The sequence below is a fragment of the Phascolarctos cinereus genome, unplaced genomic scaffold (genome assembly GCF_003287225.1).
Source record: "Phascolarctos cinereus isolate Bilbo 61053 unplaced genomic scaffold, phaCin_HiC Scaffold_726;HRSCAF=1367, whole genome shotgun sequence".
Lineage (NCBI taxonomy): Eukaryota > Metazoa > Chordata > Mammalia > Diprotodontia > Phascolarctidae > Phascolarctos > Phascolarctos cinereus.
Window position 1 is genome coordinate 422,730,093 of NW_027556098.1, and position 288,358 is coordinate 423,018,450.

Genomic DNA, 288,358 nt, shown 5'->3' on the forward strand with positions numbered 1-288,358 from the left:
GAGGTCAAAATGGATACATGATCTAGTTATAAAGGGAGACATCATAAGAAATTAAAAGAATATGGAACATTAACTATCAGATTTATGGAGAGAAGAACAATTTATGAATAACAAGAGATGGAGAGCATGGTGAGTTTCAAGATGAATAATTTTTTATTAGTTTAAATTAAAAAGGTTTTGCACAAATAAAACCAATGTAGCCAAAATCAGAAAGAAAGCAGAAAATTGGGGGGGGGGGGATTTTATAGACAATTTCTCAGATAAAGGTCTCATATTTCAAATACATAAAGATCTTTGTCAAATGTCATTCCCTAATTGATAAATGGTCAAAGGATAGGAGCAGTTTCTGATGACACAATAAAAACTATTTATACTCATGAAAATGTACTCTAAATCATTACTGAGTAGAGAAATGCAAATTAAAATAATCTTGACATCATCTTATAGCTATCAGATAGCCTAAGATGATGGAAGGATAGAAGAAGAAAGTGACAAATATGGAAAGGGAAGTAGAAAATTTGGGATACTAATTCACTGTTGGTGGAATTGTGAACTGATCCAACCATTTTGGAGAGCAATCTGGAATTATACTCAGAGTTATTAAACTGTGACCCTTTGACACAGCAATGCCACTATTGGGTCTGTTTCTCAAGATGATTAAGCAAAAAGGAAAAGAACCTCTGTTTTAAAATATTTATAGCAGCCCTCTTTTACATAGTAAAAAGCTGAACATTGCTAGGATGCCCATCAATTGGCGAATGGCTAGAGAGGAACTGAGTACAACCTGAGGTAAATGGTCAGTGGCTTCAGCTGTGCTGAAGGATGGTCTGTTAAGAATGCTATCAGCATAAAATTGATTTTCATCTGCCTTCTTACTAGGCCAAGAATCCCGCATCTCTCTGAGCTTTGCTTGCATTTTACTTTTGGTGGAGTTACACACTGCCTTCTCAGAAATGAAGTAAGCTGGGCAACTAGGTGGCACAGTGGCTAAAGCACTGGCCATGGATTCAGGAGGATCTGAGTTCAAATGCGGCTTCAGACACGTAACACTTACTAGCTTTGTGACCCTGGGCAAGGCACTTAACCCTATTGCCTAGCCAAAAAACAAAAAACAAAAACAAAGAAATGAAGTAACCTACTGGTAGGCCCTATAGAGTTCTCTGTTTTGTTTTTTTTTAAATTTACTACTTTCTGAATTTCCCCATCATTTTCATCAAACCAGTTTGTATGTTTACACATATTCTGGCCCAGATAAGTAAGTGTGGTGCTGCACAACAAATCTCGGAAAGCTGCCCACTTCTTTTCTGCTTGCCTGTTGCAAACAGTATTGGCTCAGCTTTTCCCCCCTGTTAGCCACAAACTATTCCCTCCAGGAGAATCATTAATCTGTTGACTTTAAGTCTTCTAGTACTCCCTTTGCCTTGGAGCTGCTGCTTTAGGTGAGTGTGAATGTTTAGTCTGGGATGGCTCCAGCAGCTGAGCTGCACTTCTCCTTTGTCACTTTCCCATCCTGTCCGTCTCTTCTTACACTGCCATCTAATTTCATGCCAATGTTTGCTCCAAGAGTATATCTACAAATTTTCATTGCATTTAGGTTGGTGATGAGAAGGTTGTGGGGTTCATAAGTCTTCAGTAACCATTGGTATTCCAAAGTGATCCTGAGCTGTTACACCTGGGAAAAAGCTGAGAGGATGACCTTGACCTACCCTAAAGTAAGATCCTTCTGGTTCAGTTTCCCCATTGTGGTTTTTTTTTAACTGGAATGTTTCCCACCTGTCTATTTCTGAGTCTGACTGTGAGGTGGAATTGTTACTTTGTGATTGGTTGTCAAACTGTGATTCTTCCCTGAAACCAAACAGAGCTAAGGATACTTTATCCTGCCACATACATGGCATTAGCCTGAAGCCTCAAGGACCAGTGTGATACTGTTATAATCAACTTCCTGCCTTTTCCTTTTCTAGAAATTTTCTATAATCTCAGCAAGTGGTCAATAGAAGAAATAGGCACAATGCAAGTGTGTGAGATCTTGCTGGTTTCAATCTGAATGTGAATATGGGAATTCCATATCCCAAACAACTGGTAAATTAGTACTCTAGCTTGTCATCAGACTGCTAATGTTTACATAGTCATGCCTAAGATTAAATCCCTGAAATAGCTCGTCCTTTCTAAATAATGGGGGGATAATTAGGCAAAGATTAAAAAAAAGGTTTGTGAAACAAAGATGGAAACACAGTATTCTATCATTGTCCTGTGGATTAAGATTGGGACACATCTGAGCACTACAGCTGCGTAAGAGCTAAGCTATTCAGCCTAGAATTATGGTCCTTTCTATATCCTGTATAACTTAGTAAATGAGCATTTGGCCTGGTCGTCTTCCTGTTACTAGATATATATGTTGGTATAAAATAAGGTCCTTAGATGTTCCAAAATGATGGAAGAATAATTGGGTGTTGCTAGAACTGTTTGAAGGACTTAGCTGATATTTGATTACTTATTGAAATGAAATCAGAACCATCAATTGGGTTTTGAGAAGAGGATTGTAGTTGTATCAGAGGGATATAACTTATGGAATATTTTGTGTCACATCAATGGAAAAGTCAATTCTATTCAAGTTTATTATTAATGTGGAAATAAGATGTTTATACTGCATGTGCTGTCCTATAAACATGTTTTCTCATAAATAACTTATTTGACATGCACTGTTTTGAGCTTGATTACTTAAGTACCCTCCCAAGCCTTTTTTTATAATTGGAGTCCAGTCAGCCTCTTATAAGTAAATTAATTTGTATAACCACTGAACCTAGGGGTGGAAAGCTTCTATCTGCAAGAGTGTTGTTACTTCTGCTGTTATGTACAGGACTAAATCCTCAATAGCACCTGATTCTCCAAAAGGAATTGGAATCAGGGTGGAAAAGTTTGAGAAAGCAACACGATCAGACAGTCTTATATGTCAAATGGAAATGATTCTAATGGGACATGTAAAGACTTAAATCCTCTGAAGTTTCAAGTGAACTGTGGGTTCCTAGTTGGACGGTCCCCTTACAACTCTATTGTTAAGATCAGAACTCTAAGGTCTGAGCTGGTTTTCCCAATCTGAACTACTTATAAAAAAAAGAAAAAAAGAAAAAAAATTTTAAAAAAAAGGGGCAGCTAGGTGGCACAGTGGATAGAGCACCGGCCCTGAAGTCAGTAGGACCTGAGTTCAAATCCAGCCTCAGACCAAACACTTGACACTTACTAGCTGTGTGACCCTGGGCAAGTCACTTAACCCCAATTGCCTAATAAAAGCAAAAAAAAACCAAACCTGAACTACTTATTGGAGAAGGAGAATTTGAGAGGCTGTGCTAATTTGTACTGAGATCAGTTTTGCTAGAGATTTTCAGGAGGAACATCTGAGGAGTTTCCACAGATAACTTGGAACCAGGAAAACAATGCTACTGAAAGAGGTTCCAGAGACCAGACAACTAAAAGGAATGTCTGAATTCCAAGACCAATTTTGCTGATTACATGCACATTGGGAGTGGGTTGATGGTCATTTTTTTTGTTCCACTCTATGTGAATACTGAGTTCACTCAGTTATCTTGATGTCATGCAAACTTCCACTCTCAAATTAGTCCACGACTTTAAATATTCTTACTATGGCTTGTGCTGTGATTGGTCAAGCTTGTTGTCCTTGCATTAACTTGTCAGGAAAAATATGACAATTCTCCCATTGACAAAAAGGGGGAAATTGAGAAAATCAAATGATTCTAATCTCATTTTGTAAGTGATTCTATTCTCTATCACCCCCAATATGTTGTAAAATTGTCCAAGCCATGTTTCTTTGTCTCTGACCCTAGTTCAGAAACCCAGTTGGCCTGCACTGAATTAAGTTCAGGAATTCAGCTCTCCCACTAATCTCCAAATGCCATGAATTCTGCTTTCACCTCCCTATGGGTGGGATGGAATAAAAGTGTAAGAAGTGTGGCAATTTTCTTACTGGTCATGTTGTTTTCCTAGCTGTGTTTGTATTGCTTTTGTGGTCTATGCTTACAAATGGGACCATCCCTTCTGGCTATCCCAAAAAAGGCACTAAAAACCCCAGTATAGCTCTGCTCCAAGGACCTTGCAGAAGATCTCCTGGAAAGAATGTATGGGTGGCTTTCAGGGGGGGAATGTGGGGTCCCAATTAGTGAAAGCCATGGGAAAAGACTCAGTGACAAGTACATAACTTTGCATAGACTCCCCAGCACTAGCGCAAAGCTCAGGTTCTGGGAATTGGGCCCAATCCTAATACAAACTAAAATATTAGCCAAAAATATTAGAGTCAACAAGCTAGGTGATAAGTAAATTCATATTGTTTATTCCCTGAAGTCAGCGACATGTACATGGAGCCTGAGCTTTAACTCTGACTGAATCAAGCAGTCTGAGGAGGGCACTTAAACCCCTCACTCGGGATATCTGTGTTACTAAAAATATATGTATATATATATATATATATATATATATATATATATATATATATATATATATATATATATATATATATATATATATATATATATATATATATATATGTATGTATATATGTATGTATATATATGTGTGTGTATAGCCTCCATATGTTTTTAACATGTAGCATGAGTTAGAAAGTTTCTTAGTTGAATAGATTGTACATACAATAAGACAAGAGAAGTAACAAAGTGTCATTTGAAATTATAGTCCCAGGATTTCTGTGTTTCCCCTACATAGCTTAACTTGGAGTATAAATGTGAATGATTAATATTCATTATTATTTGGTAGGGAAGAACTGGGCCTGGTAAGTAGGGAGGGCAGGAGGCTAAAGGTCTTTGCCTCCTCCCTCAGGAATAGAAGAATAACAGATCTCTGGGAAGTCATAAATCCAATTGGGGGGGGAGGGGAGGCTGAACTGAAGTCAGATTCCCCAGCTCAAAGGAGGGAAATGTGTTTGCTTGGAGACATCTCTGTATTATTTGGGCAGGGCAGCACTGACCCCAGGCCACCCAACTAACCCAGGCTGGGTAAAGTGACCCTGGGACATTAGACCCTCCCCCTACCTCCTCCTCACACACCTGGGCTGGGAGGAGGTGAGTCAGGGAGGAGCCAAGGTTAACCTAGCCTGGCTAGGAAGGCTAGGGGATGGGGGGAGAAGAGATATAAATAGTGGGAGTTATGGAAGGCTGTAGGACAGATCTCAGGGAGCACTTACTTTCTGTCTTCAATCAAGTCTCTCTGCACAGAGTGAGAAGACATTGAAGAACCCAAAATCTTTGACCAGAGAAAGTAAGTCTTGGTCTCAGGAGCCCTACCCCCTCTCCCAAAGCCTGGTCTCAGCAACCTGGTAGTTATATGCCCTCCCCCCACCTCCTTTGGTAGATAAACCACCTCTGGAGGAGGAAAGGGACCATTTTTCAGAATACTTTTTGTCTTGTCCCCTCCCCAAGAATCCTCCCTAATTCCCAAGAGAGAACTCTCCAGTGGCCTGTGCCCTCCTCTCGTACTGGGATGCTGCCTGGTAGAGGAGGGAAGAAGGATGCATTTGGAACCAAAATCTGGGTTCAAATCCAGTTCCCCCAGGTCCCATGGTCATTCTGTAGTATTTATTTGGTGCTTTATATGTGTGATCTCCTGGGGTCCTCACAACCCTGCCTGGTAGGGGCTGTTATCCCCATTTCACAGATGAAGAGAATGAGTCTGAGAGGTGCAGTGACTTTCCCAGAGTCTTAGCTAGGTCAGGTCAGAAGGAGGATTCTTAACTGGGGTCTAACTGACTCCAGGCCCAAGGTTCTACTCACTTAGCCTTGGTGGCTAAGTCAGTGAACCTCAGTGTTCTCATTTGTAAAATGAGGAGGCTGGATTTGGTGACCTGGAACTAAGTCTCTTTCAGGTGTCAAACATACCTGCATTCCTGTGATCTGGAGATCAGCTCAGAAAAAAGCCTCAGGAACGTTTAGAGTTGGAAGGATGTCAGGAAATTATCTTGGAATTCCCTACTGGTATAAATCTATGCCCCAGGCTGGAATCCTGGCTGTTCCTTAGTGCCCCTGTCACCCTGGGCCAGTCACTGGCCTCTCTGAGCCTTGTTCCTCCAGGCAAAAGGAGGGATTGGAGCTCTGAGGCCCCTCCTGGCTCTAGCCCATGGTCCTCTGAGAGCTGGCCCCTTGAAAAGTGGACTCCAGCCTGTGAAACCATCTCTGTGTCCACTCAGTTTCCTGGTTCCCTGCTATTCTCCTACCTTGGACAGCACCCCAGCCCATGCTGGGGCCTAGGCTCAATTGGGAGAAGCCTTCAAACACATTATGGGGACCTGAAGGAATTCTAATCCAACCACCAACTTTCTCCCTTGCTCCAATTTTCCCAGGCTGATTAGATACCTGTGGTGCTGTTGAGGTTTAGAGTTGGGAGAGCTGCTTCAGGTGTGAAAGATTTCACTTAGACCTTCTCTGTAGCCATTGGGAGCTTTACTTCTTCAAAGCTTCAGGGGCCTGAGGTTAGCAAGGAACTGAACAAAGGAGCCCATATAGGAAAAGACCCAGGCTGACATAGATAGAAAGCTACACAGCCTGTAGGGTGATGATGGATTTTTAGGGTTTCTTCTGGGGGCTGGAGATTAGGGACAGGATAAGAACAAATGAGGTGAGGAAGATGATTGCTTACAAAATGAGGAAAAATGGTTGTGACAGAGGATGAGGAAGATGAATGACAGGATAGGGAACACAGGGTAAGAGAGACAAAGGCAATTCTTTTGGTACAAGTTCTATGGCATTTCAAGATAAGGGGAAAAGACCTTGAGAAGTTCTCCTGTTCCAGGCTCTCCAGGTACAGGATAGGCTACAGAAAGAGCCTCAAACCCCCTCAAACCCCTTTTCTCTGGGAAAGGAACCCTTAATAGGATTTGTAATTATAGGTCACCCTTTGTACCCACATCGGTGTGTGTGGGATGCCGCTCAAATTAAAAATAAAACAAAACACAGAGGTGGCCAAGGAGAAACAGAAAGTTAATTTCTTACAGTTATAATAATTATTAGTATTTCAAATCTCGAGATTTGGGTGTCCCTCCACCCGTAAGCTCTGATGAGGGAAGACAAGGACACCGAAGCAGAAGTCAGTTTAAAAAGCCCTGACAGTTGAATTCCCCCTCCCTCCCCCAGCTGTCAGGCAATGCAGCTCACAACCTCACACTCGGGACTCTAACACAGGACAAAGGACATAGAATACACCTCCATATTTCTTAGTTTGCTGAGATAATGTCAAAGAAGCAATAAAAAGACGCGCAGTCAGGCTAGACTTTGTACTGGGGAGCTAGTCTACCATAAAGAGAATTTACAATTGTTCTGGAAGGTCTTAGGGATTGACCAGACAGTGCTGGGAACTGGAAGACATCTGAGTAAGATCCTGTCAAAGGGACATAAGGGGAGTAGATAAGGATTTTAAGGGTTTTCTGGAGCAAGATTCTTTTTAGGTGCAAAGACGCATCTGAATAAGATTAAAAAGTAGGTTAAGGCTTAAACACTGGAGAAATTTTAACTACTGATACATGGCACTAAAAAAAATAACTTACAGAAATCTATTCTTAACCCTATACTACCTTCTGAACTCATTACCTTAATTACACTGAGAAGTCTTCACTGGGACATCCCATTCAGATGTCTGAGGTTGGATTTGAACTTAGGTCTTCCTGACTCCAGACCAGGCACTCTGTCCGGCACACCACCCATAGGTGCTTAATTAATGTTTATTGAGTGATTGGCCTGTCCAGCTTTATTGGCTGAGGGGCCATGGAAGTGGATGATCCCTGAGATTCCCTCTTAACCTAAGAAAGTAGGAGCCTTGTTGCTGTGACCCCTTTCTACCCATGCTTAGCTTTACTTCTTTGTGCCCAAAGGGCAGGGTCTGGGGTCCCCCAGAGCCAGGGAATTTGTGGCTACCTCTTAAATGACTGGGGAACTGGAACTTGCTTCTCAATTCCCCTTACCTCTTCTGATGAAGGAATGAATGGTTATTTATTCAGCTCTTAATTAATCCATGCCAGGATTTGCAATAAGTGCTATAGACTCTAGGACCATAGAGCAGATTTGCCCTCCATTAGCCCACCAATCAGGGGTGCAGGCCTTTGGAAACCCTTTCCTGAAATCCAAGTCTTTTTGATGGCTAAACCCCAGACTGCAGATGGAATGGGAGTGTGGGGACTGGGTTGTAGCCCTTATCAGGCCTCTGACCCTTCCTCCATTCACTTGGATTAACATTTGTTTTTGCTTCACCCATCCCCCCCACCCCCACTTCTGGATTCTGGAATTCCAGTTTCCTCTCCCTCCCCTTCTCTTAATCATGGATGGACCCTGAGGAGATGGGGCTATTCCCACCCATTGTGACTCCCCCCAGGAACTTGGATTTCCCCCAGCATTCACCCAACTACACCCCAGTCCAGAAAGTCTAAGATCCTCTCCGGTCCTTTTGTTTTCTTTGGTAAGAAACAAAGGAGCCCCTTCCTTCTGCCTTCTAGCCTTTGTTGGGGGATTTGTTGGGATAACGGCTTTCAAAAAACTTTAGAAATGCTAATGGTTCTCTTGGGAATTTATCCTATAGTCCCACCACCTCCCCACCTTCCACTGCAAGCTCTGAGTTTTCCTTTGGTTTGGGTTTAATGGCCTGATTGATCTGTTTTGTAATGGATAGTCCAGTCTCTGCCTATTTTTGAACAAGAAAAGCATAAACACTCCTTGCCCTCAGGGAGTTTACTCTCCATTGGATTGACTTGCAGGGTGCCACTTCTTTTACTAAGGCTGCAGAGATCTGTGGGGGTGGAGTACCCAGTCTCCTGGGAGATGATACCAGGGCCTTGAATGTTAGAGCTAGCCTGGATTTTGGAAACATTCCAGGTCATTGATCCCTTCTCCACGATTTACAGGAGGTCTCTGCCAGCTTGAGTCTGAGGTTAGGCTTGGACCCCAGTCTTCTCGATTATGAGTCTGGTTCTTTATTCATGCCCTCTAAATGATTCCTTAGAGAGAGGAGACAGAGGGATGGTAATCTGTGAGAGGAAGGCACTAGCAGTTGGGGATGGAGGAAGAAAACCAGGGCAGGCCTGCACAAGGAAGGTTGTGAGCGCCATTTTGAAGGAAGTTAAGGCCTAGGGGAGGAGGGGAGAGCCTTCGAGGCTGGAGGGAGCAGAGCTGGGGGATTCTTTTCTGAATGGAGGAGGGTAGGGAAGGGGCAGAAAGGCCAGCAAGTGGAGCCTGTGCCTAGAAGGAGGCATAATCTAAGAAGAATAGAGAGGTCTGCAGAACACGTGTATTTAACTTCTTGGGCCTCATTTTCCAATTTGTGGAATGAAGGGGTTGGATTAGATGATGTAATATCCCATTTATACTGGGCTTAGGGTTTTTAAAAGCCTTGTTTTCTGTGAAAAAGGCCATATTATTATAGAAGAGTGTCAAGTAGCTTGTCCAGAAGGAATGTAATAGTGTCTGGGTAGAATTTGAACTCAGGTCTTCTATTCAGGAGGGCAGTTAGGAGGTGTAAAAATAATTATTTATAAGCCATATCTTGGAGTTCAGAGTTCCCTTTCCCCACCTCACCCCCCCCCCTAGTTCAAAAATCCTGACTGGAAGCTTAGTTTTTCTTCTGAATATGTCACTGATAAGGAGATTCCCTGGACTCTGCTTCTCCTGGTCAGTCCCCACCCAAGCAAGCCCTTAGTGTTCCGATCCAGTTTGGGTGGAGAAGGATTCTTTTGTCTGGACAGAGAAGCTGGGAGTGGCCTGGTGTTAGACTTTACCTTTCTGTCCAGGGGTGAAAAGATGCAGTGCCCTCCGACCCTGTTAAAAGGGTATGAAAACTGTGCACCCTGGGCCCACAGGGAGCTCATTTCCAAACTTGCTCCCCTGCTTGGACATGTGCACACCACCTGCTTTCAAAGAAATAAACACAGACACACCCAAACTGTGAAGGCCTTTTTGTCCTTCCTAGACTCAACTGTGAAGGTTGCCAGCTGCAGGGTGGTTAGAGCACCAGGTCTAGAGACTGGAAGACTCCTTTCCCTGAGTTCAAATCTGGCCTCTGACACTAGCTCTGTGAGTCACTTAACCCTGTTTGCCTAAGTTTCCTCATCTGTCAAACAAACTGGAGGCAAACCACTGCAGCACCTTTGCCAAGAAAACCCCCGATGGAGTCAGGAAGAATGCAACCTGACTGCATATAACTGAACTAGAACTTCTTTCAGCCCTCAGTGCACTGAGCTGCTAAGTGAATACAGCAAATGCCCAGCTCCCCCCCGACCTTTAAAAGACCTTCACTTACCCTTCTCCTTCAGGGATCCTCTTTCCTCTTTTTCACAGGTAATTTCCTAGGAAAAGCTCCCTTTTCCCACCCCCTTTCCCACCCCTTGCTCCCTTCTCCACCTCCTGGGACTCATTCAGGCAACTAAAAGCAATGGTCTCCCCATTTCCAAAGACCCTAGGCTGGGGCCTTGCCCAGTGGTAGGGAACCTGTGGCTTCTAGGCCTCATGCTCCCCAGCCCCTCTGTCTCCCCTTCATTGGCTTTTTCCTGAATTCCCTGTAGCAATGGGGATGGTCAGGCATGGCTACCTGTTGGATAAACAGGCCTGGTGTTTGTGCTTGGAAATTCTCTCCTGTCCTGGTTCTCCTTCTGCCTGTTGGGCTGATTATGGAGGGACCCATGTCCTTAGTAAGTCCTTCCTCTGATGTGACCTGGTCTCTTTTTCTCCCTGCCCACCTCCTTCCCCAAGGGGCTAACTCTCTCTCAGTTCTGAACTTGTTATTTTTTTTTTAAATTATTTTTATTATTTTGAGGTAATTGGGGTTAAGTGACTTGCCCAGGGTCACATAGCTACTAAGTGTCAAGTGTTTGGTCTGAGGCCAGATTTGAACTCTTGTCTTCCTGACTTCAAGGCTGGTGCTCTATCCACTGCATTACCTAACTGCCCCTTGGGCCTGATTTTTTGTAGCTAACTTTCAGTCGTCTCTGTCCAGGGAACTACCTGGGGAGTAGCATAGGTAGTGTGGGACCTCACTCAGCTAGACCTGAGTTCAAATCCTGCCTAAGATACCTGTCATCTGTGTGAGGTCACTTGATCTCAGCCTCAGTTTCCTCATCTGTGTGTTCCTAACACTGCACTGGGATGCAAGGGAGAAACAGGGTCTAGTGTTGGGGAATTCCCCAGCCCAGAGGCCCTGAGAACCTCCTGGAGAGAAATAAAAATAATAATAGCCACCATTTATGCTTGGCTTTAATTTTCATCCCCAAACTTGCCCCTCACTCTCCAGTTGAGGAAATGAGAACCAAGGTGACATCCCTTGCTGCTCCAGATTAAGTGTCAGTCTATGCCCTAAGGCCCCACTCCCCAGCCCAGTAATGTTTTCATCCTTAGAGCACCTACCTGCTCACCACTGCCCATGGCCAGATAAGGCCGAGGGGGTGGGGACTGTCTTTACATTTGTAAAAACAAAGCAAAACCAAAAAAATACCTGGAGGATCCAGAAGGATTCTGTGCTGGGGTGTTGTACTCCCCCCATCCCCAACAGCAGTCCCAACTCAGTCCTTCTCTGGCCTCTTTCCTCATTTCCTGCCATCCTCCTGCCCCAGGACCAACATGTCCTGATTTCTGCACCTCTCCCCTTCCCATTAGAACCCGGGTTTGGACGGGTGAAGAGGGAAATAGTCAGGCCTCTCAGTGGGTGGATTTCACTTGCTTAATCTGCTAACAGCCAAACCCCTAGACTTGCAGGCAGATGGGAAGGTTTATATAAGTGGAGAAAGTTTGTAACGTGAGCTGTAACATATGCCTGGCACCAGGTGTCCTGATGTCCTGGCCTCAGCTCCTCATTAGGATCCAGCTGTCTGCCAGACATGGAACATCTCTTAGGAAACAGAAACATGACAGAACAGAAGGCACCTGGGTGTTAGGATTGGGGCAATGGAAGGTCAAGGAGGGAGATGGACCAAGGCGGTAAATGTTTCCAGGTTGAAGGAGGAGAATTGAAGGAGGAGAATTAAGTAAGGGTGGGCAAGTCTGGCCTCAGGCTGCAGAGAAGAAAGGGGAGCTTGTGGGGGGGGGCGGGAATCAGGGGAGGAGAATGGCTGGGAGAACCAGGAGGGATGTAGACCGGGCATGTCCTTTTGAGGAAGAAGATGAATGTTGCAGGGGGAGACCAGGAGGTTCTGCTGAGAAGAGTTGGAGTCTCAGAACAGGGTAAGGGTGGGAGGGAGAGAGGTGGAATGTGTGTGCATGCAGAGGGAAAGCACAAACCACTCTGTGAAAGAGAAATGAAGGTTCTGCCCTCCAGGTGGAAATATTTTCAGGTGGGATTAGCGGCCTATGGGGAGTGTGGTCCTAGCAGAAGATGGGGGTGTTAGCAGGATTTTACTGAGCCAATCTCTGACTTTAGAGTGCCTGATGCAGCAGGCCAGAGACCAAGTGCCCAGTAATTAATTCATTTCCTTAGGAGGCACAGATTTGCAAATCATAATTCCCTTCTCAAAGGGCAGGGCAGAGGAGGGCAGGGCTCTTGGCATTAGCAAGACCCACCCAGAGTGGGTGGGGCAGAAACCCTTAGAGCAGAAATCTGTCTGTATTCCCCTGTAACTGAAATCTCTTTGCCTCTTTCTTTGGAACCAAGATGTCTCTGCCTTCTACCCTGGGAGCTCAGATCTCTCTACCTTCTGGGAGCACTTCTGCACATGCAGGTGCCAGGTAGGTCTGAAGAAGGAGCACTCCCCACTTCTGCAGACTGCCCTTCCATTGGACTTCATCTTCCCCTCTGACCTGTTGGTGAGTGTCCTCCAAGCTTGCCAAGACCAGGCCTCCCTCCAAGGCTTCCACTTTCTTAGAGAATGGAGGAAAGAAAGCACTGTAAGATCCCAGGAAGAGGTTCTGAGAAGGAGAGAATGCAGGCACTTATTCACTCTACACTTATTAAGTGCCTCCTGTATGCCAGGTACTGTGCTTGGTACGGGTCATACAAAAAGAGGCCAACAGCAGTGTCTGCCCTCAGGGAGCTCACAGTCTAATGGGGAGATAGCAAGCACACGGTTATGGACAATGGACAACGGGATATAGTTAATAGAAGGAAGGCTCTAGAATAAAGGGGAGCTGGGAAAGGCTACCTATAGCAGGTGGGATTTCTATTCAGATTTGAAGGACCCTAGGAGGCCTCAGTGAGGAGGCAGAGAATTCCAGCCATTCTGGAGAGCCAGAGAAAATGCCCAGAGCCTAGGGGTGGAGTGTCTTCTTCCTGGCATAATACAGAGGCCAGTGCCATTGGGTCACAGAGAAGGTGGAGGAAGTAAGGTGTAAGAAGATTGGAAAAGTAGGTGATTTGTAAATCACAGTGGGCTTTCAAAGCAGGATTCTCAGATGAGACTGTTGGGGCAGTCACTAGTCAATAAGCATGTATTAAGCACCTTCTGTGTAAGTTTGAAAGTAGTGGAGCCAGGTGCAAATGTGGAGATGTGTGAGCTGAGCCTCTCCTTCTGTGGAGGTTTGGAGCACATGAGCTCACCCCATGGTGAGGAAGAGAGACTGCTGGAGGATGGGGAAGGAAAGAGGCATGCAAGAGCTTCTGATAAGCTCAAGTTAGGGATGCAATAGATGAATTAACAGTGAAGAAAAGCATGTCCTTCTCTCCTGATGGTTCCCATTATGAATGAATACAATGCAAAGAAGAGTCATGACTCAGAACAAGAAGTGAAAAGGAAAATTCTGTAAATTCTTTTGAATCTAAAAAATCAGAAAAAGAGTAATATACTCCTGAATTGCTTAGAAGTTCCATAAGAGAAATAAAGGAAGGTAAAAGTAAAATATACTTTTCAAATAGAAGATAAATCAGACTTTTAAATAAAATCAAAAGGAAAAAAAATGAAGAGATTTTTCTCCACAAGAAAGGCAATTGATTCAAAATAATACAGCTTTTTTTTTGGGGGGGGTTGATGAGGCAGTAGGGGTTAAGTGACTTGCCCAGAGTCACACAGGTAGTAAGTGTCAAGTGTTTGAGCCCTGATTTGAACTGAGGTACTCTTGACTGCAAGGCTCTATCCACTGTGCCACCTAGCTGCCCGTATAACACAACATCTTCAAAAGGGAATCATACTATTCTGCTTGAAATGAAAGAGCATCAGAAGCCAAGTGCATTGGCCAAACATATTTTGTGTGAAACCGATTGGAAAAATGGATGAGCCCTCCCAGGTACCGAAGGATTGGAAGTGACCACTTTCTTGTGTGCTATCCATCAGTCTGCCTCTTGACTCCTGATCTCCAACATTCTAGAGTTCTAACAAGAGGTTTTAATAATTTATTTTTCATAAACTGTCAATGTCTTTCTTATTCATTATCTCAATCTCTAACCCTACTGCATAAAATATTACATTTTAATGAAGGAAGGAACCCTCCTGTCTCCACATAGTGACTCTTATTTCTCTATAATTAAATATTAAAATGAATGACTGTATTCCATGAACAACTGAAAGCAATCATAAAGGAAAGACAGAAGATTTTTTGACTATGCCACGTCATACACAGTGTCTTCTCCACTCCTCAGTATAAGAATAGAGAACTCTTCTTCACTTGGCACCAGATAGTCTCATACCACTCAGTTGAGGCCATATTGTGAGTAATCTCTTTAGAATTCTTTTCATAGTTTTCTTTACTTAAGACTTCATTACAGACTTTTAGGAAATTTACTTGATAATTTCTTTGTTCTATCCTCAGGGATCACTGTTAAGTTGTATTTTCCCTCCCAGAATACACAGTACTTACCAACTTCTCACAAACCCTTCATAGACTAGTCTTAAAATGTCACTTAGGACACAGGAGGAATTACACAGACCTCACTTTCTCCTCTATAGATTCTTATGTGTCACTTATAGAGCACATATCTTCTCCCTAATTCCATGGGGAGGAGCCTTGTATAGTAAGACATTTTTTGAGCTTTCATTTTTCCATCATGATTCTCACTTCAAATGTAAAGTGCTTTTCTCCATAATCCGTTGGGTTCTTAATGACTGCTTTCAAGTGTTGGCTGTGACAGTCATAAAGGTTATGAGTTTTAGGCAAATCCCTTCTCTTTGCTTCAATTTTCTCCTCTGAGTTGAAGAGGGTTGGACTAGATGAATCCTGGAGTCCCTCTCTCTCAGCTATCAGTGATGTGACTTTTGATGGTTTAGGAGCTGGTGACATTCAAGCGTGTGGTTGTGGACTTCACTGAGGAGGAGTGGGGCCTCTTGGACCATTCTCAGAAAGAGCTGTACAAAGAGGTCCTGTAAGAAAATGTCTAGAACTTGCTGTTCCTGGGTAAGAACCATTTCCTCTCTTTTCTTGGTGTTAATTGTCAGGCCACAAGTAGCACAGGCGGCAGAGAGTACATCCGTAGTCTAGTGCATCTGAACCTTAGAAGCTGCATTGAAAGCACAATCAACTGCGTGCACCAACTCGCCATGCACTTTGGCCTTGGCTTGTAGCATTTTCAAGTTAAAAAAATTTTACACCAATTGTAAACTGATCCAATAATTTTTGGAGAGCAATCTGGAATGATGCCCACATCCTAGGTTTATTTCCCAAGATGACAAGAACAAAGGAAATAACTTACATGTTTTAAAATATTTCTAGCCTCTCTCTTTTTGGTGACAAAGAACTGGAAGTTGCAGGGATGCTCACCAATTGGGGGATGGCCATAGAGGGGTTAAATACAACCCAAAGGAAATGGTCAGTAACTTCAACAGTGGTAGAGGATGTTCAGGTGTGAATGCAATGGAAGTGTTCAGCCCATCTCTCCAGGATCATGTAATTTTCACTAATCAGTGTGGCTCCATCAGCACTGAGTAGTTGAGGGGCACCATGGGTCTTTGGCCCATAAATAGCCTTCTGGGCCTCATAGGAGTTCTTTGCATTGTTACTATCAGCATAAAACTGAATGTCACCTGCCTTCTTACTGAGCCAAGAATCCTGCATCTCTCTAAGCTTTGCTGGTACTTCACTTCTGGTGGAGTTAAAGTTAAAATATCTTCCTAGATATGGGTGAACTAACCTACTGGTAGGCCCTGTAGACTTTTCATTATTTATTAGGTTTTGAATTTCCTCATCATTTTCATGAAACTAGTTTGGATGCTTCCAAATGCTTTTTCCCACATGAGTAGATGTGGTCCTGCACAACAAATCTCTGAAAGCTCCTCCCCTTCTCTGCTGGAATGCTGCCAACCCTGTGTTGGCTCAGCTTTCTCTCCAAGTTATACACAAACTGCTGTCCCCGGGGGAATCACTCTAGGCTGGTGACATGAAGTCTGGCTGCCATCTTGCCTTGTGGCTGCTTCTTTTGTTGAATGTGAATGTTGAGCTTGGAGTGAATAAATCTCTGATGGGTCCAGCACTCTGTGGTGTGCACCCACTTTGTCACTCACGGCCTATCTGTCTCCTCTCCTTACAGTGACACAATGTATTTAATGCCAACATTTTCTCTCAGAGTACAGAAAGTTTTGTTGCAAGTAGGTTGGTAATAAGAAAGTTATGAGCCAGCTAAGTCTCAAGTAACTTGCTATTGAGGACACTTTTGTGTCTATATCTTTTGGTGTATGTATGTTTGATTGTTTTCCTCACATGTAGAGATCAGGTTCAAAGTAAAGGAGGTGCCTAGAAATCTTGGAATTTTTGTGGAAGAACGTGACCTGCACAGATGCACAGGTTCATGAGTGATGCTCCCTGGGACTCCAAGTTGAGACAAATCCATGATTCTACCACTAAGGTAGATAAAAATCCGAAAAGTGACTGTGAATTTGATGAAATTGGAAAGAGATTCAGACAGTCATCCTAAATCACTGTAAGAAAATGACCTCAGGCAATGACTGTGTTCAGGATAGAGAAAATACCAAGTGCTTTACTCAAGGGCTAGAGCTTTTTCATTCCCAAGAGAAGGCTCCTGAAATGCCAATGTATCCAGGTAACCAATGTGAAATGGCCTTGAGCTGGACTTCAGAACTCCTCAGCCATGAGAAAAGTGATACTGGAGGAATGTTTTCTCTAAGTAATGCTGGTGAGAAGACCTTGAGTCAGAACTCTAAGCTCACTACTCATCAGCAAATTCCCATCAGAAAGGAGCCTGATGAATACAATGAATGGGAAGCAACCTCATCCCATCACTCATCTCTTCCATGCCAGCCTAGATTTCACTCAGGAATGAAAAGACATACATGTCCTCAGTGTGGGAAGGCATTTAGTTGGAGCTCAGATCTTCATAGACCTCAGACTACCGATACAGGAGAAATGTTTTATAAATGTAATGAATGTAGGAAGGCTTTCTGCTACAAATCATTTCTTATTGGCCTTCAGAGAATCCACACTGGAGAGGAACCTTTCAGATGTAATCGGATGTGGAAAGACTTTCAGATGGAGGTACACTCTTGCTTTACATCAGAGAATTCACACTGGGGAGGGAAACCCTAGGAATTAATGTGGAAAGCCTTTCAGACAGGCCTCCAGCGTTGTTAAACATCAGAAAGTTGATACTGTAGAATGATTTCACACTGATCTCACATTTTGCTAAACATCATAGAGTTCATTCACACTGCAGACAAACCTCATGAGTGTTACAGAGCTTTTAGTTACCACTCTTTATATATTAACAGAAGACTTTCCACACTTGGGAGAAGCCTTATGCATATAACCAAAGTGGTGATATATTCAGGTAACAATAATCCATTGCCCATTGTGGAAGTCATGTTAGATAGAAATGTCATGAATGAGGAAAGGCATTCAAATGGGGTTCAGAGTTTCTGCAGTTGTAAAGAAACCACTCTGAGGAGCAGATCCCTGTGCACTCAGTGTGGGAAGGCTTTCAGCTAGAGATCATCTCTTACTTTCTATCAGAGGTTTCATTGTGGAGATAAGCCTTACAGATGTGTTCAGGGGTGCCTTGCTGTTCTCTGGAGGAGGGTGATCAGTAGACACCCTTATTCCTACTGGAATGAAGGTGGATAAAGGCAATGGATGTGGGAAGGGCTTTCACTACAGCTTCTACTTGACTGTACTTTGGAGAAATCCTCCTGGAGATAAAGCTTTGGAATCAAATTACCAAGGGAAGGCCTACTGCTGCAGCACAGACTTCATCAGATCTCCTAACAGAGAACTCATTAAATATCCCCAGATTTCATCCTGTGTCTAAAGCAATATACATGTAAGGATATTCTCTGAAATTCCAATGTTTGTCATCCCTCCTCTGTATTTCATGGTGTTCATGGACTATCATTTCTTCTAACACATTTTGTGGACTTGAATGAATCCTCATCCAAAGACCAATTTTCCCCCTAGCTCTGATTTTCCCAGGTAATTAGATGCCAATGAGGGAGGCTTAGCAGTACCAGATCTTATGCTCAATTGTAAGGCAGTAAGTATCAAAACTCTCTGGTGCTGGGTAAGAAATAGAAAGACAGATCAATGCAGTAGCGTATACCTACAGCAGTAAATAAACATAATAACCTTGTATTTGACAAGTGTAGCAACTTAATATTTTGGGATAAGGATTCAATATTTAGTAAAAATTGTTGGGAAAACTAGAAAGCAGTGTGATTGAAATTTCACATGCACACACACACACACACACACACACACACACACACACTCACACACCCCTAATTGTGTGCTGGTAGCCAACTCTGGATGAAGGGAGAAACAAAAGGAAATTTACATGATAATTTTGTTGTGAATTTTAAAGGAATAGGAAGTTGACCATAGCAGATTTGCAGTTTCGTGTTCAATCATCGATTTTCAATTAATTAAATTATATTTGATCTTCAACATTCACTTTTATAAGCTTTTCAGTTTTAAATTTTATCCCCCTCCATCCATCGCCTTCCCATTCCCCAGGATCTGTGCAATGTGTACAATCATCTTTTTATTGTACTGTTTGTTTCGTTCAACAAATTCAAAAAGAATTTTTAATGTAATTTGTCAAAGAGGTAGAAATAATTTTTTTCAGTGCCTGTGGATTCACATGAACTAGACATCGTTGAAAACGTATGATGGTTTATAAGCAAGGCCAGTATGAGCCAAATGGACAGTTTGTCTAAGGCATGCTTAATATCCAACATGATAAAAGTATGGTTTCATAACACTTTAAGGAATATGTTCAAAATATCTGAACTAAATGCCCAAATATGTTAACAAATGATAAAAAGAAAGAAAACTCTGGAGTTACCACAAAAGGGAGATATATCGCATATTAAAAGGTGTTTTAAGAGGTTAAAAAAATAAAATTGAGAAGGAGACGAAAAATTAGCAATTACGTAGAAATGAATAGTCTAGGAATTAGGGAGGAGTGGAGGGCAGGTGGTGCTGGAATCTTATTCTCATGGAATTAACACAAGAGGAAACAATATCTAAGCAGACCTGTTTTGGAAAAAGAAATTGACCAGGCCATACATGACCTTCCGAGACAAAAGTATCAGGAGCAGATGGATCTGAAAGGGAATTTTACCAGCTGGGGAATGGCTGAGCAAGCTGTGGTCTATGAATGTATGGAATACCGATGTGCTATAAGAAATGATGAGCAGGTGGACTCCAGAATAACCTGGAAAGACCAAGGTCAAGGCCTAGAAGAGATTACTTGGCCCTTTTTCTTTATTTCCCACTGAACGTCTGATCAAAGTGTCAATGGAAGAAAGTCCCTGTATTTTGGGAAGGAGAGCTTAGCATCAGAACTGCATGCAGTGTGTCACAGAGAGCTATTCCAAGGAGAAACTTTGGTTAATTAACTTAAACTCATGCAAGACTTTAATTTAAATGTTACCACCTGCTATGATGCAAGCAACTTAGAGGAGGCTAGTATCGAATGATTGGAATCATATGCTGTGCTTTGGTCCTCTTAGACTCTTCATGACCCCATTTGGGGTTTTCTTGGCAGAGATCCTGGAGTGGGATGCGATTTCCTTTTCCAGTCCATTTACAGAGAAGGAAACTGGGGCCAACAGAGTTAAGTGACTCGTCCAGGGTCACACAGCTAGTAAGTGTCTGAGGACCGATTTGAACTCAGGAAGATGAGTCTTCCTGACTCCAGGCCTGGGCTCTATCCACCATGCCACCCAGCTGCCCCAAGATAGTTTTCTAAACCTGCTCCAATTTATGATTCCCCCAGCTTTCCTTGAGAAGAGCTAGGGACTGGATTGTGCTGGGAACTGGGGCTGGGGATTGTGGGGTCCCTGCTGCGAAATGTCTACTTCTGATAACGCAGAAATTAAAAAGGTAAAAACCTCGGTTTTATGAATATGCTCCAGCACCTTCCAGAAGACTCTGACAAGGCCTTTTAGAGGCAACAGTGCAGCAGAGGGACAGAGGAATCCTCCATTTCAAGGTTGCCATCTTGTGCATTCCCCTTAGGCCAGAACATTTCAAGAGAAGACAGATCCATAATCCCATACTTCCTTCAAGGTGGTCAAGGTGGCTGTGTTTGTCCTTTGTTCTGGAAGAAGTCTGGGAGGTGAGGATGTGACTTGTAACTGCCTTTGTCTCCAGGGAGGGAGGGCCGTGCCAACTCCAAGGTTGAACACCATTTCAAAGAGTCATATTCTCATACGTTGCCTCAGGAAACCGACTGTATAGGTAAACTAAGGCAGGTTACCGATTACAGGAGAGGCAGTGGGCTCCCACACGAGCTGAATGAGGATGAGGTTTACATGGTAGCCAAGGACTCAGGGTCAGCTGAGATTCTTACTGTGCTTTCTTACCTAAGGAACGTTGAAGACTCTTAGTAAATGTTCACTCTCCACGGCACAGGTTTTGGTCAGCTGAGGTAAGTGTTAACCACAAGTTTGCAGAGCAATAAAAGCTATGACCATAATAACTAACATTTAAACACCACCTACTATGTGCCCTGCACAGTGTGAAGAGCTTTACAATTATCGCCTTTGAAACTGACAAGCCTGGGAGGTGGGGGCTGCCATCTGCATTTTACAAATGAGGAAACTGAGGCAAACCTTGGCTCCCCTTGCCAGAATTGAGGGGATCCTTGCTTGGGAAGGCCAGAGTAAAGGGGCACAAGATGCAGCTGGACAGGTGTGTGGCAGGGTTTTTATCCACCCCGGGTGGGACCCACGTCCTCAGCGGGTGATGGGTCCTTCAGTTTTAGAGGCGACGTGTATATGCATTCAGGTGTGTGTGTGTGTCTGTCCTTTCCTCCCGGGCTCTGTCCAGAGAGGACAGGACTTTCAGGTATCTTCAGGTAGGACCCTTGGGCAAGAAGAAGGATGGATAGGTGACCATTCTTTGGAAGCTTTGAGGATGCAACGGCCCTTGGCAGGGAGGTGGGGCACTGACCCTTCCTGACTCTGTTTCACGTTTTCTAGGCAAAAAGATACTGGAGAGCTTGGCCACTTCCTTCTTCAGCTTGTTTGACAGTAGAGGAAACTGAGGCAAGCAGCTTCTGTGTCTTCAACCACTCAGCTGTTAGCCTCTGCCTCAGTTTCCTGTTTTGTAAGAATGGGATAACAGCCCCACTTCTCTGGGTCCTTTGGGGCTCACCAGTGTTAGAAGCATACATTAGGGGCCTACTGTGTGTAGAAGTACGTGCCCTGCCCTCTAAAGGGAGACTGCCCAGAAGAGGAAGCAGAAAAGCGGGTGGGGAAAGAAGTCAGGGGACCCAGGGCAGTGTGGTGAATAACTTCAGAAACCCACAGCCAATTATCTGATCCTGGAAGGAGAGGAAAGGAGGATGGGTTCCCAGAATGCCTGCCCGGTGACGTCACGCCCTCTTTAGGACCCCGCCTTCTGCGGATAAGACGGCGCCTCACGCCATGCTGGGAATCTTGTGCTGCATAGGGGCTGGTTCCCTAAGGGACCAGGAGTTGGGAAGGGCAGGAGGGAGTCAGTGCGCATGCGCAGCCCCGCCCCCTAGCTCCAGGTCGGTCCTCTCCTCCCCCTCTGCCTCCTCCCCAACCCAGAAGGACCCAGTTCTGGTGCCTGTGACGGCTTCCTGGGAAACCTGTGTGCGCGCGTGAGCAAGAGAGGGAGGGGATGGTGAGTGTGTGTGCTTCTGACGGGTAAGGGCTGGTGAGTGTGTGGTTGTGAGTGCAAGGGCCGTTAGGGGGAGGGGCTGGTGAGTGTGTAATTGTGACTGCAAGGGCCGTTAGGGGGAGGGGCTGGTGAGTGTGTCCCTATAACTTTGTGTCTGAATTGTGTGCGGTTGTGACTGTGTGGTGTATGTCCCCCGATGTGGGAGGTGGTCTCGGGTGCGAGGGGTCAGCAGGGAAGCCGGGGCTCACTCGCCCCATTCCGCAGGGGGCTGCTCACTGTCCTACCCGGCCCGGGCAGTACTGTCCTGCCTTGACGGTCCAGCCTCCTCCTGTCCCTGGGTCAGGAGCAGAGGAAATCATCGCAGCTGGCGCGGCTGTGGCCCTTTGGGGCCCCCACGTACTGTCCAAATCTCCCGTGCTTGATTCCTCACAGCAGCCTTGGGAGGGAGGTCCCCATTGTATAGATCGGGAAACTGAGTTAGTCAGCGGTGAAATGACTTATCCAGGGTCACCCAGCCCACAACTGAGGCCCCATTGGATGCGGGTCTTCCTCCTTCCATCCCTGTTCCCATTCCAGGGATTCAGATGAAAGCCCTGTGATCTTGAACCCAGGCTTGCTGGTGGCCCAGGGGCTGGCCCACAGTGAATGGGAATGAAACCTTGGTGAAGGAGTGTTAAATGAGCACAGCTTGTCACATGCTTGGGGTCCTAGAAGGGCCTTCCTGCACACTTCAGCTGAGGCCCAGGCAGGGAGACTGACGTGCTTCCAGGCACAGTGGTAATAAGTGGCAGGGACAGGATCTGAACTCAGGTCTCTGTGGTCTAAGGCCAGTGGGCAGTGGGTTTCCTTCCCCTTGCTGCATGCTGGCTCCCACACATATAACGTGTGTGTGCCAGCAGGCAGGCATGTGCACGCTAAGGAAAGCACAAGCCACTGTGTGAAGGGACAGGACAGTTTTAGAGCCCTTTTCATTCAGGAAATTCTTCAGGCCCAAAGCCACCTTTGTCTCAGGGACACCCTTGGGGAGAGGTGCCCAGCTGGTCTGGGCCAGCTGGGGGAGACCTTGGGCCATGGGACTCAGGCTTGTCTAGTGTGGCCCGTAATGAGAAAGAGATCAGGTGGGGAGAAATTCCCCAGAACCCCTGCTGCAGGGTGGGAGTAGGAGGGAAGGTGGTAGAGTCTTTCCCCTGAGGGCAGGGCCTTTGTGACTCCTCTGAGAGCTGACCCTCTATCATTTCTGGCAGCTCAGTATCCAGCCTAGGAAGAGAAGACAAAGCCAATGTCTCCCCAACTCTGAGATCTTTGTCTCTCCCCAGGTCAGCTTGCAGAAGGCCAAAGCCTATGCCTAGGAGAGAGCCTGGAACCAGAGAGCATGGCCCCTGGGACCCAGAGCCCCTCATTCCAGGTGAGTGCAGTCCATCCACAGACCTGACCAGCCTCAGCAAACCTGGAAGCCAAGAGAGCTAAGGAGGCTTTATCCTCTTTGACGAAGGTTGGTGTTTGCGGTGCTGTGAGCAGAGCAGAAATTGTCCCCCTGCTTCTGCTCATGTCCTCCTGCTTCTGGTCACCCAAGTCTTCTCTTCTCTCTGAATCGCTCTCATTTCCCCTTTCTTAAGTCATATCAGTGAGCATTTAGAAAGTGATTCCTCTGTTCCATGCGCTGTGCTAGCCTACTGGGGATGAACAGAACAAGAGTCTGGCCTCAAGGAGCTCACAGTCTAATTGGGAGAAAACATCTCTTCAGTATGCACGGGAGGCGCCCTGAGAGGGAAGGCTCTGGCAGTTTTGGGCACTAGGAAAAGGAGCCTAGCCTGGCAAGTTTTTTGGGGACTCAGCAGGCAGGGACCTTGGGGCTTTCTTTTGGACAAGGTCATCAAATCTTATCAGCCATGGAAGACATTGCCTAAAGAAAGTAACAGAGTTCTTTAGGAAAATTAGAAATTTCCACCTGGAATATCATCTATGGCAGCTACACATTTGAGCCAAGTCATTCTGAAGAGCTCCCAGCCTTGATTCAGAATGGGACCTGTCCTTGAATAACCCTGATACTGCCAGATCTCGGAATGCAGAAAATAAGAGACTGGCTCCAATCCTCATGGTCTGGGTGCTCCCTCCTGGTAATTCCACAAACATTGATGATATGCCAGGCACCAGGCTCAGTCCTGGGGGTACAAAGCAAGGTGAGCAGACCCTCCCTTCCAGGAGCTCACTTTCCACTGGCTTAGTCAAATCAACAAGTCAGTGAGGTTTTTTTAAGCATCTGCTCTGGTCTAAGCAACTCGGGCTCTTAGGATTCCAAGAATGGGAAAAGAAAACAGACACTTTTAAATAACTACAAACTTGCATGCATACATACATACATACATACATATGTACATACATACCTACTTCCATAATCTGAAGCTAGGTGGTATACTGGATGGAGTTCTGGGCCTGGATTCAGGAAAACCTGAGTTCAAATGTGGCCTTAGATGCTTCCTAGAGAGTCGGTCTCAGTTTTCTTTCCTGTGAAATGGTGGCAGTAGGACCTGCATAACAGAGTGAGTGTGAGGATCAGGAGAGGTAATGTTTGTCAAGTACTTGTGCCTGGCACATAGTAAGCACATTGTGTAAGGTAAATTTCAGGAAATCAAAGAGGGAAAATGGACCGAGAAAGGCTCCTTGTGGAAGATGGGTGGTCAAGACTGTTGAATGAAGCAGAGAGGTGAGTTAGGATGAGTACTGAGAAAAGATCATCAGATCTGGGGATTAAAGCATCAGTGCTAAGTTTGGTGAGAGCACTTTCAGGAAAGAAAGGCTGAAAGCCAGGTAGTAAAGGGTTAAAGAGTGAGGGCAGGAGGGCACCAAGGTGGCCTATGGTAGAGCACAAGGCTTGGAATCAGGAAAACTCTGTGAGTCCAAATCTGGCCTCAGACACTTACTAGCTGTGTGATCCTGAGTCATGTAAGTCACGTAAGTCATGTAACTCTGCTTGCCTCAGTTCCTCATCTCTAAAATAAGTGGGAGCAGGCAGTGGTAAACCACTCCTGTATCTTTGCCTAGAAAACCTCAAGTGGGATCTTGAAGAGTCAGGTACATCTGAAGTAACGGAATACCATCTAAGGAGTCAGTGAGAGAGGAGAGTAGAGAAGTTCAGGCAGGTATTTCAAGGAGTTTAGCTGAGAAAAGGTGAGATAGAATGATTGCTCAAGGGTGGTGAGGGTTTAGGGAAGCATTCCTAAAGGATGGGGAAGATGGGTATGTTTGAAGTCAGAAGGAAAGAGAGTGGCTGAGAGAGAAAGGTTACAAATGTGAGGGATGTGCCTGTGGGCAATGACTGAGTGTGCTGACTGTTGGGGAAGACAGGATGGGGTGGGATTAAATGGCCAGGTACCTGGTCAGCCTTGTCAGAGACAAGGCTCCTACTTTCTTGGAGAATGGAGAAAAGAAGGCAGTGTAAGATCCCGTGAAGAGGTTCTGAGAAGGAGAAAATGCAGGCAGTTATTCACTCTACACTTGGTAATTGCCTCCTCTGTGCCAGGCGCTGTGCTTAGTAGGGCTCATGCAGAAAGAGGCCAACAGCAGTGTCTGCCCTCAGGGAGTTCACAGTGTAATGGGGGAGGCAGCAAGCACACACATAGGTACACAAAAGGTATAGACTTGTCAGTTGGCTATAGTTAATGCAATGAAGGCACTAGATTGCAAGGGAGGCGGCAAAAACAGAAGGTAGGATTTTGGTTGAGACGTGAAGGACCCAGAAGGCCTATGAGGAGGCAGAGAATTCCATCCATTCTGGAGAGCCAGAGACGATACCCAGAGCCTAGAGATGGAGTGTCTTCTTCCTGGCATAAGAAGGAGGGCAGTGCCATTGGATCAGAGAAGGTGGCAGGAAATCAAGTATAAGGAGACTGCAAAAGTAAGGGATGTCTGGGTCTTGATGAACTTTTAAAGGAAGATAAAAAGCAAGATGGACACATGAAAGTGTCTGGATAGTCAGTAGTCAGCATTTATGAAGCACCTTCTGTGTGCCATGCACTGTGTTAAGGCCTGGGGATTCAAACAGAAAAGAAGAAAGACTGTCCTGTCCCAGGGAGTTTACACCTTTAAGGTAAAGACACAGCAGAGAAAGAGATTTGGGGAAAAGGCACTGGGACATGATGGCAAAGGCAGTGAGAAGTTCCAAAGTAGTTCAGCCAGGGGCAAATGTGGACAGGTGTGAGCTGACCCTCTCCTTCTGTGGAGGTTTAGAGTACATGAGCTCACCCCATGGTGGGAAAGAGAGACTGTGGGAGGATGGAAAGAAAGAGGCATGCAAGAGCTTCTCATAAGAGCAGGTTAGGGATGCAATAGATAAATTATCAGTGAAGAAAAGCATGAATTTCCTGTAACGATTGTTCACACTGTGAATAAATTACAATACAGTGAAGGGTCATGACTCAGAACACCAAGTGAAAAGGGAAATGTTGGAAATTTGGGGGGATCTAAAAACTCAGGAGCAGTCTAAAAACTTCTTTAATTGCTCAGAAGTTCAGTAATAGAAACAAAGTAAGCTAAAAGTGAAGTATAGATTATAAATAGAAGATAAATAAGACACTTTAAATGGAATCAAAATGACAGAAAAGTGAAAGGGGATTTTTATTTACATCAAAGAAAATCCCTCTAAAATGATACAGCTTCAGAAAAAGTGAATCACAGCATTCTGCTAGAAATGGGAGAAAATGGAATGGAAGAGCTTCAGATGCCACCTGCATTGGCTAAACAGATGTTCTGCATGTATCAGGTTGAATAAATAGATGCGCCCTCCCAAGTATCAAAGGATTTGCAGATGTGGCCGCTCCCTTGAATGATAGAAATCCCTCTGCCTCTTGACTCATTCTCTTGGTTCGGATCCCTGATGTTGTAGCAGAATGTTGACATAATTTATTTTTCACAAATAAAGTGTGAGTGTCTTTCTTATGCCTGAGCTCAATCTCCAACCCCAGCCCATAATGTATTACCTTTTTAATGGAGGCAGGAACCCTCCTTTCCCCACATCGTTATGCTTATTTCTCTATAATTTAACCCTAAAATGAAAGTATTCCATGACCAATTGCAAGCCATAAGAAAGCAATGGCAGCAGATGGTTTTGACCCTGACACAACATGCCCGAGATCTCCACATCTCAGGGTAAAACTAGAGAACACTTCTTCACTTGGCTGGAAACAGGCTCATTCCATTCAGTTGAAGCCAGCTTGTAATATCTCTTTAGAATTCTTTTATTATTTTCATCTAGTTAAGAATTTGTTTCTTACTCTGAAGGAATTTACCAGATCATTCGTTTTTTTTCTTCTTTCCTCAGTATCACTGTTCAGTTTCCTCCGCAGAATACACAGTACTTACCAGTTCTTCCCGCACTCTTCATGGAATTTTCTTAATATGTCACTGATGACACTTCTGATGGGAGGAATTTCTCATGACCTCTCTTTCTCTTCCACAGATTCCTATACCTCACTGACAGTTCACATATCTTGTCCCCAATTCCATCGGGAGAAGCCTTGCATAGTAAAACATTTTTCTAGCTTTTATTATTCCATCATGATTCTTGCTTCAAATGTAAAATGCTTTTCTTCATATTCCATCGGGTTCTTAATGACTGGTTTCAAGTGTTGGCTGTGACACTCACAAAGGGTATATGAGTTTTAGGCAAATCTCTTTGTTTCAGTTTCCACCTCAAAATTGAAGAGGATTGGACTAGATGAGTACTGGAGTCTCTCAGCTCTAACTGATGTGACTTTTGATGCTTTAGGAGTTGGTGACATTCAAGGATGTGGTTGTGGACTTCACGGAGGAGGAATGGGGCCTCCTGGACCATTCTCAGAAAGAGCTATACAAAGAGGTCATGCAGGAGAACGTCCAGAACCTGCTGTCCCTGGGTAAGGACCATTTCCTCTTTTCTTGATGTTAATTGTCAGGCCACAGTTAGCACAAGCAGCAGAGGGATGGATCCATAGTCTGGTGCATCTCACCCTCAGAGGCTGCATTGAATGCAGTCATCTGCGTGCACCAGCTCGCCATGCGCTTTGGTCTTGGCTTGAAGCATTTTCAAGTTAAATAATTTTCCATCAGTCAGGTAGCTGGAGATAGAGAAGATTTGGGTTTATTCTCAGAGAAAGAAAGAGAAGTTAACAAAGCACTCTTACTTGAAAGGGAAATGTCAGTCTGTCAGAAGCCCAAAAAATATTCTTGGAAGAACTTAAAAAGTGCTTCAAAAATCAAATGAGAGACTGAGGAGAAATTAGGGGGGAAATAATAAGAGTAATCCGAGGAAATCAAAAAAATTATGAAAAGAAACTCAACCTAATATTAGAAAGGAGATCTAAAAACATTATAAAGAAAATAGCTTCTTAAAAAGTGGATTTGGGCAGGAAGAAGGCAATGAGAGAAGACACCAAGAAATACCTGAAACCAAAAGAATGAAAAAGTAGAAGAGAGTGTGAAACATGTCATTAGAAAAACAAATGATATGGAGAAGAGATCAAGGAGATACAGCATAAGAATTGTTACACAAGTATTATCTAAAAAAAAGAGTCTAGATACAATATTTGAAGATGTTTTAAGGAAAATTGCCCTGAAGTTCTAGAAGAGGAGGTAAAGTAGAAATAGAAAAAATTCACCATTCACCCTCTGAAAGAGATCCCAAGGTGAAAACTTACAGGAATATTACAGCAAAGTTTCAAAGGTCCCACATTAGGGAGCAAATACTGCAAGCAACAGGAAAAACACAATGTAAATATTCGAGGAGCTACAATCACCATAATACAAGACCTAGCAGGCTCTACGTTAAAAGACCATAGGGCTTGGGACATTATATTTCATAGAGCAAGGGAGCTGGGGTTGTGACCAAGAATACCTACTTGGCAAAGCTGATTATAATCCTGAATGAAAAAAACAGTGGACAGTTAATGATGTGTGAAAATGTTATTAGTACTCTTAAGAATGTTGTCATTACTTGGGTAGTTTGAAAGAAAAGCTTAAGCTGAGTTGAATATGATCTGTTGAATTGAAAAATTAAATTAGGTATGGAGAGGTAAAATGAAACAATTATCATATACAAATGAATCCTCTTGGAATTAGAGTGGAAGGCTGATATTGCTGGCACCTTATTCTCATTAGATTAACAGAAGAGGAAATAGAATATCTAACTAACCCTGTTGTAGAAAAGAAAATTGAACAGGCCCTAAATGAGCTTCCTAAGAATAAAGCATCTGGACCAGATGTATTTGCAAGGTAATTCTTACAAATGTTTTAAGGTCAACTAATTTCAATGTTAAATAAATTATTTGGAAAAAAATAGGCAAAGAAAGGATACTACCAAACTCCTTTTATGAAACCGATGTGATATTGATATTGAAATCAGGAAGAATACGAAAGAGAAACAAAATTATAGACCAACTTCATTAATGTATATGGATGCAAAAATCCTAAATAAAATACTAGCTAGGGGATTGTAATGATAAGTTACAAGAATTCTATGTTGTGACCAATTGGAACTTATGCTAGGAATGTAGGGATGCTTTAACCTAAGGAAAATTATTCACATAATTGAACATATCAATAATAAAAATCATATGAATGTGTTAATAGCTGAAGAAGCTTTTGATAAAATACAACATTCATTTGTATTATAAACCCTTGAAAACTTAGGAATAAATGAATTTTTCCTTAAATTAATAGAAAGCAGTTACCTAAAACCATCAGCAAGCACTATTTCTAATGGAAATAAGCTAGAAGCATTTCCAGTACGGTCAAGTGTGAAAGAAAAATGCCCATTGTCACCAATATTATTCAATATTATTTTGGAAATCCTAACAATACTAATAAGAAGAATATGAAATAGAAGGAATCAGAATAGGGAATGAGGTAATAAAAATACCTTTTTTTGAAGATTATATATATATATATATGTACATATATATATATACATATATATATATATACATATATATATTGAAAATCCCAAAGACATAACTAAAATGTTAGTTGGAACAATGCGTAATTTTAGCAAAGTAGCAGGATACAAAGTAAGTAAACAGAAATCATCAGCATTCTGATATATCACCAATCAAAACCCTACAAGGAGGGTTGGTAAGAGATACCTCATTCAAAATAACTCTAGACAGTATAAAATTCCTTTGAGTACACCTGTCGCAACAAACCGAGGAACTATGTGAACATAAATATAAAACCCCGAACATTTTATTTAAGTAAAATCAGATTTAAATAATTAGATTAATCGTTATTTCATAGGCAGGGCCACCATAATAAGAATGATCATTTTATCTACACGAATTTATATCTTCTATGCCATCCCAATTAAATTACCAAAAAATTCTTCCTGATTTAGAAAAAAAATAAAAACAATTCATTTAGAAGGACAAAAGTTCAATAACATGAAAGGATCTAAGGAAAAATAATGGTAAAAGAAAGAGATTGAGCAGAACCAGATCTTAAACCATATTATAAGGCAATAATTATCAAACCTGTCTGGTACTGGTCAAGAAATAGGCAGATCAGTGGAACAGTGTTAACATTCAATTTATAGCAGCAAATAAATAGAGTAACCTTGTATTTGTCAAGTATAAAGACTTAAGATTTTGGGATAAGAATTAATTATTTGGTAAAAAGAAAAATTGTAGGAAAAACTGGAAAGAAGTATGGACATAGACTAATATTTTACATTATTTGTCAAAGTAAAGTAAAAATGGGTACATGACCTAGATGTAAAGAGAGATAATACAAGAAAATTTGAAGGACATAGAATGTATTATTTATCAGAATTATGGATAAATGAAAAATTTATGAATAAAAGATAGAGAACAGAGTGAGGTGTGAAATGGACAATTCTGATTGCATTAAATTAAAAAGGTTTCGTACAAGTAAAAGCGATGTAACCAAGATCAGAAGGAAAACAGAAAATTGATGCAAAAAAATTTCATTTACACTTCTTCAGATATAGTTCTCATATCTCAGATATATGAAGATCTTTGCAAAATCTATAAGAATACAAATTATTTCCAAATTGATAAATGGTCAAAGGATATGGACATTTCTTCCAATGAAGAAATCCAAACAGTTTATAGTGATATGAAGAAACACTCTAAATCATTATTAATCAGAGAAATGCAAATTAAAACAATCTTGAGATACCATTTTACATCTATGAGATTGGGTAAAATGGTTGCAGGGAAAAGTGACAAATATTGGAAGGGATGTGGAAAAATTAAGACCCTGATTGTTGGTGTAATTGTGAACTGATCCATCCATTTTGGAAAGCAATCTGGAATGATGCCCAAAACAATATCTACCCTTTGATCCAGCAGTACCACTATTAAGTCTCTTTCCCAGGACAATTAAGGAGAATTTTAAAAAAAAACTTATTTTTAAAAAAATAGTTATGTCAGTTCTCTTTTTTGGTGGGGAGAACTGTAAATTTTGGGTTTGCCAATTAATTGGGGAATACCTTGAGAGAGATTGAGTACAACCTGAGGTAAATGGTTAGTAGATTTAAGAATTCTATGGAAGTGTTCGGCCCTTCTCTCCAGGATCATGTCCTTATCACTCCTCAGTGTGCCTCCATCAGCACTGAGTAGTTGAGGGGCACCATGGGTCTTTGGCCCATAAATAGCGTTCAGGGCCTCATAGGAGTTCTTTACATTGTTACTATCAGCATAAAACTGAATTTCATCTGCCTTTTTACTAAGGCATGAATCCTGCATCTCTCTAAGCTTTGCTGGTACTTCACTTCTGGTGGAGTTAAAGTTAAAACATCTTCCTAGATATGGGTGAACTAACCTACTGGTAGGCCCTGTAGACTTTTCATTATTTATTAGGTTTTGAATTTCCCCATCATTTTCATGAAACTAAGTTTGGATGCTTCCAAATGTTTTTTCCCACATGAGTAGATGTGGTCCTGCACAACAAATCTCTGAAAGCTCCTCCCTTCTCTGCTGGAATGCTGCCAACCCTGTGTTGGCTCAGCTTTTTCTCCAAGTTATCCACTATCTGCTGTCCCAGGGGGAATCACTCTAGGCTGGTGACATGAAGCCTGGCCGCCATCTTGCCTTGTGGCTGCTGCTCTTGTTGAATGTGTATGTTGAGCTTGGAGTGAATAAGTGTGTGGTGGGTCCAGCACTCTAGTGTGCACCCCCTTTCTCACTCACGGCCTGTCTGTCTCCTCTGCTTACAATGGCACAGTCTGTTGAATGTCAGTGTTTGCTCCAAGAGTATATTTGTTGCATTTAGGTTGGTGATAAGAACGTCTTGAGCTGCGTAAGTCTCAAGTAACTGCTGCTGTTACATAAGCTTTTGTGTGTATATCTTTTGGTGTATATGTGTTTGATTATTTCTTTTCTTCAGGTGTAGAGACCAAATTTGAAGTAAATGAGGTGCCTAGAAATCTTGGAATTTTTGTGGAAGAACGTGACCTGCACAGATTCATGAGTGATGGTCCCTGTGGCTTCAATTGGAGAGAAATCCATGACTCTAATATGAAGTTAGACCAAAATCCAAAGAGTGACTGTGAATTTGATGAAATTGGACAGAGATTCAGACAGTCTTCAATCCCAAATCAGTGTAAGAAAATGACCTCAGGCAATGACTGTGTTCAGGATAGTGAATATAGCAAGTGCTTTACTGAAGGGCTAGACCTTTTTCCATCCCATGGGAAGCCTCCTGAAATGCCAGTGTATCCAGGTAACCAATGGGAAATGGCCTTCAGCTGGAATTCAGATCTCCTTAGACATGAGAAGAGTGATACTGGAGAAATGCTTTCTGCAAGTAATAAAGGTGGGAAGCCCTTGAGTCAGAATTGTAGGCTCACTACTCACCAGCACATTCCCATCAGAAAGCAGCCTGATGAATATAGTGAGGGGGAAACAACCTTATCCTATCATTCATCTTTTCCTTGCCAGTCTGAATTTCACCCTGGGATGAAAAGATATGCATGTCCTCAGTGTGGGAAGTCCTTTGGTTGGAAATCAGATCTTTATAGATCTGAGAAGATTCATACTGGGGAGAAGTTTTGTAAATGTGAGATAGCTTTCTGCTTCAAATCACTCCTTCTTGGCCTTCAGAGAATTCACACTGGAGAGAAAAGTTATGAATATAATCAGTGTGGGAAGACTTTCTCACTTAGGAAAAGTCCCGTTGCCCATGAGAGAATCCACAGTGGAGAGAAGCCTTATGAATGTAATCACTGTCCAAAGGCTTTCGCACGGAGGGCTAATCTTGCTGCCCATCTGAAAACCCACAGTGGAGAGAAACCTTTTGAATGTAATCACTGTGGAAAGGCTTTCACACAGAGGAGCAGTCTTAGTACACATCAGAAAATCCACACAGGAGAGAAACCTTATGAATGTAATCACTGTGGAATGGCTTTCAGACAGAGCTCCAGTCTCACTGCACATCAGAGAATCCACACTGGAGAGAAACCTTATGAATGTAATCACTGTGGAAAGGCTTTCAGACAGAGCTCCAGTCTTACTACACATCAGAGAATCCACACTGGAGAGAAACCTTATGAATGTAATCGCTGTCAAAAGACTTTCACACAGAGAGCTCATCTTGCTGCCCATCTGAAAACCCACAGTGGACAGAAACCTTTTGAATGTAATCAACGTGGAAAGGCTTTTTCAATGAGGTACAATCTTGCTGAACATCAGAAAATCCACACTGGAGAGAAACCTTATGAATGTAATCACTGTCAAAAGACTTTCACACAGAGAGCTCATCTTGCTGCCCATCTGAAAACCCACAGTGGAGAGAAACCTTTTGAATGTAATCAACGTGGAAAGGCTTTTTCAATGAGGTACAATCTTGCTAAACATCAAAGAATCCACACTGGAGAGATACCTTATGAATGTAATCAATGTGGAAAGGCTTTTTCAAGGAGGCCCAATCTTGCTGAACATCAGAGAATCCACAGTGAAGAGAAACCTTTTGAAAGTATTCAGTGTGGAAAGGCTTTCACCCAGAGATCCACCCTTGGTGTGCCTCAGAGAATCCACTCTGGAGAGAAACCTTATGAATGTAATCACTGTGGAAAGGCTTTCACACAGAGGAGCAGTCTTAATACACATCAGAAAATCCACACAGGAGAGAAACCTTATGACTGTAGTCACTGTGGAATGGCTTTCAGACAGAGCTCCAGTCTTACTTCACATCAGAGAATCCACACTGGAGAGAAACCTTATGAATGTAATCACTGTGGAAAGGCTTTCAGACAGAGCTCCAGTCTTACTTCACATCAGAGAATCCACACTGGAGAGAAACCTTATGAATGTAATCACTGTCGAAAGACTTTCACACAGAGAGCTCATCTTGCTGCCCATCTGAAAACCCACAGTGGAGAGAAACCTTTTGAATGTAAGCAACGTGGAAAGGCTTTTTCAATGAGGCACAATCTTGCTGAACATCAAAAAATCCACACTGGAGAGAAACCTTTTGAATGTATTCAGTGTGGAAAGGCTTTTACCCAGAGATCCATCCTTGGTGCACATGAGACAGTCCACTCTGGAGAGAAGCCTTATGAATGTAATCAATGTGGAAAAACTTTCAAAATGAGGCAGAATCTTGCTACCCATCTGAAAATCCACAGTGGAGAGAAACCTTTTGAATATAATCACTGTGGAAAGACTTTCACACAGAGGAGCAGTCCTAGTACACATCAGAAAATCCACACAGGAGAGAAACCTTATGAATGCAATCACTGGAAAGGCTTTCATATCTAGTAATATCTTGCTGAACATCGGGGAATCCACACTGGAGAGAAGCCTTACCAATGTAATCAGTTTGGAAAAGCTTTCACAATGAGGCAGAATCTTGCTACCTATCTGAAAATCCACACAGGAGAGAAACCTTATGAATGTAATTACTGTGGAAAGGCTTTTGCACGCAGGTACCATTTTGCTGTAACATCAGAATATCCACAATGGAGAGAAGCCTTATGATTGTAATCAGTGTGGGAAATCTTTCACACAGAACTCACATCTTGCTTTACATCAGAAAATTCACAGTGGAGAGAAACCCTAGGAATGTAACTAATGTGGAAAGGCTTTCAGACAGGGATCCAGAATTGTTAACATCAAGAAGTTGATACTGAGGAGAAATCTTATTAATGTAATCAATGGAGAATGATTTCACACCTCAGATTTTGTTAAACATCAGAGAGTCCACATTGCAGAGAAACCTCATGAGTGTTGCAAAGCTTTTAGTTACCACTCTTAACATATATAACAGAAGAGATTCCACACTTGGGAAAAGCCTTATGAATATAACCAAAGTGGTGATGCATTCAGGTAACAATCATCTATTGCCTATCTCAGAAATCATATTAGATAGAAAAGTCATGAGTAAAGAAAAGCATTCAAATGGAGTTCAGAGTTTCTGGACTTTTAGAGAAACCATTCTGAGGAACAGATCCCTGTGCACTCAGTGTGGGAAGGCTTTCAACTAGAGATCAGCTGTTTCTTTCTATCAGAGGTTCCATTGTGGAGAGGCGGAGCCAAGATGGCAGAGTGAAAGCAGTGACTTGCTTGAGCTCTCCTCCAAACCCACCCAAATACTCATAAAAAATGGCTCTAAACAAATTCTGAAGCAGCAGAACCCACAAAAAGACAGAGTGAAACAAATTTCCAGCCCAAGAAAGCCTGGATGATTGATCAGAAAGTTGTATCGTGCCGGGCTGGGAGCACAGCGTGGGCGCACAGGCAGCCGCAAACCTGCAGCAGGCCTCAGAGGACTGAATCGCGGGCAGCTGTGGAAATTTCCAGACTCCTTAATCCACCAATGCCAAAGACAACTTAGAAGGTCAGTGGGAAAAGTCTGTTTCTGTAGGTGCTGAGAAAGGAAGGCAGGGTTTCAGCTCCATTCCCCAAGAATGTGGTGCTGGGGGGGTAGCTGCTTCCCGAGCTTCCGGCCCACAGACTGAGGGGGAATCCAGTGGCTGATCAGAGAGGGACTGCAGGGATCTCTTTGCCAGTGCTGAGACAGGAATCTCTTGCTTTGCCCAGGTTTGGATCTGGGTCAGAGTTCTGGGTAGTGGTGCTAGGGTGAGGAGGAGTGCTGTCTTGGTGGAGCTTGTAGTGATTGTGGAGAGGAGCTCCTCCTCACAGTTACAGTACAGAAAGGAGTACTTGTGGTCACAGGCCAGGAAAGGAGTAAACACTTCACCCCTTATCATACCACCTTGGAAGAACTGAAAATTTACAGATCCCTACAAGTATCTCTGAAAACAGCTGTACAAGCCTCCCGAAGCTTGGGACACTACATTCTCCACATTGGAAGCAGAGTCTTACCTTAACAAAGAGTTTAAAACTCAAGTAATTGGCCAGGATCATGAGCAAGCAGCGCAAAAAGAGTCAGACTATATTATCTTACTTTGGTGAAAAAGAAGATGAAAATATACAACCACAAGCAGACAACAAAGTCAAAGCTCCTACATCCAGTGCGTTCAAGAAAAATATGAATCAGTCCCAGGGCTTAGAAGAGCTCAAAAGGGAAGCAAGTAAGGGAAGTAGAGGAAAAACTGGGAAGAGAAATGAGAATGATGCAAGAAAATCATGAAAAAAAAGTCAACAGCTTGCTAAAGGAGACCCAAAAAAATACTGAAGAAAATAACACCTTAAAAAATAGCCTAACCCAAATGGCAAAAGAGGTCCAAAAAGCCAATGAGGAGAAAAATGCCCTAAAAAGAAAAATTGGCCAAATGGAAAAGGAAGTCCAAAAGATTACTGAAGAAAATACTTCCTTAAAAATTAGAATAGAGCAATTGGAAGATAGTGACTTTATGAGAAATCAAGAACACTGTAAAACAAATCCAAAAGAATGAAAAATTAGAAAGCAATGTGAAATATCTCATTGGAAAAACAACTGACCTGGAAAATAGATCCAGGAGAGAGAATTTAAAAATTATTGGACTATCTGAAAGCCATGATCAAAACAAGAGCCTAGACATCATCTTTCAAGAAATTATCAAGGAAAACTGCCCTGATATATTAGAACCAGAGGGCAAAATAGAAATTGAAAGAATCCACAGATCTCCTCCTGAAAGAGATCCCCAAAGGAAAACTCCTAGGAATATTATAGCCAAATTCCAGAGTTCCCAGGTCAAGGAGAAAATATAACAAGCTGCCATTAGGAAACTTCAAGTACTGTGGAAACACAATCAGGATAACACAAGATTTAGCAGCTTCTACATTAAAGGACAGGGCATGGAATATAATATTCGGAGGGCAAAGGAGATAGGATTACAACCAAGAATCACCTACCCAGCAAAACTGAGTATAATCCTTCAGGGGAAAAATGGTCATTCAGTGAAATAGAGGACTTTCAAGCATTCTTGATGAAAAGACCAGAGCTGAATAGAAAATTTGACTTTCAAATACAGGACTCCAGTGGAACATGAAGAGGTAAACAGGAAAGAGAAATCATAAGAGACTTATTAAGATTGAACTGTTTACATTCCTGCATGGAAAGATGATATTTATAATTCATGAGACTTTTGTCAGTATCAGGGTAGTTGGAGGAAAAAAATTATATGTATCTATATGTAGTTAGATAGGTAGAGGTCACAGGGTGAGCTGAAGATTAAGGGGTCATGTCTGGAGAATAAAATTAAGGTATGAGAGAAGATGATACTCAGAGAAGAAGAAAGGGAGAGGTAGAATGGGGTAAATTATCTCACAAAAAAAAACAGAAAAGAAAAGTCTCTTACAGTGGAAGGGGAAACAGGGGAAGGTGAGAGGGAATGAGTGAATCTTATTCTCATAGGATTTTGCTTAAGGAGGGAATAACAGACACATTCAATTGAGTATGGAACTCTGTCTTACCCTACAGGAAAATAGGGGGAGAAGGGGACAAGAGAACAGGGGCATGATAGAGAGGAAGGCAGATTGGGAAAGAGGGTAATCAGAAATAAATACTTCTGAGGAGGGACAGGGTCAAAAGAAAGAATAGAATAAGTGAGAGGGCAGAATAGAATTAAGGGAAATAGAGTTAGTTTTTTACGACATGTCTACTGTGGATGTGTTTTGCATAACTGCACATGTACAACCTATATTGAGTTGCTTGCCTTTTCAATGAGGGTGGGTCGGGAGGGAGGAAGATAGAAAATTTGAAACCTAAAGTTTTAAAAACATATGTTTTTAAAAAAATGTTTTCACATGCTACTGGGAAATAAGAAATATAAGAAATGGGGTACAGAAGTCTGTCCTGCCCTACAGGAAAACACAAGGGGAAGGGCATAAGGAAGGGGAGAGAGATAGAAGAGAGGACAGACTAGGGGAAGGGGTATTCAGAATGCATGACATCTTGGGGTGGGGGGAGGGGGAGATGGGGTGAAAATTTGGAACTCAAAAACTTGTGGAAGTGAATTTTGAAAACTAAAAATAAACAAATTTATATTAAAAAAAACAGGTTGCATTATGGAGAGAAACCTTATAACTATGCTCACAGGCACCATGCTTTTCTCTGGAGGAGGGTGATCAGTAGACACCCTTATTCCTACTGGAATGAAGGTGGATAAAGGCAATGGATGTGGGAAGGGCTTTCACTAGAGCTCCTACTTTAATTTGGAGAAATCATACTGGAGATAAAACTTTGGAATCTAGTTACCAAGGGAAGGCCTACTGCTGCAGCACAGACTTCATTCGATCTGCAAACAAGAGACCTCATTAAAGATCCCCACATTCCATCCTGTATCTAAAACAGTATTCATGTAAGGATTATTCCCTGAAATTCCGATCTTTGTCATCCCATCTCAGTATTTCATGGTGTTCATAGATTCTTATTTCTTCTAAGACATTTTGTAGACCTGAATGAATCCTCATCCAACCACCAACTTTCCCTCTTCCTCCAGTTTTCCAAGACTAAGTACATGCCTCTGGTGTTTTCAGTCTCCACTACTCTGTGCTCTACCCTCCTCTGAGGGACTCTGTGTGGCCTCCTAGGCATTCTCTTTTCCCTTATTTTAGAAAACAAAAATTAAATACCCTTTTCCCCTTCCCCCACCACTTTTGTATTTTCAAAAATTTTTCCAAAAACCCCTCTATTTCTCTCTAGCTGGCTTGACATGCATTGCATGGTAGTTTAGCCCAAAACCTGCTCTCTTAAGTGGATGATTTAGAACTGGGTCAATTTGGGATTTGGGGGTATAAGGTTACATGCCCTTAGAAGAGCAGGTCTTCCCAAGGGGTACCAATCACTTCTGATTGGTCAACACAGTGGGAGGTATGGTATATTAAAATGAACTCTTGAGTTAGTGACTTATGTTTCTTAATCCTGACCTTTTCTATCAGACCACCCCCAGTGTTGGGCTATGTAGGCAGAAGAAAATGTCTCTACACAAACTGGAGCAGATTAAATCAGTTCTGGCCTGGGATGGAGTGTAACAAGGTTAAGATTATCAGTAATGTCCTTGTGAAAAGTGAAGGGGGTTGAGAGCCCTGAATCACAGCCATTAAGGGTTAAAGTCAGAGGTGGAGTAGGAGGGTTAGAGTTAGAGGCACTAGTCCCTAAGTGGCTCCAACCCTAAATACTTCTCACTCTAATGTTAAATATACAGCACTACAGAAATAAGGATTGCACTAATTGAAATGGTGCCCAACAAGGATAGCAGGGCCTCTGAGTGGCCTCTAAAGGGCTGAGTGAAGCAGGAATCATGGCATGAAAGGGGGAACAAAGACCACTTCATCTTTGAAGGCTAGTCAAAGTATAGGTAAGCCATTTGACCTCTGTCACCTCCTGGCTCAGACCTACCTGGGAATTGCAAGCCCAGCACTGAATTGTCAGGAGACATAATTATCTGAAGGAAAAGGGCTACTTCTTCCATCTAGGGAGTCTGCCAGGAGGAGGAGTCCAAGGCAGAATCTGCCTAGAAATGTAGGCCATATGGAAAGGAGAAGGCCCTAGGGGCCTCTATGAACCAAGGCCATTATGAGGGGTCCTGGTGGCTTTTTCTGCCTCAGTCCTGAGGCCCCAGGATCATCCTCTTCCTCAATTCACACTCATGGCTAGAAACTCAGGCCCCTGCATTTTCTCTCCTACTATTCCTGGTCTCCATCAGCTGCAATGCCATGGCCATGGGAATGATCCCTCTTCTGCCTTGACCTTGTCCTAGTCCACCAGCATCCACTCCAAGGTTCACATTCTACCTGAGGCAAAATGCAAAAGGCCTCTTCCCCCTGAGAGCTCTTCCTCCTTCATCTGTCCATCCTTTCCCACACTCTCCTTGATCCTACTGTGGGATCCAGACCCTTCTTCTGAGCAGAAAGACTGCCACAATCAAACTTTGGCTATAGACTAAGCCAAAGGAGTGGGCCTATATTTTGAGGTGCTGGCAACAAATGGAAATGAGTTTGTCCTAAATTAAATGAACGTGGTCTGCTTTAAAGTGCCATGTGTTCTCCTTTCAAGGTACCTGTGATGTTTTGCCCTGTATTGGTGGGTCATACCTTCCTGAAAAGTAACTCTTACAATTTGGCATTAAAACAATATGCTCCAAAATGATAAAGATGAGAATGAAGAACATCATGGGATCAAAATGACTCTATCCTGATAAGTGAATGCAATCAATCTAGAGCAGAGGTGGGGTACCTACAGCCTTTAGACCAGATGGGCGTTCTAGATCCTGAAGTCAGGAAGACTCTGGAATCAGGAAGAGTCATCTGCATGAGTTCAAATATGGCCTTACTAGCTCTGCGATCCTGAGTCATCTAAATTAACTGCCTCAGTTCATCATGTCTAAAATGAATATGAGCAGGAAATCGCAAACCACTCCTATATCTTTACTCAGAAATTCTCAAATGGGGTCTAGAAGAGTCAGACACAACTGGAACAATTCAATAACAACTAAGGAGTGAGTGAGAGAGGAAATTAGAAAGTTCAGATGGATGTTTCAAGGAGTTTGGCTGAGAAAAGGAGGGGAGATAGAATGATTGCTCAAGGGTGCTAAGGGTTTAGGGAAGGCTTCGGTAAAGGTGGGAGAGATGGGTATGTTTGAAGTCACTAGGAAAGGGACCAGCTGATAGAGAAAGATTGAAAATGTGAGGGATCTACCTGTCGGGAATGACTAAATATGCTAAGTATTGGGGAGGATAGGATAGGATGGGATCAAATGGCCATGTACCTGGTTGGCCTTTACAAAGACAAGGCTCCCACTTTCTTAGAGAATGGAGGAAAGAAGGCACTGTAAGATCCCATGAAGAAGTTTTGAGATGGAGAGAATGTAAGCAATTATTCACTCTACACTTATTAAGTGCCTCCCATGTGCCAGGCACTGTGCTTGTAGGGGCCATGCAAAAAGAGGCAAACAATAGTGTCTGCCCTCTGGGAGCTCACAGTCTAAGGAGAGAGACAATGAGCACACAATTATGTACAACCGACAATGGGATATAATTAATAGAATGCTCTAGAATAAAGGGGAGCTGAGAAAGGCTACGTATAGCAGGTGGGATTTTCCTTGAGATTTCAAGGACCTCAGGAGGCCTCCATGAGGAGGGGGAGAATTCCAGCCATTCTGGAGAGCCAGAAAAAATGTCCAGAGCCTAGAGATGGAGTGTCTTCTTCCTGGAATAATAAAGAGGCCAATATCATTGAGTCACAGACAAGGTGGCAGGACTTAAGGCATAATAACATTGGAAAACTGGGTGATTTCAAAATCATGGTGGGCAAAATAAAATTCAGGATCCTCAGATGAGAGTGTTTATGTAGTCACATGTCAGTAAGCATTTATTAAGCACCATGTGTGTACCATGCACTGTGTTAACATCTGAGGATTCAAACAGAAAAGAAGATTGCTCCTGATAGAGTTTTCACTTTCGAGGGTAAGACAACAAGAGATTTGGGGCAAAAGGCACTGGGACATGGTGACAAAGTCAGTGAGAAGTTCCAAAGTAGTGCAACTAGGGGCAAATGTTGAGATGTGTGTGCTGACCTCCTTCTGTGGAGTTTTGGAGCACATGAGCTCACCCCATGGTGAGGAAGAGAGTCTGTGGGAAGAAAGGGAAGGAAGGAGAAGTACAAGACCTTCTGATGAGAAGTTAGGGATTCCAGAGGTCAACTATCAATCAGTAAGACCATGGCCTTCCTACAGTGATTGTTCACATTATGAATGAATACAATGCAAAGAAGAGTCATGACTCAGAATACCTAGTGAAAAGAAAGTATCTGTTTATTCTTGGGAACCTAAAAAGATCAGGAAATAGTAATAAATTCCTTAATTGCATAGAAGTTCAATAGAGAAATAAAGGAAGCTAAAAGTGAAATTATACATTACAGATACAAGACAAATGAGATGTTTTAAATAAAATCTAAGGGACAACAAGAAAATATTTTTGTGTATGAGAAAGAGAATTGCTCCAAAATAATCCAATTTCTTTAAAAGCATATCATACCATTCTGCTTGAAATGGAAGGGCATCAAAAGCTAAGTGCCTTGGCTAAACACACATTTTGCATGCAGCAGATTGGTAAATGAGCTGAGCTCTCCCAAGCATCAAAGGATTGGAAGAAGTGTTCAGTCTCTTGTGCGATATCCATCTGTCTGCCTCTTGACTCCTGATCCCCAGGGTTCTAGAGTTCTAGCAGCATGTTGAAACCATGTATTTTTCATAAATTGTCAATATCTTTCTTATTCTTTAGCTCAACCTGTAACCCTAGTTGATAAAATAATTACATTTTCAAGGAAGCAAGGAACCCTCCTTTCCCCACATACTGACTCTTATTCCTCTATAATTAAGTACTGAAATGAATGAATGTATTCCATCACAATTTAAAGTACTCGTAAAAGACAAAAGATGTTTTGACTGTGACACATTATACCCAGTGTCATCTCAACCCCTCAGTATAAGAATAGAGAACTCTTCTTTGCTTGGCTTCAAGTAGTCTCATACCACTCAGTTGAGGTCATATTGTAAGTAATCTCTCTTTAGAATTGTTTTCATACTTTTCCCTGCTTAAAACTTTATTATAGACTTCTAGGGAATTTGCTTAATAATTTCTTCATTGTGTCTTCAGGAATCACTGTTAAGTTGTGTTACCCCACCCCTCCCCAGAATACATAGTACTTGCCACCACTTAAAGTGTGACTTATGATGCAGAAGGAATTACACAGGACCTCACTTTCTCCTCACAGATTCTTAGGCATCACTGAAAGAGCACATATCTTCTACCTAATTCCATCGGGAGATGCATTGTATACCAAGATTTTTTTTTAGCATTTATTATTCCATCATGATTCTCACTTCAGATGTAAAATGCTTTTCTCAATATTGCATTGGGTTTTTAATGACTGATTTCAAGTTTTATAAATTTTCTGAAATAAAATTCTCATATATCAAATATTCAAAGATCTTTGCAAAATCTATAAGAATATGAGTCATTTCCTAGTTGATAACTAGTTTTACAGTCCAGAAATCCAAACAGAAAAAGCCAATAGAGAAATTCAAATTCAAGCAAACTTAGGACATTATTTTATACCCATCAGATTGGCTAAAGTGATTGTAAAGGGAAATGAGAAATGTTGGAGGGGATGTGGAAAAATGGACACACTAATTCATTGTTGGTTGAATTGTGAACTGACCTAACCATTTTGGAGAGCAACCTGGAATAATGACCAAGCAATACCACTACTAGGTCTGTTTCCCAAGATGACTAGGAGAAAAGGAAATGAACTTAATATTTTAAAATATTCCTAGGCTCTCTCTTTGTGGTGACAAAGAACTGGAAATTGCAGGGATGCCCACCCGTTGGGGTATGGACGTGGAGGGACTGGGTAGAACCCAATGGAAACGGTAAGTGGCTTCAACAGGGGTTGAGGATGGTCTGTTATGAATGCTATGGAATTGTTCAGCCCATCTCTCCACCATCATGTAATTTTCACTCATCAGTGTGGCTCTATTAGCACTGAGTAGTTGAGGTGCACCATGAGTCTTTGGCCCATAAATAGCCTTAGGGTCTCATACAAGTTCTTTGCATTGTTACTATCAGCATAAAACTGAATGTCATCTGTCTGCTTACTGAGCCAAGAATCCTGCATCTCTCTAAGCTTTGCTGGTACTTCACTTCTGGTGGAGTTAAAGGCTGTCTTCCTAGATATGGGTGTACTAACCTACCAGTAGACTCTGTAGAGTTTTCATTATCTATTTATTAGATTTCTAATTTCCCCATCATTTTCATCAAACTAGTTTGGATGTTTACAAGTGTTCTCTCCAAGATGAGTAAACATGGTCCTGCACAACAAATCTCTGAAAGCTCCTCACTTCTTTCCTGCTGGAATGCTCAAACCCTGTGTTGGCTCAGCTTTCTCTCCAAGTTATCCACAAAGTTGTCCCAGGGGGAATCACTCTAGGCTGGTGACATTAAGTCTGGCAGCTATCTTGCCTTGTGGCTGCTTCACCTGTTGAGTGTGAATGTTTAGCTTGCAGTGAATAAGTCTCTGATGAGTCCAGCACTCTGTGCTGTGCACCTCCTTTGTCACTCACAGCCTGTCTCTTCTCCTTACAATGATACAGTCTATTTAATGCCCACGAGTACATTTGTTGCATTTAGGCTGTTGATGAGAAGGTTATAGGGTTCATAAATCTTCAGTAACCATTGCTGTTGCATGTATTTATGTGTATATATCTTTTGGTGTATATATCTTTGATTGTTTTCTTCAGCTTTAGCAACCAGGTTCAAACTTACTGAGATGACTAGAAAACTCAGACTTTTTGTTGAAAAATGGACCTACCCAGATTCATGAGTGATGGTCCCTGAGGCTTCAAGTTGAAAGAAATCCATGACTCTAATATCAAGTTAGATAAAAATCCAAAGGGTGTGATGAAGTTGGAAAGAGATTCAGACACTCTTCTATCCTAAATTAGTATAAGAAAATGACCTCAGGCAATATCTTTAGGATAGGGGTATAACAAATGCTTTACTGGACAGATAGGGCTTTTGCAGTCCCTTGAGAAGCCTCTTGAAATGTAAATGTATCCAGGTAATCAATGAGAAATGGCCTTGAGCTGGAGTTCAGACCTCAGACATTAGAAAAGTGATATTGGAGAAATGCTATCTGTAAGTAATAAAGGTGGGAAGGCTTTGAGTCAGAACTCTAAGCTCATTACTCATCAGCAAATTCCCATTAGAAAAGAGCCTGATGAATATAGTGAAAATGAAGCAACATCATCCCATCACTCATCTCTTCCTTGCCAGCATACATTTCACCCTGGAAGGAAAAGATATGCATGTCCTCAGTGTGGGAAGGCTTTTTGTTGGAACTCAGATCTTTATACATCTCAAATGCTCCATATTGGAGAAAAGTTTTTATAAATATAGTGAATGTGAGAAGGCTCAGATACAGATCACTCCTTATTGGCATTCACAGCATCCACACCGGAAAGAAATGTTATGAATATAATCCGTGTGGAAAGGCTTTCTCACTCAAGTGCAGTCCTGCTGCCCATCAGAGAATCCACAGTGGAGAGCAGCCTTATAGAGGTAATCAATGTGGAAAGGCACATAAGAAAATCCACATTGAAGAGAAGCCTTATGAATGTAAGCAACGAGGAATGATTTCACACTGAGCTCCCAATTCTGCTTAACATCAGGAATCCACACTGGAGAAAAAACTCATGACTGTCCTGAACATGGCAGAGATTTTAGTTACCAATCTTAGCATATTTAACAAAAGAGATACCACACTTGGGAGAAACCTTAGGAATATAATCAAGGTGGTAATGCCTTCAGGCAACAATCATGTCTTCTTTCTCTGATCATTGTCATAAATCAGGAAAGTATTCAAATGGAGTTCAGAGCTTCTTTTCAAATTTCTTTTTACTTTTAGTTTTTAACATTTGTTTCCATAAGATTTTGGGTTTAAAATTTTCTCCCTGATTCTCCCCTCCCCATCCCCAGGAGAGCATGCAATCTGATATAGGCTGTACATATACATTCATATTAAACATATTTTCACATTAGTCATGTTGTAAAGAAGAATTAGAACCAATGGAGGAATGAAAAGAATAAAGAAAGAAAAGAAAAGGAAAAACTAGCAAATGGTATGCTTTGATCTGTATTCAGACTCCATAATTCTTTCTCTGCATGTGGATAGCATTTTCTACCATGAGTCTTTTGGAGTTTTCTTACATCCTTGCATTGCTAAGAAGATCTAAGTCTATTCAAGTCAGTCATGGCACAGTGTGGCTGTTACCGTGTACAGTGTTCTCTGGGTTCTGCTCACTTCACTTGTCATCAATTCATATAAGTCTTTGCAGGTTTTTCTGAGTTCAGAGCTTCTTTAGTATTAGAGAAACCATTCTAAGGAGATGTTCTCTATGGACTCACTCAGTGTGGGAGGGTTTTCAATAGAGATCATCTCTTACTTTCTGTCAGAGGCTTCATTGTGGTGAGAAGCCATACAAATGTGCTCAGCCAAGACATTCTTTTCTCTGGAGGAGAGTGATCAGTACACAAATGTATTCCTACTGTAAAGAAGGTGGATAAAAGCAATGGATGTGGGAATGGCTCCCCAAAGCTCATACTTGACTGTACTTTGGAGAAATCATGTTGGAGACCACACTTTGGGATCTAATGACCAAGAGAAGGCCTCGAGCTGCAGCACAGACTTCATCAGACAGTTTGATGCCTGCTTAATATCCTATATGATCAAAGTGTGGTTTCATGACAATTTAGAGTATATGTGTCACAGTATTTGAAATGATTGCCAAAATGTAGAAAGAGAGAGAGAGAGAGAGAAAGAAAGAAAACCCAGGAGTTACCACAAAAGGAAGATATGTTGCATATTAAAAGATATTTTAACAGGCAAAAAAATAAAATAAGGTAGCAAGAGGTAAAATAGAGAAGTTCTCATGTACAAGTGAATCTTCTTGGAATAAGGTGGGAGTAGAGAGCTAGTCAGTCATGCTGGAACCTTCTCATGGGATTAACAGAAGAAGAAGTAGAATAAGTAAATATATTTTAGAAAAAGAAATTGAACGGGCCATAATAAGCTCCCTGAGACAAAAAGCACCAGAAGCAGATAGATTTGAAAAGAAATTTTACCAAACATTAAAGATCAACTAATTCCAATATTAAATCAATGATTTGGAAAAATCAGCAAAGAGGGGGTACAGAAACTCCTGTTGTGAAACAAATATGATATTGATACTCACACCAGGAAGAATAAGAAAGAGAAAGAAAGTCGACCAATTGCATTACTGAATATGGATGCACAAATCCTAAGTCAAATACTAGCTAGGGAATTACCGACAATATATTAGAAAGATTGTGCACTGAGTCCAATTTGGATTTATACAAGGAATAAAGGGATGTGTTAACTTAGTGTAAATTATTCAATAGCTGAAGAAAGAGCTATTGATCAAATACAACACTCATTTCTATTAAAAACCCTTGAAAGTATATAAGTATTAATGGATTGTTCCTTAAACTGATTAAAAAAAACAAACTTTGACCTAAACACATCAGGAAGCATTATTTGTAATGGGGATAAGCTAGAAACCTTCCTACTAAGATCAGGTGTGAAACAAGGATACTCACTGTCACTTATATTATTCAGTATTGTATTGGAAATACTAACAATATCACTAACAAAAAGCAACAGAAGTAATCAGAATAGGGAATAAAGTAATAAAACTAACTTTTTTTTGTAGATGATAGGATGATATACTTGGAATATCCCAAAGACACAATCAAAAAGTTTGTTAAAGCAGTAAATAATTTTAGCAAAGTAGCAAGGTATGATTTAAACCCATATAAATCATCAACATTCCTAAATATCACCAACAAAACCATGCAGGAAGAGATAGTAAGAGATACCCCATTTTAAATAACACTAGACAGTATTAAATTCCTGGAGTACATCTGGGAAAAGAAACCCAGAGAACAGATGAAAATAAATATAAATAACATTTTTTACAAATGAAATCAGATTTAAACAATTGCAGAGATAGTCACTGTTCATGCATAGGTGGGGCCCATATAAGACAATCTCACATAAAGTAATTAATATTATAAAGACCAACCCAATTAAATGACCAAAAACTTATTTTACTGAGTTAGTAAAAATTAGTAACATTCATCTGAAAAAACAAAAGGTCAAGAATATGAAAGGAACTAATAAAGAAGCAATAAAATGGAAAGGGGTTGAGCAGAGGCAGATCTTAAACTCTTTTATAAGCCCCTAATGTTCAAAACTGTGTGTTACTGGCTAAGAAATAACAAGATAGATCAATGGAACAATGAGACATGCAGTTTACAGGAGCAAATAAATATAGAAGCTTTGTATTTAACAGTTGGAAAGACTTAAGATGCAAGGGTAAATATTCATTAGTTGATTAAAAAAAATTGTTGGGAAAACTTAAAAGAAGTATCACAAGAATTGGGCATAGACCAGTATGTTAGATCATTTATGAAGATCAGGTCAAAATGGATACATGACCTAGACCTAAAGAGAGATACTACAAGAGAATGGAACAACAGGAAACAATCATTTTTGTACTTATTCATAGCAGAATAAGTTCTGAATACAAGAGAGAGCAGAGTGAGGTGCGAACCGAGCAATTTTGATTACATTAAAGTAAGAAGGTTTTGTACAGATAAAACCAACATAGCCACTATAAGACGACAGAAAACTGGGGGAAATTTTATAGATGTTCTCAGCTAAAGGTCTCATATATAGGCTCTCACAGCCCATCTGTCTTTTCTCCTTACAAAGATACAGCTTATTTAATGTCAACATTTGCTCTAAGAGTTCACAAAGTTTTGTTGGTTTGTAGACTGGTGATGAGAAAGTCATGAGCCACATAAATCTTAAGTAACTGCTGCTATTGCATACACTTTTGTGTGTATGACTTTTGGTGTATGTGTGTTTGTTTTCTTCAAGTGTAGAGACCAGATTCGAAGTACGTGAGGTGCCTAGAAATCTGGGAATTTTGTGGAAGAACATGACCTGCACAGATTCATGAATAATGGTCCCTGTGGCTTCAATTTGAGAGAAATCCATGACTCTAATATCAAGTTAGATACAAATCCAAAGAGCAACTGGGAATTTGATGAAATTGGAAAGAGATTCAGACAGTCTTCAATCCCAAAATCACTGTAAGAAAATGACCTCAGGCAATGACTGTGTTCAGGATAGTGAATATAGCAAGTGCTTTACTGAAGGGCTAGACCTTTTTCCATCCCATGGGAAGCCTCCTGAAATGCCAGTGTATCCAGGTAACCAATGGGAAATGGCCTTCAGCTGGAATTCAGATCTCCTTAGACATGAGAAATGTGACACTGGAGAAATGCTTTCTGTAAGTAATAAAGGTAGGAATTCCTTGAGTCAGAATTGTAAGCTCATGACTCATCAGCAAATTCCCATCAGAAAGGAGCCTAATGAATATAATGAATGGGAAGCAACCTCATCCCATCCTCATGTCTTCCTTGCCAACCTAGATTTCACCCTGTGATAAAAAGATATGCATGTCCTCAGTGTGGGAAGGCCTTTGGTTGGATCTCAGATCTTGACAGGCCTCAGAAGATGTGTACTGGGGAGAAGTTTTATGAATGTCACAAATGTGGGAAGGCTATCTGCTACAGATTACTCCTTATTGGCAATCAGAAAATCCACACTGGAGAGAAACTTTATGAATGCAATCAATGTGGAAAGGCTTTCACACCAAGGCCAAATCTTGCAGCACATCAGAGAATCCACAGTGGAGAGAAGCCTTTTGAATGTAATCACTGTGGAAAGGCTTTTACAGACAGGTGCAATCTTGCTGCACATCAGAGAAACCACTCTGGAGAGAAGCTTTATGAATGTAATCAATGTGGAAAGAATTTCAAAATGAGGCAGAATCTTGCCACCTACCTGAAAATCCACAGTGGAGAGAAACATTTTGATTTTTGTTTTTTGTTTTTTAGGCAGTTGGGGTTGAGTCACTTTCCCAGGGTCACACAGCTAGTAAGTGTTAAGTGTTTGGTCGGATTTGAACTCAGGTACTCCTGACTTCAGGGCCAGTGCTCTATCCACTGCGCCACCTATCTGCCCCAAGAGAAGCCTTTTGAATGTAATTGCTGTGGAAAGACTTTCACAGATAGGCACAGTCTTGCTGCACATCAGAGAATCCACACTGGAGAGAAGCCTTTTGAATGTAATTACTTTGGCAATGCTTTCCCCCAGCTTTCCACTCTTGCTTCACAACAGAGAAGCCACTCTAGAGAGAAGGCTTATGAATGTAATCAGTGTGGAAAGGCCTTCATGTTTAGGGGGTATCTTGCTGAACATCAGAGAATCCACACTGGAGAGAAGCCTTATGGACGTAAGAAGTGTGGGAAATCTTTCACATGGAGCTCACATCTTGATTTACATCAGAGAATTCACACTGGCAAGAAGCCCTAAGAATTAATGTTGAAATGCTTTCAGACAGGCCTCCAGCATTGTTAAACATCAAAAAGTTGATACTGAGGAGAAATCTTATTAATGTAATCAATGTAGAATGATTTCACACCTCAGATTTTGTTAAACATCAGAGAGTCCACACGGCAGACAAACCTCATGAATGTGGCAGAGCTTTTAGTTACCACTCTTAACATATGAAACAGTAGAGGTTCCACACTTGGGAGAATCCTCATAAATATAATCAAAGTGGTAGTGCATTCAGGTAACAATCCTCCTGTTGCCCATCTCAGAAGCCATATTAGATGGAAATGTCATGAATGAGGAAAGGCATTCAAATGGGGTTCAGAGTTTCTGGACTTTTAGAGAAACCATTCTGAGGAGCAGACCCCTGTGTACTCAGTGTGGGAAGGCTTTCAGCTAGAGATCATCTCTTACTTTCTATCAGAGGCTTCATTGTGGAGAGAAGTCTTACAAATATGCTCAGGGGGCCATGCTTTTCTCTAGAGGAGGGTGATCAGTAGACATCCTTATTCCTATCGGAATGAAGGTGGATAAAGGCAGTGGATGTGGGAAAGGCTTCCCCTTGAGCTCCTATTTTACTCTACTTTGGAGAAATCATGTTGGAGACAAAGCCTTAGGATCAAATTTCCAAAGGAAGGCCTCCTGCTGTAGCACAGACTTCATTAGGCCTCCCAAGGAAAGAAACCTCATTGAACATTTCCAAATTCCATCCTCTGCATGCAACCCTATAAATGTAATGATTTTTCTCGGAAATACTGTTTGGTAGCATTTCTTCAGCCGTTCCCAAAATAATTGATCCTCACTTTGTTTCCTAGTGTTTGCTGGCAGAAAAAGTCCTTCTTTCAGTGTTTTGGAACTGTTAGACATTAATTTCTGTAATGCTTTCTTTAAGGCACTAGGTGACATGGTGAATGAAGTGCTGGCCTTGGAACCACAAGGCCTGAATTCCAAATCAGTCTCTGGCACTTCCTAGTTGTAGGTCCCTGGGCAAGTCATGTGACCTAATCCTGCCTGAGTTTCCTCATCTGTACAATGGCGGTAATAAGGGCATCTACCCCCCATGGTTGACTCGAAGATTAAATTGGACATTATTTGTAAAATGCTTTGCAAACATTAAGTCACTATGGAAATATTGACTATTTTTGTGATTATCATTCCTTGGATAATTAGTCTCATAACAGAGTCAGTTGGCTAAAATGTATGGATAGCTCCACTGAGAAAGAGAGAGGGAGACAGAGAAACAGACACAGTCAGAGACAGAGTCCCAGAGTTTACCCAAGGGAAATTTGCTTACGTTTCTTAATACTATAGAGGAAGCCCATTTTCTTTAAAAAAATTGCTTTGTATGTTGTAAAACATCCTGTTTTATTTGAGATGTATTGGTATTTTTTAAAACTAAGGGTTTTTTTTAATGGAACTGGGGAAATGATCAAAGGCTAATGATTATCATGTGTGTATTATATGTACCTGGTTACTGAACCCCCAGTCAGTGGAAGGAATGGCCCTAGTTAATCTGATGTTTCCATATCCCAGGAGACATCAGCAAGGTCATCCAGCAGATGCCATATGAAGCCTCTGGCAAACGTTCCTTGGAAGTGTCACAGGAGTCAACAAATGAGCAACTACCATCTGCCAGGCACTGTGCTAAGCACTGCAGATACAAAGAGTGCAAACAGCAGTCCCTGCCCTCAGGGAGCTTACAATGTAGGGGGGGAACTGCAGATATGTACAAAGGAAACTAGATACAGGATAAGTGGGACAAATTTGCAGTGAAGACACTAGGATAGAAGGTTTCCTGCTGAAGGGTGGAGTTTAGCTGGGACTTAAAGGAAGCCAGGAAGGTCAGTGGTCAGATCAGAGGGTGGAGAGTATCCCAGGCATGGGGAATGGCCAGAGACAATGCTGGAAGATGGGGCAGCTAGATGGTGCAGTGGATAGAGCATTGGTCCTGGATTCAGGAAGACCTGAGTTCAAATCTGGCCTCAGACACTTGACTCGTACTAGCTGTGTGACCCTGGGCAAATCACTGAACCCCATTGCCTAGCAAAAAGGGGGAAAAAAATGCTGAGAGCTGGAGGGTCTGGTGAGTGAAATCTCCAGGAGCCCAGTGTCACTGGATGGAAGAGGACATGTGGAGCAGAAAGGGTGCGACAAGGCTGGAAAGGTGGGGAGAGGGCTGAGTCATGCAGGGCTTTGAGTGCCACAGGGAGGCTTTTGTATTTACTCCAGAAACAGTAGGGAGCCAGTGGTATTTATTGAGTGGAGTCAGAGCTCACAACCCAGCTTGAACAGATTAATCAAAACCTTGGCAACACTCACAGTCACTGGAGGGTATATGAGTGGAATCAAAGATTGAAGAACCTGCTCCTGGGAGAGCACTCTGGTTCTGTGCTCTAGGGGAAGTGGTCACAACTCCCAAAGAGGACTCCAGCATGGTTGTATGGTGGAACTTACGGGTTTCTGATGGGAAACCATGAAATAATTGTTCGTAATCCACCTTGTCTGCCCCTTCCTCTGTTGTGATTTAGGTGTATAACCTGTGTTTTTACTTCAGCTAGGAGAACAGTCCTCACTCTGAAACTGATTAATTAAACTACTTGATTCCTGGCACTCCCATCTCTAGGCCTGCTTTATTTGTCTCGGAGCATTGTCAGGTCAGAGACCGCAGCAGTAAATATCCTGCTAACATGCATTAGCGTCAGAAGTTTTTAAGGGGGGTGTGGGGTGAAGCCTTGAGCTTCAGTATGGGGAGAAGGGACAGGTGCTGCTCGATTCTTCTTTTGCAGAAGTCTCAGCTCACTTGACGAGTTCAATGCTCCCGCCTCTGGCTCCATGAAGGGCCACTGCCTGTGGTCAAGCCCAGCTTTTCATTGTGAGGAATGCTCCCGGGCCCCCTTTCTTGATGTGGATCAGTTGGTAAGGCCTGTGTGTTTAGTTTTTCATTCCTTTTTGGCTTGTTTTGTGGGCACATGGACTTGGCTTTGCATGATTCTTTTCTCTTTTGATGCAGGGCCAGCTATGGCCTGCAGCTTGTCTCTTCTCTCTTTTATAAATGCAGTCTGAGCAGGGTTTTATTTCTGTACGCAGTAAAGAATTGGGGGGGGGAGATGCTTGCACAGTTTGTTTTGTGTTTGGTTAACTTTTTGGTTTTGTGCTCGGATAGAAATGTTGACTTCTATAATTCAAGTGAATTGCTAGCACAGTGTGGAATACTTGTAACTGTGTACTTGTGTTTTGTGTATTTGTATTGCTACATTCCCTTACAGTGTGTTTGTGTATTGTGTGGGTTGTTTGGTTGATCCGTGTCCTTCGTTTTCAAAGAGGACCAAATGACATCATGATGCTAGAGTCAAGTTTCAGTGCATCTAGCTGTGGCTGATCAGACCAATGTGCACTCCAGACGCTCTGCCACAAGGCAGGCTCAAACCATCTGTGTGAACCTTTGGGGTGTATCTTGTGTTTCTCGAGCCATCTCAATTCTCCTTTGCTCATAGAGCGCAGCAACTTTTCTGATGTGGGTACTCCGTGCTGCGCGGTCCCGTGCCACTGTCTCCCATGTCACACAATCAATTCCAAAGTTCTCAAGAGACACCTTGAGAGTGTCCTTGCATCGCTTCTTCTGACCACCATGTGATGGGCACTTGCCCTGTGTGAATTCTCCCTAACATAGTCTTTTAGGCAAGCACACATTTTGCATTCAAACAGTGTGGCCAGCCCATCAGAGTTGCAGTCTCTGAAGCAGAGTTTGAATGCTTGGCACTTTAGTTGGAGAAGGGACCTCAGGGTCTGGTATCTTGTCCTGCCAGGTGATCTTCAGAATCTTCCTAGGACATTTCAAATGGAAGCGATTCAGTTTCCTGGCCTGGCACTCTGGGATACTGTCCAGGTTTCACAGACATACACCAATGAGGTCAGCACAAGGGCTCTGTAGACCCTCAGTTGGTAGTCAGTCTAATCCCTCTTCTCTCCCACACTTTCCTTCAGAGCCTCCCAAACACTGAGCTAGCTCTGGTAATGTGCGTGTCAACCTCATCATCCTTGTGTACATCCCTGGAGAGCACACCACCAAGGTAAATGAACTTATCCGCAGCATTCAAAATGTCTCCATTTGCTGTAACTGATGGTTCCACTTATGGATGGTTTGGTGGTGTCTGATGGAGCACCTGTGTTTTTGATCCACACTTTGTTGTGTCTCAGCTTCAGTGTCTGCATTGAGTGCACAATGTGCAAACAGAAAATCATGCAGCAACACTCCCTCCACTTTGGTCTTGGCTTGCAGCCTTTTCAGGTTGAAGAATTTACCATCAGTGCAGTAGCTGACCTTGATGCCATGCTCATCCTCATCGAAAGCATTTGACAACATGGCTGAAAACATCATGCTTAAAAGCATGGGCACAAGCGCACAGCCTTGTTTCACTCCCCTGGTAAGTGGGAAAGCATGAGAGCATTGTCCATTATCCAGAATCTGGGCAAGCATGCCATCATGAAATTGATGTACAATGCTGATGACCCGTTCTGGGAAACCAAGTTTTGACATAAATTTTCCATAAGCCTTCACAACTGACAATATCAAAGGCCTTGGTCAGGTCCACAATGTTGTGTACAGACCTATGTTTGGTCTGGCATTTCTCCTGGAGTTGTTGAGCAGAAAATACCACATCAACCATTCCTTTGCCCTTTCTGAAGCCACACTGACTCTCAGGTAGATGACCATCTTCTAGGTAAAGGATCAGCCCATGAAGGAGGATGCTGGCAAGAATCTTGCCAGTAGTGACAGAGAGAGACCCCCCCTTGTGATCATCACACGACAATCCATTTCCTTCACCTTTATAGAGATGGACAATGGTGGCATCCTTGATCTCCTGGGGGATAATCTCCTCTTGCTATATAACCTGGAAGATTTCCGTCAGCTTTTGTATGAGCAGTGGATCCCCTACCTTGTAAATCTGAGCTGGAATAGAATCAGCACCAGGTGCTTTGCCACATGAAAAGAGCCTCTGAATTCAAATGCATTTAATGGCATTCAAAACCTCTTCTTCAGTTGGCACTTTTGTCTCTGCCTCGCTGGGTCCTGTTCAAGGGGTCAGCATTCAGGTCCAGTGGGCTAGAGACCTTGGACTCAGTCAGAGGTTGGTATAGAGCCTAAGCAGTCACCTGGAAGTTGATGGCTAGGACCCTTAGAGTCTTGGCTGGAGAAAAATTTGAGATTAGGGAGTTTTTCACAGTCAGGGAACCATATGTTGAGGTTTAAAGGTTTAGGGGTGTTGGGACCCTAAAATCACAACATGTGGGTTCTGCCTGAATGAATTTGACCCAAATCTTCTTTCAGCCAAAGACAAGGTTTATTAAGACCCACCACATTGGCCAGGCTCTTAAGGAATCTAAACGTTTGTGATGCTAGTGAAGACAAGTGGGCTTGAGCAAGTCTCAGCCATTGGCTAGATTTTAAGCATCTCACTAAGTAGATGATTTTTAGGGCACCGTTTCTAGCCCCTTCCTGACACAAGGAGGTGAGCGTTACAATCCAGAAAAGGCTGTTCAGAGACCCAGGGGCGTGCCGAATCCCACTGCTGCTTCCAGTGAGAAAACGACCCTATGGCCTGGGCCACCTGTGTGCAGGGTTGTGACTCCAGCTCCCAGTGTATCCTCACCTGCTGCTTCATCACTTGCTTGTCACCAGAGGACTTTGAGAAAGGTAAAAATGGTGAAGTGGTGTGGGTGATGTCTTTTGACTGGCGTGTAAAATTGGATTTCAGTGAGGCAGAGTTGCACTAACTCATCAGCCGCACTCTCTTCCAGAAACATCACAGTCCAGTGGCAGGACGGAATCAAGATGCAGTGTGTGACCTTGGCTTCTTCGATGTCTAGCCAAGCTCTAAGTGCTCCACAGCACCTGCTTCAGCTGCCTTCAGGGCCATTGGAACAGATTGTTCTCATCCACCCATTCCACCAGTGGAAGTCTTCACATGCTTGGGGCAGATGCATCCCTAACTCACCAATGGGTTTGAGACCCCTCAGTTACCCTCTACCTGCACATACTGCAGCTTCTTGGAACCACAGATGAGGGTTAGGTGGAACAGGTGGACACCGAGGATGGAAAGCAGCCTTGAAGAGGGCTTGGCAGCCTTCACACCAGAGGTACTAGTCTTCCCTGAACACCCCCTACACCAATATACAGAATTAATAGCTTTTTTTAGGGGGAAAAAACAATAAAATAGATAAACCTTTGGTTAATTTGATTGCAAAAAACAAAGAAAACCAAATCACCAGTATCGAAAATGAAAAGGGTGAATACACCACCAATGAAGAGGAAATTAAAGCAATAATTAGTAGCTATTTTACCCAACTCTACTGAAATATATCTGACAATCCAAGTGAAATGGATGAATATTTACGAAAATATAAATTGCCCAGATTAACAAAAGAAATAAAGTAATTAAATAACCCCATTTTAGAAAAAGAAATCGAACAAGCCATCAATGAACTCCCTAAGAAAAAAATCTCCAAGCCTGATGGATTTACAAGTTAATGTTTCCAAATATTTAAAGAACATTTAATTTCTTTTAAATTGTATTAGTTTATGGATTTACAAGTTAATGTTTCCAAATATTTAAAGAACATTTAATTTCTTTTAAATTGTATTAGTTTATTTTGATTTATCAACAATCACTTCCATATGCATTTGAGTTTAAAATATTTCTCCCCCTTCCTCCCCACCACCCTGCTCAAGATGGTGCACAATCTGATATAGGCTATACATTTACATTCCTATTAAACATATTTTCACATTAGTGAAGTTGTAAGTAAAAATTAAAACCAATAAGAGGAACCATCAGAAAGAGGAAATAAAACTCAACAGAAGAGGAAAAAAATGATAGCGATTCAACTGCCATAGTTCTTTCTTTGGATGTGAATAGCATTTTCCATCACGAGGCCTCTGGAGATGTCTTAGATCCTTGTAATACTGAGAAAGGTTAAGTTTATCAATATTAGTCATCGCACAACGTGGCTGTTATTGTGTACAAAGTTCTCTTGGTTCTGCTCACTTTGCTCAGCATCAGACCATACAGGTCTTTCAGGTTTTTCTGAAGTCAAGCTATTCATCATTTCTTACAGCACAATAGTATTCCATTACATTCGTATACTACAACTTGCTCAGCCAGTCCCTAGTTGATGGGCATCCTCTCAATTTCCAATTCTTTGCCACCACAAAAAGAGCTGCTATGAATATTTTTGTACATGTGGGTCCTTTTCCCATTTGTATGATCTCTTTGGGATATAGCCCTAGAAGTGCTATTGCTGGGTCAAAGGGTGTGCACACTTTTATAGCCCTTGGGCATAGAAGAACAATTAATTTCAATACTATGCAAACAGTTTGGGAAAACAGACATAGAAGGAGTCCTACCAAGTTCCTTTTATGATGCAAATATGGTGCTGATATCTAAACCAGGAAGAGCCAAAATGGGGAAAGAAAATTATACAACAAATCCCCTAATGAATATTGATGCATGCCCAATTGATAAATGGTGGAAGGATATGAGTAGGTAGTTCTGAGAGGAAGAAATTAAAGCCATCTCTAGTCATATGAAAAAATGCTCTGAATCATTATTGATCAGAGAAATGCAAATCCACAACACTGAGGTACAACATCACACCTATCAGATTGGCCAACATGACAAAACAGGACAATGATCAATGTTGGAGAAGATGTGGGAAAACTGGAATATTAATGCATTGTTGGTGGAGTTTTAAAATGATCCAACCATTTTGGAGAGCAATTTGGAACTATGCCCAAAGGGCTATAAAAATGTGCATACCCTTTTCCTCAGTTATTAGCTTTCCTTCCAAATGATCTAGGTTATGCATCTCTTCTTCGAGGTCAGAAATGTTTTCACAGCCACAGTTGTGAAAGTTACCCCATCCTGTCCTTTTCAACATTTCCTATTGGATTCTCTAACATTCAGATGATCCATCTTATTTTTTCTCTCCTGTGCCCATTTTGTCCTCATCCTCGGATGTGGTATTGGTCTGAACCTTATTTCTGTTAAGCCTCTTTCCAGGTTTTGCAGCAATTGTTATCAAATAAAAAGTTGTTACTGAAGCAACTGATGGCTCTTGGATTTATAGGACACTGTGTTAAGTTCAGCTCTTTCTCATTTGTCCTCTTGTCTGTCACATTTTTTCATCTTTCATTTCATTTTTCCTCGGTGTCAAGTAGTTTGATGGGGGAGAATTTTTTTTTTTTGGCTAGGCAATGGGGTTAAATGACTTGCCCAGGGTCACACAGCTAGTAAGTGTTATGTGTGTGAGGCCAGATTTGAACTCAGGTCCTCCGGAATCCAGGGCCAGTGCTCTATCCACTGCACCACCTAGCTGCCCCTAATGGGGGAGAAATTTTAACAAATTGTGGAATAGGGGGAATCCTAGAAGGTAAAAAAACAGTTTGGATCATCAACCATTAAAAAGCTTTTGCAGAAGCAAATTTATTTGAATCAACCGGACTCCTCTCTAGCCTATCCTGTAGGAAGGTAATTGATTGATTTCAGATCTGGGAAGAGGCACTGACCCCTGATCTTAAAAATTTTATAACTTTTTGACACCTAGCACTTGTTTAATTCTCAATTTCATATTTCTCTGACCATATCAGTTGCCCTCTTTTCTTCTTGGCGTCCCTCTCCTCAGAGTTCTTACCTCCAAATGACCTCTATTTCCTTCTCATTCTGATTAAGTCATTCTCTCCTCCTCCTCCTCCTCCCCCCACAATGGTCTCTGACAGAAGTCACTGTCTGCAAATATGGAACATGGACTACTCCAAACTAGAAATAGTTTGTGAAGCTCTCCCTATGCAGCCAACAAAGTGCATGGGTCTTTCTTGGACTGGAGAGTCATGCTCCCTGGGAGAGCAAGTCTGTGTCTGATGTTTCAGTATCCATTGACATTCCTGGATGGGAACTTTGGACTTTACATTGGAGAATGGAGACACCTGAACCCTGCTCAAAAGGACCTATATAGAGATGTGATGTTGGAGAGTTAGGACAATGCTATCTCTGTGGGTAAGGATAGTTTTCCCTTGTGTTAATTTATTGCCTGAAACAGAAAAGTCTGAGGCACAAAGCTTCCAAGTATAATGATTTATTTGCGATGCTAGTAACTGCAACCTAATCAGATCTGCTGAGTCCTCTTTAGTCTGAGACAAATGGGTGATGTACAGAGCTTGTGTTTATCATAACAACAAAAACAAAAAACAAAAAAAAGGAATATACAGTCATGGAAAGTGAAAAAAAATCTTAAGAAAGTAACTTTGAACATAATTTAATTCTAAAAGACAGGTCACTTGAGTTGTGCTTAGGCTAGGTACTTCTGAAGCAAGTTGAGTGCACCTTGGGATCGTTGCCAATATTCGGAGTGTAGATGTGTTGGGAGCACATGGGATATTTCTGGGGTATAACAACTATTAAAACTAGGATTCTATTGGATCAGGACCCAAGTCCATCATCCTGCCTGCCACAGTGAGATCGCCTTAGAAATCTTGTTCTGCAGCAAGACTTCTGTGTTTAGGAATGCTGCTTTTTTGATACATGTGAATTTCTGCAGTTGCTGGAAAGAGGAAATTCCTTCAGGGGCTTTAAAGAAAAGAGGAACTTACCCACTTATACTTAAAAGAAAGGAACTTAGCTTTTAGAAAAAGTATTGTCATATTTAGCTTAATGCAGTGACTATTCCTAGAAACATATATGAAGAGTTGAAATTATCCACCAAGAAGTAATAATTACTAATAAAATCTTACTAATCTATTAATTTCTTCACTTGTGATTCACAATCTATGAGTTAGAGGCTGATTGAATTGAGATGAATTTCTTTCCCAGTGGTTTCCCATTTCTCTTCCCATGAGCAGGCCTTCAGCTGTCATCACCCACTTGGTGAAACCAGAAGCCAGAATTCCAAGTTGCCCTTGTCCAGGTGAGTGACTCAGGAGGAGGCTGATGGGATTCCCTGTTCACTTTCCTCATCTAAGTGGCAGGACCCTTGGAATCTTGGACATAACCTTTGACCACTTTATCCACTGGGGAATGGATTGTTGGTATTAAATCTTTCTGGTAGTTCTCTAGATATTGTTGGAGAGCAGAGCCTTGTTAGAAATATTTGATGCAAAGGCTTGTGTTCTTTTGGTTGTTTGTTCTGGCCCATTTGACTGTTTAACTCCTCATCGTCTTCCATTGCTTTTTATCAGTGTAAAATCATTTTGGTTTGGTGCCTTTGAAACGGTCTATTGTTTGTATCTTTGCTTTGAAGGCTGAAAATGCTTTTCTTGGTCAAAGTAGAGAAAGTGACTTTATCTGGCCCCTTTCAATATTCCATACTATATTCTTTAATATTCAGATCATCTCTTTTTTTTTCCTCTCTCATGTTCTCATTTTCACTTCGTTGTCCTGTAATATGAAATGTTGGTAGGAACCTATTTTCTCCTAAGCCTCCTTCTTGATTGACCAGCAGTTGTTATTGGATAAAAAGTTGTTTTTCAAGGACGCTGCTCTCAGATTTATGAAATACTATATTTCTTTAGTTCAGCTGTTATCATCCATCCTGATCTTACCTGTCCCTCTAATCTACTTTTCTATTTTTTTCATTTCCAAGTAGCTTTGAGGGGAAAATTCTTAAATAATAAAGGAATAGGGAAGATCGGGGAAGCTAAGAGATAGTTTTAATTATATAAAATATTTTGAAGTTTTACAGAAACAAAATGAATTCAATTGCTTTTTTTTGTTTTTGGCGAGGTGATTGGGGTTAAGTGACTTGCTCAAGGTCACACGGCTAGTTAAGCATTAAGTGTCTGAGGCTGGATTTCAATTGCTTTTTTAAAAAAAAGCCATACTGCTAATTGAGAAAAAAAATATTTGTTATACAATGCTGTGACAAGAGCTTGATATTACATATATATTGGGAATTGACTCAAATATTTATGCCCTAAAGCCACTTCCAAATGGTGGTCAAGTGAACTGAACAGTTTAAAGAACAGATGGGCATGATCTTGACCTTGCCAAAAGTGCTCGTTCACTAATAAGAGAAATCTAAGCATGTTTAAGAAATTCACCTCCATCTCATACCCAACAGCTTGTCAAAGATGCTAACAAAAATAGTGGAAACTGATCATGTCAAAGGTACTATGGCCAGACTGGAATACCAATTTATAGATGATTGGTAAAGCTTTATATTTATCCAGACTTTCTGGACAATAATACTTTGGAATTATGTGAGAAAATTCACAAATGTTTTACTACCCTTTGACCTAGACTGATGAAAAAAAAAAAGGTCTTCTATGTAAAAAATAGTCCCAGCATACTATCTGGCAACAAAATACTGGAAAGAAATGAGTGCCTATTGAGGAAGAAATGCCTGAATCAACTGTCCTAATGTGAATGCCCTTGAATATCATTTTGTTATGAAAAGAGGATGATATGAAATTTTCAGAGAAGCAGGAAAAGACTGGCATGAAGTGAAGGTGAACAAAGGAAGCCCATTTTCTAGGACTGTATTCACAGTGACTGCGTTATTTTAAACATTCCTTCAGTAAACATTTGTGAAGGGCCTACTGTGTGCGAGGCACTGTGTTAAATACTGGGGATATAAAAAGAGGCAAAAGATAGTCCCTGGCCTAAAGGAGTTTATAATGTAATGGGGGAGACAATATGCAAACAAATATATACAAATCAAGCTATAGACAGGATAAATAGGAAATAATTAACGGAGGCAAGGCACTAGGATTTAATAGGGAGTGAGGAAGGCTTCCTGTAGGAGGAGGGATTTTTAGGTGTGACTTAAAGGAAACCAGGGAGGTCAGTAGTCAGCAGAGGAGGGAAGAGCATTCCCAGCATGAGGAACAGCCAGAGAAAATGCTCGGAGTATCTTGTTAATGGAACAGTCAGCAAGCCAGTGTCCCTAGATTGAAGAGCACATGTTGAAGAGTGAGTTATAAGAAGACTGAAAAGGGGGAAGGGGACTAGATGAGGAAGGGCTTTGAATTCCAAAGCATGTTGAATTTTATCCTAGAGACACTGGGAAGCCACTGGAATTTACCTGGGCAAATGGTGGCAGTGGTGGTGGTGGTGGTGGTAACATGAGCAAGGAGACTTGGGTTTTTTTAAACTGTCCATAGTGACTGAATGGAGATTGGATTGGAGTGGGGAGGAACTTAAGGCAGGCAGGTCCACCAGCATCCACTGCAAGTAATCAAAGCATGAGGTGATGAGAGCCTATGTTAGAGGGGTGGGCGGGTAAGAGATGTCAATAATGAGAATACTTCATGCCCTTCTAATTTTGATGAATTGTAGTGAATGATATTAGTTAATTCCTGATAATTGATGATGGAACCTGCCATCTCCTCCACAGAGAGGTGAGGAACTCACATGGTGAACTGTGGTGTGCGCTATCTGCTACAGTCATTGCTGGTTTGTCATGCTTAACCTGGTTTTCATTCCCACCGGGCAGGATTAGCTTGAACAGGTTGGGGTGAGTCCTAAGTGGCTGGTGTAAAAACTACAGCAAAGAGCAAGACTCCTGTCTAGAGAGCTGGCCTTAGAGTCAGTTACCAACCTTTGTGGGTCTTCAGAGTTTACACTCCTTGACTGACCTCCAGGGGGCCCTTCTGTGCTCTATATCTGTAATCTGTAATCCTATGAATTTAAATTTTACTTTCATATCCAATTTTGACAAACCCAGGCCTTTAAATATATACAAAAGAATAAGGAAAAGCAAATTAAAAAATAAGTATTTAACATGGAAGAACAAACCACCAAAAGTTTTTAAATGATTGTACACTTGTCCTTACATTTACATTCTTTGGCAACTCTTAGCCCCACCCTCAATCAGGTAATATCCACATCATTGTTCTTGTTTTCATTGAATGCATTATTTTCATGTTTTCTGTGATACTGTGATTTTTACCTGTTGACGTTGGCTTTAACTCTGTGGCTGCAGCCAAACTACGTGGTTCCTTGAGACCTGCTTGCTTCACTCTCCATCATTGCACTGATGTCCTCCATCTTTCTCTGGAGAAATCTTTCTAATTTTCCTGGCACTAGATTGTTCTTCCAATTTGTGTACTACATTTTATTCTTATTCTCCAACCAACTGACAGTAGGTTTTTAGTTTGGGTATTTAACAAATAATTCTGCTGGGAATGTTTGTGGAGAGACAGACACAGAGTCCCAATTGCTTCCCACTTTCTGAATTTTTTCAGCTCATCATTTTACTTCTGCAATGATACTCAACTGAAAATGAAGCTCTTTTTCTCTGAGTCCACTGTTTTTGGTGCCAGCTATACATGAAGTCATCAAGTGTTTGTTTATTAAGTGTATTAGTATATGATATCTATGTGGCAGGTACTCTGAGGAGTCCCAAAAGTACAAATATGAGCAGAAAGAAGTGATTTCAGTGTTCTGGTGTGTAATTTATTTTATATTGGTCAGCTAGGTGTCCTGTTCCTTTCTTCTCACCAACCTTTCACTTCGTTCCCCTCTCCACCTCAAAGAAATATTCATTCTTCCCACTTTACATTTTAGTATCTTTTTCTTTGATAGAAAAGGCAGAACCAGGAACTGAAAATTAGACTTCGAGTTCCCTGAGGGCAAGGATTGTCTTTGGCCCTTCTTTGTATCCTCTTTGCTTAGCAGAGTGCCTGTCACATAGTAGGCCCTTCATAAGAATTTATTGATGGAGTGGTTAAGAAGAATAGCTGCTCATCTCTTATTTCTCTAAGATTCACTTAAGAGCCCAGCTGCAAAATATAAGGATTCAACTCTGACAGAGGGCACTTGTCTAGAAACATCTTAAAAGGAAAGAGAACCACAAGATTGTCCATGGTATCCCAACGTGGGATAGTCTGGGAAATGGGAAATCAGGTTAGAGAGAGAAGGGAGGGGTGGAGCCAAGATGGTAGCATGAAAGCAGTGACTTGCTTGAGATCTCCCCCAAACCCCTCCAAAGACCCATAAAAAATGTCTCTAAACAAATTCTGAAGCAGCAAAACCCACAAAAAGACAGAGTAAAACAAATTTCCAGCCCAAGACAGCCTGGATGGTTGATGAGAAAGGCATATCGCACCGTGTATGGAGAAGAGTTTGGCATGGGCGCCAAGGCCACAACGAACCTGGAGCAGGCCTCAGAGGAATGAATCACAGGCAGCTGTGGAGGTTTCCAGACTTCTCAATCCAGGAACGCCAAAGACAACTTAGAAGGTCAGTGGGAAAAGTCTGTTTTTATGTTAAGACAGGAGCTAGATCAGAGCCAGTTCCAGAGCCCAGAGCGCGGGCGCCAGGGTGGTGGCCCCTTCCTAGCCCAGATCAGGGAGAGCTAAGTGGTGAAATGAAGGGCTGAACACCAAAACACAGCCTGGGTTGGTCAGGTGGCCTATGTTCAGTGTTGTGGCCACCTTTGCCTCAATGATACAGAGATGTCTACAAACAGATACTCTTTCCTTTGAGTTTGGGTTTCTGATCTCAGATCTACCCCCACCCCAGACCGAATGAAATTCAGGACTCCCCAGGGAGATCTCAGTTATTCTCCTATGCCTGGGGGGAGGAAATAAAGTCCTTTAGGCACCTACTCTCCCAACCTAGAAATATAGCCATTCACATTTATACTCCTTGTTACTGTTTCTTAATCAGCTTCCAACAAAACACCATCACCTCACAACTGGACTATTACAATAGCTGCTGGGGGAGGGGGTCTGCCAGCCTCCGGACTCTGCCCCTTCTGGTCTGGCCCCGAAGTCATTTTCCCAAAAGTGCTGGTCTGACCACGTCCCATCCCTCCACCACTCAATAAACACCACTAGCTCCCTACTGCTTCCTGGAGCAAATACAAAAGCCTCCCTTTGGCACTCAAAGCCCTGCATGACTCAGCCCTCTCCCAGCTTTCCAGTCTTGTCACACCCTTTTGTCACATCCTTTCTGCCCCACATGTTCTCTTCCATTCAGTGACAGTAGCCTCCTAGAGGTTTCACTCACAAGTCCCTCCATCTCTCAGCATTTTCCCTGGTTGTCCCCCATTCCTAGAACATTCTCCCACCTCTGCTCTGACCACTGACCTTCCTGGCTTCATTTAAGTCCCAGTAAACTCCCCTCTCCTCCAGAAAGCCTTCTCCAAGTCCTCAATGGCTCAGTGTCTTAATTGTACTAATTTATGTCTTATGTGTCCTATATCTCGCTTACTTTGTACACATTTCTAGGTTGTCTCCCCTTACACTGGAAGCTCCCTGAGGGCAGGGACTGCTGTTTGCCACTCTTTGTATCTCCAGTGCTTAGCACAGTGCCTGGCACATTGTGGTTGTTTGTCCATTCCTGTGACTTCCAAGGAACATTTGCAAGAGGCTTCATATGGCATCTGCTGGATGACCTTGCTAATGTCTCCTGGAATATGAAAACATCAGATTGACGAGGGCCATTCCCTCCAATGACTGGGGGGTTCAGTAATTACATTGAATGCCAAAGACAGTTTGGAAGGTCAGTAGGAGGGGTCTGTGACTGTGGTGGGAGAGAGGCTCATTTCCAGGCCCAGTCCTGATGGGGCACCCCAGGGTGGCAGCTGCTTCCAGAGCTTCCAACCCACAGACTGAGGGGTAATTAAGTGGCTGATCAGAGGGAGACTGCAGGGATCTCTTTGGTGGTGTGGAGTTGTCTTGCTTTACCCTTGCTTGGATCTGGGTCACAGTTCTGAGTGGTGGTCCTGGGGTAAGGAGGAGTGCTGGCATGATGGAGCTTGGGGTGGTGGTAGAAAGAAAATCCTCATCACAGTTCTGAGGCAGGAAAGAGTGCTTGTGGTCACTCGTAGACCAGAGCACAGGAAAGGAGTAAACACCTCACCCTTGAGCATACCATCCAGGAAGAACTGGAAACTTACAGGTGCCTAGAAGTATCTCTGAAAACATCTGCACAAAACCCCTGAAGCTTGGGAGAGTACATTCTCCACACTGGAAGCAGGCCCTACCTTAACAAACAGTTCATAACTGAAGTAATTGGCTGGGATCATGAGCAAACTTCGCAAAAAAGTCAGACTGTGGAATCTTCCTTTGGTGACAAAGAAGATCGAAACACACAACCAGAAGAAGACAACAAAGTCAAAGCTCCTACATCCAAAGCCTCCAAGAAAAATATGAATTGGTCCCAGGCCTTGGAAGACCTCAGAAAGGATTTTGAGAAGCAAGTAAGAGCAGTAGAGGAAAAACTGAGAAGGGAAATGAGAGTGATGCAAGAAAATTATGAAAAACAAGTCAACAGCTTGCTAAAGGAGACCCAGAAAAATACTGAATTCCTTAAAAATACTGCTTCCTTAAAAAACAGCCTAACCCAAATAGCAAAAGAGGTCCAAAAAGCCAAGGAGAAGAATGCCCTAAAAATCAAAATTGGGCAAATGGAAAAGGAAGTCCAAAAGCTTACTTAAGAAAATACTTCCTTAAAAATTAGAATAGAGCAATTGGAAGCCAGTGACTACATGAGAAATCAACACTGTAAAACAAAATAAAAGAATAAAAAAATATAACCAAGGCTTAAGGAAGGAATAACATATACACTCAATTGGGTATGGAAATTTATCTTACCCTACAGGAAAATGGGGGGAAGGGGACAAGAGAGGAGGGGGATGATAGAGGGCAGGGCAGATTGGGGGAGGGGGTAATCAGAAGCAAACACTTCTAAGGAGGGACAGGGTCAAAAAGAGAGAGTAGAATAAATGGGGGAAGGATGGGATTAAGGGAAATATACTTAGTTTTTCACAACATGATAACTATAGAAGTGTTTTGCATGACTACACATATATAACCTCTATTGAGTTGCTTGTCTTCTCCATGATGGTGGGTGGGGAGAAAGGTAGAAAATTTGGAACTCAAAGCTGTGAAAAGAAATATTAAAAAAAGTTTTCACATGCAACTGGGAAACAGGATATATGGAAAATGGGGTATAGAAATCTATCCTATCCTACAGGAAAATTGAAGGGGAAGGGGAAAAGAGAAGGAGGGAGAGACAGAAGGGAGGGCAGATTGGGGAAAGGAGTACTAAGAATGCATGCCATCTTGGGGTAGGGGGAAGGACAAGATGGGGAGAAAATTTGGCACTTAATCTTGTGGAGGTGAATGTTGAAAACTAAAAATAAATTAAAAATAAAGAATATTCTATGAAGAGGTGGTAAATACTGTATATTCTTGGAAGAAAAATAACTTAACAGTGATCCCTGAAGAGAAAATAAAGAAATTAACAAGTAAACTTCCTAAAACTCTGTAATAAAGTCTGTTTTGGCTAGGCAATGGGGTTAAGTGCCCATGGTCACACAGCTAGTAATTGTCCTGTGTCTGAGGCTGGATTTGAACTCAGGTCCTCCTGACTCCAGGGCCAGTGCTCTATCCACTGCACCACCTGGCAGCCCCTTGTAATAAAGTCTTCATTAGAGAAAAGTATGAAAAAAATTGTAAAGAGAGATTACTCACAATATGGCCTCAACTGGGGGTATGAGACTATTTCAAACCACATGAGTTCTCTATTTTTATAATGAGGGTTTAAGAAGACACTGGCTATGATGTATCAGTCAAAATGTCTTCTTTGTGATTGCTTTCAATTTTTGATGGAATATATTCTTTCATTTTAATATTTAATTACATATATATATTTTTTCCTTACACAATTTGGTTTAAGTGACTAGCCCAGGATCACACAGCTAGGGTCACGTATTTGATCCCAGATTTGAACTCAGGTCCGCCTCACTCCAAGGCTGGAACTCTAACCACTGCGCCACTTAGCTGCCCCTTAATAATTATAGAGAAATAAGAGTAACTATGTGGGGAAAGGAGGGTTCCTTGCTTCCTTAAAAATGTAATATTTTATCAACTGGGGCTAGAGGTTGATATTGACAGTTTATAAAATTACATTATTTCAACATGCTACTAGAACTCTAGAGCACTGGGGATCAGGAGTCAAAAGGCAGACAGATGGATATCGCACAAGAGACTGAACACTTCTTCCAATCCTTTGATGCTTGGGAGAGCTCAGCTCATTTACCAATCTGCTACATGCAAAATGTATGTTTAGCAGAATGGTATAGTATGATTTGCAAGAAGTTGTATTATTTTGGAGCAATTCTTTCTCACACATAAAAATCTCTTCACATTTTAGTCCCTTAGATTTTATTTAAAACATCTGATTTGTCTTGTATCTGTAATGAATAATTTCACTTTTGGCTTCCTTTATTTCTCTATTGAACTTCTGTGCAATTAAGGAATTTATTACTATTTCCTGATTTTTTTTAGATTCCCAAGAATAAAGATATTTTCTTTTCACTTGGTGTTCTGAGTCATGACTCTTCTTTGCATTGTATTCATTCATAATGTGAACAACCATGATAGGAATGTCATGCTTTTCTTTGTTAATAATTCATCTGTTGCATCCCTCACTCGCTCTTAAGAGAAGCTCTTGCACTTCCCCTTCCCCCCACAGTCTCTCTTTCCCACTATGGGGTGAACTCATGTACTCCAAACCTCCACAGAAGGAGGTCAGCTCACACATGTCCACATTTGCCCCTGGCTGCACTACTTTGGAACTTCTCACTGACTCTGCCACCATGTCCCAGTGCCTTTTGCCCCAAATCTCTTCCTTTGCTGTGTTGTCTTGCCCTTGAAAATGAAAACTCCATCAGGAGAAATCTTTTCTGTTTGAATCCCCAGATGTTAACACAGTGCATGGTACATAGATGGTGCTTAATAAATGCTTACTGACTTGTGACCACCCAGACACTCTCATCTGAGGATCCTGCTTTTTGTTTTCTCCACCATGATTTCCAAATCACATACTTTTCAAATCTTTTTATTCCACAGCCTTCATTCTACTAATTATATCCAGTTGTCAGTTGTATGCAATTGTGTGCTTGTTGTCTCTCCCATTAGACTGTGAGCTCCCTGAGGGCAGACACTGCTGTTTCCCTTCTTTGCATGACCCCTACCCAGTACAGGGCCTGGAACATAGGAGGCATTTAATAAGTCCTGTCCTTTTTAGAACAGTGCCTTCTTTCCTCCATTCTCTAAGAAAGTGGGAGCCTTGTCTTTGCAAAGGCCAATGGAGACCACATTCTAATTTAGTTTAGGACAAACTCATTTCCATTTGCTGCCAGCACCTCAAAATAAAGGCCAACTCCTTTGGCTTAATCTACAACCAAAGTTTGATTGCTGGGCTTGCAGTTCCCAGGTAGGTCTGAGCCAGGAGGTGAGAGAGGTCAGATGGCCTACCTGTACTCTAACTGCAAAGAAGTGGTCCTTGTTCCCACCTTCATGACATGATTCCTGCTTCACTCAGCCCTTTAGAGGCCACCCAGAGGCCCTGCTCTCCTTACTGGGAACACATTTCAATTGGCACAATCCTTATTTCCCTAGTGCTGCATATTTAACATTAGATTAAAAAGTATTTAGGGTTAGAGTCACTTAGGGATGAATGCCTCTGACTCTAACCCTCCTACTCCACCTCTGACTTTAACCCTAATTGGCTGTGATTTAGGGCTCTCAGCCCCCTTCACTTTTCACAAGGACATTATGGATAATCTTATTCTGGGCAAACTCCAGCCCAGGCCTGAATGGATTTAAGCTGCTCGGGTTTGGGTAGAGACATTTTCTTCTGCCTAGATAGCCCAAGACTAGGGGTGGTCTAATTGAACAGCTCAGGATTAAGACACAATAAGTCACTAACTCAAGACCTCATTTTAACATACCCCACCTCCCACTGTGTTGACCAATCAGAGTTGATTGGCACCCTTTGGGAAGTTCTACTTTTACAAGGGCATAACCCTGTACCCCCAAATCCCAAATGGAGCCAGTTCTAAACTGTCCCCTTAGGGAGGCGAGTTTTGGACTAAACTCCCATGTAATTCATGTCAAGTCAGCTTGAGATAAATTAAAATATTGACACACGCACCCTAATTTCATTTTTGTTTCTTTCTTAGAGCAGACACTATTTCAAAATTGGGGTTCTGCAGGCTGAACAGGCCAAACAATGAAAGCACCTTACTAGGTGGGTTACTGGACAGAGTGCCTGGTCTGGAGTGAGGAAGACCTAAATTCAAATCCAACCTCAGACCCTACCTGGGTGACCCTGGGTAAGTCACTTAACCATATTTGCCTCACTTTCCTCATTTGTAAAATGAACCGGAGGAAAAGGCAAATCACTCTAGTACTTTTTTCCAAGAAAACCCCAAAATAGTTCCAAAGTGTCAGATTCAATTGAAAACCCCTAAAATGACCAAAAAAGAAAAAAAAGCCAAATACACAAACAAACAAACAAAAATCCCAGCATCTTCAATGTGCCAGGCACCATACTAAGGCCAACAAGGCTTTTTGGAACAATTTTTGAAAATGGGACAATGCTGGGGGAGGGGAACAGGGTATTTTACAGTTGTTCCTTTAGATATGGGGAAAGAGAATGACTAGGAGGCCAGAGAGGGTCCTAAGGGGAGGGCAGAGCACAGAGTAGTGGAGATTAAAAAGACACCAGAGGCATCTAATTAGCAAGGGAAAACCAGAGCAGGGGGGAAAGTTTGTGCTGCAGCAGTAGGCCTTCCCTTGGTAATTAGATTCCAAAGTTTTATCTCCAGTATGATTTTTTTTTGGATAATCCAGGAGTTTTAGAGTCTTCTGCATATTTATTGTTTTACAGCAGAATGCCCAATAGTCAGCTGTGCAAAACAGTATATATAGTGCTTAAGTACAAATGGGAGACATGATTTTTTAAAATAAATACTTAAACACAAATTTATGGTCCTACAAGAGAGCATTTAAACTAGATGGTCTAAGTTGATCTGCCTCCTTGGACCCACAGTAACTGTTATATCCCAAAAAACCAGTGGAATCAATATACTGAATCAACATCAGTTCCACTGTGTGAATAATGGATCACAATAAATGAGCCCCTTTTTCTAGGAGCATTTCCTGGCTCCCATCACATGATCTGGCCTGGATAAAAAGACAACAGGAATTTCTTGAAGGTCAATAGTCCAAAATGCCAAGTATGGCTAAGTATTCTACAAGATCTATATTCACTGGTTCCTTTAGTTAGGGTGTACTTAGATTACTTTCTTGAATTCATCACACAGGACAAGCCAGAAAGCTCCACCCATGCCTCTAAGAACATTGGGCCATGCACCCTTGAAGAAAGCTTTGCCACCCTCAGCTTTAGCAATCTTTCTCCAGCAGTCAACTGTTCCAGTGTACATGATATCAGCTCCTTTGCATCCAGACGGCATCATCATTCGCAGCCTTACTGTATCAAAGGGATAGGAGACCACATCTGCTACAGCAGTCACTGTTTGAGCAATCATCCAACTTATCACAATGTGAGTATTCTTGGGATCTGGGAGCATACCTTTTGCTGGGTCATAGATTCCGAAGTAAGCTGCTCTATAGATAATGATACCCTGCACTGAGACATTGAAACCTTGATACAAGCCACGAATTCCATCAGACTTGGTGTCACAAGACAGTCTCCCAGACCTTTGAATTCTCTCTCAGTGCCAGATTTCCCAACATCAGCTGCCAAGCCGGTTCTAGCAAAATCCAAGGGGTAGACAAAGCAGAGGGAAGTGGCTCCAGCTGCACCACCAGAGGCAAGATTGCCAGCAAAATGCCTCCAAAACTGTGTGTGCTTGTCCACTCCTCCCCAAAACACCTGCTTATACTTATCCTTAAAGGCAAAGTTAAGGGCCTGGGTGGGGAAATATCTGATGACCTTTACTAAGTTACCCCACCAGAAGGAAAGGACCCCTTGTTCCTTTGGAATTCGGACTCTACAATCCACTATGCCTTTGTACTGCTTATCTACAGCAATTTGTTTACTTGCATGTTGCACCTGCAATAGTAGCTTCACTCTACTAAGATTGTTAAACTGAACGCTTCTCAGCATTAGGAGGATGTAAGACATCTCCAGAGGCCTTGGGATGGAAAATGCTGTCCACATCCAAAGAAAGAACTATGGAAGTCAAATCGCTATCACTTACTTTTACCTTCTGTTGAGCTTTGTTTCATCTTTCTGATGGTTCCTCCTATTGGTTTTAATTTTTACTTGCAACTTCACTAATGTGAACATATGTTTAATGGGCATGTAAATGTAAAGCCTATATCACATTGTGTGCCATCTTGGAGGGGGTGGGGAGAAAGGGGGAGAAAAATTTTCAACTCAAAAGCATATGGAAGTGATTGTTGATAAATCAAAATAAGTTAAAAAAAATAGTAGCTTCACTCTCTCGATGGGGGCCACTGCAGTCTTGGAGATGGCAGTGGTGATGCCACCGGCCAGGAAGTCCTTGGAGAAGGAGGTCATGTTTACGGGAGGGAGAAGGTGTTAGAGTTGGAGAAGGAAAGCCGGAGAGAGAGGGCCGAAAGCTGGGGAACTTGCTGCTGCCTGCCGAGCCACTTGCTACAGCTCTGACCGAAAGGCCAGTATGATTTTTCCAAAGCAGTCAAGTAGGACTCTCTGATGTTTAGCAAAATCTGAGGTCACTGTGAAATTATTCTACGTTTATAACATTACTAAGATTTCTCCTCAGTATCAACTTTTTGATGTTTAACAATGCTGGAGCCCTGTCTGAAAGCCTTTCTGCATTAATTACATTCCTAGGGTTTCTTCCCAATGTGAATTCTCTCATGTGCAACAAGATGTGAGCTCTGTGTGAAAGCCTTTCCACACTGATTACATTCAAAAAGTTTCTCTCCAGTGTGGATTCTCTGATGTGCAGCAAGATTGTACTTCATTGTGAAAGCCTTTCCACACTGATTACATTCATAAGGCTTCTCTCCAGAGTGGCTTCTCTGATGTGCAGCAAGACTGGAGCTCTGTGTGAAAGCCTTTCCACTGTGATTACATTCATAAGGTTTTTTTCCAGTGTGGATTCTCTGATGTATATCAAGACTCCATCTCCATTTGAAAGTCTTTCCACAATAATTACATGGAAAAGGTTTCTCTGCACTGTGGATTTTCAGATGGGTAGCAAGACTCTGCCTCATTCTGAAAACCTTTCCACATTGACCACATTCAAAAGGCTTCTCTCCAGTGTGGATTCTCTGATGTTCAGCAATATACCTCTTAACTGTGAAAGACTTTCCACACTGATTACATTCATAAGGTTTCTCTCCAGTGTGGATTCTCTGATGTACAGTAAGATTACCCCTCTGTGCAAAAGCCTTTCCACAATGATTACATTCAAAAGGCTTCTCTCCAGTGTGGATTCTCTGATGTGCAGCAAGATGGGACCTCTGTCTGAAAGTTTTTCCACATTCATTACATTCAAAAGGCCTCTTTCCAGAGTGGCTTCTCTGATGGGCAGCACAACTTTGCTTGCCTGTGAAAGCCTTTCCACACTGATTACATTCATAACGTTTCTCTCCAGTGTGGATTCTCTCAAGGCCAAGAAGGAGTGATTTGAAGTAGACAGGTATCCCACATTTAGTACATTTATAAAACCTCTCCCCAGTATGAATCTTCTCAGATGTATCAAGATCTGAATTCCAACCAAAGGCCTTCCCACACTGAGGACATGCATATCTTTTTTTCATCCCAGGGTGAAATCTAGGCTGGCAAAGGAGAGATGAGTGTTCAGATGAGGTTGCTTCCCATTCATTGTATTCATCAGGCTCCTTTCTGATGGGAATTTGCTGATGAGTAGTGAGCTTAGAGTTCTGATTCAAGGACTTTCTACCTTTGTTACTTGCAGAAAGCATTTCTCCAGTATCACTTTTCTCATGGCTGAGGAGGTCTGAAGTCCAGCTCAAGGCCATTTCCCATTGGTTACCTGGATACCCTGGCATTTCAGGAGCCTTCTCTTGGGAATGAAAAAGCTCTAGCCCTTCAGTAAAGCACTTGGTATATTCACCATCCTGAACACAGTCATTGCCTGAGCTCATTTTCTTACAATGATTTGGGATCGAAGACTGTCTGAATTTCTTTCCAATTTCATCAAATTCCCAGTCACTCTTTGGACTTTTATCTAACTTGATATTGGAGTCATGAATTTCTCTCCAACTGAAGCCACAGGGACCATCACTCATGAATCTGTGCAGGTCACGTTCTTCCACAAAAATTCCAAGATTTCTAGGCACCTGATTTACTTCGAATCTGGTCTCTACAGCTGAAGAAAACAAATAATCAAACACATATACACCAAAAGATATACACACAAAAGCTTATGCAACAGCACCAGTTACTTGAGAGTTATGTGGCTCATGACCTTCTTATCACCTAAATGCAACAAATGTACTCTTGGAGCAAACACTGGCATTCAACAGACTGTGCCATTGTAAGGAGAGGAGACAGACAGGCCGTGCGTGAGAAAGGGGGTACACACCACAGAGTGCTGGACCCATCACAGACTTATTCACTCCAAGCTCAACATTCACATTCAACAAGAACAGCAGCCATAAGGCAAGATGGTGGCCAGACTTTATGTCACCAGCCTAGAGTGATTCCCCCGGGGACAGCAGATAGTGGATAACTTGGAGAGAAAGCTGAGCCAACACAGGGGTTGCAGCATTCCAGCAGAGAAGGGAGGAGCTTTCAGGGATTTGTTGTGCAGGACCACATCTACTCATCTGGAATAGAACACTTGTAAACATCCAAACTGGTTTGAGGAAAACGATGGGGAAATTCACAACCTCATAAATAGATAATCAAAACTCTACAGATCATACCAGTAGGGAGTTCACCCATACCTAGGAAGATATTTTAACTTTAACTCCATGAGAAGTGAAGTACCAGCAAAGCTTAGAGAGATGCAGGATTGTTGGCTCAGTAAGAAGGCAGGTGACATTCAGTTTTACGCTGATAGTAACAATGCAAAGAACTTGTATGTGGCCCTGAAGGCTATTTATGGGCCAAAGACCCATGGTGCCCATCAACTACTCAGTGCTGATGGAGCCACAACAATTATTGAAAATTATATGATGGAGAGATGGGCTGAACACTTTCATAGTATTCACCACTGAACATCCTCTAGCACTGCGGAAGCCACTGACCATTTACCTCAGGTTGTACTCAGTCTCTCTCTGTCCATCCCCCAATTGAGGGGCATCCCTGAAATTTCAAGCCACCAAAAAGAGAGCACCTAGGAATATTTAAAAACATTAAGTTCATTTCCTTTTCCCCTAGTCATCTTGGAAAATAGACTGAGTAGTCTTATTGGTGGGTCATAATTTGGGCATCATTCAGATTGCTCTCTAAAATGGCTGGCTTAGTTCACAATTCAACCAACAATGAATTAGTGTCTGAATATTTCCACATCCCCTCCAACATTTGTCATTTCCCCTTTCAATCACTTTAGACATTCTGTTGAGTATAAAATAATATTCCAAGGTGACTTGAATTTGAAGTTCTCTATTTGGATTTCATGACTGGAAAACTAGGTGACTAATCATGAAAACCTTCTTAATGTAATCAAAATTATTTGACACCTCACTCTGCTCTCTCTCTCTTGCATTCATAAATTGATTTCCCATCAGTAAGTATAAAAATTATGTTCTGTGTTGTTCTGTTCTCTTGTAGTATCTCTCTTTAGGTCTAGGTCATATATCCATTTCGACCTGACCTTGATAAAAGGTCTAAGGTATTGGGCTATCTCCAATTCCTGCCATACTTCTTTCTAGTTTTCCCATCAATTTTTTTTTACCAAATAATGAATTCATACCCCAAAATCTTAAGAACTTCCATTTCTCAAAAACAAAGTTTCTATCTATATTTGCTACTGTAAATTGCATGTCTTGTTTGTTCCATTGTTCTATCTTTTTATTTCTTAGCCAGTACAGCATAGTTTTGAAAGTTAGAGCCTTAAAATCTGCTTCTGCTCAACCTCTTTCCCTTTCATTGTTTCTTATTAGTTCCTTTCATATTCTTGACCTTTTGTTCTTTCAGATGAATGATATTAATTTTTACTAATTCTGCAAAATAAGTTTTTAGTCATTTAACTGGGTTGGCCTTTATAATATTAATTTGTTTGGGTGAGATTGTCTTTCTTATTCTGTTGGCCCCACCTATGCAAGATCTGTGATATCACTCCAATTGTTTAAATCTGATTTCATTTCTATAAAATATTTTTTGTATTTATGTTCATGTAGTCCCTGGGTTTGTTTTCCCAAGTGGATTCCCAGGAATTTCATACTGTCTAGAGTTATTTTAAATGGGGTGTCTCTTACTATCTTTTCCTGCTTGGTTTTGTTGGTGATATATAGCAATGCTGATGATTTATGTGGGTTTAAATTATACCCTGCTACTTTGCTAAAATTATTAACTGCTTTCACAAACTACCTGATTAAGTCTTTGGGATTTTCTAAGTATATAATCCTATCATCTACAAAAAAAAGTTAGTTTTATTACCTCATTCCCTATTCTGATTACTTCTATTTCTTTTCTTATTGTTATTGTTAGTATTCCAATACAATACTGACTAATCTAGGTGACAATGGGCATCCTTGTTTTACACCTGATCTTCTGGGAAGGCTTCCAGCTTACTGCATTACAAATAATGCTTGCTGACCTGTTCAGGTCAATCCTTTCTTTTTTTGTCAACTTAAGGAAAAATCTATAACTACTTATACTTTCAAGGGTTTTTAATCGAAATGAGTGTTGTTTGGTAAAATTCCCTTTCAAATCCAGCTGCTCCACATGCTTTTTGTCTCAGGAAGATTATTTATGGCCTGTTCAATTTCTTTTTCTAAAATATATTTACTTCGATATTCCACTTCTTCTTCTGTTAATCCTATAAGACTGTTCCAACATGACTAGCCCTCCACTCCCACCTTATTCCAAGAGGATTCACTTATATGTGAGAACTGCACTATTTTACCTCTTGCTACTTAATTTGTTTTACCTGTTAAAAAAACCTTTTAACATGCAGCATAACCTTCTTTTATGTTAACTCCTGGGTTTTCTTTCTTTTTTTAAATATTTTGGCAATCATTTCAGATACTTTGATAGATTCTGTAAACTGTCATGAAACCACAGATTGATCATATTGGATATTAAGCACACAGACAAACTGTGTATTTGGCCCATACGAGCCTTGCTTATAAACCATCACAGGTTTTCAGCGGTGCTTAGATCATGGAAATTCACAGGCCACTGAAATAAACTATTTCCACCTCTTCAACAAATTACTTTTAAAATTTTCTAAAAATGTATGTAATGACACAAACATTAACATAACTTAGTGCAATTAAAAAGATGATGCACAGAAAACTGCAAATACACTATGGATAACTTCCTATTCCTTTCAAATTTACAACAAAATTATATAAATTTCTCTTTTTTTCTTCCTCCCCCCACAGTTGGCAACCATTACAAATAGGTGTGTGTGTGTATGTATAGTTTCAGACACACTGCTTTCCAGTTTTCTCACCAATTTTTACCAAATAATGAATTCTTATCCCAAAATATTAAGTCTTTACACTTCTCAAATACAAGGTTATTGTGTTTACTTGTGGCTACATGAATACAGGATTTGATCTGTTTTTCTATTTCTTACCCAGTACCAGAGTTTTGATACTTACGCCTTATACTACAGCATAACATTCAGAACTGCTAAACGTCCTTCCTTGACTTTTTTTTTTCATTAATTCCTTTGATATTCTTAACCTTTTCTTTTCCCAAATGAGTATTCTCATTACTTTTTCTAATTCATTAAAAATAATTTTGGTACTTTACCGGGAATGGTATTCAACATTTAAATTAGTTTGGAAAAAATTTCCATTTTATTATATTATATTGGCCCTGCCTACCCATGAACAATCCATATTTCTCCAATTATTTAAATTTGAATTTATTTGTATATAAAGGTTTTTATAATTTACTTTGTATTGTTTCTTTTTGTTCTGACAGTTGGACTCCAAGGTATTTTATACTGTCTAGAGTTATTTTAAATGGGGTAGTTTTTGCTATCTCTTCTTGTACTTTTTTGTTCCTGTTACTATGATAAATTATTGTTTCAACTAACTTTTTATTTTATTTTTTAGAATCAACTCATCTTCTGGAATTAGCTCAAGCTTTTCTTTCAAACCACTGAAGTCATGATGACATTTTAAGAGGACTGATCTTTTCATAATTTCTTGATTTCCTTGGATTGCTCTTATTTTTTTTCCTCCTAATTTTTCCTCAATTTCTCTAGTTTGATTTTCAAAGTCCTTTTTATTTTTTTCCAAAAATTGTTTTTGGGCTGGTAAACATTTTACATTTCTCTTTTAAGTAGGAGTGCCTTTTTAGACTACATTTTCTTCCTCGGAGAATGGATGCAGATCTTCTCTATCTCCATAGGAGCTATCTATGCTTAGGTTCTTTCTCTAAGTGTGATTTTTATTTTTATTTTAAGACACTAATTATTACTGTCAGGTTCTAGGCCTGAGATGTGGAGGGAAATACCCCAGGGGTCAGGACCTTCTTACCGTTGTCTTTAGAGCTCTGTCAGGGGGCCCAACCTTGGGTTGGAGTCTCCCTTCCCCTCAGTCATGGCCAGGGCCACCAGCCACACTGTCACAGCAAAGGCTCCCACTCCCTGCAGTCTGCTGCGGTAAACCTCACCTCACTTCTATGCCCAGGAACCAGAACGAAAACCAGGGACTCTGCTCTCCTGCAAGTGTTCATAGTCAGCAGGGTCTCTGCCCCTCTCCTACATTACCCATCGGGGTGGGTTCAATCCTTCATGGCCACAGCCACAGCCTGACACAATGTCTGGGTCAGCACAACTGCCTGGTGTGCAGCCAGAGCAAAGGGTGCTTCAGTCTTCCCCCTCAGCTATCTGCCACAAGCCCTCCACACTGTCCCTGAGGCAAAAGCTCAAAAGCAGAGCCATAGGCCAGCTAGATACCCCCAAAGTTCTCTGGTTTTAATTCAGCAGGGTCTGCTGGACATGTCTGCAGTTCAGTTGGGCCAAACCTCCACCTAGGGAGGGGAGATCCTTCCCAAGGAAATGTCAAGTGGTCAGGAGGACAACTTCTACTTGTCAATGTGCACTTTGAAGCAATTTATTTTCTTCCTTTCAGAGATTCTTGGAAAGCCAAGTATTTTTTGTCCTATTCTGATGCCTTGCCAGAATCCCTTCCTATTCTTTTAAGCATGACATTTTCAGTGAAGGTGTCAGGAACTTTCAAGGAGGAGGAATATGGAATCAGGGCAAGACACCTGATTGGTGGAAAATTATTTAACTTGAAAATGCTACAAGTGAACACCAAAGTGCATGGTGAGTTGGTGCACAAAGATGGCTGTGCATTCAATGCAGCTTCTGAGGCTAAGATGCACCAGACTACGGATCCATTCTCTGCTACCTGTGCTAATTGTGGCCTGACAATTAACACCAAGAAAAGAGAGGAAATGGTTCTTACCCAGGGACAGCAGGTTCTGGACATTCTTCAGCATGACCTGCTTGTACAGTTCTTTCTGAGAATGATCCAAGGGGCCCCACTCCTCCTTAGTGAAGTCCACAGCCACATCCTTCAATGTCACCAATTCCTAAACCATCAAAAGTCACATCATTGAGAGCTGAGAGAGCGACTCCAGGATTCATCTAGTCCAATTCTTATCCACTCAGAAGAGGAAGAAAAGGGATTTGCCTAAAACTCGTATAACCTTTATGAGTATCACAGGCAACACTTGAAATCAGTCATTAAGAATCCAATGGATTATGGAGAAAAGCATTTTACATTTGAAGTGAGAATCAAGATGGAATAATAAAAGATAGAAAAATGTCTTACTATACAAGGCTTCCCCCCATGGAATTAGGGAGAAGATATGTGCTCTATAAGTGACACATAAGAATCTATAGAGGAGAAAGTGAGGTCTGTGTAATTCCTCCTGTGTCCTAAGTGACATTTTAAGACTAGTCTATGAAGGGTTTATGAGAAGTTGGTAAGTACTGTGTATTCTTGGAGGGAAAAAACAACTTAACAGTCATCCCTGAGGAGAGAACAAAGAAATTATCAAGTAAATTTCCTAAAAGTCTGTAATGATGTGTCAGTCAAAATATCCTCTGTCTTTCCTTTATGATTGCTTTCAGTTGTAAATGGAATACAGTCATTCATTTTCATATTTAATTATAGAGAAATAAGAGTCACTATGTGGAGACAGGAGGGTTCCTTCCTTCATTAAAATGTAATATTTTATGCAGTGGGGTTAGTGATTGAGATAATGAATAAGAAACACATTGACAGCTTATGAAAAATAAATTATTTAAGCCTCCTGTTAGAACTCTAGAACATTGGAAATCAGGAGTCAAGAGCCAGACTGATGGATAGCATACAAGAAAGCAGACACTTCTTCCAATCCTTTGGTACCTGGGAGGGCTCATCCATTTTTCCAATCGGTTTCACACAAAACATGTTTGGCCAACACACTTGGGCTTCTGATGCTCTTTCATTTCAAGCAGAATAGTATGATTCCCTTTGAAGAAGTTGTATTATAGGGGCAGCTACGTGGCACAGTGGATAGAGCCCTGGCCTTGGAGTCAGGAGGACCTCAGTTCAAATCAGGCCTCAGACACTTGACACTTACTACCTGTGTGACCCTGGGCAAGTCACCTAATCCCTACTGCCTCACCAAAAAAAAAAAGCTGTATTATCTTGATACAATTCTCTTTCTTGTGGAGAAAAATCTCACTTTTTTGTCCTTCTGATTTTATTTAAAAGTCTGATTTATTTTCTATTTTGAAAGTACATTTCACCTTTACCTTCCTTTATTTCTCTTATTGAACTTCTGAGCAATTAAAGAATTCCTTAGTTTTTTCCTGATTTTTTTTAGATTCATAACTATCTATAAAATTTTTTCTTTCCACTTAGTGTTCTGAATCAAGGCTCTTCTTTGCATTGTATTCATTCATAATGGGAACCATGAGGAGACAAGGACATGCTTTTCTTCACTGGTAATTCATCTATTGCATCCCTAACTTGAGCTTATCAGAAGCTCTTGCACACCTCTTTCCTTCCCCATCCTCCACCAGTCTCTCTTCCTCACCATGGGGTGAGCTCATGTGCTCCAAACCTCCACAGAAGGAGGCTCAGCTCATACATCTCCAAATTTGCACCTGGCTGCACTACTTTCAAACTTAAGTAGATGGCGCTTAATAAATGCTTACTGACTAGTGACTACCCCAACAGTCTCATCTGAGAATCTTGCTTTGAAAGCCCACCATGATTTAGAAGTCACCTACTTTTCCAATCTTCTTATACCTTACTTCCTCCACCTTCTCTGTGACCCAATGGCACTGGCCTCTGTATTATGCCAGGAAGCAGGCACTCCACCCCTAGGCTCTGGGCATTTTCTCTGGCTCTCCAGAATGGCTGGAATTCTCTGCCTCCTCACTGAGGCCTCCTGGGGTCCTTCAAATCTCAAGGGAAATCCCACCTGCTATAGGTAGCCTTTCCCAGCTCCCCTTTATTCTAGAGCCTTCATTCTATTAACTATATCCCATTGTCCATTGTCCATAACTGTGTGCTTGCTATCTCCCCATTAGACTGTGAGCTCCCTGAGGGCAGACACTGCTGTTGGCCTCTTTTTGTATGACCCATACCAAGCACAGTGCCTGGTATACAGGAGGCACTTAATAAGTGTAGAGTGAATAAGTGCCTACATTCTCTCCTTCTCAAACCTCTTGCTGGGACCTTACAGTGCCTTCTTTCCTCCATTTTCCAGGAAAGTGGGAGCCTTGTCTTTGCAAAGGCCAACCAGATTCACGGCCATTTGATCCCATCCTATCCTGCCCTTCCCAGCAGTTAGCATACTCAGTCATTCTCCACATCTAATCCCCTCAGATTTGTAACCTTTCTGTATCAGCCGGTACATTTGTTACTGACTTCAAACATACCCATCTCCCCCATCTTTACAGAAGCCTTTACTAAACCCTTACCACCCCTGAGCCATCATTCTATGTCACCTCCTTTTCTCAGCCAAACTCCTTGAAACATCTGGCTGAACGTTCTACTTTCCTCTCTCACTCACTCTTTAGTTGCTGTTCACCTGTTCCAGATGTGTTTGACTCTTGTAGGTCCCATTTGAGATTTTCTAGGCAGAGATACAAGAGTAGTTGACCATTTCCTGCTCACGCTCATTTTAGAGAGGAGGAACTGAGGCAGAGTTAACTGACTTACTTGGCTCAGGATCACACAGCTAGTAAGCGTCTCAGGCCCAATTTGGCCTCCTGGAGATGAGTCTTTGGGATTCCAAGCCTAGTGCTCTACCATGGGCTGCCTGGCTGCCCCCACTTAAGGCAGGGGCCTTAACCCCTTTACACAACTTGGCTGTCATCCTTCCTTGATGAAAAGTACTCTCTCCAAACATAGCATTGGTGCTTTAATTGCTAAATCTGACAAACTTGTCCTATCAAATTTGGATTTAGTCAAAAGGCCACACTTAAGGATCCAGAAGGCCCATGTGGCCTGAAGCCTGCAGGTTCCCCAACTCTGCTTTAGATTGACTGCATGAAGATACCAGGATAGAGTCACTTTAATCTAAGGAGGTTCTTCATTCCTATCTTTATACTTTCTGAACATACTGCCTTAATGCCAAAGTATTTTCTAAGAAGGTATGACCCACTGACAGGGATCCATGGGACTTTAAGAGACCACATAATAATTTAGTTTAGGACAAACTCAGTTCCATCTGCTGCCAGCACCGCAAAATACAGGGCCCACTCCTTTGGCTTAGTCTACTGTCAAAGTAGACTTTCTACTCAGAAAGAGAAGGGTCTGAAGCCCAAAATAGGATGAAGTAGGGGGAATGGGAGTTGATGGGCAGATGAGGAAAGAGGAGCTCTCAGGGGGAACCAGTCTGTTGCATTTTGGCCCAGGTAGAATCAGAGCCTTGGGGTAGAAATTGGTGGACTAGAACAAGGTCAAGGCAGAAGAGGGGTCATTCCCATGGCCATGATGTTGCAGCTGATGGAGACCAGGAATAGGAGCAGAGAAGACAACAGCAGGCTGAGTTTCTAGCAATGAGTATGAATGGTGGAAGAAGATCCTGGGGCCTCAGGACTGATGTAAGAAGAGACTCATGGACCCTCTCATAAAGGCTTTGATTCACAGAGGCCCCTACGTCCTTCTCCTTTCTGTATGGCCCACATTTCTAGGCAAATTCTGCCTTGGACTCCTCGTCCTGGCAGACTCCCTGGATGGAAGAAGTAGCGCTTTTCCTTGAGATAATTACGTCTCCTGACAATCCAGTGCTGGGCTTGCAGTTCCCAGGCAGGTGTGAGCCAGGAGGTGAGAGAGGTCAGATGGCCTACCTGTACTCTAACTGAGTAGCCTTTCAAGACCAAGAAGTGGTCTTTGTTCCCACCTTCATGCCATGATTCCTGCTTTACTCAGCCCTCTAGAGCAAGCCCAGCGGCCCTGCTCTCATTGGAAAGACCTCTCAATTGGCCCAATCCTTCTGTCCCAGTGCTGCTCTCTGGACATCTTTATCCCACCCCCTCCCAATCTCTTTTCTCCTTTAACTCTAGAAAACAATCACATCTTTTGCACTGATATCCCCCAACTCACCACAGAAGCTTTCATATGGCAAGTGGGTTTGTAAAAGTGAGTTTTTGAGATGATGACTAAATCCATTCAAAGCTATACTGGCTATTCCTTACATCAATGTACTCAGTGTCCCCTTCAGTATTTCCCTTCCCCATTTTCTTTGAGAAAACTCACAGGACTCACTTCTTGTCCTGTTATTCTGTCTAACAATGCAGAAGGGCTTAGCAAATGGGGTTTTCTTTGGACTGGTGCAAGTAGCTCTGCTAAAGAGCTTTGTTAGAGACCTTTCTAACCGTACATTCACATTTTGCTTCTTTTCTTAAAAGTCTTCCTTTTCCTCTCTCTGTGCCCTAACCTGATCTTACCCACAAGTTCGTTGTAAGCCTCCCTACAAGACCTCTGGGAGCCCACCCAAAGGATGGGTCATGGAGTTCAGGAGGAGAGACTATCTGTAAGTCTTCTGTGGAAATGGGAGACACCCATGTCCATCAGCCACTCAAGGAATGCGTCAACAAACAAACAACAGGTTGCTGTCTGTCTGTAACCCATGCTCTTCTATTCTGGTTGTCCCTAGCAAGGACCCTAACAATTCTCACAGCAGGATCAAAGGAATGAATATTTATATGGCTCCTGGCACACAGCAGACCCTATATGACCAGCCCCAACCTCTTTCCAGTCTTCTTACACCTTCCTCCCCTCCACCCCATCTCTGATTCAGGGACACTGGCCTACTGGCTGATCCTTGACAAAGGAACTCTATCCCCTGACCCTGTGCCTTCCCAATGACTGTCTCTCATTTGTGGAATGCCCTCCCTCCTCACTTGGGCCTCCTGGCTTCCTTCAGGTCTCAGTTAAATCTCACCTGAAAACAAGCTTTTCCTGGACCCTGACAATGCCAGAGCCATCCCTCTCAAGGTGCCTCCCATCCACGCTGTAAACAGCTTGTTTGGAAAGAGATGCTGGCATGTCTCTTGCAGTAGGACGGAGCTCATGGAAAGCAGGGACTGTTATTTTTTTAAACGTTCTTTGCACAACCAATATGTGAGCAGAGGGCTTGGAATAAAGGAGCCATTTTCTAAATGCTCATTGACTTGACCTAAGAAGGTGCGATGAGGGGGATTCAGAGAGACCTGGTAAAGCTTGTGCGGCCTGAGGCAGGAGGACATGAGCAGAACCAGAACAAGGTCTGCTCAGCCACAGCACGGCAAAGGACAACCCAAGTCTAACAGGATAAAGCTTCCTTGGCTCTCTTGGATTCCAGGTTTGCTGACAGTGATGCAGTCTGTGGCTCCAAAGGAGGAGGCAAAGAGATTGCAGCTCCAAGGGTTTCTGCCCCACCCACTCTGGGTGGGTCTTGCTAATGCCAAGAGCCCTGCCCTTTCAGAAGGGAATTATGATTTGCAAATCTGTGCCTCCTAAGGAAATGAACTAATTACTGGGCACTTGGTCTCTGGCCTGCTGCATCAGGCACTCTCAGGTCAGAGATTGGCTCGTAAAATCCTGCTAACACCCCCATCTTCTGCTACGACCCCTCTCCCCATAGGCCCCTGACCCCACCTGAAAATGTTTGCTCCTGGAGGGCAGAGCCTTCGTTTCTCTTTCACAGAGTGGTCTGTGCTTTCCCTCCACATGCACACACATGTCCGCAGACACACACATATGTGTGGGAGCCAGCATGGTGTAATGGGAAGCAAACTCCCTGCCCACTGACCTTAGATTCCTGAGTCCTGGGTTCAAATCCCATCCCTGACACTTATTAACACTGACACCCATAACAAGTCAGTCTCCCTGCCTGGGCCTCAGCTGGGGTGGGCAGGAAGGTCCTCCTAGGACCCCAAGCATGTGACAGGCTTTGCTCATTTATTACTGCTTCAGTAAGGTTTCATTCCCATTCACTGTGGGCCAGCCCCTGGGGCGCCAGCAAGCCTGGGTTCAAGATCACAGGGCCTTCATCTGAATCCTGGGAATGGGAACAGGGATGGAAGCAGGAAGACCCCTGTCCAATGGAGCATCAGACAGTTTGGGGCTGGGTAACCCTGGGCAAGTCACTTCACAGTTTCCCCTTTGATCAAACAGCACAAAGCTTCCTTGGCTCTCTTGGATTCCACCTTTGCTGATGCTGGCGAGGTCTGTGGAGGAATGCACTCACCTGGGGATGGGACGAGGCTGTCTGGGTCCCAGGGGCCATTCTCCTGGATTCCAGGGGCTCTCCTAGGAATAGGAGTGGGTCCTCAGCCAGCTGACCTGGTGAGAGAGAAGAATGATTCAAATGAAGGGTGGATGCTGGAATGACAATAAAGGCCCTGGACTTGCCCCAGGGAAGAGACTCCGCCCCAGGAGGAGGGCAGCAGGGAGGGTCAGGCTGGGAAGTGAACTTCTTTTGAGCAGGGAGAGGACTTGCCTCCCACTTTAACTCCTGCTCTTTGGCTTCATGTCCCTCCCCCATCCTCCTACAGAGACCAGGAGGCAGAAGGGGCTTGGGATCCCAGCTGGGATGAGACCAGGTAGAGCCTCAATGGCCAAGAAGGCTACTTGGAATAACTTTTGAAAATGGGCCAGTGCTGGGGGGAGGAGGGGAGATGGGTATTTGATGTTTGTTTCATTAAATATGAAAAGAGAGAATGACTAGGAGGCCAGAGACAGTTCCTGGGAGAAGGGCAGAGCATAGAAGAGGGAAGGTTAAAAAGATACAGGGGGCAGCTAGGTGGTGCAGTAGACAGAGCAGAAGCCCTGAAGTCAGGAGGACCACAGTTCAAATCCAGCCTCAGACACTTAATACTTACTGGCTGTGCTACCCTGGGCAAGTCACTTAACCCCAATTGCCTAAGCAAAAAAAAAGACAACAGGAACCTAATTGGTCTGGGAAAAGAGCAAGGGAGAGAGTTGGTGGTTGGATGAGGATTTCTTCAGGTCCCCAAAGTGTGTTTGAAGTCTTCTCCCAATTGAGCCTGGGCCCCAGCCTGGGCTGGGATGCCGTCCAAGGTAGGAGAGTAGCAGGGAACCAGGAAGCTGAGTGGGGACAGAGATGGTTTCACAGGCTGGAGTCTATTTTTCAAGGGGCCAGCTCTCAGAGGACCAGGGGCTAGAGCCAGGAGGGGCCTCAGAGCTCCAAGCCCTCCTTTTGCCTGGAGGAACAAGGCTCAGAGAGGTCAGTAACTGGCCCAGGGTCACAGGGGCATTAAGGAACAGCCAGGATTCCAGCCTGGGGCATAATTTATACCAGTAGGGAATTCCAAGATCCTGTTCTGACATCCTTCCAACTCTAAACCTTCCTGAGGCTTTTTTCTGAGCTGATCTCCACTGAGGTTCATTGACTTAGCAGCGAAAGCTAAGTGGGTAGAACCTTGGGCCTAGAGTCAGTTAGCCCCAAGTTAAGAATCCTCCTGACTTGTCCTAGCTAAGAAAGTCACTGCACCTCTCAAACTCATTTTCTTTATCTCTGAAATGGGGATAACAGCCCCTACCTGGCAGGGTTGTGAGGACCCCAGGAGATCACACATATAAAGCACCAAATAAATATTAGAGAATGATAGTGGGACCTGGGGGAGCTGGATTCGAACCCAGATCTTGATTTTAAATGCACCCTTCTTCCCTCCTCTACCAGGCAGCCTCCCACTATGGGAGGACGGCACAGGCCACTGGAGAGTTCTCTCTTAGGAATTAGGGAGGATTCTTGGGGAGGGGGACACAAGACAAAAAGGATTCTGAAAAACAGTTCCTTTCTGCTTCCCAAGGTGGTTTATCTGGTTTATCTACCAAAGGAGGTGGGAGCAGGGCAGAGAGCTGCAGGGCTGCTGAGACCAGGGTTTGGGAGAGGGGGTAGGGCACCTGAGACCCAGACTTACTTTCTCTGGCCAAAGGCTTTGGGTTCTTTGATGTCTTCTCAGTCTGTCTAGAAAGAGTTGAGTGAAGACAGAGACTGACTGCTCCCTGAGATCTGTCCTTCAGCCTTCCATAACTCCCACTATTTATATCTTTTCTCCCCCTACCCCCTAGTCTTCCTAGCCAAGCTTGATTAACCTTGGCTCCTCTCTGCCCCTCCTCCTCCCAGCCCAGGCATGTAGGGATGAGATGGGGGAAGGGGAGGGCCTAACGTCCCAGGGTCACTTTACTCAGCCTGGGTTAGTTGGGTGGCCTGGGGTCAGTGGTGTCCTGCCCCAATAATACAGAGATGCTTCCAAGCAAAGACACCTCCTTCCTCTGAGCTGGGGAATCTGACCTCAGTTCAGGCCCCCTTCTCTCCCCCACCAACTGAATTGGATTTAGGTCTTCCCCTAGATCTGTTATTCTTCTATGCCTGGGGGCAGGCAGCAAAGACCTTTAGCTTGCTGCCCTCCCCACTTACCAGGCCCCCTTCTTCCCTACCAAGTAATAATGAATTTTAATCATTCACATTTATACTGCATATTAGGCTTTCTCAGTCACCTTTCAACAAAAAACACCATCACCTCACAGCTGGAGAATTACAACAGCTGCTGGGGGAGGGGTCTGCCTGCCTCAAGGCTCTCCCCATTCTTGTTCATCCCCAAAGTCATTTCCCCAAAGTTCAGGTCTGACCACATTAGCCCCCTCTCCCACTGAAACTCCAGTGGCTCCCTACTGCTTCCAGGAGCAAATACAAAGCCCTCTCTTTGGCACTCAAAGCCCTGCACAGCTCAGCCCTCTCCCACCTTTCCAGTCTTCTTACACCTTTCTCCCCTACATGTCCTCTTCCATCCAGTGACCTTGCCCTCCTGGAGGTTTCACTCACCAGATCCTCCAGCTCTCAGCTCCCAGTCATGGGGTTGGGATCTGAGCCCTAGAAAGGAAAAACCTTGGACTTTCCTACTTGGCCAAATTTCTGGCATTCCCCTAAGGCTATAATCCCACCAAATGGCCTTTCATTATGGCTACACCCAATCTCCCCTCCCACACTTAATCCTAGCTAGGCTCCATTGTCCATGTCCAGGTCCCAGGAGTTCTGTTCACCCCAGTTTACTGGCCACTCCCATCCGGATGACCTTAGGCCCCTCCTCCCATCACCCCAAAACTACTTGGCCACTCCTAGATCCCTCTCACAGGCCTTCTGTGTATAAGGTCCATCTTGTCTCCATTAAAATGCTCAGATTCTTATAATATAGCCAGTGCTTAGATTCTTAAAATCTAGCCACTGGTCAGATTCTTAAAATCTAGCCAATAGTTTACTAATGTTCAGACTCCTTAAGAGTCTGCTCAATATGATGGATGTTCTAATAAACCTTGTCTTTAGCTGAAAGAAGACTTGGGTCGAATTCTTTTAGGCAGGACCTGTGTGTTGTGATTTTGGGGTCCCAGGACCCGTGAATCCCTAAACCACATCATGAGCATTGTCTCTGGCCATTCCCCATGCCTGGGATACTCTCCACCCTCTGCTCTAACCACTGATCTTTCTGGCTTCCTTTAAGTCCCAGCTAAAATGCCCCCTTCTACACTAAGCCTTTCCCAATTCCCCTATATCCCTGTTAGTTATTTCTTATTTATCCCCTATATAGCTCTCTTTGTAAACATTTGCATGTGGTGTCCCCCATGTGACTGGGAGCTCCCTGAGGGCAGGAACTGTGTTTTGCCTCTTTTTGTATCCTTTGTGCTTAGCACTGTGCCTGATATGTTGTTCTTGGTCAGTCTGGTTTGACTCTCCCTAACCTTGTGGACCACAGTGATGAGGCCCATATTCTCGGGGTTCTGGGACCCCAAAATGATACAGCGGGCCCTGCCTGAAAATCAACCCAAATCTTCTTTCATCCAGAGATAATTATTAGAGATAAACCATACAAGCCAGACTCTTAAGGAATCTGAACATTAGTGACCTGTAAGGATGAGTGGGCATGAGAAAGTCTCAGTGTTTAAATGGGGGCCAGGTAATTTTGGGTGACCAGAGGAGGGGCTGGGAAGAGGATCTGGGTGACTGGGGGAGGAGTTTAGGAAGAACAGGAGTGTCTGGATAGGGTCACTTGGGAATAGACAAAAAAGGGCTAGGCTTTTATTAAAGTAACAAAAACCTGGGAGGAAGAGGTTGATAAGATCAAAATTGGGGACCTAAAACCGGGCTTCTTAGAGAGGTGGGGGAGAACAGAATAAGAATAAAAGATTAGGGAAGGCTAGCTGAGTGAAGTATAGCCTCAGGCCACCTTTTGAGACAAGAGTGAGGTCAAAGAAAGTTTAAGGGTTTTCTGGGGTCCATAGACAAATAGGACCCAAATTCTTTTTGGGGGAAAGGGAAAGGTCTCCGCTTGGGCCCATACCACATCAACAGCACACCAATATTATCCATAGGTTTTTCTGGGGCACTATTCTGGAGTGGTTTGCCATTTCTTTCTCTAATGGATTAAGACCAACAGGGTTAGGTAACTTGCCCAGGGTCACACAGCTAGTAAGTGTCTGAGGTCAGATTTGAACTCAGGAAGATGAGTCTTCCTTACTCCAGCCCCCCAGTAGATCCACTGCAACCACCTCGTGGCCGCTAATAATTACAGAAATCCAAATTGAAGCAACTGAGTTTTCCACCTCAGAGGCAGCAATTGGATCAAAGATGATGGGAAAAGTCAAAGGTGGAAGGTTTGTGGAAATGCAGGCTCACTAATACACTGTTGGTGGGGATGTGAATTGTTCCAAGCACTCTGGGAAAAAATGGAAATATATGAAGAGACTAGCTAAACATCTCTACCTTGGGAGTCAGAGATTCTGCTGGAGGGCACATATCACAGGAAGGTCAATGACAAAAGGAAGGAAAAATAAAAAAGAAGTAATAGTGAGCGAAATATAATGGAAAGATCAGGAATTAATCTTTACACTATCTTCCAAATGTATTGATGTTTTTCGTGGAACTAAATTACAGAACTTGAGGAGGCACTGAAAAATATAGAAAGAAATAAAGAAACTCATAGAGAGGGATATGAGATGCATCTTAATCAAGTCAAAGGCTAACAAAGGAAATTTAATCTGGTATTCCCCTAGGAAAAGGAGAACTTCAGGAAGAATAGGTTAAGAAAAAAAGGGAAGGATAAAAAATGGGAGAAAGAAAAGAGGGAAATCTTGTTTCATTGTTTAAAAGAAGTGCCACTGATTAATGGACCTCTGGAATAAGGGATATCTTATTTTTCTTTAAAATAGTTTTATATTTTTTCCAATTACATGTAAAGACAATTTTTAACATTCATTTTTACAAGTTTTTGAGCTCGAAATTTTCTCCCTCCCCTCTCCCTAAGACAGTAAGCAATTTGATACAGGTTAGATATGTGTGCAATCATGTAACATTTCCATATTAGTCATGCTGTGAAAGAAAAAACAGGAGAAAAGGGAGAAAAATGACCAAAATAAAGAGAAAATGGTATGTCTGCTGTGCATTCAGACTCCATGAGTTCTTTCTCTGGATGTGGAAAGCATTTTCCATCACGAGTCTTTTGGACTTCTCTTGGTTCATTGTATTTATTGCTGAGAACAGTTACATCACTCAGAGCTGATCATCACACAATGATGCTGTTACTTTGTACCATATTCTCCTAGTTCTCCTCACTTCACTTTGCATCAACTTATGTAAACACTTTAGAAGAGGGAAGACACAACAGATGCCTGAAAAGTATTAATGCCAAAAGGCATACAGAGAATAAAGATTAAATCAGTGTAAGTGTCCTGAATCCAAAAAGGAAATGGTTGAATAGTCAGAAACAAAAAAATAAAGAGAAATAGGGAAAAATCCTTTTTCTCTCTATATTTCAAGTACTGGCCACAGTAGAGGTGGAGAGATGGAAAGACAGACAAAAAGAAAAAAATGAGAGATTGAATTGGTTAATTCTTTACTGGAAATTTCTAAATTATGATTCAAAAGTTTTGTGCATATTTTGATGAGCTTTTGAGGTACAAACACAAATGTATAAAAATTTACTAAAACAAAATGGAAAGATCCTTACTTCATAAAAGGGTCTTTAAAAGGAATAGAAGTTGTACATAATAGATTTGCAGTTTTATGTTAAATCTGTTTTTATTTTACTATGTTATGGAAATGCTTATTTCATTCCATAAATTTAAAAAACTTTTTTATCAATCATGGAATCTGTTCAGGAAAGATTCAATGAAATAGAGATTCAGTAAAATTAAGAGAAGAAAAACTTAGGAAAGCAGTATAGGAAATACTAGAATAAAATTCCTGCCATTTTAAATAATTCCACAACTCAGAAATTAAAAAAAAAATAGGGAGACACACATTTATTTGCTAAGCCCAAAGCAGTTTTAGTCAGTCAGTCTCTGAGTCTGAAGTTTTTTTGGTGGTGTCACTCTGGGGAATAGATTTTACAGGGGATCTTTAGTCCCCAAAGAAATACAAGTCAGAACAGTTCCAATTTAATTACTGCTTTTAAACATCAACCAGCCCAGAGAGAGAAAAGGTTGCTGTAAGACCATGAAGCAACTAAAAGTAAAATTTAATGTGTTTTGTATATGGGGTGTGTGTGTGTGTGTGTGTGTGTGTGTGTGTGTGTGTGTTTAAAGGTTATGCTAAATTAGGGTGAGAGTTACCAAGGATAGAATTAAACAAGAACATAGCATAGGAAGATAAAGGAAGGAATGACATGCATGTATATGTAATAGAGGGTGCTCAGACTACAAAAGATCAAATGAAAAGGTATGCCTTGTAAATGAGTATAAAAATCTTGAATTCTGAGAGAAGAAAACAGAATCTGCAAATTATTTCAGGATGTTTCCTGCCTCATTGTCAAGCATAAATTAATGCATAAACACATTGATTGTACTGGACCCTAAAAGTTGAAACATTAGCAGCTAATGACCTTTGCGCAAGTTGAGATTCCCAAATCGCTACCATTAGTAATTATACATCTACATTTCATTTAGATAAATTCAGAGCTCAATTAGTGTGATGAAGAATTCTTGATCCCACTTAAAAAAAAAAGATCTGGAGAATTTTTGAGACACGCCTGAAGGTAAAGTTATGGGGTTGAGACACTGGGGTAAGGTTAAGTCTGAAAAATAAAAAGATTTCATTTGACTCTTTGGGTGACTCCAAGAAATAAAGACACAGTTATGGGTGCTGGGAACATCACCATGAATTTTTTTGAAAATGAGCCAACTTAAAACGTGGAGTGTTTATAAGTCATCATGGCTTATTTCACTCCTAGGTTTTTTTTTTTTATATATATAAATTTATTTATTTTTAGTTTTCAACATTCACTTCCACAAGTTTTTGAGTTTCAAATTTTCACCCCATCTCAAGCCTCCCCCCACCCCAAGATGGCATGCATTCTGAATATTCCCCTAGTCTGTCCTCTCTTCTATCTCTTCCCCCCCTTCTCTTATCCCATTCCCCTTCTATTTTCATATAGGGCAGGATAGACTTCTGTACCCCATTTCCTGTATTTCTTATTTCCCAGTAGCATGTGAAAACCTTTTTTTAAACAAGTTTTTAAAACTTTAGGTTTCAGATTTTCTCTCTTCCTCCCTCCCCACCCACCCTCATTGAAAAAGCAAGCAACTCCATATAGGTTGTACATGTGCCGTTACGCAAAACGCTTCCATAGTAGACATATTGTGAAAAACTAACTCTATTTCCCTTAATCCTATCCTGCCTCCCATTTATTCTATTCTTTCTTTTGACCCTGTCCCTCCTCAGATTTATTTCTGATTACCCCCTTTCCCAATCTGCCCTCCTCTCTATCATCCCCCTGCTCTATTGTCCCCTTCTCCCCCTATTTTCCTGCAGGGTAAGACAGATTTCCATACCCAATTGAATGTGTATGTTATTCCCTCCTTAAGCCAAATCCTATGAGAATAAGATTCACTCATTCCCTCTTACCTTCCCCATTTCCCCTCCACTTTAAGAGCCTTTTCTTTTCTGTTTTTTTTTGTGAGATAATTTACCCCAATCTACCTCTCCCTTTCTTCTTCTCTGAATATAATCCTCCCTCATCCCTTAATTTTATTCTCCAGATAAGACACCTTAATCTTCAACTCACCCTGTTTCATCTATCTATCTATCTATCTATCTATCTATCTATCTATCTATCTATCTATCTGTCTATCTATCTACATACATATAATTTTTTTCTTCCAACTACCCTAATGATGACAAAGGTCTCATGAGTTATAAATATTATCTTTCCATGCAGGAATGTAAACAGTTCAATCTTAATAAGTCTTCCATGATTTCTCTTTCCTGTTTACCTCTTCATGTTCTACTTGAGTCCTGTATTTGAAAGTCAAATTTTCTATTCAGCTCTGGTCTTTTCATCAGGAATGCTTGAAAGTCCTCTATTTCACTGAATGACCATTTTTCCCCCTGAAGGATTAATCTCAGTTTTGCTGGGTAGGTGATTCTTGGTTGTAATCCTATCTCCTTTGCCCTCCAGAATATTATATTCCATGCCCTGTGGTCCTTTAATCTAAATGCTGCTAAATCTTGTGTTATCCTGATTGTGTTTCCACAGTACTTGAACTGTTTCCTTCTGGCAGCTTGTAATATTTTCTCCTTGACCTGGGAACTCTGGAATTTGGCTAAAATATTCCTAGGAGTTTTCCTTTGAGGATCTCTTTCAGGAGGAGATCTGTGGATTCTTTCAATTTCTATTTTGCCCTCTGGTTCTAATATATCAGGGCAGTTTTCCTTGATAATTTCTTGAAAGATGATGTCTAGGCTCTTGGTTTTTGATCATGGCTTTCAGATAGTCCAATAATTTTTAAACTCTCTCCTGGATCTATTTTCCAGGTCAGTTGTTTTTCCAATGAGATATTTCACATTGTTTTCTAATTTTTCATGCTTTTGGATTTGTTTTACAGTATCTTGATTTCTCATAAAGTCACTAGCTTCCAATTGCTCTATTCTAATTTTTAAGGAAGTATTTTCTTCAGTAATCTTTTGGACTTCCTTTCACATTTGGCCAATTTTTCTTTTTAGGGCATTTTTCTCCTCATTGGCTTTTTGGACCTCTTTTGCCAATTGGTTTAGGCTATTTTTTAAGGTGTTATTTTCTTTCTTTTTTTGTTTTTCTTTTTTCTTTTTAGGCAATCGGGATTAAGTGACTTGCCCAGGGTCACACAGCTAGTAAGTGTCAAGTGTTTGGTCTGAGGCCGGATTTGAACTCAGGTCCTCCTGACTTCAGGTCCAGTGCTCTATCCACTGCACTACCTAGCTGCCCCCTAAGGTGTTATTTTCTTCAGTATTTTTTTGGGTCTCCTTTAGCAAGCTGTTGACTTGTTTTTCATGATTCTCTTGCATCACTCTCATTTCTCTTCCCAGTTTTTCCTCTACTTCCCTTACTTGCTTCTCAAAATCCCTTTTGAGCTCTTCCAAGGTCTGGGACTGATTCATATTTTTCTTGGAGGCTATGGATGTAGGAGCTTTGACTTTGTTGTCTTCTTCTGGTTGTATATTTTGATCTTCTTTTTCACCAAAGTACGATAATATAGTCTGACTCTTTTTGCACGGCTTGCTCATGATCCTGACCAATTACTTGAGTTTTAAACTCTTTGTTAAAGTAAGAGTCTGCTTCCCATGTGGAGAATGTACTGTCCCAAGCTTCGGGGGTTTGTACAGCTGTTTCCAGAGATACTTGTAGGGACCTGTAAATTTTCAGTTCTTCCAAGATGGTATGATAAGGGGTGAGGTGTTTACTCCTTTCTGTCCTGTAACTGTGAGGAAGGGCTCCTTTCCACAGCCACTATAAGCTCCACCACATCAGCATTCCTCCTCACCCCAGCACCGCTGCCCAGAACTGTGACCCAGATCCAAACATGGGTAAAGCAAGAGATTCCTGCCTCAGCACTGGCAAAGAGATCCCTGCAAGCCCTCTCTGATCAGCCACTGGATTCCCCCTCAGTCTATGGGCCGGAAGCTCGGGAAGCAGCTGCCCCCCAGGACCGTGCTCTTGGGGAATGGAGCTGAGACCCCGCCTTCCTCTCTCAGCACGACAGAAACAGACTTTTCCCACTGACCTTCTAAGCGGCCTTTGGCATTGGCGGATTGAGGAGTCTGGACACCTCCACAGCTGCCCGCGATGCAGTCCTCTGAGGCCTGCTCCAGGTTTGCTGCGGCCTGCGCGCCGCAATACACCTTTCTGATCAATCATCCAGGTTGTCTTGGGCTGGAAAGTTGTTTCACTCTGCCTTTTTATGGGCTCTACTGCTTCAGAATTTGTTCAGAGCCATTTTTTATGAGTATTTGGAGGGGTTTGGGGGAGAGCTCAAGCAAGTCACTGCTTTCACTCTGCCATCTTGGCTCCGCCCCCCACTCCAAGTTGTGCTTTAAAATATTTTGCGGTTCCTCCGTACACTGTTCTCTTGCTTCTGCTCCTTTCCCTCTGCATTATTTCGTGCAAGTCTATCCATGTTTTTCTAAGATCATCTAGCTTATCATTTGTCATAGGACAGCCATGCTTCATCACAATCTTCTACCACAACTGGTTCAGTCATTCCCCAGTTGAAGGAAATCCAGTTGTTTGCCACCACAAAAAGAACTGCTATAAATATTGTAGACTGTATAGGTTCTTTTACTTTTTCCCTAATCATCTTTGGAAACACACCTAGTAGTGGTGTTGCTGGGTCAAAGGGTATAAGCAGTTACTAACTCTTTGGGCATAATTCCAGATTGCTGTCCAAAATGGTTGGATCAGTTCATGATTCTGCCAATAATGAATTAGTATCCCACATTTTACACATCCCCTCCAACATTTCTTAGTTTCCCTTTCAATCATTTTGCCCATTCTGATTGGTGTAAAATGATATCTCAAGATTGTTTTAATTTGCATTTTTCTACTCAATAATGGTTTAGAGCACTTTTTTATATGACTAAAAAGCCTGTCCATATTCTTTCACCATTTCTCAATTGGGGAATGACTCATATTCGTATAGATTTTCTAAAGATAGTTGTCTATTTTCTATCTTTCAGATATGAGAGCTTTATTTGAGAAATTTTATACAAAATTCTTATTATATTAGTCTTGTGTACCCATGAACAATTAATATCTCTCCAATTATTTAAGACTGATTTTATTTGTGTAAAAGGTTCTTTTTTCTATTTGTTTTCATGTAGTTCCTGGGTTTGTTATGGCAGGTGTACCCGTAGGAATTTTATACTGTCTAGAGTTATTTTAAATGGAATATTTCTTACTATCTCTTCTTGCAGAGTTTTCTTGGTGATACAGGAATGCTGAACATTTATGTGAGTTTACATTATATCCTGCTACTTGGCTAAAATTATTGTTACAACTAACTTTTCAGTTGAGTCTTTTGGATTTACCATGGATATCATCATATCATCTGCAAAAGAGATATTTTTACTACCTCGTTCCCTAGTCTGATTCTATTTCTTTTTTTTTTCTCTCATGGCTATTCTAAGATTTCCAATAAAATATTGAATAATATTGGTGACAGTGGCCATCCTTGAAGGCTGGATCTCACTGGGAAGGTTTCTAGCTACCCAAGCAAAAACATTTTTAAGGGGACTGCTAGCATTTTCACCCATAAAAACTAAATAGTTTGACCTTACTGAGTCCTTTATAAGGCCTTGAATGTTTACCTTATGTTTCTCATGGATCTTCTATGTCCAATTTTTCATTAAGTTCAGCTCTTTTTCTCACAAATACTTGAAAGTCTTTCAGTTAATTCAACGTACATTTTTTTTAATTCAGGATTATACTCAGCTTTCCTCAGTGAGTTATTTTTGGTCACAAACCCACCTCCCTTGTTCTAAGAAATATAATGTCCTAAGCCTTATTGCCTTTTAATGTAGAAGCTGCTAGATCAGTAATTACACTGTTTTTTTTTCTTGTTGCTTATTGTATTTTCTTCTTAATTTGGAAGCTTTGAAACTTTGCTATAACATTTCTGTAAGTTTTCATCTTGGGATCTCTTTCAGGGGGTGAACAGTGAATTTTCTATTTCTACTTTACTTCTTGTTCTGGAATTTCAGGGAAATTTTCTTTAATAATGTCTTCAAATATTGTATCTAGACTCTTTTTCAGAACCATAACATTCAGGTAGTCCAACAATTCTTATACTGTGTCTCCTTAATCCATTATCCATATCATTTGTTTTTCTAATGAGATATTTCATTCTCTTCTACTTTTTCATTCTTTTGGCTTTTAAAGTATTTCTTGATGTCTTATGTCATTAGCTTCCTCTTGCCCAAATCCAGTTTTTAAGAAGTTATTTTCTTTCTAAAGTTTTTGGATTGTTTTTTCTAATTGATTGATTTTCTTTTCATAATTTTCTTGATTCACTGGACTGTTCTTATTTTTTTCCCTAATTTTTCCTCAGTCCCTCATTTGATTTTTTAAGTCCTTTTAAAGTTCTTCCAAGAACTCTTTTTGGGTTTCTGACCATTTGAAATTTCTCTTTGAAGAAGGAGTTTTTTTTTTAACTTCACTTTCATCCTCTGAGAACGAATTCAGATCTTCATCCGCTACCTGACTGATCTTAAATTACCTAACTTGGAAAAGCTGAAAGCCAAGAACAAAGTGGATGGAGAACTGCTGTACACAGATAACTGTGCACTGAATGAAGCTTCTGAGGCTGAGATGCACCAGTGTATGGATCCATTCTCTGCTGCTTGTGCTAATTTTGGCCTGAGAATTAACAGCAAGAAAAGAGAGGAAATGGTCCTTAGCCAGGGACAGCAGGTTCTGGACATCCTCCAGCATGACCTCCTCGTACAGCTCTTTCTGAGAATGGTCTAGGATTCACCACTCCTCCTCAGTGAATTCCAAAACTACATCTTTGAATGTCACCAACTCTTAAATTATCAAAAGTCACATCACTGAGAGCTGAGAGACTCCAGACTTCATCTAGTCCAACTCTTATCCACTTAGAAGAAACCGAAGCACAGAGAAGGGATTTTCCTAAAATTCATATAATCTTTACAAGTGTCAGAGCCAACACTTAAAATCAGTCATCAAGAACCCAGTGGAATATTGACAAAAAGCATTTTACGTTTGATGACATAATTATCTCATCTAACAGGGCTGCCAGTTAGGAGGTCTGCCGAGAATAATTAATAATTGGTTGATTATTTAATAATTAATATTTAAAATTATTTATTATTATTAATAAATTATTTCAGCATGCAGCTAGAACTTGAGAACACTGGTGATCAGAAGTCAAGAGACAGGCTGATGGATATCACACAAGAGATGGCAACATCTGTAAATCCTTTGATACTTGGGAGGGCTCATCTATTTATCCAACATAGAACACATAGAACACATATTTAACCGATGCATGAGGCATTTCAAGCTCTTCCATTCCATTTTCTTCCATTTCTAGCAGAATGGTGTGATTTACTTTTTCAGAAGTTGTATCATTTTAGAGCAATTCTTTCACATAAATAAAAATCTCTTTTCACTTTTTTATCATTTAGATTTTATTGAAAACATCCTATTTATCTTCTATTTATAATCTATACTTTACTTTTAGCTTCCTTTATTTCTATTTTTGAACTTTTGAGCAATTAAAGAATTTATTAGACTTTTCTTGTTTTAGATTCCCAAGAATTCACAAAATTTCCCTTTTCACTTGGTGTTCTGAGTCGTGACTCTTCTTTGCATTGTATTCATTCATAATGTGAAAAATCACTAGAGGAAGGCCATGCTTTTATTCTTTGATAATTCATATATTGCATCCCTAACTTGCTCTTAACAGAAGCTCTTGCACACCTCTTTCCTTCCCCATCCTCCCACAGTCTCTCTTCCCCACCATGGGGTGAGCTCATGTACTCCAAACCTCCACAGGAGAGGGTGAGCTCACACATCTCCACATTTGCATCTGGCTGCACTACTTTGGGACTTCTCACTGACTTTGCCACCAAGTCCCAGTATTTGAGGTCTTTAGTGCCAAATCTCTTTCTTTTATGGTTGTCTTTCCCTGAAAGTGTAAACTCCCTGGGGACAGGACAGTCTTTTCTATTTTAATTGCCAGGCCTTAACATGGTTCATGGCATATAGAGGGTCTTTAACAAATGCTTATTGACTACTGGTCCTTTGAGTCAGAGGATCAGCATGGCTTCAGAAAGGGCCGAGGAATGGTTGATATGCTGTTTGCTGCCTGACAACTCCAGGAGAAAAGTAAGGAGCAGAACAGAGGTCTGTATACATGTTTGTAGATCTGACCAAGGCCTTTGATGCTGTCAGTTGTGAGGGCTTAAGGAAAATTAGGTCAAAATTTGGTTCCCTGAAGAAGTTCATCAGCATTGCACATCAATTTCACCATGGCATGCTTGCCCAGGTTCTGGATAATGGACAATCCTCTTCTGCTTTCCCAGTCACCAATGGAATGAAACAAGGCTGTGTACTTGCTCCCACGCTTTTTTGTTCTTTTTTGCTTTTTGGTGAGGCAATTGGGGTTAAGTGACTGGCACAGGATCACACAGCTAAAATGCCAAGTGTCTGAGTCTGCATGTGAATTCAAGTCTTCCTGACTCTAAGGCCAGAGCTCTATCTACTGTGCCACCTAGCTGCCCCTGCTCCCATTCTTTTTAGCATGATATTTTCAACCATGTTGTCAAATGCTTTCAATGAGGATGAACATGACATCAAAGTCAGCTACCTCACTGATGGTAAATCAACTTGAAAAAACTACAAGCCAAGACCAAAGTAGAGGGAGTGTTGGGGCATGATTTTCTGTTTGCAGATGATTGTGCACTCCATGCAGCCTCTGAAGCTGAGACGTAACAATGTATGGATGGATTCTCTGCTGCTTGTGCTAATTTTGGCCTAATAACTAACAAGAAAACACAGGTTCTCCACCAGGCAGCACCATCCATATGTGGAACCATCAGTTACAACAGATGGAGAAGTTTTGAGTGCTTGTGGATAAGTTCACTTTTCTTGGTGGTGTACTTTCCAGAGATGTACACATTGATAATGAGGTTGTTGCACACACTGCCAGAACTAGCTTTGTGTTTGGGAAGCTCTGAAGAAAAGCATGGGAGAGAAGACGTATTAGACTGACTACCAAAATGAAGGTCTACAGAGCCATTGTGCTGACTTCCTTATTTGTATGCCTGTGAAACCTAGACAGTATACAAAGCTCCATGCCAGGAAACTGAATCACTTCCATTTGAATTGTCCTAGGAAGATTCTGAAGATCACCTGGCAAGATAAGGTACCAGACACTGAGGTCCTTTCTCCAACTAAACTGCCAAGCATTCAATCTCTGCTTTAGAGACTGCAACTCTGATGGGCTGGCCACATTGTTTGAATGCAAAATGTATGCTTGCCTAAAAGACTATGTTAGGGAGAATTAGGGATTCAGGAAAAGCTGAATTCACATCTGCCCTCCTTCTTATGCCAGGAAGAAGACACTCCATCTCTAGGCTCTGGACATTTTTTCTGGCTCTCCAGAATGGCTGGAATTCTCTGCCTCCTCATGTAGGCCTTCTGGGTCCTTCAAGTCTTAAGCAAAATCCTACCTTCTGTTTTTGCACTCTCCCTCGCAATCTAGTGCCTTCATTGCATTAACTATAGCCAACTGACTAGTCTATACCTTTTGTGTACCTATGTGTGTGCTTGCTGTCTCCCCCATTAGTCTGTGAGCTCCCTGAGGGCAGACACTGCTGTTGGCCTCTTTTTGCGTGAGCCCTACTAAGCATGGTGCCTGGCACATAGGAGGCAATTAACAAGTGTAGAGTGAATAACTGCCTGCATTCTCTCCTTCTCAGAATCTCTTCATGGGATCTTACAGTGCCTTCCTTCCTCCACTGTCCAAGAAAGTAGGAGCCTTGTCTCTGCAAAGGCCGACCAGGTACCTGACCATTTGATCCTACCCCATGCTGTCCTCCCCAACAGTCAGCACACTCAGTCATTGCCCACAGGCAGATCCCTCACATGTGTAACCTTTCTCTCTCAGCCAGTCTCTTTCCTACTGACTTCAAACATACCAATCTCCCCCATCTTTAAGCAAAGCTTCCCTAAACCCTCACCACCCTTGAGCAATCATTCTATGTCACCTCCTTTTCCCAGTCAAACTCCTTGAAACATCTGGCTGAACTTTCTACTTTCCTTTCTCACACACTTTTTGGTTGCTATTCACCTGTTTCAGATATGTCTGACTCTTCTACATCTCATTTGAGATTTTCTAGGCAAAGATACAAGAGTAGTTGGCCATTTCCTGCTCACACTCATTTTAGAGAGGATAACTGAGGCAAGCAGAGTTATATGACTTACATGACTCAGGATCACACAGCTAGTCAGTGTCTGAGGCCAGCTTTGGCCTCATGGAGATAAGTCTTCCTCATTCCAAGCCTACCTTGGGCCACCTTGGTGACCACCTCCCCCTCACTCCTTAACCCTTTACAAACTGGCTTTCATCTTGCCTTTCCTGAAAGTGTATTCTACAAAGTTAGCATTAATGCTTTAATCACCAAATCTAATAATCTGTTTTCAGTCCTCATCCTAACTGACCTCTCTGATTCCTTCAACAGTCTTGATCACCCATCTTCTACAAGAAGCCCTTCTTGGTCCACTTTCTCTTTGATTTCCTGAAATTTACCTTTCACAATGTGCCTCCTATGTGCCAAGCACAAGCACTTTACAAACATTATCTCATTTGATCCTCACACTACCTCTGTTATGTAGGTCCTACTGCCACCATTTTATGCTAAAGAAAACTGAGACCAACTCTCTGGGAAGTGTCAAAGGTGAGATGGGAACTTAGCTTTCCCTGAATCCAGGCCCAGAACTCTATCCACTGTACCTCCTAGCTTCTGATCATTGAAGTATATATGTATGTATGTATGACCCCTGGCCACTTCCCACCATTCATCCTACCTAAACCTCATTCTCCCTTGGCCACATGGTTCAGGTCCCTGGTGTTCTAGGTTACCTCCCAGTCACCCCAGCCTACTGGCCACTCCTAAATCCTTCTCACAGCCTTTTTGTTTATATCTTGACCCTCCCTCATTAAATTAGATTCCTTAAGATTCTGGCCAATATGTTGGATTTTCAGAATCATGCCCACCCTCTATTGGTATTTTTATTAAATGTTTGTCTTTGGCTGAAAGAAGGCTTGGGTTAAATTCATTTGGGCAGGACCCTGTATCTCTATTTTGGTGTCCCAGCACCCCCAAACCTCAACTATGGGTAATTTTCTTTACTTGGCTCCATAAAAGAAAATTCTTTCTGCAGCCAAAATTCCAATGTGGCTCAGGAAAAGAGTGGAGGGGAGGAATACATGATACTTACAGAGAACAATATAGCACTTTCAGACTTAGACAAATTAAAAGGATAAACAAGAAATAAGTTTAAGGACATACAAATAATTTGAGAAACATCAGCACTAAGAGAGCTGTTAATTACTGAACTGGAATGGAAAGGAGTATCCCAATCAGCTTATTTCCTGTTTGTTGCATCCTTTCACTTGAATCTGACTTTCCATGACCTAATTTGGGATTTTCCTGGCAAAGACAATAGAGTGGTTTGCCGCAGTGATCATGTCAATTACTTTTATGAAATGACGGTGTTCTGATTTCCAAACTTTTGGCTTTTTTTCTTTCCAAGCTCAAAGGAATGTGTAGAGAGGTACACCAGGCAGTTAGTTCTCAAAGGCAGGTAGGGCTTCAAAACTTTACCCATGGCATCATGGGAGGCAAAGCCTTGACACTATGCTTGAATGTACTTAGAAACACTCAGGTACAGTTCTAACAACCTGCACTTCAGTCAAATTGAGTTTCTAATTGGTTTGCACTGTCACAAATCTCTCCTCCCTTCTCTATTGGTTTTGTGAAAATTGATTTTTCTTAGTAATCATTATCTTGAAGACCAGAGCTCTCCCCCACCTGAACCCCCTTCTTTCAAAGTCTTGACTTTAAGGTCAGTTTCTTCTTCAGAAGGATATTACTGACTTCTGCTTCAGGGAACCAAGATGGCAGAGTAAAAAGGCAGTCGCTCTCACCCTCCCCTATCAACCTATGAAAACCCAGAAAATATCACCCCAGAAAAAAAAAAACCCTGGAACAGCTGAACTAGAAGAAAGATGGGGAACAGCAGTGCAGCACCCCAGCAAACGTGTCTCCTAGCACCTCAGCAAAAAATAAGAGAAGCAACACTACAAAGGGCCCCAGGTAGATATGCACCCCTCAGCATTCATCTGAAAGGAGCTTCCTAAAGTGCCAGCCTTGCTGATTCCAACCCAACACCAGGTAAGCTGTCAGACCCCTGCAGCCTCCAACTATCAACCAGGAAGAGATCCTGAAGCCCAGGTGGTAGAGCAGACAAACACGAACACCTGGACCTCCGAGTGCCTCAATGAGGGTGGGGGAACTTGTGGAAACCAGCTCAGAAAGCCTTGGCATGCCACCACAAAGGAATCTCCTAGTGCATTAGCAGAAAGAGGGAGGCAGCATTACAAGGCGACCCAGGCAAATAAACACCCAGCAGCACCCATCTAAAAGGAGCTGAAGAAAGCGAAAGGAAAGGAAAAGCAGGCAACCTAGAATTGCCTGGAAGTTCCAGCCTTGCTGATTCCAGCTTAACACAAGGTAAGCTGCCAAAACCCTACAGCCCCCAACTGCCAACATAAGAGGCCCCAGCACACAAAGCCAGTGACCAAGACCTAGGCTCCCAACACAAGAAGCTTGGGTCAGTGCCCTCTGTTCCCCAGCAGGAGAGCTCAATCTCTTCAAAGGCCAGGGAATAAAGAAACCATGAGTAAAAAGAAACATACCGTAGATTCACATTATGAGAAGAGTGAAGATCAAGACAGAAATTCTGAAGAGGACAACATAGTCAACAAACCCACATCTGCAACATCAAAAGGGAATATGAACTGGTCTGAAGCCCAAAAAGCCTTCTTAGAAGAGCTCAAGAAGGATTTTAAAAGTCTAATGAGAGAGGCAGCTAGGTGACCCAGTGCAGAGAGCACCAGCCCTGGATTCAGGAGGACCTGAGTTCAAATCCCGTCTCAGACATATAACACTTAATGGCTGTGTGACCCTGGGCAAGTCACTTAACCCCATTACCTAATAAAAAAAATGTTTAATGAGAGAGACAGAAGAGTCCTTCAAAAATACAATTGGCCAATTGGAAAAAAAAGTACACTGAAGTAAACAAGTCCCTAAAAAACAAAATTGGCAAAGTGGAAAAAAAGTACACTGAAGAAAACAAATCCCTTAAAAATACAATTGGCCAACTGAAGAAGGAAGTACAAAAACTAACAGAAGAAAACAATCTGTTAAAAACTAGAATTGGACAAATGGAAACTAATGACTCTATGAGAGAGCAAGAATCAGTCAAACAGAAACAAAAAAATGAAAAAATAGATTAAAACATAAAATACCTCGTCGGTAAAACAACCAACCTGGAAAATCAATCCAGTAGAGACAATTTAAAAATCACTGGACTACCTGAAAATCATGATGAAAAAAAGAGCCTGGACAGTATCTTTCAGGAAATCATAAAGGAAAACTGCCCGGAAGTCCTAGAACCAGAAGGTAAAATAACCATAGAAAGAATAAACCGTTCACCACCTGAAAGAGATCCCAAATTGACAACCAAGGAATATAATAGCAAAATTCCAAAATTACCAGATGAAAGAGAAGGTGCTGCAAGCAGCCAGAAAGAAACAATTTAAATATCATGGAACCACAGTCAGGATTACACAGGACCTTGCAGCTTCTACATTAAAAGACCGCAGGGCATGGAACATGATATTCCATAAGGCAAAGGAGCTTGGATTGCAGCCAAGGATCAACTACCCTGCAAAAATGAGCATGATTTTTCAAGGGAGGAGATGGATATTCAACAAAATAGGGGACTTCCAAACCTTCCTCATAAAAAGACCAGAGCTCAAAAAAAATTTGATCTTCAAGTACAAGATTCAAGAAAGACATAAAAAGGTAAATGGGACAGAAAGATAAAAATGTTGTTAATAAGGGTGGACTGTTTACATCCCTACAAGGGAAGATGACACTTGCAACTCTTGAGAACTGTATTGTTATTACACCATGTTAAAGGAGTATACATCAAAGGGGTGGATATTAGGTGACTTTGATGTAATGATAAAAAAAAATCTAATCAAGTGGGTTAAATGGATCCAAGTAAGTGGATTAGTCTGATCTTAGAAAATGTACTGAGAAAGGAGGAGGCAGACAAGGGTAAATTATATTACAGGAAAAGACAGAAAATCCTATTACAGCAGAGGGAAAGAAGAGGGGGTGAGCATTGTTTGAACCTTACTCTCATCAGATTTGGCTCAAGAAGGGAATAACATAATCAGTTAGGTAAGAAATCTAACTTGCCCTATAGGCAGTAGAGGGAAAAGGGGAAAGAAAAGGGAGGGGAAGAAGGGAGGGAAGAAGCAGTAAGGGCAAAGGGAAGAAAAGGGAAAGGGATAATAGAAGGGAGGAGAGACTGAAAGAGGCAGTGGTCAAAAGCAAAACACTAGTGAGGGGGGAAAGAAGAAAGGAGAAAGAAAAGCATAAACGGGGGGAAAGGATGGAGAAAAAGATACAGATAGTAATCATAACTGTGAAAACTGAATAGCTTTTTTTTCCCTCTTCTGTTGAGTTTTGTTTCCTCTTTCTGATGGTTCCTCCTATTGAATTTTTACTTACAACTTCACTAATGTGAAAATATGTTTAATAGGAATGAGATGTATAGCCTATATCAGATTGTGAGCCGTCTTGGGGAGGGGTGGGGAGTGGGGAGAAAATTTTAACTCAAAAGCATATGGAAGTGATTGTTGATAAATCAAAATAAATTAGTAAAATTAAAAAAACAAAACAAAACAAAAAAACCAGAAGGACATTACTGATGAGATTGCATGGAGTCTCCTTATCTTGGTTAAACTCCAAACCAAGCCTGAATTGATTTAATCAAAGATATGGAAGCTCCATTGTTTTCTGCTCCAGCTGGTGGGGAGACAGTCTTCTAGGTAGATAGCCCAAGGCTAGGTCTGGTATGGTAAGGGAGCTGATAGAAGAGGTATTTCTTCTGACTGGAGGTAAAATGAAGATGGCATGATATCAGCCCCTGTTGAAAAGTTGTATAAATTAGGTTCTCCCAGCCCCCAAATGGAGCCCAGTTCTAGACTGGCTCCCTCAGAGGGGCTCGGTCTTTGACTGTAGCTTCTCATGCATGCCATCAGCTTCAGAAATGAAAACATAGACTTGGACAACATAATTTCTTTTGTCTTTCTTAGATTAAACTCTGCTAGGTTGACAATTGGTGCCCTGACTTGGATATGAGACTGGGTCTTGGAGACGGGACTCTTCTGGACAGCACTACGACTGGGCCCCACAGGACTCTCAGCCCTGAAAGATGGGTGAGTTTTATCCCCAAAATCGCTGCTTCTGTCTCTTGGACTCCCTGTATTCCCAGTTGCAGTCTGCTTCTCTCTCCAAGTAGCTCTGGGGGCAGAGACCTCTAGAAGGTCTCCTCTGAAAGGATGTCCTATATAATTTGGCTATGGTTAAGCCAGAGTAAATTGGCATATGATAAATTGTATTGTAATCTGAATTGACTGCTTTTAGAGGGATGTAGGGAAAAATAAGAGTAACTAGAAGATAACTATGAATTTTGACCAGTCTAATTCTAATTCTTAAAAAAAATAAATAGCTATGCAATGGTAAATCCTAAGGAAGCAAGAAAAAAGGGAGGCAGGGGGCCAATATTGCAAAAAAAGTGGTTTTGTGTAATAAAACCTGGTGCTGAAGTGTAAAGTGAAATTCAGTGGAGTAAAGATTAAGTCTGGATAATTGAGAAGACAAGAGGTTTTAAACAAGTAGGACAAAGTAAGAGAAGTACTGGAGAAGGAAATAAGAAAAGTCCAATTTGGGAGGCCCTTAATCAAGGTCCACTGGAGCAATATTTAAAAAAAGGAATGAAGAGAGTGTAAGAATGTAGAGATGAGAGAAGAATGGTGAGAGTATTTATGGAAAGCCAGAATCTCCACTGACACTGTGAATGCAGAGTTTTAAAGACAAGGGTTTTAATTTGGAAAAGGAATTTTAAAGATCAATTTTGATCCTGCTGAAAAAAAAAGAGAGAGAGAGATTTGGAGAATTTTTTGAGAAATGCCTGAAGGTAAATTGGTAAAGTTAAGTCTGAAAAATAAAAGGATCTGATTGTGCTGTTTGGGAGATTAAAAGAAATAAAGACATAATTATGGGTGCTAGGTGCATCCCCAAGGTTTTTTTTTTAATTAGCCATCTAAAAACAATGGACGCTTGTGAAAAATGAAGTTTAGTTACTGACACTTGTAATTGTAAAGCTAACATTGATTCTGGGGAAATTTTTGTTTAGAAGCTGCATTGTAATTATAAAATATTAGGTAATTTGAGCAATCTTCGAATGTACAAGAGGGATAATAATAATAACAATAAGAATAGTACCTACATCCCAGGATTGTTGAAGGAATTACATAATTCTAAAGCACTTAAAACAGTGAGCACAATACACATACTGACTACTGTTATTGGATTTTGGAATAAATAACATCTGAGATAATAATGTAAATGATTTTCTAAGGATAAGATTTTATCTAATTCTATAGATGAAATCTGACTTGAAAACTTGGTAAATCTGGCATTATAGTTAAAAACAAACAAAAATGATATTCTTTAAACTGATCATTTTCTTGTGAAATTTGGAAATATTAGACATGAGCCTAGAAGTGTAAAGTCTTTTCATTGGAAGAAGATGCTTTTAAAAACATACTGTTATGTGAAATTTTTGTAAAATATTGCAAAGCGTTGTTAGAAAATCCAATTCCCTATTGAGTTATTTAAATGAATGTGATAAGTCTTTAAAAATAGTAATAATAAAGTGCCTTTTGCCTTGAATTGTTATGATTTAATAAAAGATTTAAGGACCACTCCAATCACAGTTGAGATCTAAATTTTGTAACTGTACTTGGGTAAAGTTACTTTGAAATGGACTAAATTGTTGTCATTCGGCAAAAGTAAGTTTAATATCTTATGAAATGGACTGCTAAAGATAGCAAGATTGTTTTAAAAATGTTATTAAATACCCAATTAAATACCCAACTGTCTCTAAACGATCCTCTTAAAGGAAAGGACTTCTGACATCCTATTTATGACTACCTAAACATTCTAAAGTACGATACAGAAAGCAGGTCTGTGAAATTCTTTTTCTTTAAGTTTCTTTAATGTGCCCCCCCTCTATTGGACCTGGTCTTAAATTAGCAAAGAGGTCAATCTGCTACACCCCATGTACTGTCACCAATCTCATAACATTCTTGGGGAGGCTGTTACATTTTCCTTTACAACTTGGATGGGGGCAGGGAGAGAATTCAGGGGACCATTCATTTAGGCTCAGACGATTAAAAAATAAAGAAAGAACAAATACAAAGACAGAAGATACACAGCTTTTTTTTCAAGGGTTACATGTAAAGCAACACTAGCTCCTACCATTACCCATACTCCTCTCCCTTGTCTGGATTTATCTTAAATAGCTTTTTGTAGAGCAGGACAGCCTTCCTAGACGCAAGTGAGAGAGAGAGAGAGGGAGAGTGTAACAATGCATTATACAATATTTGGAATGATCATTTTAAAAATGTACACAGTCCTTAAGACCCACTGCAGAACTTTGAGGATGTTTATCTCCAGTATACTTAAGATTACTCATCACCTTCACCTTTCCAGTTGTTTTAAATCTTGAGTCAAGTAGCCAAAAAAAAAAAAAGCATAGCAATCTCATTTTTTATTGGGGGCCCATTTATCACGTCACAGTCTCTGACCAAAAAATAAAACCCAAACAACAGCCACAAAAAAACCACAAACAGTCCATTCAGAAGCATTTGTGGTGGACAATGGAAGGCCCAGATTGATCATACCTCTGCTTGCTGCTCCGCATCTGCTGGAAGATATGAGAGACCGGCATGGAGCCTCCAAAGCAGACTCGGTGTTGGTGCTCAGGTGGGGCAATGGTCTTGATCTTCACTCTGCTGGGGCTAGGCCTATGACCCCTTTCGGCATCCTGTCAGCAATGCCCAGGTCTATGGCGGTACCACCAGACAATACGGTATTGCCATACAAATCCTTACAGATGTCAGCATCACACTTCATGACTGAGTTGAAGGTAGCTTTGTGGATTCCACAGGATTCCAAACCTAAGGATGCTGGAAGAGAGCTTCTGGGCAAGAGAAATTTCATTGCCAATGGTGATGACCTGACCATCAGGGAGCTCAAAACTCTTTTCTAGAGAAAAGCAAGATGCAGCAGTGGCCATCTCCTGCTCAAAGTCTAGCGCTATGTAACACAGCTTCTTGATGTCACCCAGGATTTCTTTCTCAGCTCTGATAGCGAATCTGTACACTCTCTGTCAGGATCTTTATGAGGCAGTCTGTCAGGTCACAGCCAACCAGATCTAGGCACAAAGTATGGCATGTGGAAGGGCACGACCTTCTGTGAGCAGCACAGCGTGAACTTCAAGGGCCTCAAGGAGGTCACTGTATAAAGTATGACACCAGATCTGCTCCATGTCACCCCAGCTGGTGACAATTCCATGTTCTATGGGGTACTTCAGGTCAGAGTACCTCGCTCGCTCTGAGCTACATCCACCACGGAGCTGTATTTCTGGCCCATACGTACCCATCACACCCTGATATCCGGGGTGCCCAACGACGGAAGGGAAGACAACCCTAGGGGCACTGCCTGCTGCAAAGTCAGCTTTACACATTCTGGAACAACTGCCAACAACGAAGGCAGCAATATCATCTTCCAGCGTGAGCTCTGAAGTAGCAAGTTTAAACCCTTAAGAGAGAGGAGGTGGCATGGCACCTAGAAGCAGGGGGGAGGGAAGTGCAAGCTGGCTGGAAGACCTCACAGCTCTCAGAAACTCTTTAATCTTTAAGCAGTACAGAGGACAGCCCGGCATGTGCTAAAATACTGTGTAGAAATGAACTGCTGCTACCTCTTGAATTGACTGCACTTACTCCATGCTAAATACTGTGTTTTTGATATCATCAGATGTGATGACTAAAATGTCAAGGGAGATGGGATGACCGATTTTTGCCTATACCATCTTTTGAAGATGAATTCTATTGAACTGTTTTTCTTTTGTCTTATAACTTTAAAAAAAAAGCTGGTAAGGCAAGGTTACTTTTGATCTGGATGCTGTTAGGTCATAAATGTATCAATAAGAGAATGTGACAAAATGTTTGAAAAGTTAATGAGGAGTGTTTTGTTTCAATTAAGAAACTAATTATAATGATAAATAACTAACTCTGGAAGAAAAGCAGAGCAAAATCCTCTTAAGAGATCTTTGTCTGTAAGGTTCCTTTGGACTTCTTACTTAACCTGTGAAAGATCTCACCAGCCCTGCTGAATGTTCAGAGACAATGTAATGCGGCAATTTAAGGACCTCTCCTAGCCAAAGGAAGGAAACTTAGGGGTTAAACTTTAAATAAGAAGTGAGTTTCATCTGCCATCATTTAGGAAATCATGAAATCATATCTGTTAATAATTGGCATATAGTAAAGTTACATTTGTGAACCCGCTATTCACTGGGTGTAAACTAGTGCTCGGTGTATTCTGTAAGACTCCAGAATGTACTATCTGTGCTGATTGTTCTCCTTAACCAATATTCCACCAGCTTGCCTTGAAAACATTTCCTGGGGTAGTTGCTCCCTTCTACTTACTTAGCGGATTAAAGCTTTTTTAACTCCTATTGGCAAGCTGTACTCTAAAGCCCACCCTTAGTGGTCGGATGTACTCCCCCTTCCTCTATCCTACCCACAGACCAGACCAAGTGGGGAGCTTGAAAACCTATCAAATACTTTATTTAGATTTAATTTAGAACAGATGTGTTTCAGCAGATGTTGCCTCCAACAATTATACTGAATGCACGAAAAGATTAATGACTCCTGCATAAATTTGAACCAAGACTGTTAAAGATTATTGTCACATGAACACATTATATTCTGGCCTCACATGATGAATGAAGTCCCTAGGGTTTCTCCTCCATGTGAATTATCTGATGTAAAGGAAGACTGGAGCAGAATCAGAAAGCCCTTCCACATTGATTACATTCATAATGCTTCGCTCCACTGTGGATCTTCTGATGCTTAGCAAAATGGGAACTTTGTGTGAAAGCCTTTTTACACTGATTACATTCAAAAGGTTTCTCTCTACTGTGGATTCTCTGATGCTTAGCAAGACGGGAGCAGTGTGTGAAAGTTTTCCCACACTGATTACATTCAAAAGGCCTCTCTCCATGTGGATTCTCTGGTGTGCAGCAAGACTGGAGCTCTATGTGAAAGTTTTTCCACATTGATGACATCTGTAAGGTTTCTCTCCAGTGTGAATTCTCTTATGTACATCAATATTGGAACTCTGCGTGAAACTCTTTCCACACTGATTGCATTCATAAAGTTTCTCTCCAGTGTGGATTCTCTGATGGCTAAAAATGAGTGATCGGTAGCAGAAGGTCTTCCCACATTCATCATAATTAAGAACATACTTGCACATGGAGAATTTTATCTCTGAATATATGAATGTATGAAATATGTGAAAAAGTTAAATGAATACTGCATGAATTTGAACCAGTACTGTTAAGGATTATTCTCACATGAACATAATAATTATATCCTACCCTCACATGATGAATGAAGTCCCTAGGGTTTCTCGCCAGTGTGAATTCTCTGATGTAAAGCAAGACTAGAGGTGAATCGGAAAGCCTTTCCACATTGATTATATCCATAAGGCTTGTCTCGATTATGGATTTTCTGATGTGTAGTAAGATGGGAGCTCTGTGTGAAAGCTTTTCCACACTGATTACATCCGTAAGGCTTCTCTCCACTATGGATTTTCTGATGTGTAGCAAGGTGGCCCCTCTGTGTGAAAGCCTTTCCACATTGGTTACATTCAAAAGGTTTCTCTCCAGTGTGGATTCTCTGGTGTTTAGCAAGACTGGAGCTCTGTGTGAAAGCCTTTCCACATTGATTACATGCATAAGGTTTCTCTCCACTGTGGATTTTCTGATGTGCAGCAAGATGGCCCCTCTGTGTGTAAGCTGTTCCACATTGGTTACATACATAAGGTTTCTCTCCAGTGTGGATTCTCTGATGTGCAGCAAGATGGGAGCTCTCTGTGAAAGCCTTTCCACATTGATTACATCCAAAAAGCTTCTCTCCACTGTGGATTTTCTGATGTGCAGCAAGATTGCCCCTATGTGTGAAAGCCTTTCCACACTGGTTACATTCAAAAGGTCTCTCTCCAGTGTGGATTTTCTGATGTGCAACAAGATGGCCCTTCTGTGTGAAAGCCTTTCCACACTCATTACATTCGAAAGGTCTCTCTCCAGTGTGCATTCTCTGATGTAAAGCAAGAGCATATTTCTTTCTAAAAGTTTTCCCACACTGATTGCATTTAAAAGGTTTCTCTCCAGTGTGGATTCTCTGATATGCAGGGAGACTGAAGGTCTCTGTGAAAGCCTTCCCACACTGATTACATTCAAAAGGTTTCTTTCTCCTGTGGATTTTCTGATGTGTAGCAAGATGGCCCCACTGTGTGAAAGTTTTTCCACATTGATTACATTCATAAGGTTTCTCTCCAGTGTGGATTCTCTGATGCGCATCAAGATTGGAGCTCTTTGTGAAAGTCTTTCCACACTGATTACATTCATAAGGTTTCTCTCCAGTGTGGATTCTCTGATGTGCAGAAAGACTGGAGCTCTGTGTGAAAGTTTTTCCACACTGATTACATTCATAAGGTTTCTCTCCAGTGTGGATTCTCTGATGTGCATTAAGACTGGAGCTCTGTGTGAAAGCCTTTCCACATTGATTACATTCGAAAAGTTTCTCTCCACTGTGGATTCTCTGATGGCCAATAAGGAGAGATCTGTAGCAGACAGCCTTCTCACAGTCATGACATTCATAAAACTCTTCCCTAGTAAGAATCTTCTGAGGTCTATCCAAATCTGAGTTCCAACCAAAGGCCTTCCCACACTGAGCACATGCATATCTTTTCATCCCAGGGTAAAATCTAGGCTGGCAAGGGAGGGATGAGTGATAGGATGAGGTTGCTTCCCATTCATTGTATTCATCAGCCTCCTTTGTGATGGGTATTTGCTGAGGAGTAAAGAGCTTAGAGTTCTGACTCAAGGCCTGCCCACCTTTATTACTTACAGAAAGCATTCCTCCAGTATCACTTTTCTGATATCTAAGGAGGTCTGAACTCCAGCTCAAGGCCATTTCCCATTCCTCACCCAGATACGTTTGCATTTCAGGAGGCTTCTCAAGGGACTGAAAATGCTCTATTGGTCCAGTAAAGCATTTGCCATACTCATTATTCTGAACACAGTCATTTCCTGAGGTCATTTTCTTACACTGATTTAGGATAGAAGACTGTCTGAATCTCTTTCCAATTTCATCAAATTTACAGTCACTCTTTGGATTTTTATCTAATTTGATATCAGAGTCATGGATTTCTCTCAAATTGAAGGTGCAGGGACCATCACTCATGAATCTTTGCAGGTCACGTTCTTCCACAAAAATTCTCAGCTTTCTAGTTATTTCAATTACTTCGAACCTGGTCTCTACATCTGAAGAAAACAAACAATCAAATATACACACCAAAAGATACACACACATATAAGTATATGCATTAGCAATGACTACTGGAAACTTCTGTAGCTCCTGACCTTCTATTACGGACCTAAATGCAACAAATGTACTCTTGGAGCAAACGTTGGCATTAAGTAGACGGTGTCATTGTAAGGAGAGGAGACAGACAGGATGTGAAAGTGATAAAGGAGGTCTGCACCTCCAAGGGCTGGACTCATCCGAGAGAAAATATTCACATTCGACAAAAGCAGCAACCCCAAGGCAAGGGGACTACCAGAAAATTTCAGGTCAACAGACCAGAATGATTCTCCCTGGGAGAAAAAGTTGTTAGTAAAGGGAAGTTGAGTCAACACATGGTTTTTAGCATTCCAGCAGGAAAGGAGTGAAGAGCTTTCAGAGATTTAGTGCACACATTTCCTCATCTGGGCCAGAACACTTGTAAACATCCAAACTGGCAAGAGGAAAATGACGGGGGAAATCAGCAAGTACTAAATAAAAGGTTATTTCATACATCTGTAAAAAGGCCATGTTTCATTCTACCAAGAGTTAAGAGCAAGCAAAGCTTGAAGTAATGCAGGATTCTTGGCTCAGTAAGAAGGCAGATGAAAGCCAGTTTACTGCTGATAGTAACAATCCAAATTGCTTTCATGATGTTCTCAAGTCAATTTACAGGCCAAAGACCTATGGTGCACCTCAACTACTCAGTGCTGATGGAGCCACATTGAGGAGTGATAAGGACATGATCCTAGAGAGATGGGCTGAACACTTCCAGAGAACTCTTAAAGCTACTAACCTTTTACCTCAGGTTGTACTCAATCCCTCTCAAGCCATTCCCCAATTAACTGGCATACCCACAATTTACAGTTCTTGCCACCAAAAAATGAGCTGAAATGACTATTTTTTTTAAATATAAGTTTTTTTTTTCATTCTCCTTAATTGTCTTGGGAAAGAGACTTAATAGTGGTACTGCCAGGTCAAAGGATAGACATTGTTTTAAGTAACTCTTTGGGCATCATTCCAGATTGCTTTCCAAAATGGATGGGGCAGTTCACAATTGCACCAACAATGAATCAGGGTGTCAATTTTTCCACATCCCTTCCAATATTTGTCACTTTCCCCTGCAACCATTTTATCCAATCTGATATGTGTAAAATGATATCTCAAGATTGTTTTAATTTGCATTTCTCTAATTTATAATGATTTATAGAATTTCTTCATATGACTGTAAACTGTTTGGATTTCTTCATTGGAAGACTGCCTGTCCATATCTTTGACCATTTATCAACTGGGAAATAACTTGTATTCATTTAGATTTTACAAAGATCTTTGTATATCTGAGATATGAGAACTATATCTGAAGAACTATATATGAAATTTATTTGCATCAATTTTGTCTTCCTTCTGATCCTGGTTACATTGCTTTTACTTGTACAAAACCTTTTTAATTTAATGCAATCAGAATTATCCATTTCACACCTCACTCTGTTCTCTTATTTATTCTTAAATTTTTCATTTATCCATAATTCTGATAAATAACATATTCTATGTTCTTCAAATTTTCTTGTATTATCTCTCTTTATATCTAGGTCATGTATCCATTTGTACTTTATCTTGATAAATAATGTAAAATATTGGTCTATGTTCAATTTCTGCCATACTTCATTCCAGTTTTTCCAACAATTTTTCTTTTTGATAATTACTGCTTTATAATACGGTTTAAGATCTGGTTCTGCTAAACCTCTTTCTTTTACCATTATTTTTCCTTAGATCTTTTCATGTTATTGAACTTTTGTTCTTCTAAATGAATTGTTTTTATGTTTTTCTAAATCAGGAAATCATTTTTTGGTAATTTAATTGGGATGGCATAGAAGATATAAATTAGGGGCAGCTAGGTGGCGCAGTGGATAGAGCACCGGCCCTAAAGTCAGGAGGACCTGAGTTCAAATCCGACCTCAGACTAAACGCTTGACACTTACTGGCTGTGTGACGCTGGGAAAGTCACTTAACCCCAACTGCCTTAAAAAAAAAAGATATAAATTAGTTTAGGTAAAATTATCATTCTTATTAGGTTGGCCCTGCCTATAAATGAACAATTAATCTCTCTCTATAAATCTGATTTTATTTGGATAAAATGTTGGGGGGCTTTTATATTTAAATTCATATACTTCCTGGGTTTATGGTAGCAAGTGTACTCACAGGAATTTTTAAATGGGGTATCTCTCACCAACCCTCCTTATACAGTTTTGATTGGTGATATATGAGAATGCTGATGATTTCTGTTTACTTACTTTACATCATGCTACTCTGCTAAAATTACTCAGTTTCACCTAACTCTTTTGTTATGTCTTTGGGATTTTCCAAACACATATAATCTGCAAAAAAAAGTATTTTTATTACCTCATTCCTTATTCTGATTCCTTCTATTTTTTATTCTTCTCTTATTGGTATTGCTAGGATTTCCAACACAATATTAAATAATACTGGTGACAGTGGGCATTTTTGTTTCACACCTGACAATAAGGGAAAGGCTTCTAGCTTATTTCCATTACAAATAGTGCTTGCTGATGGTTTTAGGTAATTGCTTTCTATCGATTTCAGGAAAAATCCATTTATACCTATACTTTCAAGGGTTTTTAATAGAAATGAGTGTTGTATTTTATCAAAAGCTTTTTCTTCACCTATTACTATATTCACATGATTTTTATTAGTGATATGTTCAATTATGCAAATAATTTTCCTTAGATTAAAGTACCCCTGCATTCCTCATATAAATTCCAATTGATCACGAAATAGAATCCATGTACCTTATCATTAAAATCTCCTAGATGGTATTTAGTGAGGATTTTTGCATCCTTACACATTAATGAGGTTGGTCTATAATTTTCTCTCTCTTTTGTATTCTTACTGAAATTCCTTTAAACATCTGCAAGAATTCCCTTGCAAATCCATCTGGTCCAGATGCTTTCTTCTTGGGAAGCTCATTTAGGGCCTGCTCAATTTCCTTTTCTATAATAGGATTCGTTAGATATTCTATTTCCTCTTCCAGGTTCCAGCAACATCAGCCCTCCACTCCCATTAGATTCCAAGAGGATTCATTTGTATGTGACAATTGCTTCATTTTACCTCTCCCTACCCAATTTAATTTTTCAGTTCAACCCACCATATTCAACTCAGCTTAAGCTTTTCTTTCAAACTACCCAAGTAATGACAACATTCTTAAGAGTACTAATAACATTTTCAAACATCATTAACTATCCTTTTTTTTTCATTCAGGATTATAATCAACTTTCCCAAGTAACTTATCTTTGGTCAGAACCCAGCTGTCTTGCTCTGTGAAATATAATGTCCCAAGCCCTATGGTCTTTTAATGTAGAAGCTGCTAGGTCTTGTATTATCTTGATTGTAGCTACCCGAGTATTTACATTATGTTCTTCTTATTGCTTGCAGTATTTTCTCCTTAATTTGGGAGCTCTGAAAGTTTGCTGTAATATTCCTGTAAGTTTTCACCTTGGGATCTCTTTCAGAGGGTGAATGGTGAATTTTTGCTATTTCTACTTTACCTCTTGTTCTAGAACTTCAGGGCGATTTTCCTTAAACATCCTGAAATAATGTACCTAGACTCTTCTTTTGGACAATACTTTTCAGGTAGTGTAACAATTCTTATGCTGTGTCTACTTGATCTATTCTCCACATCATTTGTTTTTCTAATGAGATGTTTCACATTTTCTTCTCCTTTTTCATTCTTTTGGTTTCAAGTATTTCTTGGTGTCTTAGGTCATTAGCTTCTTCCTGCCCAAATCCAGTTTTTAATAAGTTATTTTCTTTATAACGTTTTTAGATCTCCTTTCTAATTGGTTGACTTTCTTTTCATAATTTTCTTAATTTCCTTGGATTGTTCTTATTTTTTTCCCCCCTAATTTCTCCTCAGTCTCTCATTTGATTTTTGAAGCACTTTTTAAGTTTTTCCAAGAATGTTTTTTGGGCTTCTCACAGACTGACATTTCCCTTTGAAGTAAAAGTGCTTTCTTAACTTCTCTTTCTTTCTCTGAGAATGAACCCAAATCCTCTCTATCTCCAGCTACCTGACTGATGGTAAATTATTTAACTTGAAAATGCTTCAAGCCAAGACCAAAGCAAGCCCATGGCGAGTTGGTGTAGGCAGATGACTGCATTCAATGCAGCCTGAGGGTGAGATGCACCAGACTATGGATCCATCCTCTGCTGATTGTGCTAATTGTGGCCTGCCAATTAACATCAAGAAAAGAGGAAATGGTTCTTACCCAGGGACAGCAGGTTCTGGACATTCTCCTGCATGACCTCCTTGTACAGCTCTTTCTGAGAATGGTCCAGGAGACGCCATTCCTCCTCAGTGAAGTCCACAACTACATCCTTGAATGTCACCAACTCCTAAAGCATCAAAAGTCACATCAGTTAGAGCTGAAAGAGAGACTCCAGGATTCATCTAGTCCAATCCTCTTCAATTTTGAGGTGGAAACTGAAACAAAGAGATTTGCCTAAAACTCATATACCCTTTGTGAGTGTCACAGCCAACACTTGAAACCAGTCATTAAGAACCCGATGGAATATGGAGAAAAGCATTTTACATTTGAAGCAAGAATCATGATGGAATAATGAAAGCTAGAAAAATGTTTTACTATGCAAGGCTTCTCCCGATGGAATTGGGGACAAGATATGTGAACTGTCAATGAGGTATAGGAATCTGTGGAAGAGAAAGAGAGGTCATGAGAAATTCCTCCCACCAGAAGTGTCATCAGTGACATACTATGAAGATTCATGAAGAGTGCGAGAAGAATTGGTAAGTACTTTGTATTCTGCGGAGGAAACTGAACAGTGATACTGAGGAAAGAACAAAGAAAAGTTCCTTCAGAGTAAGAAATAAATTCTTAAGTAGATGAAAATAGGAAAAGAATTCTAAAGAGATATTTCAAGCTGGCTTCAACTGAATGGAATGAGCCTGTTTCCAGCCAAGTGAAGAAGTGTTCTCTAGTTTTACCCTGAGATGTGGAGATCTCGGGCATGTTGTGTCAGGGTCAAAACCATCTGCTCTCACTGCTTTCTCATGGCTTGCAATTGGTCACGGAATACCTTCATTTTAGGATTTAATTATAGAGAAATAAGCATAACGATGTGGGGAAAGGAGGGTTCCTGCCTCCATTAAAAAGGTAATACTTTATGGGCTGGGGTTGGAGATTGAGCTCAGGCATAAGAAAGACACTCACACTTTATTTGTGAAAAATAAATTATGTCAACATTCTGCTACAACATCAGGGATCCGGAATCAAGAGAATGAGTCAAGAGGCAGAGGGATTTCTATCATTCAAGGGAGCGGCCACATCTGCAAATCCTTTGATACTTGGGAGGGCGCATCTATTTATTCAACCTGATACATGTAGAACATCTGTTTAGCCAATGCAGGTGGCATCTGAAGCTCTTCCATTCCATTTTCTCCCATTTCTAGCAGAATGCTATGATTCACTTTTTCTGAAGCTGAATCATTTTAGAGGGATTTTCTTTGATGTAAGTAAAAATCCCCTTTCACTTTTCTGTCATTTTGATTCTATTTAAAAGCTCTTATTTATCTTCTATTTATAATCCATATTTTACTTTTAGCTTCCTTTATTTCTATTACTGAACTTCTGAGCAATTAAAGAAGTTTTTAGACTTCTGCTGAGTATTTAGATTCCCCCAAATTTCCAACATTTCCCTTTTCACTTGGTGTTCTGAGTCATGACCCTTCACTGTATTGTAATTTATTCACAGTGTGAACAATTATTATAGGAAACTCATGCTTTTCTTCACTGATAATTCATCTATTGCATCCCTAACCTGCTCTTATGAGAAGCTCTTGCATGCCTCTTTCCTTTTCCATCCTCCCACAGTCTCTCTTTCCCACCATGGGGTGAGCTCATGCACTCACTTTGCCACCATGTCCCAGTGCCTTTTCCCCAAATCTCCTTCTCTGCTGTGTTGTCTTTACCTTAAAGGTGTAAACTCCCTGGGACAGGACAGTCTTTCTTCTTTTCTGTTTGAATCCCCAGGCCTTAACACAGTGCATGGCACACAGAAGGTGCTTCATAAATGCTGACTACTGACTATCCAGACACTTTCATGTGTCCATCTTGCTTTTTATCTTCCTTTAAAAGTTCATCAAGACCCAGACATCCCTTACTTTTGCAGTCTCCTTATACTTGATTTCCTGCCACCTTCTCTGATCCAATGGCACTGCCCTCCTTCTTATGCCAAGAAGAAGACACTCCGTCTCTAGGCTCTGGGTATCGTCTCTGGCTCTCCAGAATGGATGGAATTCTCTGCCTCCTCACTGAGGCCTTCTGGGTCCTTCAAATCTCAACCAAAATCCTACCTTCTGTTTTTGCCGCCTCCCTTGCAATCTAGTGCCTTCATTGCATTAACTATAGCCAACTGACAAGTCTATACCTTTTGTGTACCTATGTGTGTGCTTGCTGCCTCCCCTATTACACTGTGAACTCCCTGAGGGCAGACACTGCTGTTGGCCTCTTTTTCCATAAGCCCTACAAAGAACACCGCCTGGCACACAGGAGGCAATTAACAAGTGTAGAGTGAATAACTGCCTGCATTCTCTCCTTCTCAGAACATCTTCGCGGGATCTTACACTGCCTTCCCTCCTCCATTCTCCAAGAAAGTAGGAGCCTTGTCTCTGACAAGGCTGACCAGGTACCTGGCCATTTGATCCCACCCCATCCTGTCTTCCCCAACAGTCGGGACACTCAGTCATTGCCCACAGGCACATCCCTCACATTTGTAACCTTTCTCTCTCAGCCACTCTCTTTCCTTCTGACTTCAAACATACCCATCTTCCCCATCCTTTAGGAATGCTTCCCTAAACCCTCACCACCCTTGAGCAATCATTCTATCTCATCTTTTCTCAGCTAAACTCCTTGAGATACCTGCCTGAACTTCTCTACTCTCCTCTCACACTCACTCCTTAGTTTCTATTCCATTATTTCAGCTGTATCGACTCTTCAAGATCCCATTTGAGGTTTTCTGGGCAAAGATACAGGAGTGGTTTACTTCTGCCTGCTCCCATTCATTTTAGAGATGAGGAACTGAGGCAAGCAGAGTTACATGACTTACATGACTCAGGACCACACAGCTAGTAAGTGTCTAAGGACAGATTTGGACTCACAGAGTTTTCCTGTTTCCAAGCCTCGTGCTCTATCATAGGCCACCTTGGTGCCCACCTGCCCTCACTCCTTAACCCTTTACTACCTGGCTTTCAGCCTTTCTTTCCTGAAAGTGCTCTCACCAAACTTAGCACTGATGCTTTAATCCACAAATCTCATGATATTTTCTCAGTACTCATCCTAACTCACCTCTCTGCTTCATTCAACAGTCCTGACCACCCATCTTCCACAAGGAGCCTTTCTTAGTCCATTTTCCCTCTTTGATTTCCTGAAATTTACCTTACACGATGTGCTTACTATGTGCCAGGCACAAGTACTTGACAAACATTACCTCTCCTGATCCTCACACTCACTCTGTTATGCAGGTCCTACTGCCACCATTTCACAGGAAAGAAAACTGAGACCGACTCTCTAGGAAGCGTCTAAGGCCACATTTGAACTCAGGTTTTCCTGAATCCAGACCCAGAACTCTATCCAGTGTGCCACCTAGCTTCAGATTATGGAAGTAGGTATGTATGTACATATGTATGTATGTATGTATGCATGCAAGTTTGTAATTATTTAAAAGTGTCTGTTTTCTTTTTCCATTCTTGGAATCCTAAGAGCCCGAGCTGCTTAGACCAGAGCAGATGCTTAAAAAAACCTCACTGACTTGTTGATTTGACTAAGCCAGTGGAAAGTGAGCTCCTGGAGGGGAGGGGCTCCTCACCTTGCTTTGTACCCCCTGGACTGAGCCTGGTGCCTGGCACATCATTAATGTTTGTGGAATTACCAAGAGGGAGCACCCAGACCATGAGGATTGGAGCCAGTCTCTTATTTTCTGCATTCCAAGATCTGGCAGTATCAGGGTTATTCAAGGACAGGTCCCATTCTGAATCAAGGCTGGGAACTCTTCAGAATGACTTGGCTCAAATGTGTAGCTGCCATAGATGATATTCCAGGTGGAAATTTCTAATTTTCCTAAAGAACTCTGTTACTTTCTTTAGGCAATGTCTTCCATGGCTAATATAATAAGATTTGATGACCTTGTCCAAAAGAAAGCCCCAAGGTCCCTGCCTGCTGAGTCCCCAAAAAACTTGCCAGGCTAGGCTCCTTTTCCTAGTCCCCAAAACTGCCAGAGCCTTCCCTCTCAGGGCGCCTCCCGTGCATACTGAAGAGATGTTTTCTCCCAATTAGACTGTGAGCTCCTTGAGGCCAGACTCTTGTTCTGTTCATCCCCAGTAGGCTAGCACAGTGCATGGCACAGAGGAATCACTTTCTAAATGCTTACTGACATGACTTAAGAACTGGGAAATGAGAGCAATTCAGAGAAGAGAAGACTTGGGTGACCAAAAGCAGGAGGACATGAGCAGGAGTAGGGGACAATTTCTGCTCTGCTCACAGCACTACAAAGGCCAACCTTCATCAAAGAGGATAAAGCCTCCTTGGCTCTCTTGGCTTCCAGGTTTGCTGAGGCTGGTCAGGTCTGTGGATGGACTGCACTCACCTGGAATGAGGGGCTCTGGGTCCCAGGGGCCATGCTCTCTGGTTCCAGGCTCTCTCCTAGGCATAGGCTTTGGCTTTCTGCAAGCTGACCTGGGGAGGGAGAAGGATCTTAGAGTTGGGGAGACATTGGCTTTGTCTTCTCTTCCTAGGCTGGATACTGAGCTGCCAGGAATGACAGAGGGTCAGCTCTCAGAGAAGTCACAAAGGCCATGCCCTCAGGGAAAAGACTCTACTACCTTCCCTCCTACTCCCAGCCTGCAGCAGGGGTTCTGGGGAATTTCTCCCCACCTGATCTCTTTATTTTTATGGGCCACACTGGACAAGCCTGAGGCCCATGGCCGAAGGTCTCTCCCAGCTGGTCCAGACCAGCTGGGCACCTCTCCCCTCAAGGGTGTCCCTGAGACAAAGGCGGCTTTGGGCCTGAAGAATTTCCTGAATGAAAAGGGCTCTAAAACTGTCCTGTCCCTTCACACAGTGGCTTGTGCTTTCCTTAGCGTGCACATGCCTGCCTGCTGGCACACATGTGTTATATGTGTGGGAGCCAGCATGCAGCAAGGGGAAGGAAATCCACTGCCCGCTGGCCTTAGACCGCTGAGACCTGGGTTCAGATCCTGTCCCTGCTACTTATTACCACTGTCCGAGGAAGCAAGTCAGTCTCCCTGCCTGGGCCTCAGCTGAAGTGTGCAGGAAGGCCCTTCTAGGACCCCAAGCATGTGACGACAGACTTTGCTCATTTAACACTCCTTCACTAAGGTTTCATTCCCATTCACTGTGGGCCAGCCCCTGGGCCACCAGCAAGCCTGGGTTCAAGATCACAGGGCCTTCATCTGAATCCTGGGAATGGGAACAGGGATAGAAGCAGGAAAGTGACCCTGGAGAAGTCACTTCACGGCTGGCTGCCTCAGTTCCCCCATCTGTACAACGGAGACCTCCCTCCCAAGGCTGCTGTGAGGAATCAAGCACGGGAGATTTGGACAGTACGTGGGGCCCCCAAAGGGCCACAGCCGCGCCAGCTGCGGTCATTTCCTCTGCTCCTGACCCAGGGATAGAAGGAGGCTGGACGGTCGAGGCAGGAGAGCACTGCCCGGGCCGGAGCTGCTCTGGACCAGGAAGGACAGTGACCAACCCCCTGGGGAAGGGGGGGGAGTGAGCCCGGCTTCCCTGCTGACCCCTCGCACCCGAGACCGCCTCCCCCATCGGGGGACATGCACCCACACAGTCACAACCGCACACAATTCAGACACAAAGTTATAGGGACACACTCACAAGCTTTCCTCTTTATGGCACACGCGCTCCCAATCTCAAACACACACACACACACACACACACACACTGCTGCCCGTCCCCCCTCAGGGCAATCACCATCACACACACTCACCACCCCTCCCGCTCCCGGCACGCACGCTCACAATCACACACACGCTCCAGCCCCTCCCCCTCACCATCACCATCACACACACTCACCCTCTCTTGCACACGCGCGCACACAAGTTTCCCTGGAAGCCGTCACAGGCACCCGAACTGGGTCCTTCTGGGTTGGGGAGGAGGCAGAGGGGGAGAAGGGGCCCGCGCTGTATCTGGGAGGCGAGGCTGCGCCTGCTCACTAACTCCCTCCTGCCCTTCCCCCAATCTCCTGGTCCTCTAGGGTACCGGCACCTGCGCACAAGATTCCCAGCATGCCCGGGGGCGCTGTACTGGCTGCAGGAGAGGCCCCAAACGGGGTGTGACGTCACCGCGCAGGCATTCTGAGGCAGCCCCCTCTCACGTGATTCCAGGAACAGACAATTGGCTGTGGGTTTCGACGTCATCAACAGCCGGCCCCAGACTCAGGGTGTTCTGCCTCCACCCCCTTTTCTGCTTCCTGTTCTAGGCAGTCCCCTGTTAGAGTGTAAGGGCCTGGAGGGCAGGGCCGGTACTGCACACAATAGGATCCCAATGTGTGCTTCTTGCTCCAGGAAGCCCGAAAGGACCCTGAGAAGTGGGGCTGTTATCCCATTCTTTTTTTTTTTTAATTTCTTTTTTACTTTTAGGCAATTCGAGTTAAGTGACCAGCCTAGGGTCACACAGCTAGTAAGCCTCAAGTGTTTGGTCTGAGGCCACATTTGAACTCAGGTCCTCCTGATTTCAGGGCCAGTACACTATCCACTTCGCCACCTAGCTGCCCCAAATCCCATTGTTACAGAACAGGAAACTGAGGCAGAGGCCAACAGCTGCCTGGTTGAAGGCATAGAAGATGCTTACCTTAGTTTTCTCTACTGTGAAACAAGCTGAAGAAGGAAGTGGCCAAGCTCTCCAGTATCTTTTTGACAAGAAAAGTCCAACATGGGTCAGGAAGGGTCAGTGCCCCACCTCCCTGCCAAGGGCCTTTGCATCCTCAATGCTTCCAAAGAATGGTCACCTATCCATCCCTCTTCTTGCCCAAGGGTCCTACCTGAAGGTGCCTGAAAGTCCTGTCCTCTCTGGACAGAGCCTGGGAGGAAAGGACAGACACACACACACACCTGAATGCATACACGTCACCTCTAAAACCATCACCTGCTGAGGACGTGGGTCCCACCCAGGGTGGATAAAAACCCTGCCACACACCTGTCCAGCTGCATCTTGTGCCCCTTTACTCTGGCCTTCCCAAGCAAGGATCCCCTCAATTCTGGCAAGGGGAGCCAAGGTTTGCCTCAGTTTCCTCATTTGTAAAATGCAGACGACAGCCCCCATCTCCCAGGCTTGTCAGTTTCAAAGGCAATAATTGTAAAGCTCTTCACACTGTGCAGGGCACATAGTAGGTGATGTTTAAATGTTAGTTATTATGGTCATAGCTTTTATTGCTCTGCAAACTTGTGGTTAACACTTACCTCAGCTGACCAAAACCTGTGCCGTGGAGAGTGAACATTTGCTAAGAGTCTTCAACATTCCTTAGGTAAGAAAGCACGGGAAGAATCTCAGTTGACCCTGAGTCCTTGGCTACCATGTAAACCTCATCCTCATTCAGCTCGTGTGGGAGCCCACTGCCTCTCCTGTAATCGGTAACCTGCCTTAGTTTACCTATACAGTCAGTTTCCTGAGGCAACGTATGAGAATATGACTCTTTGAAATGGTGTTCAACCTTGGAGTTGGCACGGCCCTCCCTCCCTGGAGACAAAGGCAGTTACAAGTCACATCCTCACCTCCCAGACTTCTTCCAGAACAAAGGACAAACACAGCCACCTTGACCACCTTGAAGGAAGTATGGGATTATGGATCTGTCTTCTCTTGAAATGTTCTGGCCTAAGGGGAATGCACAAGATGGCAACCTTGAAATGGAGGATTCCTCTGTCCCTCTGCTGCACTGTTGCCTCTAAAAGGCCTTGTCAGAGTCTTCTGGAAGGTGCTGGAGCATATTCATAAAACCGAGGTTTTTACCTTTTTAATTTCTGCGTTATCAGAAGTAGACATTTCGCAGCAGGGACCCCACAATCCCCAGCCCCAGTTCCCAGCACAATCCAGTCCCTAGCTCTTCTCAAGGAAAGCTGGGGGAATCATAAATTGGAGCAGGTTTAGAAAACTATCTTGGGGCAGCTGGGTGGCATGGTGGATAGAGCCCAGGCCTGGAGTCAGGAAGACTCATCTTCCTGAGTTCAAATCGGTCCTCAGACACTTACTAGCTGTGTGACCCTGGACGAGTCACTTAACTCTGTTGGCCCCAGTTTCCTTCTCTGTAAATGGACTGGAAAAGGAAATCGCATCCCACTCCAGGATCTCTGCCAAGAAAACCCCAAATGGGGTCACGAAGAGTCTAAAGGACCAAAGCACAGCATGATGATCAATCATTGATACTAGCCTCCTCTAAGTTGCTTGCATCATAGCAGGTGGTAACATTTAAATTAAAGTCTTGCATGAGTTTAAGTTAATTAACCAAAGTTTCTCCTTGGAATAGCTCTCTGTGACACACTGCATGCAGTTCTGATGCTAAGCTCTCCTTCCCAAAATACAGGGACTTTCTTCCATTGACACTTTGATCAGATGTTCAGTGGGAAATAAAGAAAAAGGGCCAAGTAATCTCTTCTAGGCCTTGACCTTGGTCTTTCCAGGTTATTCTGGAGTCCACCTGCTCATCATTTCTTATAGCACATCGGTATTCCATACATTCATAGACCACAGCTTGCTCAGCCATTCCCCAGCTGGTAAAATTCCCTTTCAGATCCATCTGCTCCTGATACTTTTGTCTCGGGAAGGTCATGTATGGCCTGGTCAATTTCTTTTTACAAAACAAGTCTGCTTAGATATTGTTTCCTCTTGTGTTAATTCCATGAGAATAAGATTCCAGCACTACCTGCCCTCCACTCCTCCCTAATTCCTAGACTATTCATTTCTACGTAATTGCTAATTTTTCGTCTCCTTCTCAATTTTATTTTTTTAACCTCTTAAAACACCTTTTAATATGCGATATATCTCCCTTTTGTGGTAACTCCAGAGTTTTCTTTCTTTTTATCATTTGTTAACATATTTGGGCATTTAGTTCAGATATTTTGAACACATTCCTTAAAGTGTTATGAAACCATACTTTTATCATGTTGGATATTAAGCATGCCTTAGACAAACTGTCCATTTGGCTCATACTAGCTTTGCTTATAAACCATCATAAGTTTTCAACGGTGCTTAGATCATGTGAATCCACAGGCCACTGAAATAAATTATTTCTACCTCTTTGACAAATTACATTAAAAAATTCTTTTTGAATTTGTTGAACGAAACAAACAGTACAATAAAAAGATGATTGTACACATTGCACAGATCCTGGGGAATGGGAAGGAGAAGGATGGAGGGGGACAAAATTTAAAACTGAAAAGCCTGTAAAAGTCAATGTTGAAGATTAAATAGAATTTAATTAATTAAAAAAAGCTGATTGAACATGAAACTGCAAATCTGCTATGGTCAGCTTCCTATTCCTTTCAAATGCACAACAAAATTATCATGTAAATTTCCTTTTGTTTCTCCCTTCATCCAGAGTTGGCTACCATCACACAATTAGGTGTGAGTGTCTGTGGGTGTCTCTGTGTGTGTGTGTGTGTGTGTACATGCAATTTCAAACACACTGCTTTATAGTTTTCCCAACAATTTCTACTAAATAATGAATTCTTATCCCAAAATATTAAGTCGCTACACTTATCAAATACAAGGCTATTATGTTTATTGGCTGCTGTAGGTATACGCTACTGCATTGATCTGTCTTTCTATTTCTTACCCAGCACCAGAGAGTTTTGATACTTACTACCTTACAATTGAGCATAAGATCTGGTACTGCTAAACCTCCCTCATTGGTATCTAATTACCTGGGAAAATCAGAGCTAGGGGGAAAGTTGGTCTTTGGATGAGGATTCATTCAAGTCCACAAAATGTGTTAGAAGAAATGATAGTCCATGAACACCATGAAATACAGAGGAGGGATGACAAACATTGGAATTTCAGAGAATATCCTTACATGTATATCGCTTTAGACACAGGATGAAATCTGGGGATATTTAATGAGTTCTCTGTTAGGAGATCTGATGAAGTCTGTGCTGCAGCAGTAGGCCTTCCCTTGGTAATTTGATTCCAAAGCTTTATCTCCAGGAGGATTTCTCCAAAGTACAGTCAAGTAGGAGCTCTAGGGGAAGCCCTTCCCACATCCATTGCCTTTATCCACCTTCATTCCAGTAGGAATAAGGGTGTCTACTGATCACCCTCCTCCAGAGAACAGCAAGGCGCCCCTGAACACATCTGTAAGGCTTATCTCCACAATGAAACCTCTGATAGAAAGTAAGAGATGATCTCTAGCTGAAAGCCTTCCCACACTGAGTGCACAGGGATCTGCTCCTCAGAGTGGTTTCTTTACAACTGCAGAAACTCTGAACCCCATTTGAATGCCTTTCCTCATTCATGACATTTCTATCTAACATGACTTCCACGATGGGCAATGGATTATTGTTATCTGAATATATCACCACTTTGGTTATATGCATAAGGCTTCTCCCAAGTGTGGAAAGTCTTCTGTTAATATATAAAGAGTGGTAACTAAAAGCTCTGTAACACTCATGAGGTTTGTCTGCAGTGTGAATGAACTCTATGATGTTTAGCAAAATGTGAGATCAGTGTGAAATCATTCTACAGTATCAACTTTCTGATGTTTAATAACGCTGGAGGCCTGTCTGAAAGGCTTTCCACATTAATTCCTAGGGTTTCCCTCCCCAGTGTGAATTCTCTGATGTAAAGCAAGAGTGTACCTCCATCTGAAAGTCTTTCCACAGTGATTACATCCATAAGGTTCCTCTCCAGTGTGGATTCTCTGATGTACACCAAGACCATACCTCCGTGTGAAAGCCTTTCCACAGTGATTACATACATAAGGCTTCTCTCCAGTGTGGATTCTCTGATGTTCAGTAAAATGCCACCTAGATGTGAAAGCCTTTCCACAGTGATTACATTCATAAAGCTTCTCTCCAGTGTGGATTCTCTGATGTGCACCAAGACTGTACCTCCGTGTGAAAGCCTTTCCACAGTGATTACATTCATAACGCTTCTCTCCAGTATGGATTCTCTGATGTGCAGCAAGATGCCACCTAAATATGAAAGCCTTTCCACAGTGATTACATTCATAAGGTTTCTCTCCTGTGTGAATTTTCTGGTGTAAACCAAGAGTGCACCTCTGTGTGAAAATCTTTCCACAGTGATTACATTCATAAAGTTTCTCTCCAGTGTGGATTCTCTGATGTACAGAAAGATGGTAACTCCATGTGAAAGTCTTTCCACAGTGATTACATTCATAAGGCTTCTCTCCAGTGTGGATTCTATGATGTCTACCAAGATGGCCCTTCTGTGTGAAAGTTTTTCCACAGTGATTACATTCAAAAGGTTTCTCTCCACTGTGGATTTTCTGATGTTTAACAAGACTGGAGCTCTGTGTGAAAGTTTTTCCACAGTGATCACATTCAAAAGGTTTCTCTCCAGTGTGGATTGTCTGATGTTTAACAAGTCTGGCACTCTGTCTGAAAGCTTTTCCACAGTGATTACACTCAAAAGGCTTTTGTCCTGTGTGGATTATCTGATGTTTAACAAGACGGTGCCTGTGTGTGAAAGCCTTTCCACAGTGATTACATTCAAAAGGTTTCTCACCAGTGTGGATTTTCCTGTGTCTAACATGACTGTTCCTGTTTGTGAATGTCTTCCCACACTGATTACATTCATAAGGTTTCTCTCCAGTGTGGATTCTCTGATGTGCAGTAAGACTGGAGCTCTGTGTGAAAGTTTTTCCACAGTGATTACATTCATAAAGTTTCTCTCCAGTGTGGATTTTCCTGTGTCTAACAAGACTGCGCCTGCCTGTGAATGCCTTTCCGCAGTGATTACACTTATAAGGTTTCTCTCCAGTGTGGATTCTCTGGTGTGCAGTAAGACTGGAGCTCTGTCTGAAAGCCTTTCCACAGTGATTACACTCAAAAGGTTTCTCTCCTGTGTGGATTTTCCTGTGTCTAACAAGACTGCGCCTGTCTGTGAATGCCTTTCCACAGTGATTACATTCATAAGGTTTCTCTCCAGTGTGGATTCTCTGATGTGCAGTAAGACTGGAGCTCTGTCTGAAAGCCTTTCCACAGTGATTACATTCAAAAGGTTTCTCTCCACTGTGGATTGCCTCATGTGCAGTAAGACTGGAGGTCTGTCTGAAAGTCTTTCCACAGTGATTACACTCAAAATGTTTCTCTCCTGTGTGGATTTTCCTGTGTCTAACAAGACTGCGCCTGTCTGTGAAAGCCTTTCCACACTGACTACATTCATAAGGTTTCTCTCCAGTATGGATTCTCTTATGTGCAGTAAGACTGGAGCTCTGTCTGAAAGCCTTTCCACAGTGATTACATTCAAAAGGTTTCTCTCCAGTGTGGATTTTCAGATGGGTAGCAAGTTTCTGCTTCATTCTGAATGCCTTTCCACATTGATTACATTCAAAAGGCTTCTCTCCAGTGTGGATTTTCAGATGGGTAGCAAGTTTCCACTTCATTCTGAAAGCCTTTCCACAGTGATTACATTCAAAAGGTTTCTCTCCAGTGTGGATTTTCAGATGGGTAGCAAGTTTCCGCTTCATTCTGAAAGTCTTTCCACATTGATTACATTCAAAAGGCTTCTCTCCAGTGTGGATTCTCTGATGTGCAACAAGCTTGGCCTTCCATGGGAAAGTCTTTCCGCAGTCATTACATTCAAAAGGTTTCTCTCCTGTGTGAGTTTTCCGGTGTGTACTAAGATTACACGTCTGTAGGAAAGTCTTTCCATACTGATTACACTCATAATCTTTCTCTCCAGTGTGTATTCTCTGATGTGCAGTAAGACTGGAGCTCTGTCTGAAAGCCTTTCCACAGTGATTATATCCATAACATTTCTCTACAGTGTGGATTCTCTGAAGGCCAATAAGGAGTGATTTGTAGCAGTAAGCCTTCCGACATTCATTACATTTATAAAGCATTTCTCCTGTATCGGTACTCTGAGGTCTATGAAGATCTGAGCTCCAACTAAATGCCTTCCCACACTGAGGACATGTATATATTTTCATTCCTGCATGAAATCTAGGCTGGCATGGAAGAGATGAGTGATGGGATGAGGTTGCTTCCCCCTCATTATATTCATCAGGCTCCTTTCTCATGGGAATTTGCTGATGAGTAGTGAGCTTAGAGTTCTGACTCAAGGTCTTCTCACCAGCATTACTTAGAGAAAACATTCCTCCAGTATCACTTTTCTCATGGCTGAGGAGGTCTGAAGTCCAGCTCAAGGCCATTTCCCATTGGTTACCTGGATACATTGGCATTTCAGAAGCCTTCTCTTGGGAATGAAAAATCTCCAGCCCTTCAGTAAAGCACTTGGTATGTTCACTACCCTGAACACAGTCATTGCCTGAGGTCATTTTCTTACACTGATTTGGGATTGAAGACGGTCTGAATCTCTGTCTGCTTTCATCAAATTCATAGTCACTCTTTGGATTTTTATCTGTCTTAGTAGTAGAGTCATGGATTTGTCTCAACTTGGAGTCACAGGGAGTATCACTTAAGAATCTGTGCAGGTCATGTTCTTCCACAAACATTCCAAGATTTCTAGGCACCTCCTTTACTTTCAACCTGGTCTCTACGTGTGAGGAAAACAAACAATCAAACATACATACACCAAAAGATATAGACACAAAAGTGTCCTCAATAGCAAGTTACTTGAGACTTAGCTAGCTCATAAATTTCTTATTATCAACCTACTTGCAACAAAACTTTTGTACTCTTGGAGCAAACACTGGCATTCAACAGACTGTGCCATTGTAAGGAGAGGAGACAGATAGGCTGTGAGTGAGAAAGGGGGTGCACACCAGAGTGCTGGACCCATCACAGATTTATTCACTCCAAGCTCAACATTCACATTCAACAAGAGCGGCAGCCACAAGACAAGATGGCGGCCAGTCTCCATGTCACCAGCCTAGAGTGATTCCCCCTGGGACAGCAGATAGTGGATAAGTTGGAGAGAAAGCTGAGCCAACACAGGGTTGGCAGCATTCCAGCAGGGAAGGGAGGAGCTTTCAGGGATTTGTTCTGCAGGACCACATCTACTCATCTGGAATAGAACACTTGTAAACATCCAAACTGGTTTGAGGAAAACGATGGGGAAATTCAAAACCTAATAGAGACCCCTACCAACATGTAAGTTCACCCATATGTGGGAAGACAGCCTTTGTGGAATAGAACACTTGTAAACATCCAAACTGGTTTGAGGAAAACGATGGGGAAATTCAAAACCTAATAGAGACCCCTACCAACATGTAAGTTCACCCATATGTGGGAAGACAGCCTTTAACTCCACCAGAAGTGAGGTACCAGCAAAGCTTAGAGAGATGCAGGATTCTTGGCTCAGTAAGAAGGCAGGTGACATTCAGTTTTATGCTGATAGTAACAATGCAAAGAACTCCTATGAGGCCCAGAAGGCTATTTATGGGCCAAAGACCCATGGTGCCCCTCAACTACTCAGTGCTGATGGAGCCACACTGATTAGTGAAAATTACATGATCCTGGAGAGATGGGCTGAACACTTCCATTGCATTCACACCTGAACATCCTCTACCACTGTTGAAGTTACTGACCATTTCCTTCAGGTTGTATTTAATCCCTCTATGGCCATCCCCCAATTGGTGAGCATCCCTGCAACTTCCAGTTCTTTGTCACCAAAAAGAGAGAGGCTAGAAATATTTTAAAACATGTAAGTTATTTCCTTTGTTCTTGTCATCTTGGGAAATAAACCTAGGAGTGGTATTGCTGGGTTATAATGTGGGCATCATTCCAGATTGCTCTCCAAAAATTATTGGATCAGTTTACAATTGGTGTAAAATTTTTTTAACTTGAAAATGCTACAAGCCAAGGCCAAAGTGCATGGTGAGTTGGTGCATGCAGTTGATTGTGCTTTCAATGGAGCTTCTAAGGTTGAGATGCACCAGACTACGGATCCATTCCCTGCCGCCTGTGCTACTTGTGGCCTGACAATTAACACCAAGAAAAGAGAGGAAATGGTTCTTACCCAGGAACAGCAGGTTCTGGACATTCTCTTGCATGACCTCCTTGTACAGCTCTTTCTGAGAATGGTCCAAGAGGCCCCACTCCTCCTCAGTGAAGTCCACAACCACATGCTTGAATGTCACCAGCTCCTAAACCATCAAAAGTCACATCACTGATATCTGAGAGAGAGGGACTCCAGGATTCATCTAGTCTAACCCTCTTCAACTCAGAGGAGAAAATTGAAGCAAAGAGAAGGGATTTGCCTAAAACTCATAACCTTTATGACTCTCACAGCCAACACTTGAAAGCAGTCATTAAGAACCCAAAGGATTATGGAGAAAAGCACTTTACATTTGAAGTGAGAATCATGATGGAACAATGAAAGCTCAAAAAATGTCTTACTATACAAGGCTCCTACCCACGCAATTAGGCAGAAGATAATGTGCTCTATATGTGACACATAAAAATCTATACAGGAGAAAGTGAGGTCTGTGTAATTCCTTCTGTGTCCTAAGTGACATTTTAAGACTAGTCTATGAAGGGTTTGTGAGAAGTTGGTAAGTACTGTGTATTCTGGGAGGGAAAATACAACTTAACAGTGATCCCTGAGGATAGAACAAAGAAATTATCAAGTAAATTTCCTAAAAGTCTGTAATAAAGTCTTAAGTAAAGAAAACTATGAAAAGAATTCTAAAGAGATTACTCACAATATGGCCTCAACTGAGTGGTATGAGACTATCTGGTGCCAAGTGAAGAAGAGTTCTCTATTCTTATACTGAGTGGAGAAGACACTGTGTATGACGTGGCATAGTCAAATAATCTTCTCTCTTTCCTTTATGATTGCTTTCAGTTGTTCATGGAATACAGTCATTCATTTTAATATTTAATTATAGAGAAATAAGAGTCACTATGTGGAGACAGGAGGGTTCCTTCCTTCATTAATACGTAATATTTTATGCAGTGGGGTTAGTAATTGAGATAATGAATAAGAAAGACATTGACAGTTTATGAAAAATAAATTATTAAAACCTCTTGTTAGAACTCTAGAATGTTGGAGATCAGGAGTCAAGAGGCAGACTGATGGATAGCACACAAGAAAGTGGTCACTTCCAATCCTTCGGTACCTGGGAGGGCTCATCCATTTTTCCAATCGGTTTCACACAAAATATGTTTGGCCAATGCACTTGGCTTCTGATGCTCTTTCATTTCAAGCAGAATAGTATGATTCCCTTTTGAAGATGTTGTGTTATACGGGCAGCTAGGTGGCACAGTGCATAGAGCCCTGGCCTTGGAGTCAGGAGGACCTCAGTTCAAATCAGGCCTCAGACACTTGACACTTACTACCTGTGTGACCCTGGGCAAGTCACTTAAACCCTACTGCCTCACTAAAAAAGACCCCCCCAAAAAACAGCTGTATTATTTTGAATCAATTGCCTTTCTTGTGGAGAAAAATCCCTTCACTTTTTTATCCTTTTGATTCTATTTAAAAGTCTGATTTATCTTCTATTTGAAAAGTATATTTTACTTTTACCTTCCTTTATTTCTCTTATGGAACTGCTAAGCAATTCAGGAGTATATTACTCTTTTTCTGATTTTTTAGATTCAAAAGAATTTACAGAATTTTCCTTTTCACTTCTTGTTCTGAGTCATGACTCTTCTTTGCATTGTATTCATTCATAATGGGAACCATCAGGAGAGAAGGACATGCTTTTCTTCACTGTTAATTCATCTATTGCATCCCTAACTTGAGCTTATCAGAAGCTCTTGCATGCCTCTTTCCTTCCCCATCCTCCAGCAGTCTCTCTTCCTCACCATGGGGTGAGCTCATGTGCTCCAAACCTCCACAGAAGGAGAGGCTCAGCTCACACATCTCCACATTTGCACCTGGCTCCACTACTTTCAAACTTACACAGAAGGTGCTTAATACATGCTTATTGACTAGTGACTGCCCCAACAGTCTCATCTGAGAATCCTGCTTTGAAAGCCCACTGTGATTTACAAATCACCTACTTTTCCAATCTTCTTACACCTTACTTCCTCCACCTTCTCTGTGACCCAATGGCACTGGCCTCTGTATTATGCCAGGAAGAAGACACTCCACCCCTAGGCTCTGGGCATTTTCTCTGGCTCTCCAGAATGGCTCTGCCTCCTCACTGAGGCCTCCTAGGGTCCTTCAAATTTGAATAGAAATCCCACCTGCTATAGGTAGCCTTTCCCAGCTCCCCTTTATTCTAGAGCCTTCATTCTATTAACTATATCCCGTTGTCCATTGTCCATAACCGTGTGCTTGCTATCTCCCCATTAGACTGTGAGCTCCCTGAGGGTAGACAGTGCTGTTGGCCTCTTTTTGTATGACCCGTACCAAGCACAGTGCCTGGTATACAGGAGGCATTTAATAAGTGTAGAGTGAATAAGTGCCTGCATTCTCTCCTTCTCAGAACCTCTTCCTGGGATATTACAGTGCCTTCTTTCCTCCATTCTCTAAGAAAGTGGAAGCCTTGGAGGGAGGCCTGGTCTTGGCAAGCTTGGAGGACACTCACCAACAGGTCAGAGGGGAAGATGAGGTCCAACGCAAGGGCAGCCTGCAGTAGTGGGCAGTGGGGAGGGGCCCTTGTTCGGACCTACCTGGCACCTGCATGTGCAGAAGTGGATCCCAGAAGTCAGAGAGATCTCAGCTCCCAGGGTAGAAGGCAGAGACATCTTGGTTCCAAAGAAAGAGGCAAAGAGATTTCAGCTCCAAGGGAAGAGAGACAGATTTCTGCTCCAAAGGTTTCTGCCCCACACACTCTGGGTGGGTCTTGCTAATGCCAAGAGCCCTGCCCTCCTATGCCCTGCCCTTTCAGAAGGGAATTATGATTTGCAAATCTGTGCCTCCTAAGGAAATGAATTAATTACTGGGCACTTGGTCTCTGGCCTGCTGCATCAGGCACTCTCAGGTCAGAGATTGGCTCAGTAAAATCCTGCTAACACCCCCATCTTCTGCTACGACCCCTCTCCCCATAGGCCCCTGACCCCACCTGAAAATGTTTGCTCCTGGAGGGCAGAGCCTTCATTTCTCTTTCACAGAGTGGTCTGTGCTTTCCCTCCACATGCACACACATGTCCGCAGACACACACATATGTGTGGGAGCCAGCATGGTGTAATGGGAAGCAAACCCGCTGCCCACTGACCTTAGATTCCTGGGTCCTGGGTTCAAATCCCATCCCTGACACTTATTAACACTGACACCCATAACAAGTCAGTCTCCCTGCCTGGGCCTCAGCTGGGGTGGGCAGGAAGGTCCTCCTAGGACCCCAAGCATGTGACAGGCTTTGCTCATTTATTACTGCTTCAGTAAGGTTTCATTCCCATTCACTGTGGGCCAGCCCCTGGGGTGCCAGCAAGCCTGGGTTCAAGATCACAGGGCCTTCATCTGAATCCTGGGAATGGGAACAGGGATGGAAGCAGGAAGACCCCTGTCCAATGGAGCATCAGACAGTTTGGGGCTGGGTGACCCTGGGCAAGTCACTTCACAGTTTCCCCTTCGGTCAAACAGCACAAAGCTTCCTTGGCTCTCTTGGATTCCACCTTTGCTGATGCTGGCGAGGTCTGTGGAGGAATGCACTCACCTGGGGATGGGACGAGGCTGTCTGGGTCCCAGGGGCCATTCTCCTGGATTCCAGGGGCTCTCCTAGGAATAGGCTTGGGTCCTCAGCAAGCTGAGCAGGGGAGAGTGAAGAATCTCAGGGTGGGAGAGTCCCTGACTTTGCCTTCTCTTCCTAGGGTGGATGCTGGAATGACAGCAAAGGCCATGGACCTGCCCCAGGGCAGCAGGGAGGGTCAGGCTGGGAAGTGAACTTCTTTTGAGCAGGGAGAGGACTTGCCTCCCACTTTAACTCCTGCTCTTTGGCTCATGCCCCTCCCCCATCCTCCTACAGAGACCAGGAGGCAGAAGGGGCTTGGGATCCCAGCTGGGAGGAGACCAGTCAGAGCCCCAATGGCTCCAGACCAGAGCTCTGCCTCCACCTGATAGGATGGGTGAAACAGGTGGGTCGGGCAACTGTGACCCATTGGTAAAACTGGGCATGGCCCCCTAGGACCTTTGGGATGTGGCAGGGAGCCTGGACAAGAAGCTCGGGCAACCCCCAGAGCCAAGACCTGGTGGGAGGCCTGCTCCTGGCAAAGCTGGAAGACAATCACCAGGAGGTCAGAGGGGGAAGATGATGCCCAATGGAAAGGGCAGCCAGCAGAAGTGGGGTGTGGGAAGGGGCCCTCCTTCAGACCTACCTGGCACCTGCAGGGCTGGCTCCCACAAGGCAGAGAGATCTCAGCTCCAGTGGAGGAAGGCAGAAGGAGATCTCATCTGCAGGAAACATGGGGAGATCTCTGTTCTGGGGGAAGAATGCAGAGAAATCTCAGCTTCTAGTGCTTCTGTTCCCAGCCCACCTGTTCTGGGTGGGTCTTCCTAACCCCAAGAGTCCCGCCCTGTCCTACTGTCCATCTTCTAGAGTGACCCCTCTTCTCCCCTATCCTCCTCCCAGGTTTCCAAACTTCACCCCAGGCAGAGAAGTCCACCAGGGCCACCACCCAACCCACCAGGCTGGTCATCTCTGGGTTCCCCTCCCCCATTACTCTACCACCTCTCTCCCTCCCACCTTTACCCTGCTCTGAGACTCCAACTCTTCTCAGCAGAATCTCCTGGTCTCCCCCTGCAACATTCATCTTCTTCCTCCAAAGGACATGCCCAGTCTACATCCCTCCCGGTTCTCCCAGCCATTCTCCCCTGATTCCCTCCCCCACCCCAGGCCCCCTTTCTTCTCTGCAGCCTGGGCCCAGACTTGCTCATCCTTACTTTTAACTCTTGTCCTTCCAACTGGAAACATTTACCGCCTTGGTCCATCTCCCTCCTTGACCTTCCATTGCCCCAATCCTAACACCCAGGTGCCTTCTGTTCTGTCATGTTTGTTTCCTAAGAGATGTTCCATGTCTGGCAGACAGCTGGATCCTAATGAGGAGCTGAGGCCAGGACATCAGGACACCTGGTGCCAGGCATATGTTACAGCTCATGTTACAAACTTTCTCTACTTATATAAACCTTCCCATCTGCCTCCAAGTCTAGGGGTTTGGCTGTTAGCAGATTAAGCAAGTGAAATCCACCCACTGAGAGGCCTGACTATTTCCCTCTTCACCCCTCCAAACCCGGGTTCTAATGGGAAGGGGAGAGGTGCAGAAATCAGGACATGCTGGTCCTGGGGCAAGATGATGGCAGGAAATGAGGAAAGAGGCCAGAGAAGGACTGAGTTGGGACTGCTGTTGGGGATGGAGGCAGTACAACACCCCAGCCCAGAATCCTTCTGGATCCTCCTGTTATTATTTTGTTTTTTGTTTTTTTACAAATGTAAAGACAGTCCCCACCCCCTGGGCCTCATCTGGCCATGGGGACTGGTGAGCAGGGAGGTGCTCTAAGGATGAAAACTGGAGTGTTTTTCCTTTTGTGGTCCAAAAATAGGCAGAGACTGGACTGTCCTTTAAGAAGCAGATCCACGGGCCTATCAACCCCACACCAAAGGAAAAACTCAGAGCTAGCAGTGGGAGGAGGGGAGGCAGGGGGACTAAGAAAAGACAGATTCCCAGGAGAACAGTTAGCATTTCTAAAGGTTTTGAAAGTCATTATCCCATCAGATCCCCCAACAAAGGCTAGGAGGCAAAAGGAAGGGGCTCCTTTGTATCTTACCAAAGAACACAAAAGGACCAGAGAGGATCTGGACTTTTGCACTAGGGAGTACTTGGGTGAATGCTGGGGGAAATCCAACGACCTGGGGGGAGTCACAATGGGTGGGAATAGCCCTATCCCCTCAGGGTCCATCCATAATTATGAGAAGGGGAGGGAGAGGAAACTGGAATTCCAGAATCCAGAAGGGGGGGGGAATGGGTAAAGCCAAAACAAATACTAATCCAAGTGAATGGAGGAAGGGTCAGAGATGGGAGAAGAGGCCATAACCCAACCCCCACACTCCCATTCCATCTGCAGTCTGGGGCTTAGCAATCAAAATGACTTGGATTTCAGGAAAGAGTTTCCACAGCACCTGTGATTAGCTAGTTATTGGAGGGCAGATCTGCCCTCTGGTCCTAGAGTCTATAGCACTTCTTGCAAATCCTGGCATGGATTAATTAAGAGCTGAATAAATGACCATTCATTCATTCATCTGGAGAGGGAAGGGGAATTGAGAAGCAACTTCCAGGTCCCCATTCATTTAAGAGGTAGCCTGAAATTTCCTGGCTCTGGGGACCCCAGACCCTGCCCTTTGGGCACAAAGAAGTAAAGCTGAGCATGGGGTTTGAGGCTCTTTCTGTAGCCCATCCTGTACCTGGAGAGCCTGGAACAGGAGAACTTCTCAAGGTCTTTCCCCTTATCTCGAAATGCCATAGAACTTGTACCAAAAGAATTGCCTTTGTCTCTCTTACCCTGTGTTCCCTATCCTGTTATTCATCTTCCTCATCCTCTGTCACAACCATTTTTCCTCATCCTGTAGGCAACCATCTTCCTCACCTTCTTTGTTCTTATCCTGTCCCTAATCTCCAGCCCCCAGAAGAAACCCTAAAAATCCATCATCACCCTACAGGCTGTGTAGCTTTCTATCTATGTCAGCCTGGGTCTTTTCCTATATGGGCTCCTTTGTTCAGTTCCTTGCTAACCTCAGGCCCCTGAAGCTTTGAAGAAGTAAAGCTCCCAATGGCTACAGAGAAGGTCTAAGTGAAATCTTTCACACCTGAAGCAGCTCTCCTAACTCTAAACCTCAACAGCATCACAGGCATCTAAGTAACCTGGGAAAGTTGGAGGAGGGGAGAAAGTTGGTGGTTGGATTAGAATTCCTTCAGGTCCCCATAATGTGTCTGAAGGCTTCTCCCAATTGAGCCTGGGCCCCAGCATGGGCTGGGGTGCTGTCCAAGGTAGGAGAGTAGCAGGGAATCAGGAAGCTGAGTGGGGACAGAGATGGTTTCACAGGCTGGAGTCCACTTTTCAAGGGGCCAGCTCTCAGAGGACCATGGGCTAGAGCCAGGAGGGGCCTCAGAGCTCCAAGTCCTCATTTTGCCTGGAGGAACAAAGCTCAGAGAGGTCAGTGACTGGCCCAGGGTGACAGGGGCATTAAGGAACAGCCAGGATTCCAGCCTGGAGCACAGATTTACACCAGTAGGGAATTCCAAGATCATTTCCTGACATCCTTCCAACTCTAAACGTTCCTGAGGCTTTTTTTTGAGCTCAGCTCCAGATCACAGGAATGCAGGTATGTTTGACACCTGAAAGGGGCTTAATTCCAGGTCACGAAATCCAGCCTCATTTTACAAATGAGAACACTGAGGTTCACTGATTTAGCAGCCAAGGTTAGGTGGGTAGAACCCTGGGCCTGGAGTCAGTTAGACCCCAGCTAAGAATCCTCCTTCTGACCTGTCCTACCTAAGAGTCTGGGAAAGTCACTGCAGCTCTCAGACTCATTCTCTTCATTTGTGAAATGGAGATAATAGCTCCTACCTGGCAGGGTTGTGAGGATCCCACGAGATCACACATATAATGCATGGTATGACCATGAGAAGGTAGTAGTGCCACCCGGGGGGAGCTCAATTCGAACCCAGATCTTAATTCCCTCTTCCCTCCTCTACCAGGGAGCCTCTCAGTAGGGGGAGAGGGCATAGGCCACTGGAGAGTTCCCTCTTGGGAGGAAGGGAGAAGGATTCTTGGGGAGGGGGACACAAACCAAAAAGGATTCTGAAAAATGGTCCCTTTCCTCCTCTCAAGGTGGCTTATGTACCAAAGGTGGTGGGAGGAGAGCAGATAGTTACAGGGTTTCTGAGACCAGGGTTTGGGAGAGAGGGTAGGGCACCTGAGACCCAGACTTACTTTCTCTGGCCAAAAATTCTGGGTTCTTCTATGTCTTCTCAGTCTGTCTAGAAAGAGTTTAGAAAAGACAGAAAGTGACTACTCCCACAATTTATATCTCTTTTCCCCCCACCCCCTAGCCTTCCTAGCCAGGCTAGGTTAACCTTGGCTCCTCCCCGCCCAGGTATCTGAGAATGAAGTGGGGGGAGGGCCTAATGTCCCAGGATAACTTCACCCAGCCTGGGTTAGTTGGGTGTCCTGGGGTCAGTGTTGCCCCGCCCTGTGCCCCAATAATACAGAGACGCCTCTAAGCAAAGATATCTCCTTCCTTTGAGCTGGGGAATCTGACCTCAGTTCAGGCCCCCCCCCCAACTGAATTGGATTTAGGACTTCCCAGAGATCTGTTATTTTTCTATGCCTGGGGGGAGGAGGCAAAGACCTTCAGCCTGCTACCCTCCCCACTTACCAGGCCCCCTTCTTTCCTACCAAGTAATAATGATTTTTAATCATTCACATTTATACTCCACGTTAGGCTCTCTCAATCACCTTTCAACAAAAAATATGTCACCTCACAGCTGGACAATTACAGCTGCAGGGGGAGGGGTCTGCCTGCCTCAAGGCTCTCCTCCTTCTTGTCCAGCCCTAAAGTCATTTTCCCAAAGTGCAGGTCTGACTGATGGGGTGCTTGAGTGGTAGTGTTTGGGTGCTTGGACTTAGACCCCAATTTCTCCCTAGACTCAGAAACACTATCTCTGACAGTTTCTCCCCAGTCCAAAGAAGCTGTGCTTAGCAATTACTCATGAGTAGGCCCCAGCAAAACCATTATCTCTTTCCCTGGTGTGGTTCCAAACAGCACCTAAAGGATCTATTAGCTTAAAATGGCTTTGCACTGGGTCATAAAGACATTCTTACCCACTACTGTACTGTTCTACCGCCCTACCTCATTATTAAGTAGGAGTCTCATATATTATAGCAAAATTTCCAGTTTCAAGGTACACACACCAATTCAAAAAGTTACATCTACATTCGTAAGTACTTAACATTAGCCTGTATGATTCCCTAAATATCTAACTAGAGTTTCCAATCAAACCTAATTACCTTTTTGTTGTTTCCCGATTCCCATAAACCTTTTCTCTTTCTGAGAGGAATGTCCACCAAGCTTTTGGAAGGTGTGTTTATATGGTTTTTTGCTTCTAAAAGGAAATAGGAAGAATGCAAACCACATCACCATGGTGCCAGATCATTTTCATAAAGTGTAACCATCCAGGGACCCCAAAATGTTCAACAATAACTAAAAGCCTCGGTTATTATTAGATAAATGGTTCTCTGTATATAGCTTCCTTGTTCAAATTCACTGTGAATCAAACAGACACAGTGAGAAAAATGATTATTCCAGCAGATATTGACTTTGGCAGGAATCTAAAACTACACCTTACCACCCTCTGGAGACCTAAAGACTGGGTGTTTCAGCTCCATGCTCCTGAAGGCAGAGTTAAGATGGCAGAGGGGGAGGAAGCAGTTGAGCCTAACTCACCACTCTGCTTTCCCCACAATACTCTAGAAAATGCACCAGCCTATACTGTGATTGGAAAAACCAAGAAAACGCCACATGGAATAATTTTTTTTCTAGCCCAGGGCACCTTAAGGAGACAGAAAGAGAGGTCTGGAGACAGAGTCTAGCTAGGAGCCTGCAGCATTACATTGCCCAGGGATGGAAAAGGGACTGAGACAGAGCACCAGGGCAGAAAGAGATCCATGGACAGAAGAATGGATTTACCTCCTAGGAGGTCCCAAAGGAAAGGATACATAGCCTCTTATGAGTGAGGTCAGTGTAGATCCCACCAAAGGTCCAATCCAGTCTAACCCAATAAACATTTCTTAAGCACCTCTTATGTGCCAGGCACTGTGCTAACTGCTGGGTATATGATTCAGGAAAAGTAAAACAAAAAGAAACACACAAAGCAAACCAGTCCCTGCCCTAAAGAATCTCACAGCCTCATGGAGGGAGACAACATGCAAAAAAAGAGGCAGGAAAGTGGGGGTGGGGCTATCCAGAAGAGGGACATCTGGTTCCATGGGCTTAAAACCAGGCAGAGCAGCAGATCCAGAGTATAGTCAGCGCAGATGTCCAGTTTCTGCCCTCTATCCAGGAAGGCATTGAGTGGACTTTGGGCTCCAGCCAGCAGTCCTCCAATCAGAGGGGAAACAAGGCATGAACAGGTTGTTCTAGTCAAGACTTGAGTTAACAGCCTGGTGGTGAATTAAGAGGTAATGAGCTGAGCTGGGCAGTGCCATCTTGTTCAGAGGAGAAGTTAGGCAGATAAAGCAGGTACAGAGTAGAGGTGATGCTGGAGAATCCAATTCTGAGATTCTGGCACTGTGTGATTTCTCAGAGATCACACTTCTCTCACAGCTGGGCTAGGCTGCCATACACTGCATAGCCTGGATGGCAGACCTTCATGAAGCTGGGGCCCAGGAAAAGCCTCAGGAGAAGCTGAAGAAAGCAGCCTTGGAGGCAGTGAGGAGAAGAGTGATGATCCATTCTGTGAAGGCAGGTACCATGAGGGAGAATCCCTTTGTGTTTTGGCCTTCCTCAGGGCCCAAATTTTGGGCCCCCATCGAGGTGGAGGAAGGACTGAGGGTGCTGACCCCATCTTATCTGCACTGTAGATTTCCATGCCCTACACACATTTGTGGCTTCATCTGTTCATGTGGAAGGGTCTTGACAGACCTTGGAAGGGGCACTGAGGCCTGACTGGGATGGGCCCATTGCCAACCCTCTTCCCCTGCACAGGGTCTCCAACCAAACATACTCACCAGTGTCCTGGGAGACTTGTCCTTTGCCCCTAAAATTTGGGTACTTGGTTCCTGGAATGACCCTTTACACCTTGCTCTCCCCAGGAGCCCCTCCTCCATCCAAACGTTGGCCATAGGGACATCACAATGTCTAAGGATTAAGAGGAGGATGGAGGTATGAGAGGCAGTTCAGTGGATAGAGCCCTGGACCTGGAGTCAGGAAGACCTGAGTTCAAATCCAGCCTCAGACACTTCCTACTTGGGTGATCCTGGACAAGTCACTTAAGCTCTGATTGCCTGACAAAATGGATTCACTGGCTCCACTCCAGAAGGAAATGGCAACCCAGTCCAGTAAAACCCCAAATGGGGTGGAGAAGGGTCAGATACAACTGAAATGAGTGAGCAACAACAACATTGAGGTCTGGAGGGTGGGAGTCTATTAGTGATCAGAAAAACACCCCCAGGCTTTTCTTTTGAGAGATGAGGCAAAGGAGGAAGTCCAAAGAGGGGAAACAATTTGTTGAGGATGACCCAGGCAGTGATCCTCAGAGCTGAGATTCTAACTCTAGTCTTCTGTGTCCAGATACGATGCCAACCCAAGTCCATAAGATGCCCCCTTCCCAAACACACCACACACCCACCTCTGCTGCATACCACTGGGATACAGGAAGCCTGGGTACAAGTTTATCTCTAAGACTTAACAGATGTGTGACCTTAGGGAATCTTCTCCATGGGCTCCCTCTCAGGTTCCCCAACCAGATAATGAAGGGCTTGGCTTGGATAATCCCAGAAAGTCTCTTTCTGGTCTAAAGCCTTCACTTCAACTCCTTTTCTACCTGTGGGACTCCCAGCCCTCCTATGGAGACATTCCAATTTGTATAGGACCATAAGTCAGGCCCTTGTCCTCCCTGACTCTGTTTCCCACGAGGACAATGGGGATCTTCTCCCTGCCTCCATCCCCGGATTCCTCAGTGGACATCAAGGTAAAAACTATAGAAAGGAAAAGTGTCTGCTGTGTTCATTCTCATTGACATTGTGATTACTCCACCTGTAGGAGCTCATAGTATCCTTGGATTGTGGGATGGCCTGCAGAACCTCCTAACCTGCCCAGTCTGTGGAAATTATCACAAGGATCCTATAACAATGTTTTCTGGCAACACTGTCTGTCAGTCCTGTTATCCACAAGAATGCCCACCTGCAGGCCTCAACTGGAGGATAAGAAGGATAGTGACCCTGTTCAAGGAGATGAAACCACTCCTGGAACAGCCCCAACCTGTCCCAGAGGGATGGTGCCCCAAGCATGATGAGCCCTTCACCCTCCTATGTCAAGAAGACAATCAAAGAATCTGCTATGTCTGCCAATACTCCTCCCTTCACAGTAAACATACCCTGACTAAATTAGAAGACCCAAAAGCAAGAGAAGGTAAGACAGACAACCACGTCAGCTTCTAGGGAGGGGTAAAGAAGGTCAAGTTTCCTATGCTGTTGCTTAGAGGAGCAGGAAGAAGACAGTGTGGGCTGTGGGGGTATTGATAAAAAAAAGTAGGGGTTCCCTGGATTGTGGGATCTCCCCATTTTATCTCCCAATCTGAGCCTTTGCCCAGGCTGTTCTCAGGACACACAGGGCATTCCCTCTATACCCCAGTTACTCAGAATCCTTGGCTTCTTTCTGGGCTCCAATTTGAAGCTGCCTCTCATGGGAAGCCTTCCTTAATTTTCTTCTCTCCCTCTCAATTGTTTAAGTCACTATTGGCTCACCCAAGGGATACCCGCAGCTCTGGAGGAATGTGCACCCTCAGCACCCCAGCACAGTGTTTGCTCTTTGGAGGCTACTCATCAGGGCTCTTTATGATCAGTTGTTCCTTTTTTCCCCCAAGCTTCCTGTGAAGAGGAGAATGAGATCTCCCTGCCACCTCCAGGCCACCATTGAATGCTCTTCCACTGGGTCTCCCAAGGGATAGCATGCAGGAACCCAAATCACTGTGTTCACCTCCATTGGCATCCTCCATGGAAAACAAAACTCAGTCCACCATGGAGGCTGTTCTAAGGAAGATAGCAGTGCCATGGGAAGAAATCCCCAAACTGGAGCTTCTTACCAGACTAGACTCTGAAATGCTGGTCCTTGCCTGCCCCCTGCAGGTCTCTCTCATTACTACCTGGAAGATCTTTTCTGGAGAAGTCATTTAATAAAGTTTCTGCTCTACTCTATTGGGCCTTGTGTACAGGTCCTGTGATTTGGCCCTGAGTGAGGTTTCATGGTAGGAAAGAGCATCCTGGGGTTGTTTCGGCCAAAGGATCGCGTGCTTCCTTGTCAGCGGCACTTACAACCAATTAAACTGAGTGTCGAGAACGTGGCTGGCATTTCTACCAAGGAAGACAGCCCAGAGCATACTGGGAGCTGAAGCTGGTGCTGCTGTATGTTGGGGGGTGGGGAAGATAGGGGCTCTCATGTTCTCCCCATTTAGTCCGGAACCCTGCCTTTCCTACCTTTTCCCTTCATATGTCCTGCTTTCTCCTGTGCCCTGGAGCACTTGAAGTATCCATTCACTTCTCCTGATGTCAAGACAAAATCTGCCTCTTTGCAGCTTCCCCCTCTTTATTGGGACATTGCTCTCTGAGTGGAGACAGCATCCCCATCCCTCTCCCTCACTATGGCCTTTCCAGTATTGGAAGAAACAAATCATGTCCCCACTAAGTCTTGTCTCCTTCAGAGACAAAAGCCCCATTCCCTTCACCAGTCCTCACAGAGCATGAACCTAACGCCCTTCTCCATTCTGTTTCCCCGCCTAGAGATGCCCACGGACCCATGACTATGCTGTTTTATTTGTGTCACCCCTCCAGATCTGGACACAGTACCCCAGAATCGGTAGGCCTATGGCAAAGCGTGATAGGACTGCAATGTGCCTTTGGATGGCAGAGAAACTAAAGAGTAGAGTTAAAGGGAGTAGCCAGACAAGAATATGACAATGATAACCCATGACTCCCACCTGACACTTGTATAAGACTCTCCTCCTTGGTGGAAGATGTCAGCTTCTTCACAGAATCTTTCCCTTCCTAAAGAGAGCCTGGAACTGCCTTTGAGCTGTCTCAAACCAGGAAGCTTTTTGTTTTTTATGTTTTTCTTTGTTTGTTTTTAGGCAATTGGGGTTAAGTGACTTGCCCAGGATCACACAACTAGTAAGTGTCAAGTGTTTGGTCTGATGCCGCATTTGAACTCGGGTCCTCCTGACTTCAGGGCCAGCACTCCATCCACTGGGCCACCTAGCTGCCCCCAGGAAGCTCTTTGAAGACAAAGAAACATGTCTTCTGTACATTTTTTTTTCTGGGGAGCCAGTTGTTAAATATATATAAATATACCACTGGAGGGAGGGAGACAGATTTTTACAGATCCATTTTGTTATAACTTCCTGGGGCACAGAGAAAACATTTATATTAAGAAACCACTAGGGCACTATATGAACCCTTACATGGTAAGGGTAAGCAAAGGAATGGGTTAAAAACTCTGCTCACCACATTATGCTAATACTATGACACTTCCTTGAGGAGCCCATTTCATTAACAAAACGAAATGGGGTCCTTTACTTCAATAGAAGGAAAGCAGAGACACACAAGTTAGACTTCTCTCCCCAAAGAATCAGCATCACACAGAGGTCTGTAATACAACCACAGAGGCAGCCAGTGAAGGAGCATTTATGAAAAACTTACTACATGCTAAAGCCTCTGCTAAACAGCAAGAATACTGCCAAAGGAGAAAAGGCAGTCCCTGCCGTCAGGGAGCTCCTACTTCACTGAGAGAGCCCACCTGTGAGGAAGTATTTACAACCAAGATATCTACAGGATGCAATGGAGAGAATTACCAGAAAGAAGCCATCAGAAGGAAGGGGGCATCAGGAAAGGCCTTTTGTAGAAAAGGGGTTTTAGGTTAGAGTTGAACCAAGCAAGAGAAGCCAGAAGAGGGTTCAGGCAGAAGAGTATCCAAGGCAAGGCGAGCACACAGTGACGATGCCCTGAGCCCAGAGGTGGAGTCACTCGCTCAAGAGAGAGCATGAACCATGTATGGCAGGCAATACTGTGTAAGGAGACTGTCCAGGTGGGGGGGGGAGGTTATGAAGGGATGTGATGGCAGAGCATTCTGTACTGGATCCTGAGGTTGATAGAGAACATCTGGGTTGGTTTCTTGGCTGGTTTTAGTAGGGAGGTGATATGATGGGACCTGAACTTTATGAAATGGCTTTGGTGGCTGAATGGAGAATGGATCGAACTGGGGAGAGAGCTGAGGCAGGCAGATACGCCAGCAGACCATTGCAATGGTTCAGATATATGGTGATGGGGCATAGGGTGAAGGAGAGGGTGAGGACTGAGAAAAGGCCCCTGGATTTGGTCATTAAGAGATCACTGGCAATTTGGATGAGACTGGAAGCCAGAGGGTAGGCAGTTTAGAAGAATGGGAATTAGTGTTAGTAAAGGGGCCTATAGCAGATGGCCTGGATTAGCAGGCTATTACAGTAGCCCAGGCCTGAGGTGGTGAGGACATGCACCAGGACAGAATGACTTAGGGAGAAGCAGCAAAAACGCTACTGTCACTGGATCACAGAGCACCTGGGGGTGGGGGGAGCAAGGTATAAAAAAAACTGGAAAGGCAGGATGGGGCCATCCATAGGTACCTGCTGTCACGTCTGGCAAAGTAATGACTACGCCTGTGTGGATAAGTTCCCGCTTACCTTGGCAGTATCCTTCCCAGAGGTGTACACATTGAGAATGAGGTTGACGCATGCATTGCCAGAGCCAGCTCAGTGTTTGGGAGGCTCTGAAGGAAAGTGTGGGACAGAAGAGGTATTAGACTGACTACCAAACTGAAGGTCCACAGAGCTGTTGTGCTGACCTCATTGTTGTATGTCTGTGAAACCCAGACACTATCCCAGCGCCATGCCAGGAAACTGAATCGCTTCCATTTGCATTGTGCTGGGAAGATTCTGAAGATCACCTGGCAGGATAAGATACCAGACCCTGAGGTCCTTTCTGAAACTAAACTGCCAAGCATTCAAAGTCTACTGCAGAGAGCTCAACTCCGACGGGCTGGCCACACTGTTTCAATGCCAAACTTATGTGTATCAAAGAGACCATTTTGTGGAGAACTCACACAGGGCAAGTGCTCACATAGTGGTCAGAAGAGGCGATACAACGACACCCTCAAGGTGTCTCTTAAGAGCTTTGGAATCGATTGTGCGACATGGGAGACGCTGGCACAGGATTGCCCTGCATGGCTTGCCCTCCTCAGAGAAGGTGCCGTGCTCCATGAGCAAAGCAGAATTGTAGTAGCTCAACAGAAATGCGGGACGCACAGATGTAGCACATCCGTCCCCAATGTTCACATGGACTATTTGTGCCTGACCTGTGGTAGTGGGTTCCAAACTGGTCCTGGTCTGATCAGTCACAGCCGGACGCCCCGTAACGTGACCCTAACATGGTGATGTCCTTTTGGGCCTCTGAGAACAAAGGATAACAACCACCAGACTTTTAATCTTAAAATAATGTTGTTGTTGTTTTTACTCCTGAGGCCACTGCCTGCCTCCTTAAGGAAAAGCTTACTGCTCAATTAGGAATCAGCTGTCATCATGTCTTTACCAAAGGAAATTAGGGATTGTCAGAGAGGGAGGGCCTTCCAGAGATGGCAGGACATCCAACACAAGGGTATAGAGAAAACAGGTAGAGCATAATCAATGAGGAAATTAAGGAGGCTCATGAGGCTGGTCCATCATGGTCTGTGAGGATCTACAGGCACTGCAGGTAGAAAGGCAGGTGAGGAATCCAAGGTGGATTCAGTCCCAAGGCAGCACCTGAGGATCGTGTGGCCTCAAGGCCCTAGGTCCCTCACCCCTAGATTAGGGAGTGAAGGGTTAAAATGACAGAAGAAGACAGGTTACATTTGCTCCTAGAAGTGATGGGAAGCCATTGGAATTTGTTGAGGGGAGTGAGGTTGGTTAAAATTTCACTTTAAGAAAAATACTTCATATTTGGTATTAGATGTAAAAATAAAAATGTAATGACAATTAATATTTTGTGTTTGCAGCCATGTGGATGAGAGAGTGGAGTATAGAGAGAGGAGTGAAGGAGAACAAGTAAGATCTTTTTGTGATAATCCAGCATAATGCTAACCAGAGTTTCAGCTAGGCTTGTGGCCTGTGAGTGCCGAGAAGGGGATGGAGAAAATAATAGGAAGATTTGAGAACTTACTGGACATGAGAGGTGAAAGGGAGTCAATGGAAGTATGTGGCTGCCCTTAACAAATGTAGGGAAATTTTGTATAAAAGTCAGTTTGGGGGAAATATGGATGATGTCTCAGACATGCTGAGTTTGAAATGCCTACAGCCCATCTAACTGGAAATGCCCACAAGCCCGTTGTTGCTGTAGGACCAAAGCTCGGAGAGACAAGAGCTAAATAGATAGATCTGGGATCCATCTACTGAGAGACGCTGATGAAACCGTGCTTCAGCCTCCTTCATGGGCATTGGAACCAATTATTGGCATCCACCCATTCTGCCAGGGGAAGTCTGCACATGCTTGGGTAGACATCCCCCACCTCACTGAGGGATTTGAGACCTGTTGGATACTGTCAGTGTGTGTTAGCCTGGCTTCACCAGGCTGTGGCTGCTGTACGTACCACAGCTTCCTGGAGCCCTAAGTGAAAAGAAGTTAAAAGAAGACTGGAAAGGAAGAAGGAGCCGAGCTAGAAGGGCTTTAAAACCTGAACCAAGGATTTCATGTTTGATCCTGGGGCCACCAAACTGTATCAGACAGGGTCAGAGTATGGTTAGAACAGATCTCCAGGACTCTTGACTTGTGAGCTCCTTCTAGTTTGGCGTGGTGCCATGAGTTGTCCTGATCTACCTCTAGCCACTGGAGGAGAATGCCTTAAAAAGCAGAATTGGCCAAATGGAAAGGAGACACAAAAGCTCAGTGAAGAAGATTGGAATTGGGTAATTGGAAGCTAATGATTCCATGACATGAAGGAACAATAAACAAAGTCAAAAGAATGAAAAAAAAAATACAAGAAAATGTGAAATATCAGAAAAAGAACTGAGCTAGAAAACAGATCAAAGAGAGATAATTTAAGAATTGAGGGACTACCTATGTAATCTTGCTTTTCTTCTCAACGAGGGGGAGAGTCAGGGAGGGAATTTGGAGCTCAAAAATTTTTTAAAGGAATGCTAAGCATTGTTTTTATGTGTAATTGGGGGAAATATTAAATAGCATAATAGTTTTAAAAGAAACTGAAAATGAGAAGGGGGAGGCGGTGAATCCCTGGGCAGGATGGCAAACGATCAGAGGAGGTGAGCGTTCTCGAGATGACGTCATCTTCCAGCAGGAGAGGGTCCTGCTATCTTTGGGGGGCCCTCCAGGTGTGGGGGGGCTCCTTCTGCTCCCTGCAGGGGCAGTCACCTGTCCCCTCCCTCTTCCCTCCTCGGGCATTTCCAGGTCTAGCTGTTCACGCTCGCTAAGCATTCGGCCTCGGCCCCTGAGGTCTTCGCTTGTGACACCCAGTCATTGGGGACCTTCCCAGCCGGGGCTCCTGGGGATACCGAGGCAGGCAAGAATCCCCTTTCCCTGGCCCAGGAGGGGCGGAGGCGTGCTGGGGCAGAGCCAGGGCACTACCGCGGGGCCTGACGACACTGGCAGGGCCAGACGTCAGGAGGACACGTGCCCCCGGGCAGAGAGAAGAGGAGCCCAGAGCCTCCGACAGCTGAGACAAAGACCTGCAAGCAGGCTGGCGCTCCGATTGGTGGGGTGGACAGGCTGCTGAGTCCTGATTGGTGAGCCGCTGCCGACGCTGATTGGCCGAGCGATCACGGCCTACCCGGTTCTAGCACGCGCCTGTGCGGCTGGCTGGCCGGCGCCGTTTAGAGGTCCGTCTCGGGGGCGCGCGTGCGGGTGAGCATGGGGCCTGACGTCGGAGGGGAGCGGGTCCTGGGGCGTTGGAGAGAAGCGGGTTAGGGCGCCGGGAAGAAGAGCTCGGAGCGGGGCTCCGGGGCCTGCGCTTGAGCAGCGGCTTACAAGGCGGCCATTGGCCCTAAGAGGAATGGAGCCGTCTGAGGGTGGCTGCGTGGCTGAGCATGCGCGGAGCTCCCTCCCGGGGCTGCGGGGCAGCTGGGGGGAGGGGCGGTGCCAGCCCTGCTGGGAGGCCGGACGCGTCTGTGTGCGGCTCAGATCCGGGGCCAGACCGCCCCGGGCCTTGGGAGAGGGGTAGGTTAGAGGGTGAGCCGCCTGAGGCCAGGGCTCCTCTCTGTGTCCCTGCTGCTCAGCGCGCCTAGCACCGGGTAGGTGCGCAATGACTCCTCCCGGCCGCGCGTGGGTCGTCACCCACTCGGCCGCTCAGGGGAGGGGCGCCAAGGGGGAGCGTCGGGCCCCAGCTGGCAGCCCCGGCCTGGGTGCCCGCTCTCAGCGGTCACGGAGGGGGCCGCCGTGAACATTTGGAGGCATAGAGACTCCGTGCGGCTTCCTCGGGCCGTGGGCCCAACGGTGAACGAGTGTGGGTCAGAGGCGGAGGGTTCAGCGCTTTCTTTGTGCACTCCCAAATTGCTTTTCAGGATGGTTGTACTTTCACAGCTCCACCAACAATGCACCAGTGTGCCTGCCTCCGACCTGCCTGTTGACTGGTTTTGATCATTTTTGCCAATTTTTGATTCAGATCCGGCCTCAGACACTAGCACCTGACTGTAGGGAACTCAACCTTGTTTGCCTCAGTTTCTTCATCTGTAAAATGAGCTGGAAAAGTAAATGACATACCACTCCAGCATCTTTGCACACAAGGAAAACAACAAAACCCTCGCTGGGGCCACGAAGAGTCAGCCGCAACTAAAATGAGCAGACAACAAATGCCACTTCCAAAATTACATCAGATGAGAACAGACATTCTTGCTACATTCCTATGTTTATTGGGGAAAGTTCTACTGTATCCTTCGTGCATAGAACTTTTGGTTTTAGGTAGATGCTTTTTATGATATTTAAAAGAGGTCCCAGACCAAACATTTGACACTTACTAGCTGTGTGACCCTGAGCAAGTCATTTAACCCTAGCTGCCTAAAAAAAAAGAGGTCCCTCTCTGCCTATACTTTGTAGGATTTTTAACATAAAAGTGTTGTACTTTGTCAAAGGATTCTTCTGCATCTATTGAGATGATTATGTGGTTTTGTATGTTTTGGATTTAGTGAACCATCTGTATATAGGGGGTATAAATCCCATTTGATCATAACGGATGTGTTCTTGGATACACATTGTAGTGTGTTTCATAGGATTTCATTGACAGCTTTTGAGCCAATGTTTATTAAAAATATTGGCCTGTAGTTTTCTTTCTCAGTTTTTTTTTTGCCCTGTTTAGGTGTTAAGACTGTATTTGTCTCATAAAAGGATTCTGCTGGGATCCTTTATTTCTCAGTTTGGGGGATTATGTGAATTATGAATACTAACTATCCTTTCAAAGTTTAATAAAATCCACTTGTGAATCCATCAAGGCCAGGAGTTTGTTTAGAGGAATATTCTACCAAGTCATTCCACTAACTTGTAGAATATAAAGTGCTTCAGGCCTTTGAAGCTCTGTGTGTGTGTGTGTGTGTGTGTCTAAAAGGAGATAAGAAAAACGTTAATAACATCCCAATGGTACCAGACCATTTTAACTAGATCTACCCATGAAGGAACCCAAAATGTTCAACAATTACTAAAGCATAACGTTAAATAGGAAGCATAAAAAAGCATGTCATTGCTCAGCAGTGTCCGACTCTTTCTGGCCTATTTGGGGTTTTCTTGACAAAGATACTGGAGAGGTTTGCCATTTCCTTCTCAAGATTATTTTGCAGAGAAGATGTCAGATGCTTTTTCTGCATCTCTTGAGATGATCCTATGGATTCTGTTAGTTTTGTTGTTGCTGTGATCAGTTATGCTGATCGGTTTCCTAATATTGAACCAGCCCTGCATTCCTGGTATAAATCTTACCTGGTCATAGTGTATTATTCTTGTGATGAGTCGCAGTCATCTTTTTGCTAATATTCTATTTAAAAATCTTGCTTCATTTACTTCAGGATGTAGTTTCCTTCCTTGTGGTCTTTTAATTAGATCTATTTTTGCTTTTGCTTTGTCTGAGATCAGGATTTCTACTCCTTTTTTTTTTTTTTACTTCAGCTGAAGCATAATATATTCTGCTCTAGCCTTTTACTTCACTGTGCGTACCCCTCTGCATCAAATGTGTTCCGTGTAGACAACATATTGCAGGTTTGTGGTTCTTAAGCCACCCTGCTATCCATTTCCATTTTATGGGAGAGTTCATCCCATTCACATTCACAGTTAGGATTACTGTCTGTGTCTTCCTCTCCATCCTATTCCACACCCCATGCTTTTTTCTCTCTTTTTCCTTTCCCATCTTGGTAGAGTTTTGCTTTCCACCACTGCCTCCCTCAGTCTCTCCTCCCTTCTATTAGCCCCCTCCCTTTTCTCTTCTCTTTACCCTTTCTACTTTCTATAGGGTAAGTTAGATTTCTTTACCTGATTATGTTATTCCATCTTTAAACCAAATGTGATGAGAGTAAGGTTCAAACAATGCTCATCTCCCTCCCTTCTTTCTTTCTACTCTATTTGGTTTTTGTGCCGTTTCAGGTGATGTCATTTCTTAAGAGTTATAAGTGTCATCTTCCCTTGTAGGGATGGAAACAGTTTGCCCATATTAATAATAGGGTTTTTTTTCCTTTCCTTTTTGCCTTTTCATGCTTCTCTTGAGTCTTGTATTTGAAGGTCAGATTTTCTATTGAGCTCTGGTCTTTTCATTAGGAAGGTTTGGAAGTCCTCTATTTCCCCTGAAGGTAACTGCCCTAGTCTCCTGCTTGTTCTTCTTCCAAATCCCTTAATCAAGTGTAGAGGTAAGGGTGTCCCATTTTAGGAAGGATTTAGATAAATGAGACAAGTGAGAGCCTTGCTGCTTCAGCTCAGCTAGCTTGGCATGTGTATGACAGTTGATTGGCAGCTGGTAGGAATGACTAGCCTCTTCTCTGCAGGAATTCCTTCCCCAGATGAAGGCTGTGAAGGGTCAGTGTTTCCCTTCACAGCTGCTTCCTAGAATATGTCCCTCTAGCATCCAGGGTACTTCCTCCTTCCACTTTCTTCCTCCAGCATGGAAAGGCAAATCCCAAAGAGACCAGGTTCCCATATTTCTTTACATCACATCCCTGTACTTTTCCTTTTGAGAAGAGTTCTCCAAGGTGAAGTCCATAGCCATATCCTTAAATGCCAGATTAGTGGTGGTTCTCTGCTGTTAGGACTACCGGAGCCATTCTCTACTCCTCACTAAGGCCTCTTGTCTGGCAAAGGCAGAAGGTAGAGCCAAATAGCCCATGGGATACAGCCCCAGTGTCAGCAGGCCGTCATGATAAAGAGGAATACGACTGTTCTCTTAGATTGGAAGATTGCAGGGGCAGCTATGTGGTGCAGTGGATAGAGCACCGGCCCTGGATTCAGGAGGACCTGAGTTCAAAATCTGGACTCAGACACATAACACTTACTAGCTGTGTGACCCTGGGCAAGTCACTTAACTCCATTACCTAACCAAAAAAAAAAAGAAAGAAAGAAATAGGAGCAAGATTGGAGGTGACAAAAAGATACTTAAACTCCAGGTGGAGAAGACTTTCTAAAAAGAGATGTTTCCAAAGCAGAAAAGATTGCCTCAGGAGATAGTGAGACTAGTTCACAGGAAAACTTGGAAGGAAAGGCTGGATAGCTCCTGAGGGAGGTTGGAGTGGTATTGATTCTGGGTTTGGGTTCCAGCTAAGGTCCATAGGGAATCCAACTCTGAGGGTCTGGGAAGGTGTGATTTTCCAGAGTTCATACTTCTCACAGGTCTGAATCTCTGTGATCAGGGAAGTGGTCAGAGGCAGATATAAATTTCAGAGGAGCCAGAGCCTGAGAGGCAGAACTTCCTGGAGCTAGAACCTGGCAAAGGCAGCACAGCAGAGAAGCTGAGAAACCCAGCCTTGGAAGGAAATGAAGAAGAGGAGGGAGCCTGTCAGTGAAGGTAAGTACCTGCAGGGAGAATTTCCTGTGCTTTTGGACCTTCTCTGGGTCCCAGCCTTAGACTCACATCTAAGCGAGGAGACCTGGGCCTCCTGGTCCCATCTTAGCTGAACTCTGGAGTTAAGTGTTTCATCCTTGCTGTGGAATGCACTCGGTGGACCTGGAAAGAGAGACTGTCTTGAGTGCGACAGAGGTCAAGAGCTGGAGGGGCCACTGCCACCCTTTAGACACAGGCAAGTTTTCTGCCTAAACATACCCACTAAATGTTTGTGAGATGTCTCCTTTGTCCCTGGAACCTGGGCACTTCCATCCCAGGGCTGGTCCTCAACACCAGGACTCCACTGGGGCTCCAGTTCTATGCAGAACTGACCATCAGGAGCTCATGGTCTCTGAGCATAAGATCTGAGGTGTAGGGAGGCCTTGAGGTGGCATTAGTGAGAACAAAGCACATTTTTTATAGAGAATTGTGATGAGGGAGTCCAGAGGAGGGAAGGGATGTGTTGAGGGTGACAGCAAGTAGCTGTCAGAGCTGGGATTCTAAGTCTAGACTTTGCTTCCAGGTACAAGTGCTCATCCCACTCCCTCAGCCTGCCTCTCCACACTCCTGTGTGACATCTGGAGCTAGGAGTCCTGGGACCATGGCTGGCTTCTCAGTTTACTAGTTGAGTTACTTTAGGGAAGTCACCTCCATAGGGTCCATCCTGAAGGGCATGGCCCAGCTAATGTTCCCCTTTCTTTAATCTCAGCAGTTCATCCCTGTATTGGAATCCCCTTCCTCCTACTGGGAGTTGTGTGTGTGTGTGTGGGCGCGTGCGCGTGCACGCACCACAGTCCTCCTTGAGCCTAACTTTCTGGCTGTGGGCAGTGGGCTCATGAACTGTGCCCTCTCCCTGGGCTCTGAATAGAGGGAAGAGGAGCCGATTCTCATTCTTATTGTGGCTTCTTTTTCATGTAGGAGCGGAGAGTGCATGGACACTGTCCAGGGGCCTGCAGGACCTTCTGACCTGCCCCGCCTGTGGAGGCTTCTTCAGTGACCCTGTAACAGAGCATTCTGGTGACACCTTCTGCCGGGATTGCCTTCCTCAGAAATCCCAGCCTGCGTACCTCCATACCAACTGGAAGATGCAGAACCTGGTACGGCTGGCCAAGCAGCTCCTTGAGGAGCCCCAGGCCACTCTAGAGGGATGGTGTGCCAAGCACCAGGAAAACTGGAGCTTTTTCTGTAGAGAAGACAATGAGAAAATCTGCCTAGTGTGCCACTACTCCATCCTTCACCAGGGCCACACCCTGACCCAGCTGCAAGATCTAGACACAAAACAAGAGGCAAGTCGGCTTCTAGGACAAAGTCAAGGTGCCTAAATTGTGGTTTGCAGGAGAAAGAAGAAGTCTCTAGGGGGACTGGGAACTCCCAGGGAAGTCCTCTGGAAAATCTTCCCCCTCTGGGTCCTTTCCACAGGCTGGCCTCCAGGCCTCCAAGACATTCCCTCTGCACTCCAGCTGCTTGGAATCTCAGCCCCTTTCCAGACTGCTCTCCTGTCATCTGTCAGGGAAATCCCTCCCTCATCCTTTACTCTTACTCCTCCAGGTCCATGCTTTGAAATGATCTCTATCCATGTTGGATCTCCCCATGTTCCTTGAGGGCAGAGGCCTGCAGGAACTTTTGGAAGCTCAGCACCCTCAGCCAGTGCTTGGCACTTAGGAAGCTGTTCATCAGTGCTCCTTGAACTGAGTTGCTCTTATCCTCTCTATCCCTGCCAGGGTGCTTCTGAAGAAGAGGGCGAGACGGCCTCCAGATCTCTGAACCACTGAATTCTCTTCCCCGGGTCTTTCCATGGGGTAGAACACTGGGCCCAAAAGAACTCTGCCGTTACCTTCACCCGCACCCCCTCTGGAGTCCTCCTGGAAACTCAGAGTCGGTTAATCACGGACACGTCTTTAAGGAAGGGAGCGTGCAGGATGGAAGAAATTTCAAGTTGAAGCCTGAGAGAAATTGCCATTTTACTATTCTGAGGGTACCCCAAGATTAACATGTCTGTTTTCTGTGCGTTTCCTTACCAGGAAGGTGCACTGGACACAGACCAGAGTAGGAGCTGCAGGAAGCCCAGTCTTGCTCACTGTCCCCAGCTGACCTCGTTAAGCCGTGCACCCCAGGCCGGCCTGAACCCTCCAACAGAACGTCCTGCTTCTGTGCCTCACTTGTTCCTGGGAAGACTGGCCCTTCTGTTTCCTGACGCCTCCCCAGTCCTCCCCTTTGTGCTTGTCGAGCAGAAATCTCCCCAGCTTGTCCTGGGTGGTGGGCTCCTTTCTACTGTGTAATGCGGTGCCTCGGACTAGGGTCTCCTTTTCCTCCTAATACAACTTTTCTGCTTTCAGTCCGGCTTGGACTCTTCTTCATTTAGAAGGGTGCACTTTGTTCCACTGCCCTGTTGACACTGTTATATTAATAAGCAATTATTAATTTAGGATCCAGGCTTTTGCTCCTTGGCTTCCCATTTCAGGCCCAACCCCTGTAAAAAGTCAATCTCTGAAGGACAGGATTTAGATCTCCTAGCCCTCAAGGTACATGGGCATTAATGCTGGGCAAGACGCCACCCAGGGAGGAGACCTTACTCATGTTTAGACTATAAATAGAATCCAGGCTGGGCACGTTTTTGCCTGAAGAAGAACAGCCCCTGTCCTTGTACCCCTACATTAGAATTTAGGGTGACTCAGCTCATGAAAGAGAAAACCAATCTGAGTGGTCTGGATAGAGGTGGCTGAGTCTCATGGTCAAGCCAAGTTCTCAGCAGGAGGAGCTGAAGCCTAGTCTAGCCCAGCTCCCCATTAAATGTCCACCAATCAGGGTTGAGTTTCATTTGTGAAGGGAATTCCCTTTCCTGGATTACTTACACACCTTTCAAGCTCTCCATGTTTTCTCTTTGGTTGTGGAGAGAAACCACTGATCAGTTTATGAGCAGATATCCTAATAAGTTGATTATTTAATACCAAGAACTGTCTGTGTGGGTTTTTCACTCCTGACAGGGTTCTTAGCAGCCTAGACTGTGATGCTGATTCAGCCTGAAACCTAGTGGTCCTTCTTGTTTGTAGCGTGAAGAATTTTTACCTTGTAGTCACCTAATAAAGTATACTCTTCTCTTGTCTGCTGGATGGTGTCAGTTTGTCCTGTGATTTGGCTGGGAGTGGGATGTCAGGGAAGGGAGTGAATGGCATCGTGGGGTTGTGTCAGCAAAATGGTTGACCATCCACCTAACAGCAATTTGGAAAGAAAACTGAGTTCCGAGTCCTTGCTCTGGATATGATACCAACTGGACAGAACGTGCAGGGCTGTAATTGGTGCCACTGTCTGTTAGCATGTGGGCACTGGAGTAGTGAGCAGCTAGGTGCCCCTCTCTCTACAGCCAAGAAGGCCGTCTTTCCAGGGCCTTTGTCAAGGCACATGCTTGGCCTGTCCTCTCGTGCTCCCTGGAGGACTTGAATCTCTGGGCTGTTTTTCTGAAATCAAGCCCAAATCTGCCTGTCTGCAACTTGCACTCCTTATGTCAAGGATGGCTTCTGGGACCAGAAAGAACAGTCCTCATCCCTCTTCTATTTTATGGCCCTTTAAATACTTGAAGACAGCTACCATGTCTCAGTAAGTCTTATCTCTTCCAGAAGCAACCTCTGTTCTTTTCAACATTCCTCGTACCATATGACGCCAAAGCTCCCCTCTCCAATCCATTTTCCTTTCTGTAGACTTTCTTCAACTGGTAAATGTCCTTCCTCAACTGCAGCACTCCTAAAACTGAACACCGTTCTCCAGAATCCCTATGCCAGGGCAGAGCTCAGGAGGACTGGAACGTGTCTTTGAATGGGTCCACCTTAATCAAAACTAAAAGGATATATTAAAGGAGGGTGGTGGCATGGGAAATTAGCAGCTGTGTGAAACTCAAGGCCAAAGCTTGCATAAGATTCTCCCCAACAGCTTCGTCCTAGTTCCTTCCTTTCCTGGAGAGAACTTGGGACTGCCTGTGTCTTCTCTCAGAGCTGGAAGCCAGAAGGCAAGGACCTCCCTCCTTCAAGATCTCACCAGCTCTATCCCTCACACAGCCACAGAGCTCAGAGTAATCATCCCCTCCACCAGTGAGGAGAGTGTTCCTGAATGTCAGGCTTTGGAAAACCGACCTTCAGCAGGAAGCCTTTCCCACTCTCACCAGCTGCTTGCTAGCTCCTTCCTCTCTCCATCCCCTTCATTTACTCTGTATAAGTCTTGTATGGACCTACTGATTGACATGTTGCCTCCTTATTAGAACGCATGCTCGGGGGAAGCTAGGTGGCGGAGGATAGAGCACCGGCCCTGGAGTCGGGAAGATGTGAGTGTAAATCCAGCCTCACACACATAAGACTCACTAGCTGTGTGACCCTGGACGAGTCAGTTAACCCCCATTGCCCATTCGAAACAAAAAAAACCAAAAAAGATCGTATGCTCCTTGAAGGCAGGGATTTTTTTTTCCATTTTAAAATACCCATTCTTCCCTTCCTCTTGGGTGTAGTTTCACTGTCAGATGCCCTGACCCTATCCAGGTCTCTGGTGCTCTCCTGCAATCCACCAATTAACGGGTACTCATTAATCACCGCCCGTGCCAGGCATAGAAGCTGCTGCCAGGAACAAGACCTCAGCGCACTCTTCTACGTATCAGGCCTGCCTGACACCACAAGCGGTCGAACGAGAGCCATGACTTCATGGGGCCCGTACTCCCTCCAACCCTGCGCAGGACGCGAGCTCCCCAGAACAGCCGGGCCAAGGCCTGGGCTCTGCGCATGCTCGACACGCATAGCCGCCCCATGAACTAGCTTCCTTGTGGGGCAACGGGCTGTGATGGAGCCAATGCGCATGCTGTGTCTCTGCAGGAGGATTCCAGTTCTGCAGCCCCTCCCCCTCCTCTGCAGGCTCCTTCCCCTTGGCATATCTGTGCTAAAATCCTGCTGGCAACAGACAGCATGCCCAGGCCCAAGCAGAATCAGGGTGGGACATGACCTCTTAGCCAATCAGAGTACTCAGCGGCCTTCCCAGCCCGCCAGTCAGAGCGCCAGCCAGCCTGCTGGTCTTTTTCCACTGTCTGAGTCTCTGCTCTCCTCTTTTCTGTGCCCAGGGACATGTGCTCTCCTGATGTCAGGCCCCGGGATGGTGCCCTGGCTCTGCCCCAGCGCTCCTCTGCCCCTCCCTGTCCGAGGAAAGGGGCTCCTTGCCTACTCAGTGTCCCCAGGAGCTCCAGCAGCAAAAGTCCCCAATGACTGTGTGTCACAAGCGAAGAGCTCCGGGGACGAGGTGGAATGGTTGGGGAAGGTGAAGAGCTAGAAGTAGAAATGCCCGAGGAGGGAAGAGGAAGGGGACGGGTCACTCCTGCTTTGCCCCCCAAGCTGAACGGGCTCCCCCTTACAGAGAGTAAATGGGGACTACATTGGACGCACCCTGTCAGCTTCATTTGATCTTGGGAGGGCGCCACTATCTGCTCAGCCCCTCGCGCTACCAGCCTAGGTTCACCCAGCGCTCCCTACCATCTCCCTCTTCCCCCCAACATCTACATCTCTTTTCAAGGTCTGTTGGTTTTACCTTTGCAACATTTACTCTGGCCCCTTCTCTCCTCTGATACTGCCACCATCCTGCAGCAGACCCTCACCTCTTCAAGCTTGGACTGTTGCAGTAGCCTACTGGCTGATGGGCGTGCCTCAAATCTGTCATCATTCCAGTTCATCCTCCATATAGCCTCCAAAATGGTTCTCCTAAAGCACAAGTATTGCAGTGTCCCCCTATCACCTCCAGGATCAAATATAAAATTCTGTTTGGTGATAAAAAGCCCTTCATAATCTAACCTTCCTCTCCCACTTATCCAATCTTGTTATATCTTGCTTCCCACCACATTCTCTTACATCTAGTGACACACCTGCCTCTGATGTCCTTCAACACGACATTGATCTCTTGGCTCCAGGCATTTTCTCTGGCAGTACCCCATTCCTGGAATTCTCTACCTCTTCATCTTTGCCTATTTGGCCTCCCTGGCTTCTTTGAATTTCCAGGTAAAAGCCAGTCATCTCCAGAAAGCCTTTCCTAACATCTCGCTCTAGTGCCTTCCCTCTGTTAATTATTTCCTATTTATTCTATTATATCTTGTTCACACATATCTGTTTGCTTGCCATCTACTTCATTAGATTGTGAGCTTCTTGAGAGCATGGATTGTCTTTTGACTCTTTTAGTATCCCCAAGGCTTAGCAGAGTGCCTGGGACATAGGCACTTAATAAATGTTTATGGCGTGACTAACAGAATTAGGAGATCATTACCAAACGATGCCATTTTCTTGGTAATAAAAGGATGAAGCAAATTCACTTTACAACAGAAAGTTCTTCCCAAAATTAAAAACAGTGAACACAACTTCCCTGCTGCAGGTGAAGATGGCAGCAGTCATTTAGGACATGTTGCTTCTAGGCCAAGGAGCAGCAAGAATACAAAGAAAGACCAAAAGGAGAGCTCCTGTCCTCCCAGAGCTCACATTCTGAAGGAGGAATCAACAGGTCAATTAGGAAGTACTTAGAAGATCTGTAAGGAAAAGTGAGGCTGACCTGAAAGACAAAGGCACAAGCTCCTGGTGGCCCTGAGAAAGGCCTACTGTAGAAGGTGAGTTTTCTCCAATAAGTACATCTGATTAACACTCCTAACATTTCCAGTCCCTCCATCCATTCTTTTAGTGCTGGGTAAGGCATGCCCCAGCCAAAGGTATAGTGCACTTCTACTGAGTCTGCCACAGTGCTATGATATATGAAGTACTGTACTGGGTTCTGGAGGGGCGTCACATTGGAGGGAAGACATTCATCAGCAATAGCGTCTGGAACTGAAGAACCAAACTGGAAACAGTGCTGGGTTCCTGCCTTGGGATGGGTGAAGGGCTCGGGGATGTCATCTCTGGAAAGAAGATTTAGGGGTAGAAGTAGCCAAGAAAACTGAAGCAACTCCATTTTGTCCATAGCTACTCTGATTTTATTCCCGACCCTGTTTGTATCGCAACTCCAGCCCTGCCTACAACCCTTCTTTCTGCTAAAACAGCAAATATCCAGAACAGCCCTATCCATTAGGGCAGGGTTATGAGAAACAGCCCTCCAGACCATGCCAAGACCACCCCTCTCTTTTTACTCCCTCCTTTTACTATTAGGAGACACCATCTTTTCCAGATCTAAGGCCAGGCAAGCAAACTGTGCTCTGAGCTTGGCATAACAGTAATCCTTTGTGCTCATTCTCTGGATGATCTCAGCCACAGCAAAATCCCAGAATTGTTTCACACCAGCACCGAGTGGTCTCTGAGCTCAACCAAGCACCTGCCGTCCCCACGTCCTGGTCACGAAGGCCCGCTCTGAATCAAACTTGTCTCATTGTTGCTCTTACCCCTCATTGTCAGGGCTACAGCTTGCTGCGTAGCCATTGACATATGTGCCAAGATTTGCCCGCACAGAAAGCAAGTCTTCTACTAGAGGGAGCCCTGGCACATGGGTCTAGTTTTCCTCCTCCGATGAAATAAAAAAAAGCTCTTGCTTATGACCACTGTTAGCTCTTTGTATATTTATATCTGTCTCTCCATATATATAGATATATGTGTGTATATTTGTGTGTGTAAGTATGTATGTATGTATGTATACATATATAAACCAAAAAGCTAACAGTGGTTGTAAGCAAAAAGCTTATATATACATGTTTGTATATATGTGTGTGTATACCTATGTGTATATATACATATATATACATATACATACACACACACATATGATATTTCAGAGTTAACTGTGGTTGTGATAACCTATGTGAGCTTTTCAGTATTTTTAGACTTAATAGGAGTTGCAAAACCTCTGGGACTCTGGTCATTTGTTTTCAGCTAACTCAAAGAATTTCTTTTCCTGTTACGTAAACCCAATCTTACCCCTATACCCCCAGTAATAAGCCCTGTCCAATCCATAGGTTTCCTGCACCCAGCTTACCTCCCTTCTAACTGAAACCCATATAAGCCTTCCCCTTTTCCTTGGTCAGGAGTCCCACTCATGGAGGTGGGGTTCTCTTGTTAACAAACACAATAAACCCTCACTGGTTCCTGAACTTTCTGGTTCTACTTCTGCTTTCAATTTGTTCTGACACCGACAATTTTACCCACAGTGGGGACACATTGGACTCAGAAATATGGGATTCTGGGCCAAAGAGGAAAGCCATCTTTCCAGGGTCTGTTGTCTTTTCAAGGCCATTTGCCTGCTGACCTGCATCTCGTTCTTTGGAGAGCTTGATTGTTGACCTATTTTTCTTGCCATTAAGCGTGATTTTTCACTCTTTGCAGCTTATATTCACTACTCGAAAATATGGTCTGTGATTGAAGCAGGCTATGTTTTACTTTCTTTTATTCTTTTTCTTTTGAGTCTTCTTGTGCAAAATGACTAATATGGAAATGTTTTATGTGACTATACATGTATGAACTATTTCTGGTTGCTTACCAACTCTAGGAGGGGGAAGGAGGGGGAGGGATAGAATTTGGAACTCAGAACTTTACCCCCCAAAAGGTTAAAAATTGTTTAACTTGGAATTGGGGAAAAAATGAAATACATAATTAAAAAAATAGTGATAGTGACGTGTTTTTCATGCTGGATGAAGCTTGTGAATGGTTGCAGGCAGAAGGGAGAGAACCAGTACGCCAGGAAAGCTTGAAAATTAGAGAGGAGACAGAAGGAAATGGAATCTAGAGTAGAGGGGTCAGATTTATTAGTAAGAAGACCACCCCATCATCAGAAATTTGAAATAATCAGATTCATCGTCTTTTTAAAATTGATCCTTTTTATAGTTAATTGATTTTGTCCTGTAACTGTCTAAGTCATGAAAAAGTCACCTATTCTGTAAGGAGTTTAGAAGTTCAGTCCTCCTGCTAATCACATTCCTTGCTGGAATGAGAGTGAGTTCACAAGAGATAACAAGTTTTTAGTGGATTCCATCTGCACGGTTGTGGGACTTCCTTTAGTTTCATTCCGCAGCACGTCAATAGGAACAGGGGAGGTATTGGGGGGAAATAATACAGGGTTACAGTTTGTCATGTCACGAATTGTGAAGATCAAAGTAGAAAGGAACTTGGGAGTAGGGGATAGAGTAAAGTTGGACTGGCACCAAGGGACCAAGATTGGGAAGGGAGAAGAGTATACCTAGAGCAGAGGAGATGGGTTGGTTTTGCTTTTTGGTGAGGCAATCAGGGTTAAGTGGCTTGCCCAGGGTCACATAGCTAGTAAGTGTCAAGTGTCTGAGGTCAGACTTGAACTCAGGTCCTCCTGACTCCAAGGCTGGAGCTCTATCCACTGCACCACCTAGCTAACCCTACGATATGGAATTCTTGAAGGTTATGCTGAAGATGCAAAATCAGTTTGGGAGGAATAAGCTATTGAAGAGGTTACAATCAGCTAAAGGAAATTCCGAGTCCTAGATCATGGAAGAGGAACTTAACAAATGCTTGTTGCTTTGACTTGGCTCACTGAAGTGACATTGCTGCTCTGTGCACAGGGAGGGTCTGATTATCCCGAACGGCGAGGAGCCCTGGGGGCGGCAGGGCTGTGCCAGCCCAACTCACCAAGCACTTTCAGGAATTCCACCTCCCTTGCCCCCCCTTGTTGGGGAGCTAGCTGCAGTGGGAATGCTTTATGGGATCAAGTAGAGAGGATTTCCACTGTGCCCTGGAAAAAGGACGAAGGACACTCCTTATCCCTGGCATCCAACTGATTTAACTGGCTTTACAAAAATGAATCCTAAATAATAAAGGCTTGCACCTTGAGGGCCCAGTCTCGGATTTCTTAGTATAGTTTTTCTGCTTGTCGTTGTTGTTCTTGTTTTTTAACTAGGCAGTGGGGTTAAGTGACTTGCTTAGGGTCACACAGCTAGTAAGTGTTATGTGACTGAGGCTGCATTTGAACTCAGGTCCTCCTGACTCCAGGGCCGGTGCTCTATCCACTGGGCCACCTAGCTACCACTCTTAATACAATTGTAACAGTACTCTCATGCGGTAATGGATAAATCATCTTTTGACCCCATGTTCCTTTTAATAGTTAGTTATTCTGAAATTTACAAAACCCAACAAATGTGCCCGGTTCCACATACTTGAGGCTTTACCATTTTCCTCTGCTAAAATCTGCAGAAGGGGTAGCATTCAACAACAAATAATTTGGTTTGGGAGCAGTGGGATAGAGGGCTGGGCCTGGAGTCAGGAACACCGGAGCTCAAACCCAGCCTCAGACAATGACTAGCTGCGTGACTCTGCGCAAGTCACTTAACCTCTGTTTGCCTCAGTTTCCTCAAGTGTAAAATGGGGACACTGGAGAAGGAAGTGGCAAACCATTCCAGTATCTTTGCAAAGAGCACCCAATTAAAATGGGGTCACAAAGAGTCAGACACAACTAAAATAACTCCGGACTGACTTGCCATTCTACCCACAAGGCGGCTGTATGATGCCACTTCCCAAAGAGCTTCTAGATCTTTCCCTCCCTCTGTGCTGAACTCTCTTCCATATGCTGTCTCCCCCAATTAGAGTATGAGCACCTTCAGAGCAGTGACCATCTCATGTCATTCTCTTTCTGTCTCTGCTGCTTAGCACAGTGCTTGTCACAAAGTTTTTAAAAATTCCTTGTAATTCAATGAGTTTCCCTTTTTTCTCCATGATTTTATTTAGTGAAATGCTTTTCAGTTCTCTATAATCAAAATCATTCCTTTTTTCTCCTGTGATTTTCTATATGTCTTGTTTGGTCAAGAACTCTTCCCCTATTCATAGCTGGGAAAGATGTCTCCTGTCTCCTACCCTGCTCCTTTCATTTGCTTCTGTGACCTTTTAGATCTGGTTCATGCATCTCTTTGCAGATTATTTCGACCTACATCTTCCCTTCTTCCTCTGGCCACCTAATTCACAACCGTTTTTACCAACCACCTCTCTGCCCTTTTCATATTGTGTTCCCACACCTCCCAATCATGATTTCCTGTTTCTAGAACCATAAGTCACAACCAAATCAACTGAGCCAATGCTCCTGGAAGGAGAGTGCCAATCTATTCCCCTTTGTTTCTGTTCACTGTCCCTGACTCTTGCCAACTAAAGTGATCCTTCATGACCACCATGCCCCTCCGTACGCTGATTCCTACATTAGGATGTAAGCTCCTTGAGAGAAGGGAATGTTTCTGCTTCCATATCTGCATCACAGTGGTTCACCCGGTACTCTGCACACAGTGAGTGATTAATAAATGCTCTGTCATTCAGTCACTCTTGGGATGTGTAATGTCAGTCTGACCTGATCACTGACTTCTAAGAGGCTGAGGAAACTGTCCTAACTTTATGCGTCAAGATGATAAACATGGGGCAGCTAGATGACGTAGTGGACAGAGCACCGGCCCTGAAGTCAGGAGGACCTGAGTTCAAATCTGGCCTCTCAGACCAAAACACTTGACACGTACTAGCTGTGTGATCCTGGGCAAGTCACTTAACCCCAATTGCCTAAAAAATAAATAAATAAAATGGATAAAATAAACAATAAAAAATGATAAACATGACTTGCTGAATACTAAACTACAAGTCTATGAGAAGAATTTTACTTGGTTAGATACACGGTCGTCACACCCGGGACAAGGACATATGATTCAAGAGCAGGCCCAATAACAGGTGTAGTTATTAAAATCAGACTTCCCAGGTTTCTCTCTGTTCTTTTCTCTCTCTCTCTCTCCCTCTTTTTTTTTTTGGTTAGGCAATGGGGTTAGATGACTTGCCCAGGGTCACACAGCTAGTAAATGGTATGTGTCTGACTGCAGATTTGAACTCGGGTCCTCCTGAGTCCGGGGCCGGTGCTCTATCCACTGCACGCCACCTAGCTGCCCCCTTCTCTCTGTTCTTTTGCTGTGAGGCTCATCCCAGTTCCTGATCACAGTAGCCAGTTTAAGATCCGTAGGGTCAGAGGAACAAAGATGGCTCTCCCAGGTTAGTAACCAGGAGCCAGATTAAATCAACATTGCCATTGTTTTTAGATGTGAGTGCCAATCTAGTCCCTTTCATCCCACTCACCATCCCCCTACCTTGCCAAGTAAAGTGCCTCACTCTGGGCACCATTATGCATTTCATTTGTTTCATGAGACAGTAAGGTTTTGTGTTTTTTTTTTCCTCTGAGGCAATCAGCGTTAAGTGACTTGCCCAGGGTCACACAGCTAATAAGTGCCCAGATTTGAACTCAGGTCCTCCTGACTCCAAGGCCAGAGCTCTTTCCACTGCGCCACCCAGCAGCCCTTGAAAGCAAGCTTCTTGAGAGTGGGCACTGACTTTGCTTGTGCAGTTTTATGTGCAATGGTTAGTTGTGCGTGGCACATGGTAAGTGCTACTAAATGCTTTTCCATTCATTCATTCATTCATTCATTCATCTGATGTAAGCTGTTGAGTGAAATCCAATTTCTACTTGTGTAAGAGCCTTAGGAAATCATCCCAACCTCACGTATCAGGAGAAAAATAACGACAGACCCCAAACAAGCAAGGTGTCTATCAAAAATGGCCTTGTCCATCTAGAAAACACTGTCAAACATAGGGCATGATGCAAGATTGTCAACAGACAGGCTCCACACATCTGTTTCTGCTCCTCCATCATGGGATTCATGCCAGGTCCTGATAACACTAGCCAGTGAGAGGCGGGTACCTGACTTGGCAGGCCAAGCTAGAAAATGCCACTCTTCCCACATTCGTTATTAAGGTCACAGGCTGCTTCTCTGTCAACTCAGTTCCTCTGGCAATCCTCTAGACAGGGTCTATTTGACTCGAGGCATGTTTGTTTCATTACTGTACACTCTTGTTTTTCCCAGCCTTTCTCCCCCTCCCTCACGACAACTTCTTGTTTTCTGCCTGTTCTCTCTTCCCTCCGTGGGTACTAAGTACGAAGGGCATTTCCCTAACTGTGGCACGTGGGTCTCAGTGGGTGTTGTGGTGTGAAATCACCAAAGCCCACCACATACACTGTTTTCCAGTTCTTCCAGAAGCTTCTGTCCAGCAGTGAGTGCTTGTGCCATTACTGGGCACTCTGATTTTACACTACACTGCCACAGACTTTTGCTTCGGCGTGATGTGCACCTAATCTGTCCCCGATTTGACTTTTCTCATTTTAAGAAATACCACATAGTTTGATGATTAATGAATGCTTTGTAGTATAATTTAGAGTCTGGAATTAATTGGTAGTATTTCTTCATTCCCACTCTTAATTATTTTCCATAAGACTCTTGACCTCTTTTTCCTCTGGATGAATTCATTACCATTTTTTTCTAGCCTTATAAAGTAACCTTTGAAGGCTTGAATAGTATGGCCCTGAATAAGCAAATGAAATTTGGGAGCCTTGTCATTTTTATACTATTGCCTTGGCCCCCATCCTGGAGTGGGCCGAGGCCTGCTCAAGACAACCTATCGTTCAGTAACCCCTTGGAAACTGGCAAAGCTACAATCAGGAAATGAACTATTGTTTCCTTGCTTGTCTGTGTTTAATACAGGGATAAAGTGTTAATCGTGCAGAATAAACTCAAGAGCGTGTCAGGAATACTTTTTTCCGGAGAGTCTGTTGTTAAGCATTTACCAGCTCACCCCAGCTGACTACCAATGTACAGTTAATACCTCAAATTAGTTAGGCCTGTGTTTATTTTTGTAAAACGTATTTGGCAGTTTTACATACACGTGTACATACACTACATTCTATCAATATGCCCATTTTATATATAACAATTATGCATGTGTTTGTGTCCATATACGTGTATGCGCATATGTGGATATAAAATTCCTCTGTGTGTCCTGGTAGGTGGGTTCCAAGCCATTCTACCCGTTCTCTCATTATTTCGAATGGAATTATTCTCTGTTGGTGATACACAGAAAACGGAACTGCAAACCACCGTGACAGGCTTCCCTTAAGGGAGCCTACAGTTCATAGAATCTCTGCGTGGAAACACGTGCTATGAGAAATCCACCGATAGTAACGTTTGACGGTTAACACAGCTGCGTGTCCAAAATACTATCTTGCCACCTCCCGGTTTATCTTTTCCCCCTGCACCTGTGCACCTCAAAAATCCCGTGTGCCCTCAACCTTGACATGCACGTCGGCCAGTAAGATCAATGGATTTAAGTGTCCCCCTCTCAGAAGGGAACTTTGGAGTCCATCTCCCCTCCCTGGGAGCATGCCACTCCCTTGGGACAAAGCCTCGCCCCTGGGTGGACCACCTGAATGGATCCACATCCCCGCACTCCCCAGGGCCGTGCTACAACCAGGGGAGTTCTGTTCTGTTACTGGACTCCCTTCTCCCCTTCCCCTTGCTCTCCACTCCTCTCTATTTTTTGTCAATAAAACTTGAATATTGAGTCATTGTTACGACATAGTATTCACAGGGATCAAACTCATCAAGGGGCTTGTTTTTCCTGACATCTCTGGAGGGACTATGGTCTTTTCCTTAGACGTGAACCTGGTCTCCCCACAGCGACTTTCCTTTTTGACAGTTGCACCTCTGCCAGGGACTTGGGCACCATGAGCCCAGTCCTAGAAAGCAAGGGTCAGAAGGGGAAACCTCTGACCTCCTAAGGACTCCTTTATGCCAGAGGACTATCACAAGACACACAGTTTGGAGGGTAGACAGACCTGAAAGAAGCCTCATTTCCTGAGGCCAGTGATGACCACCACTATGCTGGTGATGGAATGTGGTCAAGGTAATGTGGGCAGAGGCCCTAGATTCTAGGCCTTATATGATGGCTTAGATGTGATGGCTCAACTTGAGAAAGCTGAACCTTAAAAAACTACTGAGTCTCGGCTCCTCAGTTAAGTTTGGGGAGATAGGCTGGACAGATAGAACTCACGTGAGTCCCAACATACTTACTTTCTAGTAATCTACTGACACTTGCCAATACTCTAAAAAGGATGATCAGAAGCATATTGGGCTCTTGAGTTTTGGGGAGCCCATAATCCAAACCTTGGTATTTTGATGGCCTCCACATAGCCATTCAGCTGATGATGATGGGTGTGTGTGTGTGTGTGTGTGTGTGAGTGTGTGATACCATTACATTTCATCCAGCTTTGTTCATTATGGGTTGGATGAAGTAAGGCAGTCCCTCTAACAAGATATCTAGGCCATAAGAAGCTTTCATCGTTCAAGAGAGTTTATTTGATATTTTGCCCCGAAGGTGTTAGTGTATTTACAAACAGGTTGTGACTTTGCTGCAGACTGAAACCTCCAATCTTTGCCTTTGCCTCTGCTCCAGTCCTAGTTTGCCTCTTCTGCTAAGGAATGGAATTCTTCAAATACAGTAAACATTTGTTGCTAGAAAAATGAGGTTCTAGAGGAACACCATCTTCCCTGATCACTCTGGCCACTATGAGAAAGGCATACGCAACTAGATGTTAGTGTCCAGTCATCTTGTGATGAGGGACACTCTGAAGGACAAGGTTCCTGGGCAACTCCCTCCCTGGCTGTGTGGGTTGAACTGTAAGAACCTTGAGGGACCAGGCAGATAAGATCATCTGTAGCGATTCCAGGGTGGTGACCATGGGCTTGGCTGAGGTGTCTGGGCCAGGGACAGAGGACTACTCTCCTTTGGTATCAGGACCAATGGAAAAACCTTGCTCATGCCTCCCACCACATATTGCCGCTGGTGGGACATTTCAGTGACCAATAAGAGACATAATACGCCCTCTGCTGAGCTGAATATTTAGGTTGGTGCGGGACTGGGGACTGAAACCATCATCAGTCTGTCCATGGGGCTGTAATGTCAGGTTGCAGTGGGCATGAGGCCACTTAATAACAGATGAGGTAAATTCCGTCTGTTCAGCAATTTAAGTGCTGGATTTAACACTAACCACCTGAATTCCTCCCCATTACTATATATATATATATATATGTTATTTACCATTTATATTATTACATAGATGTATATATTCTGTCTGCCCCTATCATTTTATTTCTCCTTATACCTAAGGGCAGCGAGGACAGAAGTGGATAGAGCACTGGGCTGGGGATCAGGAAGTCACCATCCCGAGTTCAAATCCAGCCTCAGGTACTGGGCAGGGCATTTACTCTGTTTGCCTCATCAGTAAAATGGGCTGGAGAAGGAAATGACAAGGCACTCTAGTCTCTTTGCCTAGAAAACCCCATCTGGCTCAGGAAGAGCAGGCCCAGACTGAAGCACCCGAACCACGTGAGTTCCTCCCCAGTGCACTGAATGTAACAATGTAACAAGGGATTAGTTAATAGGTATCCCCCCCCCCAGCCCCACCGGTCCGGTCCCGCCCTTTCTCCCTGGGCCTGCCCTAACTTTCAGGCCTGGTCACTACAAGGCTCGGTAAGCTACACGTCCACATGGAGCCAGTCTCATATTTTCTGCATTCTGAGATCTGGCAGTATCAGGGTTATTCAAGGACAGGTCCCATTCTGAATCAAGGCTGGGAACTCTTCAGAATGACTTGGCTCAAATGTGTAGCTGTCATAGATGATATTCCAGGTGGAAATTTCTAATTTTCCTAAAGAACTCTGTTACTTTCTTTAGACAATGTCTTCCATGGCTGATAAGATTTGATGACCTCATCCAAAAGAAAGCCCCAAGGACCCTGCCTGCTGAGTCCCTAAAAACCTTGCCAGGCTAGGCTCCTTTTCCTAGTGCCCAAAACTGCCAGAGCCTTCCCTCTCAGGGCGCCTCCCATGCATACCAAAGAGATGTTTTCTCCCAATTAGACTGTGAGCTCCTTGAGGCCAGACTCTTGTTCTGTTCATCCCCAGTAGGCTAGCACAGCGCATGGAACAGAGGAATCACTTTCTAAATGCTCACTGATATGACTTAAGAAAGGGGAAATGAGAGCGATTCAGAGAAGAGAAGACTTGGGTGACCAGAAGCAGGAGGACATGAGCAGAAGCAGGGGGACAATTTCTGCTCTGCTCACAGCACCGCAAACACCAACCTTCGTCAAAGAGGATAAAGCCTCCTTAGCTCTCTTGGCTTCCAGGTTTGCTGAGGCTGGTCAGGTCTGTGGATGGACTGCACTCACCTGGAATGAGGGGCTCTGGGTCCCAGGGGCCATGCTCTCTGGTTCCAGGCTCTCTCCTAGGCATAGGCTTTGGCCTTCTGCAAGCTGACCTGGGGAGAGACAAAGATCTCAGAGTTGGGGAGACATTGGCTTTGTCTTCTCTTCCTAGGCTTGATACTGAGCTGCCAGAAATGATAGAGGGTCAGCTCTCAGAGGAGTCACAAAGGCCCTGCCCTCAGGGGAAAGACTACCACCTTCCCTCCTACTCCTAGCCTGCAGCAGGGGTTCTGGGGAACTTCTCCCCACCTGATCTCTTTATCTTTATGGGCCACACTGGACAAGCCTGAGGCCCATGGCCGAAGGTCTCTCCCAGCTGGTCCAGACCAGCTGGGTACCTCTCCCCAAGGGTGTCCCTGAGACAAAGGCGGCTTTGGGCCTGAAGAATTTCCTGAATGAAAAGGGCTCTAAAACTGTCCTGTCCCTTCACACAGTGGCTTGTGCTTTCCTTAGCGTGCACATGCCTGCCTGCTGGCACACATGTGTTATATGTGTGGGAGCCAGCATGCAGCAAGGGGAAGGAAATCCACTGCCCGCTGGCCTTAGACCGCTGAGACCTGGGTTCAGATCCTGTCCCTGCTACTAATTACCACTGTCCGAGTAAGCAAGTCAGTCTCCCTGCCTGGGCCTCAGCTGAAGTGTGCAGGAAGGCCCTTCTAGGACCCCAAGCACGTGATGGACTTTGCTCATTTAACACTCCTTCACTAAGGTTTCATTCCCATTCACTGTGGGCCAGCCCCTGGGCCACCAGCAAGCCTGGGTTCAAGATCACAGGGCCTTCATCTGAATCCTGGGAATGGGAACAGGGATGGAAGCAGGAAAGTGACCCTGGAGAAGTCACTTCAAAGCTGGCTGCCTCAGTTTCCCCATCTGTACAATGGGGACCTCCCTCCCAAGGCTGCTGTGAGGAATCAAGCACGGGAGATTTGGACAGTACGTGGGGCCCCCAAAGGGCCACAGCCGCGCCAGCTGCGGTCATTTCCTCTGCTCCTGACCCAGGGATAGAAGGAGGCTGGACGGTCGAGGCAGGAGAGCACTGCCCGGGCCGGAGCTGCTCTGGACCAGGAAAGACAGTGACCAACCCCCTGGGGAAGGGGGGGAGTGAGCCCGGCTTCCCTGCTGACCCCTCGCACCCGAGACCGCCTCCCCCATCGGGGGACACGCACCCACACAGTCACAACCGCACACAATTCAGACACAGTTATAGGCACACACTCACCAGCCCCTCCCCCCACAATCACACACTCACCACCCCTCCCCCTAATGGCCCTCGAACTCACAATCACAGTCACCAGCCCGTCCCCCTCACCATCACACACACTCACCAGCCCCTCCCTCTCTTGCACACGCGCGCACAAAAGTTTCCCTGGAAGCCGTCACAGGCACCCGAACTGGGTCCTTCTGGGTTGGGGAGGAGGCAGAGGGGGAGGAGAAGACCGAGCTGGGGCTAGGGGCGGGGCTGCTCCTGCGCACCGACTCCCTCCTTTCTTCCCCTCCCCCCAAATCCCATTGCTTTGGGCAAGCTGCGCCTGCGCACTGACTCCCTCCTGCCCTTCCCCCAGTCTCCCGGTCCCCTAGGGAACCTGGGCCTCTGCAGAAGATTCCCAGCATGCCCTGGGGCGCTGTCCTGGCTGCAGGAGGGGCCCTAAACAGGGCGTGACGCCACCGCGCAAGCATTCTGGGACGCGCGCCCCTCTCCTCTCATTCCAGGACCAGATAATTGGTTGTGGGTTTGTGACGTTATCCACAGCCTGGCCTGGAGACTAGGCTTTCTTCCCCCAGCCCCTTTTCTGCTTCCTGTTCTGGGCAGTCACACTTTAGAGTGTAAGGGCCTGGAGGGCAGGGCCGGTACTGCTCACAGTAGGAGCCCTAATGTGTGCTTCTTGCTCCAGGGAGCCCCAAAGGACCCTGAGAAGTGGGGCTGTTATCCCATTCTTACAAAACAGGAAACTGAGGCAGAGGCTAACAGCTGAGTGGTTGAAGACACAGAAGCTGCTTGCCTCAGTTTCCTCTACTGCCAAACAAGCTGAAGAAGGAAGTGGCCAAGCTCTCCAGTATCTTTTTGACAAGAAAAGTCCAACATGGGTCAGGAAGGGTCAGTGCCCCACCTCCCTGCCAAGGGCCTTTGCATCCTCAATGCTTCCAAAGAATGGTCACCTATCCATCCCTCTTCTTGCCCAAGGGTCCTACCTGAAGGTGCCTGAAAGTCCTGTCCTCTCTGGACAGAGCCTGGGAGGAAAGGACAGACACACACACACACACCTGAATGCATACACATGTCACCTCTAAAACCATCACCTGCTGAGGACGTGGGTCCCACCCGGGGTGGATAAAAACCCTGCCACACACCTGTCCAGCTGCATCTTGTGCCCCTTTACTCTGGCCTTCCCAAGCAAGGATCCCCTCAATTCTGGCAAGGGGAGCCAAGGTTTGCCTCAGTTTCCTCATTTGTAAAATGCAGATGGCAGCCCCCACCTCCCAGGCTTGTCAGTTTCAAAGGCGATAATTGTAAAGCTCTTCACACTGTGCAGGGCACATAGTAGGTGATGTTTAAATGTTAGTTATTATGGTCATAGCTTTTATTGCTCTGCAAACTTGTGGTTAACACTTACCTCAGCTGACCAAAACCTGTGCCGTGGAGAGTGAACATTTACTAAGAGTCTTCAACGTTCCTTAGGTAAGAAAGCACGGGAAGAATCTCAGTTGACCCTGAGTCCTTGGCTACCATGTAAACCTCATCCTCATTCAGCTCGTGTGGGAGCCCACTGCCTCTCCTGTAATCGGTAACCTGCCTTAGTTTACCTATACAGTCGGTTTCCTGAGGCAACGTATGAGAATATGACTCTTTGAAATGGTGTTCAACCTTGGAGTTGGCACGGCCCTCCCTCCCTGGAGACAAAGGCAGTTACAAGTCACATCCTCACCTCCCAGACTTCTTCCAGAACAAAGGACAAACACAACCACCTTGACCACCTTGAAGGAAGTATGGGATTATGGATCTGTCTTCTCTTGAAATGTTCTGGCCTAAGGGGAATGCACAAGATGGCAACCTTGAAATGGAGGATTCCTCTGTCCCTCTGCTGCACTGTTGCCTCTAAAAGGCCTTGTCAGAGTCTTCTGGAAGGTGCTGGAGCATATTCATAAAACCGAGGTTTTTACCTTTTTAATTTCTGCGTTATCAGAAGTAGACATTTCGCAGCAGGGACCCCACAATCCCCAGCCCCAGTTCCCAGCACAATCCAGTCCCTAGCTCTTCTCAAGGAAAGCTGGGGGAATCATAAATTGGAGCAGGTTTAGAAAACTATCTTGGGGCAGCTGGGTGGCATGGTGGATAGAGCCCAGGCCTGGAGTCAGGAAGACTCATCTTCCTGAGTTCAAATCGGTCCTCAGACACTTACTAGCTGTGTGACCCTGGACGAGTCACTTAACTCTGTTGGCCCCAGTTTCCTTCTCTGTAAATGGACTGGAAAAGGAAATCGCATCCCACTCCAGGATCTCTGCCAAGAAAACCCCAAATGGGGTCATGAAGAGTCTAAGAGGACCAAAGCACAGCATATGATCCCAATCATTCGATACTAGCCTCCTCTAAGTTGCTTGCATCATAGCAGGTGGTAACATTTAAATTAAAGTCTTGCATGAGTTTAAGTTAATTAACCAAAGTTTCTCCTTGGAATAGCTCTCTGTGACACACTGCATGCAGTTCTGATGCTAAGCTCTCCTTCCCAAAATACAGGGACTTTCTTCCATTGACACTTTGATCAGACGTTCAGTGGGAAATAAAGAAAAAGGGCCAAGTAATCTCTTCTAGGCCTTGACCTTGGTCTTTCCAGGTTATTCTGGAGTCCACCTGCTCATCATTTCTTATAGCACATCGGTATTCCATACATTCATAGACCACAGCTTGCTCAGCCATTCCCCAGCTGGTAAAATTCCCTTTCAGATCCATCTGCTCCTGATACTTTTGTCTCGGGAAGGTCATGTATGGCCTGGTCAATTTCTTTTTCCAAAACAGGTCTGCTTAGATATTGTTTCCTCTTGTGTTAATTCCATGAGAATAAGATTCCAGCACCACCTGCCCTCCACTCCTCCCTAATTCCTAGACTATTCATTTCTACGTAATTGCTAATTTTTCGTCTCCTTCTCAATTTTATTTTTTTAACCTCTTAAAACACCTTTTAATATGCGATATATCTCCCTTTTGTGGTAACTCCAGAGTTTTCTTTCTTTTTATCATTTGTTAACATATTTGGGCATTTAGTTCAGATATTTTGAACATATTCCTTAAAGTGTTATGAAACCATACTTTTATCATGTTGGATATTAAGCATGCCTTAGACAAACTGTCCATTTGGCTCATACTAGCCTTGCTTATAAACCATCATACGTTTTCAACGATGTCTAGTTCATGTGAATCCACAGGCACTGAAAAAAATTATTTCTACCTCTTTGACAAATTACATTAAAAATTCTTTTTGAATTTGTTGAACGAAACAAACAGTACAATAAAAAGATGATTGTACACATTGCACAGATCCTGGGGAATGGGAAGGCGATGGATGGAGGGGGATAAAATTTAAAACTGAAAAGCTTATAAAAGTGAATGTTGAAGATCAAATATAATTTAATTAATTGAAAATCGATGATTGAACACGAAACTGCAAATCTGCTATGGTCAACTTCCTATTCCTTTAAAATTCACAACAAAATTATCATGTAAATTTCCTTTTGTTTCTCCCTTCATCCAGAGTTGGCTACCAGCACACAATTAGGGGTGTGTGAGTGTGTGTGTGTGTGTGTGTGTGTGTGTGTGTGTGCATGTGAAATTTCAATCACACTGCTTTCTAGTTTTCCCAACAATTTTTACTAAATATTGAATCCTTATCCCAAAATATTAAGTTGCTACACTTGTCAAATACAAGGTTATTATGTTTATTTACTGCTGTAGGTATACGCTACTGCATTGATCTGTCTTTCTATTTCTTACCCAGCACCAGAGAGTTTTGATACTTACTGCCTTACAATTGAGCATAAGATCTGGTACTGCTAAACCTCCCTCATTGGCATCTAATTACCTGGGAAAATCAGAGCTAGGGGGAAAGTTGGTCTTTGGATGAGGATTCATTCAAGTCCACAAAATGTGTTAGAAGAAATGATAGTCCATGAACACCATGAAATACAGAGGAGGGATGACAAACATTGGAATTTCAGAGAATATCCTTACATGTATATCGCTTTAGACACAGGATGAAATCTGGGGATATTTAATGAGTTCTCTGTTAGGAGATCTGATGAAGTCTGTGCTGCAGCAGTAGGCCTTCCCTTGGTAATTTGATTCCAAAGCTTTATCTCCAGGAGGATTTCTCCAAAGTCAAGTAGGAGCTCTAGGGGAAGCCCTTCCCACATCCATTGCCTTTATCCACCTTCATTCCAGTAGGAATAAGGGTGTCTACTGATCACCCTCCTCTAGAGAAAAGCATGCCCCCCTGAGCATATTTGTAAGACTTCTCACCACAATGAAGCTTCTCATAGAAAGTAGGTGAAAGCCTTCCCACACTGAGTGCACAGGGGTCTGCTCCTCAGAATGGTTTCTCTAAAACTGCAGAAACTCTGAACCCCATTTGAATGCCTTTCCTCATTCATGACATTTCTATCTTACTTGACTTCTGGGATGGGCAATGGATGATTGTTACCTGAATACATCACCACTTTGGTTATATGCATAAGGCTTCTCCCAAGTGTGGAAAGTCTTCTGCTAATATATAAAGAGTGGTAACTAAAAGCTCTGTAACACTCATGAGGTTTGTCTGCCGTGTGGACTCTCTGATGTTCAGCAAAATGTGAGGTCAGTGTGAAATCATTCTACACTGAGTACATTAATGAGATGTCTTATCAGTATCAACTTTCTGATGTTTAACAACGCTGGAGACCTGTCTGAAAGGCTTTCCACATTAATTCCTAGGGTTTCCCTCCCCAGTGTGAAATCTCTGATGTAAAGCAAGAGTGTACCTCCATCTGAAAGCCTTTCCACAGTGATTCCATTCAAAAGGCTTCTCTTCAGTGTGGATTCTCTGATGTGCAACAAGCCTGGCCTTCCATGTGAAACTCTTTCACAGTCATTACATTCAAAAGGTTTCTCTCCAGTGTGGATTTCCAGATGGATAGCAAGTTTTGGCTTCATTCTGAAAGTCTTTCCACAGTGATTACATTCAAAAGGCTTCTCTTCTCTGTGGGTTTTCCTGTGTCTAACAAGACTGCACCTGTCTGTGAATGCCTTTCCACACTGATTACATTCTCCCCTGCCCCCATCCAGGTTGTAAAGGAAAATTTTACAGCCTCCCCAAGAATGTTATGAGAATGGTCACAGTACAGGGGGGGTAGCAGATTTACCTCTTTGCTAATTTAAAACCAGGTCCAATACAGGGGGGCACTTTAAAGAAACTTAAAGAAAAAGGATTTCAGAGACCTCCTTTCTATCGTACTTCAGAATGTTTAGGTAGTCATAAATAGGGTGTCAGAAGTCCTTCCCTTTAAGAGGCTAGTTTAGAGGAAAGTATAACCCATTGGGTATTTAATAATGTTTTTAAAATAATCTTCCTATCTTTAGCAGTCCATTTCATAAGATATTAACCTTACTTTTGCCGAATGACAGCAATTTAGTCCGTTTCAAAGTAACTTTACCTAAGTACAGTTACAAAATTTAGATCTCAACTGTGGTTGGAGTGGTCCTTAAATCTTCTATTAAATCATAAGAATGCAAGGCAAAGGGTACTTTATTATTATTATTATTTTTAAAAGACTTATCACACTCATTTAAATACCTGAATAGGGAATTGGATTTTCTAACAACATTTTGCAATATTTTAGAAAAATTTCACATAACAGTATGTTTTTAAAAGCATCTTCTTCCAAAGAAAAAACTTTACAGTTCTAGGCATATGTCTAATATTCTTTCCAAATTCCACAAGAAAACAATTAGTTTAAAGAATATCATGTTTGTTTGTTTATAACTATAATGACAGACTTATAAAGTTCTCAAGCAAAATTTCATCTATTCAATTAGATAAAATCTTATCCTTAGAAAATCATTTACATTATTATCTCAGATGTTATTTATTCCAAATAACAGTAGTCAGTATGTGTACTGTGCTCACTGTTTTAAGTGCTTTAGAATTATGTAATTCCTTCAACAATCCTGGGATGTAGGTGCTATTATTTTTATTATTATCCCCTTTGTACATTCGAACATTGGTCAAATTACCTAATATTTTATAATTACAATGTAGCTTCTAAACAAAATTTTCCCCAGAATCAATGTTAGATTTACAGTAACAAGTGTCAGTAATTAAACTTCATTTTTCACAAGGGTCCATTGTTTTTAGATGGCTAATTAAAAAAAAAACCTTGGGGATGCACCTAGCACCCATAATTATGTCTTTATTTCTTTTAATCTCCCAAACAGCACAATCAGATCCTTTTATTTTTCAGACTTAACTTTACCAATTTACCTTCAGGCATTTCTCAAAAAAATTCTCCAAATCTCTCTCTCTTTCTTTTTTAATCGGGATCAAAATTGTCCTTTAAATTTCCCTTTCCAAATTCAAACCCTTGTCTTAAAAACTCTGCATTCACAGTGTCAGTGGAGATTCTGGCTTTCCATAAATACTCTCACCATTCTTCTCTCATCTCTACATTCTTACACTCTCTTCATTACTTTTTTTTATATTGCTCCAGTGGACCTTGATTAAGGGCCTCCCAAATTGGACTTTTCTTATTTCCTTCTCCAACACTTCTCTTACTTTGTCCCACTTGTTTAAAACCTCTTGTCTTTACTTCTCAGTTATCCAGACTTAATCTTTACTCCACTGAATTTCACTTTACACTTCAGCACCAGGTTTTGTTACACAAAACCTGCCCCCCTTTTTTCTTGCTTCCTTAGGATTTACCATTGCATAGCTATTTATTTTTTTTAAGAATTAGAATTAGACTGGTCAAAATTCATAGTTATCTTCTAGTTACTCTTATTTTTCCCTACATCCCTCTAAAAGCAGTCAATTCAGATTACAATACAATTTATCATATGCCAATTTACTCTGGCTTAACCATAGCCAAATTGTATAGGATATCCTTTCAGAGGAGACCTTCTAGAGGTCTCTGCCCCCAGAGCCACTTGGAGAGAGAATACAGGGAGTCCAAGAGACAGAAGCAGCGATTTTGGGGATAAAACTCACCCATCTTTCAAGGCTGAGAGTCCTGTGGGGCCCAGTCGTAGTGCTGTCCAGAAGAAGAGTCCCGTCTCCAAGACCCAGTCTCATATCCAAGTCAGGGCACCAATTGTCAACCTAGCAGAGTTTAATCTAAGAAAGACAAAAGAAATTATGTTGTCCAAGTCCATGTTTTCATTTCTGAAGCTGATGGCATGCATGAGAAGCTACAGTCAAAGACCGAGCCCCTCTGAGGGAGCCAGTCTAGAACTGGGCTCCATTTGGGGGCTGGGAGAACCTAATTTATACAACTTTTCAACAGGGGCTGATATCATGCCATCTTCATTTTACCTCCAGTCAGAAGAAATACCTCTTCTATCAGCTCCCTTACCATACCAGACCTAGCCTTGGGCTATCTACCTAGAAGACTGTCTCCCCACCAGCTGGAGCAGAAAACAATGGAGCTTCCATATCTTTGATTAAATCAATTCAGGCTTGGTTTGGAGTTTAACCAAGATAAGGAGACTCCATGCAATCTCATCAGTAATGTCCTTCTGGTTTTTTTGTTTTGTTTTGTTTTTTTAATTTTACTAATTTATTTTGATTTATCAACAATCACTTCCATATGCTTTTGAGTTTAAAATTTTTCTCCCCACCACCCTCCCCAAGACGGCTCACAATCTGATATAGGCTATACATCTCCATTCCTATTAAACATATTTTCACATTAGTGAAGTTTTAAGTAAAAATTCAATAGGAGGAATCATCAGAAAGAGGAAACAAAACTCAACAGAAGAGGAAAAAAAAGCTATTCAACTTTCACAGTTATGATTACTATCTGTGTCTTTTTCTCCATCCTATTCCCCCTCATTTATGCTTTTCTTTCTGCTTTCTTCTTTTCCCCCTCACTAGTGTTTTGCTTTTGACCACTGCCTCCTTCAGTCTCTCCTCCCTTCTATTATCCCTTTCCCTTTTCTTCCCCTTTGCCCTTACTGCTTCTTCCCTCCCTTCTACCCCCTCCCTTTTCTTTCCCCTTTTCCCTCTTACTGCCTATAGGGCAAGGTAGATTTCTGTACCTAACTGATTATGTTATTCCCTTCTTGAGCCAAATCTGATGAGACTAAGGTTCAAACAATGCTCACCCCACTCTTCTTTCCCTCTGCTGTAATAGGATTTTCTGTCTTTTCTTATAATGTAATTTACCCTTGTCTGTCTCTTCCTTTCTCAGTACATTTTCTAAGATCAGACTAATCCACTTACTTGGATCCATTTAACCCACTTGATTAGATTTATTTTTAATCATTACATCAAAGTCACCTAATATCCACCCCTTTGATGTAAACTCCTTTAACATGGTGTAATAACAATACAGTTCTCAAGAGTTGCAAGTGTCATCTTCCCTTGTAGGGATGTAAACAGTCCACCCTTATTAACAACATTTTCTATCTTTCTGTCCCATTTACCTTTTTATGTCTTTCTTGAATCTTGTACTTCAAGATCAAATTTTTTGTTGAGCTCTGGTCTTTTTATGAGGAAGGTTTGGAAGTCCCCTATTTTGTTGAATATCCACCTCCTCCCTTGAAAAATCATGCTCATTTTTGCAAGGTAGTTGATCCTTGCCTGCAATCCAAGCTCCTTTGCCTTATGGAATATCATGTTCCATGCCCTGCGGTCTTTCAAAGTGGAAGTTGCAAGGTCCTGTATAATCCTGACTGTGGTTCCATGATATTTAAATTGTTTTCTTTCTGGCTGCTTGCAGTATTTTGTCTTTGATCTGGTAATTTTAGAATTTTCTATTATATTCCTTGGTGTTGTCAATTTGGGATCTCTTTCAGCTGGTCAGCAGTGTATTCTTTCTATGGTTATTTTACCTTCCGGTTCTACTGGAGGGGGTGGGTCTGGGATCAGATTCCTTAGCTCAAAGGAAGGATGTGTCTTTATTTCAGGCATCTATGTATTATTGGGGCAGGGGGGAGCAATGATCCCAGGCCACCTAACCCAGCCTGGGTAAAGTGACCCTGGGACATTAGGCCCTCCCCCACGGTCATCCTCATACACCTGGGCTAGGAGGAGGGGGGGTTCAGGGAGGAGCCAAGGTTAACCTAGCCTGGCTAGGAAGGCTAAGGGGTAGGGGAAGAAGAGATATAAATAATGAGAGTTACAGAAGGCTGTAGGAAAGATCCCAGGAAGCAGTCACTCTGTCTTCACTCAACTCTCTACACAGACTGAGAAGACATGAAAGAACCCAGAGCCTTTGGGTAAAGAAAGTAAGTCTGGGTCTCAGGTGGTTCTCCCTTCCCTCCTTCCTTCTAAACCCTGGTCTGGACAGCCCACTGCTATCTGCCCTCCCCCCACCTCCATTAGTAGATAGAACACTACAGTCTGAGAGGTGCAGTGACTTTCCCAGAGTCTTAGCTAGGACAGGTCAGAAGGAAGATTCTAAACTGGGGGTCTAACTAACTCCAGGCCTAGGGTTCTACCCACTTAGCCTTGGCTGCTAAGTCAGTGAACCTCAGTGTTCTCATTTGTAAAATGAGGCTGGATTTCTTGACCTGCAACTAAGCCCCTTTCAGGTGTCAAATATGCCTGTATTCCTGTGATCTGGAGCTCAGCTCAGAAAAAAGCCTCAGGAACATTTAGAATTGGAAGGATGTCAGGAAATGATCTTGGAATTCCCTACTAGTATAAATCTGTGCCCCAGGCTGGAATCCTGGCTGTTCCTTAATGCCCCTGTGATCCTGGGCCAGTCACTGACCTCTCTGAGCTTTGTTCCTCCAGGCAAAAGGAGGGCTTGGAGCTCTGAGGCCCCTCCTGGCTCTAGCCCCTGGTCCTCTGAGAGCTGGCCCCTTGAAAAGTGGACTCCAGCCTGTGAAACCATCTCTGTCCTCACTCAGCTTCCTGGTTTCCTGCTACTCTCCTACCTTGGACAGCATCCCAGCCCATGCTGGGGCCCAGGCTCAATTGGGAGAAGCCTTCAAACACACTTTGGGAACCTGAAGAAATCCTCATCCAACCACCAACTCTCTCCCTTGCTCTTTTCCCAGACCAATTCCGTTCCTGTTGTGTCTTTTTTTTCTTTCTTTCTTTTTTTTTCTTCCTTAGGCAATTGGAGTTAAGTGACTTTCCCAGGGTCACACAGCTAGTAAGTATTAAGTGTCTGAGGCTGGATTAGAACTGAGGTCCTCCTGACTCCAAGGCCAGAGCTCTATTCACTGTACCATCTAGCTGCCCCCCCCAGTTGTATCTTCTTAACTTTCTCCCTTCTATGCTCTGCCCTTCTCCCAGGGACTGTCTCTGGCCTCCTAGTGATTCTTTCTTTTCATATTTAATGAAACAAACATCAAATATCCTCCTCCCCGCCCCCCCCCCCAGCACTGGCCCATTTTCAAAAATTATTCCAAAAAGCCTTCTTGGCCATTGAGGCTCTACCTGGTCTCCTCCCAGCTGGGATCCCAAGCCCCTTCTGCCTCCTGGTCTCTGTAGGAGGATGGGGGAGGGGCATGAGCCAAAGAGCAGGAGTTAAAGTGGGAGGCAAGTCCTCTCCCTGCTCAAAAGAAGTTCACTTCCCAGCCTGACCCTCCCTGCTGCCCTGGGGCAGGTCCATGGCCTTTGCTGTCATTCCAGCATCCACCCTAGGAAGAGAAGGCAAAGTCAGGGACTCTCCCACCCTGAGATTCTTCACTCTCCCCTGCTCAGCTTGCTGAGGACCCAAGCCTATTCCTAGGAGAGCCCCTGGAATCCAGGAGAATGGCCCCTGGGACCCAGACAGCCTCGTCCCATCCCCAGGTGAGTGCATTCCTCCACAGACCTCGCCAGCATCAGCAAAGGTGGAATCCAAGAGAGCCAAGGAAGCTTTGTGCTGTTTGACCGAAGGGGAAACTGTGAAGTGACTTGCCCAGGGTCACCCAGCCCCAAACTGTCTGATGCTCCATTGGACAGGGGTCTTCCTGCTTCCATCCCTGTTCCCATTCCCAGGATTCAGATGAAGGCCCTGTGATCTTGAACCCAGGCTTGCTGGCACCCCAGGGGCTGGCCCACAGTGAATGGGAATGAAACCTTACTGAAGCAGTAATAAATGAGCAAAGCCTGTCACATGCTTGGGGTCCTAGGAGGACCTTCCTGCCCACCCCAGCTGAGGCCCAGGCAGGGAGACTGACTTGTTATGGGTGTCAGTGTTAATAAGTGTCAGGGATGGGATTTGAACCCAGGACCCAGGAATCTAAGGTCAGTGGGCAGCGGGTTTGCTTCCCATTACACCATGCTGGCTCCCACACATATGTGTGTGTCTGCGGACATGTGTGTGCATGTGGAGGGAAAGCACAGACCACTCTGTGAAAGAGAAACGAAGGCTCTGCCCTCCAGGAGCAAACATTTTCAGGTGGGGTCAGGGGCCTATGGGGAGAGGGGTCGTAGCAGAAGATGGGGGTGTTAGCAGGATTTTACTGAGCCAATCTCTGACCTGAGAGTGCCTGATGCAGCAGGCCAGAGACCAAGTGCCCAGTAATTAATTCATTTCTAATTAAAGTCTCATTTTCAGTTCCCAGTTCTGCCTTTTCCATCAAAGAAAAAGATACTGAAACGTAAAGTGGGAGAATGAATATTTCTTTGAGGTGGAGAGGGGAACGAAGTGAAAGGTTGGTGAGAAGAAAGGAACAGGACACCTAGCTGACCAATATAAAATAAATTACACACCAGAACACTGAAATCACTTCTTTCTGCTCATATTTGTACTTTTGGGACTCCTCAGAGTACCTGCCACATAGTAATGATATCATATACTAATACACTTAATAAACAAACACTTGATGACTTCATGTATAGCTGGCACCAAAAACAGTGGACTCAGAGAAAAAGAGCTTCATTTTCAGTTGAGTATCATTGCAGAAGTAAAATGATGAGCTGAAAAAATTCAGAAAGTGGGAAGCAATTGGGACTCTGTGTCTGTCTCTCCACAAACATTCCCAGCAGAATTATTTGTTAAATACCCAAACTAAAAACCTACTGTCAGTTGGTTGGAGAATAAGAATAAAATGTAGTACACAAATTGGAAGAACAATCTAGTGCCAGGAAAATTAGAAAGATTTCTCCAGAGAAAGATGGAGGACATCAGTGCAATGATGGAGAGTGAAGCAAGCAGGTCTCAAGGAACCACGTAGTTTGGCTGCAGCCACAGAGTTAAAGCCAACGTCAACAGGTAAAAATCACAGTATCACAGAAAACATGAAAATAATGCATTCAATGAAAACAAGAACAATGATGTGGATATTACCTGATTGAGGGTGGGGCTAAGAGTTGCCAAAGAATGTAAATGTAAGGACAAGTGTACAATCATTTAAAAACTTTTGGTGGTTTGTTCTTCCATGTTAAATACTTATTTTTTAATTTGCTTTTCCTTATTCTTTTGTATATATTTAAAGGCCTGGGTTTGTCAAAATTGGATATGAAAGTAAAATTTAAATTCATAGGATTACAGATATAGAGCACAGAAGGGCCCCCTGGAGGTCAGTCAAGGAGTGTAAACTCTGAAGACCCACAAAGGTTGGTAACTGACTCTAAGGCCAGCTCTCTAGACAGGAGTCTTGCTCTTTGCTGTAGTTTTTACACCAGCCACTTAGGACTCACCCCAACCTGTTCAAGCTAATCCTGCCCGGTGGGAATGAAAACCAGGTTAAGCATGACAAACCAGCAATGACTGTAGCAGATAGCGCACACCACAGTTCACCATGTGAGTTCCTCACCTCTCTGTGGAGGAGATGGCAGGTTCCATCATCAATTATCAGGAATTAACTAATATCATTCACTACAATTCATCAAAATTAGAAGGGCATGAAGTATTCTCATTATTGACATCTCTTACCCTTTCCTCTTACCCGCCCACCCCTCTAACATAGGCTCTCATCACCTCATGCTTTGATTACTTGCAGTGGATGCTGGTGGACCTGCCTGCCTTAAGTTCCTCCCCACTCCAATCCAATCTCCATTCAGTCACTATGGACAGTTTAAAAAAACCCAAGTCTCCTTGCTCATGTTACCACCACCACCACCACCACTGCCACCATTTGCCCAGGTAAATTCCAGTGGCTTCCCAGTGTCTCTAGGATAAAATTCAACATGCTTTGGAATTCAAAGCCCTTCCTCATCTAGTCCCCTTCCCCCTTTTCAGTCTTCTTATAACTCACTCTTCAACATGTGCTCTTCAATCTAGGGACACTGGCTTGCTGACTGTTCCATTAACAAGATACTCCGAGCATTTTCTCTGGCTGTTCCTCATGCTGGGAATGCTCTTCCCTCCTCTGCTGACTACTGACCTCCCTGGTTTCCTTTAAGTCACACCTAAAAATCCCTCCTCCTACAGGAAGCCTTCCTCACTCCCTATTAAATCCTAGTGCCTTGCCTCTGTTAATTATTTCCTATTTATCCTGTCTATAGCTTGATTTGTATATATTTGTTTGCATATTGTCTCCCCCATTACATTATAAACTCCTTTAGGCCAGGGACTATCTTTTGCCTCTTTTTATATCCCCAGTATTTAACACAGTGCCTCGCACACAGTAGGCCCTTCACAAATGTTTACTGAAGGAATGTTTAAAATAACGCAGTCACTGTGAATACAGTCCTAGAAAATGGGCTTCCTTCGTTCACCTTCACTTCATGCCAGTCTTTTCCTGCTTCTCTGAAAATTTCATATCATCCTCTTTTCATAACAAAATGATATTCAAGGGCATTCACATTAGAACAGTTGATTCAGGCATTTCTTCCTCAATAGGCACTCATTTCTTTCCAGTATTTTGTTGCCAGATAGTATGCTGGGACTATTTTTTACATAGAAGACCTTTTTTTTTTTCATCAGTCTAGGTCAAAGGGTAGTAAAACATTTGTGAATTTTCTCACATAATTCCAAAGTATTATTGTCCAGAAAGTCTGGATAAATATAAAGCTTTACCAATCATCTATAAATTGGTATTCCAGTCTGGCCATAGTACCTTTGACATGATCAGTTTCCACTATTTTTGTTAGCATCTTTGACAAGCTGTTGGGTATGAGATGGAGGTGAATTTCTTAAACATGCTTAGATTTCTCTTATTAGTGAACGAGCACTTTTGGCAAGTCAAGATCATGCCATCTGTTCTTTAAAACTGTTCAGTTCACTTGACCACCATTTGGAAGTGGCTTTAGGGCATAAATATTTGAGTCAATTCCCAATATATATGTAATATCAAGCTCTTGTCACAGCATTGTATAACAAATATTTTTTTTCTCAATTAGCAGTATGGCTTTTTTTTTAAAAAAGCAATTGAAATCCAGCCTCAGACACTTAATGCTTAACTAGCCGTGTGACCTTGAGCAAGTCACTTAACCCCAATCACCTCGCCAAAAACAAAAAAAAGCAATTGAATTCATTTTGTTTCTGTAAAACTTCAAAATATTTTATATAATTAAAACTATCTCTTAGCTTCCCCGATCTTCCCTATTCCTTTATTATTTAAGAATTTTCCCCTCAAAGCTACTTGGAAATGAAAAAAATAGAAAAGTAGATTAGAGGGACAGGTAAGATCAGGATGGATGATAACAGCTGAACTAAAGAAATATAGTATTTCATAAATCTGAGAGCAGAGCGTCCTTGAAAAACAACTTTTTATCCATAACAACTGCTGGTCAATCAAGAAGGAGGCTTAGGAGAAAATAGGTTCCTACCAACATTTCATATTACAGGACAACGAAGTGAAAATGAGAACATGAGAGAGGAAAAAAAAAGAGATGATCTGAATATTAAAGAATATAGTATGGAATATTGAAAGGGGCCAGATAAAGTCACTTTCTCTACTTTGACCAAGAAAAGCATTTTCAGCCTTCAAAGCAAAGATACAACAATAGACCGTTTCAAAGGCACCAAACCAAAATGATTTTACACTGATAAAAAGCAATGGAAGACGATGAGGAGTTAAACAGTCAAATGGGCCAAAACAAACAACCAAAAAAACACAAGCCTTTGCATCAAATATTTCTAACAAGGCTCTGCTCTCCAACAATATCTAGAGAACTACCAGAAAGATTTAATACCAACAATCCATTCCCCAGTGGATAAAGTGGTCAAAGGTTATGTCCAAGATTCCAAGGGTCCTGCCACTTAGATGAGGAAAGTGAACAGGGAATCCCATCAGCCTCCTCCTGAGTCACTCACCTGGACAAGGGCAACTTGGAATTCTGGCTTCTGGTTTCACCAAGTGGGTGATGACAGCTGAAGGCCTGCTCATGGGAAGAGAAATGGGAAACCACTGGGAAAGAAATTCATCTCAATTCAATCAGCCTCTAACTCATAGATTGTGAATCACAAGTGAAGAAATTAATAGATTAATAAGATTTTATTAGTAATTATTACTTCTTGGTGGATAATTTCAACTCTTCATATATGTTTCTAGGAATAGTCATTGCATTAAGCTAAATATGACAATACTTTTTCTAAAAGCTAAGTTCCTTTCTTTTAAGTATAAGTGGGTAAGTTCCTCTTTTCTTTAAAGCCCCTGAAGGAATTTCCTCTTTCCAGCAACTGCAGAAATTCACATGTATCAAAAAAGCAGCATTCCTAAACACAGAAGTCTTGCTGCAGAACAAGATTTCTAAGGCAATCTCACTTTGGCAGGCAGGATGATGGACTTGGGTCCTGATCCAATAGAATCCTAGTTTTAATAGTTGTTATACCCCAGAAATATCCCATGTGCTCCCAACACATCTACACTCCGAATATTGGCAACGATCCCAAGGTGCACTCAACTTGCTTCAGAAGTACCTAGCCTAAGCACAACTCAAGTGACCTGTCTTTTAGAATTAAATTATGTTCAAAGTTACTTTCTTAAGATTTTTTTTCACTTTCCATGACTGTATATTCCTTTTTTTTTGTTTTTTGTTTTTGTTGTTATGATAAACACAAGCTCTGTACATCACCCATTTGTCTCAGACTAAAGAGGACTCAGCAGATCTGATTAGGTTGCAGTTACTAGCATCGCAAATAAATCATTATACTTGGAAGCTTTGTGCCTCAGACTTTTCTGTTTCAGGCAATAAATTAACACAAGGGAAAACTATCCTTACCCACAGAGATAGCATTGTCCTAACTCTCCAACATCACATCTCTATATAGGTCCTTTTGAGCAGGGTTCAGGTGTCTCCATTCTCCAATGTAAAGTCAAAGTTCCCATCCAGGAATGTCAATGGATACTGAAACATCAGACACAGACTTGCTCTCCCAGGGAGCATGACTCTCCAGTCCAAGAAAGACCCATGCACTTTGTTGGCTGCATAGGGAGAGCTTCACAAACTATTTCTAGTTTGGAGTAATCCATGTTCCATATTTGCAGACAGTGACTTCTGTCAGAGACCATTGTGGGGGGAGGAGGAGGAGGAGGAGAAATGACTTAATCAGAATGAGAAGGAAATAGAGGTCATTTGGAGGTAAGAACTCTGAGGAGAGGGACGCCAAGAAGAAAAGAGGGCAACTGATATGGTCAGAGAAATATGAAATTGAGAATTAAACAAGTGCTAGGTGTCAAAAAGTTATAAAATTTTTAAGATCAGGGGTCAGTGCCTCTTCCCAGATCTGAAATCAATCAATTACCTTCCTACAGGATAGGCTAGAGAGGAGTTGGGTTGATTCAAATAAATTTGCTTCTGCAAAAGCTTTTTAACGGTTGATGATCCAAACTGTTTTTTTACCTTCTAGGATTCCCCCTATTCCACAATTTGTTAAAATTTCTCCCCCATTAGGGGCAGCTAGGTGGTGCAGTGGATAGAGCACTGGCCCTGGATTCCGGAGGACCTGAGTTCAAATCTGGCCTCACACACATAACACTTACTAGCTGTGTGACCCTGGGCAAGTCATTTAACCCCATTGCCTAGCCAAAAAAAAAATTCTCCCCCATCAAACTACTTGACACCGAGGAAAAATGAAATGAAAGATGAAAAAATGTGACAGACAAGAGGACAAATGAGAAAGAGCTGAACTCAACACAGTGTCCTATAAATCCAAGAGCCATCAGTTGCTTCAGTAACAACTTTTTATTTGATAACAATTGCTGCAAAACCTGGAAAGAGGCTTAACAGAAATAAGGTTCAGACCAATACCACATCCGAGGATGAGGACAAAATGGGCACAGGAGAGAAAAAATAAGATGGATCATCTGAATGTTAGAGAATCCAATAGGAAATGTTGAAAAGGACAGGACGGGGTAACTTTCACAACTGTGGCTGTGAAAACATTTCTGACCTCGAAGAAGAGATGCATAACCTAGATCATTTGGAAGGAAAGCTAATAACTGAGGAAAAGGGTATGCACATTTTTATAGCCCTTTGGGCATAGTTCCAAATTGCTCTCCAAAATGGTTGGATCATTTTAAAACTCCACCAACAATGCATTAATATTCCAGTTTTCCCACATCTTCTCCAACATTGATCATTGTCCTGTTTTGTCATGTTGGCCAATCTGATAGGTGTGATGTTGTACCTCAGTGTTGTGGATTTGCATTTTCTGATCAATAATGATTCAGAGCATTTTTTCATATGACTAGAGATGGCTTTAATTTCTTCCTCTCAGAACTACCTACTCATATCCTTCCACCATTTATCAATTGGGCATGCATCAATATTCATTAGGGGATTTGTTGTATAATTTTCTTCCCCATTTGGCTCTTCCTGGGTTTAGATATCAGCACCATATTTGCATCATAAAAGGAACTTGGTAGGACTCCTTCTATGTCTGTTTTCATAGTATTGAAATTAATTGTTCTTCTATGCCCAAGGGCTATAAAAGTGTGCACACCCTTTGACCCAGCAATAGCACTTCTAGGGCTATATCCCAAAGAGATCATACAAATGGGAAAAGGACCCACATGTACAAAAATATTCATAGCAGCTCTTTTTGTGGTGGCAAAGAATTGAAATTGAGAGGATGCCCATCAACTAGGGACTGGCTGAGCAAGTTGTAGTATACGAATGTAATGGAATACTATTGTGCTGTAAGAAATGATGAATAGCTTGACTTCAGAAAAACCTGAAAGACCTGTATGGTCTGATGCTGAGCAAAGTGAGCAGAACCAAGAGAACTTTGTACACAATAACAGCCACGTTGTGCGATGACTAATATTGATAAACTTAACCTTTCTCAGTATTACAAGGATCTAAGACATCTCCAGAGGCCTCGTGATGGAAAATGCTATTCACATCCAAAGAAAGAACTATGGCAGTTGAATCGCTATCATTTTTTTCCTCTTCTGTTGAGTTTTATTTCCTCTTTCTGATGGTTCCTCTTATTGGTTTTAATTTTTACTTACAACTTCACTAATGTGAAAATATGTTTAATAGGAATGTAAATGTATAGCCTATATCAGATTGTGCACCATCTTGAGCAGGGTGGTGGGGAGGAAGGGGGAGAAATATTTTAAACTCAAATGCATATGGAAGTGATTGTTGATAAATCAAAATAAACTAATACAATTTAAAAGAAAGAAATTAAATGTTCTTTAAATATTTGGAAACATTAACTTGTAAATCCATCAGGCTTGGAGATTTTTTTTCTTAGGGAGTTCATTGATGGCTTGTTCGATTTCTTTTTCTAAAATGGGGTTATTTAATTACTTTATTTCTTTTGTTAATCTGGGCAATTTATATTTTCGTAAATATTCATCCATTTCACTTGGATTGTCAGATATATTTCAGTAGAGTTGGGTAAAATAGCTACTAATTATTGCTTTAATTTCCTCTTCATTGGTGGTGTATTCACCCTTTCCCATTTTCGATACTGGTGATTTGGTTTTCTTTGTTTTTTGTAATCAAATTAACCAAAGGTTTATCTATTTTATTGTTTTTTCCCCCTAAAAAAAGCTATTAATTCTGTATATTGGTGTAGGGGGTGTTCAGGGAAGACTAGTACCTCTGGTGTGAAGGCTGCCAAGCCCTCTTCAAGGCTGCTTTCCATCCTCGGTGTCCACCTGTTCCACCTAACCCTCATCTGTGGTTCCAAGAAGCTGCAGTATGTGCAGGTAGAGGGTAACTGAGGGGTCTCAAACCCATTGGTGAGTTAGGGATGCATCTGCCCCAAGCATGTGAAGACTTCCACTGGTGGAATGGGTGGATGAGAACAATCTGTTCCAATGGCCCTGAAGGCAGCTGAAGCAGGTGCTGTGGAGCACTTAGAGCTTGGCTAGACATCGAAGAAGCCAAGGTCACACACTGCATCTTGATTCCGTCCTGCCACTGGACTGTGATGTTTCTGGAAGAGAGTGCGGCTGATGAGTTAGTGCGACTCTGCCTCACTGAAATCCAATTTACACGCCAGTCAAAAGACATCACCCACACCACTTCACCATTTTTACCTTTCTCAAAGTCCTCTGGTGACAAGCAAGTGATGAAGCAGCAGGTGAGGATACACTGGGAGCTGGAGTCACAACCCTGCACACAGGTGGCCCAGGCCATAGGGTCGTTTTCTCACTGGAAGCAGCAGTGGGATTCGGCACGCCCCTGGGTCTCTGAACAGCCTTTTCTGGATTGTAACGCTCACCTCCTTGTGTCAGGAAGGGGCTAGAAACGGTGCCCTAAAAATCATCTACTTAGTAAGATGCTTAAAATCTAGCCAATGGCTGAGACTTGTTCAAGCCCACTTGTCTTCACTAGCATCACAAACGTTTAGATTCCTTAAGAGCCTGGCCAATGTGGTGGGTCTTAATAAACCTTGTCTTTGGCTGAAAGAAGATTTGGGTCAAATTCATTCAGGCAGAACCCACATGTTGTGATTTTAGGGTCCCAACACCCCTAAACCTTTAAACCTCAACATATGGTTCCCTGACTGTGAAAAACTCCCTAATCTCAAATTTTTCTCCAGCCAAGACTCTAAGGGTCCTAGCCATCAACTTCCAGGTAACTGCTTAGGCTCTATACCAACCTCTGACTGAGTCCAAGGTCTCTAGCCCACTGGACCTGAATGCTGACCCCTTGAACAGGACCCAGCGAGGCAGAGACAAAAGTGCCAACTGAAGAAGAGGTTTTGAATGCCATTAAATGCATTTGAATTCAGAGGCTCTTTTCATGTGGCAAAGCACCTGGTGCTGATTCTATTCCAGCTCAGATTTACAAGGTAGGGGATCCACTGCTCATACAAAAGCTGACGGAAATCTTCCAGGTTATATAGCAAGAGGAGATTATCCCCCAGGAGATCAAGGATGCCACCATTGTCCATCTCTATAAAGGTGAAGGAAATGGATTGTCGTGTGATGATCACAAGGGGGGTCTCTCTCTGTCACTACTGGCAAGATTCTTGCCAGCATCCTCCTTCATGGGCTGATCCTTTACCTAGAAGATGGTCATCTACCTGAGAGTCAGTGTGGCTTCAGAAAGGGCAAAGGAATGGTTGATGTGGTATTTTCTGCTCAACAACTCCAGGAGAAATGCCAGACCAAACATAGGTCTGTACACAACATTGTGGACCTGACCAAGGCCTTTGATATTGTCAGTTGTGAAGGCTTATGGAAAATTATGTCAAAACTTGGTTTCCCAGAACGGGTCATCAGCATTGTACATCAATTTCATGATGGCATGCTTGCCCAGATTCTGGATAATGGACAATGCTCTCATGCTTTCCCACTTACCAAGGGAGTGAAACAAGGCTGTGCGCTTGTGCCCATGCTTTTAAGCATGATGTTTTCAGCCATGTTGTCAAATGCTTTCGATGAGGATGAGCATGGCATCAAGGTCAGCTACTGCACTGATGGTAAATTCTTCAACCTGAAAAGGCTGCAAGCCAAGACCAAAGTGGAGGGAGTGTTGCTGCATGATTTTCTGTTTGCACATTGTGCACTCAATGCAGACACTGAAGCTGAGACACAACAAAGTGTGGATCAAAAACACAGGTGCTCCATCAGACACCACCATCCATAAGTGGAACCATCAGTTACAGCAAATGGAGACATTTTGAATGCTGCGGATAAGTTCATTTACCTTGGTGGTGTGCTCTCCAGGGATGTACACAAGGATGATGAGGTTGACACGCACATTACCAGAGCTAGCTCAGTGTTTGGGAGGCTCTGAAGGAAAGTGTGGGAGAGAAGAGGGATTAGACTGACTACCAACTGAGGGTCTACAGAGCCCTTGTGCTGACCTCATTGGTGTATGTCTGTGAAACCTGGACAGTATCCCAGTGCCAGGCCAGGAAACTGAATCGCTTCCATTTGAAATGTCCTAGGAAGATTCTGAAGATCACCTGGCAGGACAAGATACCAGACCCTGAGGTCCCTTCTCCAACTAAAGTGCCAAGCATTCAAACTCTGCTTCAGAGACTGCAACTCTGATGGGCTGGCCACACTGTTTGAATGCAAAATGTGTGCTTGCCTAAAAGACTATGTTAGGGAGAATTCACACAGGGCAAGTGCCCATCACATGGTGGTCAGAAGAAGCGATGCAAGGACACTCTCAAGGTGTCTCTTGAGAACTTTGGAATTGATTGTGTGACATGGGAGACAGTGGCACGGGACCGCGCAGCACGGAGTACCCACATCAGAAAAGTTGCTGCGCTCTATGAGCAAAGGAGAATTGAGATGGCTCGAGAAACACAAGATACACCCCAAAGGTTCACACAGATGGTTTGAGCCTGCCTTGTGGCAGAGCGTCTGGAGTGCACATTGGTCTGATCAGCCACAGCTAGATGCACTGAAACTTGACTCTAGCATCATGATGTCATTTGGTCCTCTTTGAAAACGAAGGACACGGATCAACCAAACAACCCACACAATACACAAACACACTGTAAGGGAATGTAGCAATACAAATACACAAAACACAAGTACACAGTTACAAGTATTCCACACTGTGCTAGCAATTCACTTGAATTATAGAAGTCAACATTTCTATCCGAGCACAAAACCAAAAAGTTAACCAAACACAAAACAAACTGTGCAAGCATCTCCCCCCCCCAATTCTTTACTGCGTACAGAAATAAAACCCTGCTCAGACTGCATTTATAAAAGAGAGAAGAGACAAGCTGCAGGCCATAGCTGGCCCTGCATCAAAAGAGAAAAGAATCATGCAAAGCCAAGTCCATGTGCCCACAAAACAAGCCAAAAAGGAATGAAAAACTAAACACACAGGCCTTACCAACTGATCCACATCAAGAAAGGGGGCCCGGGAGCATTCCTCACAATGAAAAGCTGGGCTTGACCACAGGCAGTGGCCCTTCATGGAGCCAGAGGCGGAGCATTGAACTCGTCAAGTGAGCTGAGACTTCTGCAAAAGAAGAATCGAGCAGCACCTGTCCCTTCTCCCCATACTGAAGCTCAAGGCTTCACCCCACACCCCCCTTAAAAACTTCTGACGCTAATGCATGTTAGCAGGATATTTACTGCTGCGGTCTCTGACCTGACAATGCTCCGAGACAAATAAAGCAGGCCTAGAGATGGGAGTGCCAGGAATCAAGTAGTTTAATTAATCAGTTTCAGAGTGAGGACTGTTCTCCTAGCTGAAGTAAAAACACAGGTTATACACCTAAATCACAACAGAGGAAGGGGCAGACAAGGTGGATTACGAACAATTATTTCATGGTTTCCCATCAGAAACCCGTAAGTTCCACCATACAACCATGCTGGAGTCCTCTTTGGGAGTTGTGACCACTTCCCCTAGAGCACAGAACCAGAGTGCTCTCCCAGGAGCAGGTTCTTCAATCTTTGATTCCACTCATATACCCTCCAGTGACTGTGAGTGTTGCCAAGGTTTTGATTAATCTGTTCAAGCTGGGTTGTGAGCTCTGACTCCACTCAATAAATACCACTGGCTCCCTACTGTTTCTGGAGTAAATACAAAAGCCTCCCTGTGGCACTCAAAGCCCTGCATGACTCAGCCCTCTCCCCACCTTTCCAGCCTTGTCGCACCCTTTCTGCTCCACATGTCCTCTTCCATCCAGTGACACTGGGCTCCTGGAGATTTCACTCACCAGACCCTCCAGCTCTCAGCATTTTTTTCCCCCTTTTTGCTAGGCAATGGGGTTCAGTGATTTGCCCAGGGTCACACAGCTAGTACGAGTCAAGTGTCTGAGGCCAGATTTGAACTCAGGTCTTCCTGAATCCAGGACCAATGCTCTATCCACTGCACCATCTAGCTGCCCCATCTTCCAGCATTGTCTCTGGCCATTCCCCATGCCTGGGATACTCTCCACCCTCTGATCTGACCACTGACCTTCCTGGCTTCCTTTAAGTCCCAGCTAAACTCCACCCTTCAGCAGGAAACCTTCTATCCTAGTGTCTTCACTGCAAATTTGTCCCACTTATCCTGTATCTAGTTTCCTTTGTACTATATCTGCAGTTCCCCCCCTACATTGTAAGCTCCCTGAGGGCAGGGACTGCTGTTTGCACTCTTTGTATCTGCAGTGCTTAGCACAGTGCCTGGCAGATGGTAGTTGCTCATTTGTTGACTCCTGTGACACTTCCAAGGAACGTTTGCCAGAGGCTTCATATGGCATCTGCTGGATGACCTTGCTGATGTCTCCTGGGATATGGAAACATCAGATTAACTAGGGCCATTCCTTCCACTGACTGGGGGTTCAGTAACCAGGTACATATAATACACACATGATAATCATTAGCCTTTGATCATTTCCCCAGTTCCATTAAAAAAAACCCTTAGTTTTAAAAAATACCAATACATCTCAAATAAAACAGGATGTTTTACAACATACAAAGCAATTTTTTTAAAGAAAATGGGCTTCCTCTATAGTATTAAGAAACGTAAGCAAATTTCCCTTGGGTAAACTCTGGGACTCTGTCTCTGACTGTGTCTGTTTCTCTGTCTCCCTCTCTCTTTCTCAGTGGAGCTATCCATACATTTTAGCCAACTGACTCTGTTATGAGACTAATTATCCAAGGAATGATAATCACAAAAATAGTCAATATTTCCATAGTGACTTAATGTTTGCAAAGCATTTTACAAATAATGTCCAATTTAATCTTCGAGTCAACCATGGGGGGTAGATGCCCTTATTACGCCATTGTACAGATGAGGAAACTCAGGCAGGATTAGGTCACATGACTTGCCCAGGGACCTACAACTAGGAAGTGCCAGAGACTGATTTGGAATTCAGGCCTTGTGGTTCCAAGGCCAGCACTTCATTCACCATGTCACCTAGTGCCTTAAAGAAAGCATTACAGAAATTAATGTCTAACAGTTCCAAAACACTGAAAGAAGGACTTTTTCTGCCAGCAAACACTAGGAAACAAAGTGAGGATCAATTATTTTGGGAACGGCTGAAGAAATGCTACCAAACAGTATTTCCGAGAAAAATCATTACATTTATAGGGTTGCATGCAGAGGATGGAATTTGGAAATGTTCAATGAGGTTTCTTTCCTTGGGAGGCCTAATGAAGTCTGTGCTACAGCAGGAGGCCTTCCTTTGGAAATTTGATCCTAAGGCTTTGTCTCCAACATGATTTCTCCAAAGTAGAGTAAAATAGGAGCTCAAGGGGAAGCCTTTCCCACATCCACTGCCTTTATCCACCTTCATTCCGATAGGAATAAGGATGTCTACTGATCACCCTCCTCTAGAGAAAAGCATGGCCCCCTGAGCATATTTGTAAGACTTCTCTCCACAATGAAGCCTCTGATAGAAAGTAAGAGATGATCTCTAGCTGAAAGCCTTCCCACACTGAGTACACAGGGGTCTGCTCCTCAGAATGGTTTCTCTAAAAGTCCAGAAACTCTGAACCCCATTTGAATGCCTTTCCTCATTCATGACATTTCCATCTAATATGGCTTCTGAGATGGGCAACAGGAGGATTGTTACCTGAATGCACTACCACTTTGATTATATTTATGAGGATTCTCCCAAGTGTGGAACCTCTACTGTTTCATATGTTAAGAGTGGTAACTAAAAGCTCTGCCACATTCATGAGGTTTGTCTGCCGTGTGGACTCTCTGATGTTTAACAAAATCTGAGGTGTGAAATCATTCTACATTGATTACATTAATAAGATTTCTCCTCAGTATCAACTTTTTGATGTTTAACAATGCTGGAGGCCTGTCTGAAAGCATTTCAACATTAATTCTTAGGGCTTCTTGCCAGTGTGAATTCTCTGATGTAAATCAAGATGTGAGCTCCATGTGAAAGATTTCCCACACTTCTTACGTCCATAAGGCTTCTCTCCAGTGTGGATTCTCTGATGTTCAGCAAGATACCCCCTAAACATGAAGGCCTTTCCACACTGATTACATTCATAAGCCTTCTCTCTAGAGTGGCTTCTCTGTTGTGAAGCAAGAGTGGAAAGCTGGGGGAAAGCATTGCCAAAGTAATTACATTCAAAAGGCTTCTCTCCAGTGTGGATTCTCTGATGTGCAGCAAGACTGTGCCTATCTGTGAAAGTCTTTCCACAGCAATTACATTCAAAAGGCTTCTCTTGGGGCAGATAGGTGGCGCAGTGGATAGAGCACTGGCCCTGAAGTCAGGAGTACCTGAGTTCAAATCCGACCAAACACTTAACACTTACTAGCTGTGTGACCCTGGGAAAGTGACTCAACCCCAACTGCCTAAAAAACAAAAAACAAAAATCAAAATGTTTCTCTCCACTGTGGATTTTCAGGTAGGTGGCAAGATTCTGCCTCATTTTGAAATTCTTTCCACATTGATTACATTCATAAAGCTTCTCTCCAGAGTGGTTTCTCTGATGTGCAGCAAGATTGCACCTGTCTGTAAAAGCCTTTCCACAGTGATTACATTCAAAAGGCTTCTCTCCACTGTGGATTCTCTGATGTGCTGCAAGATTTGGCCTTGGTGTGAAAGCCTTTCCACATTGATTGCATTCATAAAGTTTCTCTCCAGTGTGGATTTTCTGATTGCCAATAAGGAGTAATCTGTAGCAGATAGCCTTCCCACATTTGTGACATTCATAAAACTTCTCCCCAGTACACATCTTCTGAGGCCTGTCAAGATCTGAGATCCAACCAAAGGCCTTCCCACACTGAGGACATGCATATCTTTTTATCACAGGGTGAAATCTAGGTTGGCAAGGAAGACATGAGGATGGGATGAGGTTGCTTCCCATTCATTATATTCATTAGGCTCCTTTCTGATGGGAATTTGCTGATGAGTCATGAGCTTACAATTCTGACTCAAGGAATTCCTACCTTTATTACTTACAGAAAGCATTTCTCCAGTGTCACATTTCTCATGTCTAAGGAGATCTGAATTCCAGCTGAAGGCCATTTCCCATTGGTTACCTGGATACACTGGCATTTCAGGAGGCTTCCCATGGGATGGAAAAAGGTCTAGCCCTTCAGTAAAGCACTTGCTATATTCACTATCCTGAACACAGTCATTGCCTGAGGTCATTTTCTTACAGTGATTTTGGGATTGAAGACTGAATCTCTTTCCAATTTCATCAAATTCCCAGTTGCTCTTTGGATTTGTATCTAACTTGATATTAGAGTCATGGATTTCTCTCAAATTGAAGCCACAGGGACCATTATTCATGAATCTGTGCAGGTCATGTTCTTCCACAAAATTCCCAGATTTCTAGGCACCTCACGTACTTCAATCTGGTCTCTACACTTGAAGAAAACAAACACACATACACCAAAAGTCATACACACAAAAGTGTATGCAATAGCAGCAGTTACTTAAGATTTATGTGGCTCATGACTTTCTCATCACCAGTCTACAAACCAACAAAACTTTGTGAACTCTTAGAGCAAATGTTGACATTAAATAAGCTGTATCTTTGTAAGGAGAAAAGACAGATGGGCTGTGAGAGCCTATATATGAGACCTTTAGCTGAGAACATCTATAAAATTTCCCCCAGTTTTCTGTCGTCTTATAGTGGCTATGTTGGTTTTATCTGTACAAAACCTTCTTACTTTAATGTAATCAAAATTGCTCGGTTCGCACCTCACTCTGCTCTCTCTTGTATTCAGAACTTATTCTGCTATGAATAAGTACAAAAATGATTGTTTCCTGTTGTTCCATTCTCTTGTAGTATCTCTCTTTAGGTCTAGGTCATGTATCCATTTTGACCTGATCTTCATAAATGATCTAACATACTGGTCTATGCCCAATTCTTGTGATACTTCTTTTAAGTTTTCCCAACAATTTTTTTTAATCAACTAATGAATATTTACCCTTGCATCTTAAGTCTTTCCAACTGTTAAATACAAAGCTTCTATATTTATTTGCTCCTGTAAACTGCATGTCTCATTGTTCCATTGATCTATCTTGTTATTTCTTAGCCAGTAACACACAGTTTTGAACATTAGGGGCTTATAAAAGAGTTTAAGATCTGCCTCTGCTCAACCCCTTTCCATTTTATTGTTTCTTTATTAGTTCCTTTCATATTCTTGACCTTTCGTTTTTTCAGATGAATGTGTTACTAATTTTTACTAACTCAGTAAAATAAGTTTTTGGTCATTTAATTGGGTTGGTCTTTATAATATTAATTACTTTATGTGAGATTGTCTTATATGGGCCCCACCTATGCATGAACAGTGACTATCTCTGCAATTGTTTAAATCTGATTTCATTTGTAAAAAATGTTATTTATATTTATTTTCATCTGTTCTCTGGGTTTCTTTTCCCAGATGTACTCCAGGAATTTAATACTGTCTAGTGTTATTTAAAATGGGGTATCTCTTACTATCTCTTCCTGCATGGTTTTGTTGGTGATATTTAGGAATGTTGATGATTTATATGGGTTTAAATCATACCTTGCTACTTTGCTAAAATTATTTACTGCTTTAACAAACTTTTTGATTGTGTCTTTGGGATATTCCAAGTATATCATCCTATCATCTACAAAAAAAAGTTAGTTTTATTACTTTATTCCCTATTCTGATTACTTCTGTTGCTTTTTGTTAGTGATATTGTTAGTATTTCCAATACAATACTGAATAATATAAGTGACAGTGAGTATCCTTGTTTCACACCTGATCTTAGTAGGAAAGTTTCTAGCTTATCCCCATTACAAATAATGCTTCCTGATGTGTTTAGGTCAAAGTTTGTTTTTTTTAATCAGTTTAAGGAACAATCCATTAATACTTATATACTTTCAAGGGTTTTTAATAGAAATGAGTGTTGTATTTGATCAATAGCTCTTTCTTCAGCTATTGAATAATTTACAGTAAGTTAACACATCCCTTTATTCCTTGTATAAATCCAAATTGGACTCAGTGCACAATCTTTCTAATATATTGTCGGTAATTCCCTAGCTAGTATTTGACTTAGGATTTGTGCATCCATATTCAGTAATGCAATTGGTCGACTTTCTTTCTCTTTCTTATTCTTCCTGGTGTGAGTATCAATATCATATTTGTTTCACAACAGGAGTTTCTGTACCCCCTCTTTGCTGATTTTTCCAAATCATTGATTTAATATTGGAATTAGTTGATCTTTAATGTTTGGTAAAATTTCTTTTCAAATCTATCTGCTTCTGGTGCTTTTTGTCTCAGGGAGCTTATTATGGCCCGTTCAATTTCTTTTTCTAAAATATATTTACTTATTCTACTTCTTCTTCTGTTAATCCCATGAGAAGGTTCCAGCATGACTGACTAGCTCTCTACTCCCACCTTATTCCAAGAAGATTCACTTGTACATGAGAACTTCTCTATTTTACCTCTTGCTACCTTATTTTATTTTTTTGCCTGTTAAAATATCTTTTAATATGCAACATATCTTCCTTTTGTGGTAACTCCTGGGTTTTCTTTCTTTCTTTCTCTCTCTCTCTCTCTCTCTTTCTACATTTTGGCAATCATTTCAAATACTGTGACACATATACTCTAAATTGTCATGAAACCACACTTTGATCATATAGGATATTAAGCAGGCATCAAACTGTCTGATGAAGTCTGTGCTGCAGCTCGAGGCCTTCTCTTGGTCATTAGATCCCAAAGTGTGGTCTCCAACATGATTTCTCCAAAGTACAGTCAAGTATGAGCTTTGGGGAGCCATTCCCACATCCATTGCTTTTATCCACCTTCTTTACAGTAGGAATACATTTGTGTACTGATCACTCTCCTCCAGAGAAAAGAATGTCTTGGCTGAGCACATTTGTATGGCTTCTCACCACAATGAAGCCTCTGACAGAAAGTAAGAGATGATCTCTATTGAAAACCCTCCCACACTGAGTCCATAGAGAACATCTCCTTAGAATGGTTTCTCTAATACTAAAGAAGCTCTGAACTCAGAAAAACCTGCAAAGACTTATATGAATTGATGACAAGTGAAGTGAGCAGAACCCAGAGAACACTGTACACGGTAACAGCCACACTGTGCCATGACTGACTTGAATAGACTTAGATCTTCTTAGCAATGCAAGGATGTAAGAAAACTCCAAAAGACTCATGGTAGAAAATGCTATCCACATGCAGAGAAAGAATTATGGAGTCTGAATACAGATCAAAGCATACCATTTGCTAGTTTTTCCTTTTCTTTTCTTTCTTTATTCTTTTCATTCCTCCCATTGGTTCTAATTCTTCTTTACAACATGACTAATGTGAAAATATGTTTAATATGAATGTATATGTACAGCCTATATCAGATTGCATGCTCTCCTGGGGATGGGGAGGGGAGAATCAGGGAGAAAATTTTAAACCCAAAATCTTATGGAAACAAATGTTAAAAACTAAAAGTAAAAAGAAATTTGAAAAGAAGCTCTGAACTCCATTTGAATACTTTCCTGATTTATGACAATGATCAGAGAAAGAAGACATGATTGTTGCCTGAAGGCATTACCACCTTGATTATATTCCTAAGGTTTCTCCCAAGTGTGGTATCTCTTTTGTTAAATATGCTAAGATTGGTAACTAAAATCTCTGCCATGTTCAGGACAGTCATGAGTTTTTTCTCCAGTGTGGATTCCCTGATGTTAAGCAGAATTGGAGCTCAGTGTGAAATCATTCCTCGTTGCTTACATTCATAAGGCTTCTCTTCAATGTGGATTTTCTTATGTGCCTTTCCACATTGATTACCTCTATAAGGCTGCTCTCCACTGTGGATTCTCTGATGGGCAGCAGGACTGCACTTGAGTGAGAAAGCCTTTCCACACGGATTATATTCATAACATTTCTTTCCGGTGTGGATGCTGTGAATGCCAATAAGGAGTGATCTGTATCTGAGCCTTCTCACATTCACTATATTTATAAAAACTTTTCTCCAATATGGAGCATTTGAGATGTATAAAGATCTGAGTTCCAACAAAAAGCCTTCCCACACTGAGGACATGCATATCTTTTCCTTCCAGGGTGAAATGTATGCTGGCAAGGAAGAGATGAGTGATGGGATGACGTTGCTTCATTTTCACTATATTCATCAGGCTCTTTTCTAATGGGAATTTGCTGATGAGTAATGAGCTTAGAGTTCTGACTCAAAGCCTTCCCACCTTTATTACTTACAGATAGCATTTCTCCAATATCACTTTTCTAATGTCTGAGGTCTGAACTCCAGCTCAAGGCCATTTCTCATTGATTACCTGGATACATTTACATTTCAAGAGGCTTCTCAAGGGACTGCAAAAGCCCTATCTGTCCAGTAAAGCATTTGTTATACCCCTATCCTAAAGATATTGCCTGAGGTCATTTTCTTATACTAATTTAGGATAGAAGAGTGTCTGAATCTCTTTCCAACTTCATCACACCCTTTGGATTTTTATCTAACTTGATATTAGAGTCATGGATTTCTTTCAACTTGAAGCCTCAGGGACCATCACTCATGAATCTGGGTAGGTCCATTTTTCAACAAAAAGTCTGAGTTTTCTAGTCATCTCAGTAAGTTTGAACCTGGTTGCTAAAGCTGAAGAAAACAATCAAAGATACATACACCAAAAGATATATACACATAAATACATGCAACAGCAATGGTTACTGAAGATTTATGAACCCTATAACCTTCTCATCAACAGCCTAAATGCAACAAATGTACTCGTGGAGCAAACACTGGCATTAAATAGACTGTATCATTGTAAGGAGAAGAGACAGGCTGTGAGTGACAAAGGAGGTGCCAGCACAGAGTGCTGGACTCATCAGAGACTTATTCACTGCAAGCTAAACATTCACACTCAACAGGTGAAGCAGCCACAAGGCAAGATAGCTGCCAGACTTAATGTCACCAGCCTAGAGTGATTCCCCCTGGGACAACTTTGTGGATAACTTGGAGAGAAAGCTGAGCCAACACAGGGTTTGAGCATTCCAGCAGGAAAGAAGTGAGGAGCTTTCAGAGATTTGTTGTGCAGGACCATGTTTACTCATCTTGGAGAGAACACTTGTAAACATCCAAACTAGTTTGATGAAAATGATGGGGAAATTAGAAATCTAATAAATAGATAATGAAAACTCTACAGAGTCTACTGGTAGGTTAGTACACCCATATCTAGGAAGACAGCCTTTAACTCCACCAGAAGTGAAGTACCAGCAAACCTTAGAGAGATGCAGGATTCTTGGCTCAGTAAGCAGACAGATGACATTCAGTTTTATGCTGATAGTAACAATGCCAAGAACTTGTATGAGACCCTAAGGCTATTTATGGGCCAAAGACTCATGGTGCACCTCAATTACTCAGTGCTAATAGAGCCTCACTGATGACTGAAAATTACATGATGGTGGAGAGATGGGCTGAACAATTCCATAGCATTCACAACAGACCATTCTCAACCCCTGTTGAAGCCACTTACCATTTCCATTGGGTTCTACCCAATCCCTCCATGTCCATCCCCCAACTGGTGGGCATCCCTGCAATTTCCAGTTCTTTGTCACCACAAAGAGAGAGCCTAGGAATATTTTAAAATATTAAGTTCATTTCCTTTTCTCCTAGTCATCTTGGGAAACAGACCTAGTAGTGGTATTGCTTGGTCATTATTCCAGGTTGCTCTCCAAAATGGTTAGGTCAGTTCACAATTCAACCAACAATGAATTAGTGTGTCCATTTTTCCACATCCCCTCCAACATTTATCATTTCCCTTTACAATCACTTTAGCCAATCTGATGGGTATAAAATAATGTCCTAAGTTTGCTTGAATTTGAATTTCTCTATTGGCTTTTTCTGTTTGGATTTCTGGACTGTAAAACTAGTTATCAACTGGGAAATGACTCATATTCTTTAGATTTTGCAAAGATCTTTGAATATTTGATACACGAGAATTTTATTTGAAAAAATTTATAAAACTTGAAATCAGTCATTAAAAACCCATTGCAATATTGGGAAAAGCATTTTACATCTGAAGTGAGAATCATGATGGAATAATAAACGCTAAAAAAAATCTTAGCATACAATGCATCTCCCGATGGAACTAGGAAGAAGATATGTGGTCTATTAGCGATGCCTAAGAATCTGTGAAGATAAAGTGAGGTCCTATGTAATTCCTTCTGCGTCATAAGTGACATTTCAAGTGGTGGCAAGTACTATGTATTCTGGGGAGGGGTGGGGGAACACAACTTAACAGTGATTCCTGAAGACACAATGAAGAAATTATTAAGTAAATTCCCTAGAAGTCCATAATAAAGTTTTAAGCAGGGAAAAGTATGAAAAGACTTCCAAAGAGAAATTACTTACAATATGGCCTCAACTGAGTGGTATGAGAGTACTTCAAGCCAAGCGAAGAAGAGTTCTGTATTCTTATACTGAGGGGTTGAGATGACACTGGGTATAATGTGTCACAGTCAAAACATCTTTTGTCTTTTATGAGTACTTTAAATTGTGATGGAATACATTCATTCATTTCAGTACTTAATTATAGAGAAATAAGAGTCACTATGTGGGGAAAGGAGGGTTCCTTGCTTCCTTGAAAATGTAATTATTTTATGAACTAGGGTTAGAGGTTGAACTAAAGAATAAGAAAGATATTGACAATTTATGAAAAATACATGGTTTCGACATGCTGCTAGAACTCTAGAACCCTGGGGATCAGGAGTCAAGAGGCAGACAGATGGATATCGCACAAGAGACTGAACACTTCTTCCAATCCTTTGATGCTTGGGAGAGCTCATCTCGTTTACCAATCTGCTACATGCAAAATGTGTGTTTAGCCAAGGCACTTGGCTTTTGATGCCCTTCCATTTCAAGCAGAATGGTATGATATGCTTTTAAAGAAACTGGATTATTTTGGAGCAATTCTCTTTCTCATACATAAAAATATTTTCTTGTTGTCCCTTAGATTTTATTTAAAACATCTCATTTGTCTTGTATCTGTAATGTATAATTTCACTTTTAACTTCCTTGATTTCTCTTTCTCATACATAAAAATATTTTCTTGTTGTCCCTTAGATTTTATTTAAAACATCTCATTTGTCTTGTATCTGTAATGTATAATTTCACTTTTAACTTCCTTGATTTCTCTATTGAACTTCTATGCAATTAAGAAATTTATTAGTATTTCCTGATTTTTTTAGGTTCCCAAGAATAAACAGATACTTTCTTTTCACTAGGTATTCTGAGTCATGACTCTTCTTTGCATTGTATTCATTCATAATGTGAACAATCACTGTAGGAAGGCCATGGTCTTACTGATTGATAGTTGATCTCCAGAATCCCTACTTCTCCTTCCTTACCTTTCCTCCCACAGTCTCTCTTCCTCACCATGGGGTGAGCTCACATACTCCAAACCTCCACAGAAGGAGGTCAGCACACACATCTCCACGCTTTCCCCTGGCTGTACTACTTTGGAGCTTCTCACTGACTTTACCATGATGTCCCAGTGCCTTCTGCCCCAAATCTCTTCCTTTGGTGTGTTGTCTTACCCTTGAAAGTGAAAACTCTATGAGGAGAAACCTTTTCTGTTTGCATCCCAAGACGTTAATATGTTGCATGGTACATACATGGTGCTTAATAAATGCTTACTGACATGTGACTACCCAAGCACTCTCATCTGAGGATCCTGCATTTTATTTCGCCCACCATGATTCTGAAATCACCTAGTTTTCCAATCTTCTTATATCTTACTTCCTGCCACCTTCTCTGTGATTCAATGATATTGGCCTCTTTGTTATTCCAGGAAGAAGACACTTCATCTCTAGGCTCTGGACATTTTTTCTGGTTCTCCAGAATGGCTGGAATTCTCTCCTCATGGAGGCTTCCTGAAGTCCTTCAAATCTCAAGGAAAATCCCACCTGCTATAAGTAGCCTTTCTCAGCTCCCCTTTATTCTAGAGCATTCTATTAATTATATCCCATTGTCGGTTGTACATAATTGTGTGCTCATTGTCTCTCTCCTTAGACTGTGAGCTCCCTGAGGGCAGACACTACTGTTTGCCTCTTTTTGCATGGCCCCTACAAGCACAGTGCCTGGCACATGGGAGGCACTTAATAAGTGTAGAGTGAATAACTGCTTACATTCTCTCCATCTCAAAACTTCTTCATGGGATCTTACAGTGCCTTCTTTCCTCCATTCTCTAAGAAAGTGGGAGCCTTGTCTTTGTAAAGGCCAACCAGGTACATGGCCATTTGATCCCATCCTATCCTATCCTCCCCAATACTTAGCATATTTAGTCATTCCCGACAGGTAGATCCCTCACATTTTCAATCTTTCTCTATCAGCTGGTCCCTTTCCTAGTGACTTCAAACATACCCATCTCTCCCACCTTTACCGAAGCCTTCCCTAAACCCTTAGCACCCTTGAGCAATCATTCTATCTCCCCTCCTTTTCTCAGCCAAACTCCTTGAAACATCCATCTGAACTTTCTAATTTCCTCTCTCACTCACTCCTTAGTTGTTATTGAATTGTTCCAGTTGTGTCTGACTCTTCTAGACCCCATTTGAGAATTTCTGAGTAAAGATATAGGAGTGGTTTGCGATTTCCTGCTCATATTCATTTTGGACATGATGAACTGAGGCAGTTAATTGACTTAGATGACTCAGGATCACAGAGCTAGTGAGGCCATATTTGAACTCATGCAGATGAGTCTTCCTGATTCCAGAGTCTTCCTGACTTCAGGATCTAGAACGCCCTTCTGGTCTAAAGGCTGTAGGTTCCCCACCTCTGCTCTAGATTGATTGCATTCACTTATCAGGATAGAGTCATTTTGATCCCATGATGTTCTTCATTCTCATCTTTATAATTTTGGAGCATATTGTCTTAATGCCAAATTATAAGAGTTACTTTTCAGAAAGGTATGACCCACCAACAGAGGGCAAAACATCACAGGTATCTTGAAAGAACATATGTCAGGTTTTTTTTTTCCAGCTAGGCCATGTGGTTAAATGACTTGCCCAGGGTCACACAGCTAGTGTTATGTGTCTGAGGCTGGATTTGAACTGAGGTCCTCCTCAATCCAGGGCCGGTGCTCTATCCCCTGCGCCACCTAGCTGCCATAGAACACATGTGACTTTAAAGGAAACCACATTCTAATTTAGTTAAGGACAAACTCATTTCCATTGGTTGCCAGCACCTCAAAATATAGGCCCACTCCTTTGGTTTAGTCTACAGCCAAAGTTTGATGGTTGCAGTCTTTCTACTCAGCAGAAGGGTCTGGATCCCACAGTAGGATCAAGGAGAGTGTGGGAAGGGATGGACAGATGAAGGAGGAGATCTCAGGGGGAACAGGTCTTCTGCATTTTGGCTCAGGTAGAATGTGAGCCTTGGAGTGGATGCTGGTGGACTAGGACAAGGGCAAGGCAGAAGAGGGGTCATTCCCATGGCCATGGCACTGCAGCTGATGGAGACCAGGAATAGCAGCAGAGAAAAAGGCAGGGGCCTGAGTTTCTGGCCATGAATGTGAATTGAGGAAGATGATGATCCTGGGGCCTCAGGACTGAGGCAGAAAAAGCCACCTGGACCCCTCATAAAAGCCTTGGTTCATAGAGGCCCCTAGGGCCTTCTCCTTTCCACATGGCCTACATTTCTAGGCAAATTCTGCCTTGGACTCCTCTTCCTGGCAGACTCCCTAGACGGAAGAAGCAGCCCTTTTCCTTGAGATAATCATGTCTCCTGACAATTCAGTGCTGGGCTTGCAATTCCCAGGTAGGTCTGAGCCAGGAGGTGACAGAGGTCAAATGGCTTACCTATACTTTGACTAGCCTTCAAAGATGAAGAAGTGGTCTTTGTTCCCCCTTTCATGCCATGATTCCTGCTTCACTCAGCCCTTTAGAGGCCACTCAGAAGCCCTGATCTCCTTTTGGGGAACACATTTCAATTGGTGCAATCCTTATTTCCCTAGTGCTGCATATTTAACATTAGAGTCAGAAGCATTTAGGGTTAAAGTCACTTAGGGACTAGTTACTCTGACTTTAACCCTACTACTCCACCTCTGACTTTAACCCTAAATGGCTGTGATTCAAGGCTCTCAGCCCCCCTTCACTTTTCACAAGGACATTACTGATAATCTTAACCTTGTCACACTCCATCCCAGGCCAGACTTGATTTAATCTGCTCAGGTTTGGGTAGAGACATTTTCTTCTGCCTAGATAGCACAACACTGGGGGTGGTCTGATAGAAAAGGTCAGGATTAAGAAACGTAAGTCACTAACTCAAGACTTCATTTTAATATACCACACCTCCCACTGTGTTGACCAATCAGAGTTGATTGGCACTCCTTGGGAAGACCTGCTCTTCTGAGGGCATATAACCTTGTTCCCCAAGTCCCAAATTGAGTCAGTTCTAAATCATCCACTTAAGGGAGCAGGTTTTGGACTAAACTCCCATGCAATGTATGTCAAGCCAGCTAGAGAGAAACAGAAGGCTTTATGGAAAAATTTTTGAAAATAGGATGGGGGGGAGGGAAAAACGGTATTTTATTTTTGTTTTTTAGAATAAGGGAAAAGAGAATGCCTAGGAGGCCACAGAGGGTCCCTGAGAGGAGGGCAGAGCACAGAGTAGTGGAGATTAAAAAAAACACCAGAGGCATCTAATTAGTCTTGGAAAACTGGAGCAAGAGGGAAAGTTGGAAGAAAAAAAAAAGAGGGAAAGTTCATGGTTGGATGAGAATTCATTAAGGTCTACAAAATATGTTAGAAGAAATAAGAATCTATGAACACCATGAAATACTGAAGAGGGATGACAAACATCAGAATTTCAGGGAATAATCCTTACATGTATACCGTTTTAGACACAGGATGGAATGTGGGGATCTTTAATGAGGTCTCTTTTGTTGGCAGATCGAATGAAGTCTGTGCTGCAGCAGTAGGCCTTCCCTTGGTAACTAGATTCCAAAGTTTTATCTCCAGTATGATTTCTCCAAAGTACAGTAAAGTAGGAGCTCTAGGGAAAGCCCTTCCCACATCCATTGCCTTTATCCACCTTCATTCCAGTAGGAACAAGGGTGTCTACTGATCACCCTCCTCCAGAGAAAACCATGGCCCCCCAGAACATATTTGTAAGGCTTCTCTCCACAATGAAGCCTCTGATGGAAAGTAAGAGATGATCTTTAGCTGGAAGCCTTCCCACACTGAGTGCACAGGGATCTGCTCCTCAGAATGGTTTCTCTAAAACTCCACAAACTCTGAACCCCATTTGAACGCCTTTCTTCATTCACGACTTTTCTATCTAATATGATTTCTAAGATGGGCAATAGATGATTGTTACCTGAATGCATCACCACTTTGGTTACATTCATAAGGCTTCTCCCAAATGTGGAACCTTTTCTGTTACATATGTTAAGTGGTAACTAAAAGCTATGCAACATTCATGACATTCAAGAGGTTTGTCTGCAGTGTTGACTCTCTAATGTTTAGCAAAATCAGAGGCCAATGTGAAATCATTCCACTTTCCCTACATTAATAAGATTTCTTCTCACTATCCACTTTTCGATGTTAACAATTCTAGAGCCCTGTCTGAAAGCTTTTCCACATTAGTTACATTCTTACAGTTTCTCCCTAGTGTGAATTTTCTGATGTAAAGCAAGATGTGAGCTCCGTGTGAAAGATTTCCCACATTGATTACATCCATAAGGCTTCTCTCCAGTGTGGATTCTCTGATGTACAGCAAAATGGTACCTATGTGCAAAAGTCTTTCCACAGTGATTACATTGAAAAGGTTTCCATCCACTGTGCATTTTCAGATGGGTAGCAAGATTCTGCCTCATTGTGAAAGCCTTCCCACACTGATTACATTCATAAGGCTTCTCTCCAGTGTGGATTCTCTGATGTTCTGCAAGATACCACCTAAATATGAAAGCCTTTCCACAGTGATTACATTCATAAGGTTTCTCTCCTGTATGGATTCTCTGATGTGTACTAAGATTGCCCCTCTGTGTGAAAGTCTTTCCACAGTGATTACATTCAAAAGGTTTCTCTCCAGTGTGAATTCTCTGGTGTGCAGCAAAATCGCACCTCTGTGTGAAAGTCTTTCCACAGTGATTACATTCAAAAGGTTTCTCTCCACTGTGGATTTTCAGATGGGTAGCAAGATTCTGCCTCATTTTGAAAGCTTTTCCACATTGATTACATTCATAAGGCTTCTCTCCAGAGTGGATTCTCTGATGTGTAGCAAGATTGTGCCTGTCTGTGAAAGCCTTTCTACAGTGATTACATTCAAAAGGTCTCTCTCCACTGTGGATTTTCTGATGTGCAACAAGATTGCCCTTTGATGTGAAAGTCTTTCCACAGTGATTACATTCAAAAGGTTTCTCTCCACTATGGATTTTTAGATGGGCAGCAAGATTACCCCTCTGTGTGAAAGTCTTTCCACATTGATTACATTCATAAAGCTTCTCTCCTGTGTGGATTTTCAGATGCACAGCAAGATTCTGCCTCATTGTGAAAGCTTTTCCACATTGATTACATTGGTAAGGTTTCTCTCCAGTGTGGATTCTCTGATGTTCAGCAAGATACCACCTAGATATGAAAGCCTTTGCACAGAGATCGCATTCATATGGTTTCTCCCCTGTGTGGATTCTCTGATGTGTACTAAGACTGCCCCTCTGTGTGAAAGTCTTTCCACAGTGATTACATTCATAAGGCTTCTCTCCAGTGTGGATTCTCTGATGTGCAGCAAGATTGCATCTGTCTGTGAAAGCCTTTCCACAGTGATTACATTGAAAATATTTCTCTCCACTGTGGATTTTCAGATGGGTAGCAAGATTCTGCCTCATTTTGAAAGCCTTTCCACATTGATTACATTCATAAGGCTTCTCTCCAGAGTGGATTCTCTGATGTGCAGCAAGATTGTGCCTGTCTGTGAAGGCCTTTCCACACTGATTACATTCATAAGGTTTCTCTCCAGTGTGGATTCTCTGATGTGTACCAAGATGGCACCTCTGTGTAAAAGTCTTTCCACAGTGATTACATTTAAAAGGTTTCTCTCCAGTGTGGATTCTCTGATGTGCAACAAAATTGTACTTGTGTGTGAAAGTCTTCCCACAGTGATTACATTCAAAAGGTTTCTCTCTACTGTGGATTTTCAGATGGACAGCAAGTTTCTGTCTCATTATGAAAGCCTTTCCACACTGATGACAATCATAAGGCTTCTTTCCAAAGAGGCTTCTCTGATGTACAGTAAGACTGCGCTTGTCTGTGAATGCCTTTCCACAGTGATTACATTCATAAGGCTTATCTCTAGTGTGGATTCTCTGATGTGCAGCAAGATGGGACCTCTCTCTGAAGGTTTTTCCACATTGATTACATTCATAACATTTCTCTCCAGTGTGGATTCTCTGAAGGCCAAGAAGGAGTGATTTCAAGCAGACAGCTATCTCACATTTATCACATTTATAAAACTTCTCCCCAGTACGAACCTTCTCAGATCTATAAAGATCTGAGTTCCAACCAAAGGCTTTCCCACACTGAGGACATGCATATCTTTTCATCCCAGGGTGAAATTTAGACTGGCAAGGAAGAGATGAATGATGGGATAAGGTTGCTTCCCCCTCATTATATTCATTACGCTCCTTTCTGGTGGGAATTTGCTGATGACTAGTGAGCTTAGAGTTCTGATTCAAGGACTTTCCACCTTTATTACTTACAGAATGCATTTCTCCAGTATCACTTTTCTCCTGTCTAAGGAGGTCTGAACTCCAGCTCAAGGCCATTTCCCTTTGGTTACCTGAGTACACTGGCATTTCAGGAGGCTTCCCATGGGATGTAAAAACGTCCAGCACTTCAGTAAAGCACTTGCTATATTCACTATCCTGAACACAGTCATTGCCTGAGGTCATTTTCTTACAGTGATTTGGGATTGAAGACTGTCTGAATCTCTTTCCAATTTCATCAAATTTACACTCACTCTTTGGATTTTTCTCTAACTTGATATTAGAGTCATGGATTTCTCTCCAATTGAAGCCACAGGGACCATCACTCATAAATCTGTGCAGGTCGCGTTGTTCGACAAAAAATCCAAGATTTCTACGCATCTCATTTACTTCCAATCTGGTCTCTACACCTGAAGAAAACAAATAATCAAACACATTTACACCAAAAGGTACACACAAAAGCGCATGCAACAGCAGCAGTGTGGAAAGGCTTTCACCCAGAGATCCACCTGTGCTGCACATCAGAGAATCCACTTTGGAGAGAAACCTTATGAATGTAATCACTGTGGAAAGGCTTTTACAATGAAGTACAATCTTGCTGAATATCAGAGAACCCACACTGGTGAGAAACCTTTTGAACGTAAGTTACTTGAGATTTATGTGGCTCATGACCTTCTTATCACCAACCTAAATGCAACAAATGTACTCTTGGAGCAAATGCTGGCATTCAACAGACTGTACCATTGTAAGCAGAGGAGACAGACAGGCCGTGAGTGACAAAGGGGGTGCACACCAGAGTGCTGGACCCATCACCCACTTATTCACTCCAAGCTCAACATTCACATTCAACAAGAGCAGCAGCCACAAGGCAAGATGGTAGCCAGTCTCCATGTCACCAGCCTAGAGTGATTCCCCCGGGGACAGCAGATAGTGGATAATTTGGAGAGAAAGCTGAGCCAACACAGGGTTGGCAGCATTCCAGCAGGGAAGGGAGGAGCTTTCAGGGATTTGTTGTGCAGGACCACATCTACTCATCTGGAATAGAACACTTGTAAACATCCAGACTGGTTTGAGGAAAACGATGGGGAAATTCACAACCTAATAAATAGATAATCAAAACTATACAGATCATACCTGTAGGTAGTTCACCCATATCTAGGAAGATATTTTAACTTTCCTCCACCAGAAGTGAAGTACCAGCAAAGCTTAGAGAGATGCAGGATTGTTGGCTCAGTAAAAAGGCAGGTGACATTCAGTTTTATGCTGATAGTAACAATGCAAAGAACTTATATGAGGCCCTGAAGGCTATTTATGGGCCAAAGACCCATGGTACCCTTCAACTACTCAGTGCTGATGGAGCCACATTGAAGAGTGATAGGGACATGATCCTGGAGAGATGGGCTGAACACGTCCATAGAACTCTTAAAGCTACTAACCATTTACCTCTGTTTGTACTCAATCCCTCTCAAGCCATTCCCCAATTAACTAGCAAACCCACAATTTACAATTCTTGCCACCAAAATGAGAGCTGAAATTATTATTTTTTAAAAATATAAGTTTTTTTTCATCCTCCTTAATTGGGAAAGAGACTTAATAGTGGTACTGCTGGGTCAAAGATAGACATTGTTTTAAATAACTCTTTAAGCATCATTCCAGATTGCTTTCCAAAATGGATAGAGCAGTTCACAATTGCACCAACAATGAATCAGGGTTTCAATTTTTCCATATCCACTCCAATATTTGTCATTCTTCCCTGCAACCATTTTACCCAATCTGATATATGTAAAATGATATCTCAAGATTGTTTTAATTGGCATTTCTCTAATCTATAATGGTTTAGAGCATTTCTTTATATCACTATAAACTGTTTGGATTTTGTCATTAGAAAACTGCCTGTCCATATCCTTTGACCATTTATCAATTCAGAAATAACTTGCATTCTTATAGATCTTATAGATACAAAGATCTTTACATATCTGAGATATGAGAACTATATCTGAAGAATTGTATGTGAAATTTTTTTGCATCAATTTTCTGTTTTCCTTCTGATCTTGGTTCCATTGCTTTTACTTGTACAAAAACTTTTTAATTTAATGCAATCAGAATTATCCATTTCACACCTCACTCTCTTCTCTATCTCTTATTTATTCATAAATTTTTCATTTATCCTTAATTCTGATAAATAATATATTCTATGTTCTTCAAATTTTCTTGTATTATCTCTCTTTACATCTAGGTCATGTATCCATTTTTACTTTAGTTTGATAAATACGATGAAATATTAGTCTATATCCATACTACTTTCCAGTTTTTCCTATACTTTTTTTTACCAAACAATGAATTCTTATTCCAAAATCTTAAGTCTTTACATTTGACAAATACGAGGTTACTCTATTTATTTGCTGCTATAAATTGAATGTCTACTCTGTTCCATTGATCTGCCTATTTCTTGACCAGTACCAGACAGTTTTCATAATTACTGCCTTATAATACGATTTAAGATCTGGTTCTGCTAAATCTCTTTCTTTTACCATTATTTTTCCTTAGATCCTTTCATGTTATTGAACTTTTGTACTTCTAAATGAATTGTTTTTATTTTTTTTCTAAATCAGGAAATAATTTTTTGGTAATTTAATTGGGATGGCATAGAAGATATAAATTCATGTAGGTAAAACTATCATTCTTATTATGGTGGCCCTGCCTATGAATTAACAATTAATCTAATTATTTAAATCTGATATTACTTAGATAAAATATTGGGGTGTTATATATTTATGTTCATATAGTTTCTGGGTTTGTTGCGGCAGGTGTACTCACGGGAATTTTATACTGTCTAGAGTTGTTTTGAATGAGGTATCTCTTACCAACCCTCTTTGTAAGGTTTTGATTGGCGATATATCAGAATGCTGATGATTTCTGTTTACTTACTTTGTATCCTGCTACTTTGCTAAAATTAGTCATTGTTTCAGCTAACTTTTTAGTTATGTCTTTGGGATTTTCCATATATATACATCATCTGCACAAAAAAGGTATTTTTATTACCTTATTCCCTATTCTGATTCCTTCTATTTCTTATTCTTCTCTTATTGGTATTGCTAGGATTCCCAAAACAATATTGAATAGCACTGGTGACAGTGGGCATTTTTGTTTCACACTTGACCATACTGGAAAGGCTTCTAGCTTATTTCCATTACAAATAGTGGTTGCTGATAGTTTTAGGTAACTGCTTTCTATCAATTTAAGGAAAACTCCATTTATACCTATACTTTCAAGGGTTTTTAATAGAAATGAATGTTGTATTTTATCAAAAGTTTTTCTTCAGCTATTAATACATTCATATGATTTTTATTATTGATATGTTCAATTATATGAATAATTTTCCTTAGGTTAAAGCATCTCTGTGTTCCTGGTACAAATTCCAATTGATCACAACATAGGATCCTTGTAACTTATCATTATAATCTCCTAGCTAGTATTTTATTTAGGATTTTTCCATCCATATAAATTAATGAACTTGGTCTATAATTTTGTTTCTCTTTCGTATTCTTCCTGATTTGAATATCAATACCGTATTGGCTTCATACAAGGAGTTTGGTAGTATCCTTTCTTTGCCTATTTTTTTTTCCAAATAATTTATTTAATATTAAAATTAGTTGACCTTTAAACATTTGCAAGAATTACCTTGGAAATCCATCTGGTCCAGATGCTTTATTCTTAGGAAGCTCATTTAGGGCCTGTTCAATTTCCTTTTCTACAACAGGATTAGTTAGATATTCTATTTCCTCTTCTGTTAATCCAATGAGAATAAGGTTCCAGCAATATCAGCCTTCCACTCTCATTTAATTCCAAGACAATTCATTTGTATGTGATAATTGTTTCATTTTACCTCTCTCTACCTAATTTAATTTTTCAATTCAACCCATCATATTTAACTCAGCTTAAGCTTTTCTTTCAAACTACCCAAGTAATGACATTCCTAAGAGTACTAATAACATTTTCACACATCATTAACTATCCATTTTTTTTTCATTCAGGATTATAATCAACTTTGCCAAGTAAGCTATTCTTGGTCACAACCCCAGCTCCCTCGACGTATCAAGTATAATGTCCCAAGCCCTACAGTCTTTCAATGTAGAGGCTGCTAGGTCTAGTATTATCTTGATTGTAGCTATTCGAATATTTACATTATGTTCTTCTTATTGCTTGCAGTATTTTCTCCTTAATTTGGGAGCTTTGAAACTTTGGTGTAATATTCCTATAAGTTTTCACCTTGGGATCTCTTTCAGAGGGTGAATGGTGAATTTTTGCTATTTCTACTTCACCTCTTGTTCTAGAACTTCAGGGCAATTTTCCTTAAAACATCTTGAAATATCGTATCTAGACTCATACTTTTCAGGTAGTGTAACAATTCTTATGCTGTGTCTCCTTGATCTATTCTCCACATCATTTGTTTTTCTAATGAGATGTTTCACATTTTCTTCTCCTTTTTCATTCTTTTGGTTTCAGGTATTTCTTGGTGTCTTAGGTCATTAGCTTCTTCCTGCCCAAATCCAGTTTTTAATAAGTTATTTTCTTTATAACGTTTTTAGATCTCCTTTCTAATTGGTTGACTTTCTTTTCATAATTTTCTTAATTTCCTTGGATTGTTCTTATTTTTTTCCCCCCTAATTTCTCCTCAGTCTCTCATTTGATTTTTGAAGCACTTTTTAAGTTTTTCCAAGAATGTTTTTTGGGCTTCTCACAGACTGACATTTCCCTTTGAAGTAAAAGTGCTTTCTTAACTTCTCTTTCTTTCTCTGAGAATGAACCCAGATCCTCTCTATCTCCAGCTACCTGACTGATGGTAAATTATTTAACTTGAAAATGCTTCAAGCCAAGACCAAAGCAAGCCCATGGCGAGTTGGTGTAGGCAGATGACTGCATTCAATGCAGCCTGAGGGTGAGATGCACCAGACTATGGATCCATCCTCTGCTGATTGTGCTAATTGTGGCCTGCCAATTAACATCAAGAAAAGAGGAAATGGTTCTTACCCAGGGACAGCAGGTTCTGGACATTCTCCTGCATGACCTCCTTGTACAGCTCTTTCTGAGAATGGTCCAGGAGACGCCATTCCTCCTCAGTGAAGTCCACAACTACATCCTTGAATGTCACCAACTCCTAAAGTCAAAAGTCACATCAGTTAGAGCTGAAAGAGAGACTCCAGGATTCATCTAGTCCAATCCTCTTCAATTTTGAGGTGGAAACTGAAACAAAGAGATTTGCCTAAAACTCATATACCCTTTGTGAGTGTCACAGCCAACACTTGAAACCAGTCATTAAGAACCCGATGGAATATGGAGAAAAGCATTTTACATTTGAAGCAAGAATCATGATGGAATAATGAAAGCTAGAAAAATGTTTTACTATGCAAGGCTTCTCCCGATGGAATTGGGACAAGATATGTGAACTGTCAATGAGGTATAGGAATCTGTGGAAGAGAAAGAGAGGTCATGAGAAATTCCTCCCACCAGAAGTGTCATCAGTGACATACTATGAAGATTCATGAAGAGTGCGAGAAGAACTGGTAAGTACTGTGTATTCTGCGGAGGAAACTGAACAGTGATACTGAGGAAAGAACAAAGAAAAGTTCCTTCAGAGTAAGAAATAAATTCTTAAGTAGATGAAAATAGGAAAAGAATTCTAAAGAGATATTTCAAGCTGGCTTCAACTGAATGGAATGAGCCTGTTTCCAGCCAAGTGAAGAAGTGTTCTCTAGTTTTACCCTGAGATGTGGAGATCTCGGGCATGTTGTGTCAGGGTCAAAACCATCTGCTCTCACTGCTTTCTCATGGCTTGCAATTGGTCACGGAATACCTTCATTTTAGGATTTAATTATAGAGAAATAAGCATAACGATGTGGGGAAAGGAGGGTTCCTGCCTCCATTAAAAAGGTAATACATTATGGGCTGGGGTTGGAGATTGAGCTCAGGCATAAGAAAGACACTCACACTTTATTTGTGAAAAATAAATTATGTCAACATTCTGCTACAACATCAGGGATCCGGAATCAAGAGAATGAGTCAAGAGGCAGAGGGATTTCTATCATTCAAGGGAGCGGCCACATCTGCAAATCCTTTGATACTTGGGAGGGCGCATCTATTTATTCAACCTGATACATGTAGAACATCTGTTTAGCCAATGCAGGTGGCATCTGAAGCTCTTCCATTCCATTTTCTCCCATTTCTAGCAGAATGCTGTGATTCACTTTTTCTGAAGCTGAATCATTTTAGAGGGATTTTCTTTGATGTAAATAAAAATCCCCTTTCACTTTTCTGTCATTTTGATTCTATTTAAAAGCTCTTATTTATCTTCTATTTATAATCCATATTTTACTTTTAGCTTCCTTTATTTCTATTACTGAACTTCTGAGCAATTAAAGAAGTTTTTAGACTTCTGCTGAGTATTTAGATTCCCCCAAATTTCCAACATTTCCCTTTTCACTTGGTGTTCTGAGTCATGACCCTTCGCTGTATTGTAATTTATTCACAGTGTGAACAATTATTATAGGAAACTCATGCTTTTCTTCACTGATAATTCATCTATTGCATCCCTAACCTGCTCTTATGACAAGCTCTTGCATGCCTCTTTCCTTTTCCATCCTCCCACAGTCTCTCTTTCCCACCATGGGGTGAGCTCATGCACTCACTTTGCCACCATGTCCCAGTGCCTTTTCCCCAAATCTCCTTCTCTGCTGTGTTGTCTTTACCTTAAAGGTGTAAACTCCCTGGGACAGGACAGTCTTTCTTCTTTTCTGTTTGAATCCCCAGGCCTTAACACAGTGCATGGCACACAGAAGGTGCTTCATAAATGCTGACTACTGACTATTCAGACACTTTCATGTGTCCATCTTGCTTTTTATCTTCCTTTAAAAGTTCATCAAGACCCAGACATCCCTTACTTTTGCAGTCTCCTTATACTTGATTTCCTGCCACCTTCTCTGATCCAATGGCACTGCCCTCCTTCTTATGCCAAGAAGAAGACACTCCGTCTCTAGGCTCTGGGTATCGTCTCTGGCTCTCCAGAATGGATGGAATTCTCTGCCTCCTCACTGAGGCCTTCTGGGTCCTTCAAATCTCAACCAAAATCCTACCTTCTGTTTTTGCCGCCTCCCTTGCAATCTAGTGCCTTCATTGCATTAACTATAGCCAACTGACAAGTCTATACCTTTTGTGTACCTATGTGTGTGCTTGCTGCCTCCCCCATTACACTGTGAACTCCCTGAGGGCAGACACTGCTGTTGGCCTCTTTTTCCATAAGCCCTACAAAGAACACCGCCTGGCACACAGGAGGCAATTAACAAGTGTAGAGTGAATAACTGCCTGCATTCTCTCCTTCTCAGAACATCTTCACGGGATCTTACACTGCCTTCCTTCCTCCATTCTCCAAGAAAGTAGGAGCCTTGTCTCTGACAAGGCTGACCAGGTACCTGGCCATTTAATCCCACCCCATCCTGTCTTCCCCAACAGTCGGGACACTCAGTCATTGCCCACAGGCACATCCCTCACATTTGTAACCTTTCTCTCTCAGCCACTCTCTTTCCTACTGACTGCAAACATACCCATCTCCCCCATCTTTTAGGAATGCTTCCCTAAACCCTCACCACCCTTGAGCAATCATTCTATCTCATCTTTTCTCAGCTAAACTCCTTGAGATACCTGCCTGAACTTCTCTACTCTCCTCTCACACTCACTCCTTAGTTTCTATTCCATTATTTCAGCTGTATCGACTCTTCAAGATCCCATTTGAGGTTTTCTGGGCAAAGATACAGGAGTGGTTTACTTCTGCCTGCTCCCATTCATTTTAGAGATGAGGAACTGAGGCAAGCAGAGTTACATGACTTACGTGAGTCAGGATCACACAGCTAGTAAATGTCTAAGGACAGATTTGGACTCACAGAGTTTTCCTGTTTCCAAGCCTCGTGCTCTATCATAGGCCACCTTGGTGCCCACCTGCCCTCACTCCTTAACCCTTTACCAATTGGCTTTCAACCTTTCTTTCCTGAAAGTGCTCTCTCCAAAATTAGCATTGATGCTTTAATCCCCAAAGCTGATGATCTTTTCTCAGTACTCATCCTAACTCACCTCTCTGCTTCATTCAACAGTCCTGACCACCCATCTTCCACAAGGAGCCTTTCTCAGTCCATTTTCCCTCTTTGATTTCCTGAAATTTACCTTACACGATGTGCTTACTATGTGCCAGGCACAAGTACTTGACAAACATTACCTCTCCTGATCCTCACACTCACTCTGTTATGCAGGTCCTACTGCCACCATTTCACAGGAAAGAAAACTGAGACCGACGCTCTAGGAAGTGTCTAAGGCCACATTTGAACTCAGGTTTTCCTGAATCCAGACCCAGAACTCTATCCAGTGTACCACCTAGCTTCAGATTATGGAAGTAGGTATGTATGTACATATGTATGTATGTATGTATGCATGCATGTTTGTAGTTATTTAAAAGTGTCTGTTTTCTTTTCCCATTCTTGGAATCCTAAGAGCCCGAGTTGCTTAGACCAGAGCAGATGCTTAAAAAAACCTCACTGACTTGTTGATTTGACTAAGCCAGTGGAAAGTGAGCTCCTGGAGGGGAGGGGCTCCTCACCTTGCTTTGTACCCCCAGGACTGAGCCTGGTGCCTGGCACATCATCAATGTTTGTGGAATTACCAGGAGGGAGCACCCAGACCATGAGGATTGGAGCCAGTCTCTTATTTTCTGCATTCCAAGATCTGGCAGTATCAGGGTTATTCAAGGACAGGTCCCATTCTGAATCAAGGCTGGGAACTCTTCAGAATGACTTGGCTCAAATGTGTAGCTGCCATAGATGATATTCCAGGTGGAAATTTCTAATTTTCCTAAAGAACTCTGTTACTTTCTTTAGACAATGTCTTCCATGGCTGATAAGATTTGATGACCTTGTCCAAAAGAAAGCCCCAAGGACCCTGCCTGCTGAGTCCCTAAAAACCTTGCCAGGCTAGGCTCCTTTTCCTAGTGCCCAAAACTGCCAGAGCCTTCCCTCTCAGGGCGCCTCCCGTGCATACTGAAGAGATGTTTTCTCCCAATTAGACTGTGAGCTCCTTGAGGCCAGACTCTTGTTCTGTTCATCCCCAGTAGGCTAGCACAGTGCATGGCACAGAGGAATCACTTTCTAAATGCTTACTGACATGACTTAAGAAATGGGAAATGAGAGCAATTCAGAGAAGAGAAGACTTGGGTGACCAAAAGCAGGAGGACATGAGCAGGAGTAGGGGACAATTTCTGCTCTGCTCACAGCACTGCAAAGGCCCACCTTCATTGAAGAGGATAAAGCCTCCTTGGCTCTCTTGGCTTCCAGGTTTGCTGAGGCTGGTCAGGTCTGTGGATGGACTGCACTCACCTGGGATGAGGGGCTCTGGGTCCCAGGGGCCATGCTCTCTGGTTCCAGGCTCTCTCCTAGGCATAGGCTTTGGCTTTCTGCAAGCTGACCTGGGGAGGGAGAAGGATCTCAGAGCTGGGGAGACATTGGCTTTGTCTTCTCTTCCTAGGCTGGATACTGAGCTGCCAGGAATGACAGAGGGTCAGCTCTCAGAGAAGTCACAAAGGCCCTGCCCTCAGGGAAAAGACTCTACTACCTTCCCTCCTACTCCCAGCCTGCAGCAGGGGTTCTGGGGAACTTCTCCCCACCTGATCTCTTTATCTTTATGGGCCACACTGGACAAGCCTGAGGCCCATGGCCGAAGGTCTCTCCCAGCTGGTCCAGACCAGCTGGGCACCTCTCCCCAAGGGTGTCCCTGAGACAAAGGCGGCTTTGGGCCTGAAGAATTTCCTGAATGAAAAGGGCTCTAAAACTGTCCTGTCCCTTCACACAGTGGCTTGTGCTTTCCTTAGCGTGCACATGCCTGCCTGCTGGCACACATGTGTTATATGTGTGGGAGCCAGCATGCAGCAAGGGGAAGGAAATCCACTGCCCGCTGGCCTTAGACCGCTGAGACCTGGGTTCAGATCCTGTCCCTGCTACTTATTCCCACTGTCCGAGGAAGCACGTCAATCTCCCTGCCTGGGCCTCAGCTGAAGTGTGCAGGAAGGCCCTTCTAGGACCCCAAGCATGTGACGGACTTTGCTCATTTAACACTCCTTCACTAAGGTTTCATTCCCATTCACTGTGGGCCAGCCCCTGGGCCACCAGCAAGCCTGGGTTCAAGATCACAGGGCCTTCATCTGAATCCTGGGAATGGGAACAGGGATGGAAGCAGGAAAGTGACCCTGGAGAAGTCACTTCATGGCTGGCTGCCTCAGTTCCCCCATCTGTACAACGGAGACCTCCCTCCCAAGGCTGCTGTGAGGAATCAAGCACGGGAGATTTGGACAGTACGTGGGGCCCCCAAAGGGCCACAGCCGCGCCAGCTGCGAGTCATTTCCTCTGCTCCTGACCCAGGGACAGAAGGAGGCTGGACGGTCGAGGCAGGAGAGCACTGCCCGGGCCGGAGCTGCTCTGGACCAGGAAAGACAGTGACCAACCCCCTGGGGAAGGGGGGGAGTGAGCCCGGCTTCCCTGCTGACCCCTCGCACCCGAGACCGCCTCCCCCATCGGGGGACACGCACCCACACAGTCACAACCGCACACAATTCAGACACAGTTATAGGGACACACTCACCAGCCCCTCCCCCCACAATCACACACTCACCACCCCTCCCCCTAATGGCCCTCGAACTCACAATCACAGTCACCAGCCCTTCCTCCTTATGGCACATGCACTTGCAATCACTCTCACACACACACACACACACACACACACACACACACACACACACTCTCCTACCCCTCCCCCTAACGGCCCTTGCACTCACAATCACACACTCAACACCCCCTCCCCCTCAGGGCACTCACACACACTCTCCATGCCCTCCCTGAATTGCACACGCGCGCACACAAGTTTCCCTGGAAGCCGTCACAGGCACCAGAACCGGGTCCTTCTGGGTTGGGGAGGAGGCAGAGGGGGAGGAAGGGCCCGCGCTGGGGCTAGGAGGCGGGGCTGCGCCTGTGCACTGACTCCCTCCTGTCTTACCCTCCCCTAAACTCTGAACACTGTGGGTAAGCTGCGCCTGCGCACCGATATCCTCCTGACCTTTCCCCAGTCTCCTGGTCCCCTAGGGAACCGGCCGCCAGGCAGCACAAGATTCCCAGCATGCCCCGAGGCGCTGTGTCAGCCGCAGGAGGCGGGGCCCTAAAGAGGGCGTGACGTCACCGCGCGGGGTATTCAGGGACCCATCCCCCTCTCCTCTCCTTCCAGGATCAGATAAGTGGCTGTGGGTTTGTGATTACATTCATAAGGCTCCTCTCCAGTGTGGGTTCTCTGAAGACCAGTAAGGAGTGATTTGTAGCAGAAAGCCTTCCCACGTTCATTACATTTCTAAAGCACTTCTCTTGTAAGGGTAGTCTGAGGCCCATCAAGAGCAGAGCTCCAGCCAGAGCCCTTCCCACGCTGAGGACATGTATGTCTTTTCATTCCTGAGTGACATCGAGGCTGGCAAGGAAGAGGTGAGTGATGGGATGAGGTTGCTTCCCAGTCATTATACTCATCAGGCTCAGTGGCTCCGGACCAGAGCTCTGCCTCCACCTGATAGGATGGGTGAAACAGGTGGGTTGGGCAACTGTGACCCATTGGTAAAACTGGGCATGGCCCCCTAGGACCTTTGGGATGTGATGGGGAGCCTGGACATGTAGCTGGGGCAACCCCCAGAGCCAAGACCTGGTGGGAGGCCTGCTCCTGGCAAAGCTGGAAGACAATCACCAGGAGGTCAGAGGGGGAAGATGATGCCCAATGGAAAGGGCAGCCAGCAGAAGTGGGGTGTGGGAAGGGGCCCTCCTTCAGACCTACCTGGCACCTGCAGGGCTGGCTCCCACAAGGCAGAGAGATCTCAGCTCCAGTGGAGGAAGGCAGAAGGAGATCTCATCTGCAGGAAACATGGGGAGATCTCTGTTCTGGGGGAAGAATGCAGAGAAATCTCAGCTTCTAGTGCTTCTGTTCCCAGCCCACCTGTTCTGGGTGGGTCTTCCTAACCCCAAGAGTCCCGCCCTGTCCTACTGTCCATCTTCTAGAGTGACCCCTCTTCTCCCCTATCCTCCTCCCAGGTTTCCAAACTTCACCCCAGGCAGAGAAGTCCACCAGGGCCACCACTCAACCCACCAGGCTGGTCATCTCTGGGCTCCCCTCCCCCATTACTCTACCACCTCTCTCCCTCCCACCTTTACCCTGCTCTGAGACTCCAACTCTTCTCAGCAGAATCTCCTGGTCTCCCCCTGCAACATTCATCTTCTTCCTCCAAAGGACATGCCCAGTCTACATCCCTCCCGGTTCTCCCAGCCATTCTCCCCTGATTCCCTCCCCCACCCCAGGCCCCCCTTTCTTCTCTGCAGCCTGGGCCCAGACTTGCTCATCCTTACTTTTAACTCTTGTCCTTCCAACTGGAAACATTTACCGCCTTGGTCCATCTCCCTCCTTGACCTTCCATTGCCCCAATCCTAACACCCAGGTGCCTTCTGTTCTGTCATGTTTGTTTCCTAAGAGATGTTCCATGTCTGGCAGACAGCTGGATCCTAATGAGGAGCTGAGGCCAGGACATCAGGACACCTGGTGCCAGGCATATGTTACAGCTCATGTTACAAACTTTCTCTACTTATATAAACCTTCCCATCTGCCTCCAAGTCTAGGGGTTTGGCTGTTAGCAGATTAAGCAAGTGAAATCCACCCACTGAGAGGCCTGACTATTTCCCTCTTCACCCCTCCAAACCCGGGTTCTAATGGGAAGGGGAGAGGTGCAGAAATCAGGACATGCTGGTCCTGGGGCAAGATGATGGCAGGAAATGAGGAAAGAGGCCAGAGAAGGACTGAGTTGGGACTGCTGTTGGGGATGGAGGCAGTACAACACCCCAGCCCAGAATCCTTCTGGATCCTCCTGTTATTATTTTGTTTTTTTTTTTTACAAATGTAAAGACAGTCCCCACCCCCTGGGCCTCATCTGGCCATGGGGACTGGTGAGCAGGGAGGTGCTCTAAGGATGAAAACTGGAGTGTTTTTCCTTTTGTGGTCCAAAAATAGGCAGAGACTGGACTGTCCTTTAAGAAGCAGATCCACGGGCCTATCAACCCCACACCAAAGGAAAAACTCAGAGCTGGCAGTGGGAGGAGGGGAGGCAGGGGGACTAAGAAAAGACAGATTCCCAGGAGAACAGTTAGCATTTCTAAAGGTTTTGAAAGTCATTATCCCATCAGATCCCCCAACAAAGGCTAGGAGGCAAAAGGAAGGGGCTCCTTTGTATCTTACCAAAGAACACAAAAGGACCAGAGAGGATCTGGACTTTTGCACTAGGGAGTACTTGGGTGAATGCTGGGGAAATCCAACGACCTGGGGGGAGTCACAATGGGTGGGAATAGCCCTATCCCCTCAGGGTCCATCCATAATTATAGAAGGGGAGGGAGAGGAAACTGGAATTCCAGAATCCAGAAGGGGGGGGAATGGGTAAAGCCAAAACAAATACTAATCCAAGTGAATGGAGGAAGGGTCAGAGATGGGAGAAGAGGCCATAACCCAACCCCCACACTCCCATTCCATCTGCAGTCTGGGGCTTAGCAATCAAAATGACTTGGATTTCAGGAAAGAGTTTCCACAGCACCTGTGATTAGCTAGTTATTGGAGGGCAGATCTGCCCTCTGGTCCTAGAGTCTATAGCACTTCTTGCAAATCCTGGCATGGATTAATTAAGAGCTGAATAAATGACCATTCATTCATTCATCTGGAGAGGGAAGGGGAATTGAGAAGCAACTTCCAGGTCCCCACTCATTTAAGAGGTAGCCTGAAATTTCCTGGCTCTGGGGACCCCAGACCCTGCCCTTTGGGCACAAAGAAGTAAAGCTGAGCATGGGGTTTGAGGCTCTTTCTGTAGCCCATCCTGTACCTGGAGAGCCTGGAACAGGAGAACTTCTCAAGGTCTTTCCCCTTATCTCGAAATGCCATAGAACTTGTACCAAAAGAATTGCCTTTGTCTCTCTTACCCTGTGTTCCCTATCCTGTTATTCATCTTCCTCATCCTCTGTCACAACCATTTTTCCTCATCCTGTAGGCAACCATCTTCCTCACCTTCTTTGTTCTTATCCTGTCCCTAATCTCCAGCCCCCAGAAGAAACCCTAAAAATCCATCATCACCCTACAGGCTGTGTAGCTTTCTATCTATGTCAGCCTGGGTCTTTTCCTATATGGGCTCCTTTGTTCAGTTCCTTGCTAACCTCAGGCCCCTGAAGCTTTGAAGAAGTAAAGCTCCCAATGGCTACAGAGAAGGTCTAAGTGAAATCTTTCACACCTGAAGCAGCTCTCCCAACTCTAAACCTCAACAGCATCACAGGCATCTAAGTAACCTGGGAAAGTTGGAGGAGGGGAGAAAGTTGGTGGTTGGATTAGAATTCCTTCAGGTCCCCATAATGTGTCTGAAGGCTTCTCCCAATTGAGCCTGGGCCCCAGCATGGGCTGGGGTGCTGTCCAAGGTAGGAGAGTAGCAGGGAATCAGGAAGCTGAGTGGGGACAGAGATGGTTTCACAGGCTGGAGTCCACTTTTCAAGGGGCCAGCTCTCAGAGGACCATGGGCTAGAGCCAGGAGGGGCCTCAGAGCTCCAAGTCCTCATTTTGCCTGGAGGAACAAGGCTCAGAGAGGTCAGTGACTGGCCCAGGGTGACAGGGGCATTAAGGAACAGCCAGGATTCCAGCCTGGGGCACAGATTTACACCAGTAGGGAATTCCAAGATCATTTCCTGACTCTAAACATCCTTGAGGTTTTTTCCTGAGCTGAGCTCCAGATCACAGGAATGCAGGCATGTTTGACACCTGAAAGGGGCTTAGTTCCAGGTCACCAAATCCAGCCTCCTCATTTTACAAATGAGAACACTGAGGTTCACTGACTTAGCAGCCAAGGCTAAGTGGGTAGAACCCTGGGCCTGGAGTCAGTTAGACCCCAGTTAAGAATCCTCCTTCTGACCTGTCCTAGCTAAGACTCTGGGAAAGTCACTGTACCTCTCAGACTCATTCTCTTCATTTGTGAAATGGGGATAACAGCTCCTACTGTAATGCAGAACATTATTTTGCCATTTAGGTAGTAGGGCCCTTTAAGCTGTGAAAACCAGAAATTACTGCTTAATCTTGCCCCAGACCTCTTTCCTCCTAAATCTAAACAATAGTGAAATGTACTCTTGCATAGCTTAGCACAGCCCATACCTCCAGTGCAAATGGATAAGAAAGCTTGCAATATAATGGCTTTAGATAATTATGTTTATACCAGAGGCCAGGACACCTGGTCTGGTTTGTGTGATCCCTGACCTGTAATGATGGGGTGCTCGGGTGCTTGTATTTGTGCCCCAATTTCTCCCTAGTCTCAGAAACACTGTCTCTGACAACCACCCCCCAGCCCAAGGACACTGTGCCAAGCAGTTATTCATGCATGGGCCTCAGCATGTCCCTTATCTGGCTGCCCAGGCCCCAGCCCTCAGATCATGTCTCTGGAAGCCTCCCAATTCCTTAGTTGTGAGAAAGCTTTCCTTTGTTGCAGAGCATTCTCATGTCAAGACAGAGGGAGAGGGGCGTCCTTGACCAGCCCAAGAATTCTTCCTCTTGCCAGACTTCAAAGATCCATCCCCCTCCCTGCCCTGTATGCTCCCTGTACTTTCCCATCCATAGCTCCCAAAGACACCTGCACCTTTGGATTACCTTATCAGTGTTCCTGGCATTTCTTTCCCATGCTCTTTTCCATATAAACCCCAGCTCGACTGCTGATCGGGGCTGCTTGATTTGGATGTGCCTACCCCTGGCAGCCATGCGCTAATAAATCCATATTTTAAATTACATCTGGGTCTTGCTCGCTGACTTCTCGGTACAATGCTACCTGGCAGGGTTGTGAGGATCCCACGAGATCACACATATAATGCATGGTATGACCATGAGAAGGTAGTAGTGCCACCTGGGGGGAGCTCAATTCGAACCCAGATCTTAATTCCCTCTTCCCTCCTCTACCAGGGAGCCTCTCAGTAGGGGGGAAGGGCATAGGCCACTGGAGAGTTCCCTCTTGGGAGGAAGGGAGAAGGATTCTTGGGGAGGGGGACACAAACCAAAAAGGATTCTGAAAAATGGTCCCTTTCCTCCTCTCAAGGTGGCTTATGTACCAAAGGAGGTGGGAGGAGAGCAGATAGTTACAGGGCTCCTGAGACCAGGGTTTGGGAGAGGGGGTAGGGCACCTGAGACCCAGACTTACTTTCTCTGGCCAAAAATTCTGGGTTCTTCTATGTCTTCTCAGTCTGTCTAGAAAGAGTTTAGAAAAGACAGAAAGTGACTACTCTCACAATTTATATCTCTTTTCCCCCCATCCCCTAGCCTTCCTAGCCAGGCTAGGTTAACCTTGGCTCCTCCCTGACCACCTCCTCCCAGCCCAGGTATGTGAGGATTATGTAGGAGGAGGGACTAATGTCCCAGGGTAACTTCACCCAGCCTGGGTTAGTTGGGTGTCCTGGGGTCAGTGCTGCCCCGCCCTGTGCCCCAATAATACAGAGATGCCTCTAAGCAAAGACGCCTCCTTCCTTTGAGGTGGGGAGTCTGACCTCAGTTCAGGCCCCCCCCCCAACTGAATTGGATTTAGGACTTCCCAGAGATCTGTTATTCTTCTATGCCTGGGGGGAGGAGGCAAAGACCTTTAGCCTGCTGCCCTCCCCACTTACCAGGCCCCCTTCTTTCCTACCAAGTAATAATGAATTTTAATCATTCACATTTATACTCCATGTTAGGCTCTCTTAATCACCTTTTAATAAAAAACATGTCACCTCACAGCTGGACAATTACAGCTGCTGGGGGAGGGGTCTGCCTGCCTCAAGGCTTTCCCCATTCTTGTCCAGCCCCAAAGTCATTTTCCCAAAGTGCAGGTCTGACTGATGGGGTGCTTGAGTGGTAGTGTTTGGGTGCTTGGACTTGGACCCCAATTTCTCCCTAGACTCAGAAACACTATCTCTGACAGTTTCTCCCCAGCCCAAGGAAGCTGTGCTTAGCAATTACTCATGAGTGGGCCCCAGCAAGACTGTTATCTCTTTCCCTAGTGCAGTTCCAAACAGCACCTGAAGGATGTATTAGTTTAAAATGGCTTTGCACTGGGTCATAAAGACATTCTTATCCACTACTATAGTATCCTACCGCCCTACCTTAGTATCTCCATCCTAGGCTCCTCATTAACTGTATTCTAGACTTAAGACATATGTATACTCCCTACATCTATCTTGTCAAACAAAACATGGATTGGTGGCAGACTGGACAACTCTCAGTTACCCTGAACTCTGGTTGACTTAGTAACGTAGCAGGCCTAAAACCACACCTCCACGTGCCCCCCTTTGTGGGCTTTTCCTAGTGAACTCTGGGTAAAACGCCTGCACAGTAGGTACAACAAGTGCATGTTTCTTTAAGAACTGACCACTCCTTAACCACTCCCTAATCCTACCCTGAATCCCCTAGTTAGCATATTTGGCACAGGGTTTATCATATTTTATCCTACATAAACTTTAACTGTACCTCTCTGAGGTTGCAGGAATCCTTAAGAATCCTTACCAGCTGAAAAGCATAACGATATACTTTGCCACCTTGACTTAAAGAATGCTTGAGTCAGTGAATTCATTGTAGGCGACCCATCCTGTATTCCAGTCTTTCAGGGGTCACAAGCTCTCTACCTCTCAGCCTGCAACAAGACCATGTCAGCCCCCTCTCCCACTCAAACTCCAAAGGCTCCTTACTGCTTCCAGGAGCAAATACAAAGCCCTCTCTTTGGCACTCAAAGCCCTACACAGCTCAGCCCTCTCCCACCTTTCTCCCCTACATGTCCTCTTCCATCCAGTGACCCTGCACTCCTGGAGGTTTCACTCAGGAGACCCTCCAGCTCTCAGCATTTTCTTTTTTTTTTTCCTTTTTTGCTAGGCAGTGGGGTTAAGTGATTTGCCCAGGGTCACACAGCTAGTGAGTGTCAAGTGTCTGAGGCCAGATTTGAACTCAGGTCTTCCTGAATCCAGGACCAATGCTCTATCCACTGCATCATCTAGCTACCCCATCTCCCAGCATTGTCTCTGGCCATTCCCCATGCCTGGGACACTCTCCAGACCTCTGCTCTGACCACTGACCTTTCTGGCTTCCTTTAAGTCCAGGCTAAACTCCACCCTTCAGCAGGAAACTTTCAATACCAGAGTCTTCCCTGCTAATTTCCCCATTTATCCTGTATCTAGCGTACTTCATACACATCTCTAGTTCCCCCCCCTACACTGTAAGCTCCCTGAGGGCAGGGACTGCTTTTTGCCACTTTTTGTATCTGCAGTGCTTAGCACAGTGCCTGGCACATTGTGGTTGCTCATTTGTTGACTCCTGTGACACTTCCAAGGAACATTTGCCAGAGGCTTCATATGGCATCTGCTGGATGACTTTGCTGATGTCTCCTGGGATATGGAAACATCAGATTGACGAGGGCCATTCCCTCCACTGACTGGGGGTTCTGTAACTAGGTACATATAATACACATGTGATAATCATTAGCCTTTGATCATTTCCCCAATTCCATTTTTTTTAACAGCCCACTTATTTACTAAAAAAATACCAATCTCTCTTTTTTTTTAAACAACATACAATGCAATTATTTGCAGAAAATGGTTTCCTACATGGTATTAAGAAATGTAAGCAATTTTCCTGCAGTGAGCTCTGGGTCTCTCTCTCTCTCTAGCTCTCTTTCTCAGTTGAGCTATCCATAGTTTTAGAGTTTTAGCCAACTGACTTTTACTATGAGTAATTCCAAAGTGATTTAATGTTTGCAAACCATTTTACAAATATTGTGCAATTCAATCCTCACCTCAACCTGGGAGGTAGATGCCCATATGTTATCTCCATTCTCCAGATGGGGAAACTAGGGTAGGATTAGGTAGATTGAAGAGGTAGAAAGGAGTGCTTGAGGCAGATGAAGCAAGCGGGATGCAAGATGTGAGATAAGATGCAGGGTGTGACAGCCAGAAAAGAGGGCAAAGAAGAGAATGCATTGAAGCCCCTTCGGTGGACTTACTCCTGTGCTTTCACAAACCCACCCCTCCCTCAATTCCAGAAAGACTTCCTCTCCCCTCTCCTATTCTCTGCTAATATCCCAAACATTTGGGAGCCATGCTCCATTCTCTTGTTCCCTTTGCCTGAATTCCATGAAATTGTATTTAAACCAGGCACTTAAGGGCCAATAAGCTGCCTTTGTATCCTACTGGAAGCAGGGCCTGAGGCCTGTGCTCTGCCTCCCACAGGGAGCAGGCCTGCTTGGGTGCATCAACCCAAGAAATGCCTTTCTTTACCTTGGAGACTGTCTCAGTGAATTCTTTCAAAACAATAGGACCCTGCATCTATTCTTCATGATTTCAGAGGGCACCCCAACATTCTCAGGGTGCACTCTGATAATGATTTAAGATTGAGCCCCAATAAAAGCCAAAAACCTGAATTAATCTTTTCTCTCTCAGTGAACTAAGAATCCCCAATCCTATGTCAGCAACTACAGAACCAGGTGGAGCTGACCAGCATTCTTCCTGTCTGTGATCACTAAGGACAGGATACCTGGGACAAGACACACTCTTGAATGGTGGGACTTTTCTTATCTTGATATCCTATGTGTTGAGGTTTAGAGTTGGGAGAGCTGGTTCAGGTGTTAAAGAATTCACTTAGACCTTCTCTGTAACCATTGGGAGCTTTATTGAAGCAAGAGCAGCAGGCTAGCTCAGGAAAGAGGACTAGCAACTTACAAAGGGAGAGGGGTCAGTTTTATCTTACAAGAGAAGGGGAGGGGTTGTCATGATGAAGAAGTCTAGGACTTTTGGGGTGCTGCAAAATCCCCAAGATCGCAGTACCGGGCCCTGCTGAATGAATTCAACTCAAATCTTTTTCAGCCAGAGGAAGAATTTATTAGTGATAAATCACAGAGGCCAGGTGAACCCGGAGCTGGCATGAGAGGTTCTCAGCCTTGTGGGCCTGAGATTCTCAGCATCTGAATGAGGGCCAAGGTGGATCTTAAATACTAAAGTAACTTTGGGTGGCCAGAGAAGGGGGTTGGGAAAAGGGTCTAGGTAAGAATTCTAACTGGGGAGGTCTGAGAGATTGAATAGACAATGGGAACAGGAAAGCAGAAGTTTGAAAGGCATCTGCACAAAATCAAAGGGTGGGGCTAGGACTTTCAAAAGGAGATAAGGGGAGTCCATAAGGAACAGTTTGAGACCAGAGAAGGTCTTTCTGGGGTTTATAGACAAAAGGGAGCCAGATTTTTTTAGGGCCGCATCTGAATAACATTAAAAGGTAAGGCTAAGGCTTTCAAAGGGAGATGAGGGTCTGGGGCCTGTGAGTCAGATTCCCTTTGGGGCAAAGGGCTAAGATCTTAGCTTGGGCCCCGCCCCCCTCAGTGACACAGGATGAGGAACATGTATGGCAGGATAGGGGACCCAGGATAAGGAAGATGGGTAATTTTATGGTCAGGATGAGGGAGACAAGAAAGTTCTATGGTCCAGGATACAGGGAAGTTTTATGGTATCTCAAGATAAGGGAAACAGACTCTAGGATGCCCTCAAGTTCAGGAGGGGCCTCACAAGGTGCTGGAAAAACAACCCTGAAATAAAATTTGTTTCTTTAAAAAGCCTTTAGCTTTTAGGGCACAGTATGTCTTCTGCTTCATATGGACATAGGCTACGTAGGGGAAACACAGATATATTGGGACTATAATTTCAAATGACACTTTGTTACTTCTCTTGTCTTATTTTATGTACAATCTGTTCAACTAAGAAACTTCCTTTCTCATGCTACATGTTAAAAACATATGGAGGCTATATATGTGTGTGTGTATATATATATATACATATATATATACATATATATATACATACATATATACATACATATATATATACATATACATATATATATATATGTGTATATATATATATATATATATATATATATATTTGAGTAACACAGACATCCTGAGTGAGGGTTTATGTGCCCTCCTAAAGCTCTGACTCCATGTACATGTTGCTGACTTAAAGGAATAAACAATATGAATTTAATTATCCCCTAGCTTGTTGCCTCTAATATTTTTGGCTAATATTTTAGTTTGTATTAGGATTGGGCCCAATTCCCAGAACCTGAGCTTTGCGCTAGTGCTGGGGAGTCTATGCAAAGTCATATACTTGTCACTGAGTCTTTTCCCATGGCTTTCACCAATTGGGACCCCACATTTCCCTCCTGAAAGCCACCCATACATTCTTTCCAGAAGATCTGCTGCAAGGTCCTTGGAGCAGATCTATACCAGGGTTTTTAGTGCCTTTTTTGTCCCATTAGAATCATTTCCATTTGACATATAAGATTCTCTGATCATGTTGCTTTCTCAAACTTTTCCAGTCTGATTCCAATTCCTTTTGGAGGATCAGGTGCTATTGAGGATTTGGTCCTGTACATAACAACAGAGTAACAACACTCCTGCAGACAGAAGCCTTTCAGCCCTAGGTTCAACGGTTACACAAATTAATTTAATTATAAGAGGCTTACTGGACTCCAATTATAATAAAAGACTTGGGAGGGTACTTAAGTAATCAAGCTCAAAACAGTGCATATCAAAAAAGTTGTTTATGAGGAAACATGTTTGTAGGACTGGACATGCAGTATAAACATCTTATTTCCACATTAACAATAAACTTGAATACAATTCACTTTTCCATTGATGTGACACAAAATATTCTATAAGTTACATCTCTGTGATACAATCAGCTTCACTACAGTCCTCTTCTTAAAACCAAACTGAAGACATTTCTGATTTAATTTCAATAATTAATCGAATATCAGCTAAGTCCTTCAAACAATTCTAGCAACACCCAATTATTCTTCCATCATTTTGAAACTCCTTAGGACCTTATTTTATACCTATATATATAATCTAGTAACAGGAAGACGACCAGGCCAAATGCTCATTTACTAAGTTATACAGGATATAGAAAGGACCATAATTCTAGGCTGAATAGCTTAGCTCTTACGCAGCTGTAGTGCTCAGATGTGTCCCAATCTTAATCCATAGGACAATGATAGAATACTGTGTTTCCATCTTTGTTTCACAAACCTTTTTTTTAATCTTTGCCTAATTATCCCCACATTATTCAGAAAGGAGGAGCTATTTCAGGGATTTAATCTTAGGTATGACTATGTAAACATTAGCAGTCTGATGACAAGCTGGAGTACTGATTTACCTACTTGTTTGGGATATGGAATTCCCATATTCACATTCAGATTGAAACCAGCAAGATCTCACACACTTGCATTGTGCCTATTTCTTCTGTTGACCACTTGCTCAGATTATAGAAGGTGTTTCAGCTCCATGCTCCTAGAGGCAGAGTTAAGATGGCAGAGGGGGAGGAAGCAGTGGAGCCTAACTCACCACTCTGCTTTCCCCACAATAATCTAGAAAATGCACCAGCCTATATTCTGATTGGAAAAACCAAGAAAAAGCCATAGGGAATCATTTTTTCTAGCCCAGGGCACCTTAAGGAGACAGAAAGAGAGGTCTGGAGACAGTCTGGCCAGGAGCCTGCAGCATTGCATTGCCCAGGGATGGAAAAGGGACTGAGACAGAGCACCAGGGCAGAAAGAGATCCATGGACAGAAGAATGGATCTACTCCTAGGAGGTCCCAAAGGAAAGGATACCGTGAGAGTCAGGTAAAGGTTAAATTTCCACAGAGAAAGAGGATAATGCAGAGATTTAAAGAACAGAGGTCCCAGGAAGTGGCACACTGTAGGTGGGCTGGGCTTGACCAATAGGAAGTAAGTGGATTGATTGTTCCAAGAAGACCCCAAAATCAAGATAAGGGTCAAACCAGCTCAGACCAGTTGGGGTCATCTTGAGGACACCTGAAAAGTGCTAGTGCGCCTGCTTAATGACCTTCATTACTATTATCTGACACACCCCACATAAAATTGGAGCCTCATTAACGAGTCATGGGACATATGAAAAAGGGAGGGGAACATACTTGAGCATGTCAAGGGGAAACATGTTAGGAGGGGTGTGGCCTGGGAAGGGATGGACCAATCCTGGCCTGGGAGGTTTCTCGCTGAATTCAGCTGCATAAAAGCACACTTACCCTTACACTCAGGGCGCACCCCTCCTGAAGAGGGGTGGAGCCCGCTTCTGGCCAGAAACATCTAAATCCTCTGGACCTTCTTTATAATAAATTTTCTTGATACTAAATTTTTGGTGTCAAGCCTATTTCTAACAGATACATAGCCTCTTATAAATGCGGTCAGTGTAGATCCCACCATAGGTCCAATCCAGTCTAACCCAATAAACATTTCTTAAGCACCTCTTATGTGCCAGGCACTGTGCTAACTGGCTGGGTATATGATTCAGAAAAAGTAAAACAAAAAGAAACACACAAAGCAAACCAGTCCCTGCCCTAAAGGATCTCACAACCTCATGGAGGGAGACAACATGCAAAAAAAGAGGCAGGAAAGTGGGGATGGGGCTATCCAGAAGAGGGACATCTGGTTCCATGGACTTAAAACCAGGCAGAGCAGCAGATCAGATGTCCAGTTTCTGCCCTCTATCCAGTAAGGCATTGATTGGACTTTGGGCTGCACCCAGCAGCCCTCCAATCTGAAGGGGAACCAGGCATGAACAGGTGGTTCTAATGAAGACTTGAGTTAACAGCCTGGTGGCGAATTAAGAGGTAATGAGCTGAGTGGAGCAGGGCCATCTTATTCAGAGGAGAAGTTAGGCAGATAAAGCAGAGAGAGAGGTTGTCCACAGAGAAGGCCATTCTGAGATTCTGGGACTGTGTGATTTCTCAGAGATCACACTTCTCTCACAACTGGGCTAGGCTGCCATACACTGCATAGCCTGGATGGCAGACCTTCATGAAGCTGGGGCCCAGGAAAAGCCTCAAGGAGAAGCTGAAGAAAGCAGCCTTGGAGGCAGTGAGGAGAAGAGTGATGATCCATTCTGTGAAGGCAGGTACCATGAGGGAGAATCCCTTTGTGTTTTGACCTTCCTCAGGGCTCAAATTTTGGACCCCCATCGAAGTGGAGGAAGGACTGAGGGTGCTGACCCCATCTTATCTGCACTGTAGATTTCCATGCCCTACACACATTTGTGGCTTCATCTGTTCATGTGGAAGGGTCTTGACAGACCTTGGAAGGAGCACTGAGGCCTGACTGGGATGGGCCCATTGCCAACCCTCTTCCCCTGCACAGGGTCTCCAACCAAACATACTCACCAGTGTCCTGGGAGACTTGTCCTTTGCCCCTAAAATTTGGGTACTTGGTTCCTGGAATGACCCTTTACACCTTGCTCTCCCCAGGAGCCCCTCCTCCATCCAAACGTTGGCCATAGGGACATCACAATGTCTAAGGATTAAGAGGAGGATGGAGGTATGAGAGGCAGTTCAGTGGATAGAGCCCTGGACCTGGAGTCAGGAAGACCTGAGTTCAAATCCAGCCTCAGACACTTCCTACTTGGGTGATCCTGGACAAGTCACTTAAGCTCTGATTGCCTGACAAAATGGATTCACTGGCTCCACTCCAGAAGGAAATGGCAACCCAGTCCAGTAAAACCCCAAATGGGGTGGAGAAGGGTCAGATACAACTGAAATGAGTGAGCAACAACAACATTGAGGTCTGGAGGGTGGGAGTCTATTAGTGATCAGAAAAACACCCCCAGGCTTTTCTTTTGAGAGATGAGGCAAAGGAGGAAGTCCAAAGAGGGGAAACAATTTGTTGAGGATGACCCAGGCAGTGATCCTCAGAGCTGAGATTCTAACTCTAGTCTTCTGTGTCCAGATACGATGCCAACCCAAGTCCATAAGATGCCCCCTTCCCAAACACACCACACACCCACCTCTGCTGCATACCACTGGGATACAGGAAGCCTGGGTACAAGTTTATCTCTAAGACTTAACAGATGTGTGACCTTAGGGAATCTTCTCCATGGGCTCCCTCTCAGGTTCCCCAACCAGATAATGAAGGGCTTGGCTTGGATAATCCCAGAAAGTCTCTTTCTGGTCTAAAGCCTTCACTTCAACTCCTTTTCTACCTGTGGGACTCCCAGCCCTCCTATGGAGACATTCCAATTTGTATAGGACCATAAGTCAGGCCCTTGTCCTCCCTGACTCTGTTTCCCACGAGGACAATGGGGATCTTCTCCCTGCCTCCATCCCGGATTCCTCAGTGGACATCAAGGTAAAAACTATAGAAAGGAAAAGTGTCTGCTGTGTTCATTCTCATTGACATTGTGATTACTCCACCTGTAGGAGCTCATAGTATCCTTGGATTGTGGGATGGCCTGCAGAACCTCCTAACCTGCCCAGTCTGTGGAAATTATCACAAGGATCCTATAACAATGTTTTCTGGCAACACTGTCTGTCAGTCCTGTTATCCACAAGAATGCCCACCTGCAGGCCTCAACTGGAGGATAAGAAGGATAGTGACCCTGTTCAAGGAGATGAAACCACTCCTGGAACAGCCCCAACCTGTCCCAGAGGGATGGTGCCCCAAGCATGATGAGCCCTTCACCCTCCTATGTCAAGAAGACAATCAAAGAATCTGCTATGTCTGCCAATACTCCTCCCTTCACAGTAAACATACCCTGACTAAATTAGAAGACCCAAAAGCAAGAGAAGGTAAGACAGACAACCACGTCAGCTTCTAGGGAGGGGTAAAGAAGGTCAAGTTTCCTATGCTGTTGCTTAGAGGAGCAGGAAGAAGACAGTGTGGGCTGTGGGGGTATTGATAAAAAAAAGTAGGGGTTCCCTGGATTGTGGGATCTCCCCATTTTATCTCCCAATCTGAGCCTTTGCCCAGGCTGTTCTCAGGACACACAGGGCATTCCCTCTATACCCCAGTTACTCAGAATCCTTGGCTTCTTTCTGGGCTCCAATTTGAAGCTGCCTCTCATGGGAAGCCTTCCTTAATTTTCTTCTCTCCCTCTCAATTGTTTAAGTCACTATTGGCTCACCCAAGGGATACCCGCAGCTCTGGAGGAATGTGCACCCTCAGCACCCCAGCACAGTGTTTGCTCTTTGGAGGCTACTCATCAGGGCTCTTTATGATCAGTTGTTCCTTTTTTCCCCCCAAGCTTCCTGTGAAGAGGAGAATGAGATCTCCCTGCCACCTCCAGGCCACCATTGAATGCTCTTCCACTGGGTCTCCCAAGGGATAGCATGCAGGAACCCAAATCACTGTGTTCACCTCCATTGGCATCCTCCATGGAAAACAAAACTCAGTCCACCATGGAGGCTGTTCTAAGGAAGATAGCAGTGCCATGGGAAGAAATCCCCAAACTGGAGCTTCTTACCAGACTAGACTCTGAAATGCTGGTCCTTGCCTGCCCCCTGCAGGTCTCTCTCATTACTACCTGGAAGATCTTTTCTGGAGAAGTCATTTAATAAAGTTTCTGCTCTACTCTATTGGGCCTTGTGTACAGGTCCTGTGATTTGGCCCTGAGTGAGGTTTCATGGTAGGAAAGAGCATCCTGGGGTTGTTTCGGCCAAAGGATCGCGTGCTTCCTTGTCAGCGGCACTTACAACCAATTAAACTGAGTGTCGAGAACGTGGCTGGCATTTCTACCAAGGAAGACAGCCCAGAGCATACTGGGAGCTGAAGCTGGTGCTGCTGTATGTTGGGGGGTGGGGAAGATAGGGGCTCTCATGTTCTCCCCTCTTTAGTCCGGAACCCTGCCTTTCCTACCTTTTCCCTTCATATGTCCTGCTTTCTCCTGTGCCCTGGAGCACTTGAAGTATCCATTCACTTCTCCTGATGTCAAGACAAAATCTGCCTCTTTGCAGCTTCCCCCTCTTTATTGGGACATTGCTCTCTGAGTGGAGACAGCATCCCCATCCCTCTCCCTCACTATGGCCTTTCCAGTATTGGAAGAAACAAATCATGTCCCCACTAAGTCTTGTCTCCTTCAGAGACAAAAGCCCCATTCCCTTCACCAGTCCTCACAGAGCATGAACCTAACGCCCTTCTCCATTCTGTTTCCCCGCCTAGAGATGCCCACGGACCCATGACTATGCTGTTTTATTTGTGTCACCCCTCCAGATCTGGACACAGTACCCCAGAATCGGTAGGCCTATGGCAAAGCGTGATAGGACTGCAATGTGCCTTTGGATAGCAGAGAAACTAAAGAGTAGAGTTAAAGGGAGTAGCCAGACAAGAATATGGACAATGATAACCCATGACTCCCACCTGACACTTGTATAAGACTCTCCTCCTTGGTGGAAGATGTCAGCTTCTTCACAGAATCTTTCCCTTCCTAAAGAGAGCCTGGAACTGCCTTTGAGCTGTCTCAAACCAGGAAGCTTTTTGTTTTTTATGTTTTTCTTTGTTTGTTTTTAGGCAATTGGGGTTAAGTGACTTGCCCAGGATCACACAACTAGTAAGTGTCAAGTGTTTGGTCTGATGCCGCATTTGAACTCGGGTCCTCCTGACTTCAGGGCCAGCACTCCATCCACTGGGCCACCTAGCTGCCCCCAGGAAGCTCTTTGAAGACAAAGAAACATGTCTTCTGTACATTTTTTTTTCTGGGGAGCCAGTTGTTAAATATATATAAATATACCACTGGAGGGAGGGAGACAGATTTTTACAGATCCATTTTGTTATAACTTCCTGGGGCACAGAGAAAACATTTATATTAAGAAACCACTAGGGCACTATATGAACCCTTACGCATGGTAAGCAAAGGAATGGGTTAAAAACTCTGCTCACCACATTATGCTAATACTATGACACTTCCTTGAGGAGCCCATTTCATTAACAAAACGAAATGGGGTCCTTTACTTCAATAGAAGGAAAGCAGAGACACACAAGTTAGACTTCTCTCCCCAAAGAATCAGCATCACACAGAGGTCTGTAATACAACCACAGAGGCAGCCAGTGAAGGAGCATTTATGAAAAACTTACTACATGCTAAAGCCTCTGCTAAACAGCAAGAATACTGCCAAAGGAGAAAAGGCAGTCCCTGCCGTCAGGGAGCTCCTACTTCACTGAGAGAGCCCACCTGTGAGGAAGTATTTACAACCAAGATATCTACAGGATGCAATGGAGAGAATTACCAGAAAGAAGCCATCAGAAGGAAGGGGGCATCAGGAAAGGCCTTTTGTAGAAAAGGGTTTTAGGTTAGAGTTGAACCAAGCAAGAGAAGCCAGAAGAGGGTTCAGGCAGAAGAGTATCCAAGGCAAGGCGAGCACACAGTGACGATGCCCTGAGCCCAGAGGTGGAGTCACTCGCTCAAGAGAGAGCATGAACCATGTATGGCAGGCAATACTGTGTAAGGAGACTGTCCAGGTGGGGGGGGGAGGTTATGAAGGGATGTGATGGCAGAGCATTCTGTACTGGATCCTGAGGTTGATAGAGAACATCTGGGTTGGTTTCTTGGCTGGTTTTAGTAGGGAGGTGATATGATGGGACCTGAACTTTATGAAATGGCTTTGGTGGCTGAATGGAGAATGGATCGAACTGGGGAGAGAGCTGAGGCAGGCAGATACGCCAGCAGACCATTGCAATGGTTCAGATATATGGTGATGGGGCATAGGGTGAAGGAGAGGGTGAGGACTGAGAAAAGGCCCCTGGATTTGGTCATTAAGAGATCACTGGCAATTTGGATGAGACTGGAAGCCAGAGGGTAGGCAGTTTAGAAGAATGGGAATTAGTGTTAGTAAAGGGGCCTATAGCAGATGGCCTGGATTAGCAGGCTATTACAGTAGCCCAGGCCTGAGGTGGTGAGGACATGCACCAGGACAGAATGACTTAGGGAGAAGCAGCAAAAACGCTACTGTCACTGGATCACAGAGCACCTGGGGGTGGGGGGAGCAAGGTATAAAAAAAACTGGAAAAGCAGGATGGGGCCATCCATAGGTACCTGCTGTCACGTCTGGCAAAGTAATGACTACGCCTGTGTGGATAAGTTCCCGCTTACCTTGGCAGTATCCTTCCCAGAGGTGTACACATTGAGAATGAGGTTGACGCATGCATTGCCAGAGCCAGCTCAGTGTTTGGGAGGCTCTGAAGGAAAGTGTGGGACAGAAGAGGTATTAGACTGACTACCAAACTGAAGGTCCACAGAGCTGTTGTGCTGACCTCATTGTTGTATGTCTGTGAAACCCAGACACTATCCCACGCCATGCCAGGAAACTGAATCGCTTCCATTTGCATTGTGCTGGGAAGATTCTGAAGATCACCTGGCAGGATAAGATACCAGACCCTGAGGTCCTTTCTGAAACTAAACTGCCAAGCATTCAAAGTCTACTGCAGAGAGCTCAACTCCGACGGGCTGGCCACACTGTTTCAATGCCAAACTTATGTGTATCAAAGAGACCATTTTGTGGAGAACTCACACAGGGCAAGTGCTCACATAGTGGTCAGAAGAGGCGATACAACGACACCCTCAAGGTGTCTCTTAAGAGCTTTGGAATCGATTGTGCGACATGGGAGACGCTGGCACAGGATTGCCCTGCATGGCTTGCCCTCCTCAGAGAAGGTGCCGTGCTCCATGAGCAAAGCAGAATTGTAGTAGCTCAACAGAAATGCGGGACGCACAGATGTAGCACATCCGTCCCCAATGTTCACATGGACTTTTGTGCCTGACCTGTGGTAGTGGGTTCCAAACTGGTCCTGGTCTGATCAGTCACAGCCGGACGCCCCGTAACGTGACCCTAACATGGTGATGTCCTTTTGGGCCTCTGAGAACAAAGGATAACAACCACCAGACTTTTAATCTTAAAATAATGTTGTTGTTGTTTTTACTCCTGAGGCCACTGCCTGCCTCCTTAAGGAAAAGCTTACTGCTCAATTAGGAATCAGCTGTCATCATGTCTTTACCAAAGGAAATTAGGGATTGTCAGAGAGGGAGGGCCTTCCAGAGATGGCAGGACATCCAACACAAGGGTATAGAGAAAACAGGTAGAGCATAATCAATGAGGAAATTAAGGAGGCTCATGAGGCTGGTCCATCATGGTCTGTGAGGATCTACAGGCACTGCAGGTAGAAAGGCAGGTGAGGAATCCAAGGTGGATTCAGTCCCAAGGCAGCACCTGAGGATCGTGTGGCCTCAAGGCCCTAGGTCCCTCACCCCTAGATTAGGGAGTGAAGGGTTAAAATGACAGAAGAAGACAGGTTACATTTGCTCCTAGAAGTGATGGGAAGCCATTGGAATTTGTTGAGGGGAGTGAGGTTGGTTAAAATTTCACTTTAAGAAAAATACTTCATATTTGGTATTAGATGTAAAAATAAAAATGTAATGACAATTAATATTTTGTGTTTGCAGCCATGTGGATGAGAGAGTGGAGTATAGAGAGAGGAGTGAAGGAGAACAAGTAAGATCTTTTTGTGATAATCCAGCATAATGCTAACCAGAGTTTCAGCTAGGCTTGTGGCCTGTGAGTGCCGAGAAGGGGATGGAGAAAATAATAGGAAGATTTGAGAACTTACTGGACATGAGAGGTGAAAGGGAGTCAATGGAAGTATGTGGCTGCCCTTAACAAATGTAGGGAAATTTTGTATAAAAGTCAGTTTGGGGGAAATATGGATGATGTCTCAGACATGCTGAGTTTGAAATGCCTACAGCCCATCTAACTGGAAATGCCCACAAGCCCGTTGTTGCTGTAGGACCAAAGCTCGGAGAGACAAGAGCTAAATAGATAGATCTGGGATCCATCTACTGAGAGACGCTGATGAAACCGTGCTTCAGCCTCCTTCATGGGCATTGGAACCAATTATTGGCATCCACCCATTCTGCCAGGGGAAGTCTGCACATGCTTGGGTAGACATCCCCCACCTCACTGAGGGATTTGAGACCTGTTGGATACTGTCAGTGTGTGTTAGCCTGGCTTCACCAGGCTGTGGCTGCTGTACGTACCACAGCTTCCTGGAGCCCTAAGTGAAAAGAAGTTAAAAGAAGACTGGAAAGGAAGAAGGAGCCGAGCTAGAAGGGCTTTAAAACCTGAACCAAGGATTTCATGTTTGATCCTGGGGCCACCAAACTGTATCAGACAGGGTCAGAGTATGGTTAGAACAGATCTCCAGGACTCTTGACTTGTGAGCTCCTTCTAGTTTGGCGTGGTGCCATGAGTTGTCCTGATCTACCTCTAGCCACTGGAGGAGAATGCCTTAAAAAGCAGAATTGGCCAAATGGAAAGGAGACACAAAAGCTCAGTGAAGAAGATTGGAATTGGGTAATTGGAAGCTAATGATTCCATGACATGAAGGAACAATAAACAAAGTCAAAAGAATGAAAAAAAAATACAAGAAAATGTGAAATATCAGAAAAAGAACTGAGCTAGAAAACAGATCAAAGAGAGATAATTTAAGAATTGAGGGACTACCTATGTAATCTTGCTTTTCTTCTCAACGAGGGGGAGAGTCAGGGAGGGAATTTGGAGCTCAAAAATTTTTTAAAGGAATGCTAAGCATTGTTTTTATGTGTAATTGGGGGAAATATTAAATAGCATAATAGTTTTAAAAGAAACTGAAAATGAGAAGGGGGAGGCGGTGAATCCCTGGGCAGGATGGCAAACGATCAGAGGAGGTGAGCGTTCTCGAGATGACGTCATCTTCCAGCAGGAGAGGGTCCTGCTATCTTTGGGGGGCCCTCCAGGTGTGGGGGGGCTCCTTCTGCTCCCTGCAGGGGCAGTCACCTGTCCCCTCCCTCTTCCCTCCTCGGGCATTTCCAGGTCTAGCTGTTCACGCTCGCTAAGCATTCGGCCTCGGCCCCTGAGGTCTTCGCTTGTGACACCCAGTCATTGGGGACCTTCCCAGCCGGGGCTCCTGGGGATACCGAGGCAGGCAAGAATCCCCTTTCCCTGGCCCAGGAGGGGCGGAGGCGTGCTGGGGCAGAGCCAGGGCACTACCGCGGGGCCTGACGACACTGGCAGGGCCAGACGTCAGGAGGACACGTGCCCCCGGGCAGAGAGAAGAGGAGCCCAGAGCCTCCGACAGCTGAGACAAAGACCTGCAAGCAGGCTGGCGCTCCGATTGGTGGGGTGGACAGGCTGCTGAGTCCTGATTGGTGAGCCGCTGCCGACGCTGATTGGCCGAGCGATCACGGCCTACCCGGTTCTAGCACGCGCCTGTGCGGCTGGCTGGCCGGCGCCGTTTAGAGGTCCGTCTCGGGGCGCGCGTGCGGGTGAGCATGGGGCCTGACGTCGGAGGGGAGCGGGTCCTGGGGCGTTGGAGAGAAGCGGGTTAGGGCGCCGGGAAGAAGAGCTCGGAGCGGGGCTCCGGGGCCTGCGCTTGAGCAGCGGCTTACAAGGCGGCCATTGGCCCTAAGAGGAATGGAGCCGTCTGAGGGTGGCTGCGTGGCTGAGCATGCGCGGAGCTCCCTCCCGGGGCTGCGGGGCAGCTGGGGGGAGGGGCGGTGCCAGCCCTGCTGGGAGGCCGGACGCGTCTGTGTGCGGCTCAGATCCGGGGCCAGACCGCCCCGGGCCTTGGGAGAGGGGTAGGTTAGAGGGTGAGCCGCCTGAGGCCAGGGCTCCTCTCTGTGTCCCTGCTGCTCAGCGCGCCTAGCACCGGGTAGGTGCGCAATGACTCCTCCCGGCCGCGCGTGGGTCGTCACCCACTCGGCCGCTCAGGGGAGGGGCGCCAAGGGGGAGCGTCGGGCCCCAGCTGGCAGCCCCGGCCTGGGTGCCCGCTCTCAGCGGTCACGGAGGGGGCCGCCGTGAACATTTGGAGGCATAGAGACTCCGTGCGGCTTCCTCGGGCCGTGGGCCCAACGGTGAACGAGTGTGGGTCAGAGGCGGAGGGTTCAGCGCTTTCTTTGTGCACTCCCAAATTGCTTTTCAGGATGGTTGTACTTTCACAGCTCCACCAACAATGCACCAGTGTGCCTGCCTCCGACTCTGCCTGTTGACTGGTTTTGATCATTTTTGCCAATTTTTGATTCAGATCCAGCCTCAGACACTAGCACCTGACTGTAGGGAACTCAACCTTGTTTGCCTCAGTTTCTTCATCTGTAAAATGAGCTGGAAAAGTAAATGACATACCACTCCAGCATCTTTGCACACAAGGAAAACAACAAAACCCTCGCTGGGGCCACGAAGAGTCAGCCGCAACTAAAATGAGCAGACAACAAATGCCACTTCCAAAATTACATCAGATGAGAACAGACATTCTTGCTACATTCCTATGTTTATTGGGGAAAGTTCTACTGTATCCTTCGTGCATAGAACTTTTGGTTTTAGGTAGATGCTTTTTATGATATTTAAAAGAGGTCCCAGACCAAACATTTGACACTTACTAGCTGTGTGACCCTGAGCAAGTCATTTAACCCTAGCTGCCTAAAAAAAAAGAGGTCCCTCTCTGCCTATACTTTGTAGGATTTTTAACATAAAAGTGTTGTACTTTGTCAAAGGATTCTTCTGCATCTATTGAGATGATTATGTGGTTTTGTATGTTTTGGATTTAGTGAACCATCTGTATATAGGGGGTATAAATCCCATTTGATCATAACGGATGTGTTCTTGGATACACATTGTAGTGTGTTTCATAGGATTTCATTGACAGCTTTTGAGCCAATGTTTATTAAAAATATTGGCCTGTAGTTTTCTTTCTCAGTTTTTTTCTTTGCCCTGTTTAGGTGTTAAGACTGTATTTGTCTCATAAAAGGATTCTGCTGGGATCCTTTATTTCTCAGTTTGGGGGATTATGTGAATTATGAATACTAACTATCCTTTCAAAGTTTAATAAAATCCACTTGTGAATCCATCAAGGCCAGGAGTTTGTTTAGAGGAATATTCTACCAAGTCATTCCAGTAACTTGTAGAATATAAAGTGCTTCAGGCCTTTGAAGCTCTGTGTGTGTGTGTGTGTGTGTGTCTAAAAGGAGATAAGAAAAACGTTAATAACATCCCAATGGTACCAGACCATTTTAACTAGATCTACCCATGAAGGAACCCAAAATGTTCAACAATTACTAAAGCATAACGTTAAATAGGAAGCATAAAAAAGCATGTCATTGCTCAGCAGTGTCCGACTCTTTCTGGCCTATTTGGGGTTTTCTTGACAAAGATACTGGAGAGGTTTGCCATTTCCTTCTCAAGATTATTTTGCAGAGAAGATGTCAGATGCTTTTTCTGCATCTCTTGAGATGATCCTATGGATTCTGTTAGTTTTGTTGTTGCTGTGATCAGTTATGCTGATCGGTTTCCTAATATTGAACCAGCCCTGCATTCCTGGTATAAATCTTACCTGGTCATAGTGTATTATTCTTGTGATGAGTCGCAGTCATCTTTTTGCTAATATTCTATTTAAAAATCTTGCTTCATTTACTTCAGGATGTAGTTTCCTTCCTTGTGGTCTTTTAATTAGATCTATTTTTGCTTTTGCTTTGTCTGAGATCAGGATTTCTACTCCTTTTTTTTTTTTTTACTTCAGCTGAAGCATAATATATTCTGCTCTAGCCTTTTACTTCACTGTGCGTACCCCTCTGCATCAAATGTGTTCCGTGTAGACAACATATTGCAGGTTTGTGGTTCTTAAGCCACCCTGCTATCCATTTCCATTTTATGGGAGAGTTCATCCCATTCACATTCACAGTTAGGATTACTGTCTGTGTCTTCCTCCTCCATCCTATTCCACACCCCATGCTTTTTTCTCTCCTTTTTCCTTTCCCATCTTGGTAGAGTTTTGCTTTCCACCACTGCCTCCCTCAGTCTCTCCTCCCTTCTATTAGCCCCCTCCCTTTTCTCTTCTCTTTACCCTTTCTACTTTCTATAGGGTAAGTTAGATTTCTTTACCTGATTATGTTATTCCATCTTTAAACCAAATGTGATGAGAGTAAGGTTCAAACAATGCTCATCTCCCTCCCTTCTTTCTTTCTACTCTATTTGGTTTTTGTGCCGTTTCAGGTGATGTCATTTCTTAAGAGTTATAAGTGTCATCTTCCCTTGTAGGGATGGAAACAGTTTGCCCATATTAATAATAGGGTTTTTTTTCCTTTCCTTTTTGCCTTTTCATGCTTCTCTTGAGTCTTGTATTTGAAGGTCAGATTTTCTATTGAGCTCTGGTCTTTTCATTAGGAAGGTTTGGAAGTCCTCTATTTCCCCTGAAGGTAACTGCCCTAGTCTCCTGCTTGTTCTTCTTCCAAATCCCTTAATCAAGTGTAGAGGTAAGGGTGTCCCATTTTAGGAAGGATTTAGATAAATGAGACAAGTGAGAGCCTTGCTGCTTCAGCTCAGCTAGCTTGGCATGTGTATGACAGTTGATTGGCAGCTGGTAGGAATGACTAGCCTCTTCTCTGCAGGAATTCCTTCCCCAGATGAAGGCTGTGAAGGGTCAGTGTTTCCCTTCACAGCTGCTTCCTAGAATATGTCCCTCTAGCATCCAGGGTACTTCCTCCTTCCACTTTCTTCCTCCAGCATGGAAAGGCAAATCCCAAAGAGACCAGGTTCCCATATTTCTTTACATCACATCCCTGTACTTTTCCTTTTGAGAAGAGTTCTCCAAGGTGAAGTCCATAGCCATATCCTTAAATGCCAGATTAGTGGTGGTTCTCTGCTGTTAGGACTACCGGAGCCATTCTCTACTCCTCACTAAGGCCTCTTGTCTGGCAAAGGCAGAAGGTAGAGCCAAATAGCCCATGGGATACAGCCCCAGTGTCAGCAGGCCGTCATGATAAAGAGGAATACGACTGTTCTCTTAGATTGGAAGATTGCAGGGGCAGCTATGTGGTGCAGTGGATAGAGCACCGGCCCTGGATTCAGGAGGACCTGAGTTCAAATCTGGACTCAGACACATAACACTTACTAGCTGTGTGACCCTGGGCAAGTCACTTAACTCCATTACCTAACCAAAAAAAAAAAGAAAGAAAGAAATAGGAGCAAGATTGGAGGTGACAAAAAGATACTTAAACTCCAGGTGGAGAAGACTTTCTAAAAAGAGATGTTTCCAAAGCAGAAAAGATTGCCTCAGGAGATAGTGAGACTAGTTCACAGGAAAACTTGGAAGGAAAGGCTGGATAGCTCCTGAGGGAGGTTGGAGTGGTATTGATTCTGGGGTTTGGGTTCCAGCTAAGGTCCATAGGGAATCCAACTCTGAGGGTCTGGGAAGGTGTGATTTTCCAGAGTTCATACTTCTCACAGGTCTGAATCTCTGTGATCAGGGAAGTGGTCAGAGGCAGATATAAATTTCAGAGGAGCCAGAGCCTGAGAGGCAGAACTTCCTGGAGCTAGAACCTGGCAAAGGCAGCACAGCAGAGAAGCTGAGAAACCCAGCCTTGGAAGGAAATGAAGAAGAGGAGGGAGCCTGTCAGTGAAGGTAAGTACCTGCAGGGAGAATTTCCTGTGCTTTTGGACCTTCTCTGGGTCCCAGCCTTAGACTCACATCTAAGCGAGGAGACCTGGGCCTCCTGGTCCCATCTTAGCTGAACTCTGGAGTTAAGTGTTTCATCCTTGCTTGTGGAATGCACTCGGTGGACCTGGAAAGAGAGACTGTCTTGAGTGCGACAGAGGTCAAGAGCTGGAGGGGCCACTGCCACCCTTTAGACACAGGCAAGTTTTCTGCCTAAACATACCCACTAAATGTTTGTGAGATGTCTCCTTTGTCCCTGGAACCTGGGCACTTCCATCCCAGGGCTGGTCCTCAACACGAGGACTCCACTGGGGCTCCAGTTCTATGCAGAACTGACCATCAGGAGCTCATGGTCTCTGAGCATAAGATCTGAGGTGTAGGGAGGCCTTGAGGTGGCATTAGTGAGAACAAAGCACATTTTTTATAGAGAATTGTGATGAGGGAGTCCAGAGGAGGGAAGGGATGTGTTGAGGGTGACAGCAAGTAGCTGTCAGAGCTGGGATTCTAAGTCTAGACTTTGCTTCCATGTACAGTGCTCATCCCACTCCCTCAGCCTGCCTCTCCACACTCCTGTGTGACATCTGGACCTAGGAGTCCTGAGACCATGGCTGGCTTCTCAGTTTACTAGATGAGTTACTTTAGGGAAGTCACCTCCATGGGGTGCATCCTGAAGGGCATGGCCCAGCTAATCTTCCCCTTTCTTTAATCTCAGCAGTTCATCTCTGTATTGGAATCCCCTTCCTCCTACTGGGAGTTGTGTGTGTGTGTGTGTGGGCGCGTGCGCGTGCACGCACCACAGTCCTCCTTGAGCCTAACTTTCTGGCCCTGGGCAGTGGGGCTCATGAACTGTGCCCTCTCCCTGGGCTCTGAATAGAGGGAAGAGGAGCTGATTCTCATTCTTATTGTGGCTTCTTTTTCATGTAGGAGCAGAGAGTGCATGGACACTGTCCAAGGGCCTGCAGGACCTTCTGACCTGCCCCGCCTGTGGAGGCTTCTTCAGTGACCCTGTAACAGAGCATTCTGGTGACACCTTCTGCCGGGATTGCCTTCCTCAGAAATCCCAGCCTGCGTACCTCCATACCAACTGGAAGATGCAGAACCTGGTACGGCTGGCCAAGCAGCTGAAGCCATTCCTTGAGGAGCCCCAGGCCACTCTAGAGGGATGGTGTGCCAAGCACCAGGAAAACTGGAGCTTTTTCTGTAGAGAAGACAATGAGAAAATCTGCCTAGTGTGCCACTACTCCATCCTTCACGAGGGCCATACCCTGACCCAGCTGCAAGATCTAGACACAAAACAAGAGGCAAGTCGGCTTCTAGGACAAAGTCAAGGTGCCTAAATTGTGGTTTGCAGGAGAAGGAAGAAGTCTCTAGGGGCACTGGGAACTCCCAGGGAAGTCCTCTGGAAAATCTTCCCCCTCTGGGTCCTTTCCACAGGCTGGCCTCCAGGCCTCCAAGACATTCCCTCTGCACTCCAGCTGCTTGGAATCTCAGCCCCTTTCCAGACTGCTCTCCTGTCATCTGTCAGGGAAATCCCTCCCTCATCCTTTACTCTTACTCCTCCAGGTCCATGCTTTGAAATGATCTCTGTCCATGTTGGATCTCCCCATGTTCCTTGAGGGCAGAGGCTTGCAGGAACTTTTGGAAGCTCAGCACCCTCAGCCAGTGCTTGGCACTTAGGAAGCTGTTCATCAGTACTCTTTGAACTGAGTTGCTCTTATCCTCTCTATCCCCGCCAGGGTGCTTCTGAAGAAGAGGGCAAGATGGCCTGCAGATCTCTGGACCACTGAATTCTCTTCCCCTGGTGTTTCCATGGGGCAGAACACAGGGCCCAAAAGAACTCTGCCGTTACCTTTACCCACACCCCCTCTGGAATCCTCCTGGAAACTCAGAGTCGGTCAATCACAGACACCTCTTTAAGGAAGGGAGTGTGCAGGATGGAAGAAATTTCAAGTTGAAGTCTGAGAGAAATTATCATTTTACTATTCTGAGGGTACCTCCAAGATTAATATGTATGTTTTCTATGTGTTTCCTTACCAGGAAGGTGCACTGGACACAGACCAGAGTAGGAGCTGCAGGGAGCCCAATCTTGCTCACTCCCAGATGCCTTTGCTGCTATTCCCAGCTGACCTTGTTGAGCTGTGCAACCCAAGCCAGTCTAAACCCTCCTTGCAGTGAGCTGTTCCAACAAAATGTCCTGCTTCTGTGCCTTACTTGTTCCTGGGAAGACTGGCCATTTTGTTTCCTGATCCCTCCCCAATCCTCCCCTTTGTGCTTTTCAAGCATGAATCTCCCTCGCTTGTGGGCGGGGGGGCTCTTTTCTACTTTGTAATGGGGTGCCTCGGGACTAGGGTCTCATTTTCCTCCTAATAAAACTTTTCTGCTTTCAACTCAGTGTGTGATTAAGGAAGGAAAAATGTGGTTCAGATTTGTTCCTACAGTAAGACACACTCCTAGAGAGAAAAAAGTGAAAGTAGCTTCAATTAAGATTATAATATAGGTATAGAAAAGCTAGATTGACAGCAACATACAATTAGCAATATGACTGTAGTTAGGTTAAGAATAGAAAGGATAGCAATAACATAAGAAAACATCCCCATTTCGGGGAAGCATCACCACCTGAAGTCCAAGCTGGGGCTTCCCGGGGCACAGCTTTCAGGGTCCTGATTGGGAAAGTCCCGGGCAGAGCATCCTCTCCATGGGTGAGAATCCAAAGATGGCTTTCCCAATGGGGATTTAAATAGGGCTTCTAACCAAGAAGGCCCCATGCCAGAGGGGTCCATGATTGTAGCAGGTGTTTTCACTTGGTCCAAGAACTGGCCAAGTTGCTGGAGTGAGGAAAACATCTTAGAATATTAATTAACTTGATATGTTCTGATGAACTGGCCAGGTTCCCAGAGCACATCTCCGGAGAACTGGCTAAATTCTCAGGTCAACATAGAGAACCACACCCTGGCTTATAGCCCAATGTTTAGAGTCAGAGGGGACATGGAAGATCTTTCCTTATAAGATTTATTGATCACCCAGCTTGGACTCTTCTTCATTTAGAGAGATGGACTTTGCTCCATTGCTCTGACACTATTATATTAATAACCAATTATTAATTTAGGATCCAGGCTTTTGCTCCTTGGCTTCCCATTTCAGGCCCAGCCCCTGTAAAAAGTCAGTCTCTGAAGGACAGGATTTAGATCTCCTAGCCCTCAAGGTACGTGGGCATTAATGTTGGGCAAGACGCCACCCAGGGAGGAGACCTTACTCATGTTTAGACTGTAAATAGAATCCAGGCTGGGCACGTTTTTGCCTGAAGAAGAACAGCCCCTGTCCTTGTACCCCTACATTAGAATTTAGGGTGACTCAACTCATGAAAGAGAAAACCAATCTGAGTGGTCTGGATAGAGGTGGCTGAGTCTCATGGTCAAGCCAAGTTCTCAGCAGGAGGAGCTGAAGACTAGTCTAGCCTAGCTCCCCATTAATGTCCACCAATCAGGGTTGAGTTTCATTTGTCAAGGGAATTCCCTTTCATGGATTACTTAACAGCTTTCAAGCTCTCCATGTTTTCTCTTTGGTTGTGGAGAAAAACCACTGATCAGTTTATGAGCAGATATCCTAGTAAGTTGATTATTTAATACCTAGGAACTGTCTGTCTGGGTTTTTCACTCCTGACAGGGTTCTTAGCAGCCTAGACTGTCATGCTGATTCAGCCTGAAACCTAGTGGTCCTTCTTGTTTGTAGCATGAAGAACTTTTACCTTGTAGTTACCTAATAAAGTATACTCTTCACTTGTCCGCTGGATGGTGTCAGTTTGTCCTGTGATTTGGCTGGGAGTGGGATTTCAGGGAAGGGAGTGAATGGCATCGTGGGGTTGTTTCAGCAAAATGGGGTGAAAACCCACAGTTTTAAGAATCTCTGATCTAGAGGAACCTCTGATCTGTCCCTGAGTGGACAGGGCTTAGGCATAGGTTCCCAGAGTGGGTGATACTGCGCTGGGGGTCACTTGAATGATCCAGGGGGCGGTAGTAGCCTCAAAGCAATTGGGGGGTGTTGAATAAAAAGAAGGGGGCAGTAGAAGCATAAGGAAAGAAGAGAAGAGAAGAAAATTTTGAAAAACCATTTGTACATGTTTCATCTGTTGTATAAAGAGTTAAAATTGTAGTGATCACATTATTTTCCAAATAAACACAAAATGCAAATTATAAATTATCAGTGGTCATCTGCTGACAGTTATTAAAAAGCAAGTTTTGGCAGGTAAGTGAGTTGCATTGTGAAGTCCAGCGTGCACCCCCAAGAATATGTGCATGTAAAGACTTGTTTACAATATAATATATGGTCACATGTCACAATATTGCATCGTAAAAATTTAAACGCAGGAAGAAAAATACAAATTTACAATAACTTATTAAATTTAAGATACATCATTTTAAAAAATATATAGTTTATATATTTTTTAAATGACCCACATTTCAAAAAACAAAAACATTAAAAGATTAAAGAAAGTTGATTTCCCAGAGGGCACTGAGTAATTTTTTTTATATATATATAAAAGGGGCTGTAGGCCAAATAAGTTTGGGAACTTCTGGTTAGGGGAATGATTTCCCACTACAGCTTCTTATTGAGGGAGCAATAATTCCAGCTAGTCTCAACAGCCTTAGGGTTCCTCACCTCAGCAGTAAACTGTCAAGGCCTGCTGAGCAATCCCACCCTCTTAAGTTTCTTATTTTTATTTATTTTGTTAAATATTTCCTAATTGCATTTTTTTTTTGGGTGAGGCCATCATGGTTAAGTGACTTGCCCAGAGTCACACAGCTAGTAAGTCTCACATGTCTGAGGCCACATTTGAACTCAGGTCCTCCTGATTCCAAGGCCAGTGCTCTATCCAGTGCGCCACCTAGCTGCCCCAATCCCACCCTCTTCTGACCCAAGGAGGCTTGTTTTAGTTTTACACAGATGAGGAAAGGAAAAGTCCCCCTTCCAGTGAGTAAAAGTTATTTTCATTTATATTTTGTTAAGGACTGATAAAGGGTCTCCTGAATTTGTCTTTTTGAGTTGCCATGTTTTCCAGAAACCCTGAGCCCAGAAATGCAGGAGGCCCTGAATGTGTCAAGGATGAAGCTCCCCCTGAGCTGACAATTTGTTTGCATCCCAAGGTAGACTCTGAGGGTGTCCTTGGGAGGCAATACAGATGCCAGCCAGTCTTTGCCAGGCTGGGATAATGCTTGTGTAGCTGGGGTACTTTGCAGATAGCAGATCTTCCTATCTTCATAGTCTAGCCAGTTCCCTAGGGGAAAGAATGAGGTTTTTGTCTTCACCTTGCTCCTTCCCATGGAGAATGGTCTTTTTTCCCACCTTTGCCGCACTGTTCCCCCTCCGACGTCATGCCCCTTCCTGGTATCCCCTCTTCCCTTTGTCCAGCTATTATAACAATGGAAACTTCTGCAGAGATGGGGAACCCTTTGGGTTCCACATGCATATACATTGTTCTTGTAATAAACTTAGTTTTCAGATAAGTCTCCTGACTGTGATCGCCTGTTGATGTTTTGTTTAGGATTAAGTCAGTAACTGACGATCAGAGCTACGTTTTTGAGAAGTTGTGAAGGAAAGATGGTATAAATTTTGCTGAATATTCACTTAGAGAGAACCTTTGAGCCCTAATTGTCCGGTTTTAGGATCCAAGAGATTAATCCCAGAAATTAAGAATAGGAAGTTTTGGATAATTTGCCAGAATGAATCCCTGAATATTACAATGTTAGCTGTAGGAAAGATACCCATATAGACAGAACTCAGGTGGGCTGGAAATAACCTCCCTCATTTTATTTTGAGGGCCTGGGAAAAGGGTGAGTTCCCTGTCCAGGGGGAATATCTGAGGGAGAACACAGGTGGGTAGAAGACCGCCTCTCAGGATCCATAACTGAAGGGGGGCCATCTATAGCATCAACAGTGGGGGACTTCTCAGATGGAATAGCCAATGAGGCGGGTCCTCAGGAATGCAGTCCACTTCTCCAAGGAGATGTTGTTTTGAGGAGTGCCGCTCCCAGTCGGGGACACCCCCCAGGACAGATGGGGCCATGCATAAGAGGAGAAGTGCCTTCTACAGGATCCCCGTTGGGACAGCGGCGGACTCCCTATCTGGGCAGGTGTAAAGGAAGAGCTGCTGAACTGTGGATAGTTTGATTTGAGAAGACAAAGCGTTTGCAGGATTGTTTTGGCCAAAGCCTGGAACTTTTGGTCACTTAGAAAGCTATGGAATTTTATTGAACAGTCTCCCAATCCTGCTTAGAACAAATGAACTGCTGAACTTGCTAAATTCTTCATCATTCTCAGCTTTGCTTCTTGTGCTTCTACTTTGGGAAAGAGTCTTAGAGTAATGGAACTTCAACCAGCTCTTCTGTCTGTTAGGGACTTGTTCCGAAAACAAAGTGCACCTTGAATGGGTGAACCCAACTGGCAAATTACACTAAAGCAACTTGGTGTTGTTACTAAATTACATTTTTTTGGTGAGATTCTAAAAGCATGAACATAATTAGGAAATGGAAGAATTACCTTAGGCTCACAGCAGGACCGCAGCCACAAGATGGTCATAAGTTCTGTACTTAATAGAGGAAACAGGGAAGATCTTGACTTCAAAATCTCTTAGAGAAAAACTTGGGAGAAGTTCAGGCTTGATTGAATCTTGTGTCTTGTTATATGCTCTGTGTGTGTCCATTTTGTAAATGATAAAACTAAGTTTAGGAATTACTTTTTAAAAAAGGACCCTATGCAGTTAGGAAAATCCTTAAGAGAATAGTACATAAATGTCGGTTTTGTCTGTGCTGTGCTATTTGTCCTTTGTGCTAACCCGTATCTAACAGGTGTTTTATTTATTCCTTTTCTTTTGGCATGATCAACCAAAAGAAACAGGCTATAAAAAAATAAGCTTAAAAGAAACCTCAAAAGAGCACAAATCTCTCTTTTTTCTCTGTTTTCATCGCTGGCCATATTGGAGATTGCTAAAATGAAAGACAGTTATACAAATTAACTGAAAACTAAGATACAAAAAATTGATTGGAAACCAAATATGTAAAAAAGGAATAAGCAAATTTCTTTCATTTCTAAATTATAATCTGGATATCTTTCTATTTTGATGAGTTTATGGTATACTACCAAACTCCACAGAGTTTCATGCAAACAAAAATTTCAAAGATGAATTATTCCTTGGGACCTTTAAAAGGCATCGTTTGGCAACTCATTTTAAGTGGGGTGAAGCAAATATCTAGGCTGATGCCAAACCTTACACCTTACAACATAGGTTTAAAAAAAAGAAAAGAAAATTCAAAACAAAAAACACACCAATGGTTTCTAGGGGCATATGCAATATTCCACAGCCATAGTCCTCCATGTCTACAAAATGGTACCTTTTCTCAACTATTCTTCAGGGCAAGATTTTGTCATTATGATATATATACAGCATTCAATTTTATGGTTTGTTTTGTTTTTTTTTCCCTTTCCATTTACATTGTCAAAAAATTATGTTGTTATTCAGTCCTGTCCAACTCTTCTTGACCCCATTTGGTATTTTCTTGGCAAAGATACTGGAACAGTTTGCCGCTTCCTTCTCCAGCTCATTTTACAGATGAGGAAGGTGAGGCAAACAGGGTTGAATGACTGACTCAAGGTCACGCAGCCATTTTGAACTCGGTGCTTCTGACTTCAGGGCTGGTGCTGTGGGCACTGCTTCCCCAAGCTGCCCTAATTCTCAATAATTCTACGACTCCAAGTAGTAGATCCAAGACATCGCCCTAGAGGAGAAGCTGACACGTCAGCTTAACGTGACTTTCATCCCAAGCCTTTCCAGAGCCTCCTTTTCCCTGAACTCCCTGGGACCTGTCCAAAAACAATCAGAAAATGAACTTCGGGTGGAGCCAAGATGGTGGAGTGAAAGCAGTGACTTGCTTAAGCTGTCCTCTAAACCCCTCCAAATACTCATAAAAAATGACTCTAAACAAATTCTGAAGCAGCAGAACCCACAAAAAGACAGAGTGAAACAAATTTCCAGCCCAAGACAACCTGGATGATTGATCAGAAAGGTGTATTGTGCCAGGCTGGGAGCACAGGCCGTAGCAAACCTGGAGCAGGCCTCAGTGGAGTGAATCATGGGCAGCTGTGGAGGTTTCCAAACTCCTCAACCCACTAATGCCAAAGACAACTTAGAAGGTCAGTGGGAAAAGTCTGTTTCTGTCGGTACTGAGAAAGGGAGGCAGGGTCTCAGCTTCATTCCCCAAGAGAGTGGTCCTGGGGGGGGTAGCTGCTTCCCAAGCTTCCGGCCCACAGACTGAGGGGGAATCCAGTGGCTGATCAGACAGGGATTGCAGGGATCTCTTTGCCAGTGCTGAGGCAGGAATCTCTTGCTTTGCACGTGTTTGGATCTGGGTCACAGTTCTGGGTGGTGGTGCTGGGGTGAGGAGGAATGCTGGCATGGTGAAGCTTGTAGTGGCTGTAGAGAGGAACCCCTCCTCACAGTTACAGGACAGAAAGGAATACTTGTGGTCACAGGCCAGGAAAGGAGTAAACACCTCGCCCCTTATCATACCACCTCGTGAGAACTGAAAATTTACAGGTACCTACAAGTATCTCTGAAAACAGCTGTACAAGCCTCCCGAAGCTTGGGACAGTACATTCTCCACATTGGAAGCAGACTCTTACCTTAACAAAGAGTTTAAAACTCAAGTAATTGGCCAGGGTCATGAGCAAGCAGCGCAAAAAGAGTCAGACTATATTATCTTACTTTGGGGACAAAGAAGATCAAAATACACAACCAGAAGAAGACAACAAAGTCAAAGCTCCTACATCCAAAGCCTCCAAGAAAAATATGAATCAGTCCCAGGCCTTGGAAGAGCTCAAAAGGGATTTTGAGAAGCAAGTAAGGGAAGCAGAGGAAAAACTGGAAAGAGAAATGAGAGTGATGCAAGAAAATCATGAAAAACAAGTCAACAGCTTGCTAAAGGAGACCCAAAAAAATACTGAAGAAATTAACACCTTAAAAAATAGCCTAACCCAAATGGCAAAAGAGGTCCAAAAAGCCAATGAGGAGAAAAATGCCTAAAAAGAAAAATTGGCCAAATGGAAAAGGAAGTCCAAAAGACTACTGAAGAAAATACTTCCTTAAAAATTAGAATAGAGCAAATCGTTATTGATTAGAGAAATGCAAATCAAAACAACTCTGAGGTACCACATCACACCTATCAGATTGGCCAACATGACAAAACAGGAAAATGATAAATGTTGGAGAAGATGTGGGAAAATTGGAACACTAATACATTGTTGGTGGAATTGTGAAATGATCCAACCATTTTGGAGAACAATTTGAAACTATGCCCAAAGGGCTACAAAAATATGCATACCCTTTGATCCAGCAATAGCACTTCTAGGGCTATATCCCAAAGAGATCAAACAAATGGGAAAAGGACCCACATGTACAAAAATATACATAGCAGCTCTTTTTGTGGTGGCAAAGAATTGGAAATTGAGAGGATGCCCATCCATTGGGGAATGGCTGAGCAAGTTGTGGTATATGAATATAATGGAATACTATTGTGCTATAAGAAATGATGAACAGGCTGACTTCAGAAAAACCTGGGAAGACTTATATGGTCTGATGCTGAGTGAAGTGAGCAGAACCAGGAGGACTTTGTACACAATAACACCCACGTTATGCAATGACTAAGATTGTTAAACTGAACCCTTCTCAGCATTATGAGGATCTAAGACATCTACAGAGGCCTCGGGATGGAAAATGCTGTCCACATCCAAAGAAAGAACTATGGAAGTCGAATCACTCTCACTTATTTTTACCTTCTGTTGAGTTTTGTTTCATCTTTCTGATGGTTCCTCCTATTGGTTTTAATTTTTACTTACAACTTCACTAATGTGAAAATATGTTTAATGGGTATGTAAATGTAAAGCCTATGTCAGATTGTGCGCAGTCTTGGGGAGGGTGGGGGAGGAGAAAAAGGGAGAAAAACTTTCAACTCAAAAGCATATGGAAAAAAAAATTAAAAAATTAAAAAAATTAAAAAAAATAAAGTTAAGTTTGGGGATCTGAAAAAAAAATTAGAATACAGCAATTGGAAGCTAGTGACTTTATGAGAAATCAAGACACTGTAAAACAAATCCAAAAGAATGAAAAATTAGAAAACAATGTGAAATATCTCATTGGAAAAACAACTGACCTGGAAAATAGATCCAGGAGAGAGAATTTAAAAATTATTGGATTATCTGAAAGCCATGATCAAAAAAAGAGCCTAGACATCGTCTTTCAAGAAATTATCAAGGAAAACTGCCCTGATATAGTAGAACCAGAGGGCAAAATAGAAATTGAAAGAATCCACAGATCTCCTCCTGAAAGAGATCCCCAAAGGAAAACTCCTAGGAATATTATAGCCAAATTCCAGAGTTCCCAGGTCAAGGAGAAAATATTACAAGCTGCCAGAAGGAAACAATTCAAGTACTGTGGAAACACAATCAGGATAATGCAAGATTTAGCAGCTTCTACATTAAAGGACTGCAGGGCATGGAATATAATATTCTGGAGGGCAAGGGAGATAGGATTACAACCAAGAATCACCTACCCAGCAAAACTGAGTATAATCCTTCAGGGGAAAAAATGGTCATTCAGTGAAATAGAGGACTTTCAAGCATTCCTGATGAAAAGACCAGAGCTGAATAGAAAATTTGACTTTCAAATACAGGACTCAAGTGGAACATGAAGAGGTAAACAGGAAAGAGAAATCATAAGAGACTTATTAAGATTGAACTGTTTACATTCCTGCATGGAAAGATGATATTTATAACTCATGAGACCTTTGTCAGTATTAGGGTAGTTGGAGGAAAAAATTATATGTATGTATATAGATAGATAGATAGATAGATAGATAGATAGATAGATAGATAGATAGAAGGCACAGGGTGAGTTGAAGATTAAGGGGTCATATCTGGAGAATAAAATTAAGGGATGAGGAGGATTATTCAGAGAAGAAGAAAGGGAGAGGTAGAATGGGGTAAATTATCTCACAAAAAAAACAGAAAAGAAAAGTCTCTTACAGTGGAGGGGAAGCAGGGAAGGTGAGAGGGAATGAGTAAATCTTATCCTCATAGGATTTGGCTTAAGGAGGGAATAACATACACATTCAAATGGTTATGGAAGTTTGTCTTACCCTACAAGAAAATAGGGGGAGAAGGGGACAAGAGAGCAGGGCGATGATAGAGAGGAGGGCAGATTGGAAAAGTGTGTAATCAGAAGTAAATACTTCTGAGGAGGAACAGGGTCAAAAGAAAGAATAGAATAAATGGGAGGGCAGAATAGGATTAAGGGAAATAGAGTTAGTTTTTCACAACATGTCTACTATGGAAGTGTTTTGCATAACTGCACATGTACAACCTATATTGAGTTGCTTGCCTTTTCAGTGAGAGTGGGTGGGGAGGGAGGAAGAGAGAAAATTTGAAACCTAAAGTTTTATAAACATATGTTTAAAAAAAAGTTTTCACATGCTATCGGGAAATAAGAAATACAGGAAATGTGGTACAGAAGTCTATCCTGCCCTACAGGAAAATAGAAGGGGAAGGGGATAAGAGATGGGGGGAGAGAAAGAAGAGAGGACAGACTAGGAGAAGGGATATTCAGAATGTATGCCATCTAGGGGTGGGGGCAGGGTGAGACTGGGTGAAAATTTGGAACTCAAAAACTTGTGGAAATAAATGTTGAAAACTGCAAATAAATAAATTTATATTAAAAAAAATGAACTTCGTGGTTTCTGCCTCTGTCTGCCCAACACCCAGCACAGGTGCTGGCAGTCTAGAGCATGCTGAATGGGTCAATGAATGCGGAATTCATCGTCCCTGATGCCAACCTTGACCCGATGAAGATGCTCTGAGCACCTCCAGAGCTACGTTCCCAGAGGTTCTTTCCTACAGGCTGGACAGCACCGGGCTTTGATCAATTCCGGTTGTGGCCCTGAGAACACCAGGGACAGGGAGAGCTGGCATGCCTGCTCCCAGCTCCCCAGGCCCTCCTTGCAGCGCTTGGTGCTCTTATAAAGGAACGAGCTAAAAGAACCCGACGCCCTCCGGGATCTAGCGGCTCAGCATTTGGCCACCGGGTCTGGCCGGGAGCGCCCCCTCTGCGGACTCCATTTCCCTGGCGTCACTCACGCCGCAGCACTTCCGGTGGCCTAGGCGGAACCCCAGGGCATGCCGGGAATCTCGAGGTGCGCAGGCGCAGCTGCCCGGAGGGGACTCGGGGGGTTTTTTCAGCCCTTTGTTCTTGGGCTCCTGCTGGTTGATCGTGGGCAGGGCAGAGAGGTGCGGAGGGAGTCAGTGCGCAGGCGTGGCCCCACCCAGCGCGGCGAGGGAGTCCCTCCTCCTCCTTACCAGTCTGGCCAAAGACTTGCAGGTACCCTGCCAGGTTAGTGAGCATGGGAATGTCCGTGCAAGCGTCTGAGTGTGGGATTGCTTGTGCAAGACAGAGGAGGGTTGGGACCGGTGCTTGGGTGCAAATCTGTGTGACGGGGGATGGGGTGGTGCAGTGTGTGTGCAAGGTGTGTGCAGGGTGTGTGCATGGGGGCTGTGTGTCTGAGTGTGTGTGCTTGTTGGTACAAGAGTGTGAATGCACGTGCAAGTGTGCGTGACAGAGAAGGGATTGGGGGCTAGTGAATGTGCATGTTGACAAAAGTATCTGACGGGGGCGGGGCTGGTGAGTGTGTGCATGTGTGTAAATGTATGTAAGGGGGAGGGGCCGGAGCATCTGTGAGTGGGATTGCATGTGCACGTGTGTGTGACACGGGGAAGGGCTGGAGTGTGGGAGCTGGACCAGGCCCCCCGAGGGGCAGAGGGGGAGGCAGGGCTCCCCGCCCTCTTCCCTGTAACACGGGAGGGGGAGCAGCCCCCTGGCCTGGCGTCTTGCTGGAGTCAGGGAGTCCTGAGCGTGTTCTGCCTGTGTGGTCCTGCCTGCCTCAGTTTCCCTATCTGTAAAGTGGGGATGCCAGCAGCCCCTCCCTCTCTCCCTCCCCTGGTGATTGGGAGGACCCGATGAGATCTTAGCACAGTGCCTGGCATGCAGTTAAGTGCTGTATAAATGTTGGCTCTCAGCGTAAATATCGCCCAACCCCACATCTCCCCGGAGGAAGAGTGACAGCATCTGGAGGAGGGGGGCGAGGGACTGGGCTGGCTTGCTGAGGATGGGGGGCAGGGGGGGCTGGGGAGCAGCTGGACAGCTCCGGGGGAGGCGGGGCCAGGGGGGCTGGTCACTGCCCTTCCTGGTCCTGAGCAGCCCGGGCCACCTGTGCCCGCAGTCCTCTCCCTCCTTGGACCGCCCAGCCTCCTTCTGTCCCTCGGTCAGGAGCTGAGGAAATGATCGCAGCTGGTGTGGCTGTGGCCCTTTGGGTGTGTACTTTACAGATCTCTGGACCTTGATTCCTCACAGCAGCCTTGGGAGGGAGGTGCCTCGTTGTACAGATGGGGAAACTGAGGCAGCTAGTGGTGAAGTGACTTGCCCAGAGTCACCCAGCCCGCACCTGTCTGAGGCCCCATTGGACTCGGGTCTTCCTGCTTCCATCACTGTTCCCATTCCCAGGATTCAGATGAAGGCCCTGTGATCTTGAACCCAGGCTTGCTGGCACCCCGGGGGCTGGCCCACAGTGAATAGGAATGAAACCTTGGTGAAGGAGTGTTAAATGAGCACAGCTTGTCACATGCTTGGGGTCCTAGAAGAGCCTTCCTGCCCACCTCAGCTGAGGCCCAGACAGGGAGACTGACTTGCTTCCAGGGATAGCAGTAATAAGTGGCAGGGACAGGATCTGAACCCAGATCTCAGCAGTGTAAGGCCAGCGGGCAGTGGGTTTGCTTCCCATTATACCATGCTGGCACTCACACATATAACACGTGTGTGCCAGCAGACATGCATGTGCATGTGGTATGATGCTGACCATCTCGTAAGGTTACCAAATTTTAACTAGAAGGGACACGAGGTCATCTGGTCCAACTCCTTTGTTTTACAGAAGAGGAAACAAGTCCGAGAAGAAACAGACACATGACGGAGCCAGAATTTGAACCCAGGTCTTCTGACTCTGAACCCCGTGCCCTCCCCTGCAGAGTGAGCCCTGTGGCAGACTCGGCCCCGTTGCTGACCGCAGCAGCTCCACCAAGGCCTTTCCTGGGAGCATCAGAGGGGTTTTCCTGCTGGGAAGGCAGAGTCTGGAAGCCTGAGGGCGGGTCTCAGCTAAAGAGGCCCTTGTTTTTGAGCCCTGGGGAACCAGCTCAGGGAAGGATCTGTCCTGGCAGACTCCTTTGACCCAGGTGTCTGAGGACAGATGCCCCTCCTGAACCCACGTCAGGCCCGAAGAGGCACGGTGGGGGTGCCTATGGAGGCCGGAATATTTGGGAAGAGAGGTGAGCATTATGGGAGCCGGGGGGGGACCCCCAAAGGCTGCTTTCATTCATGGTCACCCTGTTGGTAAGGTTCAAAGGCAGGATTTGAACCCAGCACCTCTGCCTCCAGAGTCCATAAACGTTCTGGCGCTGCCCAGTGATGCTTTGCCTTCCTTCCTCACCGCCTCCCCCTTGCCCTTGTAACAAACACAGATTTGGGGTGGAGTCCATCAGGACAGTGGCTCGATTCTCTCCATCTCAGTCCAGCAGCACATGGACGGAGGAGAGTGAGACGGAGCCCAGCTGAGGCTTGGCCACCCTAGGTCAGGTGTAGACAAAGGGGGCCCTCACTTGGGAGGAGAGCAATGTCGTGTTGAGCCAGTTCACCAAGGGGTCAAGATGGGGAAAAGAAGGGAACGAGAAGGCTTGGGAGATGACCGAGGGCTTGGAGAAGGCCACAGGATGGGCAGATCGCAGGGACGGGGAGGGCTGGGATGATGACAGGTTGTGACCAGGTGAGGGGACGGTGACGTCAGCAGTGGGTACATTGCTGGGTGGCTGAGGTGGTCTGGAGGTCGTGGGAGCTTGGGAGGTTTGAGGGAGGATCGGTAGGAAAGCTGATGCTCCCTAGTGTGTAGGGAGGAGGGAAAGACTTGCCCTGGAGGCCACTCCTTTCTCTGATCCTTCATTTCTTTCTTTTCCCTCAAATTCCTTTTTTTTAAACATCTTTTTTTTTAAATTTTGAGTTCCAAATTGTCTCCCTTCTGCCTCTCTCCCATTCATTAAGAAGGCAAGCAATACTCATCCATGTGAAGTCATGACGAATGTTTTCTATTTTAGCCATGGTTCAAAACAAAACAAAATAAACAAGAAAAACAAGAAACTAACAAAGTCCGCTTTACTCTGCGCTCAGAGTTCATCATTTCTTACCCTGGAGGCAGAGAGGTCCTTGGATCGTTTTCCTAATCACAGCAGCTCAGGCTTCTGAGTCTGATCATCCTTACGATATTGCCGCTGCTCCTGGTTCTGCTCATGTCACTTTGCATCAGTCTCACGAAGCTTCCCAGGCTTCTCTGAAGTCGTCCCCTTTGTCTTTTCTGTTTGTTTTCTGTTTGTTTGTTTGGTTGGTTTTTTTGCTAGGCAGTGGGGTTAAGTGACTTGCCCAGGGTCACACAGCTAGTAAGTGTTATGTGTCTGAGGCTGGATTTGAACTCAGGTCCTCCTGAATCCAGGGCTGGTGTTCTATCCGCTGCGCCACCTACCTGCCTCAGACTTTGTCTTTTCTTATAGCACAATCAAAGGCCACAGCTTGTTCAGCCATTCCCCAGTGGATGGGCATCTCCTCTGTTTCCAGTTCTTGGCCACCACAAATAGGGTGGCTAGAGATATTTTTGGACAGATAGGTTCTTTTCCCTTTTCTTTGCTTGTCCTGATCTCTTCAGGTAGAGTCCCACTGCAGGGTCAGTTTGCTCCAGCTACTAAACCCCATACAGGTCCATCTGGGCTATTCTCTTTAATATTGGAATAATAGCTGTATGTGTGATATACCACATATGTATATATTTCATATATGAATATATATTCATATGTATATATTTCATATATGTGTGTGTGTGTGTGTATACACACACACGCACACACACACACACACATATGATTTTCAAGGCACCTTACGCATATTGCTCCCACAGGTGTGGGTGTGGGTGCGTATTACATCTTTATAATTGTCCTGTGACTAGCTAGTGGAGGGACCACTTCTCTGCAGGGGTGGAGAGCCAGAAGCATGGGAAACTGCATATAATGTCAGACTTTGTACGAGCTGATGAGCTTTGACATTTGCTTTACTTTCGTCCCTTTGTTTAAGTCTTTTTTTTTCTTTTTGGTGAGGAGTCAGGGTTAAGTGACTTGCCCAGGGTAACACAGCTAGTAAGTGTCAAGTGTCTGAGACTCCTGAACTCTTGACTCCAAGGCTGGACCTCTGTTCACTGCGCCACCTAGCTGCCCCTTGTTTAAGTCTTAATAAAAGGGATGGTTCCCTGCGGGAGATAACGTGACAGATGTAGTTGGCATCAATACCAAAAGATATCAAGACAAATTTTGTCAAAGAGCTGAGGTGACAGAAGGTCTTTCCTGGGGAGGGGGACACTCTTGGGAGCCCCGTTTGGGTCCCATCCTTCAGCCCGATGCTCCTCTTCCTTCTTTGTGCTCAGGATTGTGGTTGGGGTGGCTCTGCCTTCAGCCTTTCCTGAGATGGTGAGCAGGGACCAGGGCAGTCTTGCTGGTGAACCTTCTCCTCCAGAAGCTCTAGCCTTGGCACCCTGGGTTGGTGAGGCATCCCATCCCCCAGCTGGGCCTGGCATTCAGCTCTCCCTGTGGCCCCTGTAGCTCCGGGCCATTCCCACCAAGTAGCATTGCCACTCAACATGGTTTTGGCCAAGCCCCGCCTCTCATGTTATCAAAATCAGAAACTCTCCATGAGCAGTCACTGGGGGCTCACAGCTCATAGGTAGCTTGGAGTCTGGGAGATGTGCCTTGGCCACTGAGAGATCGTGACTTTGCTGTGCTCCAGAAGCGGTATGTCAGTGAAGGGACTCGTACGGAGGGCTTCCTGACTGCAAGGCCAGCTGCATCACCACACCACCATGTAGCTCCTTACATCTCTGGAGGGTAATGCTAGGGGCTCTTGAAATCCTCTGAGACCACAGGGGCAACGGGGCTAGCAGGTATTGAAGTCCAGAACCCTTCTCTCATGCCGCAAGGCAGCACGCATATTCCTCAGCCCTGCTTTCGTCTTGTGTTCTGCTCATGAGAGTCAGACCAGATTCTCTGGCGAGAATTCCACCTTGGGGAGCTGGGGAGCTGGGGAGCTACACGCTGGTCTTGGTCTCTCTCATGGCATCTCTTCCTCCTGCAGCTCTGCCTTCTCAGGACTCTGCCCTTCCCCCGAAAAGGACCCTGAAGGAGGAGGAAGCAGCAGACGAAGCAATGCCTTCTGGTGCCCTGACCAGTGGTCGGTCACAGGTAAGTTGGCTTTGACTCTGTCCTGAAATACTGTCTCAGTTCTCAAAATGTGTACACCACTTTCACTGCCTGCCACCCGGGCCAGCCAGGTCCCATGCAGGTGCCTGAACCTCAGTTGTCTTACCCCAGAAGACTCCTGACTATCTCGGGTGTGATTGAGAGCCTTGGTCGTTAGAGTGGGAAGGAGTTCCTTGACTTCTCTTGTGTCTTTGGCCCCCTCGATAAGCAGTCTGCTAAAGCCCATAGACCTTTTCTCAGAAGGCTTTTACATGCATAAAATGACACACAGGGAATAATAATAATAGTAGCTCTTAACTAGCATTTCTGTGGTGCTTGGAATGTTACAATTGTTATCTAACTTTATCATCATGACAACCCTGGAAGGAAGGTGCTATTATGATCCTCATTTTACAGATGAAGAAACTGAGGCAGAGGTTAAGTGACCTGTGCATGGTCACACAGCTAGTAGGTGTCCATGTCTGGATTTGAATTCAGATCTTCCTGATTCCAGGCCACTGCTCTACCTAGCTGCCTTTAGAAGGAAACCAATCATATTTACATAGAGTTGTCAAAAATATATTTTTTTAAATTCACAGACCTCAGGTTAGCAACCCCTTATCAGAAAGTCAGGTAGATGAAGTGACCAGGCCAAGTGTCCAGGCCTCAGTCCCCCAGCCCATCGGACCTTTTCCAGAAAAACAGACTTCACCTAGTGGGGGAAGGTGCTGAGATATTGCTACTGCTACCAGGCACCCCAGCAGTAATGGGTTACTTCTTGTCTTTAAAAAGATAATCAGTTTGGTTACATGATGTTATTTGGTGCTCTTCTGGTCCCCTGATTACCAGGTGATTTCTTTAAGAAATTAGTTTTGACAGGATAATGATTCAAGACGGTTCCAAAGGACTCATGATAAAAAGTGCTCTCCACCTCCAGAGAAAGAACTGATGGAGTCTGAATGCAGATTTGAGCAGACTTTTTGGACTTTCTTTATTTTTCTTGTTTCCTTTTTCTTTGTATTTTCTTTTGTATAATGGCTAACATGGAAATATTTTACATGACTGCACCTGTATAACCTATATCAAATTGCTTGCCCTAAAGGGAGAAAGGGAGGGAGAGAATTTGGAACTCAAAATGTGAAAAAAAAAGAATGTTAAAAATTTTGGTTTACATGTAATTGAGAAAAAATAGATTAAAAATTAAATGTAAAAAAAAAAAAGACCGTAAGCCTCTTGAAGGCAGAGGCTGCTCTTGTCTTTTTTTTCTCAGGACCGAGCAGAGTGCCTGGGACATATTAAGTACTTTAATAAATGCTTGACGGTTGGCTGATTGATTGGGGAAAAAAAAGAAAAAAATTAGTCTTCATACACAAGATATTGATCTCATAGGTTTATAGATGGTTCCATCCCCTTTTACAGATTAGGAAATCGAGACCCCGAGGTGAAGGGACTTCCACATCTCATGGCTCCGGGCCCAGTATTCCATCCCCAAGGCCTGGGAGTAGCTGCAAATCTTTGGCCTTGCTGGGTTTCCCAGGGCCCACCATCACAGTGAAGTCACTGAGTGTCAGACAGACTTGGGAGGCTTGCCAGAGCTGCCCTATAGCCCCTCATTTTCTACAGGGGGGTTTGCACCTAAGCTCAGTTATCTCCCTGGGGGGGGGGGGTTTAGAGGGAGCTAGGTAGGGCACTGGGTAGAGTTTGGGGTCAGGGTGCCCTGGGATCAGTCCAGCCTGAGATATTTACTAGCTGTGGCCCTGGGCAAGTCATTTTACCACTGTGTGCCTCAGTTTCTTCAACTGTAAAATGAGAATAATGATAGCCCCTACCTCCCAGGGCGGTTGTAAGGATTAATAGTTGTGAGATAAGATTTGCAAAGCTTCTTTGCCACCCTTAAAGTGCTATATAAATACTAGTTATTATTGTTAGTGTTATTATTATTAGTATTACCATGAGCCCCACCAGGGGAGTATTGTTTCCTGTTGCCTTTGGTTACTTGATGAAAACCAGCTGCTCCCTGTGCAGCAAGATGTGAACGCCCTTTCCTTTGGCTGCATTTCCCTTGGGTCTCTGCTTTCGTTTAGAGCAAGAAGGTCAAGGTCGATGTGATTCAGTTACAGTCTCCCCCTGAGGTACTTCCCTTTTTCATGGTTGTTGTTGAAGCAATCAAGGTAAACGTTTGTCATTATGAAATTATAAAGAAATCCCCATTTTCTTCCATGGGACAGAGTGAGAAGACCTGGATTGAAATCAAATTAGGTGGCTGGGATTTGCCACCTCCTAGACCTGGGTGACCTTGGTCCATTCACTTATCCTTCTAGAGCCTGTTTCCTTACCTGTAAAATGAGGTAGTTTGACTAGAGGGTCCCTGAAGCTGTTCATGTATATTTCTTTTTTTTTTTTTTTGCACCAGGCAGTTGGAGTGAAGTGACTTGCCCAGAGTCACACAGCTAGTTAGTATGAAGTGATCAGGTATCTGAGGCTGGATTTGAACTCAGGTCCTCCTGACTCCTGGGCTGGTGCTCTATCCACTGTGTCACCTAGCTGCCCCTTCTAGATGCATATTCCTGTGGAATGATTTTAGATCAGTCCTGGAGAGAGAGTTCTGTGTCGTCTCTGATCAGAGATTTGCCTTCAGAGTGTGATTCGGTTTTACTGGCGTTCTGAATGCCCAGCGTTGTGAGAAACGGCTGCCCAGCTTCCGCTCTGCCCCGTGGCTGTGTGAGGGGGCCAGGGGCTAGGATGAGCAGGAATCCGTCTGATGTTTCAGGAATTGGTGACATTCAAGGACGTGGTTGTTGACTTCACCTGGGAGGAGTGGGAGCTGCTGGAGCCGGGTCAGAAGGCCCTGTACAGAGACGTGATGCTGGAAAACTATAGAAATCTGGTCGCCCTGGGTAAGACAGCCTCTTCCTTTAAAAACATAGATTTTCATCAGTGTCTAGATTCCCCTCTGCATCCCACTCCTTTCCCCCTTTCCAGATAGACATCCCTTATAATAAAGAATTTTTAAAAAGAAAAAGGTGGGGCAGCTAGGTGGTGCAGTGGATAGAACACTTGTAGTCAGGAGGACCTGAGTTCAAATGCAGCCTCAAACAAATGACATTTGGTAGCTGTGTGACCCTGGGCAAGTCAATTAATCCCGATTGCCTCACAAAAAAAGAAAAAGAGGGAAAAAATTTGGCAAAATTGGTTGACACCTTCAAAAAGTAGGATTTTATTTGCAGTGTCCCACACCTATGAATCCCAGCTTCTGCAAAGGCCTGGGAGGGGGAAAAGTCTTTTCATGCTTCTTCTTTGAGGCCAAGTTTGTTATGTTTTTGCAACATTTTGTTTCATTTGTTTTGTCTTGGCCTTTCTCTCCAGTTACATTGTTGTAGTCATTGTATAGATTGTTTTCTTATCTCTGCATCAGTTCATGGAAATCTTTCCATGCTTCTTTGTATTCATTATGATTGTTGTTTCTTATAGTTCAGCAACTTTCTGTTACATTCAAGAACCTTGTTGGTTTAGCCATCCCCAGGGCAGCTTTATTCTCTGACTCAGAATCTGCCCCTTAGGATCGTATTGCCTCCTGTGAGGTGTCCAAAGCGCACAGACCAGCTGTGGGGTGGCAAGCAAGGACCAGATATTTGTGATGCTTCAAGGGTAAGAGACAGGGGGGCAGCTAGGTGGCGCAGTGGATAGAGCACTGACCCTGGAGTCAGGAGGACCTGAGTTCAAATCTGGCCTCAGACACACAACACTCACGAGCTTTGTGACTCTGGGCAAGTCACTTAACCCTAATTGCCTCACCAAAGGGGAAAAAAAGAAAGGAAAAAAAAGAGTAAGAGACAAGCCATTGGTGTCCACTGTTTCCAGATGAAAGGTCTTGACATTGTCCATCTAGAACTTGTCACAATTTAGCCCTTATGGGGCCACTCCTAAGGCTTTGCATTCCCCATCCCCTGTTCCCCCACGTCATTCCTACTAGCCCGGCATCTCAGTGCAGGTGCCTGAAGATGAGGCATCCAGTCCATTCCTCAGGTATTATCAAGCATCTGGGTACAGAATGCTGCACTAGACAAACGGGGAGCCCATGTTTAGGCGAGCATGGCTGCTGCCTTTAGACTCCCAGCATAGCTGGGGGAGACAACCCCTGACCCCAATTTCTTGTTATTTGGTTCTGCTATATGATGTTCTTTCACTGGAATTCATAAACTGCCCATGTGAAATATTACACAATAAGTGTGCCTTGGAGGGTGCAGAGTGCTTTCTGAGGTCTGAGGGCTGGAAGGTTATTACTGTCAGATGACTGATGAAGGCTTCTGGGAGCAGGGAGCATTTGAGTTGAGCATCAAAGATGAGGAGATGTTGGGCAAGTTGGAGCTGTGAAAACATGGAGGAACCAAATTGTAGAGGCTGGACTAGGGACACAGACAGTGAGCGTCATCTGAAGGGCAGAGTGCATGGAGGGGAGTTTGAAATGAGGTCAAGAAGATGGGCTGGTGCCAAAATCTAGAGGACCTTGAATGCCAGGCTGAGGAATTTGAATATTGTTCAATAGCAAATAGGGAGCTGCGCAGAGATTTTCAGTAGAGAAATTATGTGTCCAGTCCTGTGCACAAGGAAAATAAGTCTGACATTGGTGCAAAGTCTAAACTGGAGGAGTGAGAAAGTGATAGGCAGGATGACCTGTCAGGACCTTCTTGCAGTAGCCAAGGTGGGTGTAATGAGGGCCTCTCTGAAGAAGGCGGCCATGGAAATAGAGAAGAAGGAGTGAATGGGACAGGACTTGTAGCTGAGACATAGAAGAGGGAAAAGTCAAAAGTGACATCAAAGATTCAAATATGAGACACTGAGTGAACCACAGGGCTGTTGGAAGAAATAATGAAGTCAGAAACAGCTGGGGGAGAGGGACCATCATTTAATGAATAACTAAGCATTTATTAAGCACCCAGTATGTGCCGGGCACTGTGCTAAGTGCTGGCTCTGGACATGATGTGTTTGAGTGGCAGCACGTTGGGTGGGGATCCCGTAGGCAATTGGAGGTGTGGGTTTGGAGTTTGGGACATCGAGAGGTCACTGGAAAGAGCATGTGGAGATGTGGAGAGAGGCGACCATTGATGCCATTAGAGGCAATGAAATTGCTTAAGGGAGTGGGGGAAGGTGGCTCAGAGCAGAATCTTTAGGGAAAGGGTCTCACCTACAGGCCCTAATTATGATCCCATCTCAGCTCTGGGGCCCATCCTTGGCCTGCCCGGATGTCATTCAGACTCCCTTTGTATCATTGTTGCCACATCTACCTTCCCTGGAGGAGGAAGAGAGGAGAAAGAGAGGAGAATTCCCTTTTGAGAAGGCTCTCTGTTCCCAGCATTTTCCTACTTCTTCCTCATGAGCAGGACATCCTGTTTCCAAACCAAATGTGATCTTCCAATTAGAGCAAAGTGAAACACCATGGATGCTGGAGAGAGAAGCACCAAGCAGCATTTTTCCAGGTGAGGGATGAATCTGAGGTAGGTGGGAGTCAATGCAAGCAACAGGTCACAGGGTGAGTGGGGCATGACATGTCTAAAACCTCTCCTCAAACACACAGTGCAGAATTAGAATGTGTGTTGTGTGTGTGTGTGTGTGTGTGTGTGTGTGTGTATGGGTGTATAAAGTTTTCTCAATGTGGGGTTTGTTTTATTTAGCTACATGTGGTTTTTGTAACAGGGGCATTGTTTTTCTTGTTTTCTCAGTGGGTGTGGGGGAGGGGGCATAGGAGTTAGAAAGGAAGATGGGAAGCAGAGGAGGCACTTCCTGTGAAAAGATAAATTTAAAATTAAAAAGAGACCTCTTCTTCAATCCAGTAGTGTTTCTGAGGTGCCGACTCTGTGCTGGGCCTTGTGTTTAAAGGTCCCAGACAGGTCAGGGTCCGAGGCTGTGACTAAGCCCTTTCGTAGACTGTCGCCTTCTGATTCCATTACCTTCCGATTCTGGTACCTGCCCTGCGGTGGTTTTTCCCAAGATCATCCTGTCTATAACTTGTGTGGAGCTAGGAGTTCACATGTTAAGTCCCCCATCATCCTGTGAGTTCTATGAGGGCAGGGCTTCTCTTGGCCTTTCCTGATATCCCCAGCCCTCAGCACAGTGCCTGGCCCATCATAGGTGCGTGATAGATGTTTATTGACTGACTTATTCTTTGCCTGAGTCAGGAACTTTCCTGGCCTTTTCTCTATCATCATTCCCTCTGTCTCTGAGAAACACTAGTGCTTCCTTATTTGTACAGCTTCCCCTTCAGCTCATCAATTCCCGCCTCCCCCCCTTCAAAGGCACTGTTCCCAGGATCATTTCCTGTTGGTCTCATTGGTGTCTCACATCCCTGCTCCTTTTAGGATCCTTAGGCTGCCCAGTACTTAAAAGGAACAAGGAAATCCTTCTGTCTACTCTGTTTCTTCCAATTTTGTCCTTCCTTGCTGGAATCCTTCTGTGGAGAAGCTCTGTCCAGCTGTCTCCATGTGCTAGGTTCCCGTTGTGTTGTCTTAAAGTGCCATGATCTGGTTTCCACCCAAACTACTCTGTAGAAAATACTCTTTGAAGATAAATCATTTTACTTACATTCCCTTACAAGGAGGAAGCCAGTGGCTCAATGGATAGAGTGCTGGGCATGAAGTCAGGAAGACCTGAGTTCAAATCCAGCCTCAGACACTTTCTAGCTATGTGACCCTTGGAAAATCACTTCACCCTTTCACAAAATGGATGCGTTAGTTCTGTTGGAGAAGGAAATGGCAAACGACTCTAGTATCTTTGCCAAGAAAAGCCCAAATGGGGTCACAAAGGGTTGAACGTGACAGAACGATAAATCAAAATTCAAGGGTTTTTTGTATTCTCATCAGCCTCTGCTTTGTGTAATGGTATTAGGCAGCCCTTTATCCATCTGTCTCAACAAGCTTTGATAAAGTATCTCAACTGTGCAAGGCCCTGAAGATACAGAAACAAAAACAGAAAATGAGTTTCTATCCTCCTTGAAGACTTGACTCATGGAAAGGTAATTTAAAATTAGATAAGTTGAGAAGGGAAAAAGCAGTGTGAAGCACCCCAGGTAGAACACTTTCCTCAAGCGCCTTCAAGGCTGTTGGCGATTCCGATAGGCAGAAGTCAAAGGATGAGCCTGCTAGGCTTGGGGGATGCAAAGCCACAGAGGCTAGAGATCTGAGCTGATTCAGAAAACCACTAGCAAGAAGGGCTAGATTGTGATGGACTTGGGCGTTTACCTGAAGTCAGAGTCAAGGTCCCTGGCATAGAGCCAGCAGATTCTGCTCTGTTCCCTTTTTGAGTAGCCATGACACGGGTCTTTGTCCAGTCTTGCAGGACCTCTTCTTATCTGCACATCGTTCGTACTTTAAACCTGGAAGTGGTATGTGAACAATAAAATTTATATACACAAGTCTTTAAAGTTTGGCTAGGTGGCAGTTGAGATTTGGGGGTCAGGAAGTCCTGCATTCAAATGTAGCCTCAGATACTTACTCACATGATGCTAGTTATTTCACCTCTGCCTCAGTTTCCTTACCTGTGAAATCTATCAAATGAAGATGACATTATCCCCTGTCTCACAGGATTCTGTCACTGATCATGCCTGCCACACTCCAGCCTTGCATTACTCCCACAATCCAGTCTTCACCACTATTCATGTGCTGCTCAATGCAACCAGAGAGTCACAAAACCAGGGTGGTGAGGTCTGCTATAAATGTAGGTTAGATAGTCTTGACTGCACCATTGCTGCCACAAGACAGTCTTTCGATACTTCCCTCATGGATCAACACTCCCACTCAGCCTGGTGATTCCAAACCTTTCTGTTCTTCCTCAAGGCCCCATCACTTCCCTTCCTGCCACCCTGGCAGCTGAGGACAAATTAAGGCCATTTAACAAAAATCTCCTCTTCTCCCCCTTCCTCATCTCACATCACCAACATGCCTTCTGCTGCTATCTCCTCGTTCACTCGTGTGTCACAGGAAGATGGGTCCTCTCCCCGAAGGAAACGCTTCCCCATGCATCCTGGGCTCCATCTTTCCCCACTTCTCCATGAGATTTCCCTTTCTCTAATGATCCCCACTTTCCCCACTGTCTAATCTGTAATCTCTCCACACCTTAGCTCCTTCCCTGCTGCCTGCAAACACAACCATATCTTCTCCCTCCTTAAGAAGTCTGCACTTTCTTTGGCTGGTTCTCATCCTGTATCTGTTCTCACCTTCTCAGCCAAATTCTTTGAGATAGCTGCAATCAGTGTCACCTCTCCCTGCCTCGTTCTTTCTCTGCCGTCTGGCCTCTGATGACATCCTCCACGCGAAGTTACCTCAGAGTTACCAGGGACTTCTTACCTGCCAAAGGGAATGTTTTTTTTTTTCTTTTCAGTGCTCATCCTTCTTGATCTCTGCACAGTTTTTGACATTGTTGAATTCCCTCTCGCCGTGTCCCCTCCCTTCTCTGGGTTTTTGGGACACTGCTGTCCTCCATTTCTCCTAACTTCTCTCCTGAGCTCCAGTCTCACATCACTAGCTTTCTCTTAGATATCTTGAACTGAATATCCTATAGGCATCTGAAACTAAACACTGAACTCATTCTCTTTCCTCACACAGCCTCACTCAACTCCCCACCATCCTGCTTGCTGGGGAGGGCACTGCCTTCCTTCTAGTCACCCAGGAACACAAGCTTGGGGTCATTCTGGACTCTCATGTCTCCTTCACCCTTCATGTTCAATTCAGCATATGGCTGTTCCTTAAACTTAATGTTCTGTCTCCGGAATCCATGCCTCTCAATCACCTCCTGCCCTCCATGCCTAGAATATTCTTTTTCACCTCTGTCTCTTTGTTTTTCTGGCATCCTCCAAGACTCAGTTCAAATCTGACCTGCCGTAGTAGCCTTTCCTTGTCCCTCTAAACTCCCTCCCCCACTTCTAATGCTTTCCCACTATTGTATATTTCAAATTTATCCCATAAATATCTAGTATATGCATAGCTGTGTGTATGCTGTCTTTTCCATTAGACTGTGAACTCTTTGAGAGCAGGGCTTGTCTTTTGCCTTTTTCTGTCTCCACAGCATTTAGGACTGTTTTTCACACATAGTGGGTGCTTAATAAGTGCTTACTGCTTGATGACTGACTATGGAAAAAGGAACATTTACATTTTCTTGTTTCTTTCAGATTGGGAGGCCAGGTTTGAGACCAAAGAAACAGTTTCAAAGTCTTATTTCACTATCGAAAAATCATTCCAAGAATCCTGGCATGGTCCCTGGGGTTCTAATTGGGGGGAGTCCTGGGAATGTGGTGGCAGGTTTAAGAGGCAGCAGGGGGGCCAGGAGAGAAATTTCAGGCAAGTACCATTTGCCCACAAGAAAACTGATGAGCCAAGAAGTCAGGAATGTAATAACTTTGAGAGAAGTTTCTGTTCAGACCCAATTCTTATGACACAACAGAGTGCCAGAAAGAGTCTCCCTAAGTATGATTCGTATCCACTTTGCTTTGAACAACATTCTGACCTAATTCAACTTGATAGGATCACCTCAGGGAAAAAACCTGGTCAATGTGATGAATGCAGCAGCATTACTTTAAGTTACCCCTCAGACGTTGTTCAGTGTCATAAAATCCTTAATGGAGAGAAACCCTATGCATGTTATGAATTTGGGAAAACTTTCCACCAGAGGGACATTACCCAAGATCAGAAAACCCTTATTGGCGAGAACCTCCACATATATAATGAATGTGGGAAAACCTTCAGTGATAACTTAACTCTTACTCTACATCAGAGAAGTCATACTGGAGAGAAGCTCTGTGATTGTGATGTATGTAGGAAAGCCTTGAGTGACACCTCGTACCTTCCTCCACATCAGAGAATTCAGATTGGAGAGAAATCCTATAAATGTCCTGGGTGTGAGAAATCATTCAGTCAGTACGCAAGCCTTGTTAGACACCAGAGAATTCATACAGGTGAAAAACCTTATAAATGTAGTGAATGTGGAAAAGCCTTCAGTCAGTGCACAAACCTGATCCGACATCAGAGAGTTCATACTGGAGAAAAATTCTTTAGATGTCATGAATGTGGGAAGACCTTCAGCAACAGTTCATCTTGCAGTATACACCAGAGAATTCATACAGGAGAGAAACCCTATGGGTGTGGTGATTGTGGACAAGCCTTTAGTCAACAGGGAAGCCTTATCCAGCATCAAAGAATTCACACTGGAGAGAAGCCCTTTAAGTGTAAAAAATGTGGAAAATCCTTCAGCCAAAATATACACCTTACTCAACATCAGAGACTTCATACTGGGGAGAAAATTTATAAATGCAATGAATGTGGTAAAGCCTTCAGCAATAGCTCCACACTTATTCTACATAATAGGATTCATACTGGAGAAAAACCTTATGAATGTAATGAATGTGGAAAAACCTTCAGCCAGTATACAACTCTTATTCAACATCAGAGAATTCACACTGGAGAGAAACCTTATAAATGTAATGTGTGTGAAAAAACCTTTAGCCAGAGTACAAGCCTTATTCGTCATCAGAAAATTCATACTGGAGAGAAACTCTGTGTATGCCATGAATGTGGACAAGCCTTTAGTCAGCAGGGAAGTCTTACTAAACATCAGAGAATTCATACTGGAGAGAGGCCCTATAAATGTAATGAATGTGGAAAAGCCTTCACCCAGAGTATGAACCTTACACGACATCAAAGAATTCACACTGGAGAAAAATTATATAAATGTAATGAATGTGGAAAAGCTTTCAGTAATAGCTCATCTCTTACTCAGCATGAGAGGATTCATACTGGAGAAAAACCCTATAATTGTAGTGAATGTGGTAAGGCCTTCAGCAATAGCTCATCAGTTACTCAACATGAAAGAATTCATACTGGAGAGAAACCCTATAAGTGTAATGAATGTGGGAAAGCCTTCACTCACAGTATGAATCTTACTCGACATCAGAGAACTCATACTGGAGAGAAACCATATCACTGTAATGAGTGTGGAAAATCTTTCAGCCAGAACATGAACCTTACACGACATCAAAGAATCCATACTGGTGAGAAACCCTACAAATGTAATCAATGTGACAGAGCCTTCAACCAAAGCACATCTCTTGCTGAGCATCAGAAAACACATAGGAAAGAAGCTGGGAAATATAATAAGTGTAACCGGGCTTTTAGCTGAAGCAGATACTATCAGGGAATATGTTTTTTTGTTTGTTTGTTTGTTTTTAAGCAGAAAAAAGCTCATTAATTATTGTGAATGTGGGAAAGCCTTACCAGAGAGCAGAGAGTTTATCTAGTGAGAAGTGCTATAAATGCAGTAAAAGTGAGAAGATTTTCAGTTATGATTTAGACCTCAACTGATGTCAAGTCTGAGAGAGAAAAGTCCCTCTGGCCATGGGCAAATTCTCATTTTTACTTTTCCTTTACTGCTTTTAGTGAACCTGTGGTCTCACTGACAGAAGCATTTTTTCCACCACTATGGATTGCTGCCCATCTATACACTGTCATCATTGATAATTTTCATTTCCGTCATCCCATAGAGGCCCCCAGCCTACCTTCTATGAGGCTTTCCTCTGGTTTCTTACATTTTGTAAGTCCCTAAGGAGTGTCCATCTGTTATCTTTCACTCTTACCACATAAGCTGCTCTTCCCAACCCTCTACCCCAATTTCTGGCTATATGTTTCCTGAGTGATAACCCTTATACCATTGCTTGAGCATAGCTCATCACTGAAAATATCTTACAACTTATGCCATCTCCTTTGGGTCATCTGCAGCTTTGTTTCTTTGGAGATGATGGTATTCCAGTATGTGTAACACTGTGTCATCCTTGCAAAAAGCATTTATGTTGACAAGCCAGGAAATTGCATGGGATCTCTAATATCAGTGCAAATTTTACCAAGTGCATCTGCCCTGGTCTTTATCTATTCAATTCTGAGCCCACATCCTTATCATCTACAATTTCTGCTCCTGCAATGTGTTCTGATGGAGTAATTCAATAGACTAACCACCCAGCTGTATGTCATAGTCTGGACAGCAGAAAATTTTCATCCATTTCCATTTTCTAGTATCAATTGTTAATCCAAGCTCTTCTTTTATAATTATGGGTCTTCCTGAGAAGGCCCTGCAAGTTTCAGATTTTCAGGGGGTGGCAGGTGGAGCAGAGTGGGATGCGATCAGATTGGACAATATCATCCACAGATGGGAGTGCCCAGAGATCAGTACCTTCAAGTCAAGTCAAACCAACAGACATTTGTTATTTCCAATATGCCAGGCACTGTGCCCAAGTGCTGGGGAAATAGAGAAAGCAAGGAGCTCACATCCTGGTGGAAATCCTTCTATGTGGAAATCTTACATCTACAGGAAATCCCTCCTCCATTTACACTTAGTGCAAGTCATCTACCATGACAGTGGCAAAGCTGCAGACTTTGGCAAGTGTCCATCTCCTTCTTCAATGCTTCATAACCTGAATGATTGGAGGACTGTTAGAAAGTCATCTTTGTGATTGTGTTCCTCAGAGAATTTCATATGTTCATTACATATGCATGAGAGCCTCCTTTTGGAAGAGGGGCAGGGAAAACTCTTGGAGACTGCATTTTGCTCTGCCTGAAGTGTTTGGTTTTGTTTTTGTAATCAAAGAACATACACTGGGATCTTATATTCTCTGCAACATTCAGTGAATTAACTGTGTAACTAAGGATATTTGTTGACTGACATAGAGTTTTTTTTTTGGGGGGAAAGCCTGTTTGTTACATTTTAATTGCAAGTATCTTTAATATGCATGTAAATCATTATAATTGTATAAGGATGAGAAAGTAGGCATGTGGGTTTGTAGCAATTGGTGTTGTCTCAAGCCTTTTCTGGGCATTTGGAGACTATCGGGCTGGGCTAACTCCATGACTGTCCATGTGGTATGATGTGCCACATGTCCTCGGTTCCCATTTCCTCCTACTTTCTAGCAAATTCCTATAGTGATATTACATATGGGGCAGAGAAAGAATTAACACATTTCAAAGTGACCTTGCCCACTCTAGCTAGAAAATTCCACCCTTTGCCCCTTAAATAGAAAGCCTGCAACTTAAAGGGGAGAGAACCTGTAGGTTACTCAGCTTTGTATCTTTGTCCTAAGTGACATTAAAGATTTGGCATTTGATAAAACCCATTGTGAAGCCCAAAGTCAGGAAAATGAGATTCCATGGTGGCTACCCAGCTAAGGCTATTATTACAACTGTCCTGTTCCTATGTTTTCTTCCAATAAACTCTACTTTACCAGACAAACATGAATGATTTGTGTGATCATTTCTCTACCTTTGACACTGAGATAGGACAAAAGATTCTTCAACTGGGTTAATTTAACCAAGAAGTCTATTAAGTCATCCATTAAAGGGGAGAGCAGAAATAAGGTTGGCCAATGTCCCTCTTCCCCACCCAGTGTCTACAAATTACACATTTTTTAGGCTTCAAAAAAAGGAACAAAGAAACAGCTGATTGACCAACAAGAAGGCAGTTTCCAGATTAAGACATGTGGATTGATTGAGATGTGTAACAGAAGACAACTCCTTACATTCCTTGCATCAATCTTTGGATCTGACTGGGTTTCTGGTCAGTATAACCTAGATCCTGAGTTATTCATTAAAAGCACCTGGTCTCTAATCAGCAGATATGGTTTGTCAGCCATGCAGAGCTAGGTTCAGATAATGCCATCAAGTTTTCCCAGAACATAAAACTTACTAAGTTGGTGGCTGGCACTCAATTCCTACCAAAATTGGAAATTGATAAATAAAAGGATATAGTGAAAGAAGAAACATGACAGGGGAAGGATGATTGCTTCACTTGGTGTTGGAAAATGGATAGGTCCCTGAAATACTACTGCCAGGCAGCTAACCCAAGTTATCTCTATTCATGCCTTGGTACTCAGCATATCCTCCTATGTGGAAATGGCAGCAGTTGCTTTGGGACAGTATGGGAAACTGGAGTAGGATGGCTTCTCCCATTGGTTTTAGACAAAGTCCACCATGAGAGGAAAACTAGCAGTACCCAATATTAAGGACTGATGGAGTCACTGGGTCAGATAACAGTAGTGCACTTATCTATCTACATCAGGGAATCTTAGCTTGGGGTCCATGAATAGATTTCAGGCGGTCTATGAATGTGGATGGGGAAAATTATTTTACATCTTTATTTTCACAATTTAACATTTTCTTGTATCATAAATGTAGGTGATAAACATTCTGAAAAGGGGTCCATAGACTTCAGCAGACTGCTGACACAAAGTTTAAGTAGTGCTGCTGGACTATACTAAGACTGTGGAGAAACAGCTGAGAAACAATGGGGCTGCTTAAGTAGTAATCTCCAGAGGCATCTCCTTAGTGAAGATGGGGCTATGCTGGGGATGGAATGGGATCTAGCTCCCAGACCAAGGAAGCCCTTCATTCCACCCTTGAGCTTGACTTCTTTACAATGTACTGTCTTTCTGGTGGGCCTCCTAGGTTGAACACTGGACCATGGACCTAGACAGTGACATAGATCTAGGTACCAAGATACAGAACCTGGAAGAAGACACGTGAAATGAAGCTAAAGATAAGAATTACACACAATGCATGTGATAAGACACCAAAGGGGGCCAGGAGAATGTGTGTTCTCTGGGTGTAGATTCAAGGGGATTCTGTGAATATACTTAATGGCATTGGGAGGGAACATAAAAGACACTTATTCAGCCAGAGAGGAGGAGTAAGACCACTTATTGGCTGCCCTGGGCTTGAATGGATATGCGGTCCTCTATGGCAGAGGGACAGGAGCCTGGAAAGTTGGGAGGTGCAGTGATTCCTGAAAAGGGCATCTTCCTAGCTGTGGAGATGGGCAGAAGTCAGTGGGGGCAACTGGGTCCATGGAAGAACATTCCAAGCCTGGGCCTCAGTTCAAATGGTCAGAGGGAGAAAAAGGAAGAGGCATGAACAGGTAACATATTTAAATGTGCTTCCTGAATATAATAACTCTAAATGCCTTTAAGTAACACAAATTCCCAAAGCACTATAACAATCTAAATTCTGAATTATCATAGAACTTCTAGCTATCACAAAATTCCTGGTTAAAAAAGTGTTGTAATGGGGGGGGATTCAGTTTTATTCTTTTCTTTCCTTTGGTCCTTAAATATAATACTAGAAATTAAGAAAGTAATTACATTCTGGAATTTCACATAGATAGTGAATGTGGTAGTTCACAAACCTCCAAACTAATAGATACGAATGGATGATATATATATCTTAGATGAAGCAGGCTTGAGATCCACACCCCTATTTTGTGCAGGTTTCCCATTTACTCAGTAGGATTTCCACAACACAGAAAACTCTTTTCTTTATGTATATATGTATGCATATATATGTACGCATACACACACACACACACACACACATATATATTTCAGTTTCAACATTCACTTTTATAAGATTTTGAATTCTAAATTTTTTCCTTTCTCTCTCCCCCCTTCTCAAGACGGGACACAATCTGATATAGGCTATATATGTACAATCACATTAAAGATATTTCCATATTAGTCATGTGAAAGAAGAATCAGAACAAAAGGGGAAAAAAAACAGAAGAAAAAACAAAGAAAATAGTGTGTTTCAATCTGCATTCAGACTCCACAGTTCTTTCTCTGGAGGTGGATGGCATTTTCCATCAGGAGACTTTTGGAATTATCTTAGATCATTGCATTGCTGAGGAGATAGTCTATCAAAATTAGTCATCGCACAATGTTGCTGTTACTATATATAATGTTCTCCTGGTTCTGCTCATTTCACTTTGCGTGAGTTCATGTAAGTCTTTCCAGATTTTTCTGAAATCATCCTGCTCATCATTTCTTATAGCACAGTAGTATTCCATTACAATCATATACCACAACTTGCTCAGCCATTCCCCAATGGATGGGCATCCCCCCGATTTCCAATTCTTGGCTACCACAAAAAGAGCTGCTGCAGATATTTTTGCACATGTGGGTCCTTTTCCCTTTTTTATGATCTCTTTGGGATACAGACCTAGTAGTGATATTGCTGTATTTAATGGTATGCACCATTTGGTTGCCCTTTAGGCAGAGTTCCAAATTATTCTCCAGAATAGTTGCATCAGTTCACAACTCCACCAATAATGCATTAATGTCATAATTTTACCACATCTTCTCCAACATTTATCATCTTCCTATTTTGTCCCATTAGCCAATCTGATAGGTAACACAGAAAACTCTTGCACAGAGTTGACAAGAATTCTAGGTGTAATTTCCCCTTAAATATTGGAAGTTTACACTAACTGTTCATTCTCCCCTAAATTTTTTTTTGTTGGAACAATTTTTAATCTAACTAGATTATAAGAGGAATTGCTTTTTCAACAACATAGCTGGTATAATTGTTTACCAAATTACAAAATTTAAAACTAAAATGATACCCTAAACAATATTATGAGGGGCAGCTAGGTGGCACAGTGGATAAAGCACAGGCCCCGAAGTCAAGAGGACCTGAGTTCAAATCCGGCCTCAGACCAAACACTTGACACTTACTAGCTGTGTGATCCTGGGCAAGTCACTTAACCCCAATTGCCTAAAAACCAAACCAAACCAAACCAATATTATGTATTTAAAACTTGGAACAAGCCTATTACCAATTTTGGTGAACACATTTCCAAATTACTCTGCACAGAAAATCATTCATCTAGTCATTAATATGTTAAAACTACAATTTTAAACCACTTTGTATATTTTCATAATAGCCAAGATTTCAAATGAAAATTGCTATCATATTAAATAACATTATTTATTATTGTTATCTGTTTCTAACCACATATACTTCATTTCATTAAGTTTCCAAATTATCTAATTTTTAAAAATTAGATCCTATTAAAAGCCTAATTCATATGCAAAAAATCCAAATTAAAAATTGCTTTGTCTAACACCATTTCTACCTCACAATGATCTCTCAAATTTTACAATCTAAGAGATTTTAGAAATACAGTAATAACACAAACAATAAACTTCAGATGACATCAATTGCATTTCCAAATTATCAAATAGAAATTATTGATCTTATTACTTTTGGTATTTTAAAACTAGTTCAAAGTTAACAGGTATGGAAGAACTGCAGGGTGCCCAGGGGCACAGAACCATTGAGCTGATGGCCAGTGGGGCCCTCACTGTGGCTGCCGACCTCCTCCTTCTTCTACCAGGTGCGGAAGGGTGACTCAAGTTCTGTACAGTTCTCCAGCATTTTCCTCTCTTAATCTGATCTGGAATGAGAGGGGTCAACAGGGAGAACATGGGGCTTTTTCCAGTCCCTGTACAAAGAAGTACACCTGACTCTGAGGGACAGAGCTGGGCTTATGAGGTGGTGCTGTAGCAGGGAGTGAATTACTGGAATTACCCCCAATCTCAGGAGTTTTGTCCTGCAATCTTAAAATGATCAATATCCTAACTCCTTAATGATTCATCTCAACATCTCCAGACTCTGCTAAAATGTTCTTAGCTGTATCTAACTTTTTTTTTTTTTACTGTAGCCTCAACTTGGTCAGAGTAGAAATAACAAATAAGTCTTACAGGCTTTTCTCTAAATAATAATAATAATGATGATGATGATGATGATGATGATGATGACCTAACATGTCCTGCCCTCAGCTATGACCTCAAATGACAAGAAAGTTCATTCATCGTTCTAGGTGTTTCTCTAACTACAGCCCTTAGTTTTTCTGGCTGGCTGCATTTTAAATCTTCCAAGATAACACCATGGAGCTCATAGCCCAAACTTGACTCAGACATTTTACAACACAGAGACACAAACAGACAATTAACAGGACAAACACAAACAGAGAGTGCAATGAACGAAAGGGAGAGGGGAAGTCCAAAAGCTTGAGGAGGCTTGTTAGAAGTCTCAATCACGAATAGGCTATTATTCCTGAGGAAGGGGGTTGGGGAATTTGCAAAGATCCAAGACTATCAGTGTGGCCCCTGTACACCTCTCCTAGGTGAGAGGGGCAAAGAGAGAGAAAGGAACTAGTCCTTGCAAGCCTTCCTCAGAGGCCCCTAAGGTTACTGACTCAAAGCGGCAGGTCCCAGTGAAGTGAAGGTCAGGGATCTGAGTCCCTTTAAGGCAGACTTTAAGGCAAAGGGATTAAACAGTGTGGGAAAGAGTGCTGAAACTGAAGCAGCTTTGCAGATCTAAGGGAAGAAGCTTCCGGTTCTCATGGTAATATTTTCAGTGCTGACAGTGAAAAACTTTCCCACTTTAGATGTCTGGTTAGGTTTTAAACTTAATTTATTTTTTCAGGTTTCAGATAAAGGAATATAGAACCTTCACCAAAGAGGACCAAGAAAATAAAGCCAAAGTGATCCCTGTGCCCAAGGAGGCACTTCGACTAAACCCATGGAAGTCCGAGGATGAGAGGTGGGAGTGAAAAGACTTACGCACACATGCAGCAAAGATGAGACTCCAGGAAAAAACGATCCTGTGGTACCACCAGGCAATGCTGTATTGGCTTACCAATCCTTATTGATGTCAACATGATGCTTCACGACTGAGTTGAAGGTAGCTTTGTGGATTCCACAGGATTCCAAATCTAAGAAGCATGGTTAGAAGAGAGCTTCTGGGCACAGGAAATGTCATTGCCAATGGTGATGACTTGAACATCTTTTCCAGAGAGAAGAGCAAGTGGCCGTCTCCTGCTCAAAGTCTAGGGCTATGTAACACAGCTTCTTGATGTCACCCATGATTTCTTTCTCAGCTTTGATAGTGAAACTCTACCCTCTCTTTCAGGATCTTCATGAGGCAGTCTGTCAGGTCACAGCCAGCTGGATCCAGGTAAAGTATGGCATGTGGGCATGACCTTATGTGAGCAGCACAAGGAGGTCACTGTATAGTATTATGGACCGTTGGGGTAATAAAAGCCTGACATGTGGTAAATACTGTAGAAATGAATTGTTACTACCTATTTAATTGACTGTACTTACTCCATACTCAATACTGGGTTTTCGATATAATTAGATAGAATGGCTAAAATGTCAAGGGAGATAGGATGACTGATTTTGCCTGTAACATCTTTGGAAAATGCATTCTTTTGAATAGTTTTCTCTTGTAACTTAAAAAAAAAGCTAGTAAGTTAGGTTACTTTTGATCTGGATGCTGTTAGATCATAAATGTATCTATTATAGAATGTGATGAAATACTTGAAAGGTTAATAATGGGTATATTTTGTTTTAATTAAAAAATTGATGAGAAGTGACTAGCTGTTGGGGGAAAAGTAGAGCAAAATCCTCTGAACAGCTCTTTGAGCTTCCTTTGGACTTCTTACTTAACCTGTGAAAAGCTCTCACCAGTCCTGCTGACAGTGTTCTGAGACTCTATCATGCTGCAGTTTAAGGCACTATGACCTTTCCCAGTCAAAGTAAGGAAACTTAGGGGTTAAACTTTAAATAAGAAGTGAGTTTCATCTGCCATCATTTAGGAAATCATGAAATCATATCTGTTAATCATTGGCATATACTAAAGTTACATTTGTTAACCACCTCTTCACTAGGTGTAAACTAGTGCCCAGTGTATTCCTGTAAGACTCCAGAATGTACTATGTGTACTGATTGTCCTCCTTATCCAACATTCCACCAGCTTGCCTTGAAAACATTTCCTGGGGTGGATTCTCCCTTCTCCTTACCTCAGAGGATTGAAACTTTTAAAGTCCTGTTGGTGAGCTATACTCTGAAGCCCACCTGCAGTGATCAGATGTACTCCCCCTTCCTCTGTCCTACCTGCAGATGAGAACAGGTGGGGAGTTTGAAAACCTATCAAATACTTTATTTAGATTTAATTTAGAACAGATGTACTTGTGGTAGATGTTGCCTCTGACAATTGTATTGAATGCAGCAAAAGGTTAATGACTATTGCATGAATTTGAACCAAGATTGTTAAAGATTATTGTCACATGAACACAATAATTGTATTCCGGCCTCACATGATGAATGAAGTTCCTAGGATTTCTT

General features: G+C 43.5%; 8 protein-coding genes, 1 long non-coding RNA gene and 2 pseudogenes across 13 annotated transcripts in view; 6 read left to right on the forward strand and 5 right to left on the reverse strand.

Annotated features, from left to right (window-relative positions):
* Window positions 1–21,821: 21,821 nt before the first annotated feature.
* Window positions 21,822–36,815, forward strand: LOC110220089 (uncharacterized). Its single transcript, XM_021003935.2, has 4 exons — window positions 21,822–22,013; window positions 23,327–23,415; window positions 27,775–27,901; window positions 32,385–36,815. Exons 2-4 carry the CDS (start codon window positions 23,383–23,385, stop codon window positions 34,754–34,756), a joined length of 2,532 nt encoding a protein of 843 aa, XP_020859594.1. The 5' UTR covers window positions 21,822–22,013; window positions 23,327–23,382; the 3' UTR covers window positions 34,757–36,815.
* On the forward strand, window positions 34,835–54,898 carry LOC144454411 (uncharacterized; annotated as a pseudogene). The gene is made up of 3 exons (XR_013482753.1): window positions 34,835–34,923; window positions 48,906–53,345; window positions 54,414–54,898. The product of XR_013482753.1 is annotated as an uncharacterized LOC144454411 (transcript).
* Window positions 54,899–59,545: 4,647 nt separating this feature from the next.
* Window positions 59,546–110,488, reverse strand: LOC110220099 (ADP/ATP translocase 3-like). Its single transcript, XM_078146277.1, is given in 10 exon segments — window positions 59,546–71,923; window positions 71,926–72,310; window positions 72,447–72,452; window positions 72,689–72,774; window positions 73,614–73,787; window positions 79,807–79,933; window positions 86,040–86,142; window positions 109,738–109,880; window positions 110,218–110,270; window positions 110,440–110,488. Coding segments are annotated over 10 exon segments (1,533 nt in total). The 3' UTR covers window positions 59,546–71,516.
* Window positions 110,489–112,516: 2,028 nt separating this feature from the next.
* On the reverse strand, window positions 112,517–174,938 carry LOC110219810 (uncharacterized). Its single transcript, XM_078146278.1, is given in 17 exon segments — window positions 112,517–114,446; window positions 118,749–118,875; window positions 123,139–123,227; window positions 124,602–124,733; window positions 124,788–124,835; window positions 126,299–126,309; window positions 129,259–129,420; window positions 129,422–132,254; window positions 133,680–133,806; window positions 136,283–136,357; window positions 137,267–137,356; window positions 137,925–138,028; window positions 141,535–141,581; window positions 142,612–142,706; window positions 144,331–144,460; window positions 173,420–173,508; window positions 174,781–174,938. Coding segments are annotated over 11 exon segments (5,571 nt in total). The 5' UTR covers window positions 137,306–137,356; window positions 137,925–138,028; window positions 141,535–141,581; window positions 142,612–142,706; window positions 144,331–144,460; window positions 173,420–173,508; window positions 174,781–174,938; the 3' UTR covers window positions 112,517–112,518.
* On the forward strand, window positions 151,142–158,683 carry LOC110220100 (E3 ubiquitin-protein ligase TRIM4-like; annotated as a pseudogene). The gene is made up of 4 exons (XR_013482807.1): window positions 151,142–152,238; window positions 156,187–156,361; window positions 157,316–157,683; window positions 157,946–158,683. The product of XR_013482807.1 is annotated as an E3 ubiquitin-protein ligase TRIM4-like (transcript).
* Window positions 174,939–198,690: 23,752 nt separating the features above from the next.
* LOC144454413 (uncharacterized) lies at window positions 198,691–201,261 on the reverse strand. The gene is given in 3 exon segments (XM_078146279.1): window positions 198,691–200,698; window positions 200,701–201,180; window positions 201,183–201,261. Coding segments are annotated over 3 exon segments (1,137 nt in total). The 3' UTR covers window positions 198,691–200,120.
* A 10,095-nt stretch (window positions 201,262–211,356) lies between these two features.
* On the reverse strand, window positions 211,357–225,673 carry LOC110220085 (uncharacterized). Its single transcript, XM_021003928.2, has 4 exons — window positions 225,458–225,673; window positions 223,967–224,055; window positions 219,585–219,711; window positions 211,357–214,963 (listed from the first exon to the last, which is right to left on the reverse strand). Exons 1-4 carry the CDS (start codon window positions 225,468–225,470, stop codon window positions 212,448–212,450), a joined length of 2,745 nt encoding a protein of 914 aa, XP_020859587.1. The 5' UTR covers window positions 225,471–225,673; the 3' UTR covers window positions 211,357–212,447.
* A 345-nt stretch (window positions 225,674–226,018) lies between these two features.
* LOC110220110 (uncharacterized) lies at window positions 226,019–241,085 on the forward strand. The gene is made up of 3 exons (XR_002327781.2): window positions 226,019–226,108; window positions 239,931–240,299; window positions 240,755–241,085. It is a non-coding gene; the product is annotated as an uncharacterized LOC110220110 (long non-coding RNA).
* Window positions 241,086–245,986: 4,901 nt separating this feature from the next.
* Window positions 245,987–254,739, forward strand: LOC110220104 (E3 ubiquitin-protein ligase TRIM4-like). Of its 3 annotated transcripts, none has more exons than XM_078146440.1 (3): window positions 245,987–246,799; window positions 250,752–250,926; window positions 251,884–254,739. In XM_078146440.1, exons 2-3 carry the CDS (start codon window positions 250,896–250,898, stop codon window positions 252,294–252,296), a joined length of 444 nt encoding a protein of 147 aa, XP_078002566.1. In that variant the 5' UTR covers window positions 245,987–246,799; window positions 250,752–250,895; the 3' UTR covers window positions 252,297–254,739. The 3 variants fall into 3 exon arrangements, with proteins under 3 accessions (XP_078002566.1, XP_078002567.1, XP_078002568.1); XM_078146441.1 differs by having other exon boundaries at window positions 250,772–250,926; XM_078146442.1 differs by lacking the exon at window positions 245,987–246,799 and having other exon boundaries at window positions 249,230–250,926; window positions 251,884–252,062; window positions 252,997–254,739.
* An 8,421-nt stretch (window positions 254,740–263,160) lies between these two features.
* Window positions 263,161–281,628, forward strand: LOC110220088 (uncharacterized). Its single transcript, XM_021003934.2, is given in 6 exon segments — window positions 263,161–263,389; window positions 268,265–268,371; window positions 271,139–271,265; window positions 273,750–273,845; window positions 277,529–279,519; window positions 279,521–281,628. Coding segments are annotated over 6 exon segments (2,664 nt in total). The 5' UTR covers window positions 263,161–263,175; the 3' UTR covers window positions 279,650–281,628.
* A 6,718-nt stretch (window positions 281,629–288,346) lies between these two features.
* Window positions 288,347–288,358, reverse strand: part of LOC110220103 (uncharacterized) — a 639-nt gene continuing 627 nt past the window's right edge. Inside the window, exon 1 of the mRNA XM_021003989.2 lies at window positions 288,347–288,358. This exon is cut by the window's right edge and continues 627 nt beyond it. Within this exon, the coding sequence (XP_020859648.1) occupies window positions 288,347–288,358 (12 nt within the window).

Bases quoted from the DNA above. Each gene is read 5' to 3' on its own strand.
- LOC110220089 (XM_021003935.2), top strand. From the start codon at position 23,383: ATGGCCCCTGGGACCCAGAGCCCCTCATTCCAG. The intron at 23,416-27,774 runs GTGAGTGCAGTC...TTGATGCTTTAG, and splicing joins CCCAGAGCCCCTCATTCCAG to GAGTTGGTGACATTCAAGGA. The intron at 27,902-32,384 runs GTAAGGACCATT...TCTTTTCTTCAG, and splicing joins CCAGAACCTGCTGTCCCTGG to GTGTAGAGACCAAATTTGAA.
- LOC110220085 (XM_021003928.2), bottom strand. The intron at 219,712-223,966 runs GTGAGTGCAGTC...TTTTGACTTTAG, and splicing joins CCCAGAGCCCCTCATCCCAG to GAGTTGGTGACATTCAAGGA. The intron at 214,964-219,584 runs GTAAGAACCATT...TGTTTTCTTCAG, and splicing joins CCAGAACCTGCTGTCCCTGG to GTGTAGAGACCAGATTGGAA.
- LOC110220104 (XM_078146440.1), top strand. From the start codon at position 250,896: ATGAAGAAGAGGAGGGAGCCTGTCAGTGAAG. The intron at 250,927-251,883 runs GTAAGTACCTGC...TTTTTCATGTAG, and splicing joins GAGGGAGCCTGTCAGTGAAG to GAGCAGAGAGTGCATGGACA.